General features: G+C 44.6%; 5 protein-coding genes and 1 non-coding gene across 18 annotated transcripts in view; 2 read left to right on the top strand and 4 right to left on the bottom strand.

Moving 5' to 3' along the window:
* Positions 1-30,268, bottom strand: part of LOC123726134 (keratin-associated protein 5-1-like) — a 49,515-nt gene extending 19,247 nt beyond the window's left edge. The window contains exons 1-4 of the mRNA XM_045692728.1: positions 30,200-30,268; positions 29,918-29,972; positions 29,522-29,675; positions 4,693-4,795 (exon numbers count right to left, since the gene is read on the bottom strand). Of these exons, the coding sequence (XP_045548684.1) occupies positions 4,693-4,795; positions 29,522-29,675; positions 29,918-29,972; positions 30,200-30,268 (381 nt within the window). The remainder of the gene's footprint in view (positions 1-4,692; positions 4,796-29,521; positions 29,676-29,917; positions 29,973-30,199) is intronic.
* A 19,682-nt stretch (positions 30,269-49,950) lies between these two features.
* Positions 49,951-66,399, bottom strand: LOC106566592 (YTH domain-containing family protein 1). Of its 5 annotated transcripts, none has more exons than XM_014134744.2 (6): positions 66,001-66,399; positions 65,299-65,323; positions 55,947-56,044; positions 53,305-54,946; positions 52,770-52,817; positions 49,951-52,628 (listed from the first exon to the last, which is right to left on the bottom strand). In XM_014134744.2, the coding sequence occupies exons 3-6, from the start codon at positions 56,036-56,038 to the stop codon at positions 52,599-52,601; spliced, it is 1,812 nt and encodes a 603-aa protein (XP_013990219.1). In that variant the 5' UTR covers positions 56,039-56,044; positions 65,299-65,323; positions 66,001-66,399; the 3' UTR covers positions 49,951-52,598. The 5 variants fall into 5 exon arrangements, with proteins under 5 accessions (XP_013990219.1, XP_013990220.1, XP_013990217.1 ...); XM_014134745.2 differs by having other exon boundaries at positions 55,965-56,044; XM_014134742.2 differs by having other exon boundaries at positions 53,314-54,951; positions 66,001-66,398.
* Positions 66,400-68,444: 2,045 nt separating this feature from the next.
* Positions 68,445-75,675, top strand: LOC106566594 (baculoviral IAP repeat-containing protein 7). Of its 4 annotated transcripts, none has more exons than XM_014134751.2 (8): positions 68,445-69,587; positions 71,038-71,137; positions 71,256-71,334; positions 71,511-71,556; positions 72,709-72,918; positions 74,960-75,025; positions 75,107-75,321; positions 75,428-75,675. In XM_014134751.2, exons 1-7 carry the CDS (start codon positions 68,933-68,935, stop codon positions 75,304-75,306), a joined length of 1,356 nt encoding a protein of 451 aa, XP_013990226.1. In that variant the 5' UTR covers positions 68,445-68,932; the 3' UTR covers positions 75,307-75,321; positions 75,428-75,675. The 4 variants fall into 4 exon arrangements, with proteins under 4 accessions (XP_013990226.1, XP_013990225.1, XP_013990221.1 ...); XM_014134750.2 differs by having other exon boundaries at positions 75,104-75,321; XM_014134746.2 differs by having other exon boundaries at positions 68,446-69,587; positions 72,709-72,924; positions 75,104-75,321.
* Positions 75,676-80,316: 4,641 nt separating this feature from the next.
* On the bottom strand, positions 80,317-218,643 carry nkain4 (sodium/potassium transporting ATPase interacting 4). Of its 5 annotated transcripts, XM_014134736.2 has the most exons (7): positions 218,206-218,642; positions 167,319-167,456; positions 158,998-159,078; positions 151,728-151,925; positions 99,135-99,195; positions 82,320-82,404; positions 80,334-80,551 (listed from the first exon to the last, which is right to left on the bottom strand). In XM_014134736.2, the coding sequence occupies exons 1-7, from the start codon at positions 218,257-218,259 to the stop codon at positions 80,542-80,544; spliced, it is 627 nt and encodes a 208-aa protein (XP_013990211.1). In that variant the 5' UTR covers positions 218,260-218,642; the 3' UTR covers positions 80,334-80,541. The 5 variants fall into 5 exon arrangements, with proteins under 5 accessions (XP_013990214.1, XP_013990211.1, XP_013990213.1 ...); XM_014134739.2 differs by lacking the exon at positions 82,320-82,404 and having other exon boundaries at positions 80,317-80,551; positions 218,206-218,640; XM_014134740.2 differs by lacking the exon at positions 99,135-99,195 and having other exon boundaries at positions 80,366-80,551.
* trnaa-ugc (transfer RNA alanine (anticodon UGC)) lies at positions 213,256-213,330 on the bottom strand. Its single transcript has one exon. It is a non-coding gene; the product is annotated as a tRNA-Ala (tRNA).
* Positions 218,644-227,934: 9,291 nt separating the features above from the next.
* The window catches only part of LOC106566589 (uncharacterized), a 96,236-nt gene continuing 44,170 nt past the window's right edge, over positions 227,935-280,000 (top strand). For both annotated transcript variants that reach the window (XM_045693025.1, XM_014134730.2), the window contains exon 1: positions 227,935-228,296. The gene's annotated coding sequence lies outside the window, so the exon portion shown is untranslated. The remainder of the gene's footprint in view (positions 228,297-280,000) is intronic.

Here is a 280,000-nt window from a genome sequence, read left to right as displayed (position 1 = left end):
CAAGGTCTTGGAGCTAGAACAAGACAGGAGTGATGGCAGCCACCCAGACAGGAAATCGAAGAGGAGCACACAGGGAGGGAAGAAGAGTGCAATTTCAACATCCAAATTACCTCTGGATGGAAGAGGGAAAATAGAACACCAATAACAGCACCACGGTCTTGGGACGGAGGAGGGGGGGTAAGGGGGGGATGGAGGAGGAGGGGAAGGAGGAGGAGGGGGGAGGAGGGGGGTAAGGGGGGGATGGAGGAGGAGGGGAAGGAGGAGGAGGGGGGAGGAGGAGGGATGAGGAGGGGGGGAAAGGAGGAGGAGGGGGGAGGAGGAGGGATGAGGAGGGGGGAGGAGGAGGAGGGGGGAGGAGGAGGGATGAGGAGGGGGGGAGGAGGGAAAGGAGGAGGAGGGGGGAGGAGGAGGGGGGGAGGAGGGATGAGGAGGAGGGGGGAGGAGGAGGGGGTGGGAGGAGGGATCAGGAGGAGGGGGGCGGAGGAGGGAAAGGAGGAGAAGGAGGAGGAGGGGAAGGAGGAGGAGGGGGGAGGAGGAGGGGGGGGGAGGAGGGATGAGGAGGAGAAGGAGGAGGAGGGGAAACACCCCTCAAACAACAATCACAAAAAATATGAGATTTTTTGTTTTTAATTGCAAAGAAGATACGAATGGATTATTGAAAACAGAATGTCTTCTGTAATGAAACTATGAGGAGTAAATAATAATCAATAATATGTTTTTCAAAGCTATTCATCACATAAAGAATCTCAAAGCGCTTTATTAAAGCAACCCCCCAAAAATACACTACTACCAAAATGGATCATCCACTTGGATGATGCTACAGCAGTTATGAGGTGCCAGAAATCACACCACATTTCTCTCTACGATCCTCATCGCTGCACAGCTCTGCCGTCTTGCTTTCAGGCTTCTCTCCATCTTCAACCTCTGGACACTGGCTGAGTAGTCAAAATGGTGGCTGTGTAAGGACCTACCTGCACAGTGCACACACACAGTGCACAAACACAAATGCACATGAATAGGCATCACCGATTCCGCAGTATAGATTGCATACAAACCTATTCTATGGTGTCTTCACAGAAACTGAGTGCTGATTTAGTGTAGAAGTGGTTTTCCTTTTCACTTAACAAAACGCTTCTTAGTTCTATAACAAGAGTGATGCTCGCTCTCACCACAAAATATTGATTTGATGTTGAAACACATTCTGGAACAGAACTGGAACTGGCTCTTTCTCTCTGTTCTCCCCCTCTTTCTTTCTCCTCTCAGAAAAGAAATGCCATGAAACTGGTTTAGTTTATTTTCTCTCTAAACATACAGTTGAAGTCAGAAGTTTACATACTCCTTAGCTAAATACATTTAAACTCAGTTTTTCACAATTCCTGACATTTAATCCTAGTAAAAATTCCCTGTCTTAGGTCAGTTAGGATCACCACTTTATTTTAAGAATGTAAAATGTCCGAAGAATAGTAGAGAAAATTATTTATTTCAGATTCTATTACTTTCATCACATTCCCAGTGGGTCAGAAGTTTACATACACTCAATTAGTATTTGGTAGCAATGCCTTTAAATTGTTTAACTTGGGTCAAACGTTTCAGGTAGCCTTCCACAAGCTTCCCACAATAAGTTGGTTGATTTTGTCCCATTCCTCCTTACAGAGCTGGTGTAACTGAGTCAGGTTTGTAGGCCTCCTTGCTCGCACACGCTTTTTCAGTTCTGCCCACAAATGTTCTTTGAGATTGAGGTCAGGGCTTTGTGATGGCCACTCCAATACCTTGACTTTGTTGTCCTTAAGCCATCTTGCCACAACTTTGGAAGTATGCTTGGGGTCATTGTCCATTTGGAAGACCCATTTGCGACCAAGCTTTAACTTCCTGACTGATGTCTTGATATGTTGCTTCAATATATCTACATAATGTTCCTTCCTCATGATGCCATTTTGTGAAGTGCACCAGTCCCTCCTGTAGCAAGCACCCCCACAACATGATGCTGCCACCCCCGTGCTTCACGGTTGGGATGGTGTTCTTTGGCTTGCAAGCCTCCCCATTTTTCCTCCAAACATATTGATGGTCATTATGGCCAAACAGTTCTATTTCTGTTTCATCAGACCATTTCTCCAAAATGTATGATTTTTGTCCCCATGTGCAGTTGCAAACGATAGTCTGGCTTTTTTATGGCGGTTTTGGAGCAGTGGCTTTTTCCTTGCTGAGCGGCCTTTCAGGTTGTGTTGATATAGGACTCCTTTTACTGTGGATATAGATACTTTTGTACCTGTTTCCTCCAGTATCTTCACAACGTCCTTTGCTGTTGTTCTGGGATTAATTTGCCATGGCATCGTTTTCTGGAATTTTCCAAGCTGTTTAAAGGCACAGTCAACTTAGTGTATGTAAACTTCCAACCCACTGGAATTAAGATACAGTGAATTATAAGTGAAATAATCTGTCTATAAACAATTGTTGGCTCTGTTGCGGAAAGTCTGATACATGTTTGATAGTGTATTGCTGCTGTATTGTTTGTCCTTCATGTTCTAATACTTTAATGTTATCCCTTCCTTGTGTTTTTTTGCAATAAATAATAAAAAATGAAAAATATTTAATAAAAAAGAATTGTTGGAAAAAGTACTTGTGTCATGCACAAAGTAGATGTCCTAACTGACTTGCCAAAACTATAGTTTGTTAACAAGAAATTTGTGGAGTGGTTAAAAAACTAGTTTTAATGACTCCAAGCTAAGTGTATGTAAACTTCCGACTTCAACTGTATATCAAATAGTATTTTCTCTATTTATTTGGTGTGAAAGTGTCCTCGTTCTATATAATAGTATTATTTCCCAGTGTGATTTGTGTGCGGTAGGTTCCAGGCCCTGCACTAGCACTGCAGTTTGTGACAGATGGTGTGTAAGTCCTCTACAGTGTCTGGCACAGACAGAAGCCTGCTCTCTCTCTCTATCCTACAGCATGCCAACCACTACTACTACTGCATTAGAGCCTGCTAACTCTCCCTCCCTCCCTCCCTCCCTCTCTCTCTCTCTCTCTCTCCCTCCCTCCCTCTCTCTGGAGTGTGGAGTGGTTGAAAAACAAGTTTTAATGACTCCAACCTAAGTGTATGTAAACTTCCAACTTCAACTGTATATGTGGATATGTTGAGAAATTTGAACAAACACAATTTTAGAAAATTCCTCAAATGTACTCAATTTCAAGAACACATGAACTCAACATCTCAGCTTCTGAGGAACAAAATATTCCCTGAGTTCCAGTGAAAATAGTTCTCGCCACCGCTCTCTCTACCCTCTTTCCCAGGACTCCCTCTCTGTTCACCCTCCCCTTCTCTCTCGCTCTGATAATGTCGATCAGTGGTTCCCCAACTGTCGGGTGATAGGGGTCAGCAATTCTATACATTTTGCCATGTCTGTGTATTCAATTGACATTTGCCTGACTTAAACATTACAATCACAAAAAACCTAGCTTAAAAACACGCACCCCCCCATAAATAAAAAATATAACTATAATAATAATAATAGAATAATAGAAGAATGCACAAGGTGAAATTTCTAAATAGGGTAGTGCATCACCAGTTCCCCTTGTCATGCCAGTCATTACGTTCTGTACATTAGATAGATATTTACAACAGAAATGTCCAGATCAACTAGCCCATGTCAGCTAACATTTTTCAGCTAGGTTTTTTTAGCCCATAGATTTTATTGTAATGTTTAAGTCACTCAAATATTACTTGAATATACAGACATGGCAAAATGTATAGAATTGCAGGAAATAAGTTTCAAATCTGCAAAAGGTTCTCTCGGCCAAGAAGGGAGTGAATAGTTTTTGTCATGAACAATGCTTGTGCCCATAGAAAAAGACTTGGCACGCGTGCACGCAGGGGAGGTGCAGGATGTTCCCCATCGCTGGAAGCGGGGCCTGAGTGAAAAAGTTTGGGAGCCCCCTGATGCAGATGACAGTGAGAGTGGTTCATTAGCAGGCCTGGTGTTGCTGTGTTGAATCATTAAGTCCATAAAGCCACTGAGCTGATTGCCTCATCGCACACTAAATAGACTTCCAATCAATTAACACAGCAATTAAAACCTCCAATCTGCTGATACAGGAGAATTCACACACAACTAGACATGTGAATGTATGTCCACACACGCGCACACACCAACAAACAAACACCTGAACAGACAATATTTACGAATGTCTCTCTCAAACAAAATGTATGACAGTGTGATGGGGGAGGACAGGAGGGAGAAGGGCTGATAATGATGTGGAAAGAACCCAGTTTCCTGTGGGAGGAAGGCACGAATGGCATTGTATTGTTGTTCCTATAAACAAGGGAATCACCGCTCTATCATAATCACCCGTTCCCTCATCCCACAGATAAAATAGAGGACGAGAGCACTTGCCACATTTAAACAGTTCTGTTTCACAAAGGCAAACACAAGACTGTACAGAAGAGAACATGGGGTTGAGCTAGGAGGACACATGATGTAGTGTCCGGGCATATCTGTATGGTTAACACACACACATTTCTACAACAAATAAATAAATCTCCTGGGATAAGGGAACAAAGCATACTGAATCTGTGTGTTACACTATACGCTGTGCATGATGAGATGTGTGAGCTGCAGGGTATTACATGTTAAAAGTGTTTTCAAACATGAGTCCCATTTCATAAGGTGTGTCGAACTAAACTCCCACTTCTACACACACACACACACACACACACACACACACACACACACACACACACACACACACACACACACACACACACACACACACATACACACACACACATACACAAACATCATCCACCCAAAAAACACACACCATTTCCTCTTGTTTCCATGGCAACTGGCCTGAGTGTGGTGGGCACGCGAAGCGGTGGCCGGTATCGACTGAGAGGAGGAGCGGTCTGTCACCTTCCTCTGAAAGTGAGAGAGAGAGAGATAGTGAGAGAGGGAGAGAGAAAGAGAGAGAGAGAGATAGACAGGAGGTACAGCGCTATTCTGCACACACACACACACACACTCACACTCACAAACACGCTCACGCACACACACACAAACACACACACATGCACACACTTCCCCCTCACACGTGTCCTCTTTATCCTTTTACAAGAAAGGGTTGAACTGTGGTAAACAAGGATGGACGGGTGAAGGTAATAGAATAGCAACCTGAGGTGAAAGCATATCTGATCATCAGCCCATCAGCATGGAAGACAGTATACACTCAGACCAGACTACACAAGCCCTTTACATCCTCTGTCCCATCTCCTGTCTCAATTTCTTCACACTTCATATATTCCTCTGGCTGTCTTGGTCCTGGGTCAATCCCTGGGAGGCCAACCTGTCCTTGGATGCAGGGCAAGGATAACAGCAGAACACCTTATGACCTTAATTTCACCTGCCTGTTCCTCTCAGCCAGGCAGTATGTGTGTGTCACTGTGTGTATGTGTTTGTCAGTATGTGTTTGTGTATGTGTTTGTGTATGTGTGTGTGTGTGTGTGTGTGTGTGTCTGTGTTTGTCAGTATGTGTGTGTGTGTGTGTGTTTGTCAGTGTGTGTGTGTGTGTTTGTCAGTATGTGTGTGTGTGTGTGTGTTTGTCAGTATGTGTGTGTGTGTGTGTGTGTGTGTGTGTGTGTGTGTGTGTGTGTGTGTGTGTGTGTGTGTGTGTGTGTGTGTGTGTGTGTGTGTGTGTGTGTTAAAGGGGGGGGGAATCAGCAGCTGCTGCTTGGCACGCGCCACACACTCAGACAACCCTGTTCACCCCCAAATCCCCCAGTCTCCCAGACTGGGTTTAGAAGGAGGGGGTAGGGAGAAGAGGGAGGGGTTATGAGAGAGGGATGAAGGGATAAACAGAGGGAGGGGGAGGGAGGGCAGGTGTGGGGAAAACAACCGTCTTTTCCTCATCATTAGATATTACTATGAGTAGGACCAGACAGCACAGCCAGCCCCCTGCAGTGGGGGAAGTTTTCTTATGGAGATGACATGTATTAGTGAGTCAGTTTAAACATGAGCTATCCATCCTAAGATGTCAGTCTGCACCAGCCGGATAGGGGGTTGGGTGTGTGTGTGTGCGTGTGTGTGTATGAGACTATGACGTAGCAGACAGACGTGGCAGACACACCACCTTGCCTTATAAGACACCCGCTGTTGTTGGTGACCCCTGACCTTAACCAACCTTGACCCCAACAGAAGGCAGCTGATTATTCAACAAAGACTGACAACACAGCATGACAGATCCTAACCCCAATCCCTAACCCTAACCCCACTATTTACACCCCCACCCAAGAAACCCCCAAACACAGGCTGCAATATGAACAAACACATTGACACATGAAACGCTACAGTAATCAATCAAAAACAGAAACCCAGCACCATAAAATAATGGATATGCAAACAGAACACCAAAGATTATGTAAATGTCTTTTTTTTAGTTCAGTAATTTTAGAAAAATCATCGCTAGATGTTTGTTCTAGAAATGAATGGGAGATTTTAATATGAGCTCCAGGTATGCTGTGGACTTTAGAGCATATTCCTTCAAATGTCAGTCTCAGAGATTAGAAGCAGAAGAAATGTTCATCTTTCTCAAAACGTAGAATTTCATCCATTTATTCCCCGCTATAGCTTTCTCAATGCATTAGGTACAAATGTGTATTTCTGATTCTGCATTTGTTGTGCAGTGACTGGAAGGATCTCTGTTCAGAGAAGGCTGTTCTCTTTCTCTCCTCAGGTATACAATAATACAAAAAATGCCTTTTATTCTGTTTTACTGAGGCATTTTCAATAGAAAATTCTTGACATGTTCAAATGTTGAATTATCTTTTTATTGTTGTGCTTGTTTTTTTGACAATCTGCTTTGTGACATTTTCCAACTGATATCAAGCATCCAAACATCAATGGTCATTTTTTTCAAATGAGAACTGTTCAGATTGCAGCAAGTTCTCCAGGATTTCCTTCATGTAAATGTTCACATCCTTTTATTATTGCTTTACATTCATATATATATACATTTGAAGTCGGAAGTTTACATACACCTTAGCGTCAGTTAGGATCACCACTTTATGTTAAGAATGTGAAATGTCAGAATAATAGTAGAGAGAATGATTTATTTCAGCTTTTATTTCTTTCATCACATTCCGAGTGGGTCAGAAGTTTACATACAATCAATTAGTATTTGGTAGCATTGCCTTTCAATTGTTTAACTTGAGTCAAATGTTTCGGGTCGCCTTCCACAAGCTTCCCACAATAAGTTGGGTGAATTTTAGCCCATTCCTCCTGCAGAGCTGGTGTAACTGAGTCATGTTTGTAGGCCTCCATGCTCGCACCCGCTTTTTCAGTTCTGCCCACAAATGATCGATAGGATTGAGGTCAGGGCTTTGTGATGGCCACTCCAATACCTTGACTTTTGTTGTCCTTAAGCCATTTTGCCACAACTTTGGAAGTATGCTTGGTGTCATTGTCCATTTGGAAGACCCATTTGCGACCAAGCTTTAACTTCCTGACTGATGTCTTGAGATGTTGCCTCAATATATCCACATAATTTTCCCTCTTCATGATGCCATCTATTTTGTGAGGTGCACCAGTCCCTCCTGCAGCAAAGCACCAGCACAACATGATGCTGCCACCCCGTGCCTCACGGTTGGGATGGTGTTCTTCGGTTTGTAAGCCTAATAACGATGGTCATTATGGCCAAACAGTTCTATTTCTGTTTCATCAGACCAGAGGGCATTTCTCCAAAAAGTACAATCTGTGTCCCCATGTGCAGTTGCAAACCGTAGTCTGGCTTTTTTTATGGTTATTTTGGAGCAGTGGCTTATTCCTTGCTGAGCGGCCTTTCAGGTTATGTCGATATTGGACTCGTTTTACTGTGGATATAGATACTTTTGTACCTGTTTCCTCCAGCATCTTCACAAGGTTCTTTGCTGTTGTTCTGGGATTGATTTGCACTTTTCGCACCAAAGTACATTCATCTCTACGAGACAGAACGCGTCTCCTTCCTGAGCAGTATGACGGCTGCGTGGTCCCATGGTGTTTATACTTGCGTACTATTGTTTGTACAGATGAACGTGGTACCTTCAGGCGTTTGGAAATTGCACCCAAGAATGAACCAGACTCATGGAGGTCCAATTTTTTTCTGAGGTCTTGGCTGATTTCTTTTGATTTTTCCATGATGTCAAGCAAAGAGGCACTGAGTTTGAAGGTAGACCTTGAAATACATCCACAGGTACACCTCCAATTGACTCAAACGATGTCAATTAGCCTATCAGAAGCTTCTAAAGCCATGACATCATTTTCTGGAATTTTCCAAGCTGTTTAAAGGCACAGTCAACTTAGTGTATGTAAACTTCTGAGCCACTGGAATTGTGATAAAGGGAAGTATAAGTGAAATAATCTGTCTGTAAACAATTGTTGGAAAAAGTACTTGTGTCATGCACAAAGTAGATGTCCTAACTGACTTGCCAAAACTATAGTTTGTTAACAAGAAATTTGTGGAGTGGTTGAAAAAACTAGTTTTAATGACTCCAAGCTAAGTGTATGTAAACTTCCGACTTCAACTGTATATCAAATAGTATTTTCTCTATTTATTTGGTGTGAAAGTGTCCTCGTTCTATATAATAGTATTATTTCCCAGTGTGATTTGTGTGCGGTAGGTTCCAGGCCCTGCACTAGCACTGCAGTTTGTGACAGATGGTGTGTAAGTCCTCTACAGTGTCTGGCACAGACAGAAGCCTGCTCTCTCTCTATCCTACAGCATGCCAACCACTACTACTACTGCATTAGAGCCTGCTAACCCTCCCTCCCTCCCTCCCTCCCTCCCTCCCTCTCTCTCCTCTCTCTCCCTCTCTCTGTCCCTCTCTCCCTCCCTCCCTCCCTCCATCTCTCTCTCTCTTCCTCTCTCTCTCTCTCTCCCCCTCTCTCTCTCTCTCTCTCTTTCTCTCTCTCTCCCTCTACCTCTCTCTCCCTCTCTCTCTCCCTCTCTCTTGCTCTCTCTCCCTCTCTCCCCCCTGTCTCCCTCTCTCCCTCTCTCTCTCCCTTTCTCTCTCTCTCTCTCGCTTACTCTCTCTCCCTCTCTCTCAGTCTCCCTCTCCCTCTCTCCCTCTCTCTGTCATTCTGTCCTAGCTCAGAGGGAGAGGGAGAGGGAGAGAGAGAGGGAGAGAGTTAGATAGAGAGAGACAGAGGGACAGAAAGTCAGAGAGAGAGAGAGAGAGAGAGAGAGAGAGAGAGAGAGAGAGAGAGAGAGAGAGAGAGAGAGCGAGAGAGAGAGAGGGTTCTCTGGAGTACATTCCTTCTCTCTGTTCTCTGTTAATCTTACACACATTGGGCTTCAAAGTCATTCTGTAAACTTTCGTATTTCATTGAACATGTGATGGAAATGATAAAAAGGAGGAGAGAGGGAGAAAGAGGGTGCACGAGAGGGTGCACGAGAGAGATGGAGAGAGAGAGATGGGGACAGAGAGAGAGGCGCTTTCACGCTTCTTAAAAACAGTCAGAATATTTCAAATTCATGAAAGTTTTCTTGGAAGAGAAGAAAAACTGATATTTTTCCATTTGATAAAAGCAGAAAATGCAATACCCAGCTGAGAGGCGCAGTACTAGTGAATTCTCTTTGGCAATGCTTTAGTAGCATAAACAGACAACTTCAAAAAGACATGGCAAAACTGATTTGAGTGACACATACCATGGGTGTTTTGTAAATACGTTGGACATTATCCTCTCTTGACATTGACTAGATGGCTCTGTGTGTGTGTGTGTGTGTGTGTGTGTGTGTGTGTGTGCGTGTGTGTGTGTGCATGCCTATATGCATTTTGTCTAACCATATCCTAATATCTACCCATTTAAATATATATATATATACAGTACCAGTCAAAAGTTTGGAAACACCTACTCATTCAAGTGTTTGGAGAAAGACTAAGAAATAACACATATGGAATCATGTAGTAACCAAATAAGTGTTAAACAAATCAAAATATATTTCATATTTGAGATTCTTCAAAGTAGCCACCTTGATGACAGCTTTGCACACTCTTGGCCTTCTCTCAACCAGCTTCATGAAGTAGTCACCTGGAATACATTTCAATTAACAGGTGTGCCTTGTTAAAAATTAATTTGTGGAATTTCTTTCCTTCTTGATGTCTTTGAGCCAATCAGTTGTGTTGTGACAAGGTAGGGGTGGTATACAGAAGATAGCCCTATTTGGTAAAATACTAAGTCCATATTATGGCAAGAACAGCTCAAATAAGCAAAGACAAACAACAGTCCAGCATTACTTTTTGACATGAATGTCAGTCAATGCAGAACATTTCAAGAACTTTGAATGTTTCTTCAAGTGCAGTCGCAAAAATCATCAAACGCTATGATGAAACTGTCTCTCACGAGGACATTAGCAATGGACTTTAGACCGGCGGAAATCTGTCCTTTGGTCTGGTCTAATAAGTCCAAATTTGAGATTTTTGGTTCCATCCGCCGTGTCTTTGTGAGATGCAGAGTAGGTGAACGGATGATCTCTGTATGTGTGGTTCCCACCGTGAAGCATGGAGGAGGTGTGATGATGTGGGGGTGCTTTGCTGGTGACACTGTCTTTGATTTATTTAGAGTTCAAGGCACATTTAAACAGCATGGCTTCCTCAGCATTCTGCAGCAATTTGCCATCCCATATGGTTTGTGCTTAGTGGGACTATAATTTGATTTTCTACAGGACAATGACCCAACACACCTCCAGGCTGTGTAAGGGCTATTTGACCAAGAAGAAGAGTGATGGAGTGTTGCATCAGATGACCTGGCCTCCACAATCACCCCACCTCAACCTAATTGAGATGGTTTGGGATGAGTTGAACCACAGAGTGAAGGAAAAGCAGTACTCAGCATATGTGGGAACTCCTTCAAGACTGTTGGAAAAGCATTCCAGGGGACGCTGGTTGAGAGAATAGCAAGAGTGTGCAAAGATGTCATTTAAAAAAAAGGTTTTACCTTTTTTACCTTTATCTATCTAGGCAAGTCAGTTAAGAACAACTTTTTGTTTACAATGACGGCCTACCCCGGACGACACTGGGCCAATTGTGCGCCGCCCTATGGGACTCCCAATCACGGCTGGATGTGATACAGCCTGAATAATCTAAAATCTAAAATCTATTTTGATTTGTTTAACACTTTTTTGGTTACTACATGACTCCATATGTGTTATTTCATAGTTTTGGTCTCTTCACTAATATTCTACAATGTAAGATAATAGTAAAAATAAAGAAAAACCCTTGAATGAGTAGCTGTGTCCAAACTTTTGACTGGTACTCTATATACTTTTATTTCTACATGGTGGGCCACCATTGAGACCAGGGTCCCATTTTCAAGGGAGCCCTGTGAACATGAACACACTATACATAATATCTATACAATATATACAACAAGATGAATCAAAACATTTCTCTGTGTAACTAGGTGCTACATAAATCCAACGAGACAGACTTTGTTTTAGTCAATCCTCTTACACAGGCTGTTCCTAAAGATAATTAACCCTAGCAGAGAATTTAAAGTGAAAATAAATGACAGCCCACTGGGTTTGGATGGAGGGATGGATGGATGGAGAGAGGGAGGGACAGAGGGAGGGACGGATGGAGGGACGGATGGATGGACGGATGGATGGAGGGAGGGAGGGAGGGAGGGAGGGAGGGAGGGAGGGAGGGAGGGAGGGAGGGAGGGAGGGAGGGAGGGAGGGAGGGAGGGAGGGAGGGAGGGAGGGAGGGAGGGAGGGAGGGAGGGAGGGATGGAGGAATGGATGGATGGATGGATGGATGGATGGATGGATGGAGGAATGGAGGGAGGGAGGGAGACAAAGCCACAGGGTCCCGGCATCGACTCCTTATAACCACATTACAGTGGAAAGAACAAGCAGCAATGAGCAGAACTGTCATTAACCTCTGTAGCTGTAATAAATCAATGCCTGTAGACAGTGCACACTTTGTACATGCAAATTACCACAATTCAGCCCAATCTCCATCTAAAGGCCTTCGCCCGGTCGTCACGATGATAAATCACACCAGGGGGTGGTAGTTGCTGTGAGCGAGGAAGGGGGTAGTTGCTTTGAGACAGACACGCCAACCACAAACTCTTCTAATGCTGGTGGACAGTAGTACATTGTCTCAGCTAAAGGAATGTGGCTGGTGGACAGTAGTACATTGTCTCAGCTAAAGGAATGTGGCTGGAGGACAGTAGTACATTGTCTCAGCTAAAGGAATATGGCTGGTGGACAGTAGCACATTGTCTCAGCTAAAGGAATGTGGCTGGAGGACAGTAGCACATTGTCTCAGCTAAAGCAATATGATTGGTGGACAGTAGCACATTGTCTCAGCTAAAGGAATGTGGCTGGAGGACAGTAGTACATTGTCTCAGCTAAAGCAATGTGATTGGTGGACAGTAGTACATTGTCTCAGCTAAAGGAATGTGGCTGGTGGACAGTAGCACATTGTCTCAGCTAAAGGAATGTGGCTGGAGGACAGTAGTACATTGTCTCAGCTAAAGCAATGTGATTGGTGGACAGTAGTACATTGTCTCAGCTAAAGGAATGTGGCTGGTGGACAGTAGCACATTGTCTCAGCTAAAGGAATGTGGCTGGAGGACAGTAGCACATTGTCTCAGCTAAAGGAATGTGGCTGGAGGACAGTAGTACATTGTCTCAGCTAAAGGAATATGGCTGGTGTACAGTAGCACATTGTCTCAGCTAAAGGAATATGGCTGGTGTACAGTAGCTGGTTAGGTATCACCACATAGTTCATATATTTACATAACATCTAACATCTTATCCACGCTTGATCACTGTCTCAAGGAGCATCACATTCAGAGAAAAAATTTGCTTCTGATAAAGGTTTTTTTTGTTTTATTTTCGGATTCACTAAGCGTACATTTCACTCAGCATGAGGAAGAGAGGATGAATCCAGAGTGAGGATGGTACAGGTTATGCAATGCCAGATCGTTATTCTGCATGGAACGGTTTGGTTGCTTTTTCTATGTAGATGATCAGCTATTTAAAGTAGAAGCAATATGGTTACCAGGCTAAAGCTGTTGAAACTTTAGGCCTATTTCATGTTGTTTTTAGCAGGTGCACCAGGACTCTATCGTCACCATTTTAAAATGTGTGTGTACATGCGTGGGTGTGTGTTCCGCTCTTCCACTTCAACCCAGTCTGTGAGGGATGGACAGATGCTGTGTCCCCGCGGTCAGTCGTAGAAGAGAGGACATATTGTACATCACACAGAAAGGTAACAGATTTAACAGGCCAGCTAGGCCATCTGTTACTCTAGCTCTGCACTGCGTATTCAGACAATAGGGGGGTCAGGACGGCTAGGCCTCCACCAGTCCAGACCCAGGCCTGCTATTGTCCTCCTGGCCTCTGGGTAAACACTGACCCTTATCACCACCACCACCACACAACCGATTGCCTGCCGCTAGCATAATGCCTGGCCAAGCAGAGGATAGTTTAAAACCACAGAACACATGGTTCCTGCTGCAACTAGCTGCAACTAACGTAACATGTCAAAGTTGTTGCAAACGTCAAATTTCAAAGTGTTTAAGGATAAGTTTAGGCATTAACTCTTCATTTTCAGGGTTAGGATTAAGAAACTCCCAAATCTTAAGGTTAGGCATTAACTCTGAATGGTTGAGGGTTAAGGTTTGGGATAGGCTTAAAATAAATATCTCAAAAACAACTTTCTATCGCTGGATTCAAACTTGCAACTTTTGGAATCAGAGGCAGATGTGAAACGTACTTGAAGGTGACAGCGCTCACTGTTGCCCTAGTGGCCTGTTTCCACGGCATCTCCCGACGTCCTCAGACATGGATGGACGTTGAACACTGACTTGTATCCCGGGTGACCTGGCTGTCCTGGTCACGCATGGAAATGGTAAAAATATATCCCAAAAGGGAAAATATTTTCCTCTCCTTTCTTTTGCCAGCTTTAAGTGTTGTTTTCTTTCATAGACTCCTTCCAACACACACTTTGTAGACACACACACACGCATCGATAAGCTCCATCAGAGCTTAGGGAGAGGGTTGATGCCAATCAAAGCAGTAGTTAAGGACCTCTCAATGCTTAGTCAGGACCTATGTCTTCATCCTCTACCCCCTCCCCATCCCCAAGTAATCATCCTCCCAAACATCTCCACAAAAACACCACCCCCTCCAGTCCTTCCATCTCTTCCCACACCTCTTCTTCAGAGGAGAGATAGAGAGAAAAAGCAGGAGGATATAGAGGGATAGAGGAAAGGATTTTGCAATATGTGTGGTATGTTTATCCTTCAATGATCAAGTATTGTATCAGTGTCTGCATTTATATTGCATACAGTCGTGGCCAATAGTTTTGAGAATGACACAAATATTAATTTCCACAAAGTTTGCTGCTTCATTGTCTTTAGATATTTTTGTCAGGTGTTACTATGGAATACTGAAGTATAAATACAAGCATTTCATAAGTGTCAAAGGCTTTTATTGACAATTACATGAAGTTGATGCAAAGAGTCAATATTTGCAGTGTTGACCCTTCTTTTTCAAGACCTCTGCAATCCTCCCTGGCATGCTCTCAATTAACTTCTGGGTCACATCCTGACTGATGGCAGCCCATTCCTGCATAATCAATGCTTGGAGTTTGTCAGAATTTGTGGGTTTTTGTTTGTCCACCCACCTCTTGAGGATTGACCACAAGTTCTCAATGGGATTAAGCTCTGGGAAGTTTCCTGGCCATGGACCCAAAATATCAATGTTTTGTTCCCTGAGACACTTAGTTATCACTTTTGCCTTATGGCAAGGTGCTCCATCATGCTGGAAAATGCATTGTTCGTCACCAAACTGTTCCTGGATGGTTGGGAGAAGTTGCTCTCGGAGGATGTGTTGGTACCATTCTTTATTCATGACTGTGTTCTTAGGCAAAATTGTGAGTGAGCCCTCTCCCTTGGCTGAGAAGCAACCACACATATGAATGGTCTCAGGATGCTTTACTGTTGGTATGACACAGGACTGATGGTAGCACTCACCTTGTCTTCTCCGGACAAGCTTTTTTCCGGATGCCCCAAACAATCGGAAAGGGGATTCATCAGAGAAAATTACTTTACCCCAGTCCTCAGCAGTCCAATCACTGTACCTTTTGCAGAATATCAGTCTGCCCCTGATGTTTTTCCTAGAGAGAAGTGGCTTCTTTGCTGCCCTTCTTGACACCAGGCCATCCTCCAAAAGTCTTCGCCTCACCTGCCTACTGCCATTCCTGAGCAAGCTCTGTACTGGTGGTGCCCCGATCCCGCAGCTGAATCAACTTTAGGAGACGGTCCTGGCGCTTGCTGGACTTTCTTGGGCGCCCTGAAACCTTCTTCACAACAATTGAACCGCTCTCCTTGAAGTTCTTGATGATCCGATAAATGGTTGATTTAGGTGCAATCTTACTGGCAGCAATATCCTTGCCTGTGAAGCCCTTTTTGTGCAAAACAATGATGACGTCACGTGTTTCCTTGCAGTTAACCATGATTGACAGAGGAAGAACAATGATTCCAAGCACCACCCTCCTTTTGAAGCTTCCAGTCTGTTATTCAAACTCAATCAGCATGACAGAGTGATCTCCAGCCTTGTCGTCGTCAACACTCACACCTGTGTTACCGAGAGAATCACTGACATGATGTCAGCTGGTCCTTTTGTGGCAGGGCTGAAATGCAGTGGAAATGTTTTGGGGGGATTCAGTTCATTTGCATGGCAAAGAGGGACTTTGCAATCAATTTCAATTCATCTGATCACTCTTCATAACATTCTGGAGTATATGCAAATTGCCATCAAACAAACTGAGGCAGCAGACTTTGTGAAAATTAATATTTGTGTCATTCTCAAAACTTCTGGCCATGACTGTACATGTTCACTGTTATCATGTGTTTTCATTTCTGGCTGTGTGTTTGTGTGATGTAGTGGGTATATATATGAATATTATAAGTGTGTGCAGTCATTCACATTTAAGCAAACGTTTTTACCAGAGCAGCTTACAGGAGCAATTAGTGTTAAGTGCCTTGCGCAAGGGAACATCGGCAGATTTTTCGCCTAGTCGGCTCAGGGATTTGAACTAGCGACCTTTCAGTTACTGGCCCAACGCTCTTAACCACTAGGCTACCTGCCACCCTTCTTATATATGTATGCGTGTGTATGTGTGTATGCATGCCTGCAATGTGTATGTATGTGAATCAGTACGTGCGGATGTGTGTTTCTTTCTGTAAATCTGCATGCTCTGACCCCTCTAAACCTCTTTATTGGACAGTAGCACGGACCAATCAGAGTTTGTGTGTCAGATTACCACTGTTAATCTGTGTGTAATCCCTGAGCTGCCCCACTGTGGTTAGATACAAGCGTTTGGAAGACACACACACACACTCCGTTGTTAGTGTGTTTGTAATCCCTGAGCAAGTCCACTGTGGCTAGATATCACAGATTGGGAGGCCTTGTCTACATTAACCTCAAATCCAAATCCAAAGACATCCAGGGGATAATAGTGAAGGAGATAACCTCATTCAATTGCCTACTGTCCCTGGGTGCAGATGGAGAAGGCCCCCAAGCCTCTGTGACCTCTTAAAGGTTTAGCTAGTAGGACAGATGGGAAAGGCCCCCAAGCCTCTGTGACCTCTTAAAGGTTTAGCTAGTAGCACACATGGGGAAGGTCTCCAAGCCTCTGTGGTCTCTCAAAGGGCTCGTAGTTAGTAGGACAGATGGAGAAGGTCCCCAAGCCTCTGTGGCCTCTTAAAGGTTTAGCTAGCAGGACAGATGACGAAGGTCTCCAAGCTTCTGTGGCCTCTTAAAGGGCTATTAGTTAGTAGGATAGATGAGGAAGGTCCCCAAGCCTCTGTGGCCTCTCAAATGGCTATTAGCTAGTAGGACAGATGAGGAAGGTCCCCAAGCTTCTGTGGCCTCTCAAATGGCTATTAGTTAGTAGGACAGATGAGGAAGGTCCCCAAGCCTCTGTGGCCTCTCAAATGGCTATTCGCTAGTAGGATACATGAGGAAGGTCCCCAAGCCTCTGTGACCTCTTAAAGGTTTAGCTAGTAGGACAGATTGGGAAGGTCTCCAAGCCTCTGTGGCCTCTCAAGGGGCTATTAGCTAGTAGGACAGATGCCCTGCTTATGAAACTGAAATAAATACTGACTGGTAAATGTTCATTGTTTTCACTTAACATATACTGTATATTTTTTATTAACTTTTCTTTAATCAGTTGAGTCCAGGGTCTCATTTTCAATGGTGCCCTGAGACCATAAAGTCAAAGATTACATTAGAACGTCACTAACATGACAGCCATTATAAACATGTTATTAAATCAACCAGTCAAAACAATTGCACACCTCTGGGTTTTAAAATGCCTTACTGACCAAAAAAACGAAATAACATGTTTATAATAGATTCTATGATAAAGGCGTATTATTTTCTCTTGAAGAAAAAAGTGTCTCGCTGATAAAGGCATAACACAGAGCCTCCTCCAGGTGTGGCAGATGCCCAGCTGTAGGGGTGGGATTGTGGTGTTTGGGGGACAGGGGTTGAGATGCATGGGGAGGTGACAATGAAATGGACAGTGAGGCATTGGAGGTCAGGGGTTAACACCTAGCTCGATCTCTTCCACACTGACAGGGACCATAGGGGGTCCTTCAATTCAGAACTGGGGGTTTCCAATCAGAAAGATTGGTGTAAGGGCCCACCAACACCGTGCTGGCTCCTGGTGGGCCGACTGGGAGCCTTTAAGAAAACAGACTTAAATAACCCTAAGAGCCTCGATTCCCTCCCTCCCTCCCGCCCTCCCTCTCTATCTCTCTCCATTGTCCACTTCTCTCCCTCTCTTTCCACCTCTCCTTATTCTTTAATGGACTATGCATGTACCTACTCCCACAAATTACTTCATGGCGTGGTCCTTTCATTTTATAGGTGTCATACCTTACTCTGTGTGTGTGTGCTGAGTAAATGTGCTGATGAAAAATGCTGCTTCCCTCAACACATCTCCTTGACTCCATGTCTCTGTTGTTTTGGGCATGTCAACATATTCTAATCTAGAACACTCAGAATCAACACATTCTGGAACACACAGCGAAGTAACATTGCAGATCTTTATTTTCAATTTTTAACAAGAGCTCTTTTAACCTATATAAAAATGCATGAAGTTTAAATAAAGAGAAGACAAAAGGTCATTCCTGCTCTCTCTGCAGAGGTTTGGCTTATATAACAAGTCCCTGGATACAGAGACTGGAAAGGGAGGAGGAAAAAACAAAAATATACTGCAGCTGACAACCCTGAGAGCAGACACATCAGAAGAGAAGAAAAGATAGAGAGGAGAGAGAGAGAAAGAGGAGAGAGAGAGAGAGAGAGAGAGAGAGAGACAGAGAGAGAGAGAGAGAGAGAGAGAGAGAGAAGGAGATAGGGGAGAGAGAGAGAGAGAGAGAGAGAGAGAGAGAGAGAGAGAGAGAGAGAGAGAGAGAGAGAGAGGGAGAGAGAGAGAGAGAGATAGGGAGAGAGAGAGAAAGAGAGAAAGAGAGAGAGAGAGAGAGAGAGAGAGAGAGAGAGAGAGGGAGATAGGGAGAGAGAGAGAGAGAGAGAGAGAGAGAAGGAGATAGAGAGAGAGAGAGAAAGAGAGAGAGAGGGAGATAGGGGGAGAGAGAGAGAGAGAGAGAGAGAGAGAGAGAGAGAGAGAGAGGGAGATAGGGGGAGAGAGAGAAAGAGAGAGGGAGATAGGGGGAGAGAGAGAGAGAGAGAGAGAAGGAGATAGGGGGAGAGAGAGAGAGAGAGAGAGAGAGAGAGAGAGAGAGAGAGAGAGAGAGAGGGAGATAGGGGAGAGAGCGAAGAGAGAGAGAGAGAGAGAGAGAGGGAGATAGGGGGAGAGAGGGGGAGAGAGAGAGAGAGAGAGAGAGAGAGAGAGAGAGAGAGAGAGAGAGAGAGAGAGAGAGGGAGATAGAGAGAGAGAAAGAGAGAGAGGGAGTGAGGGAGCGAGGGAGAGAGGGAGATAGGGGGAGAGAGAGAGGGAGAGGGAGAGAGGGAGATACTGAAGGAGAGACAGTTGAGCTGCAAAGAGACTCCTCATCACCTATTAAATCCTATTACTGGAGGTCAGGGGAGATTTGCTGCTGCTCTCCCCAGGTAAAGAGCTCATCTGAGCTGGATGAGCTGCTAGGATTACCCCTGGACGCTGGAGCAGGCCCAGGCCTACTCTCCCCTTTCAGCACTGCAGCCTAGGGTTGCAAAATTCCAGGTTGGATCTATTTATTGAAAGTTCCTTACATTTTGCAAACCTACTCCTAACACACTCACTGAAAACCCTACTCCTAACACACTCACTGACAACCCTACTCCTAACACACTCAATGAAAACCCTACTCCTAACACACTCACTGACAACCCTAGGCCCAACACACTCACTGAAAACCCTACTCCTAACACACTCACTGACAACCCTACTCCTAACACACTCAATGAAAACCCTACTCCTAACACACTCACTGACAACCCTACTCCTAACACACTCACTGACAACCCTACTCCCAAAACACTCACTGACAACCCTACTCCTAACACACTCACTGACAACCCTACTCCCAAAACACTCACTGACAACCCTACTCCTAACACACTCACTGAAAACCCTACTCCTAACACACTCACTGACAACCCTACTCCTAACAAACTCACTGACAACCCTACTCCCAAAACACTCACTGACAACCCTACTCCTAAAACACTCACTGACAACCCTACTCCTAACACACTCACTGACAACCCTACTCCCAAAACACTCACTAACAACCCTACTCCTAACACACTCACTAACAACCCTACTCCTAACACACTCACTAACAACCCTACTCCTAACACACTCACTAACAACCCTACTCCTAACATACTCACTAACAACCCTACTCCTAACACACTCACTGACAACCCTACTCCTAACACACTCACTAACAACCCTACTCCCAAAACACTCACTAACAACCCTACTCCTAACACACTCACTGAAAACCCTACTCCTAACACACTCACTGACAACCCTACTCCTAACACACTCACTGAAAACCCTACTCCTAACACACTCACTGACAACCCTACTCCCAACACACTCACTAACAACCCTACTCCCAACACACTCACTGACAACCCTACTCCTAACACACTCACTGACAACCCTACTCCTAACACACTCACTGACAACCCTACTCCTAACACACTCACTAACAACCCTACTCCTAACACACTCACTGACAACCCTACTCCTAACACACTCACTGACAACCCTACTCCTAACACACTCACTAACAACCCTACTCCTAACACACTCACTGACAACCCTACTCCTAACACACTCACTGACAACCCTACTCCCTAAACAGCCGCTAACAACCCTACTCCCAAAGCACTCACTAACAACCCTACTCCCAAAACACTCACTAACAACCCTACTCCCAAAGCACTCACTAACAACCCTACTCCCAAAACACTCACTAACAACCCTACTCCCAAAACACTCACTAACAACCCTACTCCTAACACACTCACTGACAACCCTACTCATAACACACTCACTGACAACCCTACTCCCAACACACTCACTAACAACCCTACTCCCAACACACTCACTGACAACCCTACTCCTAACACACTCACTGACAACCCTACTCCTAACACACTCACTGAAAACCCTACTCCTAACACACTCACTGACAACCCTACTCCTAACACACTCACTGACAACCCTACTCCTAACACACTCACTGACAACCCTACTCATAACACACTCACTAACGACCCTACTCCTAACACACTCACTAACAACCCTACTCCCAACACACTCACTGACAACCCTACTCCTAACACACTCACTAACAACCCTACTCCTAACACACTCACTGACAACCCTACTCATAACACACTCACTAACGACCCTACTCCTAACACTCTCACTAACAACCCTACTCCCAACACACTCACTGACAACCCTACTCCTAACACACTCACTAACAACCCGACTCCCATCACACTCACTAACAACCCTACTCCTAACACACTCACTAACAACCTTACTCCCAACACACTCACTGACAACCCTACTCCCAACACACTCACTAACAACCCTACTCCTAACACACTTACTGACAACCCTACTCCCTAAACAGCCGCTAACAACCCTACTCCCAAAACACTCACTAACAACCTTACTCCCAAAACACTCACTAACAACCCTACTCCCAAAACACTCACTGACAACCCTACTCCTAACACACTCACTAACAACCCTACTCCCAACACACTCACTAACAACCCTACTCCCAAAACACTCACTAACAACCCTACTCCCAACACACTCACTAACAACCCTACTCCTAACACACTCACTGACAACCCTACTCCTAACATACTCACTGACAACCCTACTCATAACACACTTACTGACAACCCTACTCCAAAAGCACTCACTAACAACCCTACTCCCAAAACACTCACTAACAACCCTACTCCTATAACACATTCACTGACAACCCTACTCCCAACACACTCACTGACAACCCTACTCCTAACACACTCACTAACAACCCTACTCCTATAACACATTCACTGACAACCCTACTCCCAACACACTCACTGACAACCCTACTCCTAACACACTCACTGACAACCCTACTCCTAACACACTCACTGACAACCCTACTCATAACACACTTACTGACAACCCTACTCCCAAAGCACTCACTAACAACCCTACTCCCAAAACACTCACTAACAACCCTACTCCTATAACACATTCACTGACAACCCTACTCCCAACACACTCACTGACAACCCTACTCCTAACACACTCACTAACAACCCTACTCCTATAACACATTCACTGACAACCCTACTCCCAACACACTCACTGACAACCCTACTCCTAACACACTCACTGACAACCCTACTCCTAACACACTCACTGACAACCCTACTCCTAACACACTCACTGACAACCCTACTCCTAACACACTCACTGACAACCCTACTCATAACACACTTACTGACAACCCTACTCCCTAAACAGTCGCTAACAACCCTACTCCCAAAGCACTCACTAACAACCCTACTCCCAAAACACTCACTAACAACCCTACTCCTATAACACATTCACTGACAACCCTACTCCTAACACACTCACTGACATTACAAATACAGCTCTGGACCACCCTCCTTTCCCCCCACTCCTCCTCCCTCTCTCTCTCTCTCTCTCACTCTGACTCCTTTTCCCTTTCCCTCTCAAACTCCTCTCCCTCTCAAACTTACCCGTCTTTACTCTCAGCTCTAAAGTGGCAAACCTGTTGTAGTCTGAGTTATGACTGCTCCAATATAATTAATGAATAAACATGAGCTCTTAAGTCATTCACAATGCACACACGAGTGCACACAGACACACACACTTCTGAATGAAGGATCCCTTTAAAACTCTGTGTTTGTTGTCTATCCTCTCTTTAACAAGGAAGGACAGATTAGTTTACTTCTATTGTCTTTGCCTCAGTCTGGACCTAGGCTGGAAAGAGGTCTCCCAAAGGTTTCAGCATGCTTCGGTTCGACAGTTTTCTGTTTTCTCAATGACATTCAATTCAGTATTGAAAAAAGGCACAAGTTTACATTTTTTCCATCTGAGTGAGTCTGACCACAGGTCAGAGATCACTATGATGACACACCAGATTAGTTTGATGGATCCTTTTTATCTTCTTCTAATGCCTCTTAAGGGGAAAGTAATCCAAAAGAAACTGAAAGCCATCTGATTACGCTACTGAGTTCGGGCAATCCAAAAGTTACATTACTGATTAGAATTTTAAACAGGTAAGTAGTAACTGTAACGGATTACATTTAGAAAGTGTGTGTGTGTCCAGTGAGTCTTTGATTAGTATTCTGTGGCCATGAAGCTGTACTGACAGATGGGGCCTCAGAGAGCAGCAAAGACATGAATACTTTAGTATAAGGCAGCATGTAGCTACTCACCAGTCTGACTAGACATGACAGAACAAACCCAGCACTGGACAGGAAAGAGAGAGAGGGTGAGAGGGAGAGAAAGAGAGGATTATAGATAGATTGATAAATAGAGAGAGAGAGAGAGAGAGGGAGAGAGAGAGGGAGAGAGAATGAAAGAGCGAGAGAGAAAGAGAGAGATAATTAAAATAACACAAACATACACGTACAGTTCCTTCAGAAAGTATTCATGCCCCTTGACTTATTCCACATTTTGTTGTGTCACAGCCTGAATTGAAATGGATTAAATTGATTTTTTTCTCACCCATCTACACACAATACCCTATAATAACAAAGTGGAAATATGTTTTTGGAAATGTTAGCAAATTTAGAGAAATATCTTATTTATATATGTATTCACACCACTAAGTCAATACTTTGTAGAAGCACCTTTAGCAGCGATTACAGCTGTGAGTCTCTAAGACCTTTCCACACATGAATTGTGCAACATTTGCCCATCATTATTTTCAAAATTGTTGGTCATTTCTAGAAAACCATTTTCAAGTCTTGCCATAGATTTTCAAGTAGATTTAAGTCAAAACTGAAACTTGGCCACTCAGGAACATTCACTGTCTTCTTGGTAAGAAACTCCAGTGTAGATTTGTCCTTGTATTTTAGGTTATTGTCCTGCTGAAAGGTGAATTCATCTCCCAGTGTCTGGTGGAAAGCAGACTGAACCAGGTTTTCCTCTAGGATTTTGCCTGTGCTTAGCTCCATTCCATAAAATGTTTTATCATGAAAAACCCCCCAGTTCTTAATGATTACAAGCATACTGATAACATGATGCAGCCACCACTATGCTTGAAAATATGGAGAGTGGTACTCAGAAATGTGTTGTATTGGATTTGCCCCAAACATAACACTTTGTATTCAGGACAAACAGTTAATTGCTTTGCCACATTTTTTTGCAGTATTGCTTTAGTGCCTTGTTGCAAACAGAATTCATGTTTTGAAAAATCTTTTCACTCTGTCAATTAGATTAGTACTGTGGAGTAACTACAATGTTGTTGATCCATCCTCAGTGTTCTCCTATCACAGCCATTAAACTCTGGAACTGTTTTAAAGTCACTGTTGGCCTCTTGGTGAAAATCCCTGAGCGGGTTCCTTCCTCTCTGACAACTGAATAGGAAGGACACCTGTATCTTTGTATTGACTGGCTGTATTGATACACCATCCAAAGTGTAATTAATAACATCACCATGCTCAAAGGGATATTCAATGTCTGCTTTTTGTATTTTTACCCATCTACCAATAGGTGCTCTTCATTGTGAAGCATTGAAGAACACCCTCATGTTAAACACTCACTATTATTGCACACAGAGTGAGTCCATGCAACTTATTATTGTCACGTCCTGACCAGTATAAGGGTTTATTTGTTATTGTAGTTTGGTCAGGACGTGGCAGGGGGTATTTGTTTAGAGTGTTTTGGGGTTTGTTGCGCTGTGTGTTTATGTAGAGGGGTGTTTGTTTAGAGTGTTCCGGGGTTTTTGGTTATTGTTCTGGTTTTGTATTTCTATGATTTTCTAGGTTGTGTATTTCTTTGTTGGCCTGGTATGGCTCTCAATCAGGAACAGCTGTACATCGTTGTTGCTGATTGGGAGTCATACTTAGGTAGCCCTTTTTTCACCTGTGGTTTGTGGGAAGTTGTTTTTGCATAGCTGTGTGTAGCCTGCATTACCGTTAGTTCGTTTTCTTGTTTTGTTTTTTCAGTGTTCTAATAAACGTTAAAATGAGCACTCAACCCGCTGCGCCTTGGTCCATTACATACGACGACCGTTACAATTATGTGACTTGTTAAGCACATTTTTACTCCTGAACTTATTTGGGCTTGGCATAACAAAGGGGTTGAACACTTATTGACTCAAAAGAAAGCTTTTAATTTTAAATGAATTTGTAAAACTTTTGAAAATCATAATTTCACTTTGATATTATGGGGTATTGTGTGTATGCCAGTGACAAAACATCTCAATTTAGTCCATTTTAAAATCAGGCTGTAACACAACACATGTGGAAAAATGACTTAAATGTAAATGTAAATGAAAAAGTGAATACTTTCAGAAGGCACTGTACATCCTTTGAAATGCATTGCAAAATCTGTCATATTGTGTCCAGCATTTTAGGGCTGGGGTCAATTTAATATTAACCCAGTTAATTCAAAAGATTTTATTTTATAGTAATTGTTTTAAATAATATATGTATTATTATTATTATTTATTTAATTTGATTCTAATTGAAAAGAAAAACAATTTTCTATGACAATTTTTCAATTTGTGAATTGGAATTCATCTTACATTTTTAGGTTATTGATTCCATTCTCAAGCTATGGCTTCATGCTTTCGTCCTGCAACTATACTATCAATTGAATGTGAAATGATACAAAAATCTAGCCTGTGCAACCTCTATCATACCATCAGCTGTATGTCTCTGAGTCTGCGTTATCGCTCTGTAGCCCAATCCAGTAGTGATGCGTGAGTGACTGCATTCATATGGCTGCAAAATAAATGTCATCACACCTCTCATATATTTGGTTTTCTGAGGAGACTGGAAACAGGCTTAGCTGTCAACTGGACATGGCCACACAGCAGAAAAGCACAGAGGGAGAATACAGTATATATCAGAGAATTTCATTTTAAAGTGAGGAAAATAACCCTGAAAAATGATTTTCTACTTTTAGCGAAAGATGGACTGTCACATCCGAGAGAAAGTATCTGTGTCATTACACATACATACATACGCATGCACGCAAGCAAGCACACACACACACACACACACACACACACACACACACACAGTCTTCTACAATTAACCTTGTGGGGACACACAATTCAGTACCATTGAAAATCTGATTTTCCCTAACCCCTAACCCTAACCCTAACCCTAACCTTAACCTTAATCCTAACCCTAACCCAAAAACCTAACCTTAACCCTAACCCTAAACCTAACTCTAGCTCCTAACCCTAACATTAAAACTAACCCTAGCTCCTAACCCTAACCCTAAAGCTAATTCTAACCATAACACTAATTCTAACCTTAACCCTAAACCCCCTAGAAATAGCATTTGACCTTGAAGGGACCAACAAAATGTCCCCAGTTGGTCCAAATTTTGTTTGTTTACTATTCTTGTGGGGACTGATGGTACCCACAAGTATAGTTAAACACGTCCACACACACACAAACACACAAACAAATCTAAGGGAATGTTCAATTCTGTCTCTCTCTGCCTGTGGAGAGCATTGGCCAGGACTCAGGGAGAAGATAGGGGTTGCTAGGCAATGGGTTGTGGTTGCCATGGTGAATTTAAGTGGAACAGCTGGTCCAATCAGCATAAAGTGCGGGTAGGCGGGGGCTGAGCCAGCCAGGCTCATGCCAACACACACAGAAAGGAGAGAGACTCTGCTAACTGAGACTTGCAGGATGGGGGGATGACAGAAAGGAGAGTAGAGGAGAGGAGAGGAGAGGAGAGGAGAGGAGAGGAGAGGAGAGGAGAGGAGAGGAGAGGAGAGGAGAGGAGAGGAGGAGAGGAGAGGAGAGGAGGAGAGGAGAGGAGAGGAGAGGAGAGGAGAGGAGAGGAGAGGAGAGGAGAGGAGAGGAGAGGAGAGGAGAGGAGAGGAGAGAGTTAATGACAAGAGAGAACATATTACTAAAAAGAAGCCAGGCTATGTAGGAAACAAGATCTGAGGCATGGTGAGGGGAGGACAAAATAATATATATATGAGAGAAAGCTTGAGAGAGACAGAGACAGAGAAGGATAAGATAGGACATGATAGGAAAGGTCAGTGGAATAGAGGAGGGTAGAGGAAAATAGAAAAGGAGGGAGTGGATGAAAACAGGAAAAAGCGCATGCATATGGGTCTTTCTGTCCATCAGTCTACTGTTACACCCTTTAGATCCTGGGTTTTCTCGAATAATCAAGAGCACCACACCTGAGGAGAAACAGATTAATAAATACATTCATTAATTCCATGTTAAGCAACATGAACATTATTTTATTTCATCTTCATACATAGAATGGATGTTCTGATGTGACTAGTGGGTTTGCAGACTGCAGAGACAGAATCTACAGTACATTGTTCCCATTTTCTATATTGAGTGGGGGAGATAGGAGATGGGTGAGGAGTGCATGGAGGGATGGAGGAGGAAGGGGCGAGGGCCAATGGGTGCATGCATAGGGGCAGGGAAGAGAGAGGACGACAGGGTAATGTTTTGGCAGATTTGGCTAGCTGAGCCTGAGGGGTTGGTTCATTTAATCGGACAGGCCCTGCACACACAGGCACTTTCCTGTACTCCCTTCCATGTGTTGGCTGCAAGCAGGACCATAGAAATGAAATATATTCAGTATTATTCAGAATATGATGTTCTATTCAACTGTTTCACAACACATTTCCCTCCACACTTGTACATTGTACTTCAAGTAGGGGTGAAAGAACATCACTAAGATAGTTGAATCACTAGTCTATGATGTGATCTACATTCAACTAGTTCAAGGCCCCATGTTATTTCTCTCTCTTTGAGGAAATTGGTTCAAGGCCCTGTTAATTACCCAAATGAATCCGCTCTCATCAGATCAAACTCATCACACACACATACACACCTCATAGTATACACACACACACTTTAATTTCTTATTTCTGTTACTTTAAATCTCAAAGAAAAGCTTGAGCATTTGTAGTTATGTCCAGAAAAGAACATGTCCAGATGTCTGATATATGTCTGATATATGTCTGATATATGTCTGCTATATGTCTGATATATGTCTGATATATGTCTGATATATGTTTGATAAGTGTCTGATATATGTCTGATATGTGTCTGATATGTGTCTGCTATATGTCTGATATATGTCTGATATATGTCTGATATATGTCTGCTATATGTCTGCTATATGTCTGATATATGTCTGATATATGTCGGATATATGTCGGATATTTGTCTGATATATGTCTGATATATGTCTGATATATGTCTGCTATATGTCTGATATATGTCTGCTATATGTCTGATATATGTCTGCTATATATCTGCTATATGTCTGATATATGTCTGATATGTGTCTGATATATGTCTGATATATGTCTGCTATATGTCTGATATATGTCTGATATGTGTCTGATATATGTCTGCTATATGTCTGCTATAGCTGGTATTAGATTCACTGTTTTCATCACGGCTGACAATCTCTCGCTGATAGATTGTGTTTGGCCAACATGTGGGTCAGGACACACACACACACGGAAACAAAAACATGAGGTGACCCCCAAGGGCGATCTTCTGGAGCGAGGCGAATGTGTGTCCGCCCTTCACTCAACATTCAGGATGACACACAGAGACAGAGACATACACAGACGTAGACAGACACACAAGTACACACAGTCAAAACACAACACACACTTTCAGGACATGCACACAAGCTCTTCAAAGACGACACACACACACTCACTCTGCGCGCACTGCTTCAGCAAGCACAGAGGGGAGTAAGATGAACAGAGGTCTCAGTTGTTGAGCAGCAACCTGAGCAGTACTCCATGGCCAGAACATACACTGTAGCCTCCATTTTCTTACCAAGGGAATTGGAACTGAAATCACTGAATAATGCCGAAGAATATTATATTTTTCCGCCAATTCTTCCTGTTATAATAAATAATACTGTATATATATGTATAAGTCAGGATGGACAGATTACAATACACTTCTTTGACCAATGCAATGGCCTATCTTATATTTGGATATATTGTGCTGAGAAAAGTATGCTGCACCAACATAAAGCTAACATTTAATCTAATCTAGTTCATATCATCAACACGTATGGGGGGAGCCCAAATTAGTTACGGGAGTCAGTGCCTTGTCATTTTTACCCTGGTCCATTCCCTGTCATTCCCCTCTGACTCCCATGCTCATAACCAGGCACATGGTTTACAGCGGTGGCTGACACACATTCCTGTCACTAACACAAAGGTTTCCAGGGTGACCGGGAGAACCTTTCCTTGACGACAGATCAGAATGTGCCATTAGCCTGCATCTCAGGCAAGCAATATCCCCACAGTACCCACAGCTCATCATGGAGATCAGACAGAAGTCAACAGTAACCTCAGAGGAAGAAAAACATCCTGCTAAATAGTCTCCCACCCACATAGAACAGTTGTTCAAATTCCATCACAAGTGTATTCATTAATGGTATTACTCAATAACTATAGTGCAAGAAAAGCCTTGACCATGATACAGTACAACTATGCCCCAGGTCAAAGCATGTGTTGCAGCCACAGGCTAAATTGATCTCAGAGACATCCATGGACATCGTGAGAAGGCAGTTCCTGTTTGAAACCTTGTTTTAAAAGACTGCTGGTTAGAGAGCTCAAAGAGCTCTGACTATCTGAGCTGTGAGAGACACTCCATTTGTCCAGAGTTTAGTAGAGTGTCTACAGAGAAGAGCCTGTGGCTATAGCTGATGTAACAGCCAATACATGAAAAAGCCCTACAGCTTCACACACCACACACTCATACACACACACACACACACACACACACACACACACACACACACACACACACACACACACACACACACACACACACACACACACACACACACACACACACACACTTATACCAATCAGGACCGAGGGAGAACAATAGAGAAAGACAGATAAGAAAGATAGAGAGAGCTGGAGAACGAGACAGAAAACAGAGAGCGAGAACAAGAAATAGTCAGAGATCGAGAGCGTACATCATTTAGTGGGGTTAGCAAGCTGTAAGCTGTGTTTCACTCTCGGCCAAGTCTTTAACAAGCCTATAATGGCCCCTCTTAAACGGAGGACTAGGATCTCCTCCAAAACTAACTGATTTGCAGTGGCCTGGGCTGGGCCCCCATTGGCAGTGGCCAAGTCCCCCTCCGTCCCTCACTTACTGATCCACAGCCAGCCCTGGTGGCTGGCCTTACTCACACCTATTGTGTTTGTCCACTGAACCACAAGCAATAGCAGTTTATATCACAATAAAACACCACAAGCAGGCATTAATTGGATATAATAGCGAGGAATAATTTAGATAATTTCACACCTTCTTGTAAAAAGAGAGAATAGAAAGGAGGAGAAAAGACAAAGACTGAGGGAGAAAGAAAGAAATAGGATATCTTTGTACACGTGGCTTTGTAAAAGCATCACCTCCTTAAACTCAAGTGTTTACAAACCAACTCCTCCACATCCAGATACATCCCAGACACACAGACACATACAACCTCCTTCACATCCAGATACATCCCAGACACACAGACACATACAACCTCCTTCACATCCAGATACATCCCAGACACACAGACACATACAACCTCCTTCACATCCAGATACATCCCAGACACACAGACACATACAACCTCCTTCACATCCAGATACATCACAGACACACAGACACATACAACCTCCTTCACATCCAGATACATCACAGACACACAGACACATACAACCTCCTTCACATCCAGATACATCACAGACACACAGACACATACAACCTCCTTCACATCCAGATACATCACAGACACATACATCCTCCTTCACATCCAGATACATCCCAGACACACAGACACATACAACCTCCTTCACATCCAGATACATCACAGACACATACAACCTCCTTCACATCCAGATACATCACAGACACATACAACCTCCTTCACATCCAGATACATCACAGACACATACAACCTCCTTCACATCCAGATACATCACAGACACATACAACCTCCTTCACATCCAGATACATCACAGACACACACAACCTCCTTCACATCCAGATACATCACAGACACACACAACCTCCTTCACATCCAGATACATCACAGACACATACAACCTCCTTCACATCCAGATACATCCCAGACACATACAACCTCCTTCACATCCAGATACATCACAGACACATACAACCTCCTTCACATCCAGATACATCACAGACACATACAACCTCCTTCACATCCAGATACATCACAGACACATACAACCTCCTTCACATCCAGATACATCCCAGACACACAGACACATACAACCTCCTTCACATCCAGATACATCCCAGACACACAGACACATACAACCTCCTTCACATCCAGATACATCACAGACACATACAACCTCCTTCACATCCAGATACATCCCAGACACATACAACCTCCTTCACATCCAGATACATCACAGACACATACAACCTCCTTCACATCCAGATACATCCCAGACACACAGACACATACAACCTCCTTCACATCCAGATACATCACAGACACATACAACCTCCTTCACATCCAGATACATCACAGACACATACAACCTCCTTCACATCCAGATACATCACAAGCATACACACACATACAACATCCTTCACATCCAGATACATCACAGACACACAGACACATACAACCTCCTTCACATCCAGATACATCACAGACACACAGACACATACAACCTCCTTCACATCCAGATACATCACAGACACACAAACACACATCACTTCCTTCACATCCAGATACATCACAGACACATACAACCTCCTTCACATCCAGATACATCACAGACACACAGACACATACAACCTCCTTCACATCCAGATACATCACAGACACATACAACCTCCTTCACATCCAGATACATCACAGACACACAGACACATACAACCTCCTTCACATCCAGATACATCACAGACACATACAACCTCCTTCACATCCAGATACATCACAGACAGACAGACACATACAACCTCCTTCACATCCAGATACATCACAGACACACAGACACATACAACCTCCTTCACATCCAGATACATCACAGACACATACATCCTCCTTCACATCCAGATACATCACAGACACACAGACACATACAACCTCCTTCACATCCAGATACATCACAGACACATACAACCTCCTTCACATCCAGATACATCACAGACACACAGACACATACAACCTCCTTCACATCCAGATACATCCCAGACACATACAACCCCATTCACATCCAGATACATCACAGACACACAGACACATACAACCTCCTTCACATCCAGATACATCCCAGACACACAGACACATACAACCTCCTTCACATCCAGATACATCACAGACACATACAACCCCCTTCACATCCAGATACATCACAGACACACAGACACATACAACCTCCTTCACATCCAGATACATCCCAGACACACAGACACATACAACCTCCTTCACATCCAGATACATCACAGACACACAGACACATACAACCTCCTTCACATCCAGATACATCACAGACACATACAACCTCCTTCACATCCAGATACATCACAGACACATACAACCTCCTTCACATCCAGATACATCCCAGACACACAGACACATACAACCTCCTTCACATCCAGATACATCACAGACACACACAATCTTCACAATCATAGACACACAGACACGCAGACACACACCACCAACAACCACTACAACTAAAACGATAACGTGCCTCTATGACTGGCATTGATAGTAGATAATAGTAGATGATATGAAGATGCGTAAATATAAACCCTTTGTCAGGAAGCCATGTTTTGTCGACAAGCTTTATTGACAATGATAATAACAGTCTCCAGATTATTCCAACAAATGACCCCTTCCAACCCTGCGACCATAGAACTCATCATCATTTACCCTATCTTCCTCCCAGCCCGCTCTCTTTCCCTCCTCCCTTCTAACCTCTTTTTCTCTCTTCTCTGGTGAAGGGTTGAAAGAGACCAGGCCTGGCCTGTATAATAATTGCCACTTTATTGTCATATCACATTCATATCTGCAGTATATGCCTGGCAGGCAGGACCAATGGCAGAACAGACAATAGACGGCTAAATGTAGCCCTGAGAGCAGGACTGATAACCACTGCACAGCACAGCTCAGCCAATACAACCAATCATCCACTCTAATCTCCTTCTGCAAGGTTTAAACACTTCCCCCAGACACTCCACTTTATCTACTGCCGTTTTAGGACATCAAGTTAGATTCTTTTTTTTATAGAATCACTTTATCTACTGCCGTTTTAGGACATCAAGTTAGATTCTATTTTTATAGAATCACTTTATCTACTGCCGTTTTAGGACATCAAGTTAGATTCTATTTTTATAGAATCACTTTATCTACTGCCGTTTTAGGACATCAAGTTAGATTCTATTTTTTATAGAATCACTTTATCTACTGCCGTTTTAGGACATCAAGTTTTATAGAATCACTTTATATTCTGAAATATCTATGATTAAACACAACACACATAAATCAAATAAAGGATTTTGTAAAATGGCTGCTATGTCACAATACAGTATTTACACCCACTCAAGTTAAGTCCAACAAGCTACAGTACATACTGTGCATATTTAGCTATTTAATCAAGCCTTTATACATGTATCATTACCAGCTGGTGCGTTGCTGTAAAAACAAATCATTAGAACTATAGCCAAGCATAACTCATGGTTAAAGTCATTTATCTCACACTGTACATCAGTTAATATTCAATCAATTACAATGACAAATTTGACTCGGTACCGGTACCCCATGTATATAGCCCCGTTATTGCTTTTTTCATTTTACTTTAGTTTATTTTGTAAAAAACTGCATCGTTGGTTATGGGCTTGTAAATAAACATTTCCCAGTAAGGTCTATTCGGCGCATGTGACAAATAAAATGTGATTTGATTTGATTTGATTAGTGCAACCTAATTTTGTTATTTACATGAATTATATGATTTTCATTGCACTGACTTGTATTGTGACCTCATGTGCCCGTAACTCCTCAGAGTTTTGCCTGTTTCTTTATGGAGGTCCTCGTATTCCCTGGAGACAGTCTGCAGTAGCACAAGTGTTACAGTGTGAGGAGAGGACATGGAGATGACACTGCAGAAAGACATCCATCTCCCTGTTTCTCCTGTTTCTCTTGCTCTGCAGCAGGTCCAACTAAAGATTCTGTAGGAAATAGAGGAAAACAATCACATATTATTATCACATATGATGACTAAAAGGGTTTGTGGACAGGAAAGCAAATATAAGGTTTATTTTAAAATCATTGCTATATATGAGACGTGATGGTAACTGAATTGTGGTGTAATAACTAAAAATACATATAAATAAATGTACGAAAGATCATTAATAAAACATGTCATTTCAATGTACTGTAACATGTGCACATACACACGCGTAAACACTTGTCAACAGACCCACACGCACACTTTCTGCCTTTATCTCTGTCTGTCTGTCACTCCCTGCTCTCTCTCTCTCATGGGAGGAGCTTCTCCCAAATGTGACCACAGCTGTATGCAAAACCTCTCAGCTCCGACCTCTCAACTGGAGCCCTACCCAATCAGCAGAGGGGGGTGGGGGATGGTGGAGGTCACAGGGGTTATATTATAGCTGCGTGTGTGTGTGTGTGTGTGTGTGTGTGTGTGTGTGTGTGTGTGTGTGTGTGTGTGTGTGTGTGTGTGTGTGTGTGTGTGTGTGTGTGTGTGTGTGTGTGTGTGTGTGTGTGTGTGTGTGTGTGTGTGTGTGTGTGTGTGTGTGTGTGTGTGTGTGTGTGTGTGTGTGTCATCTGTCTATACACACTTCTTACTCAAAGGCTGAATGTTGATATTTTGGACATAATGGGCACACACACACACACGACTGTATGCACACACATACATACACAGCAAAAGAAAGAGAGAGAGAGAGAGAGAGAGGAGAGAGAGAGAGAGAGAGGAGAGAGAGAGAAGAGAGAGAGAGAGAGCGAGAGACAGAGGAGAGAGAGAGAGAGAGAGAGAGAGAGAGAGAGAGAGAGAGAGAGAGAGAGAAGAGAGAGAGAGAGAGCGAGAGACAGAGGAGAGAGAGAGAGAGAGAGAGAGAGAGAGAGAGAGAGAGAGAGAGAGAGAGAGAGAGAGAGAGAGAGAGAGAGAGAGAGAGAGAGAGAGAGAGAGAGAGAGGAGAGAGAGCGAGAGAGAGAAGGATTGGGCTGACAATGAAATATGGAGAAAATGCAAGACATCAACAAACATTTCAATGTTAGCATTCCTTTTCTATTTATCCATGGTCTGATGCATTGTGCTTTGAAATGCACATAACCCCATGAATGGCATCCACTTGTAAGGTAAAATAACAGTGTGTGTGTGTGTGTGTGTGTGTGTGTGTGTGTGTGTGTGTGTGTGTGTGTGTGTGTGTGTGTGTGTGTGTGTGTGTGTTTCTCTGAATGGCTGACTCGCAGAGTTTGTATGCAAACTCACCTTAGCACTGGAGTCGTGTTAACTCCCTGCCTCTGTACCAACCCTGTCATTGTATTCCCACAGACGTTCTGAACTCATTCTGATTCGACTTGTTTTACAACTGGCAGCAATCAATATCAATGAGGCCCTTTACTGTACCCAATTATTCACTGTGCACTGGACTGCTGTCGCTTCCTGTTCAACCACTGCAGAGGTATAGCGTAGCATAAATATCCAGTCAAATGGTATCAGAACAGACTCTAATCTCAAACTCCATTCTATAATTCATTGTGAGAGGTACCATTGGTTTACAGTGGGAGAGTCCAGCTTCTGCATTGGCTCAGCACACACATACACAAACACACACACAAAGCAGAATATTTCCAATAGCACCCCAGCTACAGTATTCAGCTGATCAATGGAAACAGCTCATGACATTTATTAGACAGGACCCCAACATTAATATTGATGCTCACACATGTTGGTGAACTGGTTTAAATGGAGCGCTAGCAATATACACACAACAAACAACCACTGCAGTACAGAAATCCATGACCCAGTCAAAATGAAGCCGAGCTACACGAATGCAAATGGCTTGCAGTGTTTTGATTTGAAATTAGAAATGCACCTCGTGATTTTATAGCTCTGCAGGATGATTCACTAGTGTGTGTGTGTGTGTGTGTGTGTGTGTGTGTGTGTGTGTGTGTGTGTGCGTGCGTGCGTGCGTGCGTGCGTGTGTGCGTGCGTGTGTGTGTGTGCATGTGTGTCAGTATGTATGTGTAATGAGACAGATAATTTCTCTCGGATGTGACAGTCCATATTTCGCTAAAAGTAGAAAATCATTTTTCAGGGTTATTTTTCTCACTTTAAAATGAAATTCTCTGACATATACTGTATTCTCCCTCTGTGCTTTTCTGCTGTGTGGCCATGTCCAGTTGACAGCTAAGCCTGTTTCCAGTCTCCTCAGAAAACCAAATATATGAGAGGTGTGATGACATTTATTTTGCAGCCATATGAATGCAGTCACTCACGCATCACTACTGGATTGGGCTACAGAGCGATAACGCAGACTCAGAGACATACAGCTGATGGTATGATAGAGGTTGCACAGGCTAGATTTTTGTATCATTTCACATTCAATTGATAGTATAGTTGCAGGACGAAAGCATGAAGCCATAGCTTGAGAATGGAATCAATAACCTAAAAACATAAGATGAAATTCCAATTCAGGAATTAAAAAAATTGTTGTATTTATTTTTTATTCTTGAATTAGAATCAAATGAAATCTCTTGAACTGACTGGGTTGAAATTAAATTCAACCCAGCCCTAAAACACTGGACACAAAATGATGGATTTTGTAATGCATTTCAAAGGATGAAATGCATTGCTATTCAGTGACATTATTTCTGGATTAAAGTAACTACAGGACTACCACAGAGCAGAAATATGGTAGCCTACACTACTAAACTTAAGCATGCTAAACGTAGGTATGTATCCATTCGATGTTGGGCTACCTTGAAAGTATAGATATTTATGAATAATTTATTTGAAGAAAAATATTGCAAAACTACGCACCATTGTTGTTGTTTTTGTTAGTTGATCGATTAGCAGGTCTACTAGTCGTGCTCTTTTCCTCATCATTAGTAGCCAAATATAAAAAGGTTTGATATTTTTCTCCTTATTGGCACCGTTTTAATGTAATATGAAGTGAATCACTTATTTGAAGCATGACTGGTGTAGTACTTTGATTGTGTATTCCATTTGCATGTATTTAGTGTTTTTATTTAGGATCTAAGTTACAATTACAGTTGCATTTTTTAAATTTGTACACGCCGATTCCATTTCAACCATTTCTCATTGGACATGAATCACTATTTCCCCGTGCAATGTGCTTACCTGTGGCCACGTGGACAAAGAGCGCGGTCAGAGTTTGGTTGTAAATAACATAACTTGATCCACATTCCACATTGAAGGCCGTGTGTGTGTGTGTGTGTGTGTGTGTGTGTGTGTGTGTGTGTGTGTGTGTGTGTGTGTGTGTGTGTGTGTGCGCGCGCGCGAGATGGTGCGTGCGTGTGTGATGGGGCCACGGGATGGGGTTCCACTGGTGTGCACGGTTTGACCAAGTGTTTGTTACATCGCCGATTCCATTTCAACCATTTCTCATTGGCGGGGAGAGAGAGTGAGTGAGTGAGGCCGGGCCCCTTTTGCATTGAAATCACAGGCCGCCTACGTGATCGTGGAGGACAGCTTACAAGGCCCCTTGGATTGTTCACTGCGAACAATGGATTCTTTTGTGAAGGTGTTTCTCTTTCGATTCCCGGACAATACTTAAGGGCCATTCTGGCCCTTACACTTATGAAATTTTCGCAAAATAATACCTATCCTTAAATATATATACCTCTCCAAACAAGTAGGCTACAGAGAAGTGTATAGGTTACGAAAAAAAGGTTTCTATAAAAACGTGTGTTCATTTTGTAACGCTATTTTGGTGGAATAAGCACGACGTAATAAACCTCCGTCACTAAAACATGTTTGTTGTCTTACATTCCTTTATATTTTTTTAATGATTTGACAGGAAGAAAATATAACATGACTGATTGTATTTTTCGATTACATTTACATTAACTCAGCACAAGCCATCCCATTGTTTAAGCACTGAAATATACATCTGAATGACGTGTCCTATGATTACACATACAGAAAGACTGTAACTCAACACACAGAAATAATCAACATGTATAAAGTATTTCGGATTGTCAGATGAATGATTATGATGTTAGACCTGGGCATGCTCTCTCTGTATAGGTCTATAGCCTAGATCAGCGGTAGGCAACTAGATTCAGCTGCGGGACGATTTTTGTCGGAGTGGATGTTTAGGTGGCCTGAACATAATTATAATAATTTGTACACTGCAAATTGATCCCAATTTAGCCTTGAAAATAACAACATATTTCCTAAACGAAACACATTTTTTGCCAAATTCTTGGTGATTTTAGAGTCTTTTTTTTACCAAAAATTGAAGAAAAAAAATAGTAGTTTATTTTACTCAAAACGTTTGTGGGGACAAAAAAATCCCTCGCGAGACAGTTTTGGCACGGGGGCCGCCTGCTGCCTACCAATGGCCTATAGGTTGACTATGAGGGACTATAGACATGCATAAAGAGCTTTCAGCGGTGTCCTGCCCACTAGGCCATAACGGTGACCTCTCCCTCCCCTGGTTGAATAGGTCCATAAGCAGGGACCCAGCTGTGCCTATCCGGGACCTTCAACAGAATTTCGGAAATCGGTATGATTTCCCTGGGAAAGTAACCTCCTAGAGAACTTCAACATGGCGTCCACATTTAGTTGATGGTTTTCTTTGAAATATTAAGTAGGCCTATAGAGCTAAATGTCACTGAACATGTCGTCTATCTATAGGCCTATAATAAATAGGCCTAAAACAAAATTGATAGGCTATTACAATTATTTGTAATAAGTAGGCATGTGTAAAGTATTATTATTATTATTATTAGACTATTTTTGTCGTTAACATAATTTATATTTTACCAACATGTATTTTCAAAGATTTGTTTATCGTGTGATAGGCCTATGGCCATACCCTACTGTTAAAAGAGCAGTGTGGACGCGCATATTATAGAAACATACGCCTAAGTGTAAGCCTTTTATATATTTTCAATGTTATAAAATCGACCCTCAAAGATCCGTTTTTGTGTAGAAACTATTTGGTGTTCACGTGTGAGACGCAGCAGCAGGTGCGTATAGCTGTGCGTTGTGCGCAGAGAAACCAAGACGTGCGAATGGTATTATCTTACATGATTTGCCCTACTCTATCCTGAGAGAAGCATGGAAAAGAAATGGCGACCATGCGTTTGGACCAGTGAATTCTCACATTGTCCACGAGGCTCTAAACAAGGAGAAATACACTTCTAAACATTTAGGCCTACTACATTTTGATGTTGGCCCAGGCATATTATTCCTGTTGGATAACTTTAAGTGCTATTTTATGAACGGTTAGACCATAGCATTTTACATTTTACATTTATTTAAACATGCATCTCAGTTTAAAGAATCCATATTGGATTTCACTGTAACGCTAAATCCAAGTTGTTCCATCTGTCTATTGAACTGATGAAACCGTGTGTCGTGTTTGTAACCTCAAACACAACGAAACAATAAAGACTCGCTGTCAGAGCAGTTGGCTAGACATTACACCTTGGATACCAACAAACAGCTCAACCACAAAGCGAGCATCGCCTAGACTGCCACTCACTATGCGAAGCGGTAACATACTCTGCGTATTTACCTATACTGCCTACCAAAAAACCAACGTCAGAAAGAGAGTGTGTGTGTGGGGGGGGGGGTATACAAACGGATGTTCAATATTCAACCCATTTTCCATCTGAATATTACCCAAATTAGGCCTACTTCAACACACGCGCGTCCTATATTTCAAACCCAGGATAGCACTTTCCCAGCGTACCCCCAAAGTTCTGGGGCCGCAGCGCGCACAACTGGAGCCGACTCCCCTCTCTCTTTTGTAGGGGCTATTGTGGGGGCTGCGTGTTGGGATTGGGGGTGTAATGAGGGGGCTGCGACCCCCCGATGGGGTGCATTTGCTATCCAAAGACCGTTAGACAGAGGCTGAATGAATGAGGACTGAAAGTCATTGTAATGCATCGGGACAACTCCCCTTCATTCAGCTTGAGATGTGGAAGCCGCTCAGCCAAGCAGCGAGGGAGAGAAGAGGAGAAAGAAAACTTACCCGGCCACATTTATTTGCCGCTGTCCCTCTCTTTTCCCGACAGACAACAAGTGCTTTTTCAGACCGTCAAAAACAGTGAGCTGTTTTTCTTTCTAGAGAGGCTATATGGCGATAGATCGCCTCTGAATGCAAAGAAGACCGCCAAAGGAGCCGTGAAGGATTGTTGGAGGGGCCATTATGTGTAAGAAAAGGAGAAGTCTGTGCCGACCTTGATTGAAGCCGTCTTGTTTTTAAGGACATAATTGTTTTTCCCTATAGGCCTAGCCAATAGGCTAATGATTTGCATTGTTATTATTCTCGATACCGTCTTTTCCCAAGCATTGGTAGAAATGTAGCTTTTGAATAAGATGAAACAGGAGAGGAAATTCAGGCACAAAACTACAACAGAACAGGAATTGCATTAGTGGACTTAAAATTTCGTTTATATAGCCTATGTCGATTCCGATGGGGCTCATGGCTGAATCAGTATAGGCTTAAATAGATAATTAACAACATTCATTTGAAAAGACTGCATTTGCGAATCTATCGATAATTGAGGGTAAAGCGCCGCGGTTTTTATAATAACCATCTCTGACGTTTCCACCTCTCCATCTCTTTGTTCAGTCGACAGTGGGTGGTATGTGAGAGAGAGCCCGAGAGATAGAGGGGGGGGGTCATTTGAATACACCGTGTGACATTTTCTTCAGGAATAGCAATCAATATAGTCCAGGGGAATTTAATTCAGTGCAGTATAAATTTAAATCTAAACGTAATCGGCTTTGTTAAAACGAAATAACATTCGAATAGTTAACACCAAATTGTGTTGTTATGCAATAGCATGAGGCTATAGCCTACACTCAGACGCTAGTCTATAGTATTTCGAATAATTGCATTACTTTTTATCAGATATTATCATAAGAGGTAACGTGGAGGTGGGGAAACATGCATTCAGACAGTGGTTTTCAAATTGGGCCCAAATGTTTATATCGTTGGCCTATATGTTTAGATGGGCCTATTACTCTGCTAATATCTAGGCCCATACAAACATGACGCTTAAATTGCTGTGTGTGTGTGTGTGTGTGTGTGTGTGTGTGTGTGTGTGTGTGTGTGTGTGTGTGTGTGTTACTACTGTATAATCAAAACAAACAACACACAGCCTTATATCAAGGGCAGTAAAATTCGTAACTACATTCGTAAATTCGAAGCCCTAAAGAAGCCTTTATATTCATACACTGTTTTAACTCCAATATAGTTTTACTCCAAACGACATAAACAACAGGTGTAATATTCAGTCACGTTATTTTTCCTCGTTAAATATCATGTTAATAGACTAGCATACACCTGTTGTCATACATGACATGCCACTCGACTAATAATTATTAAGAAAGGGGTCTACATTAAGTATAGACAGACCAATGTTAACCCCAGTCTTGTGGTAACATAAGAATTAAATAAGAGCTAACACGTAAATTCACTTCAGTATACATTTTAATCCAACCCAAGAATAAATGTATGTCAAAAGTTAGTATGTGGATATCGGGCTATTGTGCAAAATAAATCGAAGGTGCGTGGCTCCTTTGGTGCCATATGAGTGTACAAGAAAAAACACCAAGAGTAGCCTTTATACCCTTGCTGACCATAGATTTTTTTCTTTCACAAATACATGTGTGATGTTGTCAACCTGTCAGGTTTAGGTAGATGAATACAAAGAAACAGAGACTGGATTGCCAATATCTTATTGAACCTAAAACACAAATCCATACATTAAGGCTATACAATATGGAATAGCCCTGCACTTACTGTAGCAGTTCCTTATTCACGCCCCTCATATAACTTCAGGCATATTCCCTGTTTAATCTACAAAGGAGCAATTCAATTTTACGTTAAGGGCCACAGAGATATGTGTAACATAGACTCTACGTGTTTAAATACAATGATCATGGTATATGTCTCAAATCGAAAACTTGCATGAGTGTTGATAGGACAACGTTGTGAGTGTTTCCTAATGCAGTAGACATACATAGGCATAGATGGGAAAGCAACCTAGGCCTATGCGTCGGGGACGCAATCACTGTGTATTATGTAGGCAGGCTATGTGCTAACGCATGACGCCGTGCAGAATGTCAGCCGCGCGGTTTCAAGGACATTCTCGTTGATGAGGATTTGTTTAATGGGGGGAGAAAATTTGGGCCCGGGCCATGACGTCATTGTGTGCGGATGTAATCCTCTTGCGCTGAGCCCAATCAGCAGAGGCTCGCGATTGTCTGGGATGGGAAAGGAGAGGCGCGCTCTAATCCGCGAGAGTGGTGGATCAGAGAGCCCGCGAGAGAGACAGACGCTTGCATCCAGTGTTTCCGTGCAGTGCCGAGGAACCGCCAGATGAAAAGGGAACAGACAGAGAGAGAACGGGTTCCAGTCCTTTACAGACACCGACGGAGTGCGCGATTTACCGGGGAGAGAAGACACCGATGGCGCGCATGGGGTTCCATTGTATTTTTTTTTTTTAATGAAGAAGAAAATAAATCTAGGAATTTTTCAGAGACGTGAAGAAAATAGCTTTCTTGTTATCCAAGCTTGTCAAATAGAGGACAGCGATTTTACGCATGCGGCCAAAATGCTTTAAGAGACATATGTAATCATACAGGCCTGATATAACCTGTCAACAGAATGCGAGGGAAAAGCCATCCAACGTTTCAGCGGAGGGCGTTTGTAACGGACAAGTGGAGGAACTGCATCTCAGCTATGCTCCGGAGCGCATTCCTATTTCCTACTCAGCACAATGGGATGTATATCATTTGAACCAAATAGCTACTCTGTGACACACCATCCGATTGTGTTTCTCAATGAGGACAAGCCATGGGCTGCTTTGAGAACATGCGTTTTGTTTGTTTTTTGATAGACAAAGAAATGTTGTTTTGAACATGGACACCCTTCGACGTATGCGTATAGGCGCACAGCTGCATAGAAAACTAGAGCATAGGCTAAAATGTCATTGAGCTATTACGTTTCATGACAGACGAATAGCAGTATCCAGTCTGCAGTAGTGTAAAGAGTCGGTGTTTCGCTTTTGACTTTGTTAGTGTGTGCATATACATGCTATAGTGCTATGTGATGATGGTGCGTTTAAACGCAGAATATGATAGCACTGATGATTGCGTAAGATTTCAATCACATAGCGTGTGTATTTAGTGTGGTCAGAAACATGCATCATTTTTACAGTGGTCGGTGTGTGTGTGTGTGCGTGCGTACATATCCGAGTGTTTGGCGCGCTATGATCTCAGTCCAAGTTTTGCATGTCCTCTTTGAGAGCTCGTGTCTTGGGTTGCTCCTTTGGGTGCGCGCGGAGTTGGGTGTCAAATAGGGTTAGGGATTCGACATTGCAGTGCTCGCATCCATGGGGGTGACCAGTGCTTGTATCCGTGCTGGGGCGCGCGTCATCAGGAAGGGTTATCACTCTGCGTGTTCACAGCGGACCTTGATTTAATGTCCATACAATTAAGGCACGCGGTGAATGCCAAGAGAGGAATCTACACAGCATCGTGTTCACTGATATAGGCATTCAATCTACCCCCATTACGCGCTGAAGACAGAAACGAAACCTTTTCACATTCATACTAACCATTAACATGATATTTGCGTTGAGATGACAAGGTGTGTTTTAGATGACACTGTGTGTGTGTGTGTGTGTGTGTGTGTGTGTGTGTGTGTGTGTGTGTGTGTGTGTGTGTGTGTGTGTGTGTGTGTGTGTGTGTGCGTGCGTGTTCACTCTTCTGAGTGCATGCGCAATGCGTAAAGTAGCGGGTGGTTTTGGTGGCTTCTGGCTCTTAGAAAATTCATAGATTTTATATCTACATCCAAACCAGATCTGCGTATAGTTTATTACTAGACTGAATTAGAAACCAGACCTATTACATCTGACCTCCAGTTAAATAATAACTTGGTACATTTCAATGAACGTAACAGGTCTTGGCTAAGCAAGGCCCTGTGGTCATGAAGCATCGATGTAACCTCAACCCTTTCTATGCGTACACTTCAACACACACCTGTCATGTGAATGTCGGAGATCAATGAAAAACTAGTAGGATAAATATGAGGGCAATATCCAAAATTGCAAGTACACCCGAGAAAATGTCACTTATTTTGGATACATTCAGGCTACTAGAACCACCTTCATAAATATATGATCAAATATCCCACCGGGCACAGACGTCCTTTCTACGTCGAGTTGTCAACTAACATGAATTCAACGTGAAATCAACAAAAAATGTCACCTTGTCATTGAATAGGTGAAAAGTTAGAAAAAATATGAAATTCCCTTAAGTTGATGACGTTTTTTGTTGTTGTTGAAATGACGTGGAAACAACGTTTATTCAACCAGTTTTTGCACAGTGGAATAGGTCTAATTGAGTCTAGGTGATTTAATGGTTTTGGACTGAATTATAAATTCGATCAATTAAATGAGAGAAATGTAATTACAATATCAAGGCTATATAAGCTGCATCTCGCTTCCATGGCAGCACTAAAAGAGGCCTATTGCTCAGTACACCAGCTAGGCCTACATTCAAACGAGATAACTCATGGTATAATTGAAATAGACCGATTTTTCCAACTGAAACAAGTAGCCTCTAGGCTAATCGAAACGCTATGTGGCAAAGGCGCCATCCTGCCATGTCCAGCAGTCTGCGTCACAAACCGGAGACATGAATTATAATAACAAAACTGTTCCCTCTAAAGATGTTTCCAACTATACCCTGCATATAAATATTCCCCATTTAAATAGGTAGCCTGCAAAGTTAGCATGTGTGTGGATCTAGAGCTATAAATAGCATTTTATCAAAGATATTTTAAGTTTCGTCTGGTAAAAAGGCCCACAAATGAGCTGTCAAAGACAGGTAACAGTGACCATAACTGTACTATTTCTGAGTCTCTTAGAATGTTGCCTTGCATTTCACGTAGCCTATAACTATCCATAGGCTAAGCCTTCATGTCATGGCATATTGCTATTCGTTTAGGCAACTTTTTGTTTAGAAATTCTTGTCAAAGTCCCCAAATATTACACATTGCAACAGCTTCCAAATACATTAAATACATATTTAAGTAGCCCAACTGACAACACATGAATGAAGTGAATTAAAATGACATATTGTTCTAGACTTCCCGAGGCCTGTATGGTCAGGTCACCGTCATTACGCCTTGTCATGAGCTAAAGAGTCAATGCCACCGGTAGGAACCATATTAACAATGCCTCGCTGGCTTGGTTGTACAAATGCTAGTAGCCTAGTCCATTCAAATGCAGCCTATATAAAAAAGGTTTTGCTGTAAAACAATAGCCTACAAAACAACATCAAATATATCATTTATTATAAATCTGCAGTAGGCCTCCATTCATACCCTACAATACTCATCTCATATGTGTATACTGTACTCTATACCATCTACTACGCCGTTTGGACATCACTCATTTATATATTTTTATGTACATATTCGTATTCATTCCTTTACACTTGTGTGTACAAGGTAGTTGTTGTGGAATTGGTAGATTACTTGTTAGATATTACTGCATGGTCGGAACTAGAAGCACAAGCATTTCGCTACACTTGCATTAACACCTGCTAGCCATGTGTATGTGACAAATAAATGTGATTTGATTTGACTTTTGATTCACAAAAAAGTACATTTTTAGACTGAATACCATATATAGCCTAATCATGTTTGATGGAGCCGATAAATCAGAGGATACATATAATTTGAAGGTTTCTGAATTATTGAAAGAGTATTGTCGAGATCTCTCAGGTAAGTGGTTGTTAAGGAAATCAATTCTGATAAAAATGTCAGAAAATGTTTAACAGTGTCACGTTTTTGAAACTATTTTCAATGCTTGGCCTGGGTAGCATACACGTGGAATGTTGTGTAAAACATAACCAATAAATAAATGCTGAGGGTGCATGTATTATTTCATTGTCGGTGATTTTGGGAAAGGGGAAAGGTTTCAGAGAAATGTTTATGTGAAATAGGCCTACCGGTATAAAGCAACCTGTAGATAGATACCGTAGTAGGAATGCCTGTAACAAATGGAGATGGACTCTGCCTGTTAGTTCCTCAGTAGTGTAGCCTATTCAGGACCAAGGAGAGCTCCCGCCAGGTTGCATGGATGAATTAAGAACTATAACGTTGACAATAGACCTAACCTACCTTTAGGCCTAACATCCACAAAGGGCTTATAAAAATGTATTACATTTTGGTAGTTCAGTTCGGCCTATATATTATACCTTATGACGGCTAGGAGACGTACTTAGACCGACTTGGTCCCTGCGCTGCCCAGGCATCATAGGCCATCGACGACTCCTCTCCATTGACTCTGTTCTGGGCTGAATCTCGTTCCATCCCATGCCTGTGTTCCTGTTCTAGAAAGCAGGAGAAGCCTTGTTTTAAATTCATTCACGTACGCATGTAGGCCAGTCTATTAGAAACCAAATAAACGTATATACATTTAAATTTCACAGTTGAGGATACTTTTAACTTTCAATATATTTGACATTTTTATTTTACTTATCTTGTGGGTCTACTGATATATTCAAAATAGAGAATTCGTCATCTGTGGAAATGTAGGCCGATTAGCCTATAGTCTAATAATAGCTACTGTCCCGGACAAGGAATTACCATCACATGCTCTGCACCTTTTCTCACTCTAGTCTAGTCAAATTGTCTTCATATGCTTCTATATCGGCATGTTATAACGTAGACATAGACCTAGACTATGGCATAGTTGTCCAAGACATTATAATCGCCAGACAAAATCATCACCCAGCTGATTTCAATTCAAACTTCCAAAATAAAGGAAACACCAACATAAACAGTCTTAATAGGGCGTTGGGCCACCACGAGCCAGAACAGCTTCAATGCACCTTGGCATAGATTCTACAAATGTCTGTAACTCTATTGGAGGGATGCGACATCATTCTACAAAGAGAAATTCCATAATTTGGTGTTCTGTTGATGGTGGTGGGAAACACTGTCTTAGGCTTGGCTCCAGAATCTCCCATGGGCCTAAGTGTTAAATTGGGCGGAGATCTGGTGACTGAGACGGCCATGGCATATGGTTTACATCATTTTCATGCTCATCAAACCATAGCTATGGTAGCCAAAATAATGGCCCGCAGACCATTTTTTTTACATAACCCAAACCATGATGGAATGTTAATTGCTTAATTAACTCAGGAACCACAGCGGTGTGGAAGAACCTGCTTTCAATATACTTTGTATCCCTCATTTACTCTAGTGTTTCCATTATTTTGGCAGTTACATGTATGTGTGTGGGTCAGGTTTCAAAAGGGGGGGATCAGAATGAGACGGATTCTATAATCCTCTCTTTTTCTATCGGGATTATATCAATCTGTCCGTTTTTGAGCTGTTTTTTCCAGAAAATAATAGGATCATTCTGATCCAGCTACCACAATATCACAGAATCCAGATTTTCAGTGCTTTGAACAGGACTCCACCTTACCATCTATTGGACAGGTTGTGGTACTACTTCTACACTGTCATAGGGAAACAGAAAGGAGTAAACTACACTGAACAAAAATATAAACACAACATGTAAAGTGTTTCATGAGCTGAAACAAAAAATCCCAGAAATGTTCCATATGCACAAAAAGCTTATTTCTCTCACATTTTGTGCACACATTTGTTTACATCCCTGTTAGTGAGCATTTCTACTTTGCCAAGATAATCCATCCACCTGACAGGTGTGGCATATCAAGAAGATGATTAAACATCATGATCATTAGACAGGTGCACCTTGTGCTGGGGACAATAAAAGGACACTATAAAATGTGTAGTTTTGTCACACAACACAATGCCACAGATGTCTCAAGTTTTGAGGGAGCATTCAATTGGCATGCTGATTGCAATAATGTCCACCAGAGCTGTTGCCAGATAATGTAATGTTAATTTCTCTACCATAAGCCGCCTCCAATGTTGTTTTAGAGAATTTGACAGAACGTCCAACTGGCCTCACAACCGCAGACCACGAGCCCAGGACCTCCACATGCGGCTTCTTCACCTGCAGAATGGTCTGAGGGTGGGTGGGAGACTGAGGAGTATTTATGTCTGTAATAAATCGCATTTGTGGGGAAAAACTCATGCTGATTGGCTGGGCCTGGCTGCCAAGTGGGTGTGCCTATGCACTCCAAGGCCCACCCATGGCTGCACCCATGCCCAGTCATGTGAGATCTATAGATTAGGGCCGAATGAATTTATTTAAATTGACTGATTTCCTTATATGAACTGTAACTCAGTCAAATCTTCAAATTTTTTGCATGTTGCATTTATACAGTATTTTTGTTCAGTACACATGAATAAAGGTACCTTGATTAAACATAAGAGCCTGCATGTCACTTATAATTAGATACATTTATTTGACACTTGTCAATATAACAATTTACCACATACCTGTACTGTAGTCAATTTAACATAATGAACCTTTGGTTTTCAGATGTAAGAACATTTTTTAAACCTCCTCCACATTTCTTGGTTGTAGCGCCTTTCACCTTTCTAAATCCAACCTTCTAGTGAGATCAAGATAATCCAGATTTTTGGGATGAAAACTATCCTAATCACTACCTTCGAGTTTTAAAAAATGCAAAATGACCTACATTCCCCGATTAAAGGTCAGATTGGATTACCACATCCTTATCCCTATCCGGCGGATCAGAACCCCATTTTTAAGTTTTGAAAAAGTAAATTCTAACATTTAATCCTATCCGATAGGGGTAATCAGATAACTTTTGAAAAAGTAAATTCTAACATTTAATCCTATCCGATAGGGGTAATCAGATAACTTTTGAAAAAGTAAATTCTAACATTTAATCCTATCCGATAGGGGTAATCAGATAACTTTTGAAAAAGTAAATTCTAACATTTAATCCTATCCGATAGGGGTAATCAGATAACTTTTGAAAAAGTAAATTCTAACATTTAATCCTATCCGATAGGGGTAATCAGATAACTTTTGAAAAAGTAAATTCTAACATTTAATCCTATCCGATAGGGGTAATCAGATAACTTTTGAAAAAGTAAATTCTAACATTTAATCCTATCCGATAGGGGTAATCAGATAACTTTTGAAAAAGTAAATTCTAACATTTAATCCTATCCGATAGGGGTAATCAGATAACTTTTGAAAAAGTAAATTCTAACATTTAATCCTATCCGATAGGGGTAATCAGATAACTTTTGAAAAAGTAAATTCTAACATTTAATCCTATCCGATAGGGGTAATCAGATAACTTTTGAAAAAGTAAATTCTAACATTTAATCCTATCCGATAGGGGTAATCAGATAACTTTTGAAAAAGTAAATTCTAACATTTAATCCTATCCGATAGGGGTAATCAGATAACTTTTGAAAAAGTAAATTCTAACATTTAATCCTATCCGATAGGGGTAATCAGATAACTTTTGAAAAAGTAAATTCTAACATTTAATCCTATCCGATAGGGGTAATCAGATAACTTTTGAAAAAGTAAATTCTAACATTTAATCCTATCCGATAGGGGTAATCAGATAACTTTTGAAAAAGTAAATTCTAACATTTAATCCTATCCGATAGGGGTAATCAGATAACTTTTGAAAAAGTAAATTCTAACATTTAATCCTATCCGATAGGGGTAATCAGATAACTTTTGAAAAAGTAAATTCTAACATTTAATCCTATCCGATAGGGGTAATCAGATAACTTTTGAAAAAGTAAATTCTAACATTTAATCCTATCCGATAGGGGTAATCAGATAACTTTTGAAAAAGTAAATTCTAACATTTAATCCTATCCGATAGGGGTAATCAGATAACTTTTGAAAAAGCGTCCCCTGAAGACCTTTCTCGAACATGGAAGGAAAAAACAAAACAGAATCACTGTCAAGTTAACAAAAGTAGTCTTTTCAGAATGATCAACAGTAATGATGAGATTAAGACAAAGTGATTGTTGCTAAATATACAGTTTATTAAGGCTTGATTCTTTCTAAAGGAAAAAAAAAATTATAAACCAAGATAGAGCTTTCAAAACCTTACAGGTTGATCCCACTGATATAGCTAAAGTGGTTTACTTGCAAGTCTATACAATAATTCATTGTATTAATATTTTGTTATTTCATGTCATTATTCCTTTAGTGTAGTAGACATATCCTTTATTTTAGAACCATACACATGGCCCCCCTTGCAGCAAACAACTCGACACGTGCATGTAAGTCCTGAACTATAGGCATCACATCCATCTCATGCTTCTTGACCGAAAGAAAGACAACAGCAATGTCTATAATCTAAAATGGCTTCCTCCACTTGTCTCCTTTCCTTCATCTATACTGGTGTGAAAGACAACTTGTGGAAGAAAACACCATAGAAATCATCCACCCCATATGGCTTTAACCCCGTTTTCACATTACTGCAGATGGAGGAAAGGAAGCCACTTTAGACTATTGAGATGCACCCGGACGTCCCCTGTAAGAAGTCAAAGGTCATGTCTCCAGACATACAGGGGCTACACTACACCAGCCAGGGAAAAGAGCAGCTACGCAACAGACTACAGATAAAACCAACATGAGACTGGGCTGTGCTGATACAAACATCCAGCAAGTCTGGAACTGATCCACACACATGGCAAGTAACGACACTGTTACAACTTTATGAACACAAGAGCTGCGGTTCACACTCATGTACAGCAGTGGAGGCTGGTGGAAGGAGCTATAGGAGGACGGGCTCATTGTAGTGGCTGGAATGGAATCAATTGAACGATATCGAACATATTGAAACCACGTTTGACTCCGTTCCAGGTATTTGATTCCAGCCATTACAATGAGCCCGTCGTCCTATAGCTCCTCCACTGATGTGCAGTAACAGTGAGGGACAGCATTCACATCCATGTCTCTCTCTTGCTCACACACACACACTGTGATGTCACAGAATTCCAGGTTTAATGCTCAAGTCAGAATAAACCTACAACACAAGCGAGTGGACTGAATGGCACTCAGAACAGTTTCTACCCCGTCTCTCTGTGCAGAATGGGAATCCAGCATGTCTGAGATCAGTAAGAGAACAAAGGAAATACTGCTGTACTGTCAGTAAAGGAACTGTACTAGAAAGAAATCGTTGTGCCAACCATTACTCAAAAGGGTTGTATAGTGTTTAACCACAATGTAATCAAGGTTACCAGACTGATTGCAGCCTGCATGATTGCACATTGTGGGCTATTAATTAGAGGGATAATTGTTTATCATTCGATGTTCAACCACCAATCAATCTTGATGGATAGATACTTCCTGATACCACTGACTTATTTTCAATGACTTTGAGCAACAAAAAAAACACAGAAACCATATTTAGTTCTTATTTGTTTTCTTACTCTTGAGAGTAAATCAGTTATTCATTTCAGGTCATCTCCATGACTACAGGCTCCTAAGTTAAATCTTAGCATTACCAAGGACATGATTTACAGCAAAACCACATTTTGAGAAGAAAGTCAAACAAAACAACAGATTAAGACAGAATTATGATGAACGGATAATTAACCCAAGTGATTTTTCCAAATAGAGAAACAATTCATTCATATGTAGCAGTTACAGCATATCATTCTAGCTATAAAATAATTCATTTAAAATGGTGAATGCTACATTTCTCTCAGACTGGCTTGAGTACATGAACATAAGCTCCTGATAATGACAACTTCTTCAAGACAAATGTCATTTATCAAAACAAAGTGGAGGGGTGTTAGGGATGTAAAATTGTATAATTTTCAATTCAGATGGTGAGAGCTCCGTCGTCGTGGAGGACACCCATCAGTTACTTCCTTCCCAGAGGCCTTTGCACACTTCCACCTTTGAAATGTCCCGAGTCTGACTTCAGACTATCCCTGATTTCTCCAGCACTGTCAGTTAAAGATTCTTTTGACAAGTCATCAATAACTAGAAAACTAAATATTAAGGCTCCAGAAAAATCATCTTTCTGAACTGAAAATTGTCAGTAGTAAGCCATAAAATATAGACTTTGTTGATTTTGAATGAAAAATAGATAAACCGCTGAAGTCTCATTATCACACACAGTTCTAAGTCTGAAAATGTTTTGCCTTTGGGATCCTCCAACCCTGTTGGCACAGTTAAACCTCTGAAGGATGGCAACACCGCCCCCCAATGGACAAACAGGGGCAGGATACGGCAGTTCCTGATTGTACAGAAATATAAAGTGGCAGATATTCTCTCTTCTCCTTGGTGCTGTCAAACCCTGATTCAATTCGAGGAAGAGTAAGAAGGGAGGGGCCAGGAGAGGTCAAAAACAAATCCAGTCTGACGAGAAAGAGTACATGGAGAGAACGTAAAAAAACGAAGTCAATCAGAACTAAAACAATGTGATGGTGGTGGCTAGGTAATACATGAACTCAGCTTGTTATCCCTGCACAAAAGGTGATGGGTGGTACCTGGGGGCGGAAAGCGCAAGTCTCCACGGTGGTGGCAGAAATTCACCAGGATTAAATAGGAGAAAAAAAAGAATACTTTTTTTTAAATATAATTTCTGAATTCTTCTGTCTCTTAAATCGAATGTCCTAGTGTAACTGTTGATCAAGCCAAGGATAAATGTCTTCTACTGCTGTTTACTCCTGTTTTGGCGCTCCTGCGGGGAGACAAGAGAAGGACATGAATAACATTGAAAAACACAATCGAAACATCAGTGACCAAAATGTTCCTTCCACACCTCGTCATCATAACAGTAATGTCAGATTCCAGGTGAGAGACAGAGAAACTGGACATGTACCTGTTCCAGCCGAGACCGGTTCTGGATGGGTGCAGGCGGCTCAAAGGTCTGACAGCAGGAGTAGAGGGAGTGAAGAGAAGTCATTTAAGCACACACACAAAGACATTCAGCCCTAGAGAGAGCAAACTCTTATGAACATCTATTGAAGAGGGCTATGAAATGGTAGGCTCTATATCAGGGCTCTCCAAACCTGTTGCTAGAGAGCTACCGTCCTGTTTTCCCTCCGACCCTAATCTACAGCACCTGATGCTAACAATTAGTTGGTTGATAACCTTAAAATCAGGTTAGTTACAACTGGGTTAGGAGTGAAAAGCTACAGGACGGTAGTGCTCCAGGAACAGGGTTGAGATCCCTGTTCTATGTACTGATGAAATTCCATCTTCACCAAGATGATAGCTAATGTCAATCAAATGTTTACCAACAACAAAGAATTGTATTTGAAACAACAAACACTTCTTGGAGGCAGGTTCTTTAGCATCCATAAAGACTAGGAGTGGATGGACTGGATTTAACAAGACCAGTGTATCTAACACACCTTGCGTACCTCCTCCTCTTCCTCCTGCCTCTTCTCATAGTGGGAGAAGTCGTCAAAGATGGAGGTGGTGTGCTTGAAGCCCACGATGATCTTCATCACCTGCTTGGCCTTCTCCAGAGGGACCTCCTGAGTGTCTCGGGAGTTGGTCACCGGCTTGTTGTCGTTGTTCTCCAAGCGGATGTGGCGCAGCTGGCTGTTGGGCACGTCCTTAACAAACAGCCAGTCCACGTCAAACTTGCCCTTCCACTTGTCCTGCGCCCACACGCCGGCACTGGTGCCGTAGTCCACGGACGAGCGCATCTCGGCCACGCCACAGAAGTGGCCGCTGCCGTTGACGCTGAACAGCAGGTAAACGGGTCCTTTGCCGTTGAGGCTGCGGAAGGCCCCGTCCAGGCGCTTGTTGCCGTGCTCGGTGCTGCACCAGATGGAGTACTTGATGGAGCGGTGGATGTCGTCCTCAGAGTAGCTCTTGATGATGAACACACGACCGTTCTTCAGGTTCCACTCAAACACCCTGGGGTTGTAGCTGTGGGCGGCACGCAGCTTCTCCAACACCGGGTGGTTCTCCACTCCACCAGGGACCATACCGACAGAACCAGCGGGACCGCCATTACCCCCACTGACTATGCCAATCATACTGCTACCGTCCATGCCGGCCCCTCCTTGCCCGTATCCAAGGTTACGGTTGCGCGGTGCGACCCAGCGGGTCTGGGGAGGTGGGGGTTGGGTCTGGTGTTGGTAGGGTTGAGGAGGGGGCTGGTGGTGCTGGTGGTGTAAGGCCATGGGCTGCATTTGCTGCTGCTGCAGCAGGGACTGGGGAGGGGGCTGCATGGGGTTCTGCTGCATGGGGTTCTGGGGCTGCATGGGGTGGCCATGGGGCATGCTCATAGCCTGCTGCTGCTGCATGGGGGCTTGGGCCACTTTATTCACAGGCCCTTTGTTGTCCCAAGTGCCAATGTCCATGTTGTGTTTGATGGGCGGAGGGGGCAGGGTTCCCCCAGGGCTGGGCATGCCTGGTTTCACCTTGGTCTTCAGCTGCTGGGGTTTGGCCGGCTTACTAGCGATGGCCGCCCAGGAGGCGGGCTTGGGTGGGGGCATACCGATGGACGTACCCCCGTTCCCCTGTGCCACTACCGGCGGTCCGCCAATCACAGAGCCCACAGCCTTGACCCCTGACCCCTGGCCTGTGAGGTCACCACCAATCTTCAGGCCCACCATGCCCTGCTCCAGGCTGTTCATGCCAGGGGCCTTATTGAGGGTGTCACTGTGGAAGCCTGTCTGGCCGTCAGGCACCAGTGTGCCACCCAGGGAGCTGGGAGGGTAGCTATAGCTGCCACCGTAGGCTGAGCTCTGAGTCTGCTGGCCCTGGGAGCCACTGGTGCCCCAGGCGGAGAAGGCCGGGTTCTCAGGGAAAAAGTTAAAGCGGTGGGGGTAGATGCTGCTGCCAAGCCCTCCAGGCTGGCCAAACACGGTATCGGGCATGAAGTGGTGGTCTCCATTGCTCAAGGGTCCGTAGGGGGTGAGGTAAGGGATTGGGGGGTCTCCACCGGTGGACCAGGGGGCCTCACTGAGGGGGTAGGGGAAGCCGATGGAGGGGGCGTAGTAGCTGGACAGGTAGGGGTCGGTCATGGACTGGTAGCTGCTGTTCTGTGGAGGTAGAACAATTACAATAATCTATATCCGGTATGTAAAAAGTTGTTTCATTAGTATTTTGGTGTTTGCTTCACATTATGCAGCACTAATAAACAGTTAATCACAAAACACTCAACTAGTAAATGGAAAGAATATGGACCCACAAGGACAAAACTGTGGGGTTAAAAGAATGGCAATGAGAAAGTAATACCAAAAATGTAATTTTGCAAAGGCAGATTTGTTCTGTGAGAGGAGCAAAATGAGGCCCTCACTGGAAACAATCAATCGCTCTTCAAAAGACAAGGTCATGAGACCTTTCTGGCATCCATTTTAAATGACAAACTAATAGAGAATAGAGGGTACAAGGGTCAGAAGGCCACATTTAGAAACTAAAAATAAAAAAGTCAAACGCTATCATCTCCTGCACATCAACTGTTTTGCCCTCTAAGTGAAAAGCTAGGTGACAATTACATTCCTTATGGATTCATGTGAGGAAATAATGTGTCATTTGTCTTTCTAAGGCATTCAAGACACTTGAATCTTAATATGCAATACCTGACTCTGAGCTTTCTTCTACTGGAAACATCCACCTAGAATTTTGCTCCACTGAAAACCAAGTGTAAAATGTAGACCTAGCCCAGGCATATTCACATCTTACCCTACTACTGAGTACAGCTGCTTTTCTGTTCTACCTGATAATAATTGCACCCACCTGGTGTCCCAGGTCTGAATCAGTCCCTGATTAGAGGGAAGAACAGGAAAAAAAGCAGTGGAACTGGCTTTGAGTCCCAGATCTGAATTTGAGGGACCTAGTCTACATTGGGGAAATCTGAAACCTTGATATAAAGAGCTTTAATAACCCATCACTTAAAATCAGTTTGATACAAATGGAGACTAACTTCCAACTGCAGCTTCAACACAAAAACTGCCACCCCCTGTCATGGAAATTCAGAATTGAATAACAAGAAAATGTCAACATTATCCCATGAAAGACTGGTCAGCATTATCACCTGCGGCCAGTCACGCACCTGGGTTGATTGGCCAGTGAGGTACGGCTCAAAGTCAGTGTCGTGGACAGTCTCCTTCTGATGCAACGAACCATTTTGCACTGAAACAACAACACAGGAGTTAGGACTTTTGGCAAAAAGCAATCAGCAATCATTTCTCTCAACAATAACAGGTGAGTGGCAATGCACTGTTCAGTTCAGTTCAGTTCAGTGAAGGGCATTTGGAAGTGTGCTTAGTAGGCAAGGCAGCCTTAACACTGACACCCAGCATGCGCATGTGGTGTCATCCTCCACAAATAACCTGCGCGCATCATCGTGATATGACTGACAGCCACCTGGCACTTGCTAGGAGACCAGTCGTATCCTGGAAGTGAATCAGGCAGTGACCTACACCCCTCCAGCAGTGTCAGTATGAGGCCTGTGCTGTGTGTCACTGCCTGCCTGCCTCAATGTCTAACACACAATTAAAGGCTAGTCACAACACCAATCAACGTCACAGCCTACCAGCAGTGAATAATCAGCGAGTCACTAAAGTGTGCGTGTAGAGAATTTGAGGCTGGTTTGTATAAATATATTCTGAATAATATCTGGTGTGCAGTATAAGTTTGTATGTCAAAGTCAACTCATCCAGAATGTATGGCAAAATGTTAGCTAATAAATCAACTGGAATTTTGCACAACAACTTCCACCATTAATCTATGGCAAACAAATGTAGAATAGGCTGTTGACTATTGTTTGTTTAGCTAACTGACATGCAAAAGGTACCAGGCTAGATACTCTCTTCAGCTAGGCCTACACGATCTAGATCAGATAGGTGTTCCGTGAGGTGAAGCTGTAACCGTGTGCAGCGGACTAGAGACCACCAGCGTAGATCAAAAATGTACCCCAAGTAGCTAGCTACTCTAAGAAAAACTAAAAGTTCCAAAAAGGTTCTTGGGCTGTCCTTGTGGGTTATCCTACGAAGCAAGCTAGATCTACTCAGGGTTTTCTAAAGCTAACCAGCTTCAGTTAGCTTCACATTCCAGCTCAGGCTTTTCACCCGTACTATGAGAGTGGATGCTGCTCGTCCGCCTGCTGCTAACTCTAGCAGGCCTGTAACTGCGCGTGCACGTCACACATACCTAGTTGAACACCAAACTCTTCATTGAGACAATGCTGAAACATCAAATCAGGCTTTTATATTTTATAACATATCGTTAATGCTGACTTTAGTATGCTTATCAATGCACAACCACATGCACCTATTTCCCCCACTCGTAGCGATTAAATCATTGTTTTAAGTCATACAAAAGTGTTATTGTGCATGAAGTCACAAATGCATTATGTCATTACTAAATGTGTAATGTGATAATGTTAAAATACCAACAATTTTTTTTATTATTAAAATATTTTAAATCAGTTGTCCTTTGCAAGATTGAGAGAATCTGATTTTATTGGTCCTCAACTCGTGGCCATGTCATTTAATTCGGGCTATGTGGAGACAGCCGTGAGTTAGCCTGCCCCGGAGCAAGTTAGAGCTGAAGGACTCGTTGCCATAGAAATGTGCCTGGGTAAAAGGTGAGAGGCTTTTGCTAAGAGCCACGCATTGCTTGTGGTCCGGTTTTGGAAACATAAGGAACACATCTTTCATCAGCGAGAAATTCAAAAAAAAGGAATGGTAAATTACTACACACATTTATAGGGTTAGGGTTCCCACACGGCCATATCTCCATGTTACACTGCTTGTTTACAGAAAAACAGATGGAAGACAGTCGACTACCTGTTCTAATTAGCTAGTACAGGTGTTCCTCTCCGAACACCTGTACATAAACAGAAGACGGATGCCACAAACGTGTTGTCACTGAAAAACAGTGCTGAGGGATTAAAACAAAATGGTGGTTATTTTGAGTTTTTTTTAAACAACTCATTTACCAATGTAGGTTCAATTATTTACATTCCATTTCATTCAGGTTTTTTCTGTGAGCTCAATGCAGTTTCTCTAGAGATAAATTGGATCAAGCCCATTGTGCGATGTAATATAGAGTTATAGTTTCCAACAGGCCAATATTCAACAGTTTAGCGCAGAAAACATGGTAATTAGGTACAATCACCATAATCCATTGTGTGCCTACTTATCCGGTCTGTGTGGGGCTGAAGAAGAGGAGGCAGAAGATGCGCAATCGAGAGGGTCTCTACCTGATAATACATTATCTAAGTGATTTATAGTTGCTCGTCAGGAGTCATAAGTATGCCTTATTTACTTTGAACTACTACAATTGTTATTGTCAGACAGCAGCTCTGAGATTAATTGGCATGAAAGTCATCAAATAAAACAAATGCAATATACACAACTGAAATATTTTAAAGTGAATAAATGGTTAAGTAAAGGGATAAACACGGACGTTCTGTACATTACCTTGGAAATAATGGACGACGCAGCGGGACGAGGCGGAGCGGAGTCCCTTTGTAGAGTTCACTTTCCCAAGGTAATGTACAGAACAGAACCGTTTATCCCACTTATACCACAGTTGCCAAAGAAAACAATATGAATGCACACAAACTAGAGGTCAGCCGATTAATCGGAATGGCCGATTAATTAGGGCCGATTTCAAGTTCATAACAATTGGTAATCGGCATTTTTGGACGCCGATTATATTGCAATCCACGAGGAGACTGCGTGGCAGGCTGACCACCTGTTACGCGATTGCAGGCAGCCATGGTAAGTTGCTAGTGAGCATTAAACTTATCTTATAAAAAAAACAATCTTAACATAAATCACTAGTTAACTACACATGGTTGATGATATTACTAGTTTAACTAGCTTGTTGCATATAATCAATGCGGTGCCCGAAATTGTCACTTCTCTTGCGTTCAGTGTAAGGAGAGTCAGGGTATATGCAGCAGTTTGGGCCGCCTGGCTCGTTGCGAACTGCGTGAAGACCATTTCTTCCTAACAAAGACCATAATTAATTTGCCAGAATTGTACATAATATTCAAGGTTGTGCAATGTAACAGCAATATTTAGTCTTAGGGATGCCACCCGTTTGATAAAAATACGGAACGTTCCATATTTCACATACGGAATAAACATTTTGTTTTCGAAATGATAGTTTCTGGATTTGACCATATTAATGACCAAAGGCTCGTATTTCTGTGTGTTTATTATAATTAAGTCTATGATTTGATATTTGATAGAGCAGTCTGACTGAGCGGTGGTAGGCAGCAGCAGGCTCGTAAGCATTCATTCAAAACAGCACTTTCCTGCATTTGCCGCAGCTCTTCGCAATGCTTGAAGCACACCGCTGTTTATGACTTCAAGCATATCAACTCCCGAGATTAGGCTGGCAATACTAAAGTGCCTATAAGAACATCCAAAAGTCAAAGGTCAATGAAATACACTGCTCAAAAAAATAAAGGGAACACTTAAACAACACAATGCAACTCCAAGTCAATCACACTTCTGTGAAATCAAACTGTCCACTTAGGAAGCAAAACTGATTGACAATAAATTTCACATGCTGTTGTGCAAATGGAATAGACAACAGGTGGAAATTAGAGGCAATAAGCAAGACACCCCCAATAAAGAAGTGGTTCTGCAGGTGGACCACAGACCACTTCTCAGTTCCTATGCTTCCTGGCTGATGTTTTGGTCACTTTTGAATGCTGGCGGTGCTTTCACTCTAGTGGTAGCATGAGACGGAGTCTACAACCTACACAAGTGGCTCAGGTAGTGCAGCTCATCCAGGATGGCACATCAATGCGAGCTGTGGCAAGAAGGTTTGCTGTGTCTGTCAGTGTAGTGTCCAGAGCATGGAGGCGCTACCAGGAGACAGGCCAGTACATCAGGAGACGTGGAGGAGGCCATAGGAGGGCAACAACCCAGCAGCAGGACCGCTACCTCCGCCTTTGTGCAAGGAGGAGCAGGAGGAGCACTGCCAGAGCCCTGCAAAATGACCTCCAGCAGGCCACAAATGTGCATGTGTCTGCTCAAACGGTCAGAAACAGACTCCATGAGGGTGGTATGAGGGCCGACGTCCACAGGTGAGGGTTGTGCTTACAGCCCAACACCGTGCAGAACGTTTGGCATTTGCCAGAGAACACCAAGATTGGCAAATTCGCCACTGGCGCCCTGTGCTCTTCACAGATGAAAGCAGGTTCATACTGAGCACGTGACAGATGTGACAGAGTCTGGAGACGCCGTGGAGAACGTTCTGCTGCCTGCAACATCCTCCAGCATGACTGGTTTGGCGGTGGGTCAGTCATGGTGTGGGGTGGCATTTCCTTGGGGGGCCGCACAGCCCTCCATGTGCTCGCCAGAGGTAGCCTGACTGCCATTAGGTACCGAGATGAGATCCTCAGACCCCTTGTGAGACCATATGCTGGTGCGGTTGGCCCTGGGTTCCTCCTAATGCAAGACAATGCTAGACCTCATGTGGCTGGAGTGTGTCAGCAGTTCCTGCAAGAGGAAGGCATTGATGCTATGGACTGGCCCGCCCGTTCCCCAGAAGTGAATCCAATTGAGCACATCTGGGACCTCATGTCTCGCTCCATCCACCAACGCTACGTTGCACCACAGACTGTCCAGGAGTTGGCGGATGCTTTAGTCCAGGTCTGGGAGGAGATCCCTCAGGAGACCATCCGCCACCTCATCAGGAGCATGCCCAGGCATTGTAGGGAGGTCATACAGGCACGTGGAGGCCACACACACTACTGAGCCTCATTTTGACTTGTTTTAAGGACATTACATCAAAGTTAGATCAGCCTGTAGTGTGGTTTTCCACTTTAATTTTGAGTGTGACTCCAAATCCAGACCTCCATGGGTTGATAAATTGGATTTCCATTGATTATTTTTGTGTGATTTTGTTGTCAGCACATTCAACTATGTAAAGAAAAAAGTATTTAATAAGATTATTTCTTTCATCCAGATCTAGGATGTGTTGTTTAAGTGTTCCCTTTATTTTTTTGAGCAGTGTATATATAAAAATATAAAAATCGTCATCGTCTTTTTTTGGTCCTCCAATAAATCGGTATCGGCGTTGAAAAATCATAAAAATCAGTCGACCTCTAACACAAACGGTAGAAAACATTCGTACTCATCTTTTGGTTGCTAGAGACGTGACCCGTGGTCACATACACATATTTAGCAGATGTTATTGGTCACATACACATATTTAGCAGATGTTATTGGTCACATACACATATTTAGCAGATGTTATTGGTCACATACACATATTTAGCAGATGTTATTGGTCACATACACATATTTAGCAGATGTTATTGGTCACATACACATATTTAGCAGATGTTATTGGTCACATACACATATTTAGCAGATGTTATTGGTCACATACACATATTTAGCAGATGTTATTGAGGCTGTAGCGAAATGCTTGTGTTCCTAGTTCAACAGTGCAGTAATATCTAACAATACACACAAATCTAAAAATAAAAGAATGGAATTAAGAAATATTAGGACGAGCAACGTCGACTCCGGAGTGTGTGCGTGAGATATATAAAGAACACACATTAAAATAACATCAAATTGATCAGAAATACAGTGTAGACATTGTCAACTGGCAGATTCATTAAATAGTACCCGCAAAACACCAGTCTCAACGTCAACAGTGAAGAGGCGACTCCGGGATGCTGGCCTTCTTGGCAGAGTTGCAAAGAAAAAGCCATATCTCAGACTGGCCAATACAAAGAAAAGATTAAGATGGCAAAAGAACACAGACACTGGACAGAGGAACTCTGCCTAGAAGGCCAGCATCCCGGAGTCGCCTCTTCACTGTTGACGTTGAGACTGGTGTTCTGCGGGTACTATTTAGTGAAGCTGCCAGTTGAGGACTTGTGAGGCATCCGTTTCTCAAACTAGACACTAATCTACTTGTCCTCTTGCTCTGTTGCGCACCGGGGCCTCCCACTCTTTCTATTATGGTTAGAGCCAGTTTGTGCTGTTCTGTGAAGGGAGTAGTACACAGCGTTGTACGAGATCTTCAGTTTCTTGGCAATTTCTCGCATGGAATAGCCTTCATTTCTCAGAAAAAGAATAGACTGACGAGTTTCAGAAGAAAGTTCTTTGTTTCTGGCCATTTTGAGCCTGTAATAAAACCCACAAATGCTGACGCTCCAGACACTCAACTAGTCTAAAGGACCGTTTTATTGCATCTTTAAATCAGAAAAACAGTTTTCAGCTGTGCTAACATAATGGCAAAAGGGTTTTCTAATGATAAATTAGCCTTTTAAAATGATAAACTTGGACTAGCTAACACAACGTGCCATTGGAACACAGGAGTGGTGGTTGCTGATAATGGGTCTCTGTACGCCTACGTAGATATTCCATAAAAAAATCCACCGTTTCCAGCTACAATAGTCATTTACAATTTGATGTTATTTTAAATGTTTTTGTCCATGTGCTTTTCTTTCGAAAACAAGGACATTTCTAAGTGACCCCAAACTTTTGAACGGTGGTAGTGTGTGTGTGATATATCTATGATGGGATGTATAGACATTATGTGGATAGAATGTGTAGTATATCTGAAGAATACTTAAGATATACAATTCTATGTACAGCAATAGTTGAATAGGATAGCCTTGACTAGAATACAGTATATTCATATGAAGTGGGTAAAACAGTACATAAACATTATTAAAGTGACCAGTGTTCCATGTCCATGTACATAGCAGCCTCTAGGGTGCAGGTTTGAGTAACTGGATGGTAGCCGACCAGTGACATTGACTAAGTTCAGGGCAGGGTACTGGGTAGAGACCAGCTAGTGATGGCTTGGCTAGTCTCGTAGTTCCAGCGTTGATGTACCTGTACTGACCTCGCCTTCTGGATGATAGTGACTGCTGCAGCCAGAATAACAGCAAAGTTGATTCTGTTGCGTTTGTTTAAGCTATTTATCCCATTTATACCACAGTTTCCAAAGAAAACAATACTAAGCACACATTTACCAGTAGAAAGAAAAACATTTTGTTGATGTTTTCATTTATATAAGCAAATTCATCCTCTCATATTTTGGTTGCTAGAGACGCGACCCAGTCGTACGTTTGATATTTATGGAGGCGACCCAGTCGTTCGTTTGATATTTATGGAGACGACCCAGTAGTTCGTTTGATATTTATGGAGACGACCCAGTAGTTCGTTTGATATTTATGGAGACGACCCAGTAGTTCGTTTGATATTTATGGAGACGACCCAGTAGTTCGTTTGATATTTATGAAGACGACCCAGTAGTTCGTTTGATATTTATGGACGCGACGTTGTTATCCCTGGCTTGCTAGACAGCTAGCTATGGCTAACACAGTCACGACCTCTGCATACAGAATAACGGCAAAGGAGCCGTTTTCTATTGATATTCAGTAGGATAAATCCATAACAGTGAGATGATAATGCCCAATGTTGCCTGTCATAGCAAGACAAGTTTGACTTCTCATCAGGACACTTGAAACTGTTCATTAAGAGGAGATCGCATTGCATATCAAATACTGGGCTAGAAGCTAGCTAAATAGTTTGTTGCTAGCAAACCTGCCAACATGACAACAGTATAAAAAATGTTGCTGAAAACAGCTGGTCAAACTAGAAACGTGAGAGGATTTGACATCATAGCGCCACGTGTGTCATGACAGCAACAGTAGGCACCAGAGAAGTTCATGTTCATCACTCACCGTGCTAGGTCATCAGATGCTCCAAAAAATATGTCTCTGCACAAACAAATCAATGCTAGCTAGCTACGTTTTCCTTGTTGGACCTGTGTTTACAATGTATCCAATTTCAGTTGTGTAGTTGTTGGTTTAGCCTTCTGTAACTTTGCAGCAAGTAAGGTCTGCATGTTTTTATTGAACCTTTATTTAACTAGGCAAGCCAGTTAAGAACAAATTCTTATTTTACAATGACAGCCTACCCAGTCCAAACCCTCTCCTAACCCGGACGGCGCTGGGCCTATTGTTCACCGCCCTATGGGACTCCCGATCACAGCCAGTTGTGGTACAGCCTGGGAACGAAGCAGGGTCTGTAGTAACACCTCTAGCACTGAAATGCAGTGCATGTTGTTTCATGATTGCAAGGTACCCCAATATCTTTTCCAACTGTCCCATTATCTGGTTTTAATGTCCATTCTAGAATGCCCTTCTAGCCAATTAGAAACAAGTATCCAGCGGGCATGGTATATGGTCAATATACCACGGCTAAGGGCTGTTCTTATTCACAATACAATGTGGAGTGCCTGGACACAGCCCTTAGTTGTGGTATATTGGCCATATATCACAAACCCAGAGGTGCCTTATTGCTATTATCAACTACTTGCTAACGTAATTAGAGAAGTAAAAATGTTGTCATACCTGTGGTATATGGTCTGATATACCACGACTGTCAGCCAATCAGCATTCAGGGCTCAAACCCCCCCAGTTTGTAATAAGTAATAAGCAGTAACGGGAAGTCACTACCATATCTTTTCCAACTGTCCCAAAATATTTTCCAACTGTCTCCATTATCTAGTTTTAATGTCCATTCTAGAATGCCCTTCTAGCAAATCAGAAACGAGTCTTCAACAATGCTGTGGTATAAGAACTATTATAAACTGGGTGGTTCGAGCTCTGAATGCTGATTGGCTGACAGCCGTGGTATATCAGATCGTATACCACGGGTATGACAAAACATTTATTTTTACTGCTCTAATTACTTTGGTAACCAGCCAATATACCACGCTGCGTCATGCCTAAGAACAGCCCTTAGCCGTGGTATAGTCGCCATATACCACACCTCCTCGGGCCTTATTGCTTAAATAAGCAGTAAAGGGAAGTCACTACCATCAACGGTCCTTTATTAATTGTTCTGCATTACGTGTTATAGCATTCAACCCACTTAATGCATTGTGCATTTATTGTTTACAGAAATAATTAAAACCGAAATCTGTGATTATTTTTTAATAATCGAAACTCGCCCGAACTCACAAAGCACTAATTGCTCAGCACTACAAATACTGTGGGCTGCAACTGTTAAAACAGCATAGGCCTACAGTAAGTATATATTTTGCATTTGTGAATTTATTTTGATGTAATATGAAAGTAGAGGGCTTGATGTTTCTAGAACCATACAGCAATTGAGAATCGATTCACAATTAGAATTTTGCTGTCAGAACCAATTCACTTTTCCTAACATAACATGTAAGGTCCCTTAACTATAAGGATAACGTTAGGCTCTTATAGTTCATTATTGGGCTAACCCAAAGTGATTCTACAAAAAGTTATCCCACTGGGACAGCCAGATTTTCTCTAAAACTGCAGCTAAATATATGGCTGTTTTTCTTTTGGTTATAGATAGGCCTATTTGATAGATACATGTGTTAGCTATATCAAATGCTATGATTCTTACCTTTAGATGCTTGTCCCTTTGATCTCTGCATCCCCATTGGATCATGCCGGGAATAAAAGAAAACATGCATGTTAGCCAAAGGGAGCTTCACCAAACATTACTTACCTAGCTAACTGGGCCTAGCTGACAAGTGTCTAACCATGATCAGACTAACATTAGCTAGCTAGCTAAAAGTTCTGTCTAGCTAGCTACGTAACACCATGGGAAAATCCCATCAGTGAGTTGGTCAGCTAGCTTTTTGGCTAAACGCATAGCCTAAATATGACTAACAAGATCATCAAGCAACGATGTAACGTTGCAAGATAGCTAGTTAACTTACTAACTAGCTACGCCTATTTAGCTAACTAACTAGCTAACGTTAACCAATGACCGATATAAATATTAGCTTATCAGGTTAGTTAACCCCTGGTTTCTAAACAAGAGTTGGCTAGCTAGCAGGTTAGCAAGATGTTAGCTACCTAGCGAACATTACTCGCAACGTTAGCTACTTGTTTGCCCTCAAACATCGTACAGTAAAACTATGCAAATATGTGGTTGCAAAACGTCCTTCGTTTGAACAAACCGGTTAGTTAGCCTGCCAACAACCGCCTGGCACAATTAAATTAGTTTGAAACGTAGCTAACGTTACCTGGCTAAGTAAGGTTAATTAGCTAGTTAACATATTTGCTGCCCGGCGTGATGCATCGTCCTGCCTAACGTTACCTGAGGGTCAATGCTTGTGGCAGACATAATTCATTAAGCAAGTCCCTGGATTCGCACGGAGCCTAGCAGGTCAGTGTATCTGATGCTCCGGGTTTCGATGGTTCCTAGCTCAGTTAGCTGGCTAGGCTAGCTAAAGTGTTTTTCCACTGCTTGTATCCCCAGATCAACTCCCACAGTGCAAGTATCTTATCCGGTCCGCTCGGATTCAATGTCCAAGCTTAAATAAGTCCGGATAATAGTTCTAGATCTCCACAGAATATTGTTTTTGGATCCGGTACAATCTCTGTCCACAGTTGAATCTTTTACGTCTTTTTTTTTCACTCCAGAGATCCCTCCACAGTTAGTGTGCAGCACTTCCCCCAATGGCTGTTCTATCCCATTGGTTCCATCCGGGTTCTAGACTGAGCTTTACGTCAGCGACACTGGGTTTCTTGAAAGGTGGGTGGCCCTGCATGGTGGACCAGTGTTGGCAGGTTAGAATGATTCTAGTGACCGTTTATGGGAAGTTTATGCAAAACAGGTACGATGCATGGTACAATGAGGGGCAGTAATTTCAATAAATAGTAAAATGTTGCTATTGTTGTGAGAGACACCAGACAATGTCCCATTCAGACACAGGGATTTAGGCCTATACTATAGGCTACAAAGAAAATATTTTTCCTAGGCCTAAATCATGCAGAAATAAATATTAGGCTATCCAGATAAAACCCCTTGCCTAACAGATCTACATTGGATGTGTAAGACATGTAGGCAAGGCCAGGGAAGATGTTTATAATTCAAATCAAATCAAATGTTATTTGTCTAAATACAACAGGTGTAGGTAGACCTTACAGTGAAATGCTTACTGAAATTCCATCATGAGCTATGCAAACTGTAGAAATAAAGATCATGAGCTTTAGGCCTAAGTCTCTAACAACAAAAATCTGGGGGATGGACCCTGGACCCCGGCTATAAATCCTGGATATATTTTCTATTAAAGTATAGGCCTAGGCCTAATACGCCTTAACCACCTCCTTGAAGAAGGCTCATTGGTCTTCTACTTATAGTCTCCCTTTCTCTCTTCTCCCCTCTGTAAGGCAGCGAACCCATTGACAATCAGTAGTCCATCTGCATTGGGCACAGATGGCTGAACGGCTCACTTTTGTGTGTGAGTTTGCCTGCAGGTATACTGATGATGAGGCACACAAAGGTATGTACAGTTGGTATTGGTTTGATACCTTAAAAAAGGTAGGGGTGTGGATCAGAAAACCAGTCAGTATCTGGTGGGACCGTAATTTGCGTCATGCAATGCTACACATCTCCTTCACATAGAGTAGATCAGGCTGTTGATTGTGGCCTGTGGAATGTTGTCCCACTCCTCTTCAATGGCTGTGTGAAGTTGCTGGATAATGGCGGGAACTGGAACACGCTGTCTTACATGTCGATCCAGAGGATCCCAAACATGCTCAATGGGTGACTTGTCTGGTGAGTATGCAGGCCATGAAAAAAACGGGGAAATGTTCAGCTTCCAGCTTTCAGCATGATGCACAGCCCCCTTGTGACGTGAGGCTGTGCATCATGCTGAAACATGAGGTGGATAAATGGCACGACAATGGACCTCGGGATCTCATCAAGGTATCTCTGTGGATTGAAATTGCCATGGGATAAAATGCAATTGTATTCATTGTCCGTAGCTTATGCCTGCCCATCCCATAACCCCACTGCCACCATGGGGCACTCTGTTCACAACGTTGACATCAGCAAACCACTCATCCACACAACGCCATACGTCTGCCATCTGCCCGGTACAGTGGAAACTGGGATTCATCTGTGAAGAGCACACTTCTCCAGCGTGCCAGTGGCCATCGAAGTTGAGCATTTGCCAACTGAAGTTGGTTACAATGCCAAACTGCAGTCAGGTAAAGACCCTGGTGAGGATGACGGGCACGCAGATGAGCTTCCCTAAGACTGATTCTGACAGTTTGTGCAGCAATTCTTTGGTTGTGCAAAACCACAGTTTCATCAGCTGTCTGGGTGGATGGTCTCAGTCAATCCCGCAGGTGAAGAAGACGGATGTGGAGGTCCTGGGCAGGCGTGGTTACAAGTGGTCTGCTGTTGTGAGGCTGGTTGGACCTACCGCCAAATTCTCTAAAATGACGTTGGAGGCCGCTTATGGTAGACAAATGAACAGCTCTGGTGGACAATTGCACGCTCCCTCAACTTGAGACATCTGTGGCCTTGTGTTGTGTGACAAACTGCACATTTTAGAGTGGCCTTTTATTGTCCCCTGCACAAGGTGCACCTGTGTAATGATCATGCTGTTTAATAAGCTTCTTGATATGCCACACCTGTCAGGTGGATTGTCTTGGCAAAGTATAAATGCTCACTAACAGGGACGTAAACAAATTTGTGCAAAACAATTTGTGCAGAAATATGCTTTTTGTGCATGTAGAACATTTCTGGGATCTTTTATTTCAGCTCATGAAACATTGGACTAACACTTTACATGTTGCATTTATATTTTTGTTCAGTGTACATTGTGAGACTGGTTACAGTCGCGATCATTGTGCAAAATCTGCAGCAATAAATATACATTATTTAATGTGTAGGTTTAGCAAATTTAACTTGGTGGATTCCTGGTTGGACACATCTCAGTAACGCACTCTTCTTCTCTTGGTGATAGGCTACCCCTGTCAAACAGTCTGGAAAAGAGAATGACCAAAAGGCCAATATAGCATGGGCAGCGCCATAGACGGCTTCCGAAATATTAAAGTGGTCAAACTAGTCAACTGGGTGGGGATTCCTATGGGTTGTAGCCTCAATGGCGCTACCTATGCTGTCACAGATACTATAATGGCACAGATATAAAGATGGTTCCTCTATCTATCTCTATGTTTTGACCGCATGGGACTGCCTTCTGGCATCTAGTGAGCGAGTTCTGGAACGCTGCCTGATGTGGGCTACTGCGCAAGCCGTGCTTACAGCTGCAGGGAATATATGTCCAGCACTGCGCGCTCTGCGCTCCCACCTGCACAGTCCACTATGGAACGGAAAAGGGATGACTGCCACAGGACCGAAGGAAAAAGAAGAGACCACAACCCCCATCATGATGGATGACAGGAGCGAGATGATGTATATTCTGGAGATGCCCCAGATGCGAGGCGAGGAGGAGAGGCTTCGAACTTTTGAAAACTGGCCGGGCGATGCACCGGTCACCGCGACCAACCTAGCCAGAGCGGGCTTCTTTTTTCTGGGGCCCGATGATAAGGTCAAGTGCTTCTGTTGTGGAGGGATCCTGAGGCATTGGGTCCATGGGGATAGTCCGATCGTCGAACACAATAGACACTTCCCCACTTGTAGTTTGGTAATGGGTAGAGCCGTTGGGAATATCCCACTGTATGTCGTTCCCGGGTCCCCTTCTGACTCCGTGGACGGTCAGCTGTTGAGCCAGCTGCAGAGGATGACTGTGGACAACCAGGGGGAGGCCGGGCAGGCTGTTTACCCCGAGATGGAGTCAGAGGAATCCCGTCTCACCACCTTCCACAACTGGCCCACCGGTGCAGCGGTCCAGCCCGATGTTCTGTCGAGGGCAGGATTCTTCTACACAGGTGCGCAATAGTATTTGTTGATGGTGAGAGAAATCCTATTGTGACATCAGTGTGTGTTGTGTATTTCCACTTTTCTAAATTCTGTTGGGAACATTTTATAACTTGCTTCTTTCTTTTAGTTCCCATGTTTAGTGAAGCTATTGGACAAAATTACTCACGCCTTGGCAATTAGAAATGGGCAATTGGATATTCAGAAATAGTAGGTTCCAGTCTTTGTGTGTGACTTCATGGGACAATAGCCACGCTGAGTCATGTGTTTGTAGACAGAAAAAGCTGGACAGGACTCGGACTGCGTAAAAGAAAACATCACTGTTATGGTTAGACTGTTGTGTTCATTAAATCTTGGAACATAAAACGACTATGAGAGCGAATGAGAAACAACTTTTCCTTTGTTTGAAATTCAGTTTTGGAAATGCCATAACACAATCCACATTCTCACAGCAGGAATGTTGGGGTGTCTGCCTGTGTGTATTAATGTGATCATTTGTGTCATTGTGTGTGCAGTGGCGTTCTAGCTCGTATGGCTCTCTTCAGCGCCCCCGCCAAAAAAAAGCACCATTCTGCACTAAGTGTAATTTTTATTCAGACATTTGGAACAATACAAATAAATAATCTTAACATTTTAAACTCTAAAAATATATACAAAAATAAGACTCATAAATATCAAAAAGAAATGACAAATAGAAACAAATTTGTGTTGATTTGGCACTGAGCAGCAATACACTACCCATCCCCCAACACTGCCAACCAAGAGTCAAGACTAAACCAATTCACCTTGGTGGTGTGCAGACTGGTTTTATATTATTCTTAACCATTTCACACAAACCAGAAAAAATACAACAATATGTCTGTGAAACTATATATTCACAGTATTATGAATGAATTGTGGTTTATTTTGTAGTGTGACTGATTTTACTAATTGTATTAGTAATATACAAAGTTAGAGGTGCGCTATTTGATAGATTCTCCCCATACCTCGGGCTTCCTGTGGGTGAGACCTGAGGTCAATCTTCCCCCGACCCCCTCCCCATCTCGTACTTCTGAGTGGGAGACCTTCCCAGGTAGTAGCTTTCCTAGCTCACAAACTAGAATCAAGGCCCCCCCTCCGACAAGGCTATTTGACCCACAGTCCCACACGGTGACATGATATCATTGACGTGACATGCAAATGAGCGATAGAAAACCGATCGTGCAAATGTCACCATTCCAATTTTTTTGGTGCGGGCGCCCCGTGCTGTCCCCAGCAAGATGCCGCCCTGGGCGGCTGCCATTGTCGCCTATACCTAAATCCGCCTGTGTGTGTGTGTGTGTGTACACGGACAGCAAACACACGCTGCTTGCTGTCTGTGTGTACTGTATGCATGTGTGTGTTTTTTAGTGTGTCTAATCTCCATGTAAAGTCTTTGTTAGAAGTGCTATGATAGACAAAATATTATGTCCCTCCTCCTAGGACACGGTGACAACGTGAAATGTTTCTACTGTGATGGAGGGCTGAGGAACTGGGAACCTGGAGATGACCCCTGGCAGGAGCATGCCAAGTGGTTCCCACGGTAACACACAACAGCACCAACACACACAAACTGTCAAAATGCAATCTGTAATGCCTTTGACCCTGTGTCCACGGTTCTGCTGTGTCAATATGTTACAACTTTCTCTTTCATTCCTCAGATGTGACTTCCTGATCCAGACGAGAGGGCGGGCCTACGTCAGCAACATACAGGATACTCACTTCCACATAGAGACTGTGGTAAGTACCTTAATCCCTAACATTCATCCCTCACTGTTGTGCTTCACTGTCCTCCACGGTCATACCAAAAGCCAGGATCATTTGTATATTAGTAATGTGCCAACATAACTGTTGTGGTCACTACAGTGTGTTCGAGAACTCACAGAATAGATCCCCAGTGTTGATTTGTTTTCCAGGGTGTATCACAGACTCCGGTGTCCAGAGAAATCAACTCAGAAAATGGTGAGTCCCAGGGTACAAATGAAAACATTGAAAGTTATATTACATCCACTTCATTCTCTTGACCCCCGCCTCCCTAAATGACATCACTGGGTGATCCGCCCCATGTGTTAACCTGTGCTGAACAAACACAATAAATATGGATTTCCTTGGAAACCAATATGCTGCTTTCCCCTGGATACAGACTAAGAGGATGTATTTCATAAGTGGGCACTTAAACGTGTGTATGTGTGTAGCGAGAGAATTACAAATACTGTACGTTTCAGCTGTTTTAGAGGACAGTCAGAGAAACAGATGTATCCCTCAGTGGTGCTTTTCTCTGTATCTATCAGAACTCCATTTGTTTCTGTGGTTGAATATGTGTCAGAGAGGTGATGCGGGGCTCTTGGTTGCCTACTCTCTCCACTCCCACACCCTGGGGTACTGCTCTCTCCACTCCCACACCCTGGGATACTGCTCGCTCCACTCCCACACCCTGGGATACTGCTCTCTCCACTCCCACACCCTGGGGTACTGCTCTCTCCACTCCCACACCCTGGGATATTGCTCGCTCCACTCCCACACCCTGGGATACTGCTCTCTCCACTCCCACACCCTGGGGTACTGCTCTCTCCACTCCCACACCCTGGGGTACTGCTCTCTCCACTCCCACACCCTGGGGTACTGCTCACCCTGGGGTTCTGCTCTCTCCACTCCCACACCCTGGGGTACTGCTCTCTCCACTCCCACACCCTGGGGTACTGCTCTCTCCACTCCCACACCCTGGGGTACTGCTCTCTCCACTCCCACACCCTGGGGTACTGCTCTCTCCACTCCCACACCCTGGGATACTGCTCTCTCCACTCCCACACCCTGGGGTACTGCTCTCTCTACTGTGCCGTTTAATACATGATCGAATGCTAGCACAATAGCATCACATACTGTTGCTGAATCTGCTATTCATATTTTTTTAGTTGTACTGAATACAGGAGAGGAAAAAAAGTAATTGGTTTTGCATATCTCGAGAGACACATCGTCTTGGTAACGCTGAATAAAAAATGCAGTGCTGTTGGTTTTCAGTGAAACTCTATATAACTGTCTCTTTCCCAACTTCCCACCTAATACCTGTTTTGTTTTTTCTCTCTCCCCGTCCCTCCCTGTCCTCCCATCTGTCAGATGTGGTGGGTGGTCTGGGCGTGCCCTCGGCCATGTTGTCTCCTGTGGTCCAGACCGTGCTCCAGATGGGGTTTGAGGCTGGCCTGGTGGAGAGTCTGGTCCAGACCAAGTACCTGCTGAACGGCCAGCACTACACCTCCGTGTCTGGCCTGGTCACTGACATACTGGCAGCTGAGGAGGAGGACCGGACCAGGAGGCCGCAGAGCAGAGGTCAGGGTAAGGATGGTGATTATATTAATGATAATGGCTTGGATTTACATAGAGCTTTTGTGATGTTCAAAGCACTTAACACTGCAAGGGGAGGGGATTCACTTCATCCACTACCAGGGTGATAGTACAGTAGCAGCACGTGCCTGGGTACAGCTCACGGGTCAATCCCTAAACATTTGCCTTGTCTGAAAGAACCCACTGCCTCTACCCATAGATACTTGTTTGGAGGTAGGGACCAGCGGATTGTTATGGGCTGGGTAAAGGCTAAGGGCTCACAGAGAGGAGGTACATGCCTTAACTTGAACTTACAACCTACAGGGCTCTAATTACACTTTGACCCCTGGGGGAGTCCTAAAAATATCCTGCTGGACCAACGCTGGTATCTTTAACTCTGATGTTGACCACGTTCATATTTTAACACAACCCTTTGATATTCTTGTTCATGTGAAATGACTGGATTGACACTGAGAAACAACAAATGGAGACTCTTGTTAAAGATGTAAATAAACTCAGCAAAAAAAGAAGTGTCCTCTCACTGTCAACTGCGTTTACTTATGTGTAAATATTTGTTTGAACATAACAACAATCAACAACTGAGACATAAACTGAACAAGTTCCACAGACATGTGACTAACAGAAATGGAATAATGTGTCCCTGAACAGCAGAGGGACGGGGGTCAAAAATCAAAAGTAACAGTCAGTATCAGGTGTGGCCACCAGCTGCATTAAGTACTGCAGTGCATCTCCTCCTCATGGACTGCACCAGATTTGCCAGTTCTTGCTGTGAGATGTTACCCCACTCTTCCACCAAGGCACCTGCAAGTTCCCGGACATTTCTGGGGGGAATGGCCCTAGCCCTCACCCTCCGATCCAACAGGTCCCAGACATGCTCAATGGGATTGAGATCCGGGCTCTTCGCTGGCCATAGCAGAACACTGACATTCCCGCACAGAACGAGCAGTATGGCTGGTGTCATTGTCATGCTGGAGGGTCATGTCATGATGAGCCTGCAGGAAGGGTACCACATGAGGGAGGAGGATGTCTTCCCTGTGACGCACAGCATTGAGATTGCCTGCAATGATAACAAGTTCAGTCCGATGATGCTGTGACACACCGCCCCAGACCATGACGGACCATCCACCTCCAAATCGATCCCGCTCCAGAGTACAGGCCTCGGTGTAACGCTCATTCCTTCAACGATAAACGCGAATCCGACCATCCCCCCTGGTGAGACAAAATCGCGACTCGTCAGTGAAGAGCACTTTTTGCCAGTCCTGTCTGGTCCAGCGACGGTGGGTTTGTGCCCATAGGCGACATTGTTGCCGGTGATGTCTGGTGAGGACCTGCCTTACGACAGGCCTACAAGCCCTCAGTCCAGCCTCTCTCAGCCTATTGCGCACAGTCTGAGCACTGATGGAGGGATTGTGCATTCCTGGTGTAACTCGGGCAGTTGTTGTTGCCATCCTGTACCTGTCCCACAGGTGTGATGTTCGGATGTACCGATCCTGTGCAGGTGTTGTTACACGTGGTCTGCCGCTGCGAGGACGATCAGCTGTCCGTCCTGTCTCCCTGTAGCGCTGTCTTAGGCATCTCACAGTATGGACATTGCAATTTATTGCCCTGGCCACATTTGCAGTCCTCATGCCTCCTTGCAGCATGCCTAAGGCACGTTCACGCAGATAAGCAGGGACCCTGGGCATCTTTCTTTTGGTGTTTTTCAGAGTCAGTAGAAAGGCCTCTTTAGTGTCCTAAGTTTTCATAACAGTGACCTTAATTGCCTTCCGTCTGTAAGCTGTTAGTGTCTTAACGACCGTTCCACAGGTGCATGTTCATTAATTGTTTATGGTTCATTGAACAAGCATGGGAAACAGTGTTTAAACCCTTTACAATGAAGATCTGTGAAGTTATTTGAATTTTTATGAATTATCTTTGAAAACAGGGTCCTGAAAAAGGGACGTTTATTTTTTTGCTGAGTTTAGATGATGTTACCGTGAGTAACCATGTCTCACCCTTTACTGTTGGTGTTTTCTGTCCCTATCAGGGCTGGTGGAGAGGCAGGGGCTCAGTGCAGGAGGGATCAGGACACAGACACCCATCAGAGAAAAAGGTCAGAGGTCATGTGTATTTCTCACACACACACACACACACACACACACAAACGCCAACACTCCTGTGTGTATTTCAGCAGAGGGCAACCCCGCCCCTGATGAGCTCCTGCGTCAGCTGCAGGAGGAGCGGACATGTAAGGTGTGTATGGACAAGCGGGTTTCCATTGTCTTCATCCCCTGTGGTCACCTGGTGGTGTGTAGCGACTGTGCTGCCAGCCTCCGTCACTGCCCCATCTGCAGAGCCACCATCAGAGGCAGTGTCCGAGCATTCATGTCCTGAAAGCCACACACTCAAGTACGAGACCCCTGTGAATATGTGTGTATATATGTATGACACAATTATCCTATAGTATCCCTAATACACTGAGAAACAATACACAATTTCCTTGTTTCCCTTTTAGGCTTTTGTTTACCTTGGACAAATGAAGAAAGATTCTAGAACCCCTCGGAGCAGCCCACATTATTCTATAGGTGCTGTGAGAACGTTCTGAAAATGTTCCCTGGATGTTGGATGCCAGATCTGACCCACGTTAAAACCGCTCTGCTGTTGATTTGCCCTGCTCAAAATACCCTCAAATTAAAATGGCCTCGTTTTGGCTGTAATAGAAGTTGCATTTATATATAACAATAAACAGATATGCAATATCCAGTGTTTTGTCAGTATTGATGTTTACAGTGATCAATTGGAAGAGCAAGTTAAATCAGTCCAACTGCACATCAGATTACAGAGAATATTTGCACAAAATATGAATAATCCCTAAAACAAATAAATCACAATCAGATGATTAAAAGTACACATTGTTTTATTAACAAACTTCTATTTACACTTTTAGACAAATAGGATAACATAATTGAGTCACATGTGATGGGGACTACAGAGGACACAAAATGAAGAGAAATACAAAAAGCTTTTTCCCCACTTTCCTATACAAAGACACAGAATTATCTACAAAGAGGTGGACTCTTTTTCAGTGGTATCCATTACGCCACCACATTAGGCCCTAACCAACTCTAATGCCAGGTATGCCTCTTCCGTTCCCTGTTGGAGAGGCTGTATTGCATTAAAAGGAAGAACTGTTCCCATAAATCAGATTACTTTAGTTGTCTTTAAGCTATTCATTTTTTATCAAGAGATGAGGTGCAGTGTGTGTTCATTTATGATAATGATCCTGGATACAGTTATTCAATTGTAGCTGATCCTACAGTATGTTCATAACTACTGACAGACAAGCCTGGCTTGGTATTGATAAACTTGTGGTTTACTCACTGGAGTGCAACATACAATATTACAGATAGAAATGTAATGTATAGAGCTGGCAATATCTATGACAGAATGGCTATTCTGCACAACACATCTCTATATGAATGTTCTTTAACACCTCTCCTGAAATAATGATATCCTATTACCTATATAGTGCACTACTTTAGGATATCATTTGAGACAGTCCATGGTTTACTATCATTATTGTTGCACCACCGTTCTGCAATAGAATTCCTATCAAACCCATTTCAGTTGAGAGAAAGAGCTGTGATTTCAATATCATCAAATGAGCAGCCTGTCTTCCAAACCCACAATACTATACGGGATAAGAGCATGTTGATCAGATGCTGCTGGAAACAAGAGATCGAACCAATTCAAATCTTCCTATGTTCTGTGTTCAGGGCTCTTTTCTAGGTAATGAAAACAAGCTTTGATTAAAAAAAAGAATGTTTAATCATTGCATTCATGTCACAGCAGATAAGACAAATTATACAAAAAATAAAAACAATTGAGCTTCGAGGCTACAGAAATAAAGGAATACATTAGTTCTTCTGAACGATGTTAAGTATAAGACAAGTCATATACACGTACATACATGCAGGGCAGTAACCTGGACCTTTCTATGGGGTCCAGTGTCCAGTAGGCCAATGGACAATATCCTTAACTGTTTTTTTTGTAACTTATCAATAAACAATATGCCATGAAAGCCTAAATGACAAAGCTGAGGGGTTTGTTCACGTGAAGAACACAAACATATTCAGCAGTATTTTTTGTGTACATGACCACATTCAGCAGCAGGGGGCAGTAGTGGTACATAGTAATAAAACAGAAGGGGACGGGCCAGGTAGAAGGTGCTCTTACACACAGATCTAGGATCAGTTGCCCCTTCTCAAAACTTAAGAGATGAAACACAAAACTGAGCTTAGATAAGTGTCTACGGGCAACTCCATCATACTCCTAAAGGGACACAGCCAAAGACCCAGGCAGTTACACAATCTGCAACAGAAAGTCCAAATCATAGAGATCCTATTAAATTACTAGAGGGGTTAGAGATCCTATTAAATTACTAGAGGGGTTAGAGATCTTATTAAATTACTAGAGGGGTTAGAGATCCTATTAAATTACTAGAGGGGTTAGAGATCCTATTAAATTACTAGAGGGGTTAGAGATCCTATTAAATTACTAGAGGGGTTAGAGATCCTATTAAATTACTAGAGGGGTTAGAGATCCTATTAAATTACTAGAGGGGTTAGAGATCCTATTAAATTACTAGAGGGGTTAGAGATCCTATTAGATTACTAGAGGGGTTAGAGATCCTATTAAATTACTAGAGGGGTTAGAGATCCTATTAGATTACTAGAGGGGTTAGAGATCCTATTAAATTACTAGAGGGCCTATGTCATAAAACTTTGAAGTTACAGAATGGGGTGAAAATGGTAGCCATTATTGGTCAGGGAGAAATAAATACAGTTTATACGGGTTTAAAACCAATTTTTTGAATACATAGCCTCTAAAATATGTAAACAGACCATAAATGTCTAATTTTTGGTTTTCTTGTAAAGCTGAGAGTGCTATTATGTAATACAATATCAGTACTTGTTGCATTTACAACTTGTCTAAGTTCTATCATCAACTGATTTCAGAAAGTGTATGGCTGTGGATTGACTGCATTGTTTGAACGGAATGTTGGGATATTGGCAGTTAATTTGAAAAAGATTATGGAATCATTCCTCTAAAATTCTTCATATTCATTATTTTACACAATATCGTATCACAGCACTGGCAAACCATGGTTGACCAACTCCCTGACTAACATGGCTGACCTTTATCCCATCATAAGAAGGTTCATGTCCATTCCAATATTCTGAATTCTAATTCTGTGCTCCAAATACTCAAGAACTAGCCCCCATCTTAAAGTTTGGGCACAAAAGTGTATGTCTTTTGGGATTGTGGGATAAATGTTCCCCAATCCAACATAGACCCAAACATACACTAGGTTATTACTGTATAATACAGAATATCCATGGTTATCATACAAAACCCCTACAAACATGCTATGAAACAAACCATTACAATTGATCACAGTCATAGCTATATATATATATATATATATACACTGCTCAAAAAAATAAAGGGAACACTTAAACAACACAATGTAACTCCAAGTCAATCACACTTCTGTGAAATCAAACTGTCCACTTAGGAAGCAGCACTGATTGACAATACATTTCACATGCTGTTGTGCAAATGGAATAGACAACAGGTGGAAATTATAGGCAATTAGCAAGACACCCCCAATAAAGGAGTGGTTCTGCAGGTGGGGACCACAGACCACTTCTCAGTTCCTATGCTTCCTGGCTGATGTTTTGGTCACTTTTGAATGCTGGCGGTGCTTTCACTCTAGTGGTAGCATGAGACGGAGTCTACAATCCACACAAGTGGCTCAGGTAGTGCAGCTCATCCAGGATGGCACATCAATGCAAGCTGTGGCAAGAAGGTTTGCTGTGTCTGTCAGCGTAGTGTCCAGAGCATGGAGGCGCTACCAGGAGACAGGCCAGTACATCAGGAGACGTGGAGGAGGCCATAGGAGGGCAACAACCCAGCAGCAGGACCGCTACCTCTGCCTTTGTGCAAGGAGGAGCAGGAGAAGCACTGCCAGAGCCCTGCAAAAGTACCTCCAGCAGGCCACAAATGTGCATGTGTCTGCTCAAACGGTCAGAAACAGACTCCATGAGGGTGGAATGAGGGCCCGACGTCCACAGGTGGGGGTTGTGCTTACAGCCCAACACCGTGCAGGACATTTGGCATTTGCCAGAGAACATCAAGATTGGCAAATTCGCCACTGGCGCCCTGTGCTCTTCACAGATGAAAGCAGGTTCACACTGAGCACGTGACAGACGTGACAGAGTCTGGAGACGCCGTGGAGAACGTTCTGCTGCCTGCAACATCCTCCAGCATGACCGGTTTGGCGTTGGGTCAGTCATGGTGTGGGGTGGCATTTCTTTGGGGGGCCGCACAGCCCTCCATGTGCTCGCCAGAGGTAGCCTGACTGCCATTAGGTACCGAGATGAGATCCTCAGACCCCTTGTGAGACCATATGCTGGTGCGGTTGGCCCTGGGTTCCTCCTAATGCAAGACAATGCTAGACCTCATGTGGCTGGAGTGTGTCAGCAGTTCCTGCAAGAGGAAGGCATTGATGCTATGGACTGGCCCGCCCGTTCCCCAGACCTGAATCCAATTGAGCACATCTGGGACATCATGTCTCGCTCCATCCACCAACGCCACGTTGCACCACAGACTGTCCAGGAGTTGGCGGATGCTTTAGTCCAGGTCTGGGAGGAGATCCCTCAGGAGACCATCCGCCACCTCATCAGGAGCATGCCCAGGCGTTGTAGGGAGGTCATACAGGCACGTGGAGGCCACACACACTACTGAGCCTCATTTTGACTTGTTTTAAGGACATTACATCAAAGTTGGATCAGCCTGTAGTGTGGTTTTCCACTTTAATTTTGAGTGTGACTCCAAATCCAGACCTCTATGGGTTGATACATTGGATTTCCATTGATTATTTTTGTGTAATTTTGTTGTCAGCACTTTCAACTATGTAAAGAAAAAAGTATTTAGTATTATTACTTCTTTCATTCAGATCTAGGATGTGTTGTTTAAGTGTTCCCTTTATTTTTTTGAGCAGTATATATATATATATATATATATATATATATATATATATATATATATATATATAGCTATGATCTAGACACACTGTAGATCCCTAGTTCTGAACGATGGACAGAAATACAGCCATTAACAGCAGGTACTGTAAGTCTCGGTTGTTGAATGCCGTTTATAGTTCTAGATAAATAATTGATGTTTGAGTACACAAAAAGAGTTCAGGCCCATGTTACACAGTAATTACCCCGCCCCACCTTCCCTCCCTCCCTCCCTCCCTCCCTCCCTCCCTCCCTCCCTCCCTCCCTCCCTCCCTCCCTCCCTCCCTCCCTCCCTCCCATCCCCCAACCCTAATCCTATCCCCACCATCCCCCCCACTAACAACAGAACAGAACTGGGAAGTACAATCATTACTAAGCAGAACACCAGTAATTTACATGTTTGAAGTACTGAAGAGATTAAATAAAGAAGTAGAGAATCAGAGGAATGTCTGGCCTGCCGCAGTGCATTCTGGGACTGTTGTTGTGTCAGTCAGAGCAGCCATTTTGTTTCCATGGGAAATCACGGCGTCAGCTGCCGCCCTATTTACGTAGACCTGGAGAAGATAGAACACAGGAGACAGTGAGTGGATGGCCAGTGAAAAACACACACACACCTGGTACATTTATTTAGATCGAGGCTCTATACCCCTAGTGGTGGAGGAGGGTAAAGGTTAGTGTAATTCCTGTCATCTCATTTGCAATAGAGCTGATGAAGCTGTCAGGAGAGGTGTCCTGCAGGCTAATAATATATTCACTTTTTTCAAATCTAATTTTATTGGTGACATACACATGGTTAGCAGATGCTAATGCGAGTGTAGCGAAATTATTATTATAATTATGTGGGTGCTTATATTAGTCCTGTTTCACATGTTTAAATTAGATTTTTGTTGTTGTTGCATATCCCACTCCCTTTGAGGGTGAGGTCATGACCAGGGATCAGCCATGGAACAATTAGGGTTAAATGCCTTGCTCAAGGCCACAGACAGATTTTTCACCTGGTCTGCTCAGGGATTCAAACCAGCGACCTTTCAGTTACCGGCCCACTGCTCGTAACCGTTAGGCTAGCTGCCACCACTGCACATATTGTTATGATGTTTCCTGCATAATTTAATATATCATTCAAATGAAAGTTGGGATGGTGGTTAAAAGGCAGAGAGCTTCTAATCTGTGGTAATTCTATGTGCATAAATGCACACACACATGCAACCATACGCGTGTGCGCGCACACACACACACACACACACACAGGACCAACCTACATATTCCCCTAAACCCTCAGACAGGATAGAGCAGGTTTAATAGTGTTGTTTACTCCAATCAGACTTATTCATTCTCCTTAGCAGAGTTAGCAGAACCACAAAGAAAGTTTATACGAGTCACAGAAGAATGTCCTGCCATGACACAGTTCTTATGTTCTTAATCCCAATAACATAAACCTGTACAATGCAAAGCTTTATTCATTTGATATGGGCTAATCTTCAATGAAAACACCATGAGCTGGTGTGTTCAGGTCTTTGAGTGTATGGTTAACTGAATCAGACAGGAAACCCAAACTCTAGACTTCCACACACCAGCCTACTTCTCAAATTTCCCACCCCCTAGAAAGGGAGCCTAACGTGGGCATACAGTAGCAGGAGATGGCTGCTCTTTTTGTGAGTGAGGGATAGAGGACAGGAGAATAAAGGTGTTGGCAAGGAAAAAGTACTAACACTTACCAATATGTCCCAAATGACACCCTATTCCCCATAAATCTGGGCTCCCGAGTGGTGCAGCGGTCTAAGGCACTACATCTCAGTGCTAGAGGCATCACTACAGACCCTGGTTTGATTCCAGTCTGTATCACAACCAGCTGCGATTGGGAGTCCCATAGAGCGGCACACAATTGCCCCAGCGCTGTCTGGGTTAGGGTTTGGCCAGGGTAGGCCGTCATTGTAAATAAGAATTTGTTCTTAACTGACTTGCCTAGTTAAATAAATTGCACAACTTTTTGCAAGAGTCATATATCTTTATCACTGTCCAAAAGTAGTGTACTATATTTTAGGGAACAGGGTTCCATTTGATACATAGTCCATAGTTCTGTCCTCTTTTCTCTGGGTCCATATAAAATGCCCTTGAACCCTATGACATCACACCATGGCGCCATCTATCTGCTGTCATTTTTAATGACTTGCTCATTAGGCAAAAGCTGAAACGCTTATTAAAGTGGAGTAATTAAAGCCTTATTCCAATTAACACTGTGTTAACGAAGAGAAGTTTCATCTTAATTATTATCAAAGACTAGCCGCAGAAAAACACACAGGCCAAACACACACACATACTTACAGATACATGGGCTTTAAGAGGAGATGGGATGGTTTCTCATTGACATGGTAGAGAGGGAAGGGGTCAAATCCACCAACAAAATCAACTGAAAACAGAAGGATCAAATGCAAAAAATGACAAATGAAATCAGAACATGACATACAGAAAGTGATGGGCAGAAAGAAATATAAATGAAATGATATCAAATGACAAATATGGATTCACAAAATAAATGAATTGAAGAAAACAAATGAAAGTGAAGAGAATACAAAACAGATAGGTACACCTACAGTATGAGGGGGTCAAAGGTTAGAATGTGTTGGCATGCCAAAAACAGATGGAGATGTGGCATTTCAGCTAGCTCTGATGTTCCGTACACAAAAAGATGCTAAATATTTGTATAATACTCAAACTTTCCATATTTGTATTGACTAGTGGTGCTATCGGAGACAGTGTGCATAGGGGACGAGGCAGTGGGCGTAGGGGACGAGGCAGTGGGCGTAGGGGACGAGGCAGTGGGCGTAGGGGACGAGGCAGTGGGCGTAGGGGACGAGGCAGTGGACGTAGGGGACGAGGCAGTGGGCGTCGGGGACGAGGCAGTGGGCGTAGGGGACGAGGCAGTGGCGAGGGGACGAGGCAGTGGGCGTAGGGTCGAGGCAGTGGGCGTCGGGGACGAGGCAGTGGGCGTCGGGGACGAGGCAGTGGGCGTCGGGGACGAGGCAGTTGACGTAGGGGACGAGGCAGTGGGCGTCGGGGACGAGGCAGTGGGCGTAGGGGACGAGGCAGTGGGCGTAGGGGACGAGGCAGTGGGCGTAGGGTCGAGGCAGTGGGCGTCGGGGACGAGGCAGTGGGCGTAGGGGACGAGGCAGTGGGCGTAGGGTCGAGGCAGTGGGCGTAGGGGACGAGGCAGTGGGCGTAGGGGTCGAGGCAGTGGGCGTAGGGGAGGAGGCAGTGAGCATAGGGGAGGAGGCAGTGAGCGTTGGGGACGAGGCAGTGAGCGTAGGGGAGGAGGCAGTGAGCGTAGGGGAGGAGGCAGTGAGCGTAGGCGACGAGGCAGTGAGGGTAGGGGACGAGGCAGTGAGCGTAGGGGACGAGGCAGTGAGCGTCGGGGACGAGGCAGTGAGCGTAGGGGACGAGGCAGTGAGCGTAGGGGACGAGGCAGTGAGCGTAGGGGACGAGGCAGTGAGCGTAGGGGACGAGGCAGTGAGCGTAGGGGACGAGGCAGTGAGCGTCGGGGAGGAGGCAGTGAGCGTAGGGGACGAGGCAGTGAGCGTAGGGGAGGAGGCAGTGAGCGTAGGCGACGAGGCAGTGAGGGTAGGGGACGAGGCAGTGAGGGAAGGGGAGGAGGCGAGAGTCAGGCAGCTATCAAAATAAGCTCTTTATCGCGGAAACACAGAGGGTGACCTTCACTAAGTGATCGACCAAGAGACCAACTCTCTGTATATTTACTCAGAAAAGAGAAGCACAGAGCGGAGCACACAGTCAGAGAGGGAGCGAGAGAGCGGGAGCGAGAGCGAGGGGAAAAACGAGTGGAAAGGACAGAGTGTGTTATGCTTGTCATTCTGACATTTTTCTTCTTTTTTTTCCACCTTTATCTAACGAGGTAGGGAAGTTGAGAACAAGTTCTCATTAACAATTGCGACCTGGCCAAGATAAAGCAAAGCAGTTCGACAACATACAACAACACAGAGTTACACATGGAGTAAAAACAAACCTACAGTCAATAATACAGTAGAAAAATACGTCTATATACAATGTGAGCAAATGAGGTGAGATAAGGGAGGTAAAGGCAAAAAAGGCCATGGTGGCAAAGTAAATACAATATAGCAAGTAAAACACTGGAATGGTAGATTTGTAGTAGAAGAAAGTGCAAAGTAGAAATAGAGATAATGGGGTGCAAAGGAGCTAAATAAATAAATAAATAAATACAGTAGGGGAGTTAGATGAGAGTTAGTTGTTTGGGCTAAATTACAGATGGGCTATGTACAGGTGCAGTAATCTGTGAGCTGCTCTGACAGCTGGTGCTTAAAGCTAGTGAGGGAGATAAGTGTTTCCAGTTTTAGAGATTTTTGTAGTTCGTTCCAGTCATTGGCAGCAGAGAACTGGAAGGAGAGGCGGCCGAAGGAGGAATTGGCTTTGGGGGTGACCAGAGAGATATACCTGCTGGAGCGCGTGCTACAGGTGGGTGCTGCTATGGTGACCAGTGAGCTGAGATAAGGGGGAACTTTACCTAGCAGGGTCTTGTAGATGACCTGGAGCCAGTGGGATTGGCGATGAGTATGAAGCGAGGGCCAGCCAACGAGAGTGTACAGGTCGCAGTGGTGGGTAGTATATGGGGCTTTGGTGACAAAACAGATGGCACTGTGATAGACTGCATCCAGTCTATTGAGTAGGGTATTGGAGGCTATTTTGTAAATGACATCGCTGAAGTCGAGGTTCGGTAGGATGGTCAGTTTTACGACTGACACAGGGCCATTGAGATTAGGTTAAAGGAGTGTGTGCAAAAACAGAACGCATTTAGTATCACAATGGATACAAGAGCCCAGTAAACAACAGGATGCAGTGAATCTGTCCCATCGTTAGAGCAGGATCGTAATGCTGGCGCATCGTTAGAGCAGGATCGTAATGCTGGCGCATCGTTAGAGCAGGATCGTAATGCTGGCGCATCGTTAGAGCAGGATCGTAATGCTGGCGCATCGTTAGAGCAGGATCGTAATGCTGGCGCATCGTTAGAGCAGGATCGTAATGCTGGCGCATCGTTAGAGCAGGATCGTAATGCTGGCGCATCGTTAGAGCAGGATTATAATGTTGTTTCATGAAGATAACTAATCCAGAAGTGTCTCCACTTTCTGGAACAGTGCTTTTATGAGAGATAGGAATAGGCAAATAGAATATTTGAAGTTCATTGCATTAACTAGAGTTCCTGAAAGGGCTAGTTATCGTCAGATTAATCAAAGCGAGGAGTGACAAGTTAACCTGCTCCTCTGTCTCCATTCCGGCTCCTTGGGATTCTCAGTTTGTGATATACAGAGCCCAAGCCCAGCCGCTGGAGTTGGTCCATCACACACAGGCTGAGTTATCAGGAAGTGGCCGCTCCAGTAAAGTGAGTAACACGAACAAAGGTTAAACACACACTAACATGCACACACACGGCAAGTGATTTTCTTATTACAAGCAGGCTGGGTTCCATGTCCTGCCATGATAAGCAGTGTGCTGAAGAATATGGTTAGGGGATGATGGGGTGGCAGGTAGGCTAGTGGTTAGAGTGTTGGGCCAATAGCCGAAAGGTTGCTGGATCGAATCCCTGAGCTGACAAGATAAAAATCTGTCGTTCTGCCCCTGAACAAGACAGTTAACCCACTGTTCTTTAGTAGGCTGTTATTGAAAATAAAAATGTGTTCTTAACTGACTTGCCTACTTAAATAAAGGCTACAATAATTATGATGTACTTTTCTCTCCCCCTGATCTCTTGCATAGCAGAATAGGAAGACACAGAGCGAGAGAGAAAACAGGGAGAGAGATAAAGAGAGTATGGGAGAGATAGAGCGAGATAGTGACTGTGAAAATCACACTGTGCCAGACCAGCCAGGTCACCCGCGAAACAAGTCAGTATTTGATGTTTATCCATGTCTGAGAATGTCAGGAGATGACATAGAAACCGGTATGCGCTGTTACCTTCAAGTAGGTTTTGGTTTTGCTAGGGCATTGTGGACAGGATGGCGGATGGGTGTAAGCATCTACCTCTGATTCCAAAGGTTGCAAATTCATATCCAGCGATAGAAAGTCGTTTTTGATATTTTCGTTTTAAGCCTATCCCAAACCTTAACCATCACCTTAACCATTCAGAGTTAATGCCTGAACGTAACCTTAAACACTGTGAATTTTGATGTTTGGAAAACCTTTGAAATTGGACATTTGAGAAACATGGACCAACGTCTAATTCTGACATGAGACTGTGAGAGCTGGTAGACATGGTTTGTGATGTAATTGTGATGTGTAAAAGAATTAGAACTGAACATGGTTCAAATACAGCTGTTTTCATGCTGTTCCAGTGATACATGTACTAACCTGTGTGGCAGTGTAGAGTAGCGACCAGGAAATAGGGTTTTTATTGTATGTGAGAGGTAATCTCTCCCAGTGCTGTATATCTTTAATCAACTGAAGATGTTCACCTACTGTAGATTTAGCGTGATGTGCAGAGCAGTCTTGAGAAATGAACTGATCCCAACGTTACACACTAAGTATTGAATCTGTGTCGTTCTCACTGCTCAGATGTTATTCCACTGAGCTAAAGCCAAGGCCAAGTCTTCAGGTCTCAAGCAAGGTAAGGCTACTTCATCATGCGAGCAGAGATGACCGTACCACCTCTACATGAGAGCATGCCACATATGACAGGTATGTGGCTCAGTGCGTTCATGTGGAGGAAATAAATAAGCAGTAATGTAAGGTGATTACTGTTTTTACTACGGAGAGGAAATGTTTAACGTCACAGGCGCTTGACTAACAGAGACATGGACCATCTATCTAACTGTCTACCTCTCACAATGCCTTTCTAAGAAAGAGAATTCAAGGGTTTCAAAGACCTCTCTGATGAGAATAGGCTACCTGTCCTGTTGGGGGAGGATGCAGAGAACTGTGGGTTGGCAGGGCACTACATTGCTGCCTGCCATAAGATGAGTGACAGTGTCTGACATGTCCTCTATGCCATTGTTATTGTTATTGTTGTTGTTCAATGTATAGTTATTTTGACCCTTGATTATTGTTGTTACTGTTGTCCCATTGACAGTATTGATTATTATTATTTTAGTTATGTTAATATTGTAAATGTATCACTTCATCTCCAGAGTACACTTTGGCAATAACACATTGTCATGCCAATACAACAAATTGAATTGAAAGAGAGAGGGACATGAGGGAGAGGAAAGAGAGAGAGAGAGAGAGGGAGATGAGAGAGAGAGACAGAGAGAGAAAGGTGGGGGGGTGAGAAAGAGAGAGAGAGGATGGGGTAGAGACAGGCTGAGATAAAGAACAGAGTGGAAAAAGAAAGAAAGAACAGGGCAGGAGAGAGATGGATGGGGAGAGTGTGAGAGGAAAAGAGGGAATAAAAAAAGAGACAAGGGAGAGAGAGGAGAGAACGACAGGGATGGACCACTGAGTCCGTCTGTAGATCTGGTCATGATAAGCTAAAAAACAGTCATGGCTGGAGCCCTGACACACACACGCTCAAACACACACACACGCTGCCTGACTGAGCACTTCTGAAGGGGTTCCCTGGCCCTGTATCAGAGGGAGTGAGTGAGTGAGTGAGTGAGTGAGTGAGTGAGTGAGTGAGTGTGTGTGTGTGTGTTGTTTTGTGTTTAAGTGTTTAACTTTGTCATCAGCACAAAGAGTGAAGGAGGGAATGAAGCTGCCCATCACATCACCGTGGTTATGAGTGATCAGCTTGCATTGGGGGTGACTGACAAAGAATCCCTATGGAAACAGGTCCTTGCCAATACAGTTAATATAAATGGAAACTGGCCTTGTGTCAAAGTTTATACAAATGGAAACAGGCCAGAGAAAACCGGACGTGTGCCAATAAACTAATGATGAAGGATCTGCTGCCACTGAGCTACTGCACTACAGACCATTGGCTTCAAAGAGAATTTATCATAAGGCTGTGTCCCAATTTATCCATCTCATTCACTATTTGCACACTCCCTCTATCGTCCGATGTCTCCCACTTTACCCTCACATTCTCTCTCTCTCTGGTTCTGTTACCCGTATCCATCCATCTCACTCTTACTTAATTTCATCCCCTCCCCTCGCTCCCCTTTCCTCTTTCTTTACATCTCTCTCCCACCCTTTCTCCCTCCCTCCTTCCCACCCTCCCTCTCTCCCAACCTCTTTCCTCCCTCCCACTCTCCCACCCACCCACCCTCCCTCCCTTTTATCTCACTCTATCGCACCCCAGGTTCATTCCCCCATCATTCTTCTCTTTACTTATCTCCCTTTCTCTTCCTCCCTTCTTCTTCCTCCCTTCTTTTTTCTCATTTGACTCCAGAGGATTTACTGAGACAGTGAGTCAGCACAGAGGTGCGCGCCACAGTTAGCCGTCAAACTAGGCTAATGCTAAGCTAACGCTAGGATAAAGCTTATGCTACGCGGGTAACTCTCTGACCTACTTTCCAAAGAGGCTTTTCCCCTCCACTCGCTCCGCCTGGGTGTCTGCTCTATACTGATAACTGGACACGCAAACACATGCACACACTCAGCACTCCAGCTCATACTAATAGGAACATACACTAAGGCCTGAGAGAACTAAAGCTGATCCTTCAGCTGAGTGTGATGCTCATTGTTCTGTCCTTTCCGGTTCTCCTTTGCCGGAGAGTGTGTGTGTGTGTGTATGTGGACGTGTTTAACTATTCTTGTGGGGACCAGAATTACCCACAAAAATAGTAAACGAACAAACATTTTACCAACTGGGAACATTTTGTTGGTCCCCACAAGGTCAAATGTTATTTCTAGGGGGTTTAGGGTGAAGGTTAGGTTTTTGGGTTACGGGTTAAGGTTAGGGTAAGAGTATAGGTTAGGGAAAATATGATTTTGAATGGGACTGAATTGTGTGTCCCCACAAGGTTAGCTGTACAAGACTGTGTGTCTGTGTGAGTGTTTTTACCTCCCCCTCTAACTTATCTCCTCAGAGTATCTGAATATTTCTGTTCTCTCTCCTGTCCTCCTCGTTTCTCCATTCATCTTCCCCTCCCCCTCTACTGTATGGGTGAGGTATTCCACCTCTCCTTTGTGGGTGAGGTATGCAGAGCCGGAATATTTATCAACCAGAGTGGCTTAATGAGGCAGCTAGGAATAACCAGAGACCTCAAAGTTATTCACCTTGCCTTCAATAACTACAGACTGAGAGGGAGACAAATAGAGAGAGAGAGATAAAGAGGGAGAAAAAGAGAGGGAGAAAAAGAGGGCGAGAGCCAGAGAAACATCCCTTTACATTTTCAGATCTAAAATGGATCCTGACATATAATCATTCATGCACCTGCATAGAGAATGAAAGGGAGGAAAGATGCAAGAGAGAAGAACCGAGGAGGAAAATAAAGAGAGAGGGGAGGAGTAGAAGAGGAGAAAAAGAAGAGATCAAGTGAGGAGAAGGATGGAGAGAAATGTGAGGATAAACTTTAAGCGGGCAAAACGATGCTGATGAAGTCTGGGGAGCTCAGTGAAGGAACATAGTCTGGGGAGCTCAGTGAAGGAACATAGTCTGGGGAGCTCAGTGAAGGAACATAGTCTGGGGAGCTCAGTGAAGGAACATAGTCTGGGGAGCTCAGTGAAGGAACATGGTCTGGGGAGCTCAGTGAAGGAACATAGTCTGGGGAGCTCAGTGAAGGAACATAGTCTGGGGAGCTCAGTGAAGGAACATGGTCTGGGGAGCTCAGTGAAGGTACATAGTCTGGGGAGCTCAGTGAAGGAACATAGTCTGGGGAGCTCAGTGAAGGAACATTGTCTGGGGAGCTCAGTGAAGGAACATAGTCTGGGGAGCTCAGTGAAGGAACATAGTCTGGGGAGCTCAGTGAAGGAACATAGTCTGGGGAGCTCAGTGAAGGAACATAGTCTGGGGAGCTCAGTGAAGGAACATGGTCTGGGGAGCTCAGTGAAGGAACATGGTCTGGGGGAGCTCAGTGAAGGAACATGGTCTGGGGAGCTCAGTGAAGGAACATGGTCTGGGGAGCTCAGTGAAGGAACATAGTCTGGGGAGCTCAGTGAAGGAACATGGTCTGGGGAGCTCAGTGAAGGAACATAGTCTGGGGAGCTCAGTGAAGGAACATGGTCTGGGGAGCTCAGTGAAGGAACATGGTCTGGGGAGCTCAGTGAAGGAACATGGTCTGGGGAGCTCAGTGAAGGAACATAGTCTGGGGAGCTCAGTGAAGGAACATAGTCTGGGGAGCTCAGTGAAGGAACATGGTCTGGGGAGCTCAGTGAAGGAACATAGTCTGGGGAGCTCAGTGAAGGAACATAGTCTGGGGAGCTCAGTGAAGGAACATGGTCTGGGGAGCTCAGTGAAGGAACATAGTCTGGGGAGCTCAGTGAAGGATCATGGTCTGGGGAGCTCAGTGAAGGAACATAGTCTGGGGAGCTCAGTGAAGGAACAAAGTCTAATCTGACTCTTCAAATGAGTGTGGAAATGAAGCGGGCATAGCACGTTGGTGTGTGTGTGAGTGTGTGCGTGCATAGCATTGAAAAGAATGAAGACACGTACACATGCATGGAGCTGATTACAATATCAAAGAGGAAGGGCTTGGAGGCTGTGTAGCTCTGTTTCAAAGCAGCTTTCAATTTCCAAAACCAGCCAGCCAGGATTAGACCAGAACTACTGAATAATTAAAACTAGGAAAGAATACAGAATCATCCACTTCTCTTTCATACTTTTCTTTCCCGTATTTTTATTCAGTGTGTTGTTGTTGTGCTTATCAATTTATTTGTACAAAGACACACACACACACACACACACTTTCTCTGTCTGTCATTGTGTGCGTTTCAAAGTGAACGTCTGTCCCCTCCGCCCTTACACAAACAGTATCTGTGCCAACTGTCCACACAAAGGATGGATGGGCCGTGAGGTCACAAAAAACAAAGCCAAAAGGGAAACCACTGTGAGGGAAATGTCAATTACTTATTTTGAAGTTGACTCCCCCCACCAGAATGGCATTTCCCTCTGGGGATTACTTAGGAGTGATTGATTATGAGATAGTACCGCCCAGAGCCGGGCGAGGTAGGCGCGACACTAAACATTCACAGCCACTGAATCTCTGGTGTGTGACCTCCACCAAAGAAGAGGTGATTGTACTTCCACACCAACCGCCCCAAACACACACAGTCTTTCTTTCAAAATGTCCTTTCACTCACTAAACCTGTGTGTACAACCGTTGGAAATGTGCATTCTATTAACCACTGTCACCACACTTAAATGTTTTCTGCCACCTGATTGGTTAACCCTCAATGTGACCTCTGACCTCGAGGCTATGAGGTCACTGCAACCATGAGCTGTTCTTCAGATGTGTGCCTCTCTATCTCTACCTCTTCTCCCTCCCTCTCTCAACCTCTTCTCCCTCCCTCAACATCTTTTCCCTCCCTCTCTTTCTACCTCTTCTCACTCCCTCTCTCTCTCTACCTCTTTCTCTCTACCTCTTCTCCCTCCCTCCCTCTCTCTCTCAACCGCTTCTCCCTCCCTCTTCTCCCTCCCTCTCTCTCTACCTTTTCTCCCTCCCTCTACCTCTTCTCTCTCCCTCTCTTTCTACCTCTTCTCACTCACTCCCTCTCTCTCTCTCTACCTCTTTCTCTCTACCTCTCTCTCTACCTCTTCTCCCTCCCTCTCTCTACCTCCCTCTCTCTACCTCCCTCCCTCCCTCCCTACATTTACATTTACGTCATTTAGCAGACGCTCTTATCCCTAAATCTACCTCTTCTCCCTCCCTCTCTCTACCTCCCTCCCTCCCTCCCTCCCTCCCTCCCTCCCTCCCTCCACCTCTTCTCCCTCCCTACCTCTTCTCCCTCCCTACCCCTACCTCTTCTCCCTCCCTACCCCTTCTCCCTCCCTACACCTACCTCTTCTCCCTCCCCACGCCTACCTCTTCTCCCTCCCCACCTCTTCTCCCTTCCTACCTCTTCTCCCTCCCTACCTCTTCTCCCTCCCTACCTCTACCTCTTCTCCCTCCCTACCTCTACCTCTTCTCCCTCCCTACCTCTTCTCACTCCCTACCTCTTCTCACTCCCTCTCTCTATACCTCTTCTCACTCCCTCTCTCTATACCTCTTCTCCCTCCCTACCTCTACCTCTTCTCCCTCCCTACCTCTACCTCTTCTCCCTCCCTACCTCTTCTCCCTCCCTACCTCTACCTCTTCTCACTCCCTACCTCTCTCCCTCTTCTCACTCCCTCTCTCCCTACCTCTTCTCACTCCCTCTCTCCCTACCTCTTCTCACTCCCTCTACCTCTTCTCACTCTCTCTCCCTCTTCTCACTCCCTCTCTCTAATCTACTCTTTCATCTTTCCCTTTTTCTCCACACCCTTCACCATTTTCCTGTTTCTAAATGTCTCCCTTCAACCCCCCCTGTATGAGCCAACTATACTAAACAAAAATATAAAACGTAACATGCTTCATGAGCTGAACCCAGACATTTTCCATATGCACAAAAAGCATATTTCTCTCAAATGTTGTGCACACATTTGTTTACATCCCTGTCAGTAAGCATTTATCCTTTGCCAAGATAATCCATCCACCTGAAAGGTGTGGCATATCAAGCTGATTAAACAGCATGATCATTACGCAGGTGCACATTGTGCTGTGGACAATAAAAGGCCATTCTAAAATGTGCAGTTTTGTTACACAACACAATGTCACAGAGTTGAGGGAGCGTGCAATTGGCATGCTGACTGCAGGAATTTCCAACAGAGCTGTTGCCTGACAATTGAATGTTAATGTCTCTACCATAAGCCTACCAATGTTGTTTTAGATCATTTGTCCGCACATCCAACCGGCCTCACAACCGCAGAACATGTGTAACCATGCCAGCCCAGAACCTCCACATCAGTCTTCTTCACCTGCGGGATCATCTGACGAGCGGGAGGGTTCTGCTGAGGAGTATTTCTGTCTGTAATAAAGCCCTTTTGTGGGAAGAAAAACTAATTCTGATTGGCTGGGCCTGTGTCCAGTCGAGCCACCCATGGCTGCACCTGTGTCCAGTCATGTGATATCCATTGATTAGGGCCTAAAAATGTTATTTCAATTGACTGATTTCCATCTATGAACTGTAACTCAGCAAAATCTTTGAAAATGTTGCATGTTGTGTTTATATTTTTGCTTAGTATATATATATATATATATATATATATATATATATATATATAGTGTTTATGTTTTTGTTCAGTATATACAGTTGAAGTTGGAAGTTTACATACACTTAGGTTGGAGTCATTAAAACTCCTTTTTCAACCACTCCACACATTTCTTGTTAACAAACTATAGTTTTGGCAAGACGGTTAGGACATCTACTTTGTGCATGACACAAGTAATTTTTCCAATAATTGTTTACAGACAGATTATTTCACTTATAATTCACTGTATCACAATTCCAATGGGTCAGAAGTTTACATACACTAAGTTGACTGTGCCTTTAAACAGCTTAGAAAATTCCAGAAAATGATATCATGGCTTTAGAAGCTTCTGATAGGCTAATTGACAAAATTTGAGTCAATTGGAGGTGTACCTGTGGATGTATTTCAAGACCTACCTTCAAACTCAGTGACATCATGGGAAAATCAAAAGAAGTCAGCCAAGACCTCAGAAAACAAATTGTAGACTTCCACAAGTCTGGTTCATCCTTGGGAGCAATTTCATAATGCCCGAAGGTACCACATTCTTCTGTACAAACAACAGTACGCAAGTATAAACACCATGGGACCACGCAGCCATCATACCGCTCAGGAAGGAGACACGTTCTGTCTCCTAGAGATGAACGCACTTTGGTGCGAAAAGTGCAAATCAATCCCAGAACAACAGCAAAGGACCTTGTGAAGATGCTGGAGGAAACAGGTACAAAAGCATCTATATCCACAGTAAACCGAGTCCTATATCGACATAACCTGAAAGGCCGCTCAGCAAGGAAGAAGCCACAGCTCCAAACTGCCATAAAAAAGCCAGACTACGGTTTGCAACTGCACATGAGGACAAAGATCATACTTTTTGGAGAAATGTCCTCTGGTCTGATGAAACAAAAATATAACTATTTGGCCATAATGACCATCGTTATGTTTGGAGGAAAAAGCGGTACGCTTGCAAGCCGAAGAACACCATCCAAACGTGAAGCGCGGGGGTGGCAGAATCATGCTGTGGGGGTGCTTGCTGCAGGAGGAACTGGCGCACTTCACAAAATAGATGGCATCATGAGGAATTGAAAATTATGTGGATATATTGAAGCAACATCTCAAGACATCAGTCAGGAAGTTAAAGCTTGGTCGCAAATGGGTCTTCCAAATGGACAATGACACCAAGCATACTTCCAAAGTTGTGGCAAAATGGCTTAACCTGTTGGGGCTAGGGGGCAGTATTTGCACGGCCGGATAAAAATGTATGTACCCGATTTAAACTGGTTACTACTCTTGCCCAGAAATGAGAATATGCATATAATTAGTAGATTTGGATAGAAAACACTCTAAAGTTTCTAAAACTGTTTGAATGGTGTCTGTGAGTATAACAGAACTCATATGGCAGGCCAAAACCTGAGAAGATTCCATACAGGAAGTGCCCTGTCTGACAATTTGTTGTCCTTCAGTTGCATCTCTATCAAAAATACAGCATCTCTGCTGTAACGTGACATTTTCTAAGGCTTCCATTGGCTCTCAGAAGGCGCCAGAATGTGTAATGGGGTGTCTGCTGTCTCTGGGCGAAGAACAACAGGAGAATTTGTGAGTGGTCAGCCTGGGAACAGTGACACTGGAGATGCGCGTTCATGAGAATTCTCCATTTTTTTCTTTCAGCCTTTGAATGAATACAACGTCACCCGGTTGGAATATTACGAGAAAAAGTAGCATATAAATTTATTTTAAACAGCGTTTGACATGCTTCGAAGTACGGTAATGAACAAAACAGAGGTATTTGGATATAACTATGGATTATTTGGAACCAAAACAGCATCTGTTGTTGAAGTAGAAGTCCTGGGAGTGCATTCTGACGAAGAACAGCAAAGGTAATCCAATTTTTCTAATAGTAATTCTGAGTTTGGTGAGGGCCAAACTTGGTGGGTGTCAAAATAGCTAGCCGTGATGGGCGGGCTATGTACTCAGAATATTGCAAAATGTGCTTTCGCCGAAAAGCTATTTTAAAATCTGACACCGCGATTGCATAAAGGAGTTCTGTATCTAGAATTCTTAAAATAATTGTTATGTATTTTGTGAATGTTAATCATGAGTAATTTAGTAAATTCACCGGAAGTTTGCGGTGAGTATGCTAGTTCTGAACATCACATGCTAATGTAAAAAGCTGGTTTTTGATATAAATATGAACTTAATTGAACAAAACATGCATGTATTGTATAACATAATGTCCTAGGAGTATCATCTGATGAAGATCATCAAAGGTTAGTGCTGCATTTAGCTGTGGTTTTGGTTTTTGTGACATATATGCTTGCTTTGAAAATGGCTGTGTGATTATTTTTGGCAGGGTACTCTCCTGACATAATCTAATGTTTTGCTTTCGCTGTAAAGCCTTTTTGAAATCGGACAATGTGGTTAGATTAACGAGAGTCTTGTCTTTAAAATGGTGTAAAATAGTCAGATGTTTGAGAAATTGAAGTTATAGCATTTTTGAGGTATTTGTATTTCGCGCCACGCAATTCCACTGGCTGTTGACTAGGGTGGGACGCTAGCCCAGGGAAGTTAAGGACAACAAAGTCAAGGTATTGGAGTGGCCATCACAAAGCCCTGACTTCAATCCCATAGACAAATTGTGGGCAGAACTGAAAAAGTGTGTGCGAGCAAGGAGGCCTACAAACCTGACTCAGTTACATCAGCTCTGTCAGGAGGAATGGAGGAAGGAATTCACCCAACTTATTGTGGGAAGCTTGTCGAAGTCTACCCGAAACGTTTGACCCAAGTTAAACAATTTAAAGGCAATGCTACCAAATACTAATTGAGTGTATGTAAACTTCTGACTCACTGGGAATGTGATGAAAGAAATAAAAGTTGAAACGAATCATTCTCTCTACTATTATTCTGACATTTCACATTCTTAAAATAAAGACGTGATCTCGAATGACCTAAGGGAGGGAATTTTTACTAGGATTAAATGTCAGGAATTGTGAAAAACTGAGTTTAAATGTATTTGGCTAAGGTGTATGTAAACTTCCGACTTCAACTGTATGTGTGTATATATATATATATATATAGTCTTTAGTTTTGTTCAGAAAATATATATATAATGTTTATATTTTTGTTCAGAAAATATATATATATATAAATATATATAGTGTTTATATTCTTGTTCAGTATATATATACATATATATATATATACACACATATATATACATATACATATATATATATATACACATATATATATACATATATACATATATATATATCTATATGTAGGCACTTCTAGAAAATATGGATACATTGCAGTGGTGGGTGGGAGCAGAACTGATCTGCAGATGACAAAAACACACTCTGTTTTTCACACTACCAACCCCAGACTACCACCATGAGAACTGACAGCTGGGGAGAATAGGTGATGAAAATGTGAGGACACTACAGGGAAAGAAAACTGGGTCAAGGGTGTGAGGGAGAGAATGAAATGGTTGGATGGGGAGACAGAGTGACGAGAACAGCTGGTAGGGGAGGATGGGAGGAGCAGACAAGGTGGAGGAGGGATTGAGGGATGTTTTAATTAGCTACAGCCCCCCCTCTCATCTCCTATTCCTCATCTCCACATCCAGCCGTGATTGGGAGTCCCATAGGGCGGCACACAATTGGCCCAGTGTCGTCCAGGTTTGGCTGGGGTAGGCCGTCATTGTAAATAAGAATTTGTTCTTAACTGACTTGCCTAGTTAAATAAAGGTTCAATAAAACATTACAAAAAATCTCCTGTCTTGCCATGTTGTTAGGTTGTGGTTCATTTAGGGTGTGTGTGTGTGTGTGTGTGTGTGTGTGTGTGTGTGTGTGTGTGTGTGTGTGTGTGTGAGAGAGAGAGAGAGTGAGAGAGTGTGTGTGTGTGAGTGCATCATCCTAAGCTCTGGCATCTTCATCCAATATTTGGAACCAATGACTGATCACCCCAATCCACAAAAGTGGAGACAAATTTGACCCCAATAACTACCGTGGGATATGCATCAACACAGCAACCTTGGGAAAATCCTCTGCATTATCATTAACAGCAGACTAGTTAACAATGTACTGAGCAAATGTCAAATTGTCTTTTTAACAAATTATTGTACGACAGACCACGTATTCACCCTGCACACCCTAATTGACAAACAAACAAACCAAACCAAAGGCAAAGTCTTCTCATGCTTTGTTTATTTCAAAAAAGCTTTTGACTCAATTTGGCATGAAGGTCTGCTATACAAATTGATGGAAAGTGGTGTTGGGGGAAAAACATACGACATTATAAAATCCATGTACACAAACAACAAGTGTGAAAACAACACACATTTCTTTCCACAGGGCCGTCGGGTGAGAGGGATGCAGCTTAAGCCCCACCTACTTCAACATACATATCAACGAATTGGTGAGAGCACTAGAACAGTCTGCAGCACCCGGACTCACCCTACTAGAATCTGAAGTCAAATGTCTACTGGTGCTTCTGTCACCAACCAAGGAGGGCCTACAGCAGCACAGATTCTGACAGACCTGAGCCCTAACAGTAAATCTCAGTAAGACCAAAAAATGGAGTTCCAAAAAAGGTTCAGTCACCAGGACCAGAAATACAAATTCCATCTAGACACCGTTGCCCTAGAGGAAACAAAAAATGATACACACCTCGGCCTAAACATCAGTGCCACAGGTAACTTCCACAAAACTGTGAACGGGCTGAGAGACAAGGCAAGAAGGGCCTTCTATGCCATCAAAAGGAACATAAAATTTGACATACCAATTAGGATCTGGCTAAAAATACTTGAATCAGTTATAGAATCCATTGCCCTTTATGGTTGTGAGGTCTGGGGTCAGCTCACCAACCAAGAATTCACAAAATGGGACAAACACCAAATTGAGAGACTGCTTGCAGAATTCTGCAAAAATATCCTCAGTGTACAACGTAAAACACCAAATAATGCATGCAGAGCAGAATTAGGCTGATACCTGCTAATTATCAAAATCCAGAAAAGAGACGTTAAATTCTACAACCACCTAAAAGGAAGCGATTCCCAAACCTTCCATAACAAAGCCATCACCTACAGAGAGATGAACCTGGAGAAAAGTCCCCTAAGCAAGCTGGTCCTGGGGCTCTGTTCACAAACACAAACAGACCCCACAGAGCCCCAGGACAGCTACACAATTAGACACAAACAAATCATGAGAAAACAAAAAGATAATTACTTGACACATTGGAAAGAATTAACAAAAATAAACAGAGCAAACTAGAATGCTATTTGGCCCTAAACAGAGAGTACACAGTGGCAGAATACCTGAACACTGTGACGACCCAAAATTAAGGAAAGCTTTGACTATGTACAGACTCAGTGAGCATAGCCTTGCTATTGAGAGAGGCTGCCGTAGGCAGACCTGGCTCTCAAGAGAAGACAGGCTATGTGCACACTGCCCAAATAATGAGGTTGACACTGAGCTGCAATTCCTAACCCCCTGCCAAATGTATGACCATATTAGAGACACATATTTCTCTCAGATTACACAGATCCACAAAGAATTTGAAAACAAACCCAATTGTGATAAACTCCCATATCTACTGGGTGAATTACAACAGTGTGCCATCACAGCAGCAAGATTTGTGACCTGTTGCCCACAAGAAAAGGGCAACCATTGAAGAACAAACACCATTGTAAATACAACCCATATTTATGTTTATTTATGTTCCCTTTTGTACTATAACCATTTGCACAACGTTACAACACTGTATATAGACATATGACATTTAAAATGTCTTTACTTTTCTGGGACTTCTGTGAGTGTAATGTTTACTGTTAATTTTTATTGTATATTTCACTTTTGTTAATTATCTACTTCACTTGCTTTGGCAATGTTAACATATGTTTCCCATGCCAATAAAGCCCTTCAATTGAAACTGAATTGAGAGAGAGAGAGTGTGTGGGTGTCAAGTTAAGTTGTATTACTCACAGCTGTCTTCCTCTTCAGTGATGGCGCTGAAGACGTAACAGGCGTACACGAAGCCCAGGAGCTGGGAACACACAAACACACACACACACACAGAGTTAGAACACACATATAGTTAGAATGCGCACAGAGAGTTAGAACACACACACACACACAGAGTTAGAACACACATATAGTTAGAATGCGCACAGAGAGTTAGAACACACACACAGAGTTTGAACACGCACACAGAGTTAGAACACGTACACAAAGTTAGAATGCGCACAGAGTTAGAACGCGCACAGAGTTAGAACGCGCACAGAGTTAGAACGCGCACAGAGTTAGAACGTGCACAGAGTTAAAACGCGCACAGAGTTAGAACGCGCACAGAGTTACAACGCGCACAGAGTTAGAACGCGCACAGAGTTAGAACGCGAACAGAGTTAGAACGCGCACAGAGTTAGAACGCGCACAGAGTTAGAACGCGCACAGAGTTAGAACGCACACACAGATTGAACGCACACAGAGTTAGAATGCACAGAGGGTCAGAACACACAGAGCGTTAGAAAGCACACAAAGTTAGAACACAAAGAGAGTTAGAACACAAAGAGAGTTAGAATAAACAGCGTCAGAACACACAGAATTAGAACACATCGTCAAAACGCACCCAGAGATTGAAAACACACAGAGATTGAACGCACACAAAGAATAAACGCACACAGAGTTAGAGCACACAGAGCGTTAGAACACACAGAGCGTTAGAACACACAGAGCATTAGAACACACAGAGCGATAAAACACACAGAGCAATAGAACACACAGAGAGTTAGAAAGCGCACAAAGTTAGAACGCGCACAGAGTAAGAACGCGCACAGAGTTAGAATGCGCACAGAGTTAGAACACACAGTTAGAATGCACACAGAGATTGAACGCACACAGAGATTGAACGCACACAGAGTTAGAACGCGCACAGAGGGCTAGAACGCACAGATGTTTAGAACGCACAGAGGATCAGAACGCACAGAGCGTTAGAACACACAGAGCGTTAGAACACAGAGAGAGTTAGAAAGCACACAAAGTTAGAATGCGCAGAGAGTTAGAACGCACAGAGTTAGAACGCACACAGAGTTAGAACGCACACAGAGCGTTAGAACGCACAGAGGGTTAGAACGCACAGAGGGTTAGAACACACAGTGTTAGAATGCACAGAGTTAGAACACACACAGTTAGAACACACAGTTAGAATGCACACAGAGATTGAACGCACACAGGGTTAGAACGCGCGCAGAGGGTTAGAACGCGCGCAGAGGGTTAGAACGCGCGCAGAGGGTTAGAACGCGCGCAGAGGGTTAGAACGTGCGCAGAGGGTTAGAACGTGTGCAGAGGGTCAGAACGCACAGAGAGTCAGAATGCACAGAGGGTCGGAATGCACAGAGGGTCAGAACACACAGAGGGTCAGAATGCACAGAGAGTCAGAACACACAGAGGGTCAGAACGCACAGAGAGTCAGAACACACAGAGGGTCAGAACGCACAGAGAGTCAGAACACACAGAGGGTCAGAACGCACAGAGGGTCAGAACGCACAGAGAGTCAGAATGCACAGAGGGTCGGAATGCACAGAGGGTCAGAACACACAGAGGATCAGAACACACAGAGGGTCAGAACGTGCACAGAGGGTTAGAATGCGCGCAGAGTTAGAACGCGCACAGAGGGTCAGAACACACAGAGGGTCAGAACGCACACAGAGTTAGAACGCACACAGAGTTAGAACGCACACAGAGTCAGAACACACAGAGTCAGAACACACACAGTGTTAGAACACACACAGATGTTTAGAACACACACAGAGGGTTAGAACACACACAGAGCGTTAGAACACACATAGAATCAGAACACACACAGAGTCAGAACACACAGAGAATTAGAACACACAGAGAATTAGAACACACAGAGTCAGAAACACACAGAGTCAGAACACACAGAGTTAGAACACACACAGAATCAGAACAGATAATTAGAACACACAGAGTCAAAACACATACAGAGTCAAAACACAGAGTCAGAACACACACAGAGTTAGAACAGATAATTAGAACACACACAGAGTCAGAACACACAGAGAGTTAGAACAGATAATTAGAACACACACAGAGTCAGAACACACACAAAGTCAGAACACACACAGAGTCAGAACACACACAGAATTCAGAACAGATAATTAGAACACACACAGAGTCAGAACACACACAGAGTCAGAACACACACAGAGTTAGAACAGATAATTAGAACACACACAGAGTCAGAACACACACAGAGTCAGAACACACACAGAGTCAGAACACATACAGAGTCAGAACACACACAGAGTCAGAACACACACAGAGTCAGAACACACACACACAGTTAGAACAGATAATTAGAACACACACAGAGTCAGAACACACACAGAGTCAGAACACACACAGAATCAGAACAGATAATTAGAACACACAGAGTCAAAACACATACAGAGTCAAAACACAGAGTCAGAACACACACAGAGTTAGAACAGATAATTAGAACACACACAGAGTCAGAACACACACAGAGTCAGAACACACACAGAGTCAAAACACACACAGAGTTAGAACAGATAATTAGAACACACACAGAGTCAGAACACACACAAAGTCAAAACACAAAGTTAGAACACACAGAGAATTAGAACACACACACAGAGTTAGAACACACAGAGGGTTAGAACACACAGAGGGCTAGAACAGAGAGTTAGAACACACAGAGGGTTAGAACACACAGAGAGTTAGAACCCATATAATTAGAACACCCACACAGAGAGTTAGAACACACACAGAGAGTTTGAACACACAGAGTTATATAACACATAGAGAGAGTTAGAACATTTAGAGAGAGTTAGAACACACAGAGTTATATAACACATAGAGAGAGTTAGAACATTTAGAGAGAGTTAGAACACACAGAGTTATATAACACATAGAGAGAGTTAGAACATTTAGAGAGAGTTAGAACACACAGAGAGTTAGAACCCAGACAGAGTTAGAACCCAGAGAGAGTTAACCCACTTAATCTAAAAATGTCTCTAAATTTCACCATCATTGTAAAGCCTTAGTTATTTGGTTTCTTTGACAAAGTAATTTTTTAAAGAATATTATTTAGTGATACATTTCCGTCTGTCTCTAATTTTAAGGTCAACCCTGTTATGTGAACTGAACTCTTGTTTTACAGTTTTTCCCAATTGTTTACTCACTAAAACTGGCCCATGAGGCACAATGACACAAACCTGTAACTCATTTAGCAGAACCATACACCCAATCAGACAAAACACAACACACAATTCTCTACCTTTGGCACAAACTTCACAACAAAAAATATATTGTGTGCAAATGAAAAGCAACACTGTTCAACAAGCTAAGCTCAATTACCAATTTATCACTTTCACATGTGCAAACACTAATTGTGTAAATGTTCACGTTGCAATCAGACCTTTGGTATGGATAAAAAGGCCACAGGTGAGTACTCCTGTGTTCGGAGAACAATGGAAGCAAACTTCGCAGAGAGAGGTAAAGGTAGAGGTAGAGGTGGAGGAAGACCAAGTCCTGAAATTCGGGTGACTATGGTGGACTATGTCGTCAACCATGTTTTGACCTTGAGAGTGGCAGAGAGTGCAGCCCAATCTGAGCTGCTTCACCGTAGCATCCATCATCCAAACGTTCCAAAATGAGAATAGATATGTACTGCTGACATTGGACTTACATTTGGAATGTGTTCACACCCTTTGACCTTTTCCATATTCACTTATTCTAAAATGGATTAAACACATGTTTTTCCTCATCAATCAATCACACTCATCAAACACAATACCCCATAATGATAAAGCGAAAACATGTTTTTATAAATTTTTGCACATTTATAAAAAATACAAAACAGAAATACCTTATTTACATAAGTATTCAGACGTTTTACTATGAGACTTGAAACTGAGCTCAGGTGCATCCTGTTTCCACTGATCATCCTTGAGATGTTTCTACAAATTGATTGGACTCCACTTGTGGTAAATTCAATTGATTGGACATGATTTGGAAAGGCACACACCTGTCTATATAAGGTCTCACAGTTGACAGTGTAAGTCAGAGCAAAAACCAAGCCATGAGGTCGAAGGAATTGTCCGTAGAGCTCCGTGACAGGATTGTGTCGAGGCACAGTTCTGGGGAAGGGTACCAAAACATTTCTGCAGCATTGAAGGTCCCCAAGAACACAGTGGCCTCCATCATTCATAAACAAAAGACGTTTGGAACCACCAAGACTCTTCCTAGAGCTGGACGCCTGGCCAAACTGAGCAATTGGTGGAGAAGGGCCTTGGTCAAGGAGGTGACCAAGAACCTGATGGTCACTCTGACAGAGCTCCAGATTTCCTCTGTGGAGATGGGAGAACCTTCCAGATGGACAATCATCTCTGCAGCACTCCACCAAATCAGGCCTTTATGGTAGAGTGGCCAGACGGAAGCCATTCCTCAGTAAAAGACACATGACAGCCCGCTTGGAGTTTGCCAAAAGGCACCCAAAGGACGCTCAGACCACGAGAAACAAGATTCTCAGGTCTGATGAAACCAATATTTAACTCTTAGGCCTGAATCCCAAGCATCACGTCTGGAGGAACCCTGGCACCATCCCTACCGTGAAGCATGGTGGTGGCAGCATCATGCTGTGGGGATGTTTTTCAGCGGCAGGGACTGGGATACTAGTCAGGATCGAGGGAAAGATGAACGGAGCAAAGTACAGAGAGATCCTTGATGAAAACCTGCTCCAGAACGCTCAGGACCTCAGACTGGGGCGAAGATTCACCTTTCAACAGCACAATGTAAGCACACAGCCAAGACAACACAGGAGTGGCTTCGGGACAAGTTTTTGAATGTCTTTGAGTGGGCCAGCCAGAGCCCGGACTTGAACACGATCAAACATCTCTGGAGAGACCTGAAAATAGCTGTGCAGCGACGCTCCCCATCCAATCTGCCAGAGCTTGAGAGGATCTGCAGAGAAGAATGGGAGAAAATCCCCAAATTCATGTGTGCCAAGCTTGTAGCGTCATACCCAAGAAGACTCGAGGCTGTAACCACTGCCGAAGGTGCTTCAACAAGGGTCTAAATACCTATGTAAATGTGCCATTTCAGTTTTAAATTTGTAATACATTTGCAAAAATGTTCTAAAAAAAAACATTTCTAAAAGCGTGTTTCCACTTTGTCATTATGGGGTATTGTGTGCAGATTGATGAGGGAAAAAAACAATTTAATCCATTTTAGAATAAGGCTGTAACATAACAAAAGTCAAGGGGTGTGAATACTTTCCGAATGCACTGTATTTACTACTTGACAGTAGTACAACATTAAGCTCAGTAAAGACTGTAGATTCCAATACATACCAACAGGGGAAACAAAGTAAATGTTTCATGTATTACTATATTTATGAAATTGGGAGCTACAGTATACCACGTTGTAATATGTTTGTCTTGTATACTGTATTACTGTAGTGTTTACTGTACTGTATGCTATTTTGAGTTTGTAGAACTGAAAGACGACCACCACATGGTGGTAGAACACATCTATGTACAGACAAACAGGAGTCTGCCATTGTGCAAATGGTAGTTTAAAATAATTCCATAAGACTGCAGGAAATCCAACAACAGATGATTGAAAACCTGCCATCTTCCATAAGATCAGAGTGAGTTTATTTTTTTACATTTTTTACATTTTAGTCATTTTAGCAGACGCTCTTATCCAAAGCGACTTACAGTAGTGAGTGCATACATTTCATACATTTAATTTAATTTCATGCATTTAAAAAAAAAAAAATTGTACTGGCCCCCCGTGGGAATCGAACCCACAACCCTGGCATTGCACACACCATGCTGGCATGGCAAACACCATGCTCAACCAATTGAGCCACAGGGAAGCTTTATCAACCATAGCCCGCATCTTTAAGAAACACCACCTCCGGATGAAGCAAATCTACATAGTCCCAATTGAAAGGGATTCCCAAAGAGTGAAGGATAAATGCTACAAATATGTGCAAGTAAGTAATGTTCTAGTACTACACTCTTGAAACATTAGAGACTAATTGATGTTGTCAGTGAAATTTACTATACAGAAATTATAGTATTTACTGTAATTTCAGAGAATCATGGAGTTGAACGCAAGTCCCATCCCCCAGGAACTCATATTCATAGATGAGGCTGGATTCAATTTAGCGAGGAGGAGAGGAAGGAACATCCTTGGTGAATGCGCCATCATTGAGGTACCTGGCCAGCGCGGGGGAAATGTCACCATATGCGCAGCTATGAGCCACAATGGGGTCCTCCACCACCATGCCCCCCTTGGACCATACTACACTGCCCATCTCCTTCATTTCCTGAACACCTTACATGACAATATTTTTCAGCCAGAGCAGAGAGGGCCAGGTGATCCTGAGCAGCAAATGTATGTTCTAATTTGGGACAACGTGAGTTTCCATCGGGCTGCTCAGGTCCGCAACTGGTTCCATGACCATCCCGGGTTTATAATTCTCTATCTCCAACCATATTCCCCATTTCTCAACCCCACTGCTTTTAGCATGGTGGTGGAAGGTGTATGATCACGAACCCCATGAACGTATGGTCCTTCTCCAGGCAATGGAGGAGGCCTGTGGTGACATTCCAACAGAGTCCTGTCAGGGGTGTGTGTGTGTGTGTGTGTGTGTGTGTGTGTCATTAGTAGGCAGAGTTTCATTTTACCTGTGGGGTTTGGGGAAATTGACTAACTGTTGTGTGTTTAGAGTTTTGAGTACCTGAGCTGTAGTTTCAGCAAACATGTGTTAACATTTGGGAAAAACGAATAAAACTATTCCTTTTTAAATAATGGTTTTCAAAAGAAACATTGAACATCTAACAGTGTAAAAGCAGGTAAGATGGTTCTACTCTTTTGGGCCGTTTGCTGGTGTTTTGTGGTGGAAAACTGAGTGGGTCGAACATAACTCTTCAACCCTGTTACCCACAGATAGACAGGCCAGAAATGTTTTAGCTTTCTTTTATGTGAAGCTTGGATTCAATTGCCACTCCCTGTTGCACACAACAAGCTTCAATTCCTTCTGTCGCAAGGGGATTCATGGCTGATCTAAGATTCCAGTCAACTTTGTTACTTTATTGGGACTTAACAGGCACTTACTACAGTATATGTTTTATTTAACCTCTTGAGATGGGAAAATGTGTTTTTCATGACAGAATGTTAAAATTAGTTGAAATCAAAAGGTTCAGTTTAAATGAACAATTACATACATTTCTATCATCAATTGCACACAAGGTCCAACCGAAACTTGACTTCGCCTTTTAACCCAACCCCTCTGAATCTAAGAGGTGCAGGGGGCTGCCACATTGGACACCCGGGGAGCTGAGTGTACGTGTGGGGGATGTGAGAGTATGTGTGGGTAGATGTGAGAGTACGTGTGGGTAGATGTGAGAGTATGTGTGGGTAGATGTGAGAGTATGTGTGGGGGACTGAGCGTACGTGTGGGGGACTGAGCGTATGTGTGGGGGACTGAGCGTATGTGTGGGGGACTGAGAGTATGTGTGGGGGACTGAGCGTATGTGTGGGGGACTGAGCGTATGTGTGGGGGACTGAGAGTACGTGTGGGGGACTGAGCGTATGTGTGGGGGACTGAGCGTATGTGTGGGGGACGTGAGCGTATGTGTGGGGGACTGAGCGTATGTGTGGGGGACTGAGCGTATGTGTGGGGGACTGAGCGTATGTGTGGGGGACTGAGTGTATGTGTGGGGGATGTGAGAGTACGTGTGGGGGATGTGAGTGTACGTGTGGGGGATGTGAGAGTACGTGTGGGGATGTGAGTGTACGTGTGGGGATGTGAGTGTACGTGTGGGGGACTGAGCGTATGTGTGGGGATGTGAGTGTACGTGTGGGGGATGTGAGTGTACGTGTGGGGATGTGAGAGTACGTGTGGGGGACGTGAGAGTACGTGTGGGGGACTGAGCGTACGTGTGAGGGACTGAGCGTACGTGTGAGGGACTGAGCGTACGTGTGAGGGACTGAGCGTACGTGTGGGGGACTGAGCGTACGTGTGGGGGACTGAGCGTACGTGTGAGGGACTGAGCGTACGTGTGAGGGACTGAGCGTACGTGTGAGGGACTGAGCGTACGTGTGGGGACTGAGCGTACGTGTCGGGGGACTGAGCGTACGTATGAGGGACTGAGCGTACGTGTGAGGGACTGAGCGTACGTGTGAGGGACTGAGCGTACGTGTGAGGGACTGAGCGTACGTGTGAGGGACTGAGCGTACGTGTGGGGGACTGAGCGTACGTGTGAGGGACTGAGCGTACGTGTGGGGGACTGAGCGTACGTGTGGGGGACTGAGCGTACGTGTGGGGGACTGAGTCTACATGTGGGGGATGTGAGTGTACGTGTGGGGGTTGTGAGGGTATGTGTGTGTGACTGAATGTACAGGGAGTAGCTGGTTGGAGGATGGTGCAACAGGGTGCAATCTAAATCACTGATCATCAATCAGCATGTGCAGTGTGTCTCTGATCTCATCTCTATTCCTCTACAGAATGTGTTGTTCTGTACACAAATTAACTTCATGTCCAGAGACATTTCCTCAGAAAACAAACACTTTTTTTATTTAACCTTTATTTAACTAGGCAAGTCAGTAAAGAACAAATTCTTATTTACGATGATGGCCTACCCTGGACAATGCTGGGCCAATTGTGGCCCGCCTTATGGGACTCCCAATCACGTCCGGATGTGATTCAGCCTGGATTCAAACCAGGGACTGTAGTGACGCCTCTAGCACTGAGATGGAGTGCCTTAGACCGCTGCACCACTAGGGAGCCCACTTCAAGACACCATGCACCTAAACAAGCTGGTAACTAGATAACCAAGCCAGTAAGACTATTTCTGGCCTCAGCAGTCTGTCAATATGATAATATACTGCATTGTTGGCAGATGGCTGTGATCTTTTCTGAGAAACACACACACTGGGACTCAGACAGACACTCTCTACCCCAATGGCTGGCACTCTGCCATGCCAATTAAACCAGCATCGGGCAAAATGCCCTCAAAACACACACTGGGCAACCGGGGACTGTGTGTGTGTGTGTGTGTGTGTGTGTGTGTGTCGGTGTGTCGGTGTGTGTGTGTGTGTGTGTCGGTGTGTGTGTGTGTGTCGGTGTGTGTGAGATGGGGCCACAGGATGGGCTTCACCACTGGTGTGCACTGTTTGCAGGCAGCGGTTTGACCAACTGTTTGTTATGTTGCCGATTTTATAAGGGTCATATGACTACTGAAACTAGTCCTACTGTAAACTCACACCTCAGACACCATTAGTACAAAACAACATGCTGTGAAAGGAGTTTTAAAAGAAAGTAGTGAGTCCCATCCTACCTTCTTTCTATGTCTGAAGTGGCTAACTACCTCTAACAGCAGCCTGGTCTCAGACTAGATGTAACATAGTAAATGTAAATCCGGGACACTCAAAAAAAATGTTGCAATTAATGGTTACATAAGAAAGATGGTTACTTAAGGTAAAAACAAATGTAGGGTGGTTGGTCGGGCGGGTAGGCGGACAACTTTACATAATTATCAAATTTTCAACTACTTACTACTTTTTAGCTGGGGGTGATACAGTCTCAGTGGGGGGATAGTGTAGGGGGTAGTGAAACAGTCTCAGTGGGGGGGATAGTGTAGGGGGTAGTGAAACAGTCTCAGTGGGGGGATAGTGTAGGGGGTAGTGAAACAGTCTCAGTGGGGGGGATAGTGTAGGGGGTAGTGAAACAGTCTCAGTGGGGGGATAGTGTAGGGGGGTGATACAGTCTCAGTGGGGGGACAGTGTAGGGGGGGTGATACAGTCTCAGTGGGGGGATAGTGTAGGGGGTGATACAGTCTCAGTGGGGGGATAGTGTAGGGGGTAGTGAAACAGTCTCAGTGGGGGGGATAGTGTAGGGGGTAGTGAAACAGTCTCAGTGGGGGGATAGTGTAGGGGGGGTGATACAGTCTCAGTGGGGGGATAGTGTAGGGGGTAGTGAAACAGTCTCAGTGGGGGGATAGTGTAGGGGGTAGTGAAACAGTCTCAGTGGGGGGATAGTGTAGGGAGTAGTGAATCAGTCTCAGTGGGGGGATAGTGTAGGGGGTAGTGAAACAGTCTCAGTGGGGGGATAGTATAGGGGGTAGTGAAACAGTCTCAGTGGGGGGGATAGTGTAGGGGGTAGTGAAACAGTCTCAGTGGGGGGATAGTGTAGGGGGGTGAAACAGTCTCAGTGGGGGGATAGTGTAGGGGGTAGTGAAACAGTCTCAGTGGGGGGATAGTGTAGGGGGGTGATGCAGTCTCAGTGGGGGGATAGTGTAGGGGGTAGTGAAACAGTCTCAGTGGGGGGATAGTGTAGGGGGTAGTGAAACAGTCTCAGTGGGGGGATAGTGTAGGGGGGTGATACAGTCTCAGTGGGGGGATAGTGTAGGGGGTAGTGAAACAGTCTCAGTGGGGGGGATAGTGTAGGGGGGTGATACAGTCTCATTGGGGGGGATAGTGTAGGGGAGTGAAACAGTCTCAGTGGGGGGATAGTGTAGGGGGTAGTGAAACAGTCTCAGTGGGGGGGATAGTGTAGGGGAGATGAAACAGTCTCAGTGGGGGGATAGTGTAGGGGGTAGTGAAACAGTCTCAGTGGGGGGATAGTGTAGGGGGTAGTGAAACAGTCTCAGTGGGGGGGATAGTGTAGGGGGTAGTGAAACAGTCTCAGTGGGGGGATAGTGTAGGGGAGGTGATACAGTCTCAGTGGGGGGATAGTGTAGGGGGGTGAAACAGTCTCAGTGGGGGGATAGTGTAGGGGGTAGTGAAACAGTCTCAGTGGGGGGGATAGTGTAGGGGAGGTGATACAGTCTCATTGGGGGGATAGTGTAGGGGGTAGTGAAACAGTCTCAGTGGGGGGATAGTGTAGGGGGTAGTGAAACAGTCTCAGTGGGGGGATAGTGTAGGGGGTAGTGAAACAGTCTCAGTGGGGGGATAGTGTAGGGGTAGTGAAACAGTCTCAGTGGGGGGATAGTGTAGGGGGTAGTGATACAGTCTCAGTGGGGGGATAGTGTAGGGGGTAGTGAAACAGTCTCAGTGGGGGGGATAGTGTAGGGGGTAGTGAAACAGTCTCAGTGGGGGGATAGTGTAGGGGGTAGTGATACAGTCTCAGTGGGGGGATAGTGTAGGGGGTAGTGAAACAGTCTCAGTGGGGGGATAGTGTAGGGGGTAGTGAAACAGTCTCAGTGGGGGGATAGTGTAGGGGGTAGTGAAACAGTCTCAGTGGGGGGATAGTGTAGGGGGTAGTGAAACAGTCTCAGTGGGGGGATAGTGTAGGGGGTAGTGAAACAGTCTCAGTGGGGGGATAGTGTAGGGGGTAGTGAAACAGTCTCAGTGGGGGGATAGTGTAGGGGGGAGTGAAACAGTCTCAGTGGGGGGGATAGTGTAGGGGGTAGTGAAACAGTCTCAGTGGGGGGGGATAGTGTAGGGGGTAGTGAAACAGTCTCAGTGGGGGGATAGTGTAGGGGGTAGTGAAACAGTCTCAGTGGGGGGATAGTGTAGGGGGTAGTGAAACAGTCTCAGTGGGGGGATAGTGTAGGGGGGTGAAACAGTCTCAGTGGGGGGATAGTGTAGGGGGTAGTGAAACAGTCTCAGTGGGGGGATAGTGTAGGGGGTAGTGAAACAGTCTCAGTGGGGGGATAGTGTAGGGGGTAGTGAAACAGTCTCAGTGGGGGGGATAGTGTAGGGGGGTGATACAGTCTCAGTGGGGGGATAGTGTAGGGGGTAGTGAAACAGTCTCAGTGGGGGGATAGTGTAGGGGGTAGTGAAACAGTCTCAGTGGGGGGATAGTGTAGGGGGGTGAAACAGTCTCAGTGGGGGGATAGTGTAGGGGGTAGTGAAACAGTCTCAGTGGGGGGATAGTGTAGGGGGGGTGATACAGTCTCAGTGGGGGGATAGTGTAGGGGGTAGTGAAACAGTCTCATTGGGGGGGATAGTGTAGGGGGTAGTGAAACAGTCTCAGTGGGGGGATAGTGTAGGGGGTAGTGAAACAGTCTCAGTGGGGGGATAGTGTAGGGGGTAGTGAAACAGTCTCAGTGGGGGGATAGTGTAGGGGAGGTGATACAGTCTCATTGGGGGGATAGTGTAGGGGTAGTGAAACAGTCTCAGTGGGGGGATAGTGTAGGGGGTAGTGAAACAGTCTCATTGGGGGGGATAGTGTAGGGGGTAGTGAAACAGTCTCAGTGGGGGGATAGTGTAGGGGGTAGTGAAACAGTCTCAGTGGGGGGGATAGTGTAGGGGGTAGTGAAACAGTCTCAGTGGGGGGGATAGTATAGGGGGTAGTGAAACAGTCTCAGTGGGGGGGATAGTGTAGGGAGTAGTGATACAGTCTCAGTGGGGGGATAGTGTAGGGGGTAGTGAAACAGTCTCAGTGTGGGGATAGTGTAGGGGGTAGTGAAACAGTCTCAGTGGGGGGATAGTATAGGGGGTAGTGAAACAGTCTCAGTGGGGGGATAGTGTAGGGGTAGTGAAACAGACTCAGTGGGGGGATAGTGTAGGGGTAGTGAAACAGTCTCAGTGGGGGGATAGTGTAGGGGGTAGTGAAACAGTCTCAGTGGGGGGATAGTGTAGGGGGGTAGTGAAACAGTCTCAGTGGGGGGATAGTATAGGGGTAGTGAAACAGTCTCAGTGGGGGGGATAGTGTAGGGGGGTGAAACAGTCTCAGTGGGGGGATAGTGTAGGGGAGGTGATACAGTCTCATTGGGGGGATAGTGTAGGGGGTAGTGAAACAGTCTCAGTGGGGGGATAGTGTAGGGGGTAGTGAAACAGTCTCAGTGGGGGGATAGTGTAGGGGGGGTGATACAGTCTCAGTGGGGGGATAGTGTAGGGGGTAGTGAAACAGTCTCAGTGGGGGGACAGTGTAGGGGTAGTGAAACAGTCTCAGTGGGGGGATAGTGTAGGGGGGGGTGATACAGTCTCAGTGGGGGGATAGTGTAGGGGGTAGTGAAACAGTCTCAGTGGGGGGACAGTGTAGGGGGTAGTGAAACAGTCTCAGTGGGGGGATAGTGTAGGGGGTAGTGAAACAGTCTCAGTGGGGGGGATAGTGTAGGGGGTAGTGAAACAGTCTCAGTGGGGGGATAGTGTAGGGGGTAGTGAAACAGTCTCAGTGGGGGGATAGTGTAGGGGGTAGTGAAACAGTCTCAGTGGGGGGGATAGTGTAGGGGGGGTGAAACAGTCTCAGTGGGGGGATAGTGTAGGGGGTAGTGAAACAGTCTCAGTGGGGGGATAGTGTAGGGGGGTAGTGAAACAGTCTCAGTGGGGGGGATAGTATAGGGGGTAGTGAAACAGTCTCAGTGGGGGGGATAGTGTAGGGGGTAGTGAAACAGTCTCAGTGGGGGGATAGTGTAGGGGGTAGTGAAACAGTCTCAGTGGGGGGATAGTGTAGGGGGTAGTGAAACAGTCTCAGTGGGGGGATAGTGTAGGGGGTAGTGAAACAGTCTCAGTGGGGGGATAGTGTAGGGGGTAGTGAAACAGTCTCAGTGGGGGGATAGTGTAGGGGGGTGATACAGTCTCAGTGGGGGGGATAGTGTAGGGGGTAGTGAAACAGTCTCAGTGGGGGGATAGTGTAGGGGGTAGTGATACAGTCTCAGTGGGGGGATAGTGTAGGGGGTAGTGAAACAGTCTCAGTGGGGGGATAGTGTAGGGGGAGTGAAACAGTCTCAGTGGGGGGATAGTGTAGGGGTAGTGAAACAGTCTCAGTGGGGGGGATAGTGTAGGGGGGTAGTGAAACAGTCTCAGTGGGGGGATAGTGTAGGGGGGTGATACAGTCTCAGTGGGGGGGATAGTGTAGGGGGTAGTGAAACAGTCTCAGTGGGGGGATAGTGTAGGGGGAGTGAAACAGTCTCAGTGGGGGGGATAGTGTAGGGGGTAGTGAAACAGTCTCAGTGGGGGGATAGTGTAGGGGGTAGTGGAAACAGTCTCAGTGGGGGGATAGTGTAGGGGAGGTGATACAGTCTCATTGGGGGGATAGTGTAGGGGGTAGTGAAACAGTCTCAGTGGGGGGATAGTGTAGGGGGTAGTGAAACAGTCTCAGTGGGGGGATAGTGTAGGGGGTAGTGAAACAGTCTCAGTGGGGGGATAGTGTAGGGGGTAGTGAAACAGTCTCAGTGGGGGGATAGTGTAGGGGGGTGAAACAGTCTCAGTGGGGGGATAGTGTAGGGGGTAGTGAAACAGTCTCAGTGGGGGGATAGTGTAGGGGTAGTGAAACAGTCTCAGTGGGGGGATAGTGTAGGGGGTAGTGAAACAGTCTCAGTGGGGGGGATAGTGTAGGGGTAGTGAAACAGTCTCAGTGGGGGGATAGTGTAGGGGGTAGTGAAACAGTCTCAGTGGGGGGATAGTGTAGGGGGTGTGAAACAGTCTCAGTGGGGGGATAGTGTAGGGGGAGTGAAACAGTCTCAGTGGGGGGATAGTGTAGGGGGTAGTGAAACAGTCTCAGTGGGGGGATAGTGTAGGGGGTAGTGAAACAGTCTCAGTGGGGGGATAGTGTAGGGGGTAGTGAAACAGTCTCAGTGGGGGGATAGTGTAGGGGGAGTGAAACAGTCTCATTGGGGGATAGTGTAGGGGGTAGTGAAACAGTCTCAGTGGGGGGATAGTGTAGGGGTAGTGAAACAGTCTCAGTGGGGGGATAGTGTAGGGGGGTGATACAGTCTCAGTGGGGGGATAGTGTAGGGGGTAGTGAAACAGTCTCAGTGGGGGGACAGTGTAGGGGGTAGTGAAACAGTCTCAGTGGGGGGATAGTGTAGGGGGTAGTGAAACAGTCTCAGTGGGGGGATAGTGTAGGGGGTAGTGAAACAGTCTCAGTGGGGGGATAGTGTAGGGGTGGTGATACAGTCTCAGTGGGGGGATAGTGTAGGGGGTAGTGAAACAGTCTCAGTGGGGGGATAGTGTAGGGGGTAGTGAAACAGTCTCAGTGGGGGATAGTGTAGGGGGTAGTGAAACAGTCTCAGTGGGGGGATAGTGTAGGGGGTAGTGAAACAGTCTCAGTGGGGGGGATAGTGTGGGGGGTAGTGAAACAGTCTCAGTGGGGGGGATAGTGTAGGGGGTAGTGAAACAGTCTCAGTGGGGGGATAGTGTAGGGGGGTGAAACAGTCTCAGTGGGGGGGATAGTGTAGGGGGTAGTGAAACAGTCTCAGTGGGGGGACAGTGTAGGGGGTAGTGAAACAGTCTCAGTGGGGGGATAGTGTAGGGGGGTGAAACAGTCTCAGTGGGGGGGATAGTGTAGGGGGTAGTGAAACAGTCTCAGTGGGGGGGATAGTGTAGGGGGTAGTGAAACAGTCTCAGTGGGGGGATAGTGTAGGGGGTAGTGAAACAGTCTCAGTGGGGGGATAGTGTAGGGGGGTGAAACAGTCTAAGTGGGGGGATAGTGTAGGGGGGTAGTGAAACAGTCTCAGTGGGGGGACAGTGTAGGGGTAGTGAAACAGTCTCAGTGGGGGGATAGTGTAGGGGGGTGAAACAGTCTCAGTGGGGGGATAGTGTAGGGGGTAGTGAAACAGTCTCAGTGGGGGGATAGTGTAGGGGGTAGTGAAACAGTCTCAGTGGGGGGATAGTGTAGGGGGTAGTGAAACAGTCTCAGTGGGGGGATAGTGTAGGGGAGGTGATACAGTCTCAGTGGGGGGATAGTGTAGGGGGTAGTGAAACAGTCTCAGTGGGGGGATAGTGTAGGGGGTAGTGAAACAGTCTCAGTGGGGGGATAGTGTAGGGGGTAGTGAAACAGTCTCAGTGGGGGGGATAGTGTAGGGGGTAGTGATACAGTCTCAGTGGGGGGATAGTGTAGGGGGTAGTGAAACAGTCTCAGTGGGGGGATAGTGTAGGGGGTAGTGATACAGTCTCAGTGGGGGGATAGTGTAGGGGGTAGTGAAACAGTCTCAGTGGGGGGATAGTGTAGGGGGTAGTGAAACAGTCTCAGTGGGGGGGATAGTGTAGGGGGTAGTGATACAGTCTCAGTGGGGGGGACAGTGTAGGGGGTAGTGAAACAGTCTCAGTGGGGGATAGTGTAGGGGTAGTGAAACAGTCTCAGTGGGGGGATAGTGAAGGGGGGTGATACAGTCTCAGTGGGGGGATAGTGTAGGGGGTAGTGAAACAGTCTCAGTGGGGGGGATAGTGTAGGGGGGTGATACAGTCTCAGTGGGGGGATAGTGTAGGGGGTAGTGAAACAGTCTCAGTGGGGGGGATAGTGTAGGGGGTAGTGAAACAGTCTCAGTGGGGGGATAGTGTAGGGGTAGTGAAACAGTCTCAGTGGGGGGATAGTGTAGGGGGTAGTGATACAGTCTCAGTGGGGGGATAGTGTAGGGGGTAGTGAAACAGTCTCAGTGGGGGGGATAGTGTAGGGGGTAGTGAAACAGTCTCAGTGGGGGGATAGTGTAGGGGGAGTGAAACAGTCTCAGTGGGGGGATAGTGTAGGGGGTAGTGAAACAGTCTCAGTGGGGGGATAGTGTAGGGGGTAGTGAAACAGTCTCAGTGGGGGGGATAGTGTAGGGGTGGTGAAACAGTCTCAGTGGGGGGATAGTGTAGGGGGGTGAAACAGTCTCAGTGGGGGGATAGTGTAGGGGTAGTGAAACAGTCTCAGTGGGGGGATAGTGTAGGGGGTAGTGAAACAGTCTCAGTGGGGGGATAGTGTAGGGGGTAGTGAAACAGTCTCAGTGGGGGGGATAGTGTAGGGGGGTGAAACAGTCTCAGTGGGGGGATAGTGTAGGGGGTAGTGAAACAGTCTCAGTGGGGGGGATAGTGTAGGGGAGGTGATACAGTCTCAGTGGGGGGATAGTGTAGGGGTGTGATACAGTCTCAGTGGGGTGATAGTGTAGGGGGTAGTGAAACAGTCTCAGTGGGGGGGAAAGTGTAGGGGGTGAAACAGTCTCAGTGGGGGGATAGTGTAGGGGGGTGATACAGTCTCAGTGGGGGGATAGTGTAGGGGGTAGTGAAACAGTCTCAGTGGGGGGATAGTGTAGGGGGGTGATACAGTCTCAGTGGGGGGGATAGTGTAGGGGGGTGATACAGTCTCAGTGGGGGGATAGTGTAGGGGGTAGTGAAACAGTCTCAGTGGGGGGATAGTGTAGGGGAGTGATACAGTCTCAGTGGGGGGATAGTGTAGGGGGTAGTGAAACAGTCTCAGTGGGGGGGATAGTGTAGGGGGGTGATACAGTCTCAGTGGGGGGATAGTGTAGGGGGTAGTGAAACAGTCTCAGTGTGGGGATAGTGTGGGGGTAGTGAAACAGTCTCAGTGGGGGGATAGTGTAGGGGTGTAGTGAAACAGTCTCAGTGGGGGGATAGTGTAGGGGGTAGTGAAACAGTCTCAGTGGGGGGGATAGTGTAGGGGGTGAAACAGTCTCAGTGGGGGGATAGTGTAGGGGGTAGTGAAACAGTCTCAGTGGGGGGATAGTGTAGGGGGGTGATACAGTCACAGTGGGGGGATAGTGTAGGGGTAGTGAAACAGTCTCAGTGGGGGGATAGTGTAGGGGGTAGTGAAACAGTCTCAGTGGGGGGATAGTGTAGGGGGGTGATACAGTCTAAGTGGGGGGATAGTGTAGGGGGTAGTGAAACAGTCTCAGTGGGGGGGACAGTGTAGTGGGTAGTGAAACAGTCTCAGTGGGGGGATAGTGTAGGGGGGTGAAACAGTCTCAGTGGGGGGATAGTGTAGGGGGTAGTGAAACAGTCTCAGTGGGGGGATAGTGTAGGGGGGTGAAACAGTCTCAGTGGGGGGGATAGTGTAGGGGGTAGTGAAACAGTCTCAGTGGGGGGGATAGTGTAGGGGAGGTGATACAGTCTCAGTGGGGGGATAGTGTAGGGGGTAGTGAAACAGTCTCAGTGGGGGGGATAGTGTAGGGGGTAGTGAAACAGTCTCAGTGGGGGGACAGTGTAGGGGGTAGTGAAACAGTCTCAGTGGGGGGATAGTGTAGGGGGTAGTGATACAGTCTCAGTGGGGGGACAGTGTAGGGGTAGTGAAACAGTCTCAGTGGGGGGGATAGTGTAGGGGGTAGTGATACAGTCTCAGTGGGGGGATAGTGTAGGGGTAGTGAAACAGTCTCAGTGGGGGGATAGTGTAGGGGGTAGTGAAACAGTCTCAGTGGGGGGATAGTGTAGGGGGTAGTGATACAGTCTCAGTGGGGGGACAGTGTAGGGGGTAGTGAAACAGTCTCAGTGGGGGGAAAGTGTAGGGGGTAGTGAAACAGTCTCAGTGGGGGGATAGTGTAGGGGGGTGATACAGTCTCAGTGGGGGGATAGTGTAGGGGGTAGTGAAACAGTCTCAGTGGGGGGATAGTGTAGGGGTGGTGATACAGTCTCAGTGGGGGGATAGTATAGGGGGTAGTGAAACAGTCTCAGTGGGGGGATAGTGTAGGGGTAGTGAAACAGTCTCAGTGGGGGGATAGTGTAGGGGGTAGTGAAACAGTCTCAGTGGGGGGATAGTGTAGGGGGTAGTGATACAGTCTCAGTGGGGGGATAGTGTAGGGGGTAGTGAAACAGTCTCAGTGGGGGGATAGTGTAGGGGGTAGTGAAACAGTCTCAGTGGGGGGATAGTGTAGGGGGAGTGAAACAGTCTCAGTGGGGGGATAGTGTAGGGGGTAGTGAAACAGTCTCAGTGGGGGGATAGTGTAGGGGTAGTGAAACAGTCTCAGTGGGGGGATAGTGTAGGGGTGGTGATACAGTCTCAGTGGGGGGATAGTGTAGGGGGGTGAAACAGTCTCAGTGGGGGGATAGTGTAGGGGGTAGTGAAACAGTCTCAGTGGGGGGATAGTGTAGGGGGTAGTGAAACAGTCTCAGTGGGGGGATAGTGTAGGGGGTAGTGAAACAGTCTCAGTGGGGGGATAGTGTAGGGGAGGTGATACAGTCTCAGTGGGGGGATAGTGTAGGGGGTGATACAGTCTCAGTGGGGTGATAGTGTAGGGGGTAGTGAAACAGTCTCAGTGGGGGGATAGTGTAGGGGGTGATACAGTCTCAGTGGGGGGATAGTGTAGGGGGTGATACAGTCTCAGTGGGGGGATAGTGTAGGGGTAGTGAAACAGTCTCAGTGGGGGGATAGTGTAGGGGGTGATACAGTCTCAGTGGGGGGATAGTGTAGGGGGGTGATACAGTCTCAGTGGGGGGATAGTGTAGGGGGTAGTGAAACAGTCTCAGTGGGGGATAGTGTAGGGGTAGTGATACAGTCTCAGTGGGGGGATAGTGTAGGGGGTAGTGAAACAGTCTCAGTGGGGGGATAGTGTAGGGGTGTGATACAGTCTCAGTGGGGGGATAGTGTAGGGGGTAGTGAAACAGTCTCAGTGTGGGGGATAGTGTAGGGGGTAGTGAAACAGTCTCAGTGGGGGGATAGTGTAGGGGTAGTGAAACAGTCTCAGTGGGGGGATAGTGTAGGGGGTAGTGAAACAGTCTCAGTGGGGGGGATAGTGTAGGGGTAGTGAAACAGTCTCAGTGGGGGGATAGTGTAGGGGGTAGTGAAACAGTCTCAGTGGGGGGATAGTGTAGGGGTGTGAAACAGTCTCAGTGGGGGGATAGTGTAGGGGGTAGTGAAACAGTCTCAGTGGGGGGATAGTGTAGGGGGGGTGATACAGTCTCAGTGGGGGGATAGTGTAGGGGTGGTGATGCAGTCACAGTGGGGGGATAGTGTAGGGGGTAGTGAAACAGTCTCAGTGGGGGGATAGTGTAGGGGGGTGATACAGTCTCAGTGGGGGGATAGTGTAGGGTGTGATACAGTCTCAGTGGGGGGATAGTGTAGGGGTAGTGAAACAGTCTCAGTGGGGGATAGTGTAGGGGGTGAAACAGTCTCAGTGGGGGGATAGTGTAGGGGAGTGAAACAGTCTCAGTGGGGGGATAGTGTAGGGGGTAGTGAAACAGTCTCAGTGGGGGATAGTGTAGGGGGTGATACAGTCTCAGTGGGGGGATAGTGTAGGGGGTAGTGAAACAGTCTCAGTGGGGGGATAGTGTAGGGGGGTGATACAGTCTCAGTGGGGGGATAGTGTAGGGGTAGTGAAACAGTCTCAGTGTGGGGATAGTGTAGGGGTAGTGAAACAGTCTCAGTGGGGGGGATAGTGTAGGGGTAGTGAAACAGTCTCAGTGGGGGGATAGTGTAGGGGGTAGTGAAACAGTCTCAGTGGGGGGATAGTGTAGGGGGGTGAAACAGTCTCAGTGGGGGGATAGTGTAGGGGGTAGTGAAACAGTCTCAGTGGGGGGATAGTGTAGGGGGTGATGAAACAGTCTCAGTGGGGGGATAGTGTAGGTGTAGTGAAACAGTCTCAGTGGGGGGATAGTGTAGGGGGTAGTGAAACAGTCTCAGTGGGGGGATAGTGTAGGGGGTAGTGAAACAGTCTCAGTGGGGGGATAGTGTAGGGGGTAGTGAAACAGTCTCAGTGGGGGGATAGTGTAGGGGGTAGTGAAACAGTCTCAGTGGGGGGATAGTGTAGGGGGTAGTGAAACAGTCTCAGTGGGGGGATAGTGTAGGGGGGTGAAACAGTCTCAGTGGGGGGATAGTGTAGGGGGAGTGAAACAGTCTCAGTGGGGGGATAGTGTAGGGGGGGTGATACAGTCTCAGTGGGGGGATAGTGTAGGGGGTAGTGAAACAGTCTCAGTGGGGGGATAGTGTAGGGGGTAGTGAAACAGTCTCAGTGGGGGGACAGTGTAGGGGGTAGTGAAACAGTCTCAGTGGGGGGATAGTGTAGGGGGTAGTGAAACAGTCTCAGTGGGGGGATAGTGTAGGGGGTAGTGAAACAGTCTCAGTGGGGGGGATAGTGTAGGGGGTAGTGATACAGTCTCAGTGGGGGGATAGTGTAGGGGTAGTGAAACAGTCTCAGTGGGGGGGATAGTGTAGGGGTAGTGAAACAGTCTCAGTGGGGGGATAGTGTAGGGGTAGTGATACAGTCTCAGTGGGGGGACAGTGTAGGGGGTAGTGAAACAGTCTCAGTGGGGGGGAAAGTGTAGGGGGTAGTGAAACAGTCTCAGTGGGGGGATAGTGAAGGGGGTGATACAGTCTCAGTGGGGGGATAGTGTAGGGGTAGTGAAACAGTCTCAGTGGGGGGATAGTGTAGGGGGGTGATACAGTCTCAGTGGGGGGATAGTGTAGGGGTAGTGAAACAGTCTCAGTGGGGGGATAGTGTAGGGGGAGTGAAACAGTCTCAGTGGGGGGATAGTGTAGGGGGTAGTGATACAGTCTCAGTGGGGGGATAGTGTAGGGGTAGTGAAACAGTCTCAGTGGGGGGATAGTGTAGGGGGTAGTGAAACAGTCTCAGTGGGGGGATAGTGTAGGGGGTAGTGAAACAGTCTCAGTGGGGGGGATAGTGTAGGGGGTAGTGAAACAGTCTCAGTGGGGGGATAGTGTAGGGGTAGTGAAACAGTCTCAGTGGGGGGATAGTGTAGGGGGTAGTGAAACAGTCTCAGTGGGGGGGATAGTGTAGGGGTGGTGAAACAGTCTCAGTGGGGGGATAGTGTAGGGGTAGTGAAACAGTCTCAGTGGGGGGATAGTGTAGGGGGTAGTGAAACAGTCTCAGTGGGGGGGATAGTGTAGGGGTAGTGAAACAGTCTCAGTGGGGGGATAGTGTAGGGGGTAGTGAAACAGTCTCAGTGGGGGGATAGTGTAGGGGGGTGAAACAGTCTCAGTGGGGGGATAGTGTAGGGGGTAGTGAAACAGTCTCAGTGGGGGGATAGTGTAGGGGTAGTGATACAGTCTCAGTGGGGGGGATAGTGTAGGGGGGTGATACAGTCACAGTGGGGGGATAGTGTAGGGGGTAGTGAAACAGTCTCAGTGGGGGGAAAGTGTAGGGGGGTGATACAGTCTCAGTGGGGGGATAGTGTAGGGGGGTGATACAGTCTCAGTGGGGGGATAGTGTAGGGGTAGTGAAACAGTCTCAGTGGGGGGATAGTGTAGGGGGGTGATACAGTCTCAGTGGGGGGATAGTGTAGGGGGTGTGATACAGTCTCAGTGGGGGGGATAGTGTAGGGGTAGTGAAACAGTCTCAGTGGGGGGATAGTGTAGGGGGTGATACAGTCTCAGTGGGGGGATAGTGTAGGGGGTAGTGAAACAGTCTCAGTGGGGGGGATAGTGTAGGGGGGTGATACAGTCTCAGTGGGGGGGATAGTGTAGGGGGTAGTGAAACAGTCTCAGTGTGGGGGATAGTGTGGGGGTAGTGAAACAGTCTCAGTGGGGGGATAGTGTAGGGGGGTGATACAGTCTCAGTGGGGGGATAGTGTAGGGGGTAGTGAAACAGTCTCAGTGGGGGGATAGTGTAGGGGGTAGTGAAACAGTCTCAGTGGGGGGATAGTGTAGGGGGTAGTGAAACAGTCTCAGTGGGGGGATAGTGTAGGGGTAGTGAAACAGTCTCAGTGGGGGGATAGTGTAGGGGGTAGTGAAACAGTCTCAGTGGGGGGATAGTGTAGGGGGTGTGAAACAGTCTCAGTGGGGGGATAGTGTAGGGGTAGTGAAACAGTCTCAGTGGGGGGATAGTGTAGGGGGTGATACAGTCTCAGTGGGGGGATAGTGTAGGGGGTAGTGAAACAGTCTCAGTGGGGGGATAGTGTAGGGGGTAGTGAAACAGCCTCAGTGGGGGGATAGTGTAGGGGGGTGATACAGTCTCAGTGGGGGGATAGTGTAGGGGGGTGATACAGTCTCAGTGGGGGGATAGTGTAGGGGGTAGTGAAACAGTCTCAGTGGGGGGATAGTGTAGGGGGTGATACAGTCTCAGTGGGGGGATAGTGTAGGGGGTAGTGAAACAGTCTCAGTGGGGGGATAGTGTAGGGGGTGTGATACAGTCTCAGTGGGGGGGATAGTGTAGGGGGTAGTGAAACAGTCTCAGTGGGGGGATAGTGTAGGGGGTAGTGAAACAGTCTCAGTGGGGGGATAGTGTAGGGGGTAGTGAAACATTCTCAGTGGGGGGATAGTGTAGGGGGTAGTGAAACAGTCTCAGTGGGGGGATAGTGTAGGGGGTAGTGAAACAGTCTCAGTGGGGGGATAGTGTAGGGGGTAGTGAAACAGTCTCAGTGGGGGGGATAGTGTAGGGGTAGTGAAACAGTCTCAGTGGGGGGATAGTGTAGGGGTAGTGAAACAGTCTCAGTGGGGGGATAGTGTAGGGGGTGTGAAACAGTCTCAGTGGGGGGATAGTGTAGGGGTAGTGAAACAGTCTCAGTGGGGGGGATAGTGTAGGGGGTAGTGAAACAGTCTCAGTGGGGGGATAGTGTAGGGGTAGTGAAACAGTCTCAGTGGGGGGATAGTGTAGGGGGTAGTGAAACAGTCTCAGTGGGGGGATAGTGTAGGGGGTAGTGAAACAGTCTCAGTGGGGGGGATAGTGTAGGGGGTAGTGAAACAGTCTCAGTGGGGGGGATAGTGTAGGGGGTAGTGAAACAGTCTCAGTGGGGGGATAGTGTAGGGGGTGAAACAGTCTCAGTGGGGGATAGTGTAGGGGGTAGTGAAACAGTCTCAGTGGGGGGATAGTGTAGGGGGAGGTGATACAGTCTCAGTGGGGGGATAGTGTAGGGGGGTGATACAGTCACAGTGGGGTGATAGTGTAGGGGTAGTGAAACAGTCTCAGTGGGGGGAAAGTGTAGGGGGTGATACAGTCTCAGTGGGGGGATAGTGTAGGGGTAGTGATACAGTCTCAGTGGGGGGATAGTGTAGGGGGTAGTGAAACAGTCTCAGTGGGGGGATAGTGTAGGGGGTAGTGATACAGTCTCAGTGGGGGGATAGTGTAGGGGTGGTGAAACAGTCTCAGTGGGGGGATAGTGTAGGGGGTAGTGAAACAGTCTCAGTGGGGGGATAGTGAAGGGGTGTGATACAGTCTCAGTGGGGGGGATAGTGTAGGGGTAGTGAAACAGTCTCAGTGGGGGGATAGTGTAGGGGGGTGATACAGTCTCAGTGGGGGGATAGTGTAGGGGGTAGTGAAACAGTCTCAGTGTGGGGATAGTGTGGGGGTAGTGAAACAGTCTCAGTGGGGGGATAGTGTAGGGGGTAGTGAAACAGTCTCAGTGGGGGGATAGTGTAGGGGGTAGTGAAACAGTCTCAGTGGGGGGATAGTGTAGGGGGTGAAACAGTCTCAGTGGGGGGGATAGTGTAGGGGTAGTGAAACAGTCTCAGTGGGGGGATAGTGTAGGGGGGTGATGCAGTCTCAGTGGGGGGATAGTGTAGGGGTAGTGAAACAGTCTCAGTGGGGGGATAGTGTAGGGGGTAGTGAAACAGCCTCAGTGGGGGGATAGTGTAGGGGGTGAAACAGTCTCAGTGGGGGGGATAGTGTAGGGGGGTGATACAGTCTCAGTGGGGGGATAGTGTAGGGGGTAGTGAAACAGTCTCAGTGGGGGGATAGTGAAGGGGGGTGATACAGTCTCAGTGGGGGGATAGTGTAGGGGGTAGTGAAACAGTCTCAGTGGGGGGGATAGTGTAGGGGGGTGATACAGTCTCAGTGGGGGGATAGTGTAGGGGTAGTGAAACAGTCTCAGTGGGGGGATAGTGTAGGGGGTAGTGGAATAGTCTCAGTGGGGGGATAGTGTAGGGGAGGTGATACAGTCTCATTGGGGGGATAGTGTAGGGGGTAGTGAAACAGTCTCAGTGGGGGGATAGTGTAGGGGTAGTGAAACAGTCTCAGTGGGGGGATAGTGTAGGGGGTAGTGAAACAGTCTCAGTGGGGGGACAGTGTAGGGGGTAGTGAAACAGTCTCAGTGGGGGGGATAGTATAGGGGGTAGTGAAACAGTCTCAGTGGGGGGATAGTGTAGGGAGTAGTTATACAGTCTCAGTGGGGGGATAGTGTAGGGGGTAGTGAAACAGTCTCAGTGTGGGGATAGTGTAGGGGTAGTGAAACAGTCTCAGTGGGGGGATAGTATAGGGGGTAGTGAAACAGTCTCAGTGGGGGGATAGTGTAGGGGGTAGTGAAACAGTCTCAGTGGGGGGATAGTGTAGGGGGTAGTGAAACAGTCTCAGTGGGGGGATAGTGTAGGGGTAGTGAAACAGTCTCAGTGGGGGGATAGTGTAGGGGGTAGTGAAACAGTCTCAGTGGGGGGATAGTGTAGGGGTAGTGAAACAGTCTCAGTGGGGGGATAGTATAGGGGGTAGTGAAACAGTCTCAGTGGGGGAATAGTGTAGGGGGGTGAAACAGTCTCAGTGGGGGGATAGTGTAGGGGAGGTGATACAGTCTCATTGGGGGGGATAGTGTAGGGGGTAGTGAAACAGTCTCAGTGGGGGGATAGTGTAGGGGGTAGTGAAACAGTCTCAGTGGGGGGGATAGTGTAGGGGGGGTGATACAGTCTCAGTGGGGGGATAGTGTAGGGGGTAGTGAAACAGTCTCAGTGGGGGGACAGTGTAGGGGGTAGTGAAACAGTCTCAGTGGGGGGATAGTGTAGGGGGGTGAAACAGTCTCAGTGGGGGGATAGTGTAGGGGGTAGTGAAACAGTCTCAGTGGGGGGATAGTGTAGGGGAGGTGATACAGTCTCATTGGGGGGATAGTGTAGGGGGTAGTGAAACAGTCTCAGTGGGGGGATAGTGTAGGGGTAGTGAAACAGTCTCAGTGGGGGGATAGTGTAGGGGGTAGTGAAACAGTCTCAGTGGGGGGGATAGTGTAGGGGGTAGTGAAACAGTCTCAGTGGGGGGATAGTGTAGGGGGTAGTGAAACAGTCTCAGTGGGGGGACAGTGTAGGGGGTAGTGAAACAGTCTCAGTGGGGGGATAGTGTAGGGGGTAGTGAAACAGTCTCAGTGGGGGGATAGTGTAGGGGGTAGTGAAACAGTCTCAGTGGGGGGATAGTGTAGGGGGTAGTGAAACAGTCTCAGTGGGGGGATAGTGTAGGGGGTAGTGAAACAGTCTCAGTGGGGGGATAGTGTAGGGGGTAGTGAAACAGTCTCAGTGGGGGGATAGTGTAGGGGGTAGTGAAACAGTCTCAGTGGGGGGATAGTGTAGGGGGTAGTGAAACAGTCTCAGTGGGGGGATAGTGTAGGGGGTAGTGAAACAGTCTCAGTGGGGGGATAGTGTAGGGGGTAGTGAAACAGTCTCAGTGGGGGGATAGTTTGGGGTGTAGTGAAACAGTCTCAGTGGGGGGATAGTGTAGGGGGTAGTGAAACAGTCTCAGTGGGGGGATAGTGTAGGGGTAGTGAAACAGTCTCAGTGGGGGGATAGTGTAGGGGGGGTGATACAGTCTCAGTGGGGGGATAGTGTAGGGGGTAGTGAAACAGTCTCAGTGGGGGGACAGTGTAGGGGGTAGTGAAACAGTCTCAGTGGGGGGATAGTGTAGGGGGGGGTGAAACAGTCTCAGTGGGGGGATAGTGTAGGGGGTAGTGAAACAGTCTCAGTGGGGGGATAGTGTAGGGGGGTGAAACAGTCTCAGTGGGGGGATAGTGTAGGGGGTAGTGAAACAGTCTCAGTGGGGGGATAGTGTAGGGGAGGTGATACAGTCTCAGTGGGGGGATAGTGTAGGGGGTAGTGAAACAGTCTCAGTGGGGGGACAGTGTAGGGGGTAGTGAAACAGTCTCAGTGGGGGGATAGTGTAGGGGGTAGTGAAACAGTCTCAGTGGGGGGGATAGTGTAGGGGGTAGTGAAACAGTCTCAGTGGGGGGATAGTGTAGGGGGTAGTGAAACAGTCTCAGTGGGGGGATAGTGTAGGGGGTAGTGAAACAGTCTCAGTGGGGGGATAGTTTGGGGTGTAGTGAAACAGTCTCAGTGGGGGGGATAGTGTAGGGGTAGTGAAACAGTCTCAGTGGGGGGATAGTGTAGGGGGGGTGATACAGTCTCAGTGGGGGGATAGTGTAGGGGGTAGTGAAACAGTCTCAGTGGGGGGATAGTGTAGGGGGTAGTGAAACAGTCTCAGTGGGGGGATAGTGTAGGGGGTAGTGAAACAGTCTCAGTGGGGGGGATAGTTTGGGGTGTAGTGAAACAGTCTCAGTGGGGGGATAGTGTAGGGGGTAGTGAAACAGTCTCAGTGGGGGGATAGTGTAGGGGGTGATACAGTCTCAGTGGGGGGGATAGTGTAGGGGGTAGTGAAACAGTCTCAGTGGGGGGGATAGTGTAGGGGGTAGTGAAACAGTCTCAGTGGGGGGATAGTGTAGGGGGTAGTGAAACAGTCTCAGTGGGGGGATAGTGTAGGGGGTAGTGAAACAGTCTCAGTGGGGGGATAGTGTAGGGGGTAGTGAAACAGTCTCAGTGGGGGGATAGTGTGGGGTGTAGTGAAACAGTCTCAGTGGGGGGATAGTGTAGGGGGTAGTGAAACAGTCTCAGTGGGGGGATAGTGTAGGGGGTAGTGAAACAGTCTCAGTGGGGGGGATAGTGTAGGGGGGGTGATACAGTCTCAGTGGGGGGGATAGTGTAGGGGGTAGTGAAACAGTCTCAGTGGGGGGACAGTGTAGGGGGTAGTGAAACAGTCTCAGTGGGGGGATAGTGTAGGGGGCAGTGATACAGTCTCAGTGGGGGGATAGTGTAGGGAGTAGTGAAACAGTCTCAGTGGGGGGATAGTGTAGGGGGTAGTGAAACAGTCTCAGTGGGGGGGATAGTGTAGGGGGTAGTGAAACAGTCTCAGTGGGGGGATAGTTTGGGGTGTAGTGAAACAGTCTCAGTGGGGGGATAGTGTAGGGGGTAGTGAAACAGTCTGAGTGGGGGGGATAGTGTAGGGGTAGTGAAACAGTCTCAGTGGGGGGATAGTGTAGGGGGTAGTGAAACAGTCTCAGTGGGGGGATAGTGTAGGGGGTAGTGAAACAGTCTCAGTGGGGGGATAGTGTAGGGGGGTGAAACAGTCTCAGTGGGGGGATAGTGTAGGGGGTAGTGAAACAGTCTCAGTGGGGGGGATAGTGTAGGGGGGTGAAACAGTCTCAGTGGGGGGATAGTGTAGGGGGTAGTGAAACAGTCTCAGTGGGGGGGATAGTGTAGGGGAAGTGAAACAGTCTCAGTGGGGGGATAGTGTAGGGGTAGTGAAACAGTCTCAGTGGGGGGATAGTGTAGGGGGTAGTGAAACAGTCTCAGTGGGGGGACAGTGTAGGGGGTAGTGAAACAGTCTCAGTGGGGGGGATAGTGTAGGGGGTAGTGAAACAGTCTCAGTGGGGGGATAGTGTAGGGGGTAGTGAAACAGTCTCAGTGGGGGGATAGTTTGGGGTGTAGTGAAACAGTCTCAGTGGGGGGATAGTGTAGGGGGTAGTGAAACAGTCTCAGTGGGGGGGATAGTGTAGGGGGGTGATACAGTCTCAGTGGGGGGATAGTGTAGGGGGTAGTGAAACAGTCTCAGTGGGGGGATAGTGTAGGGGGTAGTGAAACAGTCTCAGTGGGGGGATAGTGTAGGGGGTAGTGAAACAGTCTCAGTGGGGGGATAGTGTAGGGGGTAGTGAAACAGTCTCATTGGGGGGGATAGTGTAGGGGGTAGTGAAACAGTCTCAGTGGGGGGGATAGTGTAGGGGGTAGTGAAACAGTCTCAGTGGGGGGGATAGTGTAGGGGGTAGTGAAACAGTCTCAGTGGGGGGGATAGTGTAGGGGTAGTGAAACAGTCTCAGTGGGGGTGATAGTGTAGGGTGTAGTGAAACAGTCTCAGTGGGGGGATAGTGTAGGGGGTAGTGAAACAGTCTCAGTGGGGGGATAGTGTAGGGGGGTGATACAGTCTCAGTGGGGGGATAGTGTAGGGGGGTAGTGAAACAGTCTCAGTGGGGGGATAGTGTAGGGGGTGATACAGTCTCAGTGGGGGGATAGTGTAGGGGGTAGTGAAACAGTCTCAGTGGGGGGATAGTGTAGGGGGTAGTGAAACAGTCTCAGTGGGGGGATAGTGTAGGGGGTAGTGAAACAGTCTCAGTGGGGGGATAGTGTAGGGGGTAGTGAAACAGTCTCAGTGGGGGGATAGTGTAGGGGGTAGTGAAACAGTCTCAGTGGGGGGATAGTGTAGGGGGTAGTGAAACAGTCTCATTGGGGGGATAGTGTAGGGGGTAGTGAAACAGTCTCAGTGGGGGGATAGTGTAGGGGGTAGTGAAACAGTCTCAGTGGGGGGATAGTGTAGGGGGTAGTGAAACAGTCTCAGTGGGGGGATAGTATAGGGGGTAGTGAAACAGTCTCAGTGGGGGTGATAGTGTAGGGGGTAGTGAAACAGTCTCAGTGGGGGGATAGTGTAGGGGTAGTGAAACAGTCTCAGTGGGGGGATAGTATAGGGGGTAGTGAAACAGTCTCAGTGGGGGGATAGTGTAGGGGGTAGTGAAACAGTCTCAGTGGGGGGGATAGTATAGGGGGTAGTGAAACAGTATCAGTGGGGGGATAGTGTAGGGGGTAGTGAAACAGTCTCAGTGGGGGGATAGTGTAGGGGGTAGTGAAACAGTCTCAGTGGGGGGATAGTGTAGGGGGTAGTGAAACAGTCTCAGTGGGGGGGATAGTGTAGGGGTAGTGAAACAGTCTCAGTGGGGGGGATAGTGTAGGGGGTAGTGAAACAGTCTCAGTGGGGGGGATAGTGTAGGGGAGATGAAACAGTCTCAGTGGGGGGATAGTGTAGGGGGGTGATACAGTCTCATTGGGGGATAGTGATGCAGTCTCAGTGGATCACCCCCTTCTCTCTCTCGCTCTCTCTCTCTCTCCCAGTCCCCTATACAGCTTCCTCTCCCAGTCCCCTATACAGCTTCCTCTCCCAGTCCCCAATACAGCTTCCTCTCCCAGTCCCCTATACAGCTTCCTCTCCCAGTCCCCTATACAGCTTCCTCTCCCAGTCCCCTATACAGCTTCCTCTCCCAGTCCCCTATACAGTTTCCTCTCCCAGTCCCCTATACAGCTTCCTCTCCCAGTTTCCTATACAGCTTCCTCTCCCAGTCCCCTATACAGTTTCCTCTCCCAGTTTCCTATACAGCTTCCTCTCCCAGTCCCCTATACAGTTTCCTCTCCCAGTCCCCTATACAGCTTCCTCTCCCAGTTTCCTATACAGCTTCCTCTCCCAGTCCCCTATACAGCTTCCTCTCCCAGTCCCCTATACAGCTTCCTCTCCCAGTCCCGTATACAGCTTCCTCTCCCAGTCCCCTATACAGCTTCCTCTCCCAGTCCCTGTACAGCTTCCTCTCCCAGTCCCCTATACAGCTTCCTCTCCCAGTCCCCTATACAGCTTCCTCTCCCAGTCCCCCATACACCTTCCTCTCCCAGTCCCCCATACAGCTCTGGAATTCACAAAGATCATTCTGGAAAATCTATGTAATATTAATTAAAGTCATAAGTCAAGTCTGAGTGGGCTGGTCCTGACCTCCTGGACTCTAAATGTCTCTGGATCCAAGGGCGGGAATTGCATCGCTATATCAATCTATCGTTAATCAGTGGTCAGTCCTTCTCTCTCTCGCTCTCTCTCTCTGCATGTTTCTCTCCCTCTCACTCTCTGCCCCTCACCCCGTATCTCCTTACTTCTCTCTTCATCGTCCCCTTCCCTCTCTCTCACTCCCTTGCTCTCCCTCTCTGCTGTCTGTGGCGGTCTCTGTTCTATTAGCATTCTAATGGAAAGTGACTCTGACAGTTCCCCTCGGCTCTGTCTAAAGTGGTATGTGTGTGTGTTACGTGTATGTCTGTGACCCCATCTAAAGCGGTGCTGTCAGGGGCGGACAGGGGTCTTGACCGAGGAAAACGTACGGCGGAGAATGGAAAACAGCAGAGAGGAATGGAAAACTGGAGCAGAGAGGAGAAGAGTTCAGTGTGGAGTTCAAAGCAAGGATTTGTTCCATTTGCTGTTCATCTATAATAGCTTATCAGAGGAAACAGGTTTCGGGAGATCACATGATATTTCACATTTATCCTTTCAGGATAACATCAGCCCACACACACACAAACACATTCACAGTGATACATGTGCATGTACTCACACAGACACACACGACAGTGGAGGCTGCTGAGGGGAGGACAGCTCATAATAATGGTTGGAATGGAAACCAAGTGTTTGATACCATTCTATTGAATCCATTCCAGCCATTATTATGAGCCGTCCTCCCCTCAGCAGCCTCCACTGACACGCATGCACAAACACACACACACACACACACACACACACACACACACACACACACACACACACACACACACACACACACACACACACACACACACACACACACACACGCACACACACACATCACTCACTACTGCCATTGACCAGCGGCTGAGATATGAAGGACACACACACAATTGAGTGAATGAGAGTGAGACCAGCTGCTCAGCTGGGGGAAACAGACATTTGCATACGTTAATGAAGGGCAATCTCTCAGCAAATATTAGCCCAGGTAGAGAGAGACAAAATTAGATTCCACACTCAGCAAAAGGCATATCTAACAGTTTTGGTCGTCAATAGTTACCACAGCCACAAAGTAACAAATCCAGGCTATTTCTCCAATTTATCTTCTTGTGATTTTAAACCTAACCCTAACCTTAGCCATACTGATAGCCGTATGCCTAACCCTAACCTTAAATACATACTTTGTTTCATGAATTTTTACAATAAAGCCAATTTTGACTTTGTGACTGTACTATCTAGTGGAAACCCTTTTAGGCATTGCCTGGCAACGCAAAATCCTTGCTCCGGCCAACCTCTACGCCACGCCCATAGACGTTAGTTTCTTCTCCGCAATAAGTCTGGATCTGAGTACCTCCACAACGATTTCTAGAACGTAAACACACTCTAACTGTTCTGATTGGTCTCAGAAACCAAAGGTTTGGGCCAGAGTCATAACAAATTTGTCACACGCGCCGAATACAACAGGTGTAGACCTTACAGTGAAATGCTTACTTACAAGCCCTTAACCAACAATGCAGTTTTAAGAAGAAGAAAAAAGAGAAATATAACAAATAATTAAGGAGCAACGATAAAATAACAGTAGTGAGGCTGTATACAATGAGTTCCGGTACAGAGTCAATGTGGAGGCTATATACAGTGAGTTCCGGTACAGAGTAAATGTGCGGGTGCACCGGTTAGTCGAGGTAATTGAGGTAATATGTACATGTCGGTAGAGGTAAAGTGACTATGCATGGATAATAAACAGAGAGTAGCAGCAGCGTAAAAATGCGGCGTGGGGACAATACAAGTAGTCCGGGTAGACATTTTATTAACTGTTCTAGAGTCTTATGGCTTGGGGGTAGAAGCTGTTAAGAAGCCTTTTTGACCTAGACTTGGCGCTCCGGTACCGCCTGCCGTATGATAGCAGAGAAAACAATCTATGACTAGGGTGACTGGAGTCCTTGGCAATCTGACACCGCCTGGCATAGAGGTCCTGGATGGCAGGAAGCATGGCTCTGGTGATGTACTCGGCTGTACGCATTACCCTCTATAGTGCCTTGTGGTCGGAGGCCAAGCAGTTGCCAAACCAGGCGATGATGCAACCAGTCAGGATGCTCTCGATGGTGCAGCTGTATAACCTTTTGAGGATCTGAGGACCCATGCCAAATCTTTTCATTCTCCTGAGGGGGAATAGGCGTTGTCGTGCCCTCTTCACAAATGTCTTGGTGTGTTTGGACCATGATAGTTTGTTGATGATGTGGACACCAAGGAACTAGAAGCTCTCAACCTGCTCCACTATCCCAGGGTCTTTAGCTTAGTGATGAGCTTTGAGGGCAGTATGGTGTTGAACGCTGAGCTGTAGTCAGTGAATAGCATTCTCACATAGGTGTTCCTTTTGTCCAGGTGGGAAAGGGCAGTGTGGGGTGCAATAGAGTGTCATGACGTTGGCCTGTGGGTGAGGTTTATGACTCCCCCCATAAATACCTTTCTCCCTTTCCTCTCTCTTGACTCTACAGAAGGACTCTTGAAAAGCCTTTGTTAAACATAGAGAGTTTGGGAACATCAAAAGGTGGGGGGAAAGGAACCATATTTCGGTAATCCAACCAGCTGAAAATATGCGTTGGTACTAAATGAATATGATGCCAGATCAGTTGGCGTCTGAGACATTATTACTGATGATAGGACGACATAAACTGTATCTTGGAAAGTCTACACATTATAGTTATCAGATTCACATGGAATTGTTGTGTAATTTAAATGTTTAAATATGAAACTATTTGTGAAAAGATGAGATGTAATTTAGCTTCTTAATGAGAGAACGGTTTGTCATAGAGTAAACTATGCTCAACTCAGTGGCCCTGCCCATGTGAACAGACATTGGTTATAAACTATGAAACACGCCCTTCTCTCCCCTCCTATATAAAGCCCTTTACGAAAATATAACTTCTGTTCCGAGGACGTTAGGGCGACAGTCCTACGTTAAAAGCAAGAATCTAACGAAATTAGCATCGAATTTCAATGTGAAGGTGACGACCTACACTCCAGAAGGATGAATTTCGACTATATCAGCCAGAATATAGCATGAGCTTAAAGTATGGCAACTTGGTATGAACTTTGAACTCTTATTCACTAAAGAAGTGATACCTCCTAGCCGTTGCGTTAGCAACCGCAGCTGTAAACGTGGGCTAGGAGAGGACGGACAGAGTATCCATTCTACCACGCTTCCAGTTCACCACGAGACATTCTTCAGAGGACCAGAGATCCATAAAGGACAAACCGGCCTTTCATCGACGACCAATCTACCGAAGCGCAGCTCAGAGTAAATATTTATTGCATTCTCCTTTTTCAAATGGCCGGTAATTTAGAATGCATAAGATACTGTATTTACGATAGGATAGCTTCTCCCTTTGTTACTCAGTCTTCCCGCTCTTTCACTCAAACCCAACCCCCTTTCCTTTGTGTAACCAGCCGTCATGTCTGCTCCGTCCACCAGGGATGTTTTCTTTATGACATCATTTGTAATCAATGTATGATACATTCTGTGTATATGTAATTCTGTGGGATTAGTTAGGTATTTAGTAAATAAATAATTAAACCAAATTTTGTATTGCTGATTCAACTTGTTAGCCAGGGTTCGTGAAGATAACCAAGAATTTATGTCACGAATCCCACCGAAGGTGGCTCCCCTGCCTGCTCGGGCGGCGCTCGGCGGTCGTCGTCGCCGGCCTACTAGCCGCCGCTGATCCCTTTTTCCTTTTCTGTTGGTATGTCTTATTGTTTGCACCTGTTCCTTATTTGTGTGTCTTGATTTGTGGTTATTTAAGCCTGTTTAGCCCGCCCAGGTTTGTGCGGGATTATTTTACGTCAGTGTGCTTTTTGGATGTGCTGGCGATCTGCCTGGATTATTTTCTTTCCGGACTTTGTGCCCGTTGTGTATGGGTTGGTCATTTAGTTCACACGCCTGTTGTGTTGGCGTCGACCGTGTCGTACCAGAGAAAATAAATCTCATTTTTTCTTACCTCTGCTCTCTGCGCCTGACTCCTACCACCACTCCTAGCATTCGTGACAATTTACAACTTTCAGATGAGACTAAACAAGGTGACGATTAAATATTGCCTGCTATTGATGTAAAAGATTACCAGGTCTATAAGAGTTTATTCGGAAGATAACAACTCTATAAACATTATTTTGTGGTGCCCCGACTTTCTAGTTAATTATCTACCTGATTAGCTTAATCAGGTAATATTAATTAATCCGGCATAGCCAAAGACACAACAAGAGATTGCATCATATGTGGATGTGATGGGGCAGTCTATGGTTTCTGGGATTATGGTGTTGATATGAACCATGACAAGCCTTTCAAAGAACTTCATGGCTACAGACGTGAGTGCTACGGGTCGGTAGTCATTTAGGCAGGTTACCTTGGTGTTCTTCGGCCCTGGGACTATGGTGGTCTGCTTGAAACATGTTGGTAATACAGACTTGGTCAGGGACAGGTTGAAAATGTCAGTGAAGACACTTGCCAGTTGGTCAGCGCATGCTCGGAGTACACGTCCTGGTAATCCATCTGGCCCTGCGGCCTTGCAAATGTTGACCTGTTTCAAGGTCTTACTCACATTGGCTACGGAGAGCGTGATCACACAGTCATCCGGAACAGCTGATGCTCTCATGCATGCTTCAGTGTTGCTTGCCTGAATCGAGCATAGAAGTTATTTAGCTCGTCTGGTAGGCTCGTGTCACTGGGCAGCTCGCAGCTGTGCTTCCCTTTTTAGTCCGTAATAGTTTGCAAGCCCTGCCAGTGACCCTGGTACTTCCTGCTTTAGTTTTCGCTTGTAAGCAGATATCAGGAGGATAGAGTTATGGTCAGATTTGTCAAATGGAGGGTGAGGGAGAGCTTGTACGCGTATCTGTGTGTGGAGTAAAGGTGGTCTAGAGTTTTTTTTCCTCTGGTTGCATATTTAACATACTGGTAGAAATTAGGTAAAACGGATTTAAGTTTCCCTGCATTAAAGTTCCCGGTCACTAGGAGCGCCACCTCTCTATTTTATTTTATTTAACCCTTATTTTACCAGGTAAGTAGACTGAGAACAGATTCTCATTTACAGCAACAACCTGGGGAATAGTTACAGGGGAGAGTACTGAGCATATTGTAAACTGGGGATGATTAGGTGACTGTGATGGTATGAGGGCCAGATTGGGAATTTAGCCAGGACACTGGGGTTAACACTCCTACTCTTATGATAAGTGACATGGGATCTTTAGTGACCACAGAGAGTCAGGACACCCGTTTAACGTCCCATCCGAAAGACGGCAGCCTACACAGGGCAATGTCCCCAATCACTGCCCTGGGGCATTGGGATATTTTTTGGGACTGACCAGGACCAACCCTGCTTAGCTTCAGATGCAAGCCAGCAGTGGGATGCAGGGTGGTATAATGCTGTTTGCTTATGGCCCTATACAGCTCGTTAAGTGCCGTATTAGTGCCAGCATCGGTTTGTGGTGGTAAATAGATGGCTACGAAAAATATAGATGAAAACTCTCTTGGTAAATAGTGTGGTCTACAGCTTATCATGAGATACTCTACCTCAGGCGAACAAAACCTTGGGACTTCCTTAATATTAGATTTAGTGCACAAGCTGTTATTTACAAATAGACACAGACCACCACCCCTTGTTTTACTGGAAGCAGCTGTTCTATCTTGCCGATGGACAGAAAACCCCACCAGCTGTATGTTATCCATGTAGCTCAGCTACGACTCAGTGAAACATAAGATATTACAGTTTTAATGTCCCGTTGGTAGGATATCCTTGATCGGAGCTCATCCATTTTGTTATACAATGATTGCATGTTGGCAAATAGGACTGATGGTTAACTAATTTGCTTACTAATTCTTAGAAGGCAGCCCGACCTCCACATCCTTTTCCCCATCTTTTCTTCATGCAAATGATGGGGATTTGGGCCCGTTCCTGAGAAAGCAGTCAGACTCGTTAAAGAAAAAATCTTCATCCAGTTTGAGGTGAGTAATCGCTGTTCTGATGTCCAGAAGTTATTTTCGGTCATAAGTGATGGTAGCAGCAACATTATGTACAAAATAAGTAAAAACATAAGTTACAAACAAAACGAGAAAAAAAACCGAACAAAATAGCACAGTTGGTTAGGAGCACGTAAAACGGCAGCCATCCCCTCCGGCGCCATTCTTCCTCGTGGGTAAAGCGGCGTTTTGAAAATTCGTCATTGGCTTTGATACTCTGATTGGTTAGAGATGATACATTTGCTGATGACTTTGTTTTGTACCATACCCTTCCTTTTGGCAGTCTCAGGGTGTTTTCAAACTTGTCCCCTTTCTGCCAGTTTTTATGAACTCAGTGTGTTTTGCTTAATTTTTTGTGCAATGTGAACACTCCAAAGAAACTCAGACCCCTCAAAAGAGCCCCTTAAGAGAGCTGAACTGAGACCATCTGAAGAAGTGGTCTGAGTTCGGTTCGGTTAAACTTCGAGGTCTGGTTCCCTTTTATAGGACAATGTGAACACAAAGCTCCCAGGTTAGCTTGTCATTATTCCTGCACCACACACTAGACTACTGCAACACGTTTCCCTGCCATGACCCGTCACATTGGTGCCTGACACAAAAGAGCTAAGATGATGACGATGTGCAGGCTCAAGGAGGTTTTAGTTCAGATTATTTGTTTGCAATATGTGACCTATAGGCTAAGAGAGCTTCATAAGCTGTTTATTGATTGTGGGGTTTGAATAGTGTGAGAAGACAACATATTTGGTGAGAATCACACCATAGGGTATAAAATCTATTCTAGCTCTTAAAGGGGCAGTAGACTACATTGGGTGTGTAAAATGATCAATTACAGCATTATTTAATCTGAAGTTCTTCTTCTATTATTTTTTATGTTACCAATTATATTTATATATAATCTTAATATTATCTTCTAATTACAATTATTATGGCTCTTCTTATAACTAAATGCAATCTATTAGCTTCCAAAATGTAACTAGGTATATCTAGCTGTCCGATAACACGTTCTGATGGAATGGCTTGTCCTGCACTTTGTTAAAACCCAGAGTGCATTGAGTGAATGTTGAAAAAAGATCTTGGTTCCTTTCTAAACATAGCAATGTGAATGCAAAGAGGACTCAGTCCACAAAATAGTTGAAGTGAACTGGCAAAAGAGTTGAGTCCTCCTTCAAAGGCAAGGGCAGTGTGAATACAAAGAGAACTGAGCTATTTGCATTTTTTTTTAACCACAGAGTTAACTTTAAAGAGGACTGAGATTGGTTATTTTAAAGAGGACTATATGTGAAAACACCCTCAGACTGAAGTATGTAGCGAACATTGAGTAGCGGAAGATCTCAGTTTCAATCATCAAAGAGCTCAGTCCAGTAACACCAATTGTCTTTCTTTCAATTACTTTACTTTGGCAACTATTCTGTTCCAGTCAGTCCTTCATGTGTGTGTGTGAGTCTGTGTAACTGAGTGTGCGACTGTGTGTGTGTGTGTGAGTGTGTGTAACTGTGTGTGTGTGTGTGTGTGTGTGTGTGTGTGTGTGTGTGTGTGTGTGTGTGTGTGTGTGTGTGTGTGTGTGTGTGTGTGTGTGTGTGTGTGTGACTGTGTGTGTGTGTGTGTGTGAGATAGAAGGGGAATTTACATTGATCGGCTTGCTAATTAACACACTATTGATCTGGCTCACTGTCCTAGGAGAAAAGCCCTTAAGTATTCTTTAGTAAAGGGAATTCATGTAGATCTATCTATCACAATGAGTGAGTGAGTGAATGAGTGAGTGAGTGAGTGAGTGAGTGAGTGAGTGAGTGAGTGAGTAAGAAAAAGAAAGAAAGAAAGAAAGAAAGAAAGAAAGAAAGAAAGAAAGAAAGAAAGAAAGAAAGAAAGAAAGAAAGAAAGAAAGAAAGAAAGAAGAGAATTGAACTAGAGAGACCAATTTGCAACCAAAAAGAGGAGTACTTCTGGTCAGGGGAGGAACATTGGATTCAGACCTGATGAGTAATGCTCACAGTAGTAGCTAAACAAAGGAAACAATCAGAATATATTGTAAATACACAGTTAAGGCTTTACAGGTTTTCAGCCCTATGGTTATACACTGGCAGAAATGGACTGGACATTTTTTGTGTGAGCCTTTTTCCAAGACCGGATACAATTGGAATAGAATTAAGCTAGCAACACTTGCACTTGTAATGGTAGATGACAGCAAGATAGAAACAATTCCAGGGAGAGAAAGAGAGATAGAGAGACAGAGAGAGAGAGAGAAAGGGAGGGAGGGGGTTTTCTTCTGTGGCAGGTTAATTACCTGGCACTGTCTGTCTGACGATGAGGCAACAGCCTCCCCATAGAGTCCCGAAATGAGATCACCTCTGTGACTGTGAGTGTGTGTGTGTGTGTGTGTGTGTGTGTGTGTGTGTGTGTGTGTGTGTGTGTGTGTGTGAGAGAGAGAGAGAGTGTATGTGTGTGTATGTGTGTGTGTGCGTGTGTATGGACTGGAAAAGAACAGGTGGATATGGTCCCTGCAGCCCCTATCTCATCATATTCTGCCTGTCATTAAACACACCAGCACGCACACACACACACGCAGGGGCAGAGGGGGCCGGCTAGAGGGGGCTGCATCCAAAGATAACACTAACACATTCAACACAAACTCACACACGCATGCACACACAGAGAGTTCTACCCACATTTTTCTTTTAATTTGAATTTTATTTTATTTCACCTTTATTTAACCAGGTAGGCCAGTTGAGAACAAGTTCTCATTTACAACTGCAACCTGGCCAAGATAAAGCAAAGCAGTGCGACAAAAACAACATAGCGTTACACATGGGATAAACAAACGTACAGTCTATAACACAATAGAAAAATCTGTATACAGAGTGTGCAAATGAAGTAAGGAGATAAGGCAATAAATAGGCCAATAGTGGTGAAGTAATTACAATTTAGCAATTTACACTGGAGTGATATATGTGCAGATGAGGATGTGCAGGTAGAAATACTGGGGTGCAAAGAGCATAAAAACAAAAACAAATATGGGGATGAGGTAGGTAGTCGGATGGGCTATTTACAGATCGATAAGCTGCTCTGACAGCTGACGCTTAAAGTTAGTGAGGGAGATATAATTCTCCAACTTATATTTTTGTATTTCGTTCCAGTCATTGGCAGCAGAGAACTGGAAGAAAAGGCGGCCAAAGGAAGTGTTGGCTTTGGGGATGACCAGTGAAATATACCTGCTGGAGCGCGTGCTATGGGTGGGTGTTGCTATGGTGACCAGTGAGCTGAGATAAGGCGTGGCTTTACCTAGTAAAGACGTATAGATGACCTGGAGCCAGTGTGTTTGGCAACGAATATTTTGCGAGGACCAGCCAAAATAGAGCACACAGGTCGCAGTGGCGGGTAGTATATGGGGCTTTGGTGACAAAACGGATGGCACTGTGATAGACTGCATCCAATTTGCTGAGTAGAGTGTTGGAGGCTATTTTGTAAATGACATCGCCGAAGTCAAGGATCGGTAGGATAGTCAGTTTTACGAGGGTATGTTTGGCAGCATGAGTGAAGGATGCTTTGTTGCGAAATAGGAAGCCTATTCTAGATTTAACTTTGGATTGGAGATGCTTAATGTGAGTCTGGAAGGAGAATTTACAGTCTAGCCAGACACTTAGGTATTTAATGTGATCCCTTTTACCCACACGGATATATATTTTCTCTCTCTCTCTCGCGCTCTCTCTCTCTGTCCTGTCCTGTCCAGTGGCTCTGTTTGTGAACAGAGGCCTAGGACCAACTTGCTTAGGGGACTTTTCTCCAGGTTCATCTCTCTGTAGGTGATGGCTTTGTTATGGAAGGTTTGAACTTCCTTTTATGTGGTTGTAGAATTTATCGTCTCTTTTCTGGATTTTGATCATTAGTGGGTATCGGCCTAACTCTGCTCTGCATGCATTATTTGGTGTTTTACGTTGTACATGTCACATTTTATGTTCCCTTTGATGGCATAGAAGGCCCTTCTTGCCATCTCACTCAGATCGTTCACAGCTTTTTGAAAGTTTCCTTTGGCGCTGATGTTTAGGCCGAGGTATGTGTCCTTTTTTTGTGCTTTAGGGCAACGGTGTCTAGATGGAATTTGTATTTGTGCTCTCGCTCTCTCTGTCATGGTTCTTCCTGGCACCAGAGGGCGGCAGAGATTGCACTAGAGACTTTTATTGGACCCTGGTATGTCTTATTTTTTCATGAATGTGTCCCTGCTAAAAGAGGTGTGTTTTCTGTGGTCTTTTGCAGAAGCTTGAATTGTTTACCGTGTTCTTTCGTTTCCTGAGTGAGTTTGAGGCTGATACCCTGACTACACCGCTCGCGTTGCAAAATAAATAAGGTGGAGAGATGACAAGAAACGATTCGGTTGACCGTTTTATGTGTGGATTAACCTGTTATGGCTAGGGGGCAGTATTTTCACGGCTGGATAAAAAACGTACCCGATTTAATCTGGTTACTACTCCTGCCCAGTAACTAGAATATGCATATAATTATTGGCTTTGGATAGAAAACACCCTAAAGTTTCTAAAACTGTTTGAATGGTGTCTGTGAGTATAACAGAACTCATATGGCAGGCAAAAACCTGAGAAGATTTCATGCAGGAAGTGGCCTGTCTGACAAGGTGTCGTTCTTCTTGTCTCTGTTTATTGAAGAGTGAGGATCTTAGCTGTCCCGTGACACTTCCTACGGCTGCCATAGGTTCTCAGAAGGCGGCAAAAAGCTGAATCGTGGCTTTGCAGGCTCTGGCTGAAACAAAGTAGCGCTTTGGGTAGTGGCTGGTTACAGTACTGTGAGACTCAGGCTCGTGCCCGCGTCGACCGAAAGCTTTGTTTTCTTTCCTCTGTTTAGCTAAATGGACATTCCCGGTCGGAATATTATCGCTTTTTTACGGAAAAAATGGCATAAAAATTGATTTTAAACAGCGGTTGACATGCTTCGGAAGTACGGTAATGGAATATTTAGATTTTTTTGTCACGAATTGCGCCATGTGCACGACCCTTCTTTACCATTCGGATAGTGTCTGGGACGCACGAACAAAACGCCGCTATTCGGATATAACGATGGATTATTTTGGACCAAACCAACATTTGTTATTGAAGTAGCAGTCCTGGGAGTGCATTCTGACGAAGACAACAAAAGGTAATCAAACTTTTATAATAGTAAATCTGATATTGGTGAGTGCTAAACTTGCCGGGTGTCTAAATAGCTAGCCCGTGATGCCTGGGCTATGTACTTAGAATATTGCAAAATGTGCTTTCACCAAAAAGCTATTTTAAAATCGGACATATCGAGTGCATAGAGGAGTTCTGTATCTATAATTCTTAAAATAATTGTTATGCTTTTTGTGAACGTTTATCGTGAGTAATTTAGTAAATTGTTAGCAAATTCCCCGGAAGTTTGCGGGGGGTATGCTAGTTCTGAACGTCACATGCTAATGTAAAAAGCTGTTTTTTGATATAAATATTAACTTGATTGAACAAAACATGCATGTATTGTATAACATAATGTCCTAGGTATGTCATATGATGAAGATCATCAAAGGTTAGTGCTGCATTTAGCTGTCTTCTGGGTTTTTGTGACATTATATGCTAGCTTGAAAAATGGGTGTCTGATTATTTCTGGCTTGGTACTCTGCTGACATAATCTAATGTTTTGCTTTCGCTGTAAAGCCTTTTTGAAATCGGACAGTGTGGTTAGATAAAGGAGAGTCTTGTCTTTAAAATGCTGTGAAAAATGGAAGTTTTTGTATTTTTGAGGAATTTGTAATTCGCGCCACGCCTATCATTGGATATTGGAGCAGGTGTTCCGCTAGCGGAACATCTAGATGTAAGAGGTTAACTGTCGGAGCAGAGGACCTTGTGCATTTCAGGTAAAATAACAAATCAGTGTTTATATCCCAGGACAAATTAGCTAGCAACAGCAAGCTAGCTAAATAGGACAAATTAGCCATAAATGTTTAATGCTTTTTGACCTGTCCCCAAATTAATGTAATTGATTCAGAGTTTGTTTTGATATTTTAACCTGCGTGTCGTGATCGCGTTTGGTGTGGGGGGAAAAAAATGGCACGATGGCGCACGCGCGCAGCCGGTTTGGGTTCCGTGTGAGTGTTTGTTGTTTTGTTTTTTCAAGTGTACTGTGATCCTGCGGCTACCGTTTATCAGTAAAGTCTTATGTTTATTCTTAACCACTGATTCCTCGTCTGGTCTCTTCTCTGCACCTAGGTCCAACCTTACCAAGTCAAAGCAAGCTTCTGACACAACATGGACACAGCAGAGATCACCCAGATCCGGAATGTGGTAGCCCACCAAGGAGCACTATTAGGACGGCAGCAAGAACAGCTCTCCCAAATCTCCGGGACCCTTTGGGCACTTGCCAAGTTCCTCCAACCATGGCACGACCCCAATCCAGGTGGAGCCAATGCCCAGGTCTCATCGCCCAGTGCTACAGATGTCGTTGTGGTTCCTCCAGGGAACCTGCACCGGGAACCCAAGATCCCAGCCCCTGAGCGGTATGACAGCCACCCAGGAGGATGCAAGGGGTTCCTCACGCAGTGTTCTCTGGTGTTTGAGCTACAGTCCTCCTCGTTCCACACCGATCGGGCCATGATCAACTACATCATCTCTCTACTCTCGGGCAAGGCCCTGGCGTGGGTAACGGCGGTGTGGGAACAACAGCCAACATCTTGCAGATTCACCCAGTATCCTTCACTACCGAGCTACGACAAGTCTTCGAGCACCCAATCAGCGGACGAGAAGCGGCCAGCCGACTGTTCAACCTCCGCCAAGGGGCCAGACCAATGGCTGACTTCGCCATTGAGTTCCGCACCCTCGCCGCCGAGAGTGGGTGGAATACGGAGGTACTGGTTACCACTTTCCACTAGGGCCTGTCTAACTCCATCAAAGATGAACTGGCCGCTCTGGAACTAGGAGAGGACCTCGAGTCCCTGATAATGCTGGCAATCAGGCTTGACAACCGCATCCAGTAACGGGTGAGACGGGGCCATTTTGACACCACTCCAGCATTCCAGTTTTCTGAGCACCCTGAGCCCAGCATGGAGAATCTCATGCAGCTGGGTCGCACATGTCTGAGCCCATAGGAGTGTTACAGGCGCAAAGGCTTCTGCCTCTACGGTGGAGGTCTTGGCCATCTCCGTGCTACCAGCTCAGAGCTGACGGGAAACACCAGGGCTCGCCAGGACAGGGGGAGACCCTGACATGCTGTGCAGTTACCTCCCGTCTACCCAGTCACCATCTGTTACTACCTGTAACCCTCTACTGGGACAACCGTCAGCACCAGATTGGCTCCTGTCAGGTGGAATATCAGATCAAGCCCATGCTACTGCAGGTTGGGGTGAACCACTCTGAGACTTTTCGTTTTCTGTTGATCACTGCTCACTGTACCCCTGGCTAGCGCTACATAACCCACTAGTTTCCTGGTCCACAGGACACCTACTAGACTGGGTAAGGACTGCCAGACTAAATGTCTAAGACCTCCACCAAGAGTCTCGCCGTGTCCTCCAGCATCCCTTGAAGACCAAGACTTTTCCGCTCTCCCTCCCGAATACTTCAACATCCGGGAGGACTTCAGTGAGAGACAGGCCTCCACCCTTCCCCCTCATCGTCCTTATGACTGTGCCATAGAACACCTACCCGGCACCACACCTTCCCGGGGTCGTCTGTACTCCCTCTCGACCCCTGAAGCAACAGTCATGGACAATTACATCCGGGAGTCGCTGGAGGCAGGTTGCATTCGCCCCTCTACATCCCCTGCTGGTGCAGGTTTCTTATTCGAGGTCAAGAAGGATGGAGGCCTGCGTCCCTGCATCGACTACAGAGGGCTGAACCAGATTACGATCAAGAAACGTTAACCCCTACCCCTGATGTACTCCATATTGGAGTTGGTCCAAGGGGCCCAATTCTTCACCAAACTGGACCTCCGCAACGCTTACAATCTGGTGAGAATCAGGGAGGGAGATGAGTGGAAGACTGCCTTTAACACCCCTAGCGGCCACTATGAGTATTTAGTCATGCCTTTCGGATTATCGAACTCACCTGCAGTCTTTCATGCATTGGCCAATGACACCCTGTTGAATCAGTTCATCTTTGTTTACCTTTCGATGACACCCTGATCTTCTCCAAGACCCTTACGGAACACATACTGCACGTCCACCTTGTCCTGAGAACACTCCTGCAGAGTCTACTATATGTCAAGATAGAGAAGTGTGAGTTACACGTATCCCAGGTTTCCTTCCTGGGTCGCATTATCTCTACCGCAGGCATCCAAATGGACCCTGTAAAGATTGAGGAGGTTGCTGACTGGTTCTGTCTCACCTCACTCAAGCAGGTCCAGCGGTTCCTCGGGTTTGCCAATTTTTACAGGCGTTTTATACGCAACTTTGGTGCAGTGGCAGCACCTCTCACCATCCTATCCCACAAGTCCCAGACCCGTTTTTGCTGGACCCCCGAAGCTGACAGGGCATTCATGGAGCTCAAGGGACTTTTCACCTCTGGACCCATCCTCGTTCATCCTGATCCAACTCGTCCCTTTGTGGTGGAGGTGGACAATGGAGCAGGGGCGGTCCTTTCACAGCGGAACGAGGAGGACAAGAAACTGCACCCATGTGCCTTTTTCGCCAAGCAGTTAACCTGTTGGGGCTAGGGGGCAGTATTGAGAATTTTGAAAAAAATATGTGCCCATTTTTAACTGCCTCCTACACCAACTCAGAAGCTACAATATGCATATTATTGTTCAGGTTTGGATAGAAAACACTCTGAATTTTCTAAAACTGTTTGAATGGTGTCTGTGAGTATAACAGAACTCATATGGCAGGCAAAACCCTGAGACAATTTCTGACAGGAAGTGGATACCTGATGTGTTGAATTACCTTTAAACCTATGCCATTGAAACACACAGGGGCTTATTAATCTTTGAGCACTTCCTATGGCTTCCACTAGATGTCACCAGTCTTTACAAAGTGTTTTGAGTCTTATACTGTGAGATCTGACCGAACAAGAGCCTTGGAACGGTGGTGGCCGATTAGACATCTGGCGCACGAGTTCATGTTGGGTACTCTCGTTCCAATACGTTTTAAAAGAGAATGCAATCGTCCACCTTGAATATTATTCATGTTCTGGTTAAAAAAGGCACTAATGATTTATGCTATACAACGTTTGACATGTTTGAACGAACGTAAATATTTTTTTCCCCTCGTTTATGAAGACAAGTCCGGCGGGCATAGATCATGTGCTAACAAGACGGAGATTTTTGGACATAAATGATGAGCTTTTTTCGAAACAAAAATACATTTGTTATGGACCTGGGATTCCTGGAAGTGACATCTGATGAAGAGAATCAAAGGTAATGGATTATTTACATAGTATTTTCGATTTTAGATCTCTCCAACATGACGGCTAGTCTGTATCGCAAAGCGTATTTTTCTGGGCGCAGTGCTCAGATTATTGCAAAGTGTGATTTCCCAGTAAGGTTATTTTTAAATCTGGCAATTCGGTTGCGATCAAGAGATGTAAATCTATAATTCTTTGAATGACAATATAATATTTTACCAATGTTTTCTAATAGTAATTATTTAATTTGTGGTGCTGGCTTGACTGCCGGTTATTGGAGGGAAACGATTTCCTCAACATCAATGCCATAGTAAAACGCTGTTTTTGGATATAAATATGAACTTGATAGAACAAAAAATGCATGTATTGTCTAACATAATGTCCTAGGAGTGTCATCTGATGGAGATTGTAAAAGGTTAGTGCATAATTTGCTGGTTTTATGGGTGACCTGTCTTTGAATTGACAAAACATTACACACAGCTATTGTAAATGTACTCTCCTAACATACTCTAAATTTATGCTTTCGCCGTAAAGCCTTTTTGAAATCGTAAAACGTGGTTAGATTAATTTTATCTTTGGGTGTAAAATGATTTTGACATTTATTTGGATAATAGAGGTTAAGGAGATGTTTATCTTTCAAAGGGTGTAGGATAGTTGTATGTTTGAGAAATTTGAATTATGACATTTAATTGTTTTCAAATTTGGCGCTCTTGATATTTCATCTGTTGTTGATAGGGTGTACCAGGGGTGGGACGCTGCGTCCCACATAGCCCATAGAGGTTAACACCAGCGGAACACAAGTACGATGTAGGCAACTGGGAGCTCTTGTCAGTTAAGTGGGCTCTTGAGGGGTGGAGACACTGGTTGGAGGGAGCAGCTCATCCTTTCGTGATCTGGACGGACCATAAAAATGTGGTTTCCATTCAAGAATGGAGAACACGGTCCGACAAGCCCAGACCCGATAACCTGACCCCGGCGGGGGACCCACTAACAGACTTTACATTCTGCGATCAGCCCATGTCCCGAGTACTGCAATGGGAACACTTGTCTAAATTAACTGGGCATCCAGGAGTTAATCGGACACTGGCATTCCTGAGGCGGCAATTCTGGTGTCCCAACATGATGGAGGATGTGAGATCCTTGTTGCGGCCTGTTCCATCTGTCCCTAAAGCAAGACTTCATGTCAGCAACCGGCTGGGTTGCTCCAACCTCTGCCCATCCCCAGGAGGAACTGATCTCACCTGTCTGTAGACTTTACCTCCATCTCAAGGACTTACCACTATCCTGGTGGTCGTCGATTGGTTCTCGAAGGCAGCCCATTTCATCGTCTTACACAAGTTGCCTTCAGCGAAGGAGACTGAGCTCATGATTATCCATGTCTTTTGACTACACAGACTTCCCCAGGACATTGTCTTAGATCGTGGAACCCAGTTCGTCGCACAGTATTCTGTTCCCTGCTGAGGGCATCGGTGAGTGTCATTCCAACCAGTAATGGGAAAACTGGGCGGGACGGAGACCTTTTCCTCATCTGGGCAGAGTATGCTCATAACACACTGCCAAACTCGTCCACTGGACTGTCGCCATTTGAGTGTCAGTTCGGGTTGCTCCCCATTTTCTAAACAAGAGGCCGAAGCAGGGGTGCCATCAGCCAAGGCGTTCATTCGACGATGTCGCCGCACCTAGATCCTCCTTGCTCCTCTCCTCTGCCAGACACCAACATCAGGCAAACCGGCACCGAAGACCTTTTCGGCTCTTCCGACCGGGTCAACGGGTGTGGCTGTCCACCTGTGATCTTCCCTTAAAGGTGGTCTCGCGGAAGCTCGCTCCATAGGACCATTCAAGATTCGGAGTCGCATCAACCCAGTCACCTATCGTCTCCAGCTTCCCAGGTTCATGAGGGTCTTTTATTGGACTCAGGTGTGTCTTATTATTTCATGATTGTGTGTCTGTTAAAAGAGGTGTGTTTTCTGTTGTCCTTTGCAGAAGTTTGAATTGTTTACCATGTGCATTTGTTTCCTGAGTGAGCTTGAGCCTTTCCAGTGTACTGTGATCCTGCGGCTACTGTTTCTCAGTAAAGTATTATGTTTATCCTTAACCACTGATTCGTCATCTGGTCTCTTATCTGCACCTGGGTCCAAACTTACCACATCTCTCTCTCTATACCCTTCCGTCCGTCCCTCCCTCCCCACCACCCACGGCCTCTCTGATGTTTAACTGATCCTTTTTTGGGCGGAAAATCCTGTTCCCCTAAAAATAGATGAACAAGTAAAGCTCTCTGTTGAGACTATTTGGGGTTTAATATGAGGCAGCCGTGTTTTTATTATGCTATCTGAATAGCGTGTCACTGACTCTCCAAAGCCCAGCTACAGACAAAATGATCTATCCTCCTTCCCCCTCTTTCCCTCCAATCTTTCCCTCTCTTCTCTCTCTCCTCCTTCCCCCTATTTCCCTTCATCCCTCTTTCTATTCCTCTCTCGCTTTAGCCAGCTAGACTAAACAGATGTATACACGTTTTAATACTGATTTATACTGAGCTTTAATGCAGCATGTGTTATCAACAGTGTATTACTGCTTCAAAGTGGTGGAACAAGCTTCACAAGCTACACTCCTGCTGAACAGTAGCTAACATTTCACATAACATTTAATTAGTGGCTGAAAGCTTCTTTAGTTTATGGTCTCTCCTACAAAAAAGGGACACACACCTAACCCCAGTAGCATAACACACACAACAGCAGAGTGTCTCAGTACAGGATGCAAACACAGGCCTCCAGATACAGCTGTCACACAGACAGACTCCCAACAGCTTGTCTCACTATATCACTCCTTCATACAGCTGGCTGTTTACTGTAGACATCCGAGTTAAGAGCCTCTCTCTCACACGCACACACACACACACACACACACACACACACACACACACACACACACACACACACACACACACACACACACACACACACACACACACACACACACACACACACACACCTGGATGCCCGTGCACGCAGCCTAGAGCAGTAATCATAGGGGTCACTCCATCGCGGGCCTCATGTGTGGACCCCTCAATCATCCAGTGACAACCATTCATCAATCAGTCACACATGGATAGAGAAGGAAAAAAGGGGGTAGGTTTCCATCACTTGAAACATCAACCTACCAGTGTTAAGGTGGGAACACCACACACACACACAGCTCAGCAGGGCCTAAGGGTAGCAGACTACACTTATATTAGGATCATAATACTTGTGTGTGTGTGTGTGTGTGTGTGTGTGTGTGTGTGTGTGTGTGTGTGTGTGTGTGTGTGTGTGTGTGTGTGTGTGTGTGTGTTTGTGTGTTTGTGCATAAATCGTGAGAGGGAGGGAGTGTGTGACAACTCTCTGGTGTATACTGGTCACAGTCTTATATCAATACATTTGTATTAGCTTTATAAAAATGACACGTACACACACAAAATCCTACCCTATTCTACATGTTCCCTCAGAGAGCCAGAAAAAAATGGTCTCCCTTTTTTTCTCTCTCTCTCCTTCAATTTCTCTCCCTCCTTCCCTCACTCTCTCTCCTAACTACCCTGACCTTTTCTCTCCCATCTCTGGAGGAAAGTTATCTTCTCATATACATTGTTTATGTAACAGATGATGTATGGAGACAGGGGGAGGACAACAGGAGGAGAGAAAAACAGAAGGAGAGAAAGAGAGCGATGCTCTGGGGTAGAGGAGAGGGGGAGCCTGTGGTGATGAACAAAAATGTTATGCTGACTGGCAATGACAATAAAATCTGTTGATATTGGAAGTATTGATCATCTATAGGAACCCCAGAGAGAGAGAGAGAGAGAAAGAGAGAGATGATGATGATGAAAGACATATCTCTTCCTCTCTTTCTGTACAGTATCCTCCCCTCTTCACCTCCTCCAGTCACATCAAAAACATGAAGAATGTAACTGGTAGGACAACAGCACTAACTGCCTCCAGTATTGGTCAGTAGTCAAATTATTCATCATAATGAACCATTCTCCTCCCAGGCTATATATTTAATGGGCTTTCCAGGGTGACCTTGTACAGTCCACACAAAGACAAAGGGAAACACCCCTCCCTCTCCTCTCCCTCACTTCTCTCCTCTTTAACAATCAAGGAAAGAGAGGAAAACCAAAACAACTCAGTGAGATTTTATAGACTCAATCTCCCTCTCCCAGAGAGAGCTGTTCCCACGGTGACAGGATGGAATGCCTGGAGGACAATACCATTTTAGTACATAGCGCGGGTGGGGGGATTCGGGTGGTGAATGGTAGAACCAAAGCCTGAGGTCCAGCATGAGATAAAGAAGGATTAGACAGAGTTTCTGTCATTAAAGAAAGGAAGCTGTGGGCTGCTGTTGGAGTCAACCATTTCAAACGTTTCTTTGAAAGTTGTTCTATTTGGCTCCCAGAGCAAATATAGCCTTATGACATCATTGTCTAATCCTTCTTCATCTGTTATAGCCTGAGGTAAGGAGTAGTACATCATTTCAGAACACAGCCACAGGACTCTACACTGATGTATATTCCCAAGGAGCTTTAGTGGGGTGGAGGATTAAGTAGAAGTTACCCCTAAACACCCATACAGGGTCACCGCCCTAATGGTTAAGATTTGGATTGGGGGAGTGAGGGTAATCTGATCCTAGACCTGTGTTGGAGGGCAAATTCTACCTTGATTGTCGATGGGATAGTGTGAATGGGATAGTGCCTGGGGTGAGAACCATGAGCACCTCTACCTATTTATGTAATCATGACCAATCTCCCCTCTTGAGGGCCTGTAAAAACATGACCGTGCACATGTGCGTGCGCGTGTGTGTGAGTGAGTGATTGGGAGTGTCCTAAACCCCTCTACGCTACATTCCCACACACAGAGTAGTGGAAGAATGAGAGAATGAGATACTCACGTTTTATGAATTGTTTGGATGGCTGACCCTCTGTGAGCTATAACAGAGGTCAAATACACCTTATCTATGGCTTTCTCCAGGGTGGGACCTTCTCATAGACACCGTTGGAGGCATGAAGACAGATGAAAACGTGAAATCGACTAAATTAATGTTACTGTGTGAATTAAATTGTCATGTTTGGATTGTTTCAAGAGTTCATAAAGAGATGCACATTTTAATATGTTTTATTTGGTTCGTCTAAGAGCAGCATTGACACTGGGGTGCGCTCCTACCATTTGAATTCAGTTGATTAGATTAGAACCTGGCTGTGTTTTCCTGTCTTTTGTTTTTACTAGCAAAGTGCAAAGAAATGTTTGTGCAGGTTTTGGGTGAGTTTCTGCTTGAATTTGTTTAAAAGGACAATGAATTTGTTCATACCTTGAGAACTTGTTACCAAGCTATCGTGTGTATCAGACACATAGTTTTTTCTCTTAGAGATGATTCTGAACTGAAGACGTGTATCCACGTTAAGTATTAACCTATTGGTGATAGTCGTTTACTCTGAGCAGTCTGTAATGTATCATGTAGTTCGTTAAGTCTTAACCTATTGGTGATAGTCATTTACTCTGAGCAGTCTGTAATGTATCATGTAGTTCGTGAGTGTTTGAGTGTTAATTCTTTCATGACTAATTATATTAGTTGAACTGAGCAAATACATTCCTCGTTTTACAGAGTAGTTCTTTGATTGACTATACATTCCTCATTTAGCAGGTCTATTGGTAGACGTCATATACACTACATGTGCTTGGGTACCACCTTGACATCTCTGATCTGCTGGCCTCAATAAATGAATGCTAGAACATTGGTTGCCAGGATTAGCTATTTGTATCTCCTAATAATTGCATAAGATGCAAGTTAGACACATGTTCATTATAGCCATACTAAGTGGTGATGAGAGGCTAACTACCTTGACTAGATCCTCTAGAGACATGGCCTGTTGCATTTATTCAATTATTCACATAATATTGGAGTCAGATTGATAAATGTAGTTTATAGATATAAAATAGTGACCCGTCCTCAGACGATGGGGATTTCTACACCCCTACACAGCAGTCCCCCTAAGCAGCATGATTCATTAGGCAGGGTAGGGCCCATCGTTCGAGGGTCACTGTCATTCATAGAAAGGTCAGAGTTACTAAATCATCTACTGGATGGGCTGTAAGTTGCACAGCAGATTGTATTATAGTAGAATACATTAACTTACAAGTGTCCCTGCTATTGGACAGTTTAAGGATATCTGTATCTCTGCCCTGTCTTGCTATAGCAAGGCTTCACAGTCACCTAAAACAGAACCATGCCTCTCTATCTCAGAGATGATGTCCTAGTTGATGGAGGTATCAGCCCAGGACATGAATCACTGCTCTGCCACTGGGTTATAATCATTCAGGGAGCTACAAATCTCCATCCGTGTGTGTGTTGTGTGTGTGCTTGTGTCTGTGTGCGTGTTGTGTGTTCAACAGGGTGGTTGATGATATTGCTTTATGATTACAGTGTTTCAACAAGCTCACAAAGCATGGCTCGCCCAGCCAAAACAACACAGATACATATTTAATTCAGCCAGATAAAGAGAGGGAGGGAGAAAGATAAAGCACAACACAGGCAGAGGGAAAGAGAGAGGAGAGAGAGCACGACAGGGGCCGAGGGAGGGAGAGAGAGAGAGCACGACAGGGGCCGAGGGAGGGAGAGAGAGAGCGAGGCCGAGAGAGGGAGAGAGAGAGAGAGCACGACAGGGGCCGAGGGAGGGAGAGAGCACGAGAGGCCGAGAGAGGGAGAGAGTGAGAGCACGACAGGGGGCCGAAGGAGGGAGAGAGAGAGAGCATGACAGGGGCGAGGGAGGGAGAGAGAGACAAACTAATAACAACGGGGTCAGTAGACAACAGATCTCTGTCTCCTGATCCACTCTCCAATATCTCTACCCCAATAACCCAAACACAGGGGCCACTACAATCACAGTGACTAGACTTCCACCGTGAGAGACACGACCGGTGATGTTGTCTGTGTGTGTGTATAAAGGTATAACACCAATACTCACAGCGATGAGGATCTGTGTTCCACTGTGTAGGACCTCTATGTACTGGTACTCCATGAGACAGCCCATGACAGAGATGTAGGACTGGCTGTCCACGGTGCCCACCCCTGGCTGGGTCATCTCTCTCCTCACACACCCTGGACCGTGTTCACTCCACCACGAGTGGTGAGCCGAGATGTTAAACGTCAGCAGGTCACTGTCCTGTAACAAGAGGTTGAATACACACATTCAACACATGTTGAATACACACATTAACACGTAACAAAATATGCACAGACAAACACGCACACATTTGTAAATAGACAAACACACACATGGACCTACACAAACACACACACAAACGTCAATCAATACCCCAATACAGCAGTCTAACCCCACAGCTGCCCCGCAGTCAGAAGGTCTAACTGAGAAGCTCCCTTTCAACACTGTTATTGTTATTCACTCACAGACCCTAAGGCCCGAATCAACCCTCCACATGACTCGATCCAAGGTTAATTCACAGGGAGGGATCACTGTTGGGGTGTGTGTGTGTGTGTGTATATATGTACTATCGTTACAGGGTTTGAATGAGTCAGGAGGTGTGTGTGTACGTAGGTGCATAGCGGATTTGGTTGGGGCCAGAATAAGATTCAGTGTGTGTGTGTGTGTGTGTGTGTGTGTGTGTGTGTGTGTGTGTGTGTGTGTCGTCCATTAGCTGTCTACCCTCCTGGCCAATATATTCAGTGTTGGGAGGGCAGGCTGGCTCCATCTGTTGTGTTGCAGCCCAGCCCCAGCCCCCAGCAGCTGGTCTCTACATGCCTCATTATACGAGCCGAGAACAGGCTGAGCTGGGGCCCACCACACACTCACACCCACCTCTGTCCCCAAACAACCACAGATCCAACTATTTTGGCCATGAATATTCATTTTCACAGATCAATGTAGATCCCCATCACTGAGTGAGTCCATCTGGGTGTGACGAAGAGACAGAGAGCTGATCAACAGAGGACAGGGAGGCAATGGACAAAGGAGAGGAGTGGAGGAGGAGGGGTCAGGCCAGGGTGCGACAGGAAAGAAGGAAGAGAGAAAAGGAGGGAGGGGATAGAATAGGAAGAGCGTGGAGGAGGACAAATGTAGGCTGAATGAGACAAGGACAAAGAGAATAGATGGAGAGAGGAAAATAGAAGTAGACAGAGGGGAGAAAAGAGAAGAGGAGTTTGGAGGGGGAAGAGTAAAGGATGGATTAAGTGATGGATGTGGAGGTGACAGCACACACATACTGTACCTTTCTTTGTCCAGATGAACAACTCATCTGCTAAAAGAACCCCTGGGAGAGCAGTGGAGATATGGAGAAACCCCACTGGATGGTGCAAAGTGCAGTCATAGTGTGTGTGTGTGTGTGTGTGTGTGTGTGTGTGTGTGTGTGTGTGTGTGTGTGTGTGTGTGTGTGTGTGTGTGTGTGTGTGTGTGTGTGTGTGTGTGTGTGTGTGTGCGTGTGTGTGTGTGTGTGTGTGTGTGCGTGTGTGTGTGTGTGTGTGTGTGTGTGCGTGTGTGTGCTTAGAAGGGAGGGGTGATGGGTTTCAGTGGGTGAAACAGACAGCTTGATCCTTGGAGAGAGATGGGTCAGTATAGTGTGTGTGAGATCTCTATATAGTGAAGATGACTGAAGTATACAAAGGAAAATCGAACCACTCTTTCACATCTTCTGGCATGTTTTATTACAACGTCGTTACCTCTCAGCAGTGTGAGCTTTGGCACAATAAAATCTAAGACACTAACTGGCTAAATATTTGGGTATACCAGACAAAGACACACTCATGCACACACACAGACTGTCCATAGGCCATAAGATTGGGAGTAGGCATATTAGAATGTGGCAGAGTGTTTTCGTTGTTAGCCCTCTTATTGGATGAGGAGCTGATTTAACCCCTCATAGCCTGACTGTTACTCCACATGAGACAGATAGGACACCCGAGGTTAACCCTGGACATGGCTGGGACAGTGTCATGAGAACTAGAGCAAATATAGCGGACTAGTATCAGCAGCATGAAAACAGAATGAGTTTATCTCTCTCTCTCTCTCTCTCTCTCTCTCTCTACAGATATGATCAACCAGTCTCAGCACTCAGATCACACTTTCAAACTGGGAGTAGAAAGGGAAATTACCATAATCCCAAACGGAACACTCTGTCGGCACGGAAACAGAGACTCAGGAGACCTGTCAGGGTATGTGTGTGTGTGTGTGGTAGCGGGGCATCTTCCTGAGGCTGAGCCCTCTACTCTCTGAACCCTGACACTGAGAATCTTGGAATATGTTTTCCACCACCTGGCTCCCACCTCCCTAGGATGACCACATGTTTTATTCAATGTCACATAAATATATAGACATACCGTATCTCAAAATGGTGGAAGATACACACAAGTCATGGGAGCTCCAAGATGGAGGTAGTTGCCTTGTAGTTGCCCTGTAGTGTAGTTGACCTGTAGTGTAGTTGACCAGTAGTGTAGTTGACCTGTAGTGTAGTTGACCTGCAGTATAGTTGACATGTAGTGTAGTTGACCTGTAGTGTAGTTGACCTGTAGTATAGTTGACATGTAGTGTAGTTGACCTGCAGTATAGTTGACCTGTAGTGTAGTTGACCTGTAGTGTAGTTGACATGTAGTGTAGTTGACCTGCGGTATAGTTGACCTGTAGTGTAGTTGCCCTGTAGTGTAGTTGACCTGCAGTATAGTTGACCTGTAGTGTAGTTGACCTGCAGTATAGTTGACCTGTAGTGTAGTTGACCTGCAGTATAGTTGACCTGTAGTGTAGTTGCCCTGTAGTGTAGTTGACCTGTAGTGTAGTTGACCTGTAGTGTAGTTGACCTGCAGTATAGTTGACCTGTAGTGTAGTTGACCTGTAGTATAGTTGACCTGTAGTATAGTTGACCTGCAGTGTAGTTGACCTGTAGTGGAGTTGACCTGTAGTATAGTTGACCTGCAGTATAGTTGACCTGTAGTATAGTTGACCTGTAGTATAGTTGACCTGCAGTATAGTTGACCTGTAGTGTAGTTGACCTGTAGTGTAGTTGACCTGCAGTGTAGTTGACCTGTAGTGTAGTTGACCTGTATTGTAGTTGACCTGTATTGTAGTTGACCTGCAGTATAGTTGACCTGTAGTGTAGTTGACCTGTATTGTAGTTGACCTGTAGTATAGTTGACCTGTAGTGTAGTTGACCTGTAGTGTGGTTGACCAGTAGTATATTTGACCAGTAGTTGACCTGTAGTGTAATTGACATGTAGTGTAGTTGACCTGTAGTGTAGTTGACCAGTGGCGTAGTTGACCTGTAATGTAATTGACCTGTAGTGTAGTTGACATGTAGTGTAGTTGACATGTATTGTAGTTGACCTGTAGTGTAGTTGACCTGTATTGTAGTTGACCTGTAGTATAGTTGACCTGTAGTGTAGTTGACCTGTAGAGTAGTTGACCTGTAGTGTAGTTGACCTGTAGTATAGTTGACCTGTAGTGTAGTTGACCTGTAGTATATTTGACCAGTAGTTGACCTGTAGTGTAATTGACATGTAGTGTAGTTGACATGTAGTGTAGTTGACCTGTAGTGTAGTTGACCTGTAGCGTAGTTGACCTGTAGCGTAGTTGACCTGTGGTGTAGTTGACCTGCAGTATATTTGACCAGTAGTTGACCTGTAGTGTAATTGACATGTAGTGTAGTTGACATGTAGTGTAGTTGACCAGTGGCGTAGTTGACCTGTAGTGTAATTGACCTGTAGTGTAGTTGACATGTAGTGTAGTTGACATGTAGTGTAGTTGACCAGTGGTGTAGTTGACCAGTACTGTAGTTGACCTATAGTGTAGTTGACATGTAGTGTAGTTGACCAGTAGTTGACCTGTAGTGTAATTGACATGTAGTGTAGTTGACATGTAGTGTAGTTGACCTGTAGTGTAGTTGACCTGTAGCGTAGTTGACCTGTAGCGTAGTTGACCTGTGGTGTAGTTGACCTGTGGTGTAGTTGACATGTAGTGTAGTTGACCTGTAGTGTAGTTGACCTGTAGCGTAGTTGACCTGTGGTGTAGTTGACCTGTAGTATATTTGACCAGTAGTTGACCTGTAGTGTAATTGACATGTAGTGTAGTTGACATGTAGTGTAGTTGACATGTAGTGTAGTTGACCAGTGGCGTAGTTGACCTGTAGTGTAATTGACCTGTAGTGTAGTTGACATGTAGTGTAGTTGACATGTAGTGTAGTTGACCAGTGGTGTAGTTGACCAGTACTGTAGATGACCTGTAGTGTAGTTGACCTGTAGTGTAGTTGACCGGTACTGTAGTTGACCTGTAGTGTAGTTGACCTGTAGTATAGTTGACCTGTAGTGTAATTGACCTGTAGTGTAGTTGACCTGTAGTATATTTGACCAGTAGTTGACCTATAGTGTAATTGACATGTAGTGTAGTTGACATGTAGTGTAGTTGACCTGTAGTGTAGTTGACCTGTAGTTGACCTGTAGTGTAATTGACATGTAGTGTAGTTGACATGTAGTGTAGTTGACCAGTGGCGTAGTTGACCTGTAGTGTAATTGACCTGTAGTGTAGTTGACCTGTAGTGTAGTTGACATGTAGTGTAGTTGACCAGTGGTGTAGTTGACCAGTACTGTAGTTGACCTATAGTGTAGTTGACCTATAGTGTAGTTGACCAGTAGTGTAGTTGACCAGTACTGTAGTTGACCTGTAGTGTAGTTGACATGTAGTGTAGTTGACCAGTAGTTGACCTGTAGTGTAATTGACATGTAGTGTAGTTGACATGTAGTGTAGTTGACCTGTAGTGTAGTTGACCTGTAGCGTAGTTGACCTGTGGTGTAGTTGACCTGTAGTGTAGTTGACCTGTAGCGTAGTTGACCTGTAGCGTAGTTGACCTGTGGTGTAGTTGACCTGTAGTATATTTGACCAGTAGTTGACCTGTAGTGTAATTGACATGTAGTGTAGTTGACATGTTGATGTAGTGTAGTTGACCTGTAGTGTAGTTGACCAGATAGTTGACCTGTAGTGTAGTTGACCTGTAGTGTAGTTGACATGTAGTGTAGTTGACCTGTAGTGTAGTTGACCTGTAGCGTAGTTGACCTGTAGCGTAGTTGACCTGTGGTGTAGTTGACCTGCAGTATATTTGACCAGTAGTTGACCTGTAGTGTAATTGACATGTAGTGTAGTTGACATGTAGTGTAGTTGACCAGTGGCGTAGTTGACCTGTAGTGTAATTGACCTGTAGTGTAGTTGACATGTAGTGTAGTTGACATGTAGTGTAGTTGACCAGTGGTGTAGTTGACCAGTACTGTAGTTGACCTATAGTGTAGTTGACATGTAGTGTAGTTGACCAGTAGTTGACCTGTAGTGTAATTGACATGTAGTGTAGTTGACATGTAGTGTAGTTGACCTGTAGTGTAGTTGACCTGTAGCGTAGTTGACCTGTGGTGTAGTTGACCTGTGGTGTAGTTGACATGTAGTGTAGTTGACCTGTAGTGTAGTTGACCTGTAGCGTAGTTGACCTGTGGTGTAGTTGACCTGTAGTATATTTGACCAGTAGTTGACCTGTAGTGTAATTGACATGTAGTGTAGTTGACATGTAGTGTAGTTGACATGTAGTGTAGTTGACCAGTGGCGTAGTTGACCTGTAGTGTAATTGACCTGTAGTGTAGTTGACATGTAGTGTAGTTGACATGTAGTGTAGTTGACCAGTGGTGTAGTTGACCAGTACTGTAGATGACCTGTAGTGTAGTTGACCTGTAGTGTAGTTGACCGGTACTGTAGTTGACCTGTAGTGTAGTTGACCTGTAGTATAGTTGACCTGTAGTGTAATTGACCTGTAGTGTAGTTGACCTGTAGTATATTTGACCAGTAGTTGACCTATAGTGTAATTGACATGTAGTGTAGTTGACATGTAGTGTAGTTGACCTGTAGTGTAGTTGACCTGTAGTTGACCTGTAGTGTAATTGACATGTAGTGTAGTTGACATGTAGTGTAGTTGACCAGTGGCGTAGTTGACCTGTAGTGTAATTGACCTGTAGTGTAGTTGACATGTAGTGTAGTTGACATGTAGTGTAGTTGACCAGTGGTGTAGTTGACCAGTACTGTAGTTGACCTATAGTGTAGTTGACCTATAGTGTAGTTGACCAGTAGTGTAGTTGACCAGTACTGTAGTTGACCTGTAGTGTAGTTGACATGTAGTGTAGTTGACCAGTAGTTGACCTGTAGTGTAATTGACATGTAGTGTAGTTGACATGTAGTGTAGTTGACCTGTAGTGTAGTTGACCTGTAGCGTAGTTGACCTGTGGTGTAGTTGACCTGTAGTGTAGTTGACCTGTAGCGTAGTTGACCTGTAGCGTAGTTGACCTGTGGTGTAGTTGACCTGTAGTATATTTGACCAGTAGTTGACCTGTAGTGTAATTGACATGTAGTGTAGTTGACATGTAGTGTAGTTGACATGTAGTGTAGTTGACCAGTGGCGTAGTTGACCTGTAGTGTAATTGACCTGTAGTGTAGTTGACATGTAGTGTAGTTGACATGTAGTGTAGTTGACCAGTGGTGTAGTTGACCAGTACTGTAGTTGACCTGTAGTGTAGTTGACCTGTAGTGTAGTTGACCGGTACTGTAGTTGACCTGTAGTGTAGTTGACATGTAGTGTAGTTGACCTGTAGTTGACCTGTAGTGTAGTTGACCTGTAGTGTAGTTGACCAGTACTGTAGTTGACCTGTAGTGTAGATGACCTGTAGTGTAGTTGACCAGTAGTGTAGTTGACATGTAGTGTAGTTGACCTGTAGTGTAGTTGACCTGTAGCGTAGTTGACCTGTGGTGTAGTTGACCTGTAGTATATTTGACCAGTAGTTGACCTGTAGTGTAATTGACATGTAGTGTAGTTGACATGTAGTGTAGTTGACATGTAGTGTAGTTGACCAGTGGCGTAGTTGACCTGTAGTGTAATTGACCTGTAGTGTAGTTGACATGTAGTGTAATTGACATGTAGTGTAGTTGACCAGTGGGGTAGTTGACCAGTACTGTAGTTGACCTGTAGTGTAGTTGACCAGTACTGTAGTTGACCTGTAGTGTAGTTGACATGTAGTGTAGTTGACCTGTAGTGTAGTTGACCTGTAGTGTAGTTGACCAGTACTGTATTTGACCTGTAGTGTAGTTGACCTGTAGTGTAGTTGACCAGTAGTGTAGTTGACCTGTAGTGTAGTTGACCTGTAGTGTAGTTGACCTGTAGTGTAGTTGACATGTAATTGACCTGTGAGTCAGAGAGAATAGGGCCTACCTTGGTTAAGTCTCCCACATCCAGGTAGTAACAAATGATGAAGACATTCCAGGCCACCCAGAGAGCCATCCACACTGTGTACTGTATAGGACACAAACACAACACCGGTTAACCACATATTAACTACATGCATGGTGGAATATATACACACTTACAGACACATGGGTTGATAAAACATCAGAACACATCATACATTGAAATAAGTCAGAACAGAAATGAAAGATCCCTGTGTGAATGGTGTTATGGAACACACTCTACACTGCACTTCACCGTTCATTGATTCATGTGTAATACCCCCTCTGGCCTTCATGCTAAAGCTGCTGTAAGTCCATTAAGACTTGAAAGAGTTGGGTTTTAAACCAGCTGAGGGTTTAATGGAGGGGCATAAACAGGGCGAAGATATCATTCAATTAAAAGTGTTTACAAAGGGTCTATGTTACAAACAACAAACTAAAGAAAGTCGCACACTCCATATATAAACTCCCAGTAATATATTGGGTATTTACCAACGTTTTGGCATCACTGTGCCTTCTTCAGGGTGATGTCATGAATACTTGAACCAGGTTATGTAGACAAACAGTGCAATTAGTGCAACCAATGACAATAGTGAGGGGTGTGTCATAATGATTAAGTTAATTAGAATGAATTTGTGAAACTTAAAAAAAAATACTGTTTATGGCATATTAAATATATTAGGCTATTGTTATCATATATAAACATAATTGAATATTGTATATACTATTAGCATCAACATACATTATTGTATCATTGTTTGGTATTTCATTTCATATTTGTTCCATGTAATCTTTTGGTTCAACCTTAATGTATAATGAGCATCATCAACAGGGGGACATATTAGGTGTACGCTAATAAACTGTAGAAAGAATATATCCATTTAAAAGAGAGAATTGTTCATAAGAAGGGCTTGAAATCAAAGTCAATATTCAGACCACTAGGGGTCAATGTTTTTAGACAGGATATCCAGTAAGCCTCCCTTCGTAGCAGTAGGATCTCCATGTTACCTCCTCTCCTTGGTAGAGCAACATGCTCAATGCCTGTGTATTTGAGGGAGGAGATTGGATGGTCAGCTTCAACAAAGTGAGCTGCTACTGGATAGTCAATGTTCTAACACCTGATTGAGCTGCGGTGTTCAGCTATGCGTTGTTTTAATTGTCTTTTCGTTTGTCCTACGTAGGCTTTTCCACATGAACAGGTGATGAGATAGATTACTCCCTTGGTCTTGCATGAGATGATCCCCCTAACAAGGATTGTTCGACCTGTATGAGGGTGTCTGAAGAAGGATGTTTTTATTGTGCTGTTGCACATGAGCCACATTTGTAGTTCCCATTTAGGATAGGTGTCAAGAGTGTCTGAGTGGGCTCAGGGGATATGTCAGATCTCACCAAACTATCTCCAGGATTGCGACCACCCTTATAGACCACCAGTGGTGGCTCCTTGAAGAGTTGTGAGATTTTTTTGTCTGATTGCAGAATATGCCAACGCTTTTTCAGGATTGCTTTCATTTTCTCCAAATCCTTGGTGTACTTAGTGCAAAAGACGGTTGCGTTGTTTTTCTTCTTTGGTTGAGTTTTTAGTAATTCCTCTCTTGGTTTTTGAGATTTTCATCATTGCAGCATCAAGAGTTTTGTTCTTGTAGCCTCTCATTTTGAATTTATCTGTCATTCTTTTAGCATTGCTGTCAAAATCTGTCTGGTTGTCACAGATTAGTTGAACCCTGCATAACTGGCTATATAACTGACCATTATTGTGGGGAAGGGGATGCATACTATCCACACATAGCAGGGTATTGCGGTCTGTGGGCTTTGTGTATAAGTCTGTGTGTAATGCATCATTCTCTTTGATAATCCATAAGTCCAGGTAGTTTATTTTTCTCTCATCAGTCTGCATGGTGAATTTGAGTTATTCAGACCTCTCATTTAGTAGAGTTTGGAATTTGGAGTTCCTGCTCACTTCCTTCCCAGAGCACAAAGACATCCTCTTGCGAAAGTATTCACCCCCCTTGGCATTTTTCCTATTTTGTTGCCTTACAACCTGGAATTAAAATATATTTTTTGGGGGTTTGTATCATTTGATTTACACAACATGCCTACCACTTTGAAGATGCAAAATATTTTTTATTGTGAAACAAACAAGAAATAAGACAAAAAACTGAAAATAACATAACTATTCACCCCCCTAAGTCAATAGTTTGTAGAGCCACCTTTTGCAGCAATTACAGCTACAAGTCTCTTGGGGTATGCCTCTATAAACTTGGCACATCTAGCCACTGGGATTTTTGCCCATTCTTCAAGGCAAAACTGCTCCAACTCCTTCAAGTTGGATGGGTTCAATCAATCTTTAAGTCATACCACAGATTCTCAGTTGGATTGAGGTCTGGGCTTTGACTAGGCCATTCCAAGACATTTAAATGTTTCCCCTTAAACCACTCGAGTGTTGCTTTAGCAGTATGCTTAGGGTCATTGTCCTGCTGGAAAGTGAACCTCCGCCCCAGTCTCAAATCTCTGGAAGACTGAAACAGGTTTCCCTCAAGAATTTCCATGTATTTAGCGCCATCCATCATTCCTTCAATTCTGACCAGTTTGCCAGTCCCTGCCGATGAAAAACATCCCCATAGCATGATGCTGCCACCACCATGCTTCACGGTGGGGATGGTGTTCTCGGGGTGAAGGGAGGTATTGGGTTTGTGCCGGACATAGTATTTTCCTTGATGGCCAAAAAGCTCAATTTTAGTCTCATCTGACCAGAGTACCTTCTTCCATATGTTTGGGGAGTCTCCCACATGCTATTTGGTGAACACCAAACATGTTTGCTTATTTGTTTCTTTAAGCAATGGCTTTTTTTCTGGCCACTCTTCCGTAAAGCTCAGCTCTGTGGAGTGTACGGCTTAAAGTGGTCCTATGGATAGATACTCCAATCTCCGCTTTGCAGCTCCTTCAGGGTTATTTTTGGTCTCCTTGTTGCCTCTCTGATTAATGCCCTCCTTGCCTGGTCCGTGAGTTTTGGTGGGCGGCCCTCTCTCTTGACAGATTTGTTGTGGTGCCATATTCTTTACATTTTTTAATAATGGATTTAAATGGTGCTCTGTGGGATGTTCAACATTTCTGATATGTTTTTATAACCCAACCCTGATCTGTACTTCTCCACAACTTTGTCCCTGACCTGTTTAGAGAGCTCCTTGATCTTCATGGTGCCGCTTGCTTGGTGGTGCCCCTTGTTAGTGGTGTTGCAGACTCTGGAGCCTTTCAGAACAGGTGTATATATACTGAGATCATGTGACAGATCATGTGACACTTAGATTGCACACAGATGGACTTTATTTAACTAATTATGTGACTTCTGAAGGTAATTGGTTGCACCAGATCTTATTAAGGGGCTTCATAGAAAAGGGGGTATGCACATATGCATGCACCACTTTTCCGATTGATAGTTTTTAGAACTTTTTGAAACAAGTAATTTTTTTCATTTCACTTCACCAATTTGGACGATTTTGTGTATGTCCATTACATGAAATACAAATACAAATCCATTTAAATTACAGGTTGTAATGCAACAAAATTTAAAAAATGCCAAGGGGGATGAATACTTTTGCAAGGCACTGTATCTCTTCCATAGGAGTATTTTAGAAAGTAAGGGGTGTGTCTCTGTTTTATAAAGATGTGCTTCCTCAAATTGTCCCACATACAGGTTTGCATAGTTGGGGGAAAAGGGGGAGCCCATGGCTACACTCAAAGTCTGACTCAAAGACAAAGTAGTTATTGGATAGTACCAGTTCCGTAAGTTGTAAGATGCAATCTTTGGATGGAGCACGGGTAGAGTCTGAAGGAAGTGTTGCAGCACCTGCAAGCCTCCAGTGTGTGGGATGTTAGTGTACAAGCTCTCCACATCAAAAGTGGCCATCAGGGTGCCCTCTGCTATCCTTCCTAAGCTCGCTATCAATGAGACCACGTGACTAGTGTCTTTGACATAAAATGGGAGATTCTCATCCATCGGTTTGATGGGGTAATCCAGAAATGTTTAAATGTTGGATGTCACAGAGGCGATTGCTGCTACAATGGGTCTATCTGGAGGAGACACTTGTTTGTGTAATTTAGTGACTGTATAGAAAGTTGACGGTAATTTCTGGACTCTGTACCCACCTGCCTGACCATTCTGCCTGCCTTGACCACGAGCCTGTCTGCCACTCTGTACCCACCTGCCTGACCATTCTCCCTGCCTTGACCACGAGCCTGTCTGCCACTCTGTACCCACCTGCCTGACCATTCTGCCTGCCTTGACCACGAGCCTGTCTGCCACTCTGTACCCACCTGCCTGACCATTCTCCCTGCCTTGACCACGAGCCTGTCTGCCACTCTGTACCCACCTGCCTGACCATTCTCCCTGCCTTGACCACGAGCCTGTTTGCCACTGTACCCACCTGCCTGACCATTCTGCCTGCCTTGACCACGAGCATGTCTGCCACTCTGTACCCACCTGCCTGACCATTCTGCCTGCCTTGACCACGAGCCTGTCTGCCACTCTGTACCCACCTGCCTGACCATTCTGCCTGCCTTGACCACGAGAGAACTTACCCTCCCTACTCATCCTAACATAAAGGCAGTAGAGAACTTACCCTCCCTACTCATCCTAACATAAAGACAGTAGAGAACTTACCCTCCCTACTCATCCTAACATAAAGACAGTAGAGAACTTACCCTCCCTACTCATCCTAACATAAAGACAGAGAGAACTTACCCTCCCTACTCATCCTAACATAAAGACAGTAGAGAACTTACCCTCCCTACTCATCCTAACATAAAGACAGAGAACTTACCCTCCCTACTCATCCTAACATAAAGACAGTAGAGAACTTACCCTCCCTACTCATCCTAACATAAAGACAGAGAACTTACCCTCCCTACTCATCCTAACATAAAGACAGTAGAGAACTTACCCTCCCTACTCATCCTAACATAAAGACAGAGAACTTACCCTCCCTACTCATCCTAACATAAAGACAGTAGAGAACTTACCCTCCCTACTCATCCTAACATAAAGACAGAGAACTTACCCTCCCTACTCATCCTAACATAAAGACAGTAGAGAACGTACCCTCCCTACTCATCCTAACATAAAGACAGAGAACTTACCCTCCCTACTCATCCTAACATAAAGACAGAGAACTTACCCTCCCTACTCATCCTAACATAAAGACAGTAGAGAACTTACCCTCCCTACTCATCCTAACATAAAGACAGAGAACTTACCCTCCCTACTCATCCTAACATAAAGACAGTAGAGAACGTACCCTCCCTACTCATCCTAACATAAAGACAGTAGAGAACTTACCCTCCCTACTCATCCTAACATAAAGACAGTAGAGAACTTACCCTCCCTACTCATCCTAACATAAAGACAGTAGAGAACGTACCCTCCCTACTCATCCTAACATAAAGACAGTAGAGAACGTACCCTCCCTACTCATCCTAACATAAAAACAGTAGAGAACTTACCCTCCCTACTCATCCTAACATAAAGACAGTAGAGAACGTACCCTCCCTACTCATCCTAACATAAAGACAGTAGAGAACTTACCCTCCCTACTCATCCTAACATAAAGACAGTAGAGAACATACCCTCCCTACTCATCCTAACATAAAGACAGAGAACTTACCCTCCCTACTCATCCTAACATAAAGACAGTAGAGAACTTACCCTCCCTACTCATCCTAACATAAAGACAGAGAACTTACCCTCCCTACTCATCCTAACATAAAGACAGTAGAGAACTTACCCTCCCTACTCATCCTAACATAAAGACAGAGCACTTACCCTCCCTACTCATCCTAACATAAAGACAGTAGAGAACGTACCCTCCCTACTCATCCTAACATAAAGACAGTAGAGAACGTACCCTCCCTACAGACATGTAAGATGTTGAGTCACCAAATCCCTTCCCTTCTTTTTTCAAGAACGCTGACACACAAGTATTCTTCCCTCTATCTGCTCTCCCTTCTCTTTTCATCCTCCCTCCTTTTTCCTAAGAAAGCTGACATTATTATTTCCTTCTCATCCCTGTATCCTCTCTTGCATTTGGTTATTCTCCTCCCTCTGACCTCTCACACATTCCTTCCAATCTGTCTTTTCTCTCTCCCTTGCCCTTTGACTTCCTTTCCACATTAAAAACCCAAATTGAGCTTTGCTAAAATATTTTTTATGTCTTTGTGAATCTTTTATAGTTTCTTAACTTTAACCATCCGATTTTAAGGAGTATTTATGTCTGTAATAAACCCTTTTGTGGGGGAAACTCATTCTGATTGACTGGGCCTGGCTCCCCAGTGGGTGGGCCTTTGCCCTCCTAGGCCCACCCATGGCTGCACCCTTCTCCACTCTTGAAATCCATAGATTAGGGCCTAATACATTTATTTCAATTGACTGATTTCCTTATATGAACTGTTACTCAGTAAAATATTTTAAATTGTTGCATTTAGATTTTTGTTCAGTATAGAACATTAGTGATCTTCAATCTAGAACCTTCTAGGACATTCCATTGTATTTTTCAAACCTGGTCCTGCAGTGCTACAAGACGGCCAGGCTTTTGTTCTTGGCTAGTACTAACACACTTCATTCAACTAATCAAGAGGTGTTGTAACCCCCCCCCCCCCACCCATAACACCTCAGATTTAACCAAATCCTCAATCCAGCTGGATTTTTGTTGAGGTTGGCTTTAGGGTGCACTCTGAGTGTGAAATGAATGGAAGTTGACTAATTAATTAACCTGTTAGGGCTAGGGGGCAGTATTGACACAGCCGGATAAAAAACGTACCCGATTTAATCTGGTTACTACTCCTGCCCAGTAACTAGAATATGCATATAAGTATTGGCTTTGGATAGAAAACACCCTAAAGTTTCTAAAACTGTTTGAATGGTGTCTGTGAGTATAACAGAACTCAAATGGCAGGCCAAAACCTGAGAAGATTCCATGCAGGAAGTGGCCTGTCTGACAAGTAGTGTTTCATCTGGGCTCTTTTTATTGAAGACTGAGGATCTTTGCAATAACGTGACACTTTCTACGGCTCCCATAGGCTCTCAGAGCCCGGGAAAAAGCTGAATGATATCGAGGCAGGCTCTGGCTGAAACACTTTATCGCTTTTGGCAAGTGGCCACTCAGAGTACTATGGGCTTAGGCGCGTGCCCGCGTCGACCGAATGCTTTCTTTTCTTTTGTCTGTTTACCTAAACGCAGATTCCCGGTCTGAATATTATCGCTTTTTTATGAGAAAAATGGCATAAAAATTGATTTTAAACAGCGGTTGACATGCTTCGAAGTACAATAATGGAATATTTAAAAAAAAATTGTCACGAATTGCGCCATGCTCGTCACCCTTATTTACCCTTTCGGATAGTGTCTTGAACGCACGAACAAAACGCCGCTGTTTGGATATAACAATGGATTATTTTGAACCAAACCAACATTTGTTATTGAAGTAGAAGTCCTGGGAGTGCATTCTGACGAAGACAGCAAAGGTAATAACATTTTTCTTATAGTAAATCTGACTTTGATGAGTGCTAAACTTGCTGGGTGTCTAAATAGCTAGCCCTGTGATGCCGGGCTATCTACTGAGAATATTGCAAAATGTGCTTTCACCGAAAAGCTATTTTAAAATCGGACATATCGAGTGCATAGAGGAGTTCTGTATCTATTATTCTTAAAATAATTGTTCTGCTTTTTGTGAACGTTTATTGTGAGTAATTTAGTAAATTCACAGGCAGTGTTCGGTGGGAATGCTAGTCACATGCTAGTCACATGCTAATGTAAAAAGCTGGTTTTTGATATAAATATGAACTTGATTGAACAAAACATGCATGTATTGTATAACATAATGTCCTAGGGTTGTCATCTGATGAAGATCATCAAAGGTTAGTGCTACATTTAGCTGTGGTTTGGGTTTATGTGACATTATATGCTAGCTTGAAAAATGGGTGTCTGATTATTTCTGGCTGGGTACTCTGCTGACATAATCTAATGTTTTTGCTTTCGATGTAAAGCCTTTTTGAAATCGGACAGTGTGGTTAGATTAACGAGAGTCTTATCTTTAAAATGGTGTAAAATAGTCATATGTTTGAAAAATTGAAGCGTCCCACCTAGCCCATAGAGGTTAAATGTACTTACTGATAGATTAATAGATTAAGACGACAAACAATGTGTTCAGGGAGAGGGCTCTTGGAAGTTTGAATAAACAGATAAATGGTTCAATACAATTTGGGCTGACACGTGTTTGTGTGTACATATATGTGTGTGTGTATGTGCGTGTTTGTACTCACCACTACAATGTAGCGTGGTCGGTATTGTATGGTGCCGAAGAGGCCGAGGATGACAATGATGATGTGGAAGAAGTTGGCCAGGATGGGCGCCCACTGGTACCCCAGGAAGTCAAACACCTGTCTCTCCAATGCCACCAACTGCAGAGAGAGAGGGGAAAAGGGAGAGAGGGGAAAAGGGAGTGGGGGAAGGGAGAGAGGAGGGAAGAGAGAGAGAGGGAGGAAGAGAGAGGGGAAGGGAGAGAAGGGAAGAGAGGGTTAGAAAGACTGAACTTGGGGGATGAAGGTACATTACATCCAAATTAGCAAGGAATCTCCAAAGTACAATATAGGCAAGGTCCATTACCCAACCAACCACAATGTACAACAGTATCCTAAAATCCAACGTGACACATCCATCCACATCAAAATGAAAGAATGCATCAGTGTAGTCATCCATTCAGCATTTAATCAGTCTTATTTCCACCCAGCCCTGAATCACTGAATGTCACTGTGAGATGTGGCCTCAGAACACAGTACTCCTCCAGCTGAGACTCTTAATTGTCCAGAGGGACACAGATCTACACAAATACAGCTTTCATCCAGCTAACACAAACCCTTAGGGCCAACTCCCTGCACACACATACACTACATGACCAACAGTATGTGGACGCCTGTTCGTCGAACATTTCATTCCAAAATCATGGGCATTAACCTGTTAGGGCTAGGGGGGCAGTATTGACACGGCTGGATAAAAAACATACCCGATTTAATCTGGTTACCACTCCTACCCAGTAACTAGAATATGCATATACTTATTACATATGGATAGAAAACACCCTAAATTTTCTAAAACTGTTTGAATGGTGTCTGTGAGTATAACAGAACTCAAATGGCAGGTCAAAACCTGAGAGATTTCTTGAACTTCTTTTCCATATCTATCATTTACTAAGGATCTCTGCTCTAACGTGACACTTCCCACGTCGTCCATAGGCGCTCAGAGCCCGGGAAAAAACAGAATGTCGTCATTCCAGCCCCAGGCTGAAACACATTATCGCCTTTCTCAAGTGGCCGATCAAGGGACACTGGGCTTATGCGCGTGACCCCGACCGCCCCCGCCTTTGGGATTTTTTCCTCTGTTTGCCGAAAAGGAGATTCCCTGTCGGAATATTATCGGTTTTCTACGAGAAAAATGTCGTAAAAATTGATTTTAAACAGCGGTTGACATGCTTCGAAGTACGGTAATGGAATATTTAGAATTTTATTGTCACGAATTGCGCCATGCGCGCGACACTTCTTTACTATTTCGGATAGTGTCTGGAACGCACGAACAAAACGCCGCTATTCGGATATAACGATGGATTATTTTGGACCAAACCAACATTTGTTATTGAAGTAGCAGTCCTGGGTGTGCATTCTGACGAAGACAACAAAAGGTAATCAAACTTTTATAATAGTAAATATGATTATGGTGAGTGCTAAACTTGCCGGGTGTCTAAATAGCGAGCCCGTGATGCCTGGGCTATGTACTTAGAATATTGCAAAATGTGCTTTCACCAAAAAGCTATTTTAAAATCAGACATATCGAGTGCATAGAGGAGGTCTGTATCTATAATTCTTAAAATAATTGTTATGCTTTTTGTGAACGTTTATCGTGAGTAATTTAGTAAAATGTTAGCGAATTCCCGGAAGTTTGCGGGGGTATGCTAGTTCTGAACGTCACATGCTAATGTAAAAAGCTGGTTTTTGATATAAATATGAACTTGATTGAACAAAACATGCATGTATTGTATAACATAATGTCCTAGGGTTGTCATCTGATGAAGATCATCAAAGGTGAGTGCTGCATTTAGCTGTCTTCTGGGTTTTGGTGACATTATATGCTGGCTTGAAAAATGGGTGTCTGATTATTTCTGGCTTGGTACTCTGCTGACATAATCTAATGTTTTGCTTTCGTTGTAAAGCCTTTTTGAAATCGGACAGTGTGGTTAGATTAACGAGAGTCTTGTCTTTAAATGGCTGTAAAATAGTCATATGTTTGAGAAATTGAAGTAATAGGATTTTTAAGGTTTTGAAAATCGCGCCAAGCTTCCCACCTAGCCCATAGAGGTTAATGCTATGACAGCCGCCACTCTTCTGGGAAGGCTTTCCACTAGATGTTGGAACTTTGCTGCGGGGACCAGCTTCCATTCAACCACAAGAGCATAAGTGAGGTCGGGCACTGATGTTGGGCGATTAGACCTGGCTCGCCATCTGCGTTCCAATTCATCCCAAAGGTGTTCAATGGGTTGAGGTCAGGGCTCTGAGCAGGCCAGTCATGTTCTTCCACACCGATCTCAACAAAACATTTCTGTGTGGACCTCGCTTTGTGCACGGAGCATTGCCATGCTGAAACAGGAAAGGGTCTTCTCAATCAATCAATCAATCAATCAAAAAAAATTGAAGCCATTTTTACATTAGCCGATGTCACAAAGTGCTATACAGAAACCCAGCCTAAAACCCCAAACAGAAAGCAATGCAGATGTAGAAGGGTACTAAAAAATGTCTGCAGAATAGAAAGTACCCAAGAACACATTGCCCTCCCATCATTCCTAAATGGAAGAAGTTTGGAACCACCAAGACTCTTAGAGCTGGCCGCCCGGCCAAACTGAGCAATTGGGGGAGAAGAGCCTTGGTCAGGGAGGTGAACAAAGCACCCGATTTTCACTCTGACAGAGCTCCAGAGTTCCTCTGTGGAGATGGGAGAACCTTCCAGAAGGACAACCATCTCTGCAGCACTGCACCAATCAGGCCTTTATGGTAGAGTGGCCAGACAGAAGCCATTCCTCAGTAAAAGCCTAATGACAGCCGGCTTGGAGTTTTCCAAAAGGCACCTAAAGACTCTCAGACCATGAGAAACAAGTCTGGTCTTATGAAACCAAGATTTAACTCTTTGGCCTGAATCCAAAGCATCATATCTGGAGGGAACCTGGCACCATCCCTACGGTGAAGCATGGTGGTGGCAGTATCATGTTGTGGGGATGTTTTTCAGCGGCAGGGACTGGGAGACTAGTCAGAATCGAGGGAAAGGTGAATGGAGCAAAGTACAGAGAGATCCTTGATGAAAAACTGCTCCAGAGCCCTCTCCAAACTATTGCCACAAGGTTGGAAGCACAGAATCATCTAGAATGTAATTAATTGTATGCTGTAGCGTTAAGATTTTTCCCTTCACTGGGACCAAAGGGCCTAACCTGAACCATGTCCAGAGTCCAATGGCGGCGAGCTTTACACCACTCCAGCCGAGGCTTGGCATTGCGCATGATGATCTTAGGCTTGAGTGCGGCTGCTCGGCCATGGAAACCCATTTCATGAAGCTCCCGGTGAACAGTTATTGTGCTGACGTTGTTTCCAGAGGCAGTTTGGAACTCGGTGGTGAGTGTTGCAACCAAGAACAGACGATTTTTACACGCTACACGTTTCAGCACTCAGCGGTCCCGTTCTGTGAGCTTGTGTGGCCTACCACTTCGCGGCTACCACGTTGAAAGTCACTGAGCTCTTCAGTAAGGCCATTTTACTGCCAATGTTTGTCTATGGAGATTGTATGGCTGTGTGCTTGATTTTATACACCTTTCAGCCGAATCCACATACTTTTGTATATATAGTGTAGCTGCACCAACACACAGTCTCAGCTCTAACACTTATAGCCAGAGTGCTTGGAGTCGGTGTAAGTTATGAGAGAAAAGGCATTTAGTGAAATAAACAATGACAGATTCAAAGGAAAGAACAAGGTTTTCCAAACTTCCTGCCAGGAGCCTCCAGGTCAGTAATGGGAGTGTTATGGGAGAACAGGGCCTTTTGTAATAACACCTCACCACTGATCCAGGGCAATTATTATTAAACAACAAATTCAAAAATGCTCAACACACACACACACACACACACACACACACACACACACACACACACACACACACACACACACAAATGACTATAAGCCCCCCACAATAAAAGGAGAAAAACACATTCTGCCTCCCCTCCAGACTGCCAGTGCTTTGCCAATAAAAAAACAAGTAAGTTTCACCTTTTAGACGGCGAGTCCCTATATGCATCAACTCCATAGTGTTCTGGGGGAACCACAGGAGGAATGGAGTATGGCACAGGTGTTTCATTATAATTCTGTCACTAGGGAGCAGTGTGTGTGTGTGTGTGCCTGTGGCGACAGTGTGTTTGCGGCGTGTGTCGACATGCCAGCGCCAGCCAACCACGCCATGATGGATGAGGGTGAGAGGAATCCTGTCGCCGTGACGATGACAGACACACACACATTCACAGACAATATCGCTGTTGTTAATGACATGGAAATGTTAACATGGGCCTTGTGAAGCAGGTTCGGGTGTGACAGGAGGAGAAAGACGGAGAGAATGAGATGGTGCAAGGCAATCAAATGCTCCTTGAAAATTACAAATAAAATCTTCATACAAAACTTGGATGGGCCATGTGTGGTGGATATGGTTTCTTCCCTGGGCTATGTGTGGTGGATGTGGTTTCTTCCCTGGGCTATGTGTGGTGGATTTGGTTTCTTCCCCGGACCATGTGTGGTGGATGTGGTTTCTTCCCCGAACCATGTGTGGTGGATGGGGTTTCTTCCCCGGACCATGTGTGGTGGATGTGGTTTCTTCCCCGGACCATGTGTGGTGGATGTGGTTTCTTCCCCGGACCATGTGTGGTGGATGTGGTTTCTTCCCCGGACCATGTGTGGTGGATGTGGTTTCTTCCCCGGACCATGTGTGGTGGATGTGGTTTCTTCCCCGGACCATGTGTGGTGGATATGGTTTCTTCCCCGAACCATGTGTGGTGGATGTGGTTTCTTCCCCGGACCATGTGTGGTGGATGTGGTTTCTTCCCCGGACCATGTGTGGTGGATGTGATTTCTTCCCTGGGCTATGTGTGGTGGATGTAGTTTCTTCCCCGGACCATGTGTGGTGGATGTGATTTCTTCCCTGGGCTATGTGTGGTGGATGTAGTTTCTTCCCTGGGCTATGTGTGGTGGATGTGGTTTCTTCCCCGGACCATGTGTGGTGGATGTGGTTTCTTCCCCGGACCATGTGTGGTGGATGTGGTTTCTTCCCCGGACCATGTGTGGTGGATGTGGTTTCTTCCCCGGACCATGTGTGGTGGATGTGATTTCTTCCCTGGGCTATGTGTGGTGGATGTAGTTTCTTCACCGGACCATGTGTGGTGGATGTGATTTCTTCCCTGGGCTATGTGTGGTGGATGTAGTTTCTTCCCTGGGCTATGTGTGGTGGATGTGGTTTCTTCCCCGGACCATGTGTGGTGGATGTGGTTTCTTCCCCGGACCATGTGTGGTGGATGGGGTTTCTTCCCCGGACCATGTGTGGTGGATGGGGTTTCTTCCCTGGGCTATGTGTGGTGGATGTAGTTTCTTCCCTGGGCTATGTGTGGTGGATGTGATTTCTTCCCCGGACCATGTGTGGTGGATGTGATTTCTTCCCTGGGCTATGTGTGGTGGATGTAGTTTCTTCCCTGGGCTATGTGTGGTGGATGTGGTTTCTTCCCCGGACCATGTGTGGTGGATGGGGTTTCTTCCCCGGACCATGTGTGGTGGATGGGGTTTCTTCCCCGGACCATGTGTGGTGGATGGGGTTTCTTCCCTGGGCTATGTGTGGTGGATGTAGTTTCTTCCCTGGGCTATGTGTGGTGGATGTAGTTTCTTCCCTGGGCTATGTGTGGTGGATGTGGTTTCTTCCTGGGCCGTGTGTGGTGGATTGTGTTTTTGATTCTGCGGCTGAATCACTTGCGTGTGTGAATATGTGTGTCTCGATAACAATCTTTCTCAGAAAGCAGAAACAGCTTTAACAATGGAAAACAAATTGTAACAGACATCCTGTATGAATCACATCTCACCTTTCCTCTTTAAAAACACCCCTCTGTTTTCCGGGTGAGTCAAAGCTCCTGGCATAGTGTGTGTGTGTGTGTGTGTGTGTGTGTGTGTGTGTGTGTGTGTGTGTGTGTGTGTGTGTGTGTGTGTGTGTGTGTGTGTGTGTGTGTGTGTGTGTGTGTTGCTGTGTGAATCAAATAAATTATTCTACCCTGACAAACACGTGATTTATACGAACCTGGACGGTCCCCATGACCTGGACGGTCCCCCCAGCAGAGTGTATGTGTGTGTCGGGGGTGACCTTTTTATCTCACAGAAGTTTTATTGAGGTCATTGTTTGTAGAAAAGGTCACGTCACCTGGTGTTGCAGCTAAAGTATAAATCCCATTCTACTATCAACAGACACACAGGGGAGAGAGAGGAGATCTTTTCAGGGGTTTGGTTCAGTTGCTATTAGAAAAAGTGCTAGGCCTAGGCTATATCAAAGAAAGTTGATCTGCTTCTCTCTGCTTCTTCCCTGTATCAGTAATACCCCTATCTATGTCACAGCTTCCTGTTCTTAACACATCTCAGTGTGTGTTGATGGGTTGTTATCTCCAACACTCATACCCTAATGACTTAGTTATCAGACCAGGAAGAGATCAAACGTCTTTCCTCTTACACACGTGATCTTCTCATCACGGTCTTATCCGTGTCCCATTCTCTCTCCTCCTTGACTGTGATGTTTAGGAGGCAAGGGCTTTGGGATGATTGAAATGGTTTTAGTCTTTGATGTGCTCCAAACGTCTTGTGACAATGACGGGAAAGATCAAACTCCGTTACAAAGCTGTGTGTGTATATAGAGAGAAAGGAGAGGAGGGAGATGGATAGATAGAGAGAGAGAGCGAGAGCGAGAGTAGAGAAAGATTGTGATTTATGATATCTGTTTATGATGAGGTATCGTGTAGCAGTACAGGTGATTAATTGAAGTTTAGCTGTCAGGGATTGTTTTATGGAAGAGAAGAGAGAGCGAGAGAGAGAGAGAGAGAGAGAGAGAGAGAGAGAGAGAGAGAAAAAAAGCGAGCTAGAAGGAGAGACCAGAGAAAGAGAGCGAAAGAATTTCCAAAAAACAGATTAAACTAGAATGCTATTTGGCCCTAAACACAGAGTACACAGTGGCAGAATACCTGAACACTGTGACTGACCCAAAATTAAGGAAATCTTTGAATTTGTACAAACTCAGTGAGCATAGACATTGTCAGCGAATGCTAGGAGTGGTGGTAGGAGTCAGGCGCAGAGAGCAGAGGTAAGGAAAAAATGTATTTATTCCTTAAATACAAAAAACGGTCGACGCCAACACAACCGGCGTGAAATGCGAAGTGCCCAATTACAACGGGTCCACAGTACGCATATAAAATAACACAAGTAGATCGCCAGCACATCCAACAACCAAAACACTCTGATGAAAATAATCCCGCACAAACCTGGGCGGGCTAAACAGGCTTAAATAACCATAAATCAAGAGACACAAATAAGGAACAGGTGCAAACAATAAGACATACCTAACGAAAAGGAAAAAAGGATCAGCGGCGGCTAGTAGGCCGGCGACAACGACCGCCGAGCGCCGCCCGAGCAGGCAGGGGAGCCACCTTCGGAGGGATTCGTGACAGCCATGCTATTGAGAAAGGCCACCGTAGGCAGACCTGGCTCTCAAGAGAAGACAGGCTATGTGCACACTGCCCACAAAATGAGGTGGAAACCGGGCTGCACTTCCTAACCTCCTGCCAAATGTATGACCATATTAGAGACACATATTTCCCTCAGATTACACAGACCCACAAAGAATTTGAAAAAACAAATCCAATCCATCTACTGGGTGAAATACCACAGTGTGACATCACAGCAGAAAGATTTGTGACCTGTTGCCACAAGAACAGAGCAACCAGTGAAGAACAAACACAATTGTAAAAACAAAACATATTTATGTTTTTATTTATATATTTATTTATTTATATATTAAACACATATTTATTATCCCTTTTGTACTTTAACTATTTGCACATCATTACAACACTGTAAATAGACATAATATGACATTTGGAAAATCTTTATTCTTTTGGAACTTTTGTAAGTGTAATGTTTACTGTTCATTTTGTATTGTTTATTATCTATTTCACGTGCTTTGGCAATTTAAACATATGTTTCCCATGTCAATAAAGCCCCTTAACCTGTTGGGGGTAGGAGGCAGTATTGACACGGCCGGATAAAAAACGTACCCGATTTAATCTGGTTACTACTCTTGCCCAGTAACTAGAATATGCATATAATTATTGGCTTTGGATAGAAAACACCCTAAAGTTTCTAAAACTGTTTGAATGGTGTCTGTGAGTATAACAGAACTCATATGGCAGGCAAAAACCTGAGAAGATTCCTTACAGGAAGTGCCCTCTCTGACAAGATCTTGTTCTTCTTGTCTCTGTTTATTGAAGACTGAGGATCTTTGCTGTAACGTGACACTTCCTGCGGCTCCCATAGGCTCTCAGAGCCCGGGAAAAAGCTGAATGATATCGAGGCAGCCCCAGGCTGAAACACATTTGCGCGTTTGGCAAGTGGCCGATCAGAGGACAATGGGCTTAGGCGCGTGCACGAGTCGACCCCTGTGCTTCATTTTCTTTCGTCTTTTTACCTAAACGCAGATTCCCGGTCGGAATATTATCGCTTTTTTACGAGAAAAATGGCATAAAAATTGATTTTAAACAGCAGTTGACATGCTTCGAAGTACGGTAATGGAATATTTAGACATTTTTTGTCACGAAATGCGCCGTGCTCGTCACCCTTATTTACCATTCGGATAGTGTCTTGAACGCACGAACAAAACGCCGCTATTTGGATATAACAATGGATTATTTGGGACCAAACCAACATTTGTTATTGAAGTAGAAGTCCTGGGAGTGCATTCTGACGAAGAACACCAAAGGTAATAACATTTTTCTTATAGTAAATCTGACTTTGGTGAGTGCTAAACTTGCTGGGTGTCTAAATAGCTAGCCCTGTGATGCCGGGCTATCTACTGAGAATATTGCAAAATGTGCTTTCACCGAAAAGCTATTTTAAAATCGGACATATCGAGTGCATAGAGGAGTTCTGTATCTATAATTCTTAAAATAATTGTTATGCTTTTTGTGAACGTTTATCGTGAGTAATTTAGTAAATTTTTAGTAAATTCACCGGAAGTTTGCGGGGGGTATGCTAGTTCTGAATGTCACATGCTAATGTAAAAAGCTGGTTTTTGATATAAATATGAACTTGATTGAACAAAACAGGCATGTATTGTATAACATAATGTCCTAGGTGTGTCATCTGATGAAGATCATCAAAGGTTAGTGCTGCATTTAGCTGTCTTCTGGGTTTTTGTGACATTATATGCTAGCTTGAAAAATGGGTGTCTGATTATTTCTGGCTGGGTACTCTGCTGACATAATCTAATGTTTTGCTTTCGTTGTAAAGTCTTTTTGAAATCGGACAACCCCTTGGGTTGTGCAGTGGCGGAGATCTTTGTGGGCTATATGTCTCAGTATGGTAAGTTGGTGGTTGAAGATATCCCTCTAGTGGTGTGGGGGCTGTGCTTTGGCAAAGTGGGTGGGGTTATATCCTGCCTGTTTGGCCCTGTCCGGGGGGTATCGTCGGACGGGGCCACAGTGTCTCCCGACCCCTCCTGTCTCAGCCTCCAGTATTTATGCTGCAGTAGTTTATGTGTCGGGGGGCTAGAGTCAGTCTATTATATCTGGAGTATTTCTCCTGTCTTATCCAGTGTCCTGTGTGAATTTAAGTATGCTCTCTCTAATTCTCTCTCTCTTTCTTTCTTTCTTTCTCTCTTTCTCTCTCTCTCTCTCTCTCTCTCTCTCTCTCTCGGAGGACGTGAGCCCTAGGACCATGCCTCAGGACTACCTGGCCTGATGACTCCATGTTTCCCCAGTCTACCTGGCTGTGCTGCTGCTCCAGTTTCAACTGTTCTGCCTGCGGCTATGGAACCCTGACCTGTTCACTGGACATGCTACCTGTCCCAGACCTGCTGTTTTCAACTCTCTAGAGACAGCAGAAGCAGTAGAGATACTCTGAATGATCGGCTATGAAAAGCCAACTGACATTTACTCCTGAGGTGCTGACCTGTTGCACCCTCGACAACCACTGTGATTATTATTATTTGACCCTGCTGGTCATCTATGAACATTTGAACATCTTGGCCATATTCTGTTATAATCTCTACCCGGCACAGCCAGAAGAGGACTGGCCACCCCTCATAGCCTGGTTCCTCTCTAGGTTTCTTCCTAGGTTCTGGCCTTTCTAGGGAGTTTTTCCTAGCCACTGTGCTTCTACACCTGCATTGCTTGCTGTTTGGGGTTTTAGGCTGGGTTTCTGTACAGCACTTTGTGACATCAGCTGATGTAAGAAGGGCTTTATAAATACATTTGACTGATTGATTGATTAATAAGATGACTGTTTATCGATGAAATAGGTAAAGACCTTAAAGAGTTTAATTTGGGAGATGGTAACTCTAAACAACTTATTCCGTGGTGCCCCAAATCCTGAGTTAATTGTTACATGATTAATTTAAATTGAGTAATAATTAAACATAGTTAGTGAATTCAATAAATAACATACATCAGATTAATGAAAGTAAAGTCACAACACCAGAGAGCGAGAGACCAGAAAAAGAGACCAGAGAAAAAGAGACCAAAGAGAGGGAGAGACGAGAGAAAGAGAGACCAGAGAGAGAAAGAGATCAGAGAGAGAGAGCGAGATCAGAGAGAGAAAGAGAGATCAGAGAGAGAAAGAGATCAGAGAGAGAGAGCGAGATCAGAGAGAGAGAGAGACCAGAGAGAGAGAGACAGACCAGAGAGAGAGAGAGAGACCAGAGAGAGAGAGACAGACCAGAGAGAGAGAGACAGACCAGAGAGAGAGAGAGACCAGAGAGAGAGACAGACCAGAGAGAGAGAGACCAGAGAGAGAGAGAGAGACCAGAGAGAGAGAGAGACCAGAGAGAGAGAGAGACCAGAGAGAGAGACCAGAGAGAGAGAGAGAGAGAGACCAGAGAGAGAGAGAGAGAGACCAGAGAGAGAGAGAGAGAGACCAGAGAGAGAGAGACCAGAGAGAGAGAGACAGCCCAGAGAGAGAGAGAGACCAGAGAGAGAGACAGAGACAGACCAGAGAGAGAGAGAGACCGAGAGAGAGAGAGAGAGAGAGAGACCAGAGAGAGAGACCAGAGAGAGAGAGAGAGACCAGAGAGAGAGAGACCAGAGAGAGAGAGACCAGAGAGAGAGAGAGCGAGCGAAAGAACAGAGCACTGCTGAGGTGTGCGAGGATTATTGCATCCTGCCATACTCACCCTCTAATTGCATACCATTTATGGTGGGAGAATAGGTGTGGTAGGGGGAACACACACACACAGACATACACACACACACCACAGGGACTCATGTACACAGCAGGGTGGCGGAATGCTTTTAGGAGCTGCTGTAGTGGGTTCTCAGTTCCTGGAAGAGTATTGGTATCCATTTGATCAAATTCCACTCCACTTCCAAATAACCCATTTCCCATGGATTAGCTTAGAGCAACAGCGCCCACACACCACCCTGATGTGTGTGTGTGTGTGAGAGAGAGAGAATTTGAGAGCCCTCTCAGATTGATTGCTGTCATCAGTGTTGTGTTATTGAGTTAGCGGAGTTAGCGATAAGTCCGCTACGGCAGCTCATCTTTCCTGCCCGTAGATTACACCACAGAGGGAGAGCTGCACTCACAAAACATTTGTGTATGTAGAACACACACACACACACACACACACACACACACACACACACACACACACACACACACACACACACACACACACACACACACACACACACACACACACACACACATCTATGTATAACAGCAGTAATGACCCCTGATAACCTGGAAAGGGCTGTCGGGCAAAAATAACTTGTTAAAGTAAAGTGTGTGTGGTTGAGTTAGAGACAGACGGACATGGAGACAGAGACAGGGAGACAGACATGGAGACAGAGACAGGGAGACAGACATGGAGACAGAGACTGGCAGACAGACATGGAGACAGAGACAGGGAGACATGGCGACAAAGACAGGGAGACAGACATGGAGACAGAGACAGGGAGACATGGAGACAAAGACAGGGAGACATGGAGACAAAGACAGGGAGAAAGACAGGGAGACAGAGACTGGCAGACAGACATGGAGACAGGGACAGGGAGACATGGAGACAAAGACAGGGAGAAAGACATGGAGACAGAGACAGGGAGACATGGAGACAAAGACAGGGAGACATGGAGACAAAGACAGGGAGAAAGACATGGAGACAGAGACTGGCAGACAGACATGGAGACAGGGACAGGGAGACATGGAGACAAAGACAGGGAGAAAGACATGGAGACAGAGACTGGCAGACAGACATGGAGACAGAGACAGGGAGACATGGAGACAAAGACAGAGAGACAGACATGGAGACAGAGACTGGCAGACAGACATGGAGACAGAGACAGGGAGACATGGAGACAAAGACAGGGAGAAAGACATGGAGACAGAGACTGGCAGACAGACATGGAGACAGGGAGACATGGAGACAAAGACAGGGAGAAAGACATGGAGACAGAGACTGGCAGACAGACATGGAGACAGAGACAGGGAGACATGGAGACAAAGACAGGGAGACAGACATGGAGACAGAGACAGGGAGACATGGAGACAAAGACAGGGAGAAAGACATGGAGACAGACACAGTGAGACAAAGACAGGGAGACAGACATGGAGACAGAGACTGGCAGACAGACATGGAGACAGAGACTGGCAGACAGGGAGACAGCAAGAGAGAGAGGTGTGTACACTGTGAAAGCTTGCCAATCTCTTCTAATTGGTCCATTATCATGTTGTACCAATGTGTTCACCTGGTGTTTTAATCTGGTGAAAGCTGCAGCCTCAAGGCCATTTCAACACTAAGTACCCTAGGCCTACCTCTATGTTTCTGTAGCAAACAGATCCTCACACCAAGGCTCTTAGAGCGTACAGCGCCAGCCTGTTCACAGCCAGCAATGCCAGAGAAGCACACATTCACACATACTTAAAAACCCACCATTTTCTTGTAGTTGTAGTTTTATAAATGGAACATGTAGACCTATCAATAAGGCATACTCTCTCAAAGAATAGGGGTGCTTGGAAGTTCACCACCAAATGGTTGGAAAGTAAAAATGTTTTGTAGAGAAACATTAACACCCTAAGCCACATTTACTGCCTGTAGGATTAATGGCAGCCGTTTGGTAATAAACATGTTCTGTGGTTCTGGAATGGTATTCATCCATTCTCTCTGAGTTAATGATCTCAGCTAGCACTGCTAATTCCACATAGGCCTAGTCCTACAGGGAACACCATTAGAGGTGCTAGAGAGATGGAATGAAGCTTCACGCACACACTTCACGCATTTACACATACATTAATAGGCTTATAGTTTTAATGCTGAAATGGCTCGTTAGGGAATCTCTTAACATTCAAACAGCTGATTTAGTTCTGGATGCTGAGATGACTTGTTATATGACTGTATACATTACACTTAGGGCTGTTTCTCACTCCTCCCTCTCATTTATGTATCCTTCTCCTCTGTTTCTCCTCTCATCTTCCTCACTGTCTGAAATCTAATACATTACACGTACACTCTTTGAAAAAAGGGTTCTTCGGCCATCCCAATAGGAGAATGTGGTTTGAGGAATAACTATTTTTGTTTCCAAGAAGAATCCTTTTGGGTTCCATTTAGAATCCTCTGTGGAAATGGTCCTACATTTCTCTCTCCTCGCTCTCCTTTATGTACCATTCTCCTCTCATCTTCCTCACTGCCTCCCCCATCCTCCTTCCTCTCCTCCACCACTCTCTCAGTAACCAGTCCATGACTCCCGGGGTTTCTCATTACTTTCAACTGATAAGGCAGGGAGATGGCTTTTTACACAGGTCTCTCTCCTTTCTCTCATTAACCCCCGGTTTGTCCCTTTCCCTCCCCTCCATAGCTGTCTCTGCCTCCATCCCCCCAGTAGGCCCAGTGACCTAGCCATGAGTAGATTTTTCCAGTGATAGGAGCTGACTGACTGTACCTGCCATCCCATCCCATGGCAGATTGGCTGGTGCCCAGACAGTAACCCCATTACATACACAGCCTACACTGTAACAGAAAACTGTCATGTATAGCGTAATTTTAGGTATTATCAACAGTAAAAAAAAATCTGAAATGTTTTACTGCAGCATAATGTAAATGATTGGGTGCATGGTATTGTTGTTTTGAGGCATGCCTTGTAAGAGGCTATATTTATTGCACCCGAGAGTGAGAATGCTGTACCAATTTAATTCCTATGTGGTTACAGTGCCTCATGTATAGGTTGGATTGGAGTGGCAGCAAGTCTTAAACCTTAAATGGTTGAGCATTTTTCTATGTCCTTTTGGTCTGTTTTGCCCTGTAGTCTCTGCCAGTTTGGAAGCCTTTGTTAAGGCCTCTAGAAGTGCAAGTGATACAAAACACCAAATGTTTATTAATATGCTGTAATGTGTAAATATCCATTAATTCCGATTATAGTAGCGTTGACTTTCTTTTTTTACAGTATAATAGAGTACATTTTACGTCATTACACAGTACTTGCTTTGATACCATATTTATATTACTGTAGGTGTACTGTAATATGAAATACAGAATTTTACTCACCACCGAGCTGTCTGTAAGATGCGTCCTAATTCATGGCAACCCCTTTACAGTGTAGCCTACAGTACATCAGAACATTACACACAGAGAACCCCAGCAACATCACACAGATACAGCCTAACATCACAGGCCAACATGAAGGCCGAAGATAACCTGCATAGACAGAGACAAGCAACTCCTTTCCTCTGACTTCCCATTCTGGACTTTCATATCTTTCTCTTGTCTCTTCCTCTCGCTCTTTTCCCTCGCATTTTCCCATCAGAATTTCCTGGATCATCAGAGACAGCTATGATTGTCTTATTAGAGACCGTTTCAGATTTTTCCACCTCCACCTGGCTGGGAAGTTGGGGAGTGTCTTGGGTTTTCAAAGAGATTTCAAGGCTAACAAGAGCAGAGCATTTGGTTTTATCTTCTCTGGCACTTGTAGGCCTCTTGCCCTGCTTCTGCAGGAATGATACAGAGTTTAATCAGCGTCTCTGACATGGGGATGATACAATGCACTGCAACACACACACACACACACACACACACACACACACACACACACACACACACACACACACACACACACACACACACACACACACACACACACAGTTCACTTTGATTCCTCAGAGAATCTGACAGTACAAAACCAGGACAGGGAGAACGAATGAACGAGACAGAGGGGGGGAGAGCGAGAGCAGAAGAAAGAGAGAGAGGGGGGAGAGCAGAAGAAGGAGAGAGGGTGGGAGCGAGAGCAGAAGAAAGGGAGAGGGGGGGAGCGAGAGCAGAAGGAGAGAGGGGGGAGAGCGAGAGCAGAAGAAAGGGAGAGAGGGGGGGAGCGAGAGCAGAAGAAGGAGAGAATATGAAAAAGAATGACGGAAGGATTATAGGCAAAGTGACAAAACAAGAGCAGCTTAAATCAACCCTTCCTTTCCTCCCCTTCCTCTACCTCGTTCTCCCCCATCCTGTCCTAGATTTAAACACAAACCGTTTGGGTTTCGCCCTAATTAGCAAGACGGTAATTTATCGACTTCACAGGGATTCAGAAGACGTAAGCAGGAAGGAGCTGTCAGCAGTTTTCTATACCCCCATTCTCTTCCCCACAATTGACTAGGTACTCAGTAACAGCTCTTTTCATCACCTTTCTATTATTATCCATTGTATATCAGACATGGGATGTTACCACTGGTGTTGTTGTCATCCATCCGTTTGATGAGGTTTGATTAGAACAACATCATAAAACTCATCAACCACTTGTAAAACAAGGAGACGGAAAACAAAGATGGATCCTTGTTTCATGCTTATTGCTCCGCACAATGCAGCTGAGCTTGATGAGGGAGTGTAGCACTCCCAAATCAATTTATTGGAAATGATAACAAGTGATAGCAATGAACCCATTGAAATGGGAACGGAGATTAAGAGATATCTCCACACACATACAAAGACACAGTAAAATGGTCAATATAACCATTTTAATGGTTAAAACGGCCTCCAGGGAGCAGGAGCTCAACAGACAATCTCTCTCTGTCTTTCTCTGCATCTCCCTATGAAGAGCATAACAGTGCCATTTCAAAACATAGTAGAACCTAAACCTTCACCAATGACAACTGGAGTGTGGACTGCAGGTTCACTGTTGTCATGACGTTGCCCTCTGGGTTTTCTATGCACCATCCCCCGACCTCTATACTTCTGACACAAGGCTGTGTGAAGGCGGTCGTAAAATTCCAAAGGAGAATGTCCTGCCTCATGGCCCCAGTATAAAGAGACAGAGTGTTTTCATGGAGAGAACAAAGGATTCTTCCACCTCACAGAATTGGAGAACCGAACGACATTTATGTTCTGGAGAAGGTATAAAAGATCGGTGAAGAATCCAACTACGAACTGGTCCGCTTGGTACAATTTTGTGAGGCTCATTAGAGACAATATGGCCATATTACCATACTAAGGTTTATATACTAGCCTCAGCGATGAGACTTACATCTAATGGTTGTATAAAATGATTTAATAAGATTAAAGCTATTTGGAATATGTTGAGATGCTATGTACTGATGTTAATGTGAGAGAATTGTATTTCTGTACAAAGCTTTACTCAGTCATCGGCACGCCCCCAGGGACACAGACAGGACAAGGCGTCATGTGACAGCTTTTCTATGTTCAGCATAAAACCCCCACTCAGAATTTCTTTCTTCAGACCAGCTTACCTCAGAAGAGAGAGCCAAGGTTTGACCATGAATTCCTCTACTGAACTATGACCATACCACGTGGTTACATTTTTAGACTATCGATACAGACAGAATAATAACAAGTCTTTGATATTAATTACGAGCCTGCAGCTAGAAATTCGGTGTCATTGAACGTGAAGACCGACGAAACATCCATTCTATAACGACATTAATGAATGTCGCTTTGAAAGATCCATTCTAACCGAGAGAGAGAGAGAGAGAGAGAGAGAGAGAGAGAGAGAGAGAGAGAGAGAGAGGAGGACGAAACTCTCCAACAAGGATCCCGACGACACACTGAGCGTAAATATATATAGATTGCAATTGTTCCCAAATGAGTGAGCGTTCATGTGCAAAGGATTAGCATATCAATTGTTAATATTTATCAACTCTGTTGTGCCTTCTCCACTGCCCCCAACCCCCTTGTTTGTTTAACAAGCCGCTATGCCGGTTTAGCCCACTAGGGCACATTACTCTACCATTTCTTTGTAACGATAACTACTGTTTGTATGCTTTCTGTTAATTACTTAGTTTAGTAAATAAATGATTTTAAGACAATTGATGTATGGATGACTTAGTGAAGACTGGGTTCGTGCAGATAACAACAATTTACGACATTTGGAATGAGACTGACGAGGTAAAGAATACACCATTTAAACCAGAAGATAATCGGTCAGATACTATAATATAATATAATATATAATGTTATAATATAGGAACGTTATATTAGGAAAATTATAACTTTGTAATCTGAATATTTTCCTTGGTGCCCCGATCTCCTAGTTAATTACAGTTAAACGATGAATCAGTTTAATCGCGTAATAATAATTACAGGGAGTTATTTGATAAACATGTCTTCAGTTTAATGGTGCCCCAAAGACACGACATTTTGGAGCCCCCGTGCGAGGAATCTAAGATAGAATTGGACTTTGCTGTTGAATTCTATATATCAATTGTGCAAACAGAATTGTACAAACAGGCTGCTATCTAAACAAAGTGATTGTGTGTATTTCCATTGGGAGAAGCTATTTAGAGTGGCTCCGGCGTATGTCGATAGCAGTGAGGGATACATTCCAGATTTAGTCCGTTAGGCCAAACGGTACTCTTTCTGTCGGTCAAGACTAACTTCTAGAGTAAGGTTAGAAATGATCAGATATCTGTTCGGTGACCGAGCCGAACTAGAATTATTAGTCTACCGAGACCGTATGCGTATCTGTATTTATGTACCATGTCGCTCCGGTCAACATAAACGCTAGCAAAGTATGCCGAATGGGGTTAATGTGAGACATCACTAGAAAACCCACCCTTTCCATTGTGAGAGGACCCTATTTTGGTGCTTGGAAGTGATACTCCTGAACAAAGTTAGGAAGAGCTTAGCATTACTGCAAGCTAACAGAGAGGGAACATTTTCCTCTCCCCGTGCCACGTTTAAAATTCCTCCACTAGCGCGACGGAAGTCACGACTTTTGTACTTCCGTTTAATTTCAGCATTCTGCACCCTGGTGGTGAAGAATTGCCAGTACATCTCTTTGGGTAAATCCAAACGTGGATCACGGTAAGATATCCAGCCAATCGCAATATCGACGTCCCATTCAATTTAACTAACAAGTGAAATTGCCAGATTTACCTTTTCAAGTGGATCTTTTAAATAATATCCAAATTGATTGGGCGTCTACAATGAGACATGATGAACTTTTTCCAAACTTAACTTAGATGAAGCAAAGCTCTCAGGTTAATTGAAAGTTAATTCCCAGATAGCATATACAGGTTTGATTTATCATAAATAGATTAATCAGTAAAATCTGCTTTAGCAAAGCACATTCAGTAAAACCCATTACTGACGGGAGTGAATCCCATGTGGCCTCGGCCTTAGGGGAAAGTATAGTGGTGAATGTACCCTAAACATTTAAACTACATTACTTTTATGATAACCCAGCAATCTCAATTGATTGGGTATCATTGTCTCATTCAATTTATTTATTTTAATTGTCGAAAATACCTTTCTAGGTTCTTCCAATTAAATGAGACAACTTAAACTTTGCATATTAACCTGGATGAAGAAACCTCTCAGGTAATTCAAGTTTAATACCCAGATAGCCTACCCAGGTAGGACTAATCACTGGCATTGATTAATTCCATTTGCTTTTGCAAATTCATTCACGTCCAACTTCCACAGTACTGTACAGTACTGATGGTTCATTAACGTCTATAAATAGATTAAAATCGTCTTTGCAGCTCCCAACATTCCAAAACCACATTTTGGAAAATTAGGAAAAACATTTTTCCTTTCAAATGTTCTAATAATGTGCAAGTTATCAGAGGGGGTGGTCCCCACTCGCCCGCTAATTAGTGAACCTCCACCCATAAAAGGATTGATCTCTGACCTCAGCAGCGATACCAACCCTAATTATGCCATTAGTGAAAAAGCAGACAACGCTTTCCAAAATCAACCATCGGGCGCAGGCCTCGTAAAGGTTCTCTCCAGTCTAGCCCTGATGTCTTGCCATCCGAGATTGGCATCTGTCCAATACCGCAGTGCACAGTTGAAGCACGAGCAGGTAACGGCAGACATAAAGGGACAGGTGGAGAGATCCGGGAAACCAATGACAAATGCAGAAAAGGGAAAAAATCTTCTAGCTATGGAGCTGCGTTTGAAAACTGAACAATTAAATGTAATTGCAAAAACGTATGACGATGAACAAGCACAAGCTCTTCAACAAAATCGTTTTCTACAGGAACAAAATCATATGCTACAGGAACAACTCAATTTAGCCAAAACTAAATACGATGATGTCCACGCCAAACTAGATAAATCTGAAGAGTTATCTACAAACAGGAGCGCTCAACTTGACAACATGCATGCTGTTTTGTTGAATGTTACTCAAAATAACACGGTTCTCCTCAAAGCGCTGCAGACCAAAGACGATCAGTTAATGAACACAATGACAAAGTTGGATGACAAATCAGCAGAACTTATTGAAGTCGCTGACCAAATGAATGATGAGAGAACTCAGGTGATGAGGATGGAAATATTGATTTCTCAGCAAGCAGAGGAAATCTCATCACTGAATCTCTCGCTCCGTACTCAAGACCTCTATCTGCAAACCATGACAGATAAGTTTGAGACCGAAAGGAGCAGGTGTGACACTCACGTGTCCACAATCGGTACTCTAAGTGCTCAAGTGGACTCTGCAATGCAGCAGAATACCACCCTTAGGTACCATCTGGAGGAAATCCAGAATGGTCACGCTCTACAGCGCAACTACCCATCCAAGCAACCGGAGCCCTGTACTCACAGGAGTGAAGACAACAGGTTTCAGACCTTGCCTCCCTCATGTGTCCCTCAGTCTTCTCCTCTTGACCCTTCGGCACTGAGTAATATGGCGCCTCTTGGCCAACAACAACAAGGCTTGGCTTCTCCTCTTGCCTTTCGGTCCCAATCTCTCCACAGGATGAAGTCAACCCTCTCCGCCCGCTTGGCGCGGAATACCTTGACAAACTCGTCAAGAATTTCCCCACCTTTGACCCCGTTCCAGGTCAGCCAAACGATACTAAGATGTTCCTAGCTGACATAGAGGACGCGTTGGATGGCTACCCGAACGCTACGGGTTCTGACAGGGTTTACCTGTTGAAGCGAACGTCGAATAGACACGTGACGAGGTTCATTCGTCTACAACAGCAACATGTGCTAAATGATTACGCTAAACTTGCCACAGCTTTGAAATTAGAATTCAGTGGTTCTGCGACTCGCAAACACGATAGCTCACTGGCTAACACCGTCAAACAAGCTCGGAACGAACACCCACAAGCTTACTATCATAGGCTTCGTTCTGCTTACTTTGGCCTACTCACTGAAACAGGAATGGAAGAGCTGTTACCATTCAAACAAATGTTTCTGTCGAACATGTATCCCACCTTCATTACCTACTTGGGCCCTGCCGCCCATGTTGGCTTGCCTATCTTACAACTCAGAGAGCTTGCAAGCACAGCTTTTGAGGCATCAAAAGTTCACAACGCTAAGAGCCCTGACCACTCGGTTTTGAAGTTTGACCAGGAGCACTCACTCCAGTTAGAGGGTGCATTATCAGGTATTGGAGCGTCGAGAGATGACGCACAACAACAGTTTCTACCACGAAACCATGATTCCAATAATCTCCGCGGTCGAAATAACTGTAAAGACTACCGCTACAATCGACCTGTTCGCTACGTTCCTGCACCCAACCCACAAAAAGTGTCAGAGCACAAGGGTAACGAAGGGTTGAAGGACGATCAAAACGTAGACCAATGTTCGCCAGAAGTCCCACTACGGGAAGAACTTAAGCGAGAACAATTTGAGAAAAGGGTAAAAGATAAGTCACAAGGACTAGACGGGGAATTACCGGACACCAGGTCCGCAGAAATTAACACCCCTAGCAAGGACGTTAACCTCTTACATCTAGACGTTCCGCTAGCGGAACACCTGCTCCAATATCCAATGATAGGCGTGGCGCGAATTACAAATTCCTCAAAAAAACTAAAACTTCAATTTTTCAAACATATGACTATTTCACAGCATTTTAAAGACAAGACTCTCCTTTATCTAACCACACTGTCCGATTTCAAAAAGGCTTTACAGCGAAAGCAAAACATTAGATTATGTCAGCAGAGTACCCAGCCAGAAATAATCAGACACCCATTTTTCAAGCTAGCATATAATGTCACAAAAACCCAGAAGACAGCTAAATGCAGCACTAACCTTTGATGATCTTGATCAGATGACACACCTAGGACATTATGTTATACAATACATGCATGTTTTGTTCAATCAAGTTCATATTTATATCAAAAAACAGCTTTTTACATTAGCATGTGACGTTCAGAACTAGCATACCCCCGCAAACTTCCGGGGAATTTACTAACAATTTACTAAATTACTCACGATAAACGTTCACAAAAAGCATAACAATTATTTTAAGAATTTTAGATACAGAACTCCTCTATGCACTCGATATGTCCGATTTTAAAATAGCTTTTTGGTGAAAGCACATTTTGCAATATTCTAAGTACATAGCCCAGCCATCACGGGCTAGCTATTTAGACACCCGGCAAGTTTAGCCTTCACCAAAATCAGATTTACTATTACAAAAGTTTGATTACCTTTTGTTGTCTTCGTCAGAATGCACTCCCAGGACTGCTACTTCAATAACAAATGTTGGTTTGGTCCAAAATAATCCATCGTTATATCCGAATAGTGGCGTTTTGTTCGTGCGTTCCAGAAACTATCCGAAATGGTAAATCAGGGTCGTGCGCATGGCGCAATTCGTGACAAAAAAATTCTAAATATTCCATTACCGTACTTCGAAGCATGTCAACCGCTGTTTAAAATCAATTTTTATGCAATTTATCTCGTAAAAAAGCGATAATATTCCGACCGGGAATCTCTTTTTCGGTAAACAGAAGAAAAAACACAAAGACGGGGGCGGCCAGTGCACGCGCCTAAGCCCACAGTCCCTTGATCGGCCACTTGAGAAAGGCGATAATGTGTTTCAGCCTGGGGCTGGAATGATGACATTCAGGTTTTTCCCGGGCTCTGAGAGCCTATTGGAGCCGTGGGAAGTGTCACGTTACCGCAGAGATCCTTTGTAATGGAATGAGATGTCAAAGAAAGACAATAAATGGTCAGACAGGCCACTTCCTGTAAAGGAATCTCTCAGGTTTTGACCTGCCATTTGAGTTCTGTTATTCTCACAGACACCATTCAAACAGTTTTAGAAACTTTGGAGTGTTTTCTATCCAAAGCTAATAATTATATGCATATTCTAGTTTCTGGGCAGGAGTAATAATCAGATTAAATCGGGTACGTTTTTTATCCAGCCGTGAAAATACTGCCCCCTAGCCATAACAGGTTAAAGTTAAAATTTCTCCCGCTCTCATTCAAGACCCTATCCAGGGCCCGCTTGATCAAGAAACAAGCCCCCGGGCTTTGTCTATAGACTCTGATACAAAGGTTGCGAAGAAAAAGGTCAAAAGCTTCGTTAAAGCCAAGCCCACTCAAAATTGGAAAAGTCAATCTGCTTCCACCTTGAACAGAAATGGCACATCACGTCGTTGCGAACGACCACTCCACTTTGTGGGGAATATGTCCACTAACCACGAATCTAAACGGCCATACCTGGAAACAGTCCTGGAGGACTGCTTAACTTCTTACATCTAGATGTTCCGCTAGCTGAACACCGCTCCAATATCCAATGATAGGGCGTGGCGCGAAATACAAACTCCTCGAAAATCCGAAAACTTCAATTTTTCAAACATATGACTATTTTACACCATTTTAAAGACAAGACTCTCCTTTATCTAACCACACTGTCCGATTTCAAAAAGGCTTTACAACGAAAGCAAAACATTAGATTATGTCAGGAGAGTACCCAGCCAGAAATAATCAGACACCCATTTTTCAAGCTAGCATATGTCACAAAAACCAAAACCACAGCTAAATGCAGCACTAACCTTTGATGATCTTCATCAGATGACACTCCTAGGACATTATGTTATACAATACATGCATGTTTTGTTCAATCAAGTTCATATTTATATCAAAGACCAGCTTTTTACATTAGCATGTGACGTTCAGAACTAGCATTCCCACCGAACACTTCCGGTGAATTTACTAAATTACTCACGATAAACGTTCACAAAAAACATAACAATTATTTTAAGAATTATAGATACAGAACTCCTTTATGCAATCGCGGTGTCCGATTTTAAAATAGCTTTTCGGTGAAAGCACATTTTGCAATATTCTGAGTAGATAGCCCGGCCATCACAGGCTAGCTATTTTGACACCCACCAAGTTTGGTACTCACCAAACTCAGATTTACTATAAGAAAAATTGGATTACCTTTGATGTTCTTCGTCAGAATGCACTCCCAGGACTTCTACTTCAACAACAAATGTTGGTTTGGTTCCAAATAATCCATAGTTATATCCAAATAGCGGCATTTTGTTCGTGCGTTCAAGACACTATCCGAAGGGTAACGAAGGGTGACGCGCCCGCGCATATCGTGACAAAAAATTTCAAAATATTCCATTACCATACTTCGAAGCATGTCAAACGCTGTTTAAAATCAATTTTTATGCGATTTTTCTCGTAAAATAGCGATAATATTCTGACCGGGAGTCGTTGTTTTCGTTCAAAGACTGAAAATGTAAAATGGACTCTTCACGTGCATGCGCACGCCCGTCTCATTGTTCTCAGATCGACCACTATCCAAATGTGCTACTGTTTTTCAGCCATGGAGAGAGAGAGAGAGAGAGAGAGAGAGAGAGAGAGAGAGAGAGAGAGAGAGAGAGGACAAAACTCTCCAACAAGGATCCCGACGACACACTGAGCGTGAATATATATATAGATTGCAATTGTTCCCAAATGAGTGAGCGTTCATGTGCAAAGGATTAGCATATCAATTGTTCATATTTATCAACTCTGTTGTGCCTTCTCCACTGCCCCCAACCCCCTTGTTTGTTTAACAAGCCGCTATGCCGGTCTAGCCCACTAGGGCACATTACTCTACCATTTCTTTGTAACGATAACTACTGTTTGTATGCTTTCTGTTAATTACTTAGTTTAGTAAATAAATGATTTTAAGACAATTGATGTATGGATGACTTAGTGAAGACTGGGTTCGTGCAGATAACAACAATTTACGACATTTGCAATGAGACTGACGAGGTAAAGAATACACCATTTAAACCAGAAGATAATCGGTCAGATACTATAATATAATATAATATATAATGTTATAATATAGGAGCGTTATATTAGGAAAATTATAACTTTGTAATCTGAATATTTTCCTTGGTGCCCCGATCTCCTAGTTAATTACAGTTAAACGATTAATCAGTTTAATCGCGTAATAATAATTACAGGGAGTTATTTGATAAACATGTCTTCAGTTTAATGGTGCCCCAAAGACACGACACTGTCCTCTGTCAGCGTGGACTCTGCGGGTTCACTGTCCTGTCAGCGTGGACTCTGCAGGTTCACTGTCCTCTAGCAGCGTGGACACTGCAACTTCATTAATGGCGCCGGAGGGGATGTCTTTTTTCTTTAATAAGTCCGACTCTAAGGATATACTGCTTCCTGGAGACCAGGCCCAAATCCTCGTCATTAGCGTGAAGAAAAGACGGAAATATAGGGGGCGGAGGTCTGGGTGCCTTGTGAGAATTTGTTGGCGAGTGAGTAAACCACCACTACCCTCGGTATTATTGGCCAACATGCAATCATTGGAAAACAAACTGGACAATCTACGATTAAAACTATCCTACCAACGGGACATTAAAAACAGTAATATATTATGTTTCACCTAGATTTGGCTGAATGACGGCACGGATAATATAGAGCTGGCTGGCTTCTCCGTGCATTGGCAGGACAGAGCATCTACGTCTGGTAAGACGAGGGGCAGGGGTGTGTGTCTATTTGTCAATAACTGCTGGTGCGCGGTGTCTAATATTAAAGAAGTCTCAAGGTATTGCTCATCTGAGGTAGAATACCTCATGATAAAAAGTAGACCTCACTATCTACCAAGAGAGTTCACATCTATATTATTCGTAGCAGTCTATTTACCACCACAAACCGATGCTGGCACTAAGACCGCACTCAACGAGCTGTATAAGGCCATAAGCAAACAAGAAAATACTCATCCAGAAGTGGCGCTCCTAGTGGCCAGGGACTTTAATGCAGACATCTGTTTTACCTAATTTCTACCCGCATGTCACATGTGCAACCAGAGGGAAAAAACTGTAGACCACCTTTACTCCACACACAGAGACGCATAAAAAGCTATCCCTCGTCCTCCATTTGGCAAATCTGACCACAATTCTATCCTCCCAATTCCTGCTTACAAGAAAAAACTAAAGCAGGAAGTACCAGTGACTCACTCAACACGGAAGTGGTCAGATAACGCGGACGCCACGCCACAGGACGTTTTTTTAATAGCACAGACTGAAATATATTCCGGGATTCATCCAATGGCATTGAGGAGTATACCACATCAGTCACCGTCTTCATCAATAAGTGCATCGACGACGTCGTCCCCACAGTGACCATACATACATTTCCCAACCAGAAGCCATAGATTACAGGCAACATCGGCACTGAGCTAAAGGCTAGAGTTGCCACTTTCAAGGAGCGGGACACTAATCCGGACACTTATAAGAAATCCCGCTATGACAAACAATCAAACAGACAAAGCGTCAATTCCGGACTAAGATTGAATCCTACTACACCGGCTCTGACACTCGTCGGCTGTGGCAGAGCTTGAAAACTATTACGGACTACAAAGGGGAACCCAGCCATGAGCTGCCCTGTGACGTGAGCCTACCGATGAGCTAAATGCCTTTTATGCTCGCTTTGAGACAAGCAACACTGAAGCATGATTGAGAGCACCAGCTGTTCCGAACGACTTTGTGATCATGCTCTCCGTAGCGGATGTGAGCAAAACCTTTAAACAGGTCAATATTCACAAAGAAGTGGGGCCAGACAGATTACCAGGACATGTACTCAAAGCATGCGCGAACCAACTGGCAAGTGTCTTCACTGACATTTCTAACCTCTCCCTGGCCGAGTCTGTCATACCAACATGTTTCAAACAGACCACGATAGCCCCTGTGCCAAAGAAAGCAAAGGTAACCTGCCAAAATGATTACCGCCCCGTAGCACTCACATTGGTAGCCATGAAGTGCTTTGAAAGGCTGGTCATGGCTCACATCAACACCATCATGCCAGAAACCCTAGACCCACCAATTCGCATACCGCCCCAACAGAACCACAGTTGACGCAATCTCAATCGCACTCCACACAGCCCTTTTCCACCTGGACAAAAGGAACACCTATGTGAGAATGCTGTTCATTGACTACAGCTCAACGTTCAACACTGTAGTGGCCACAAAGCTCATCACTAAGCTAAGGACCCTGGGACTAAACACCTCCCTATGCAACTGGATACTGGACTTCCTGACGGGCCGCCCCCAGGTGGTAAGGGTAGGTAACAACGCATCTGCCACGCTGATTCTCAACACTGGGGCCCCTCAGGGTGCGTGCTTAGTCCCCTACTGTACTCCCTGTTCACCCACGACTGCGTGGCCAAGCACAACTCAAACACCATCATTACGTTTGCTGACAACACAACAGTGGTAGGCCTGATCACCGACAACGATGATACAGCGTATAGGGAGGAGGCCAGAGACCTGGCAGTGTGGTGCCAGGACAACAACCTCTCAATGCGAGCAAGACAAAGGAGCTGATCATGGACGATAGGAAAAGGAGGGCCGAACAGGCCCCCATTAACATCGACAGGACTGAAGTGGAGCAGGTCGAGAGTTTCAAGTTCCTTGGTGTCCACATCGCCAACAAACGATCATGGTCCAAACACACCAAGACCGTTATGAAGAGGGTACGACAAAGTCTATTCCCCATCAGGAGACTGAAAAGATTTGTCATGGGTCCCCAGATCCTCAAAAAGTTCTACAGCTGCACCATTGAGAGCATCCTGACCAGATGCATCACCGCCTGGTAGGGCAACTGCTTGGCATCTGACAGTAAGGTGCTACAGAGGGCGGTGCGTACGGTCCAGTACATCACTGGGAACAATCTTCCTGACATCCAGGACCTATATACTAGGCATAGGAAGGCCCAAAAAATTGTCAAAAGACTCCAGTCACCCAAGTCATAGACTGTTCTCTCTGATACTGCATGGCAAGCGGTACAGTTGCGCCACTGTTTATTATCTATGCATAGTCACTTTACAAATTACTTAACCTGTACCCCCGCACATTGACTCGGTACCAGTACCCTCTGTATATAGCCTCGTTATTGTTATGTACATTTCTTGAGTAACTTTTTGATTGATTCGATTTTTTTAACATTTGTTTATTTAGGAAATATTTGATTAACTATTTCTTGAGTATATGGCTCTGTTAAACCAGAGATCTAACAGAGAAGAACATAAATAAGACTCGACTCCTCATAAAAAATTCAAGCACTGCTCTTCACCGCATGAATACACTGGAAGTATTTACTCATCAGGTGAGAGCTGATGACACACACCATTTGGTTCTGATATTAAAACATTAATTCTAGCCTGCTGTTGTGGGCTCTGTAGGTTTCTGAGTCATTATGGGTGGAAAGTCACCTTCCACCAGACCCCCTGGGGTTATCAACACACACTGATAGATGGTCCTCTCAGTCACATCCAGGGCCAGACAGAATCTCCCCCCAAAATCCTACAGCAGTGGGGAAGCTCTGTCTAACACACACTGGTAGTGAGTCACATACCAGACCACTTCGGAAGACAAACACATGTGCGTGTTTGTTGTACAGATACGGATCACTGCAAGGAGAGGGTTTGTGAAAGGTTAATACCAGAGAGAGATGAGAGATGGAACAAGAGAAAAAGTAAGATAAAGGGGGCTAGAAGTGAAGGTGTGTGTGTGCTAGAGGTGTGAACTTTTAAACATGAAAAAACTAATTGGGATCTCAGTAGGTTGGTGGTTGAAGATATCCCTCTAGTGGTGTGGGGGCTGTGCTTGGCAAAGTGGGTGGGGTTATATCCTGCCTGTTTGGCCCTGTCCAGGGATATAGTCGGACAGGGCCACAGTGTCTCCTGACGCCTCCTGTCTCAGACTCCAGTATTTATGCTGCAATAGTTTATGTGTCGAGGGGCTAGGGTCAGTCTGTTATATCTGGAGTTTTTCTCCTGTCTTATCCGGTGTCTCTCGACCTCGACCTGAACCCTAGGACCATGGCTCAGGGCTACCTGGCCTGATGACTCCTTGCTTTCCCTAGTCCACCTGGTCATGCTGCTGCTCCAGTTTCAAAGGTTCTGCCTGCGGCTATAGAACCCTGACCTGTTCACTGGACGTGCTACCTTGTCCCGGACCTGATGTTTTGGACACTCTCTCTACCGCACCTGCTGTCTCTTACTCAACTGGCAGATGTATTAAATAGTACCCACAAAACACCAGTCTCAACGTCAACAGTGAAGAGTCGACTCCGGGATGCTGGCCTTCTTGGCAGAGTTGCAAAGAAAAAGCCATATCTCAGACTGGCCAATGAAAATAAAAGATTAACCTGTTGGGGGTAGGGGGCAGTATTGACATGGCCGGATAAAAAACGTACCCGATTTAATCTGGTTACTACTCCTGCCCAGTAACTAGAATATGCATATAATTATTGGCTTTGTATAGAAAACACCCTAAAGTTTCTAAAACTGTTTGAATGGTGTCTGTGAGTATAACAGAACTCATATGGCAGGCAAAAACCTGAGAGGATTCTATATGGGAAGTGGCCTGTCTGACAAGTTGTTGTTCATCTTGGCTCTTTTTATTGAAGACTGAGGATCTTTGCTATAACGTGACACTTCCTACGGCTCCCATAGGCTCTCAGAGCCCGGGAAAAAGCTGAACGATATCGAGGCAGCCTCTGGCTGAAACACATTATCGCTTTTGGCAAGTGGCCGATCAGAGGACAATGGGCTTAGGCGCGTGCCCGAGTCGACCCCATGCTTTAATTTCTTTCGTCTGTTTACCTAAATGCAGATTCCCGGTCGGAATATTATCGCTTTTTTATGAGAAAAATGGCATAAAAATGGATTTTAAACAGCGGTTGACATGCTTCGAAGTACGGTAATGGAATATTTAGATTTTTTTTTCACGAAATGCGCCATGCTCGTCACCCTTCTTTACCCTTTCGGATAGTGTCTTGAACGCACGAACAAAACGCCGCTATTTGGATATAACGATGGATTATTTGGGACCAAACCAACATTTGTTATTGAAGTAGAAGTCCTGGGAGTGCATTCTGACGAAGAACACCAAAGGTAATAAAATGTTTCTTATAGTAAATCTGACTTTGGTGAGTGCTAAACTTGCTGGGTGTCTAAATAGCTAGCTCTGTGATGCCGGGCTATCTACTTAGAATATTGCAAAATGTGCTTTCACCGAAAAGCTATTTTAAAATCGGACATATCGAGTGCATAGAGGAGTTCTGTATCTATAATTCTTAAAATAATTGTTATGCTTTTTGTGAACGTTTATCGTGAGTAATTTAGTAAATTCACCGGAAGTTTGCGGGGGGTAAACCGATAGATAGGCCTAGTGCACGGTTCTGACTGGTGCCTGACCTCTCTCTCTCCGTCCCTCGCTAGCTCGCTGTGATAGATGCAAGTGTTTGTGTTCTCGGAAGTACAGCAACTAATCAGTCTCCTCTGTTCCAAAAATACTGAATCTTAGGAGTCGATGAGTCAATTCCTAGCAGAATCTAGAGTCGACGTGCAAGGACTCAAGGAATCAATTATTTTGGAGTCGACTCTCCACCACTACATCATCGTCGTTAAGAGTTGGAAAAATGGCAAAGAAATGCAAGAGACAGCAGCGAAGTTCTGTATGGCAATACTTTGAGGTGTTAAATGAAAAGTTGTTGAAAGGCAGACTTGCGAGGTGGAGTTGAGGTACAGTAATGGTAGAGCAGGTGCGATGCTGAACCATCTGAAAACAGATCTACCGTGAGACACAAACCGTTGGTGGCAGCAGCGCTGATGTATCGTAAATTTCACATTGACTTTTATAGGAAAACGGATAAAAGTTTAAACGTGAAGAAAAATATATATATTTGTCACATCCCTAGGTGTGTGTGTGTGTGTGTGTCTGAGGCTGTGTCACTGTGACCTGACTGCTCCCTCCACTCTCTCTCTTCCATCAACCTGGCAGTGCCAAGGAAACGCAGTTCATTATCATCTATCAAAAAGACCCACACGCACATACTTGTAGACTACACACACACACAATTTAAACCTCAAGGTACAACCACCCCCTGATTTCCCCAGCTGAAGATCCCAGTCTCCTGGGCAGGGCCGTAGATACATATGAGGACACCAAGGTTCGGACATCTGTCATATTTTATATAAATATATGCATCAGTGGAGGCTGCTGAGGGGAGGACGGCTCATAATAATGGCTGGAATGGAGTCAATAGAATGGTACCAAACACATCAAACATGTGGTTCTCATGTGGTTGATACAAGTCCATTGACTCCATTCCAGCCATTATAATGAGCCGTCCTCCCCTCAGCAGCCTCCACTGATACAGTATATTTTTAGGAACTCAAGTCGGTGTCTCAACTTACTGTTGAGATTTAGAATAGTAGAATACACAAGGTGACATTTCAAAACGTGGTTGTGTGTCAGCAGTTTTCATCACTCACTGACAGTCACTCATTTAGCCCATGTCAGTTAAACAGTTTAGATTGGTCAATAAGTCTAGTTAGTCAATAAGTCTAGTTGGTCAATAGGTCTAGTTGGTCAATAAGTCTAGTTGGTCAATAAGTCTAGTTGGTCAATAAGTCTAGTTAGTCAATAAGTCTAGTTAGTCAATAAGTCTAGTTAGTCAATAAGTCTAGTTGGTCAATAAGTCTAGTTGGTCAATAAGTCTAGTTGGTCAATAAGTCTAGTTAGTCAATAGGTCTAGTTGGTCAATAGGTCTAGTTGGTCAATAAGTCTAGTTGGTCAATAAGTCTAGTTGGTCAATAAGTCTAGTTAGTCAATAGGTCTAGTTGGTCAATAGGTCTAGTTGGTCAATAAGTCTAGTTGGTCAATAAGTCTAGTTGGTCAATAAGTCTAGTTGGTCAATAAGTCTAGTTAGTCAATAAGTCTAGTTGGTCAATAAGTCTAGTTGGTCAATAAGTCTAGTTGGTCAATAAGTCTAGTTGGTCAATAAGTCTAGTTGGTCAATATGTCTAGTTAGTCAATAAGTCTAGTTGGTCAATAAGTCTAGTTAGTCAATAAGTCTAGTTAGTCAATAAGTCTAGTTGGTCAATAAGTCTAGTTGGTCAATAGGTCTAGTTGGTCAATAAGTCTAGTTGGTCAATTAGTCTAGTTAGTCAATAAGTCTAGTTGGTCAATAAGTCTAGTTAGTCAATAAGTCTAGATGGTCAATAAGTCTAGTTAGTCAATAAGTCTAGTTGGTCAATAAGTCTAGTTAGTCAATAAGTCTAGTTGGTCAATAAGTCTAGTTAGTCAATAAGTCTAGATGGTCAATAGGTCTAGTTGGTCAATAAGTCTAGTTGGTCAATAAGTCTAGTTGGTCAATAAGTCTAGTTGGTCAATAGGTCTAGTTGGTCAATAAGTCTAGTTGGTCAATTAGTCTAGTTAGTCAATAAGTCTAGTTGGTCAATAAGTCTAGTTGGTCAATAAGTCTAGTTGGTCAATAAGTCTAGATGGTCAATAAGTCTAGTTGGTCAATAAGTCTAGTTGGTCAATAAGTCTAGATGGTCAATAAGTCTAGTTAGTCAATAAGTCTAGTTAGTCAATAAGTCTAGTTGGTCAATAAGTCTAGTTGGTCAATAAGTCTAGATGGTCAATAAGTCTAGTTGGTCAATAAGTCTAGATGGTCAATAAGTCTAGTTGGTCAATAAGTCTAGTTGGTCAATAAGTCTAGATGGTCAAGCCAGCTATCTAAAATTGTAGTAATCATTGCCGAATTACCAACTGGGCAAGCAGGTAAGGGTGCTCTCGATTGGCTAGATGTTCTTTACCATTCGGTCATGAGATTTGCCACCAATGCTCCTTATAGGACACAACACTGCACTCCTCTGTAAACTGGTCATCTCTGTATACCCGTCGCAAGACCAACTGGTTAACGCTTATTTATAAAACCCTCTTAGGCCTCACTCCCCCCTATCTGAGATATCTACTGCAACTCTCATCCTCCACATACAACACCCGTTCTGCCAGTCACATTCTGTTAAAGGTCCCCAAAGCACACACATCCCTGGGTGGCTTGTCTTTTCAGTTCGCTGCTGCTAGCAACTGGAACAAGCTGCAACAAACACTCAAACTGTGCAGTTTTATTTCAATCTCTTCATTCAAAGACTCAATCATGGACACTCTACTGACAGTTGTGGCTGCTTTGCGTGATGTATTGTTGTCTCCACCTTCTTGCCCTTTGTGCTGTTGTCTGTGCCCAATAATGTTGTACCATGTTTTGTGCTGCTACTATGTTGTGTTGCTACCATGTTGTTGTCATGTTGTGTTGCTACCATGCTGCTGCCATGTTGTGTTGCTACCATGTTGTTGTCATGTTGTGTTGCTACCATGCTGCTGCCATGTTGTGTTGCTACCATGTTGTTGTCATGTTGTGTTTTTACCATGCTGTGTTGTCATGTGTTGCTGCCTTGCTATGTTGTTGTCTTAGGTCTCTCTTTATGTAGTGTTGTCTCTCGTCGGGATGTGTGTTTTGTCCTAATTTTAAAAAATTGTCCTGGCAGGATGCCTTTTGGTAGGCCGTCATTGTAAATAAGAATTTGTTCTTAACTGACTTGCCTAGTTAAATAAAGGTTCAATAAAAAATGAAAATGTATTATGTTAGTCACGCTCACTCAGATATCATATTAACATGGCATAAGTCATGGCAAAATGTGTAGAATTAGAGGAAATTAGCTTTTAAAACAACAAAAATGTCTCCTCACCCCAGGGGAAAATGTGTAAATTGCAGGAAATTTGCTGTAAAACTATCACAAACAAATAATGTATGCAAAGCAAATGTATTTCTTTACCTTTGTTAACCGGTGGGCTCCCGAGTGGCGCAGTGGTCTAAGGTACTGCATCACAGTGCTAGAGGTGTCACTACAGACCCTGGTTTGATTCCAGGCTGTATCACAACTGGCCGTGATTGGGAGTCCCATAAGGCGGTGCACAATTAGCCAGGCGTCATTAGGGTTAAGCCGTTATTGTAAATAAGAATTTGTTCTTAACTGACTTGCCTAGTTAAATAAAGGTTACATTTAAAAAACGGTGCACTCTATTCACAAAAATGACCCACTAGTACACTGTTCCTGTTGCGCACAATCACAAAAACAATTCCTCGTACAATAACCTCATCAGCATGACTAACTGCGCTTCCAAAGAAGTCATCTAGGCAACTACAGCAACCAATGTGATAATGGCTGTGGTCATTTTAGCTTGTTTTTGCTGTTCTCCCAATAGCTTTTTAGAGATGAAACTGTATGTAAATTAGCTTAAACTTTGTCTCTGTTTTTTAAATCTGATTTTACTGCTATTAACCTAGACAAACACACACACACACACACACACACACACACACACACACACACACACACACACACACACACACACACACACACACAGAGGTCTGAAGGTAGGCTGTGTTTTATTACTGTCCCATTCGTTCCATCTGAAGATATTAAACCTAATGACAATTGTGATGCATTAATAATAAAGCCATGCCGAGGCACAGTGTGTATGTGTGGAGGTGTTTAGCTATTTGTATTTATCAAGGCAGCAGCTACTCTTCCTGGGGTCCGGCAAAATTAAGGCAGTTATACTATTTCAAAAACATTACAATACATTCATTACAGAATTCACAACACACTAAGTGTGTGCCCTCTGGCCCATACTCCACTACCACATATCTACAACGCAAAATCCATGTGTACGTGTGTATGTTATCATATGTAGTACTGTGCGCCTCCCATAGCCTGTTCTGTACTTGGGGACTGTGAAGAGACCTCTGGTGGCATGTCTTGTGGGGTATACATGGTTGTCTGTGCTGTGAGCTAAACAGAGAGCTTGTGCGTTCAACATGTCAATACCTCTCACAAATACAAGTAGTGATGATGTCAATCTCTCTTCTACTTTGAGCCAGGAGAGATTGACATGCATATTATTAATGTTTGCTCTCTGTGTACATCAAGGGCCAGCCGTGCTGCTCTGTTCTGAGCCAATTGCAAGTCCCTCTTTGTGGCACCTGACCACACGACTGAACAGTAGTCCAAAACTAGAGCCTGTAGGACCTGTCTTGTTGATATTGTTGTTAATAAAGTAGAGCAGTGCTTTATTATGGACAGACTTCTCCCCATCTTAGCTACTGTTGTATCAATATGTTTTGACCATGACAGTTTACAATCCAAGGTTACTCCAAGCAGTTTAGTCATCTCAATTTGCTCAATTTCTGTAATGAATACTCAGGGAGAAAAAGGTGTAGATTCACACGCAGAGCGCAGCAGATGTTTATTAAGCCTTGCAGAAGGCAGGAATCATGGACACAGGTAGTCAATGGTGAAACACAGGTAGGCAATGGTGAAACACAGGTAGGCAATGGTGAAACACAGGTAGGCAGTCAAAAACAAACAATACCTCACAACCATACAAACAGAAGGAACTGAACTAAATAGGGAGCTGATGAGACCAGGTGAGAAACAAACACAGGTGAAATCAATGAACAAAAATGAAAGACAGGGCTACGTTCCAGAACGCAAAGAAACAGGGCTACGTTCCAGAACGCAAAGAAACAGGGCTACGGTCAAGAACACAAAGAAACAGGGCTACGGTCCAGAACGCAAAGAAACAGGGCTACGTTCCAGAACGCAAAGAAACAGGGCTACGTTCAAGAACACAAAGAAACAGGGCTACGTTCAAGAACACAAAGAAACAGGGCTACGTTCAAGAACACAAAGAAACAGGGCTACGTTCCAGAACACAAAGAAACAGGGCTACGTTCAAGAACACAAAGAAACAGGGCTACGTTCAAGAACACAAAGAAACAGGGCTACGTTCAAGAACACAAAGAAACAGGGCTACGTTCAAGAACACAAAGAAACAGGGCTACGTTCAAGAACACAAAGAAACAGGGCTACGTTCAAGAACACAAAGAAACAGGGCTACGTTCCAGAACACAAAGAAACAGGGCTACGTTCAAGAACACAAAGAAACAGGGCTACGTTCAAGAACACAAAGAAACAGGGCTACGTTCAAGAACACAAAGAAAAAGAACACAAGGTTGACTAACAAAAGAAAAGCAGAACCTTACAATTTCCACATTATTTATTACAAGATTTAGTTGAGGTTTAGGGTTCAGTGAACGATTTGTCCCAAATACAATGCCTTTATTAGTTTTTGAAATATTTAGGACTAACTTATTCCTTGCCACCTATTCTGAAGCTAACTGCAGCCCTTTGTTAAATGTTGCAGTCATTTCAGTTGCTGTAATAGCTGATGTGTATAGTGTTGCCCTGGAGAATTCCTGATTCTACCTGGATTATGTTGGGGAAGCTTCCATTAAAGAAACCCTCTGTGTTCTGTTAGACAGGTAACTCTTTATCCACAATATAGCAGGGGGTGTAAAGCCATAACACATACGTTTTTCCAGCAGCAGACTATGATCGATAATGTTAAAAGCCGCACAAGTCTAACAAATTTCTCTCAGTCAATCATCAGTCATTTGTGTAAGTGCTGTGCTTGTTGAATGTCCTTCACTATAAGCGTGGTGAAAGTCGGTTGTCAATTTGTTTATTGTAAAATAGCATTGTATCTGGTCAAACACCATTTTTTAAATGGTAAAGTTTTGTACTAAGGGTTGGTAACAGGCTGATTGGTCGGCTATTTGAGCCAGTAATGGGGGCTTTACTATTCTTGGGTAGTGGAATGACTTTAGCTTCCCTCCAGGCCTGAGGGCACACGCTCTCTGGTAGGCTTAAATTGAAGATGTGGCAAATAGGAGTGGCAATACCATTCTCTATTATCCTCAGTAATTTTCCATCCAAGTTGTCAGACCCCACCCAGTAGCTTGTCATTGTTGATAAACCATTTCTTCACCTCTTCTACACTCACTTTACGGAATTCAAAATTACAATTATTGTCTTCAATAATTTGGTCAGATATACTTGGATGTGTAGTGTCAGCGTTTGTTGCTGGCATGTCATGCCTAAATTTGCTAATCTTGCCAATGAAAAATAATTAAAGTATTTAGCAATATCAGTGGATTTTGTGATGAATGAGCCATCTGATTCAATGAATGATGGCCCTGAGTTGCCTTTTTTCGTTGAAGGTGCTCCAAAGCTTTTTACTATCATTCTTTATGTCATTTATCTTTGCTTCATAGTGTAGTTTCTTCTTCTTTTTATTCAGTTTAGTCACATGATTTCTCAATTTGCAGTATGTTTGCCAATTGGTTGTGCAGCCAGACTTATTTGCCATTCCGTTTGCCTCATTCCTCTCAACCATACAATTTTTTAATTCCTCATCAATCCATGGGGATTTAACAGTGATTTTCTTAATGGGTGCATGCTTATTAGTAACTGGGATAACCAATTTCATAAATGTGTCAAGTGCAGTGTCTGGTTGCTCCTCATTACACACCACGGACCAACAAATATTCTTTACATCATCAACATAGAAATCACTACAAAACATATTGTATGACCTCTTATACACTATAATTAGGCCCAGCCATGGGAACTTTGGTTTTCCTAGATATGACTACTATATAGTGATCACTACATCCGATGGATCTGGATACTGCTTTCAAGCACATTTCTGCAGCATTAGTAAAGATGTGATCAATACACGTTGATGATTTCATTCCTGTGCTGTTTATAACTACCCTGCTAGGTTGACTGACAACCTGAACCAGGTTGCAGGCACTGGTTACAGTTTGAATCTTTTTGTTGAGGGGGCAGCTTGATGATAGCCAGTCAATATTTAAAATCACCAAGAAAATATAACTGTTGATATCAAGCATTTCTCACATGTTATCCAGATACTGACTGTTAGCACTTGGTGGTCTATAGCAGCTTCCCACAAGAATGGGCTTTAGGTGAGGCAGATGAACCTGTAGCCATATTACTTCAACAGTATTTAACATGAGATCCTCTCTAAGCTTTACAGGAATGTGGTTGTGAATATAAACAGCAACACCTCCACCACTGGCATTTCTGTATTTTCTGTAAATGTTATACAAAATCAGCAGAGGCATTCAGGGCAGTCAGAGCGAAATAAATTAGGTTACTTACATTCAACGGCCCTTGTATAATGTGAATTTGCTGAAGCATTATGATGACTCAGCGACACAATGGTAGGGATTAACTGAGCTGGGCTTGGGTCATTGGGTCATCTCAACGCAGAATTATAATGCTGTAAAAGGATCCAGGAATCCAAATGATTTGGGTGGATCCCATCCTCCTTATAAAACATATTTTGTTTCCAAAAGGTATTGAAATTGTCAACAAAAGTTACACCCATTGAATTGCAATAATCATGTTGCCAGTTGTGAAGAGAAAGAATCCTGCTAAAGCGTTCAATGCTACGATTCAGAGAGGGCACAGGGCCAGATATGATGGGTCTTTTGTTATTGTCTAGCAGAGAGTCAATCAGCTCTTTTAAATCCAGTTTCAACTGTTCAGAGCTGCCCTTCATGATGTCATTAAAACCCACATGGACGACAAGACAGAGATGCATCAAACATCTGCGAATGCCGTCCAGCCACCGGCGTAGTAAAGATCAACATTCCACTCTACGTTTTAGGTTAGGTTTAGGATTAGGGTCAGGGTTAGGTTTAAGGTAGGGAAAAATGGATTTTGAATGGGACTGAATTGTGTGTCCCCACAAGGTTAGTTATACAAGACTGTGTGGGTGTGTGTGCGTGCGTGTGTGTGTGTACGCGGGTGTGTACAAGTCTGTGTGTGCGGGTGTGTACAAGTCTGTGTGTACGTGTGTGTGTGTGAGTATGGGGGAGGGGTAGCCAGCAAATGGGGCAGACAACCAGCAACCCTCAGCTCATGAATATTCATTGTCAAATTTAAATGTTTAACGCTCGAACTGGCAAGGAACCCACAGTGTTACTAAAAACCAGCCTAAACCCTTTGCAATGTGTGGAAAATGATGTGATACACACCAAAGACGGAAGTTAGTGTTTTGAGGATAAAAGAAGCAAGTCTTTTGTCCCAATATACTAGAAACCACATAGCCTAGAATTAGGCTAAAACAGCTAACTTTTCTCAGTTACTGGAACCCTGTGATAAGGCCTACACATGAAAACAGAGGTAACACTCATCCTACATTGCCTAAACTATGCATTCATAGCACACAAGGTGCCGCTAACGTTACCTCAGGATTATTCAGAAAGACACAATTCAGACACAGCGGGTGGGTTAACCTTTCACAGAGGATGGGAATGAGATAAGCACAGAACCATGACTGCTCCTCCTCTCCTCCCTCCCCTCTCTCTTTTCTCGTTCATGATGATGCCAAACAGACACAGCCCCATTAGAATTGCAGATTGTCTCCACTGCCTGTATCAGGGCTCTCGCTCTGGCTGGCTACCCACCATAGCCAACTAGCCAGCGCCCCAACTAGCCAAGCACATCATTGTTGAGTAGGGTGTTGTGCTTGTGTTTCTCTTGTGTGTGTCAGTGCTGTAGTACAAATACTTGAAGGGTCATAGTTGAAGGGTAGGTGTTTTCCAGCTCTGCATTACTTCAGACTGGTGTGTGTTTGTGTCTGCCTAGGTGTGTGAGTCCAGTTCTCATGTTGATGTAGCCTCATATTTGACCGCTCAAGACTCACAAACAGGTCTTCTTGAGGACAACAGACACTCAAAAACAAAACCAGAATCAAATGTCGTAGATGGAAGACGTCCAGACCAGCCATTCTCTGAGCAACCCCAGCTGTCCTGAACCGTCATTCAGTGGAGAGGAACCACAATATTCCCCATCCATAGAAACTCATTATCTGCCTTCAGAGAGAGATCACCACCACTCGCTTCTCACTGTCCAACCACCATACAGCACACCACCATTTAATATAGGATGCCAATGATGCCATAGTGGTTTGATCAAATCCAGAAAGACATTACAAAGCACTCTCCACGCCTTGGTATCATCACACAGCCTGGGCCTGTCGAGGTGGGTTCAGCTGTCCTATTTTTAGCCCACAGCATCATTTATGGTGTCTTATTTATGGTGATGATCCAATTATATGCTGCAGGGTAATGTATATCTTAGACTAGGAAAACAACCGAAGTCAGTGAGAGGGCCTGTACGGTCAGTACCTGATCACATGACCTACCCTAAGCAGGAACAACACTGGGCCTTTGCAGAGTGAGCCCTAACAGCCTTGGTTTTAGTAGATCACGCTGAAACTAGCCTAACCCAACGGCTGGAGAGGCATTTTACATTTACATTTTAGTCCTTCAGCAGACACTCTTATCCAGAGCGACTTACGGTATTGAGCGCATACATTTTCGTACACACACCTGACAACCCCTGAGCTCTCCCTCTCCCTCCCTTTTCCACAGGTGGGGTCAAATTAATCAAAACGGAGCGAGGTGCGGCTGGCAATGACCCAACACAGGAAGGGGTCTGGGGCATCCAGAAATAGCGCTGAGGAGAAGAAAGCTGTTCCAGCAGTCTTCAGGGACCCCATAGGAAAGTTGTTGACAGCTTTATTTATACACATCTTAACAAATCCCCACCCCTTTTTCTCTAATGAGAAAAACATTTCAGAACAGAGGGGAGAAGGAAAAACAGGTGTGTCTCTCTGAGCAAGGACACAGGAGTGTGTGATTGTGCTGTGTGTGTGTGCATGTCTGTCTGTGTGCATAGCGAGAGGGAAGCATGTCTGTCTGTGTGCATAGGGAGAGGGAAGCATGTCTGTCTGTGTGCATAGCGAGAGGGAAGCATGTCTGTCTGTGTGCATAGCGAGAGGGAAGCATGTCTGTCTGTGTGCATAGGGAGAGGGAAGCATGTCTGTCTGTGTGCATAGGGAGAGGGAAGCATGTCTGTCTGTGTGCATAGGGACAGGGAAGCATGTCTGTCTGTGTGCATAGGGAGAGGGAAGCATGTCTGTCTGTGTGCATAGCGAGAGGGAAGCATGTCTGTCTGTGTACATAGCGAGAGGGAAGCATGTCTGTCTGTGTGCATAGGGAGAGGGAAGCATGTCTGTCTGTGTGCATAGGGAGAGGGAAGCATGTCTGTTTGTGTGCATAGGGACAGGGAAGCATGTCTGTCTGTGTGCATAGGGAGAGGGAAGCATGTCTGTCTGTGTGCATAGGGAGAGGGAAGCATGTCTGTCTGTGTGCATAGGGAGAGGGAAGCATGTCTGTCTGTGTGCATAGGGAGAGGGAAGCATGTCTGTCTGTGTGCATAGGGAGAGGGAAGCATGTCTGTCTGTGTGCATAGCGAGAGGGAAGCATGTCTGTCTGTGTGCATAGGGACAGGGAAGCATGTCTGTCTGTGTGCATAGGGAGAGGGAAGCATGTCTGTCTGTGTGCATAGGGACAGGGAAGCATGTCTGTCTGTGTGCATAGGGAGAGGGAAGCATGTCTGTCTGTGTGCATAGCGAGAGGGAAGCATGTCTGTCTGTGTGCATAGCGAGAGGGAAGCATGTCTGTCTGTGTGCATAGGGAGAGGGAAGCATGTCTGTCTGTGTGCATAGGGAGAGGGAAGCATGTCTGTCTGTGTGCATAGGGAGAGGGAAGCATGTCTGTCTGTGTGCATAGGGAGAGGGAAGCATGTCTGTCTGTGTGCATAGGGAGAGGGAAGCATGTCTGTCTGTGTGCATAGGGAGAGGGGAAGCATGTCTGTCTGTGTGCATAGGGAGAGGGAAGCATGTCTGTCTGTGTGCATAGGGACAGGGAAGCATGTCTGTCTGTGTGCATAGGGAGAGGGAAGCATGTCTGTCTGTGTGCATAGGGACAGGGAAGCATGTCTGTCTGTGTGCATAGGGACAGGGAAGCATGTCTGTCTGTGTGCATAGGGAGAGGGAAGCATGTCTGTCTGTGTGCATAGGGAGAGGGAAGCATGTCTGTCTGTGTGCGTAGGGAGAGGGAAGCATGTCTGTCTGTGTGCATAGGGAGAGGGAAGCATGTCTGTCTGTGTGCGTAGGGAGAGGGAAGCATGTCTGTCTGTGTGCATAGGGAGAGGGAAGCATGTCTGTCTGTGTGTCCCTCTCTCTCTCTCTCTCTCTCTCCTCCAACCCTCCCCTCTCTCTCTCTCTCCCCAGCCCTAACTCTCTCTCTCCACCAACCCTCTCTCTCTCTCCTCCAGCCCTCTCTCCCCCCAGCCCTAACTCTCTCTCTCCTCCAACCCTCCCTCTCTCTCTCCCCCAGCCCTCTCTCTCCCACCAGCCCTCTCTCTCCCCCCCTCTCTCTATCTCTCTCCTCCAACCCTCTCTCTCCCCCCAGCCTCCTCACTCTCTCCCTCTCCTCCAACGCCCCCTCTCTCTCCCCCAGTCCTCTCTCTCTCTCCTCCAACCCTCTCTCTCACCCCAGCCCTCTCTCTCTCTCTACCCCAGTCCTCTCTCTCTCTTGCAATCCTCTCTCTCTCTCTCTCCCTCTCTCTCTCTCTTCCAACCCTCTCTCTCTCCCCCAGCCAGACCTTTCTCTCTCTCTCCCCAGCCCCCTCTCTCTCTCTCCCCCAGCCCCCTCTCTCTCTCCCCATCTCCCCCAGCCCTCTCTCTCTCCATCTCCCCAGCCCTCCCTCTCTCCATCTCCCCCAGCCCCCCATCTCTCTCTATCCATCTCCACCAGCCCTCTCTCCTCCTCTTTCTCCCAGCCCTTCCTCTCTCCATAAGCCTTTCCTCCCTCCCTCTCTCCATCTCCCCCAGCCCTCCCTCCCTCTCTCTCCCTCTCCCACAGCCATCCCCCTCTCTCTCTCCATCTCCCCCAGCCCTCCCTCTATCTCTCTCCATCTCCTCCAGCCCTCCCTCCCTCTCTCTCCCTCTCTCTCCATCTCCCCAGCCCTCCCTCTCTCTCTCTCCATCTCCCCCAGCCCTCTCTCTCTCTCCCCCATCTCCCCAGCCCTCCCTCTCTCTCTCTCCATCTCCTCAGCCCTCCCTCTCTCACCATCTCCTCCAGCCCTCCCTCCCTCTCTCTCCATCTCCCCATCCCTCCCTCCCTTTCTCTAGCCCTCTCCATCTCCCACAGCCCTCCCTCTCTCTCTCCATCTCCCCCAGCCCTCCTCTCTCCCCCAGCCCTCTCTCCATCTCCCCCAGCCCTCCCTCTCTCCATCTCCCCCAGCCCTCCCTCTCTCTCCATCCCCCAGCCCTCTCTCTCTCTCCATCCCCCCAGCCCTCTCTCTCTCCATCCCCCAGCCCCCTCTCTCTCCATCCCCCAGCCCTCTCTCTCTTGCCATCCGCCCAGCCCTCTCTCTCTTGCCATCCCCCCCAGCCCTCTCTCTCTTGCCATCCCCCCAGCCCTCTCTCTCTTGCCATCCCCCCAGCCCTCTCTCTCTCTCTCTCTCTCTCCCCCCCCCATCTCCCCAGCCCTCTCTCAGTATTTTTATGTCACATTTTAGGTGTTATCAACACGACAGTGCTCCCAGGCCTCCAGAAGAGAAGGAAGGAGGGGGAGAGGAAGTAGGAAGGTCAAGGAGGAGGTAAAGAGAACAGGAGAGGTATCTAGCTGTGAATGGCCAAAGGTGTCTCCAGTGAAGTGTTAGCTTTCTAACAATGGTTTCAACGGGGTCAAGGAGGAGCAACAAACACTAGGGAAAGGATAAGCCTCAGAGGTCTTCAATATCGTACACAAACACACACACCACCCAGCCGAGCTCATATGAATAATGTATCTGCGACATGTAGACACTAGTGCGTCATTTATGAAGTAAACTAAAACAGGGAGCAGTTGTCTGGTGGAAAGGGCTCTAAAAAAAGGACAACATCCTGTTTGACCACCTGCCTGCCTGCCCATCTGTCTGTCTGCCCATCTGTCTGCCTGTCTGCCCGTCTGCCTGCCCGTCTGCCTGCCCGTCTGCCTGCCTGCCCATCTGTCTGCCTGTCTGCCCGTCTGCCTGCCCATCTGTCTGTCTGCCCATCTGTCTGCCTGTCTGCCCATCTGTCTGTCTGCCCATCTGTCTGTCTGCCCGCCTGTCTGCCTGCCCATCTGCCTGTCTGTCTACCCGTCTGCCTGCCTGCCTGCCCGTCTGCCTGCCTGCCTACCCATCTGTCTGTCTGCCCGTCTGTCTGCCTGCCTGCGTGTCTGCGTGTGTATGTGCATGTGTTTGTGTGTGCACATGCACAGTGCATTCAGAAAGTATTCAGACCCCATAATGATAAAGCGAAAACAGGTTTTTAGAGATTTTTGCAAATGTATTATCAATAACAACTGAAATACCTTAATTACGGTCTAAGGCACTGCAGCTCAGTGCTAGAGGCGTCACTACAGACCCTGGTTTGATTCCAGGCTGAATCACAACCGGCTGTGATTGGGAGTCTCATAGGGTGGCGCACAATTGACCCAGCGTCGTCCAGGTTTGGCCGGGGTAGGCCCTCATTATCAATAAGAATGTGTTCTTAACTGACTTGCCTTGTTAAATAAAGGTTCAATAAATCTAAAATAATAATACATTAGTATTCAGACCCTTTACTATGAGACTCGAAACTGAGCTCAGGTGAATCCTGTTTCCATTCATCATCCTTGATGTTTGTACAACCTGATTGGATTCTACCTGTGGTAAATTCAGTTGATTGGACATGATTTGGAAAGGCACACACCTGTCTATATAAGGTCCCACAGTTGACAGTGCATATCAGAGCAAAAACCAAGCCATGAGGTCGAAGGAATTGTCCGTAGAGCTCCGAGACAGGATTGTGTTGAGACACAGATCTGGGGAAGGGTACCAACAAATTTCTGCAAAACCTGGTTTTGCTTTGGCATTATGGGGTATTGTGTGTAGATTGATGTGGGATAAAAACGATTTAATCAACTGTAGAATAAGGCTGTAACGTAACAAAATGTGGAAAAAGTGAATACTTTCCAAATGCACTGAAGGTGTGTCACATTCCTGCCCTGGGGTGACAGTCGTCAACAGCCCTGGACCCCCCCCCCCTTCCCCCATTACGTTGGAAGCAAAGAGCATTCAGGGAGGAGATTGATCTCCAGGAATCTCACAGCCAGCCAGGCAGCTACCCCTGAGGCAGGGAGAGGAGGGAAGCACCCTGGTAGAGTGCAGAGAGTGCTGCTGAATGGGAGATGATGGCAGTGTTGATAGAAATACTATTACATTTCCACCACCATCATTCACACTATTTTTCATACAGTAATGGAGCTCTCTGGAACACTGCTGCACTCACCATTCTAGATAGTAGGCACTATATGAGAGAGCAAATGGAGCAGAATATTGTTATAAACAAGGACATGAGTATGAGTTACATTGTAACCCACTGTCCTGCAACAGGTACAGTACAGTACATGGATTGAGGTTGCGAATTGAAGGCTTTACATCACTTTGATTGAACCCTTTGTCATCTACATTCTCCACAACTGTCATAAATGCTAGCCACTCAAATCAAGTAGAAATAGTTGCTACAAAACCGTGTGTCAATTTGACATGCGCTTGGAATGGATGCAGCAATTGAACTACCTACCACTTAATGGGAATAGAGCTCAGCCCACGCATGGTTACTAGAGGTCGACCGATTCAGATTTTTCAACGCCGATACCGATGACGATTATTGGAGCCCAGAAAAAAGCTGGTGCCGATTAATTGGCCGATTAAAAAAAAAAAATGTTTTTGTAAAAATGACAATTACAACAGTACTGAATGAACACTTATTTTAACTTAATATAATACATCTAGAAAATCAATTTAGCCTCAAATAAATAATGAAACATGTTCAATTTGGTTTAAATAATGCAAAAACAAAGTGTTGGAGAAGACAGTAAAAGTGCATTATGTGCCCTGTAAGAAAGCTAACATTTAAGTTCCTTGCTCAGAACATGAGAACATATGAAAGCTGGTGGTTACTTTTAACATGAGTCTTCAATATTCCCAGGTAAGAAGTTTTAGGTTGGAGTTATTATAGGAATTATAGGACTATTTCTCTCTATACGATTTGTATTTCATATACCTTTGACTATTGGATGTTCTTAAGGGCACTTTAGTATTGCCAGTGTAACAGTATAGCTTCCGTCCCTCTCCTCGCTCCTACCTGGGCTCAAACCAGGAACACATCGACAACAGCCACGCTCGAAGCAGCGTTACCCATGTAGAGGAAGGGAAACAACTACTCCAAGTCTCAGAGCGAGTGACGTTTGAAACGCTATTAGCGCGCTCCCGCTAACTAGCTAGCCATTTCACATTGGTTACACCAGCCTCATCTTGGGAGTTGACAGGCTTGAAGTCATAAACAGCGCAATGCATTGCGAAGAGCTGCTGGCAAAATGCAGTAAAGTGCGGTTTTGAATGAATGCTTACGAGCATGCTGCTGCCTACCATCGCTCAGTCAGACTGCTCTATTACATTTTCTTCATTTAGCAGACGCTCTTATCCAGAGCGACTTACAGTAGTGAATGCATACATTTCAACTAATATATTTCCCCCCCGTACTGGCCCCCCGTGGGAATCGAACCCACAACCCTGGCGTTGCAAACACCATGCTCTACCAACTGAGCCACAGGGAGGCCTCTATCAAATCATAGACTTAATTATAACATAATAACACACAGAAACAGGAGCCTTAGGTCATTAATATGGTCGAATCCGGAAACGATCACGTTTATTCTTTCAGTGAAATACAGAACCGTTCCGTATTTTATCTAACGGGTGGCATCCATAAGTCTAAATATTCCTGTTACATTGCATAACCTTCAATGTTATGTCATAATTACGTAAAATTCTGGCAAATTAGTTCGCAACGAGCCAGGCGGCCCAAACTGTTGCATATACCCTGACTCTGCGTGCAATGAACGGAAGAGAAGTGACACAATTTCACCTGGTTAATATTGCCTGCTAACCTGGATTTCTTTTAGCTAAATATGCAGGTTTAAAAATATATACTTCTGTGTATTGATTTTAAGAAAGGCATTGATGTTTATGGTTAGGTACAGTCATGCAACGATTGTGCTTTTTTCGCAAATGCGCTTTTGTTAAATCATCCCCCGTTTGACGAAGTTGGCTGTCTTTGTTAGGAAGAAATAGTCTTCACAGTTCGCAATGAGCCAGGCGGCCCAAACTGCTGCATATACCCTGACTCGGTTGCAGAGGTGACACATTTTCCCAAGTTAAAAGAAATTCATGTTAGCAGGCAATATTAACTAAATATGCAGGTTTAAAAAGATATACTTGTGCATTGATTTTAAGAAAGACATTGATGTTTATGGTTAGGTACAAGTTGGAGCAACCTTTTTCGCGAATGCGCACCGCATCGATTATATGTAACGCAGTACAGGCTAGATAAACTAGTAATATCATCAACCATGTGTAGTTAACTAGTGATTATGATTGATTGATTGTTTTTTATAAGATAAGTTTAATGCTAGCTAGCAACTTACCTTGGCTTCTTACTGCATTCGTGTAACAGGCAGGCTCCTCGTGGAGTGCAATGTAAAGCAGGTGGTTAGAGTGTTGGACTAGTTAACCGTAAGGTTGCAAGATTGAATCCCCAAGCTGACAAGGTAAAAATCTGTCGTTCTGCCCCTGAACAAGGCAGTTAACCCACCGTTCCTAGGCCGTCATTGAAAATAAGAATGTGTTCTTAACTGACTTTCCTAGTTAAAAAATATTTATATAAAATATACTGCTCAAAAAAATAAAGGGAACACTTAAACAACACAATGTAACTCCAAGTCAATCACACTTCTGTGAAATCAAACTGTCCACTTAGGAAGCAACACTGAGTGACAATACATTTCACATGCTGTTGTGCAAATGGAATAGACAACAGGTGGAAATTATAGGCAATAAGCAAGACACCCCCAATAAAGGAGTGGTTCAGCAGGTGGTGACCATAGACCACTTCTCAGTTCCTATGCTTCCTGGCTGATGTTTTGGTTTTGGTCACTTTTGAATGCTGACGGTGCTTTCACTCTAGTGGTAGCATGAGACAGAGACTACAACCCACACAAGTGGCTCAGGTAGTGCAGCTCATCCAGTATGGCACATCAATGCGAGCTGTGGCAAGAAGGTTTGCTGTGTCTGTCAGCGTAGTGTCCAGAGCATGGAGGCGCTACCAGGAGACAGGCCAGTACATCAGGAGACGTGGAGGAGGCCGTAGGAGGGCAACAACCCAGCAGCAGGACCGCTACCTCCGCCTTTGTGCAAGGAGGAGCAGGAGGAGCACTGCCAGAGCCCTGCAAAATGACCTCCAGCAGACCACAAATGTGCATGTGTCTGCTCAAACGGTCAGAAACAGACTCCATGAGGGTTGTATGAGGGCCCGACGTCCACAGGTGGGGGTTGTGCTTACAGCCCAACACCGTGCAGGACGTTTGGCATTTGCCAGAGAACACCAAGATTGGCAAATTCGCCACTGGCGCCCTGTGCTCTTCACAGATGAAAGCAGGTTCACACTGAGCACGTGACAGACGTGACAGAGTCTGGAGACGCCGTGGAGAACGTTCTGCTGCCTGCAACATCCTCCAGCATGACCGGTTTGGTGGTGGGTCAGTCATGGTGTGGGGTGGCATTTCTTTGGGGGGCCGCACAGCCCTCCATGTGCTCGCCAGAGGTAGCCTGACTGCCATTAGGTGAGATCCTCAGACCCCTTGTGAGACCAAATGCTGGTGCGGTTGGCCCTGGGTTCCTCCTAATGCAAGACAATGCTAGACCTCATGTCGCTGGAGTGTGTCAGCAGTTCCTGTAAGAGGAAGGCATTGATGCTATGGACTGACCCGCCCGTTCCCCAGACCTGAATCCAATTGAGCACATCTGGGACATCATGTCTCGCTCCATCCACCAACGCCACGTTGCACCACAGACTGTCCAGGAGTTGGCGGATGCTTTAGTCCAGGTCTGGGAGGAGATCCCTCAGGAGACCATCCGCCACCTCATCAGGAGCATGCCCAGGCGTTGTAGGGAGGTCATACAGGCACGTGGAGGCCACACACACTACTGAGCCTCATTTTGACTTGTTTTAAGGACATTACATCAAAGTTGGATCAGCCTGTAGTGTGGTTTTCCACTTTAATTTTGAGTGTGACTCCAAATCCAGACCTCCATGGGTTGATAAATTGGATTTCCATTGATTATTTTTGTGTGATTTTGTTGTCAGCACATTCAACTATGTAAAGAAAAAAGTATTTAATAAGATTATTTCTTTCATTCAGATCTAGGATGTGTTGTTTAAGTGTTCCCTTTATTTTTTTGAGCAGTGTATATATATATAAAAAAAAAACGGCAAATCGGTGGCCAAAAATACAGATTACCGATTGTTATGAAAACTTGAAATCGGCCCTAATTAATTGGCCATTCCAATTAATCGGTCGACCTCTAATGGTTACATGCCATGCTGCTCTGACGCTTATAGGAGAACCAATCCATCTCTAGCGGGGGTTACTATGACCTGACAGGACCTGAATGACATCACCATGACCCCTTCGTGAACTCTGACCACTGCACACACACATTTTACTTTTGCTAGCTGTGAATGGCAAGAAGTGTCTTCTTGACTGAGAAAAAAACCCTCTTCTCCTCTCCAGTAAGGCATAACCTTTTCAATGATGGTTTCAACAGGGACATGAAGGAGCAAATCAAATCAAAATATAATTGTCACATGCGTGGAATACAACAGGTGTTGACCTTACTGTGAAATGCTAACTTGCAAGCCCTTAACCAACAATGCAGTTTTAAGAAAAATAAGAGTTAAGAAAATATTTACCAAAGTAAAAAAAAGTTACAATAGAATCACATTAAGGAGGCTATATACCGGGGGTACTGGTAACGAGTCAACGTGCCGGGATAGAGATTAGTCGAGGACAAATGCACTCTTAACAAAAAAAGTGATATCTAGAACATGCTGTCCCCATAGGAAAACCCTTTGAAGAACTATTTTTCGTTCCAGATAGAACCCTATCCACAGAGGGTTCTACCTGGAACCAAAAAGGGTTCTCCTATTGGGACAGCCAAATAACCCTTTCGGAACCTCTTTTCTAAGAATGTAGTACCCCTCCCACACCCCAAACAGGAAAACATTCCATTAACGTGTTCATGTTGGCGCTTTACTCTCTCTCTTCCTACTCCCTTCACTATGTCCTTAAACCTAATCCCTGGTGCATGGAAAGAATTACCAGAGCTATGGTTTTTTCAACAAATAAATGGTTGAGTAGAGATGGGGTTACTGGTATTTTAGCTGTTGACATGGTTGTATACTAGGGGCTTACCCAATCTCACTGTGTGAGAGAGCTCTTTTAATGCCATCATAAATAACATTCTCACACCCTGTCACCTCCACTTTCCTTCCCTCTGCAGGGTGGTGGAGAGGGGGGGGCTGAGCAAGGTTTAAAAATTCAGTGTTTAGTTAGAATGGGAAGGGGGCACTTACGGCAAGTTCACAGCCATTATGTGTAAAATGTCACGTCTCGCACTCCACTGATCACAACCGGGGAACAATCTCTCTCCGGCAGGTTGTAACTAGCTGAAGCCTCACTTTGTGGATCATAGACTCCCGTGGTGATTATGGGTCGGGTGGAAGCTCTCCTACAAAACGATCTATCCAAACTAAACTAATAGGATCGTACATCACAGTCAAAAGGGGATCAACTGTTTGAAAGCAGGCCATTTGTGAAATCAATGAAAGCCAGCACACACGTGTATTTGTTTTGACTGAGGTAGGATTACAAACGGACACAGTGACTCAACCGGTGACAAGTGGTTGAACAGTCTTTGTAAAGCTCCCTGGTGTGACTGATGTAGCGGTGCCTACTCTGACGTGCCGCTCACAGGAACTTTAGCTGAGAAGAAACTATGGTGCTGGTGATGCACAAAACACCAACACAATAGGCTACTGTGGCAATGGTCACGCACAAATCACAGTACACATTGGATAGCAGTACATGGATAAACTTGTAGGCTACAGTACAATGGACATGTTTGCACCAGTGTCATAGGGGCTATTTTGCATTTGTGGTGAGTTGATCTGGCCCAATAACTGCACATAACTATAGCTTGTGGATAAGGGAGTGCACACACACCACTCTTAAATCTTGCCATATGTTCCCTCACGACTCGCGAAGTAGCCTATCCTCGTGGAACGGACGAGGTGAAGGAAAGAAACAGACAGTGTGCTGCACGTGGATGTTTGGCCACATAATAGGCCTACTGTATGCCAATTGTATTTCACCGGCCATCAATCTGCCTTCATCAGCTATCACTAATTCAACACGAAAGCACAGGTAGCAAAACTGGCCAGTGTTCACAGTAAATTCACAATAACGTGGCATGATAAAATAAATATTTAAAAAATGTGTTTCACTCAAAACAAAATTCAATTTTCTAAACAAAAACAAGAAACTGAGCAAATTACACTTTTTGTATTAGGCTATAGAAATAACGGGCCACTCACCAGCTGGATCGTGCAAAGAAAGATGAGCGTGCATCGGCCGCTGCAGCACCCCATTGTGTCAAAACCCAAACAGCACTCGAGAAACGATGAAAACACACACAACGGTCTAGACTGGTTCACTATGGCGAGGACCTTTCAGTGCAACGAATGGCTTCAAGCTCCGTCAACGGTGAAAACTGTGTCTGTAAGCTCCAGGCACTGGCGTCCCATGCATTTTCTTTCCCCAAAATGATCGCTTTGTGTGTGAGAGGGGTGACTTGAGTTGATAGCCTACTACCGCTAGCACTCGAGTGTATGTGTGTGTGTGTGTGTGTGTGTGTGTATGTGTGTGTGTGTGTAGCGGGGCAAGAAGGGGGAGGTGGAGGGGATAGGCTAGAGGGCGTCAAAAACGGATCTTTGGATTTAACAGTGCCCTGTGACACTTGTCTGGTGTTCTCACCTGGTCCCTGTAATGTTTTTCCCCCAAGAGTTTAAACACAATTTTCATACGAACTCTTTTCATAACATGTTATATTGAGTAGGCTACACAATTGTGCAAAAGTGGTTGGATATTGTTTTAAATATCCTGTTACTCAGCATTTTAGGTGCGGAGATATTTTTGCTTCAATATTTTCACAATTTGTTTACAAAATTCATAATAAATGTTGGTAAAGGTGAAACCTAAAAGTAAAGTATTAGCGCAGTGTCAGCTACTGAATGGCATATTTCTCTCATTAGAGCCACTGAGGGGCGATGAGTCCTAAACCATGACGTAATTTAGGCGCCACCCGCTGTTCATTTGACGCTATTACATCACCACAAACAGCCGAGAACGCCTTCCATCCTTTTCATGGCCGTATTGCTTAAGGTGAACTCATATAAAATATTAGCCTTGTAAAAACGACTGGTCACTAAATCCGTAGAAATGGCGGACCATGTAAAAAACTGTTGATCACTGTGCATGCCGTCACCCTATACTTATGACTGATTGGTTTGGGTCTGCCCTCTATAGTGCTGTCCAGTGTTGGAACCTGATGTTGAGGCCCATCACTGTACTCTTGATAGTCACCACCAGTGGTGTAAAGTACTTAAGTAAAAATACTTTAAAGTACTACTTAACCCTTGTGTTGTCTTAAGGGTCAAAAATGACCCACCACTATGTTTAACAGCAGAGAAAACCCCCTAAATGATATTTTTTCAACTTGAAATTTGAGGACTTTTCCTAGAGTGACCCCAACATTAGAAAAAGTGAAATATCGCCTTTGTTCATATTTCCATGAAAGCTGTACACCACCAGGGTACGAAGATTGTCTTAGGGTCATTTTTGACCTGGCAGTTGTAAAATCATTTACGCACCACAAAAACCAGAAAGACACACAAACACACACACACACACACACACACACACACACACACAATGAGACATTGAGATTATGTTTGCTACTGATTGCACTCAGCCAGCAGCTCCTGAAGAGGAAGATCACCATGGTTGGCAGTTAGAAAGAACAAGCCTGAGCTCTGCACTTCTCACAACAAGGGGGAGAGAGACCTTCTCATCAAAGTTTGCCTTCACGCTCACCACCACTCTAGTTTCTTACCTCCCAAAGAGGAACAAGAATGTGGTCCTCCTGAGCACACTGCACAAAACGGCTGAGATCAGTGATCGTGAGGACAGGAAGCCAGCCATCATCCTGGACTACAACCAGAACAAATGACCGTGGACAACCTGGACAAGGTGATTGGAACTTACAGCTGCAGGAGGATGACTGCCCACTGGCCCCTGGTCATCTTCCATAACATCATTGATGTGTCCTCATGCAATGCCTTCGTGATATGGAACAAGATCAATCCTACCTGGATGCCTGATAAGTGGAACAAGAGGAGGGTGTTCCTGGAGCAGCTGGGAAAGGCACTTGTAACCCTACACATTCAAAGAAGGGAGCACCTCCCCTGCACAGCAGCCTCTGCAGAGCTTGTGTAATCTGTTCAGGGGGCTGAATCTTGTCCTGATCCACCTGAGGCTGCAGCTGGGGCAGGCAAGAGAAGGAGATGCCAATTCTGTCCCCCAAAGAAGAACTGTAAAACAAATACTATGTGCTGCACATGTGAGAAATACATCCATGCACACACACTTGCATACTGTCCTACATGTGCTAATTAGAGTTGATTGATTTATGTTCTTCACATTTTTGTTTTGTATCTATTATCTTATTTTATTCTGATTTATTGTTGTTGTTTATACACCTTGTGGGTGGGAGCAATGGTAAAAAAAAAAAAATGGGAGAAGACTAGTATTTTGTAGTTGAATTTCTCATTGTACAATATATAAGAACATATCACTATGTTGCCAAAAAAGTTCAAGACTTATTTTTTCCCTTCAATAAAATGCATTCAAAACTAATTTCTGCTACTTTCTTAGGCTATACAAGTACTATCTCTTGCAAAAAAAGTCATGTTTACACCTATGCAGTACCTTTAGCAATAATAATAATAAACCTCTACTTTAGTAAAGAAAACAATTATGACAGGTGTGTTGTAATAAAAACCAGTGGTGTCCGCTGATTAAATGCAGTCTTTGGCATTGTGAAGAGGGAATACCCTGATATTCACAAAGTTTGTGATGTACGACAGGTTGTTTCTTCATGCAAAATAGATTTGGGGTTTAAAATTAAATTAAGCTGCTATATTTTAAGGGTTTAGTGAAGGCGGGTCATTTTTTACCCTTAGGGCAAGGGGAGTATACTGTAACGGGTGTCGTATAGAGGAGACCAAGGCGCAGCGTGTTGAGTGCTCATCGTTATATTTTAATGAAAACGAACACTAGACAAAATGACAGCCAACAGTTCTGTCAGGTAAATACAACGAAACAGAAAACAACTACCCACGAAAACAAAGGGAAAAACAGGCTGCCTAAGTATGGCTTCCAATCAGAGACAATGATAGACAGCTGCCTCTGATTGGAAACCATACCCGGCCAAAACATAGAAAAACAAAACATAGAATGCCCACCCACCTATCACACCCTGACCTAACTAAACAGAGAAAACACAGCTCTCCTAGGTCAGAGCGTGACATATACAGAATGTTAAGACTACGCAAGGGTTAAGTCGTTTTTTAGGGTATCTGTACTTTACTTTATTATTTATATTTTTGAAAACTTTTACTTTTACTTCACTACATTCCTAAAGAAAATGATGTACCTTTTACTTGGTACTTTTTCCCTGACACCCAAAAGTACACCCAAAAGAAAACATCCCTGGTCGTCCCTACTGCTTCTGATCTGACTCACTAAACACAAAAGATTTGTTTTTAAATGATGTCTGAGTGTTTTTTACTCAAGTATGAGTTAAAAAAAGTAGTTTATGACCCTGTGTGAGAATCTGCCAGGCTGAGACCTTATTAGATCTGCACGGGTTCCACAGGGTCATCATTTACGCATGAGCAGAGCTGTCTGGGATGACTAGATCTAGAAGCTCGCCCATGGTAGCACAATAAAACGCCTTATTAAAGGCCACTATGGAAAACGCTGTGGTAGCGTGTGCATGCAAATTACTATGTTTATCAATACAACCATTTTTATTTAACCTTTATTTAACTAGGCAAGTCAGTTAAGAACAAATTCTTATTTACAATGATGGCCTGCCCCCCCGGCCAAACCCTCCTCTAACCCGGACAACGCTGGGCCAATTGTGCACCACCCTATGGGACTCCACTTCTGCAAAAGTACTTGTGAAACTAATGCAGTAATAACACTTATGGCAGTATGGAATAACACTGCAAATGATAAACAATACTCAAAGCAGCATTGGAATGGTCTAACCTTAAAGAATAGTAACAGCCATGCAGTAGAACTTATGGCTGAAACTTATCAAAGTAACAGTAAGTAATTAGTGGTAATTACCTATTATTACACAGCACACACTTACATTTCGATGCACGCACAACATTCAGACATTCGTCTTACTGTTGATATTAGCAAGTCCTCAGAAACTTGCGTCTTTTCCCTTCGGATGACGATAACACTCTGACCTGAGTGGGCGGGTGCAGTGTCCAGATGCACATTTCCAAGCACTCTGATTGGTTGGGAATGGCAGGGCTATGATGGTTGAGGGATAACTTAGGTAGGCTGAGCAGCCAAACTAATGGGACTTAAGGGAAACTGAAGAGGAAGTTAGGTAGAGAGGAGAAGAGCAGGATGGCCTTTTTTTACAAGCCTTTTGTGTCTTGTCTTATTTGTCCTATTCTGTATTTAAAAGACCCTGCTGATGTCACGTCCTGACCAGTAAAATGGGTTATTTGTTAGGGATCGCCTCCCATGGGAACAGGTGGAGGCAATCAGAAGAGCGGAGGCAGCAGGAAAAAATGACCAACGGCGAAGTTATGAGGGAACACGGCTGGCAAGGAAACCTGAGAGGCAGCCCCAAAACATTTTTTTGGGGGGGCACACGGGGAGTTGGGGTAAGTCAGGCAATAGACCTGAGCCAACTCCTCGTGCTTATTATGGGGAGCGTTTGGCGTGGAGAGCACGTGCTATGCGGAAGTGCGCATGGTCTCGCCCATCCGCACGCACAGTCCGGTGCGGTCGATACCAGCCCCCCGCAAGTGCCGTGCTAGAGTGGGCATCCATCCAGGAAGGAGTATGCCTGCTCAGCATATCTGGCCACCAGTGCGTCTCCTAGGCCCAGGCTTCCCTGCGCTTGCTCTACGCACGGCAGCCATCATTCCTCAGCACAGCCCAGTTCGCCCTGTGCCAGAACTCCGCCTGTGCAGGGCTACAGTGACAAGCCAGCCAGTACGGGGTTGTGCAGGCTGTGCGCTCCAGACCTCCAGTGCGTCTTCAAGACCCAGTGTATCCTGTTCCTGCTCCTCGCACTAGCCCTGTGGTGCGTGTTACTGTTCTGGCGCCTCCAAAGCCAGCCCCACGCATCAGGCCTCTAGTGCGCCTGCCCAGTCCAGTACGTCCTGTTCCTGCTCCTCGCGCTAGCCCTGAGGTGCGTGTCACTAGTCTGGCGCCCCCAAAGCCAGCCCCACGCATCAGGTCTCTAGTGCGCCTGCCCAGTCCAGTACGTCCTGCTCCTCGCACTAGCCCTGAGGTGCGTGTCAATAGTCTGGCACCACCAAAGCCAGCTCCACGCATCAGGCCTTCAGTGCGCAGTCCCAGTCCAGAGCTTCCGGCGACAGTTCCCCGTCCAGAGCTTCCGGTGACTGTTCCCCGTCCAGAGCTTCCGGTGACTGTTCCCCGTCCAGAGCTTCCGGTGACTGTTCCCCGTCCAGAGCTTCCGGCGACAGTTCCTCGTCCAGAGCTTCCGGTGACTGTTCCCCGTCCAGAGCTTCCGGTGACAGTTCCCCGTCCAGAGCTTCCGGTGACTGTTACCCGTCCAGAGCATCCGGTGACTGTTCCCCGTCCAGAGCTTCCGGTGACTGTTCCCCGTCCAGAGCTTCCGGTGACAGTTCCCCGTCCAGAGCTTCCGGCGATGTCCTACAGTCCGGAACCGACAGAGACGGCCTACAGTCCGGAACTGGCAGAGACGGCTCACAGTCCGGAGCCTGCAGGGATGGCCCACAGTCCGGAGCCTGCAGAGACGGCCCACAGTCCGGAGCCTGCAGAGACGGCCCACAGTCCGGAGCCTGCAGAGACGGCCCACAGTCCGGAGCCTGCAGAGACGCACCTCAGCCCGAGGTCTCCAGCGACGCACCTCAGCCCAGAGCCTTCAGCAGTGGTCTACAGCCCTGAGCCTTCAGCGGGGGTGGGCAGGTTAGAATGGGGACTAAGGCCAGAGCCAGAGCCACCTCCATAGTTGGAGGATTGGGGGGGGTGTAGCACGAGAGCCGTCGTTGACAGTGGCCACCCTCCCTTCCCTCCCTTTAAGTTTGAGGTTTATTTTTGTGGGGTTTTTGTTTTGAGGTGCATTCGGGGTCTGCACCTTTGGGGGGGGGGTACTGTCACCTCCTGACCAGTAAAAGGGGTTATTTGTTATTGTAGTTTGGTCAGGGCGTGGCAGGGGGTGTTTGTTTTGTGTGTTTCGGGGTTTTTGATTTATGTTCTATATTTTCTATTTCTATGTTTATTCTAGTTTTCTATTTCTATGTTGTGTTTTTCAATGACCTCCAATTAGAGGCAGCTGGTTGTCGTTGTCTCTAATTGGAGGCCATATTTAAGTGTGTTCGTTTTTCACTTGTGTTTGTGGGTGGTTGTTTCCAGTATAGTCTGTGCACCTCATTGGACTGTTTTCGCCGTTTGTTTTGTTTAAGTGTTTTTCCTTTAATAAATAAGAAGATGAACACTTTACCCGCTGCATTTTGGTCCACTCCTTACGACGGATTGTTACAGCTGACTATTTAACAAATGTGTGTAGGGTTAAATTAAGGTTGAACTCTGATTTGAAAGGGCATTTAAAAAGGTAAATCAGATGTATCATAAAATATACAGTTCTGAATGAAGGGAAATACTTCCGCTAGTAGAAGACTAGGTGGTAATAGACAGTATGAAGATACTGTTACTGTATCAAGAATGCATAGAGAGAGGGAGAAGAGAAGTGATAGAAAGAAACACCTCCTTCATAGATTTCAGTTTTGGGATATGAGTGTATATTTCTCAAATCTGTGTCCTTAGTGTTACTGATCATAAAAATAGACACTGTATAATTAGAGGGCTTTATTACTGAGTTCACAAGCCCAGTTTCTAGACCTTACGACCTTGTGAGGTAGGCTGTTGCGGTTGATGATGCAGTTAGGAGGTAGACAAGGAGAGCAGGGCCTGTGTTTCTGTGTGTGTGTCTAACCCTTTTCCTTCATTTTCCATCAATACATTTCACCATATTCTATTCTCTCCACCATCCCCCTCAGGGGGGGGGCAACTCCAGTCCTCGGGGGCCTGATTGGTGTCACAGTTTTGCCCCAGCCTCAGCTAACACACCTGACTTCAATAATCACCTAATCATGATCTTCAGTTTGAATGCAATTTGATTAATCAGCTGTGTTTGCTAGGGATGGAGAAAAAGTGTGCCACCATTCAAGCCCCTGAGGAGTTGCCCACCCCTGCTTACTCCTCCTCTCCTCCCTCCTCCTCTCTCTCTACTTCCCTTGCCTCTTTTGGTCCTGTGTATTTCAGTTAGTAGAGCATGGCGCTTGTAATACCAAGGTAGTGGGTTTGATTCCTGGGATCATCCATACGTAAAATGTTCACATGACGTTAAGGTGTTTTGGATAAAAGCTTCTAGATGGCGTATATTATATTATTATATCAATCAATCCTCTTTTCTCTCCTCTTCCACCCTCTCTCCAAGTTCTCCACCCTCTTCTTCTTTCTTCTCCTCCTCTTAGTCTTTCTCCTCCTCCACTTTAACTCTGACGCTTCATCCTTCATCCTTCCATTCTCCTCCTCCACCTTAACCCTGACCCTTCATCATTCCATTCTCCATCTATACCCATCTCTGGCTTCTCCTCCTCCTCCTCCTCCTTCTCCTTCTCCTCTGCTTCCTCTCTCCCTCCCCCTCCTCCTCTTCCTCCTACTCCTCCTCCTCTTCCCCCTCCTCCTCCTCCACCTTGGCCCTCTGTCCTGTTCTTTCTGATTGTGGTCTGGTCCATAATAGAAAAGCCTTTAAGAACAGTCTCTTTCAGATGCCTGGTTGGTTCTGGTTGCCATGGCAGGTTCCCATCTCGTCCCTGCACAAGCGTGATAAATCTTTAACATCACACACTCCTCCGCTCCACTCCTTAGAAGCACCCTCTCCTCTCCCTCTCTCTCTCCATCCCCATCGCCCCACATCGCTCGGCCCAGCCTAGGCCCAGTAGGCCACCTCGCTATACAACTAGAAATATATCTGATTGGTATTTTAGAGGTGGGTTTTACACTGTGGAGGATGTGTTTTCTATTACTAGAGGGATTTGAGTTGTGTAATGTGTTTTTGGAGCCCCGGACGGTAATCTGATATAAGTATAGTAAGAGTATAGTAAGAGACAACGTTCTAAGCTGTTACTATCCTCATCATCATTTGCTGTTTTGTCAGTGGGTTCAGAATACTGAACAATGCTAAAGATGGTCTATCTCTTAATCAATACAGTGAGTCAATACAATGAGTACAACCAGACATTACGAACCAGACAGCTTTTGTAGTATTGAATAATAACCCAATGCAAAGTCATGTGTTATTTAGAACACATGTTTCTTTAAAAGCAAGGCTGTGAGCTGTGTGTTTCTTTAAAAGCAAGGCTGCTGAGCTGTGTGTTTCTTTAAAAGCAAGGCTGTGAGCTGTGTGTTTCTTTAAAAGCAAGGCTGTGAACTGTATGTTTTTTTAAAAGCATGTCTGTGAACTGCGTGTTTCTTTAAATCTTGTGTTTCTTTAGAAATAGTGAAAAAGCAGGCCTGTTGTGTTAGTGTGGTGCAGGCAGCCCAGTCCAGCCCAGCAGGAATAAGGTCACTGGCTGAACTCTATTACGACAACTAATGGAGGTTTCCTTGTGTTCCCCTTTCACCGCCCTATCCTTTGACACCTCCTTATCGCCCCAGTGTGTGTGTGTGTGTGTGTGTGTGTGTGTGTGTGTGTGTGTGTGTGTGTGTGTGTGTGTGTGTGTGTGTGTGTGTGTGTGTGTGTGTGTGTGTGTGTGTGTGTGTGTGTGTGTGTGTGTGTGTGTGTGTGTGACTGGGCTGTTGTGTGTCCAGTCTGGCCCTATAGGCCGTGGGGGTCTGTTGTTCCCATCCCCATTCCCCACACAGACACTAACTAGAAGTGACAGGCCAGTCAGTGCCATGGTGCGCTGAGGAGAGCTGCATTGTAGCAGAGGCCCAAGAGTCTGGTGCATGGCCGGCAACAATACAAGGAGTTCTGACAAGCAGAAAGGGAGGAGGCTTTTCTTTCCTTGAGAGCATCTCTCCCCTTCTCTCTCTCTCACACACATACACTTACATGCATTCACCTAATCGCACACACACACTCAAACATGCATGCATGCATACATCACTGACAATGACAACCAATTCATCATGTGAGTGCAAGCCCATTCGAAGGTCAAGAGCAACATATACACCACCCATGTCTTAACAGTCTTGATCCATCAGAGTTTTTCCAACTGCCCCTATACATCACTGTTTTGCCAATCAGCAGTTATAGTATATTGTGTGTATATTTGTGTATGTTGACGCATGCTTGAATGATTTGTTTTCCATCTAGGACAGTCTGCAATACTCTCCCTACTCTGTTCTGTTAGATATCTGGTTTAACAGAGCTACTCTCTCTCTCTCTGTCTGTCTCTTCTTCCCCCTCTCTCTCTGTCCCCCCTCTCTCTTTTTCACTCACTCCTTCTCTCACACTGGACATTCCCCATAAAGGCCCAGTATAAATTGAAAAAAGGAAGCTACCAGAAACTTGCTGTGGGCTACATGCAATGTGAATGAATAGTTTCCTTATTTAGACCCAAGCTCATGCACTATGTATGTTTTATATAGCCCAGGCAGCAGTAGCCTCTATTATGTGGGCTATTACTCCAATGTTTTACAATGAGAATATTCTAGACTTGATGAGGAATAAATACAGAGGTTATTATTATGAATAATTTATATTTAGATCATTATCATCTCGCAAGAAATACTGTGTGTGTCCCCATATCCTCAATATTATTTATTTAGACCTCTTTTTATTATTTCTTAGGCTGTCCATTGGGGGGAGCTATGTGGAGGAGGTCGCGTCAGTGAATGGGTAGGGCGCCTGCCTCCTACCTCCTGCCTCCTACCTCCTGCCTCCATCACATGGTCCAGAGCAATCGCGAGCAGAGATGGACAGGAAAGGAAACCGAGAGATGAGCCCCTGGTAGCGCGAGAAGCATCTTCTAAAATAGAAACTGAAGCCGCTACTTCTGCCCCAGAAACGGAAAACTACAGTTTTGCACGGTGCTATGTTGATTTCGCGTTTTATATCGCAGAAAATTGAGGGATGGTTGTGAGTGAGGAGGGCGGATCTTTGCAGAGAATGCTTGCAAAAGCCGAGGCGTGCGCTGTCCCAAGAGAACTCATTTGAAGAGCTTGCAGAGAGAGAGAGAGAGAGAGCGAGAGAGAGAGAGAGAGAGAGACCGGAATGCCGGGCAACATCGCTCCTCCGGTTCACCTGCGAGGCTGAGTGAGTATAATTAGGAATAATATTTTACCGGTTGAAAACGGTTTATTTTGGGGCCTACACTTTCATCACTTTTTTGCGTTCTGTCAGTGATGTGACATACCACTTCGAGAGACGCCAGAGGGGCCGTATTTTCCACCTGTCTGATCAATAATTCATACTCAGTAAAGGACTGTAGCCAATGGGTCAGCGATGTGAGGAACTTGTTCATGTCCTTTGGGAATTGCGCTTTGAAGTTCTGAACATGTGTCGTAGGCTACTTAACAATTGGCAGATTATTTACGAATACATAGATAGATGCCCCGCTTAGTGGCGATCCTGTCCATCCTGAAGCACACCGATGGTGTGATGGACAGCAGCGGAGAGAGGTGCAGATCAGGATGTTATGATAAAAGTCATGACCTTATCATTCTGTCCGGGTTTGATTCAGCCCACCCCCATTTGATGCACATCTTGATCCTGAAGAGATGATGCTGTGTTTATTAGACAGGGTTGAAGAGGGTGTGGAGGGTGGACTGGGTCCCCCTTTTAGAACAGAGTGGACAAATTCTACATATTTATAGTCATCAACTGGAGGAGAGAATGGATTCCCAGCTATTCTCATTCATGCTGTCTCTGTATTTGTGTGTGTGTAGGTGTGTGTGTGTGTGTGTGTGTGTGTGTGTGTGTGTGTGTGTGTGTGTGTGTGTGTGTGTGTGTGTGTGTGTGTGTGTGTGCGTGCGTGCGTGCGTGCGTGTGTGTGTGTGTGAAGAACCTGCTTAGGTTGTGTTCATGTTCACTGTTAAAATGAAGTGTTTGTAACACAAACTAGTGGCAACTGCACTGACACCAACTTTAAAGAGAGGAAACCTGGAGTTTTGAAGCACATGTGTGTAAGGGGTTATGAGACAGGTTTAAGGTGCACTGAAACATTCAACCTAAGGAGTTCTGAGGCATGACATGGTGTATTGTAACACCACTTAATCAAGAGTTGTGTAACACCTTGCAAGAGGAAAAGGTTGAAAACACTATTATGGTGAGTACTGTTTTGTGCATAATTAGATACCTTCTCTTTTTGTGTTTTTTCGTCTCTCGCTAAAGCTCCTAAACATGACAGTCTAAGAATAAAGGTGCCATCTAGAACCCGATGAAGGAAAAAGGAAACCGCACACTGCTCTTGATAGTATCACTGATATTTAATAAGCTTTACGTATCGGCCTCGCGGCCTTCGTCAGAGCTTTTGTGAGTTTAAAAAAAATCTGGAACCTTCTAGAACCTAAAATGCTTATTCGGCTGTACCCATAAGAGAATGCATTGAAGAACCCTTTTTGGTTCCAGGAAGAACCCTTTCCACAAAGTGTTCTACATGGAACCCAAAGGGGTTCTACCTGAAACCAAAAAGGGTTCTCATATGGGGACAGCCCAAAGGACCCTTTTGAAACCCTTTTTTCTAAGTGTATGATGGTGTTTTGAATCCTGTGTAGTGCATAATTAGATCCCTTCTTCTGGAGTTTAAATACTGTATAGATCCCTACTTCTGGAGTTTAAATACTGTATAGATCCCTTCTTCTGGAGTTTAAATACTGTATAGATCCCTTCTTCTGGAGTTTAAATACTGTATAGATCCCTTCTTCTAGAGTTTAAATACTGTATAGATCCCTACTTCTGGAGTTTAAATACTGTATAGATCCCTTCTTCTGGAGTTTAAATACTGTATAGATCCCTTCTTCTGGAGTTTAAATACTGTATAGATCCCTACTTCTGGAGTTTAAATACTGTATAGATCCCTTCTTCTGGAGTTTAAATACTGTATAGATCCCTTCTTCTGGAGTTTAAATACTGTATAGATCCCTTCTTCTGGAGTTTAAATACTGTATAGATCCCTTCTTCTGGAGTTTAAATACTGTATAGATCCCTTCTTCTGGAGTTTAAATACTGTATAGATCCCTTCTTCTGGAGTTTAAATACTGTATAGATCCCTACTTCTGCAGTTTAAATACTGTATAGATCCCTTCTTCTGGAGTTTAAATACTGTATAGATCCCTTCTTCTGGAGTTTAAATACTGTATAGATCCCTTCTTCTGGAGTTTAAATACTGTATAGATCCCTTCTTCTAGAGTTTAAATACTGTATAGATCCCTTCTTCTAGAGTTTAAATACTTCTGGAGTTTAAATACTGTATAGATCCCTTCTTCTGGAGTTTAAATACTGTATAGATCCCTTCTTCTGGAGTTTAAATACTGTATAGATCCCTTCTTCTGGAGTTTAAATACTGTATAGATCGCTTCTTCTAGAGTTTAAATACTGTATAGATCCCTTCTTCTGGAGTTTAAATACTGTATAGATCCCTTCTTCTAGAGTTTAAATACTTCTGGAGTTTAAATACTGTATAGATCCCTTCTTCTGGAGTTTAAATATTGTATAGATCCCTACTTCTGGAGTTTAAATACTGTATAGATCCCTTCTTCTGGAGTTTAAATACTGTATAGATCCCTTCTTCTGGAGTTTAAATACTGTATAGATCCCTACTTCTGGAGTTTAAATACTGTATAGATCCCTTCTTCTGGAGTTTAAATACTGTATAGATCCCTTCTTCTGGAGTTTAAATACTGTATAGATCCCTACTTCTGGAGTTTAAATACTGTATAGATCCCTTCTTCTGGAGTTTAAATACTGTATAGATCCCTACTTCTGGAGTTTAAATACTGTATAGATCCCTTCTTCTAGAGTTTAAATACTTCTGGAGTTTAAATACTGTATAGATCCCTACTTCTGCAGTTTAAATACTGTATAGATCCCTTCTTCTGGAGTTTAAATACTGTATAGATCCCTACTTCTGGAGTTTAAATACTGTATAGATCCCTTCTTCTGCAGTTTAAATACTGTATAGATCCCTTCTTCTGGAGTTTAAATACTGTATAGATCCCTTCTTCTAGAGTTTAAATACTGTATAGATCCCTACTTCTGGAGTTTAAATACTGTATAGATCCCTTCTTCTGCAGTTTAAATACTGTATAGATCCCTTCTTCTGGAGTTTAAATACTGTATAGATCCCTTCTTCTGGAGTTTAAATACTGTATAGATCCCTTCTTCTGGAGTTTAAATACTGTATAGATCCCTTCTTCTGGAGTTTAAATACTGTATAGATCCCTTCTTCTGGAGTTTAAATACTGTATAGATCCCTTCTTCTGGAGTTTAAATACTGTATAGATCCCTTATTCTGCAGTTTAAATACTGTATAGATCCCTTCTTCTGGAGTTTAAATACTGTATAGATCCCTACTTCTGGAGTTTAAATACTGTATAGATCCCTTCTTCTGGAGTTTAAATACTGTATAGATCCCTTCTTCTGTAGTTTAAATACTGTATAGATCCCTTCTTCTGGAGTTTAAATACTGTATAGATCCCTACTTCTGGAGTTTAAATACTGTATAGATCCCTTCTTCTGCAGTTTAAATACTGTATAGATCCCTTCTTCTGGAGTTTAAATACTGTATAGATCCCTACTTCTGGAGTTTAAATACTGTATAGATCCCTACTTCTGGAGTTTAAATACTGTATAGATCCCTTCTTCTGGAGTTTAAATACTGTATAGATCCCTACTTCTGGAGTTTAAATACTGTATAGATCCTTTCTTCTGCAGTTTAAATACTGTATAGATCCCTTCTTCTGGAGTTTAAATACTGTATATATCCCTTCTTTTGGAGTTTAAATACTGTATAGATCCCTTCTTCTGGAGTTTAAATACTGTATAGATCCCTTCTTCTGTAGTTTAAATACTGTATAGATCCCTTCTTCTGCAGTTTAAATACTGTATAGATCCCTCTTTTTGTATATTCCCTGCTCCTATATGGTGTGCTGATAAACTCCTCATTGGTAACTTAAAATGGTCAAATGTACAGTATTATGCTATAACAAAGGATGTGAGAAAATAGTTATTAAAATTATTACAGTACAATAACTACAACATTTGTTTATCAAGACATGATTTTTAAGTTTCAAGGGCTTTCTCTTTTCTTTGCAAATGATCAAATGACAACAAAACATGAACAGGTCTTTCACATTTTATACTGATAAAGACACTTCAAAGATCTGTAAGGTGTTTATCATATTTAGGGTTGTGGCAGAAGACTGCTGATCTCCCGCTAATTGACGGTTATTTAATATAAACATGTTGAGCATCTCCAGGTCTCCACAGGTCTAAACTGCTGATGCTGATGTGTGTCTTTGGAACATCTACATTTAAAAAAGTATAATACATCTATTTAATATATACCATCAAAGTAAATCCATGATTTATTTTAGTCAGGTCTAAAGAAACATTATGATATGAAGAAAATGTATTTCAGAAGAACAGAATATGAGTTGGCCTACTGTATGTTAGTTATATGGCTATGCTCCATGTCATAGGCTGTAGGCTTGTTCATTTAGCTGGCAAGATATGCTTATAAGTCCTGTGCCATTATTTTATTTTATAGTAAGAAGAATATAATTTAACTTAGTTGAATCAAATATTGTATTTTTCCCATTACAGAGCGTGTGGCATATGAAGTGGCTATGTTGAGCGTAAAAGTTATTATTTTAAACAAGTACTATATGTTAGATTTAGTTATTTGTCAACCTTAGTTGTGAATGATACAAACCTTAGAATGTATTAGAAATCAGAACAGATATGGGCTGCATGAAGAGACTATAGGCTATTGATGATTTGAGAAAGTAGCAAAAAAAAAATGCTTGCTCTGTTTCTTGCCTCAGGCTGCACAGCTGTTCTCTCATCAAGTGATAATATTTTCACCCATCAGACTAATCTCAATTTAATATTGTCTTCAGTGTTTTTTTTTTAATAAAACAAAGGTGTGGTTGAATTTATTCTGCCACTGTGACTTCTTATTGTCTCGGCCTTTAGGCCTATATATCACCGTCGCAAACATATTAATTAACAGGTTATTGAGCAAACAACGCAACTATGACATCACATAGGTTGTAATATGGCTTTTTGGCTTCCCCGGTGATTTTACGCACGCACCGCTAATGCTTGTCTTTACTAATATGTACAATTTGTTTCGATTTAGAATGTCCCATTATTAAATGGACAGGGGACAAAATACATGTCATCTGTATGCACTCGATTAGTGAATGGAGGCCGCGTGCTTTCCCGCCAGTCAGTTTTATAGGCTACTTCGGTTTTATAGCGGAGCATGTGCTTAATATGAGCAGCTGAGAAATAAACATAAGAAGCCGTGTTTCACTCCACGCATCAACCACTGTTTGAGGAGCATGCTTTCGCTGCCCGACAGGGGATATTCCACCCAAACTATGTATGCCATGGGCTCTCCAACCTTGTTCCTGCAGATATTAAGTGCTTAATTTGGGAAACCAAGTGAAATCCGTTCGGGAACATCGATAGTAACATGTTTTCACAACTAAACAAATTTCACTAAACTGTTGACAGCCCGTCTGCGCTCTTGAGGAAGGAATACAGGAGAGAGGAGGTGGAAACGCATGGTGGTGAGATATGCTGTATAGCTAAAGGTAATGTTACTAGGCTATTCAAAATCAAATACAAATTCCCTAATTGTAGGCTAACTGTAAGCCGCCCTGCATAATCAATGAACCAGCAGCATCGCCTAGGACTATACTTTCTCTCCCAGACTCATGGATAGACATTTTGGAGTGTAAGGTAACCAGTCCATCCAGTATGCATAATAATACAGTCCACACTCAAAGGCTAGACCAATTATGTACCAAAGACATCTTAAATCAGTTTTGTTTTATGTTTTTATGCTATGCATAATATGTGGCAGGCTTCGTATTGTATAACGGCACAATCAACATTTTAATTAGTTTTTTTTTAGGGGTGTGGGGGGTGGGGGGGGGGGCTCATAAGCCGATGCATATGCATAAGCGCTAATATGCATATGGGGAAGTGAAATGAATCATCACCTTAGAAAGCACTGTCCATTTCGATGTATTAGGCTTTGAAACAACAAACATATTTTACACTGTTTCAACTCGCTGTTGAACTAATTTCTTCAAATTGATCATCACAGTGAGGTGAGTTTTAAAAGTATGATAGGCCTACTGTTTTGATGATAAGTACCAGGCCATTAGGACCTGATGGTAGTTAGCAAGTTGGGTACTACTAACACATGTCCAGAGAGCATACAATGAGATTTTTTGTTGTACTTTTTACCCCTTCTCTCGTCAATTTCTTGATATCCAATTGGTAGTTGTCATGCCCTGATCTGTTTCACCTGTCTTGGTGATTGTCTCCACCCACCTCCAGGTGTCTCCTGTTTTCCCCATTAGTCCCTGTGTATTTATCACTGTGTTTCGTGTCTCTCTGTGCCAGTTTGTCTTGTTTTGCCAAGTCAACCAGCGTTTCTCCGAGCTCCTATTTTTCCCAGTCCCTGTTTTTGCTAGCCCTCCTGGTTTTGACCCTTGCCTGTCCTGATGCCGAATCTGCCTGCCTGACCACTCTGCCTGTCCTGACCTTGAGCCTGCCTATCCCCTTGTACTGTTTGGACCTGTTCACTGAATCCCTGCCTGTCGTGACCTCGAGCCTGCCTATCCCCTGGTACTGTTTGGACTCGGACCTGTTCACTGAACCCCTGCTTGTCGTGACCTCTAGCCTATCTATCCCCTGGTACTGTTTGGACTCTGACCTGGTTTATGAACTCTCACCTGTCCCCAACCTGCCTTTTGCCTACCCCTTTTGGTGTAATAAATATCAGAGCTCAACCATCTGCCTCCTGTGTCTGCATTTGGGTCTGTACCTTGTGCCCTTATAGTTATAGTCTTGACACAGTGCATTCAGAAAGTATTCAGACCCCTTGACTTTTTCCACATTTTGTTACGTTACAGCCTTGGATTCACATTTTTTTCCCCTTATCAATCTACACACAATACCCCATAACGACAAAGCAAAAACTGTTTATTTTTTATTTTGGCAAATGTGTGTATATATATGTAATATTTCATTTTATATATATTTAAATAAGTATTCAGACCCTTTACTCAGTACTTTGTTGAAGAGCCTTTGGCAGCGATTAGAGTCTCGAATCTTCTTGGGTATGACGCTACAAGCTTGGCACACCTGTATTTGGGGAGTTTCTCCCATTCTTCTCAGCAGATCCTCTCAAGTTCTGTCAGGTTGGATGGGGAGCATCCCTGCACAGCTATTTTCAGGTCTATCCAGAGATGTTCGATCAGGTTCTAGTCCGGACTTGAGCTGGGCCACTCAAAGACATTCAGAGACTTGTCCTATAGCCACTCCTGCATTGTCTTGGCTGCGTGCTTAGGGTCATTGTACTGTTGGAAGGGGATCCTCGCCCCAGTCTGAGGTCCTGAGCTTTCTGTAGAAGGTTTTCATCAAGGATCTCCCTGTACTTTGCTCCGTTAATCTTTCGCGCGATCCTGACTAGTCTCCCAGTCCCCGCCGCTGCAAAAATCCCCACAGCATGATGCAACCCAATTGGGATGAGTTGGACCACCGAGTGAAGTAAAAGCAGCCAACAAGTGCTCAGCATATTTGGGAACTCCTTCAAGGCTGTTGGAAAAGCATTCCAGGTGAAGCTGGTTGAGAGTATGCCAAGAGTGTGTAATGCTGTCATCAAGGCAAAGAGTGGCTACTTTGAAGAATCTCAAATCTAAAATATATTTCGATTTGTTTAACACTTTTTTGTTTACTACATGATTCCATATGTGTTATTTCATAGTTTGATGTCTTCACTATTATTCTACAATGTAGAAAATAGTAAAAATAAAGAAAAACCCTTGAATGAGTAGGTTTGTCCAAACTTTTAACTGTGTATATTTCTTCTGCAGGGAGACAGAAATAGCAAATAATAGCAAGCCATAAAGATAATTACTGAATTATGCATTCATGTACTAACTGCCTTAATATTAATAAATTGCAATAGAAATATCCATTTTTTTAAACATATCAATAGCGATATGCATATACAGAGCTTTCAGAAAATGTTTTTTCTTTTTGCACATTTATTGAAAATGAAATACAGAAATATCAAATTTATATAAGTATTCACACCCCTGAGTCAATACTTTATAGAAGCACCTTTAGCGGCGATTACAGCTTTGAGTCGTCCTGGGGATGTCTGTATCAGCTTTGTGAATTTGGATTTGGGGATTTTCACCCAATCTTCCTTGCAGATTTCCTCAAGCTCAGTTAAGTTAGATGAGGAACAGCAGTCTTCAAGTCTTACCACAGATTTTCAATGGGATTCAAGTCTGAGCTTTGGCTGGGCCACTCAATGATTTTCATGTTCTTGTTCTGAAGCCATTCCAGTGTTGCTTTGGCTGTATGCTTGGGGTCATTGTCCCGTTGGTTTGTAAATCCTCACCTCCCCAGTCAAAGGTCGTTTGTACTTTGAAGCAGTTTCTCAAGAATTTGCCTGTATTTGGCTCCATTCATTCTTCCCTCTATGAGTCTCCCAATCTCTGCCACTAAAAAGCATCCCCATAGCATGATGGTCCCACCACCATGCTTCACGGTCGGGGTGGTGGTAGACGGCTGATGAGCTGCGCCTGGTTTTCTCCAGACATACTGCTTTGCATTCAGGCCAAATAGTAACATTTTTGACTCGTCAGACAACATGATCTTTTTGCCATTTTTGCAAATTCCAGGCGTATTTTTTCATATTTTTTCAATTTCCTAATGATGGAGACCACTGAGTTTTTGGAAACTTTCAACACTTTAGAAATTGTTTTATACCCTTCCCCAGATATATGCCTCATCACAATTCTATCTTGGAGATCTATGGACAGTTCCTTGGACTTCATGGTATAGTTTCTGCTCTGACATGCAGTCAACTGTGGGACCTTATATAGACAGGTGTATTTCTTCATAAATCATGTGCAAACAATTGAATTGGCTACATATGGACTCAAATCAAGTGGTAATGACGTCTCAAGGATGATCAAAGGAAACTGGATGCACCTGAGCTCCGTTTGGAGTGTCATAGCAAAGGGTCTGAATACTTATGTATTTCATTTTCAAAAAATGTGTACCAATTTCTAAAAACATGTTTTCACTTTGTCATTATGGGTTATTGTGTATAGATGGATGAGACTTATTTAATCAATTTTGAATTCAGGCTGTAACACAACAAAATGTGGAATAAGTCAAGGGGTATGAATAGTTGGATGCAATAACATGTGGCATGGTAAGCCAGAGCTAAAGCAGGCTAAATTAGCAGTGGCTATTTAGTGTAGCATATAGCATGTGGGGCGAGCATTGAACAATATATAAAGCTGTTAGGCAAATAAACCAGCAGTATTAACAAAAAAATAGGCCTTAATTTGCATAAAAGCAAAAAAAGACAGGCCTTAATTTGCATAAAAAACAAGTGTGTGAAAGGTGCCAACAAGGACATTGTGTCAATTAACAACTACATGTAGCATCGAGAAAACTGATCAATGCACCAAGCATTACCATACTGCGACCATTAGCAGCCGAAATGCTACGCAAAACAAATGTTCATGTTGAGTGAATTCCTTTTCTGTTTCCTTCTTCAATGTAATAACATTTCATAGTCAAATTGTCATTGATGCATACTTTCTTGGATTGATTTGGAGAGTTTCACCTGAGCGTTTGGTGTGTTCTCACCTGTCTCCTTCTTCTTCTTTGGTATTATGGCGGTCTGTAAACAAATGTTATAGGTGCATGCCGCCACCTGTATTGGCTGTGTATCAGCCTACTATTCTGTAGTATGAATTCATTACACTTTGTGAAGAAATTGCCCTAACCAAGTAACCCTGCACCCATTAAAACCTCACCACTATTCCACTACTCTGGCCCCATCTGATTCTACTCCAGGCCAGCAGCCTGGGAAGACGGGAGACTGTTCCCCTAATTAATCTGTTGCCTTATCCTCAATAATCTTCAGCCTGGCATTTCTGCTTTCCAAACTCTGAGTCGTGTTCATAACCTTTCCGATGAAAACTATGAAGTCAATTTTTTTTTTACTATTGCTGTCCTTTGACACGGCACATTTATGGGAGCAAGATTATTAAGCAGGCAGCGAAAGCATGTCAGGACTAGTAGAAACACCAGTTCTCACAGTAACTTACTATTGGAGCAGCCATAGTAGCTCTATCAGTCCACCTAGTAGTTCCACCAATCTGTCTTACAGCCTCTGCATATGAGACATCATGATTGACAGTATATCTCTAGCCTTTCTCTGCACCTGTCATCCAACAAATGCTGCACTGTGTTCCCCCCAACAATTCCAACACTTAGCCTTCGCATTGTCCCCACTGTCCCCGTATTCATGTTCCCCTCCACACTTGGCACATATTTTATTTTCTTTACACTGAGCAGCTACATGTCCCATTCTCTGTCATTTAAAATGGGAATGGGACACATTCTGGGACATTGAAACTAAGGAAATCTACTTTCCACTACAAATCATTCAGGAAATCTGTTCTTTTTCGGCAAAACCTCAAACCTCATTAACACTGATAAGCTTTCATTTCTTTGACCCTCTTTCCTGCTGATCAACCTTTTAGCCTCAATCACTCTGCCCCCCTTCACAATTTCTATAATATCATCTATGGACATAGCTATTGGGGCCCCAGAAATGTCTCCCCTCAACTTGGCGTAAGCTCCAGGGACATGGCTTTTGATATTCTTCTTCTTGAGTTTCTATGATCAGAATCTTCCCCTGCTGAGCATGGCTAGCACAGAATGTTAGCAGTTTAACATTTCCAATGAGCTGGGATAGTTTTACTTCACCTATTTACGTCATTGGTTAATCAGATAGGGTGTAAATGCGGCTTTCTGTTCACATCAAACACCATCACAACTTTCCACTCCGACACATCATTACTCTGCTTCGCTACCTTCACCCTCTAGAAGCACCACTGCTTTTAGTAACATGGTCTCTCTTTTTTACCTGTCGCTTTCCACTACAGATCATTCAGGTCCTTGACCCTCAGCCTCCTGACCCATAACATCAGAACTATCAACCAAATTGATCTCATTCCAACGCAGCTGTTGCATCTCCAACCTTCTCTCTGTCTCATCCTTAGTCCTGCAGACTGGCTGAGTGGACTAAGGAAGTGTTTTGATAAGCAGGAGACCTGGGTTCACATCCACCTTCTCACATGAAGATGCACTTTATACATGTTACCCCTGCTATATTTTAAATATCCCTAAACATTTAGATTGTAACATCATTTATAATCTCACAATGGGCCTGGCAACTGTAGCCAATAATTAGTGCCCTAGGAAATGTATTCATTTCAAGTCTTCTTTAAAATCTTAATTCAAATATTGTCTGAAAATCCTCATCAATCAATATTTACACTATAAATCATTGGCATTTCAAAACCATTTGATTATATGAGAGACACAGTCTGCCAACACATGCTTTTTGTGTTTTGATGCTGCCATTTACATGCACTGAAACACATTTTTACATTTACATTTTAGTCATTTAGCAGACGCTCTTATCCAGAGCGACTTACAGTAGTGAATGCATACATTTCATACATTTCATGCATTTTTTTATAATAATTATTTTATTTTTTGTACTGGCCCCCCGTGGGAATCGAACCCACAACCCTGGCGTTGCAAACACCATGCTCTACCAACTGCTCTACCAACTGCTCTACCAACTGAGCCACAGGGAAGGCCAATGGTTTTCACAAGACTCTTAAAAACACCAATATTTACATTGAAGAACCACTTTGGGTGTGTCAGATTACTTGCATTGTGTTTTGAAATCCGTTCAGTGTATCAGAACACTTCTATTGGGTTTAAATTCCAACGTCTTCCAAATACCAGAGCTCAGCTTAGGCCTGCTGCTTTTCATGGTTTCACTGCACAATGATGGTGTTTGGAGTCTTTCTATTTTAACATTGTAGATGCAGCCATCTATAGCGTTTTAATGAAGGCTTTGATATTGTGAATATTATCTACATCATCACATTATTACTTTGTTAGAGTTTATAATGCTCTATTCCAGCTCTGGCATTAGAACAAGGCAATAGAACACATAAAAGGGTGCTTCAAGTAAAGTGTTTTTCTGTACAGGCGGGACACAATTCAATTGCACTGTGAAGCAAACAGAGCTGTTGTCATCAACATTTGCAACCGAAACAAATGTAGTGTTCTTTCCAGACAGGGATGCACATTACACTCTAGTTTGTATGCGGGTATACAGATGCTATGAACTACCCCGATGTAAATCCTATGTGTCTTACATACAAATTCACAAGCAGCAGAGATGGGTCACCGAACGAGCAAACGTACAAAGTAGCGGATGTTGTTTGATACCTTAGTTACATCGGTGACCTGGATTACACTATTGATGTCTATCTGCTTGTCTGAGGCATGAGGACTCACAGAGACACCTAGACTTGTGTTCAAAGTTCTAATTTGGTCTTGATGTTGCAGACAACCCAGGTTCAATCCCCAGGGTGTTACCCCCACCCACATAATGATCCGCACCCATGCACCGGCACACACACACATATACACAATGTACATCTTACAATGTACTGATCTATACTTAGCACTTCTATGAACTGACTTAACTGTCTTGATTCCATAGCGTGTTTCTCCAGAGGCCATCTCCAGGCATGATGTTTCTCCTCCATATGTATTAAAGATAAAGCCTGTCTCTCTCCTGCAGGTGATGGCTGAACACTTCTAGGCAGAACAGGAGTCCCCTCTACGGGGTGACAGAACAGTCAGCCAGCCCTCACTGGGCCTGAGAACAATTCCTGTTTAACCCAGTGCCAGACCACTGTAGAACATCTCCCCTAGATTGAACTCTTTGGCCTGAATGCCAAGTGTCACGTCTGGAGGAAACCTGGCACCATCCCTACAGTAAAGCATGGTGGTGGCAGCATCATGCTGTGGGGATTTTTTGCAGCGGCGGGGACTGGGAGACTAGTCAGGATCGAGCGAAAGATTAACGGAGCAAAGTACAGGGAGATCCTTGATGAAAACCTTCTACAGAGGGCTCAGTCCCCGCTGTTACATAAGGTGTTTTTTTTAATCTGTTTTTTAAAATCAAATTTTACTGCTTGCGTCAGTTACTTGATGTGGAATAGAGTTCCATGTAGTCATGGCTCTATGTAGTACTTTGTGCCTCCCATAGTCTGTTCTGGACTTGGGGAAGGTGAAGAGACCTCTTGTGGCATGTCTTGTGGGGTATGCATGGGTGTTCGAGCTGTGTGCTAGTAGTTTAGAGAGACAGCTCGGTGCATTCAACATGTCAATACCAATAAGTCAATACTAATACGTCAATCTCTCCTCTACTTTGAGCCAGGAGAGATTGACATGCATATTATTCCTATTAGCTCTCTGTGTACATCCAAGGGCCAGCCGTGCTGCCCTGTTCTGAGCCAATTACAAAGTCCTTTTTCGTGGCACCTGACCACACGACTGAACAGTAGTCAAGGTGCAACAAAACTAGGGACTGTAGGACCTGCCTTGTTGATAGTGTTGTTAAGAAGGCAGAGCATCGCTTTATTAAAGACAGACTTCTCCCCATCTTAGCTACTACTGCATCAATATGATTTGACCATGACAGTTTACAATTATTACAAGATTTAGTTGAGGTTTAGGGTTTAGGGAGTGTTTTGTTCCAAGTACAATGCTTTTAGTTTTAGAAATATTTAGGACTAACTTATTCCTTGCCACACACTCTGAAACTTACTGCAGCTCTTTGTTGAGTGTTGCAGTCATTGCAGTCGCTGGAGTAACTGACGTGTAAAGTGTTGAGTCATCTGCATACGTAGAAACTCTGGCTTTGCTCAAAGTCAGTGACATGTCATTAGTAAAAATTTAAAAAAGCAAGGGGCCTAAACAGCTACCCTGGGTAATTCCTGATTCTAACTGGATTATATTTGATAGGCTTCCATTAAAGAACACCCTCTGTGTTCTGTTAGACAGGTAACTCTTTATCCACAATATAGCAGGGGGTGTAAAGCCATAACACATACGTTTTTCTAGCAGCAGACTATGATCAATAATGTCAAAAGCTGCACTGAAGTCTAACAAGACAGCCCCACAATCATTTTATCATCAATTTCTCTAAGCCAATTATCAGTCATTTGTGTAAGTGCTGTGCTTGTTGAGTGTCCTTTCCTATAAGCATGTTGAAATTCTGTTGTCAATTTTCTTTACTGTAAATAGCATTGTATCTGGTCAAACACAATTTTTTCCAGAAGTTTCCAGAAGTTTTTTCCAGGGTTGGTAACAGGCTGATTGGTCGGCTATTTGAGCCAGTAAAGGTGGCTTTACTATTCTTTGGTAGCTGAATAACTTTAGCTTCCCTCCAGGCCTGAGGGCACACGCTGTCTAGTAGGCTTAAATTGAAGATGTGGCAATATTGTTCGCTATTATCCTCAGTCATTTTCCATCTAGATTGTCAGCCCCCGGTGGCTTGTCATTGTTGATAGACAACAATATTTTTTTCACCTCTTCCACAATGACTTTACGGAATTCAAAAGTACAATTCTTGTCTTTCAAAATTTGGTTCGATATACTTGGATGTGTAGTGTCAGCGTTTGTTGCTGGCATGTCATCCCTAAGTTTGCTTATCTTGCCAATGAAAAAGTCATTAAAGTAGTTGGCAATATCAGTTGGCTTTGTGATGAATGAGCCATCTGATTCAATGAATGAAGGAGCTGAATTGGCTGTTTTCCCCAAAATGTCATTTAAGGTGCCCCAAAGCTTTTTACTATCATTCTTTATATCATTTATCTTTGATTCATTGTGTAGTTTCTTTTTCTTTAGTTTAGTCACATGATTTCTTAATTTGCAGTGCGTTTGCCAATCAGTTGGGCTGCCAGACTTAATTGCCATACCTTTTGCCTCATCCCTCTCAACCATACAATTATTTAATTTCTCATCAATTCAAGGGGATTTAACAGTTTTTACAGTCATTTTCTTATTGGGTGCGTGTTTATTAATAACTGGAATAAGTAGTTTCATAAATGCGTCAAGTGCAGCGTCTGGTTGCTCCTCATTACAAACCACAGACCAGCAAATATTCTTTACATCATCAACATATGAATCACTACAAAACTTCTTGTATGACCTCTTATACGCTATATTAGGCCCAGCCATGGGAACTTTGGTTTTCCTAGATATGGCTATTATTTTGTGATCACTACGTCCTATGGATTTGGATACTGCTTTAAAGCAAATATCTGCAGCATTAGTAAAGATGTGATCAATACATGTTGATTTCATTCCTGTGCTGTTTGTAACTACCCTGGTAGATTGACTGACAACCTGAACCAGGTTGCGGGCACTGGTTACAGTTTGAAGTTTTTTCCTGAGTGGGCAGCTTGATGATAGCCAGTCAATATTTAAATCACCCAGAAAATATACTTCTCTGTTAATATCACATACATTATCAAGCATTTCACACATATTATCCAGATACTGACTGTTAACACTTGGTGGTCTATAGCAGCTTCCCCCCAGAATGGGCTTTAGGTGAGGCAGATGAACCTGTAGCCATATTACTTCAACAGTATTTAACATTAGATCATCTCTAAGCTTTACAGGAATGTGGTTCTGTATATAGATCGCAACACCGCCTCCGTTGGCATTTCTGTCTTTTCAGTAGATGTTATAACCATGTATTGCTACCACAGTATCATCAAATGTATTATCTAAGTGAGTTTCAATGATTGTCAGAATATGAATTTCATCTGTTACAAGCAAGTTATTGACTTCATGGACCTTGTTTCTTAGGCTACATATGTTATATGCTTGATTGTTTTTAATGCTTTACTGGGAAGCTTATCAGGGGTAGACTTACTCATGTTATTTACTTTGGAGCTGATAGTGCAGGGTGAGCTGCATAAAGTGGTCTTCCTACTATTGCACACTGCCTCAGTGCTAACAGTGTAACTCTGGTTTATAGGCTCATGATTACTGCTTACAATAGCTGTAGGATAAACAGATGTGTTCTGTGCAGTTAGGGGTACATAAATTAAATTACTTACATTGTGTTTACCAATGCCCCTAAGATCATGTACGTTTGATGCAGCATTATGACGACTCCTTGTCACAATGGTAGGGATTAACTGAGCTGGTCTTGGGTCATTATTAAGTCATTGTTTCAGAGCAGCCTTGAAATGCGTGGACAGAGTCCAGGAGCCAAGATGATTTGGATGGACTCCGTCATTCCTGTAGAGTATCTTCTGTTTCCAGAAGGTGTCAAAGTTATCAATAAAAGTGACTCCAGCAGACAGTAGTCTTTTAGCCAGATGTGTAATGCCAGCAGTCTGCTGAATCTTTCACACCCGCGGCCCAACGATGGTACTGGACCTGAAATTATTGGCCGTTTTTTGGAGTCTTTTAATGCTAAAATCAGTTCTTTAAAATCCATTTTCATATGTTCCGATCTATCCCTCCTGATGTCGTTTGACCCCACATGGACTACGACAGTGTCAGCTCCCGGGATCTGTCATAGAACAGTAGGAAGTAACCTTGTGATGTCCTGTACTCGTGCTCCTGGGTAGCATAGGGTTTTTTCCTTGGGAACTGAGATGTTTCTCACCACAGAGCTGCCATTGATGACAGCTGGTGATGTTGAATGGGCCGGTCTCTCAGGCAGCCTCACGGTCTGATGAGGGTGGGAGCTCCGAGGATCTGAACCCGAGGTATCAGCCACCGGAGACGGAAACAGAGCCGAGGACAAAGACGCAGGTACCTCCGGATCCGATCTTGATTGGGAAGCCAACCCAGACGAAGGCGCCGGAACCTCTGGATCCAGGGCGGCAAAGCTGTTTCTGGTCTGTGTCAGTTCCGGGTTCAACATCTCCATGGAGACCCCCGTTGTCTTCCACGGCGAGTGACATACCTCCATGGCTGGTTGTTTGGGTCAAGATCAGCTCCGTTCTCCAGGGAAGGCAGAGACCCCTTCGGGGATGGAAACCTGCCTAGTATCAGCCAGTCGGCTGTGGAGAGCCAACACGGAGGCGAAACTTCCACCAGACCAGGGTGGCGTCCGGCTACTGGGGTGGAAGAAAAATAAAAAGTAGGTTGGCGTGGGTTCCTCAGTAGCTTATGCAGGTTTGCTACTTGCTTGCTAAGAGTAGCTACTTTGCTCCTGTAGTCCTCCGCAAGCAACATTGAAAGCCAACGCGGTCCACATAGTCCAGGAACAAAGCAAAGTAAATGCAGCTCCTGCAACGTTGGAAACATTCAATAGCGGCTCCATTTGAGACCGCCGAGCCAGCTAGGCTAGCTGGGCTTTCGTGTCTCTCCCACTATGCGTAATCTGGCAGGTTCCCGGGGAAGATAGCAGCGCTCACAGCAATTTAGCCCAACAGAACCGCAGGATCCAAAATAAAATAAATGTATATGAAAACACTGTCAGTTTTTAAACTGAGGTCTTTAGTTCAGGTTTCAGCGTTCAACATCAACAAACATACGTCACACTCTGATGACGTCAGTGTCTCATCTGTGATACAGCCTGGAATTGAACCAGGGTCTGTAGTGACACCTCTAGCACTGAGATGCAGTGCGTTAGACCCCTGCAACACTCATGCATGTGGGTCAGGGGGGAGTAGATTGTCCAGTTACCCAGACAGATCAGTCCTGGCCTGGGCAGAGAGAGCAGGACCTCATTGCAACACTGGCCCGTGCGTGCGCCATTGTGTGCATGATCTTTTAGTCTATCCTCACCATGCACGATCATGACACACAGGTTAAAATACCAAAATCCAAAAAATCGATTTCGGGGAATGTCAAAACACACATGAAACATTCATAGACATTACGCTAGCTAGCTGTTGCTATTTTTTCCTGAGAGATGAACATTGGCTTGTTATTTTACCTGACATGCATATGTCCTCTTTTTAGCTGGTTCTTTGTAGAATTTTCAGTGGGAGTCATACAAAATTGTGTTTCTCTACTCCACAGGTAATAAGGGAAACCCTGTTCATTTTTAGTTTGTTTTCTTTGATGAATCTCTCCTAGTTGGTCTTTCATCCACGTGGGTTTGTATCTTCCTGCTATCCAATAAGGAGGGGACCTGCAGCATGTTGAGCATCTCTAATAGAGACGTCTGCGCACGCAGGTGCTAAAATAGAACTTGGTTCTATTAGAGACGCTCGACACGCTGCAAGACCCCTCCTTATTGGATACATTTATTTTGCATCACTCGCTCACGCAACATGAATGGTGTAGTCAGAGTGTCAGCCTGCCCCCCTCCATTAGTACCACGGGTCCATGACTGGGCGGTTCAGGGCACCAAAACCCACTGACAGATAAATCACCTTGAATTATTCATTCTGTGCAATAGGGAATTACAGGCCAAGAGGAGGAGAGAGAGAGGAGGAGGAAGAGAGGAAAGAGGATGTATGAAGGCAGAAGAGATGAAGAGGGGAGATGATAGGATGAGAGGGGAGGGGAGGGGAGGAGAGGAGAAGAGGAGGTGAGATTACAATTTGACTTATCCCTTGGGGCTATATACCATAGCAAAAGTTAGATAAAGGGATTGAATAGAAACTTTTAACTCCTGAAACATCATTTGAAAATGTAACATCTCTCTTGTATCCTTATGTAACAGCACAGTAGGTGACAGAGTGAGATTCACAGTAGTTATCACCTAGCTAGGGGGTAGGCAACGATCACAGTTCACGCAGTCTATCTTTTCACAGTAGTTATCACCAAGCTAGGGGGTAGGTCACGTTCACAGTTCACGCAGTCTATCTTTTCACAGTAGTTATCACCAAGCTAGGGGGTAGGTCACGTTCACAGTTCACGCAGTCTATCTTTTCACAGTAGTTATCACCAAGCTAGGGGGTAGGTCACGTTCACAGTTCACACAGTCTATCTTTTCACAATAGTTATCACCAAGCTAGGGGGTAGGTCATGTTCCCTGTTCACACTGTCTTTTCATGCAATTATCACCAGCACCACATACTCTGGAGGAGATAAGGGGTTCCTCTCAAGTGTTCCTCTGATGATTAGTAGGGCTGGGAATTGCCAGGGACCTCACAATGCGATATTATCGCTATACTCAGGTGCCGAAACGATATGTATTGCAATTCTTACGATTCTATATGTATTGTGATTCGATGTTCCGAATGTACGTCTGCTGCAGAGGAACAAGAGAGATCATGAGAGGTACATGATCAGTCATGGAAGTAAATGCTGAAAACAGATTGTCTCCCTATTTAAAAAGAAGATGAAGGAAATAGTGGAGTTGTGGTGCTGGTCCAGCCGACTAGAGCGAACATAACAGTGTGATATTGTCAAAACCATACCATACATTTTATCATAACAAATCATTTTCCAATATGTAACTGTATCATTTATTCCCACATCACTACTGCTTATCATATGATAGTGTATACTGTGTATGCATTGGACTAGGAGAACTAGGAGAATTAATCCACAACTCTGTACTGATTAATGTCCAACGGGGAGACTCAGCTCCTGATACTGGCATGATAATGGCCTCATTATGATAATGTCATTGATTAAAATAGGAAAGGAACCCACAACTCGTTCACAACGTGTTTTTTTCATAAAAAATGTTTTATTGAAATGAGATGGTTGTCTATTCGACACGATAGACTTCCACGTTGTGTCCATTCTGTCATTACATTTCTGTGAACATTAGCGAAAAAGGAGAGACAGACTAGCATCCATGCTAGTGCATGTCGTGCCTCAATAAACATCATATTTTGTGACACCCGTGATCTGAATGGCATTAATGTTTTTAATCTGTTGAGATTGGATTAATCTGGCAATAGGTTCAGAGATCCAGCCAGATGTATGTACAGGTCTTGTGTCAGTCCCATGGTAGTTAGGATTAGAAAAGCTTTAATTATATGATTCAATGCTCTATGGAAACGTGTGTGAATGTGTGTCTATATTTTGTGTGTGTATGTTTGTAGGTGTTTTATATTGTATCATCATTTGTAAATACGAGGCCTTTCACAATCTCATAAACATCTCTCTCCTTGCTATCGGCAGAATCAGTGTGTGTGTGTGTGTGTGTGTGTGTGTGTGTGTGTGTGTGTGTGTGTGTGTGTGTGTGTGTGTGTATTCAGTGAGACATTATTTACTAATCTCCGCTTCTGATTATTGACCACCATGGCTGTCACGCAGGTGTTAGTAAGAATCTCTGTCACACACACAGTGAGAACACAGTGAGAACACAGTGAGCTATTCAGAGTGTGTGTGGACATTTATTTATTCATGAACATTTTATTGCACTCCCACAGAGGACGTTGTCTATTTGCTGGATCTCGTAAGGTTTGGGACAAAATAAACATTGAGTATTGAAAGACAGTATGGGACGTTATAGTGATGGGTATTTCCCTGTAGAATGGGAGATTACAAGACAGTGAAAATGTATTGCTGGCTGCATGTAATAACACTCATATTCCATACATGTTGGATTAACTTCCGTGGCATTTAAATGTAAGAGTCATCGTTTTATTAAAACATCTGGCATTTTGCACAGTGAAGAATCTGTTTGGCTGACTGAATATATCACCAGAGTAGTGAGAGAATGGAAACAGAGAGGGAATCAGCATGAATATAAGGACAAGAAGAGAGAGAATGAGACAGACAGACAGACAGACAGACAGACAGACAGACAGACAGACAGACAGACAGACAGACAGAGAAAGAGTGGTACTCTGAGGGAAAGAAATAAACAGACAGACAGGGAGGGAGAATGGTACTTTGAGTACTAGTGGGAGACAGGTGTTGTATTGATTGGTTGTATAAGTGAATTCTCAAGCCTTACATTTACATTTTAGTCATTTAGCAGACGCTCTTATCCAGAGCGACTTACAGTAGTGAGTGCATACATATCATACATTTCATTTCATGCATTTAAAAAATCTAAAAGTTGTACTGGCCCCCCGTGGGAATCAAACCCACAACCCTGGCATTGCACACACCATGTTGGCGTTGCAAACACCATGTTCTACCAACTGAGCCACAGGGAAGACCCTTAGTTGTTCTTCTTAATAAGGGATGTTTCACGAGAGGAGGATCACATCAGCTGGACTCTCCACTCTAGACACTGTTCTTCTTCACCAAGCTCACTATGTTTTCAGACCTCAAAAGTGGTCAGATGTTGAGATATGTTAATGTGCCATTGCCATCGTTTGTATAGATTCAGCTATATGTCTCAACACTACATTGGAGATAATAAGGCAAACTTTGAATGCATTCCATTTGATGCATTCCAGCGATGCGTGTTGTAGGACACTACAGCATCAGTAACCTTCAGTAACTGTTCATGAGATGGAAGTGCTGTGTTTCAACTGCTCATAGCAACTGTCACATGCAGCATCATCTGATCAAGAACAGAACTGCATGTTCTTTGCCTTTCCTATATTTATAGAGCTTCAGATCTCTTCCAGACAAACAAGAATTGTAACGTAGGTAATGTACTTTTCAAAAAAAGAGAGATATCACATTGTACTTACCGTCTCTTGGAACTAATTGACATTTGTATGGCTATCACATAAAGAGGCATCATCTAACTGTAAATCTGTGCTAGATGATAAATGATAACCTTTCAAGGTGTCTAACATTTAAAACTCTTTGCTCTCAAACTAACGCCTACACATTGTGGCGCTTGGAGATGTGGGAGAAGAGCTTGTTTATTTAGCCTCATATACTTCTCAATTTGCATTTCTCTTTATCTTTTTCTACTTGTGTGTGTGGTTGTGCGCATAGTTCAAGACTGTGTTTTTGTCAGTGACGTGTGTGCTTCTTGTAGCTAGTACCTACCTGTCTATCTTGGTCTTAATCATGTCAAGAGCAGCAACTCTGAGAAACACAGCTATTTCTGGAGCCAGGGTGTGGTATGCAGAGTGAAGGGGTCGCATAGTTGCGCACAGTTGTGATTTAGCAGGATGGAAACCGTACAGGAAGTCATAGTTTGAATCTTGTCGAGTTTACTCTCAGGAAATGTGCATCCAATGCAGACTAGTGTTATTAACAGCACTACAGTGCTTTAAGGTCTGTGTAGAGATACACCACCTGATTGTAGTCTGATTTACTGTCATTTCTGACTCTCATTATGAAAGTGAATCATTCATGCAGTGTGTTCCTGTATGGCTCAGCTGCTAGAGCATGGTGCTTGCACCGCCAGGGTTGTGGCTTTGATTCCCGGTGCCACCCATACGTAAAATGTATGCATGCATTATGGAATTTGCTTTGGATAAAAGCATATGATATATATTATTATAAACTGGGTGGTTCAAGCCCTGAATGCTGATTGGCTGAAAGCCGTGTTATATCAGATCGTAAACCATGGGTATGATAAAAACAGCACCTCAGGGGTTTGTGGTATATGGCCAATATACCACTGCTAAGGACTGTATCCAGGCACTCCACATTGTGTCGTGCGAACAGCCCTTAGCCGTGGTATATTGGCCATATACCACACCCCCTCAGGCCTTATTGCTTAATTATATATTGTTCCATAAGCACCAGCTGCCAGCCAAACAGCTGGGGTGCATCATATTTTTGGGGGCCATGCACCCCGCAGCCCTTAGCTGGATACTTTTTATATAACGATTGTCAGTAGCATACTGATCATGTGCACATTCTGTCTGTCGCTAGTGTCTCTGGCCACAAAAGAAGAAATTGGATCCATGAAGAAAATTGGATCCATGGAGTACAACTTTGACATTGAAAGATACAATTAACTGTTGTGTCTTCAACACATTTGTTGAAATTATTCTAATAAAGGGAGTTTTTCTATTATTTTCTCCCTGGTGTGGTGATGTTGTGTTAATACATGTTAGGTGTAGGGCTGTTGCGGCGACCGTATTACCGCCACGAGTCATGACGGCAGTCAAATTCCACATGACCGTTTAGTCACGGTAAATAGGCTTCTCCAGGCTCTGATTCTGCTGATGGTCATTAGTAGCCTACCAAACTTGCTAACTGCCTGGTACTCAGCACCCTATTGTCCCTCTAATCACTCTGACATCAATGCATAAGTAATCAAAAATCAAATCAAACACTTCCTGAGAGGCCATGACCTAATGTTGCACAACATTTCTATAGGCTATGCAATTGCATGAGAGGCCGACTACCGTAAATTCCAGTCTATAAGCCGCAACTTTTTTCCCACGCTTTGAACATCGCGGCTTAAACAATGACGCGGCTAATATATGGATTTTTCCCGCTTTCAATTTTTTTTTTCTTCCTAAAAACACATTCTGTGACGTGCTCAGTTTTTTGGCGGCATGAAGCTTTCATTAGACCAATGAAATTGCCAAACGGGTTAAGGTCAAATAACTTTTTTGTTTACTGTTTAGATTAAATCGAACGCTCTCAAACTTCCCATCATTCTGATTACGGTAGTCATTTTGTCACCCTCATCATGGCAAAGACACGGAGAAATGCATATGATGCAGCTTTCAAGTTGAAGGCGATTTGATCTGGCTGTTGGAAAAGGAAATAGAGCTGCTGCACGGAAGCTTGGTCTTAATGAGTCGATGATAAGACGTTGGAAACAGCAGCGTGAGGAATTGACTCAGTGCAAAAAGACAACTAAAGCTTACTGCTCATTTTTTTTTTGTTACAAGCCGTGTTTCGTTAAAGCCTATTTATTTTTGTTACAAGCCGTGTTTCGTTAAAGCCTGTGTAAAGTTCATTTGTTTCAATGTACCGGTAGGCACCTGCTGCTTATAGACATGTGCGGCTTATTTATGTTCAAAATAATATATTTTTTTAAATTCAGTGGGTGCGGCTTATATTCAGGTGCGCTTAATAGTCCGGAAATTACGGTATATTTATTACTCAACTTTCCTAATATTAAGCACATTGTTTATATTTACAGCAGGAGTGTAGTCTACCTGGCTGGCATGAAAATAATCCACGGGGAAAAGCGTCCTCCATTTGCTATTTAAGTGCATAGATGACATGTATTTTTTCCCAGTGCTCCTGTTTCGATAGAGGTGCATGATAATGGTCCATTCTAAATCAAAACAAATTTCACACATATATTATTTAGTATATGTAAAGACAATATTAAATCAAGAATAGTCTGATGGGTGACAATATTAACCTAACACTTGTGAATTAAATATTATCACTTGGTAATGATGCGCAGCATTTTTTGCGCCTTTTTCAAATCACAGTCGCACACCTCATGTAGCCTAGCCCATAGTCCTATATGTTTTAATAAGGTTCATATCACACCTCATGTAGCCTAGCCCATAGGCCAATATGTTTTAATAAGGTTTATATCACACCTCATGTAGCCTAGCCCATAGTCCTATATGTTTTAATAAGGTTTGTATCACACCTCATGTAGCCTAGCCCATAGTCCTATATGTTTTAATAAGGTTTGTATCACACCTCATGTAGCCTAGCCCATAGGCCAATATGTTTTAATAAGGTTTATATCACACCTCATGTAGCCTAGCCCATAGTCCTATATGTTTTAATAAGGTTTATATCACACCTCATGTAGCCTAGCCCATAGTCCTATATGTTTTAATAAGGTTTGTATCACACCTCATGTAGCCTAGCCCAAAGGCCAATATGTTTTAATAAGGTTTATATCACACCTCATGTAGCCTAGCCCATAGGCCTATATGTTTTAATAAGCTTTATATCACACCTCATGTAGCCTAGCCCATAGGCCTATATGTTTTAATAAGCTTTATATCACACCTCATGTAGCCTAGCCCATAGGCCTATATGTTTTAATAAGGTTTATATCACACCTCATGTAGCCTAGCCCATAGGCCAATATGTTTTAATAAGGTTCATATCACACCTCATGTAGCCAAGCCCATAGGCCTATATGTTTTAATAAGGTTCATATCACACCTCATGTAGCCTAGCCCATAGGCCTATATATTTAATAAGGTTTGTATCACACCTCATGTAGCCTAGCCCATAGGCCTATATGTTTTAATAAGGTTTGTATCACACCTCATGTAGCCCAGCCCATAGGCCTATATGTTTTAATAAGGTTTGTATCACACCTCATGTAGCCCAGCCCATAGGCCTATATGTTTAATAAGGTTTATATCACACCTCATGTAGCCTAGCCCATAGGCCTATATGTTTAATAAGGTTTATATCACACCTCATGTAGCCTAGCCCATAGGCCTATATGTTTTAATAAGGTTTGTATCACACCTCATGTAGCCCAGCCCATAGGCCTATATGTTTTAATAAGGTTTGTATCACACCTCATGTAGCCCAGCCCATAGGCCTATATGTTTTAATAAGGTTTATATCACACCTCATGTAGCCCAGCCCATAGGCCTATATATTTAATAAGGTTTGTATCACACCTCATGTAGCCTAGCCCATAGGCCTATATGTTTTAATAAGGTTTATATCACACCTCATGTAGCCCAGCCCATAGGCCTATATGTTTTAATAAGCTTTATATCACACCTCATGTAGCCTAGCCCATAGGCCTATATGTTTTAATAAGGTTTGTATCACACCTCATGTAGCCCAGCCCATAGGCCTATATGTTTAATAAGCTTTATATCACACCTCATGTAGCCTAGCCCATAGGTCTATATGTTTTAATAAGGTTTATATCACACCTCATGTAGCCTAGCCCATAGGCCTATATGTTTTAATAAGGTTCATATCACACCTCATGTAGCCCAGCCCATAGGCCTATATGTTTTAATAAGCTTTATATCACACCTCATGTAGCCTAGCCCATAGGTCTATATGTTTTAATAAGGTTTATATCACACCTCATGTAGCCTAGCCCATAGGCCTATATGTTTTAATAAGGTTTATATCACACCTCATGTAGCCTAGCCCATAGGCCTATATGTTTTAATAAGGTTTGTATCACACCTCATGTAGCCTAGCCCATAGGCCTATATGTTTTAATAAGCTTTATATCACACCTCATGTAGCCTAGCCCATAGGCCTATATGTTTTAATAAGGTTTATATCACACCTCATGTAGCCTAGCCCATAGGCCTATATGTTTTAATAAGCTTTATATCACACCTCATGTAGCCTAGCCCATAGGCCTATATGTTTTAATAAGGTTTGTATCACACCTCATGTAGCCTAGCCCATAGTCCTATATGTTTTAATAAGGTTTATATCACACCTCATGTAGCCTAGCCCATAGTCCTATATGTTTTAATAAGGTTTATATCACACCTCATGTAGCCTAGCCCATAGGCCTATATGTTTTAATAAGGTTTATATCACACCTCATGTAGCCTAGCCCATAGACCTATATGTTTTAATAAGCTTTATATCACACCTCATGTAGCCTAGCCCATAGGCCTATATGTTTTAATAAGCTTTATAGCACACCTCATGTAGCCCAGTCCATAGGCCTATATGTTTTAATAAGGTTTGTATCACAACTAAAGTGGCCAAATAACTTCTTAAAGTGTAGCACATTTATCCTCTTCACAAGGGGTGAACTGGCATATATAAGCAGTATGTGAGTTTCAAGTTTGGGGAAGATCATTTTCACCATAAAAATGGACCTTAATAATAAAAGCATTACATTCATAATTACATTTACAGTCACTTTTGATAATGGTGTTTTCTGCTAATGGAACATTCACGCTTATAGCCTACTGCCTTGAGCGCATTGTTACGCTTATAATGTGAAGAAATAGCCTAATAGTTTATCAACATTTTAAGCTAAACGTGTCACACCCTGATCTGTTTCACCTGTCCTTGTGCTTGTCTCCACCCCCCTCCAGGTGTCGCCCATCTCCCCATTATCCCCTGGGTACTTATACTGTGTTCTCTGTTTGTCTTGTTGGTCAATTCAACCAGCATTTTTGCCTCAGCTCCTGATTTTCCCCAGTCTCTCTTTTCTCGCCCTCCTGGTTTTGACCCTTGCCTGTCCTGTCTCTGAGCCCGCCTGCCTGACTATTCTGCCTGACCCTGACCCTGAACCTGCCTGCCGTCCTGTACCTTTGCCCCACTACTCTGGATTATCGACCCCTGCCTGCCTTGACCTGCCATTTGCCTGCCCCTGTTGCTGTAATAAACATTGTTACTTCAACACAGTCTGCATTTGGGTCATACCTTCAAACCTGATAAAACGTTCTGATCTGTTGTGTCAGACACATTGCATAAAAACGTTTTTTTGATGCTAGTGGTTGTATTAATTTGGGATCTATCGCATCCCACAACTGTCCCAGACTATGTTTGGAATATTTATTTCTAGAATACTTTTGTTCTATAGGGGATAGTAGATTGACACATGGTAGTGCTTTTGCTGTTTGTTAGGCCTACTCATCTTGTTGGCTGATGAAAAGTAAAAGTGGACAGTTCTTCCAATATCTTCAAAATGCACCTCTGAATTAGATAATGCCACGTGCAGTTGCGTCCCCAATGTGTCTGCCTTCACTTGTAGCCTGTGAGAAAGACCCAATCACGTGATGGAGCGCACAGCACTCAGAGAGAAGGGCACAACGGCCACTGGCCGCAAAAGGCATTGCTTTTTTTAGGGCACATTACAGCCACACAAAAGGGGATGCCGCCATGAAATTGTAGGCATTATCAAGTGCTTGTGAAATTGCGTACAGCCTGCACAAAAAACAAAGCAGAGCTCATGCCTTTTAAGTGACTTTTTTCAAATCATCATGCAGCCTTACAATGTATTAAAAATCCAAACATAGGCCTCCCAAGTGGCGCAGTGGTCTAAGGAACTGCATCACAGAGCTAGCTGTGCCACTAGAGATTCTGGGTTTGAGTCCAGGCTCTGTCGCTGCCGGCCGCAACAGGGAGACCCCTGGGGTGGCGTACAATTGGCTCAGCGTTGTCCGGGTTAGGGGAGGGTTTGACCCGGCAGGGACGTCCTTGTCCCATCGCGCACTAGTGACTCCTGTGGTGGGCTGGGCGCAGTGCATGCTCGCACGGTGTTTCCTCCGACACATTGGTGCGGCTGGCTTCCGGGTTAAGTGGGCATTGTGTCAAGAAGCAGTTCGGCTTGGTTGGGTTGTGTTTTGGAGGACGCATGGCTCTCGACCTTCGCCTCTCCCGAGTCCGTACGGGAGTTGCAGCGATGAGACAAGACTGTAACTACCAATTGGATACCATGAAATTGGGGAGAAAAAGGGGTAAAAAATGTATTAGAATATAAACATATAGGCCACCGTTTGTTGAACAACTAAAGTTACGTTGATAACTATAAACAAAGCATGTAGGAATACCTAGTTCTTTGTTAACCGCTCAACACAGAATAGCCACAGGTACGCACTCCCTCAAATCGTTTGGAGAAAATATCCTTTCTATTTTAATCAGCTTTGTTCAATTGTATTCTTCATACTATAAAATAATCCCATGGAATTCTAATCAAATCTTGTCTGCTAAATGAACCAGTGTAGCCCACAGCCATATGGCATAGCCAGATCAGGACCTAACATAAGGACAACTCAGAGTATGCTATTCTGTTCTTCTGAAATAGACTACATTTTCTTCATATCATGCTTCTTTAGGCCTGTCTAAAATATATCATGGATTTATTGTGAAGGTGTAGGCTATATTACATCGATTGTTTTAATACTTCAAAAAAAAATGTAGATGTTCCAAAGGTCTACATCAGTGTCTTGTGTGGAAGCCAGGAGGTGCTAAATGTGTTTATGTTAATTAACGGTCAATTAGACCGACAGTTATTTGATTGACAATCACCGGCTGACGAAATGTTGTGACCGCCACAGCCCTAGTCAGGTGTATAACAGTATTGTATCAGGAGCCTGGATGTAGTATTATGCTGGCACTATTTTGGGCTCTTTTGGAGGAATTAATGCAGTTTTCTATTGATGTATTCACCTCCACATGAAAGAGAAACTGGGTCCCAGGTGGTGTTCTCATAGCTAAGAGAGACAGAAAACACAAGCACTATCTCTCTCCCACCCTCTCCCTATTGCTCTAGTCTACTGTATCGCTCCCTCTCCCACTCTCTCCAGGGGGCTTGGCTGATGTGCTAGTTTCTGTGTAATCCGAGGCTGTATGTGTGTTTAATGAAAGCACCTGCTGTGTGCCCTCCATTAATCCGTCTGATCGATAAAGAGCCAGAGATGTAGGAAGCTACACTGTCACGAAATCTCTGTCTGATAGCTCAATTTTTATTGTACCTTTTATTTAACTAGGCAAGTCAGTTAAGAACAAATTCTTATTTACAATGACGGTCTAGGAACAGTGGGTAAACTGCCTGTTCAGGGGCAGAACAACAGATTTGTACCTTGTCAGCTCAGGGATTTGAACTTGCAACCTTACTAGTCCAACGCTCTAACCACTAGGCTACCCTGCCGCCCCATAATTAACACTGTCCAACACAATGCCAGGCCAATTAACACTGTCCAACACAATACCAGGCCAATTAACCCTATCCAGCACAATACCAGGCCAATTAACACTGTTCAACACAATACCAGGCCAATTAACACTGTCCAACACAATACCAGGCCAATTAACACTGTCCAACACAATACCAGGCCAATTAACACTGTCAAATAGTTTTGTTTGCCCTGACCATAGATATAGAACCCTGATATATTGGCCCTGAAATTCACCAGCCTAGAACAGGTAATTCGCATGCATTTGTGGTTTACATCTTGTATGTGATCTTAAGTAATTTGTTATCCTGATGGCATGATCTCATCAAGCTCCTCAATGTCAAGACCTTGACCAGACATAACAGCTTATTACCCTTGTCTAGGTGTGGAGGAGTAAAGCACGTTGCCTTGAGGGTGTGCATGTGTGTGTGTGTGTGTGTGTGTGTGTGTGTGTGTGTGTGTGTGTGTGTGTGTGTGTGTGTGTGTGTGTGTGTGTGTGTTTGTACATGTGTGCGCAATGACTCAATGACAGGAGTCAGTATATATACTCCTATGAGAAACACCCAGACTATTCATTCTCTACTGCTGTTTTTACTTAATGTGGAGGATGGACAGATGAGAGAGCGAGAGAGTATGGACAGATGAGAGTGAGAGAAAAAGAGAGAGAGAGGAGGAAACTCACCTAAGATTATGTTTTTCCATAAACTGTCATTTTAAGCTGACTTATAAGAGAGTGGAAGGAGCAGCTCTCTGTGTGCAGAATAGAAGGTTGGACGGTCATGATGTCTTCTCCTGAACGTTAGGACGGTTGATGGGTGGATCTAGCTGTGCCCTTCCTGCAACATGACAGGCTGTTTGCAGAGTGTGTGAGGTTAGGGTGTGTATTAACCTAACGTAGCAGGCGGAAAAGAAGTGCCTGAAACTAGATTCCCTACATCAGTGGTTAACCAACCTTTTCTGAGTTAAGATCACTTTCTGAGTCAAAATGCAAGCTGAGATCTACCGCTCAGATCAGAAGCCTATGCAACATCAAACAATTAAAAACAGTTTTCCAGCAATGAGGTTTGTGCAGTAGGCTATAGGCCCAATACAATATCACTGCATTTTGGCTATGGGACCCCTGTCGACCAAAAGGTTATATTTTTGACTCATCTATCCATAGAACATTCTTCCAAGAGTCTTGATGATCTTCCAGGTGCTTTTTGGCAAACTTGAGTCAACTTTTTGAACGAGATGGGTCCCATTATGTCTGGCCAAAACCAAACACTTAATTCCACACTATGAACCTCATAGCAATGGTCAAGCATAGTGGTGGTAGTGTGATGGTTTGGGCATGCTTTGCTGTTTCAGGACCTGACGACTTGCCTTAATAGAGGAAACCATGAATTCTGCTCTGTATCAGAGAATTCTACAGAAGACTGTCAGGCCATCCGTCTGTGAGCTGAAGCTGAAGCGCTGCTGGGTCATGCAGCAAGACAATGACCCAAAACACACTATCAAGTTTTCATGAAAATGGTTAAAAAGCAACACATTTGAAGTTTTGGTATGGACTAGTCAAATCCCAGACCTAATCCAAATTGAGATGTTGTGGCAGGACTTGAAACGAGCAGTTAGTTCATGCTTGAAAACCCCAAAATGTTGATGCGTTAGAGCAGTTCTGCACACAAGAGTGTGCCAAAATTCCTCCACAGTGATGTGAGAGACTGATCAACAACTGCAGGAAGCGTTTGGCTGCAGTCATTGCAGCTAAAGGTGGCACAATCAGTTATTGAGTGTAAGGGGGGATTACTTTTCACACAGGGGAATTGGGTGTTGCATAACTTTGTTAAATAAATAAATAAAACAAGTACCAATGTTTTTTGTTATTTGTAAACTCAGGTTCCCTTTATCTAATATCAGGTTTTGGTTGAAGATCTGATAACATTCAGTATCAAAACTATACGACAATAGAGAAAATCAGAAAGGGGACAAATACTTTTTCATGGCACTGTAAGTGAGCATAATCATTTCCCTTCTTTTTTTTACTGGACTGATGACCTGCATCTGATGGTCAGTCTGAGGGAGGGAGGAAACATAGGTGAGGCTGCCTCTCACCCGACTCACGTTCCCTCTGCCCTCCTTCCCTCCGCTGAGAAAAGAGGACAGGGTCTTCCAGCCGATGGCGAAACTCAAGTCGCACTGCATTACTTCTGCCTCATGCATCAATTCATGTTGTTACTGCTATGACCAGAGATAGTGAAATCTTCCTCAATATTAAAAAAGACACAAACGGCTAATAATAACAATGCTAACTTATCGGAACACTTTGCTAAACTCATTCATTGTAGCTGTAGTGCTGTTTGTAGTGTGTGGAAGTAGGGAGAACGCACATTTTATAGCTTATAAAGGTGTTTAACAAAGTGTTGACAAAGCAGAAAAATCTACTTAAACATGATCATACATATAAAAACAGCAGCTCTTTGCTATATTCGTTGAGTCTCTCTAGTCATGGTTTTAAAAGTTTAGAAATCCCACACTACCAACTTTGCTGTGTGTTCGAGGCTTCTTTTTCCAGTCTATGGCTCGAGGAAACTGTGCAGACACGGTGATCAGAGCTATCTGATTGGCCAGCGGTAGCCCTATAGGTGCACTTGATTTGCTGTCTGGGCCTGCCAGGTAGATGGAGTTCGACCTTCAGACACATGAAATGGTTCAAAATGGGAACACTTTGCCTTCCCGGCGCTAGGGCTGCTGAATCAAATGCACCTACAGCCAACAGCACTAGGGCTGCTGAATCAAATGCACCTACAGCCAACAGCACTAGGGCTGCTGAATCAAATGCACCTACAGCCAACAGCACTAGGGCTGCTGAATCAAATGCACCTACAGCCAACAGCACTAGGGCTGCTGAATCAAATGCACCTACAGCCAACAGCACTAGGGCTGCTGAATCAAATGCACCTACAGCCAACAGCACTAGGGCTGCTGAATCAAATGCACCTACAGCCATCAGTGCAAAAGGTTTTAATAAATAGGAACGCAAGGCTTTATCGTTGGGTTTTTTACAGAAATGTTTGGTGATTTGACCAGGAATTCCTTGGAGATCGACCAGTTGGTGACCAGCGCCCTACATACTGGTTCTCTTCTGCACTGTCCAACCAATCCAGTAAAAGTGGAGGAGGAGTTAGGATGGAGTGTCACCTTGTTAACGTCCACAAGTGGAAGTCGCGTCACGGGCTCTATTTCCATTTCTCCTGAAAACCAGAACATCTGGTTGCTGGGGACTCAGCAGAGGCTAGGGGTTGCTGGGGACTCAGCAGAGGCAAGGGGTTGCTGGGAACTCAGCAGAGGCAAGGGGTTGCTGGAGACTCGGCAGACGCTAGGGGTTGCTGGGGACTCAGCAGAGGCTAGGGGTTGCTGGGTCTCAGTAGAGGCTAGGGGTTGCTCGGGACTCAGTCGAGCCTAGGGGTTGCTGGGGCCTCAGCAGAGGCTAGGGGTTGCTCGGGGACTCAGCAGAGCCTAGGGGTTGCTGGAGCCTCAGCAGAGGCAAGGGGTTGCTGGGGTCTCAGCAGAGGCTAGGGGTTGCTGGGGAGTCAGCAGAGGCTAGGGGTTGCTGGAGGACTCGGCAGAGGCTAGGGGTTGCTGGGAGACTCGGCAGAGGCTAGGGGTTGCTGGGGACTCAGCAGAGGCTAGGGGTTGCTGGGTATCAGTAGAGGCTAGGGGTTGCTCGGGACTCAGTCGAGGCTAGGGGTTGCTGGGGCCTCAGCAGAGGCTAGGGGTTGCTGGGGTACTCGGCAGAGGCTAGGGGTTGCTGGGGACTCAGTCGAGCCAAGGGGTTGCTGGGGACTCAGCAGAGGCTAGGAGTGGCTGGGACTCAGCAGAGCCTAGGGGTTGCTGGGGTACTCGGCGGGGCCTAGGGGTTGCTGGGACTCAGTCGAGCCTAGGGGTTGCTGGAGCCTCAGCAGAGGCTAGGGGTTGCTGGAGGACTCAGCAGAGGCTAGGGGTTGCTGGGGACTCAGCAGAGGCTAGGAGTTGCTGGGAACTCAGCAGAGGCTAGGAGTTGCTGGCGATACAGCAGAGGCGAGGGGTTGCTGGGGGCTCGGCAGAGGCTAGGGGTGGCTGGAGGACTCGGCAGAGACTAGGGTTTGTTGGAGGACTCGGCAGTGGCTGGGGGTTGCTGGGGGACTCGGCAGAGGCTAGGGGTTGCTGGGGGCTCAGCAGAGGCTAGGGGTTGCTGGGTCTCAGTAGAGGCTAGTGGTTGCTCGGGACTCAGTCGAGGCTAGGGGTTGCTGGGGAATCAGCAGAGGCTAGGGGTTGCTGGGGTGCTCGGCAGAGGCTAGGGGTTGCTGGGAACTCAGTCGAGCATAGGGGTTGCTGGGTACTCAGCAGAGGCTAGGAGTTGCTGGGGGGTCAGCAGAGCCTAGGGGTTGCTGGAGCCTCAGAAGAGGCAAGGGGGTTGCTGGGGACTCAGCAGAGGCTAGGGGTTGCTGGGGAGTCAGCAGAGGCTAGGGGTTGCTGGAGGACTCGGCAGAGACTAGGGGTTGCTGGGAGACTCGGCGGGGCCTAGGGGTTGCTGGGGTCTCAGTCGAGCCTAGGGGTTGCTGGAGCCTCAGTCGAGGCTAGGGGTTGCTGGGGTCTCAGTCGAGGCTAGGGGTTGCTGGGGTCTCAGCAGAGGCTAGGGGTTGCTGGGGATCAGCAGATGCTAGGGGTTGCTGGGGGACTCGGCAGAGGCTAGGGGTTGCTGAGACTCAGCCGAGCCAAGGGGTTGCTGGGGACTCAGCAGAGGCTAGGAGTTGCTGGGGACTCAGCAGAGGCTAGGAGTTGCTGGGGACTCAGCAGAGGCTAGGGGTTGCTGGGGAGTCAGCAGAGGCTAGGGGTTGCTGGAGGACTCGGCAGAGGCTAGGGGTTGCTGGGGTACTCGGCAGAGGCTAGGGGTTGCTGGGTCCTCGGCAGAGGCTAGGGTGTGTATGTAGATTCTCACCCTGCTCTCTCTGATGTACGTGCAAGGCAGAGGCCTGAAACCACAGTTTGCTCTAGTTTGCTCCAGAGGCTCTCTCTCACACACACTGAGATGTTGGGGTGCTTATAAGGGCATCAGAGGTTGCCTGCACCCCTGCAGCTGCAAAGAGAGTGACTCAGCCAAACCACGGGGTGGAGTTCTGCTACAGAACTACTCCACTCACAACACACACAACCACTGGGAGGGAGCAGGCTCACATAAACACATACAAGAACATGAACACACACACTATAGTATGAACATAAACATCTTGAATTGATACTGTAAGTTGCCGATGTAAGATTGAGTAGCAGCCCAACCCACTCAAACAGGCTGCATCGCCGCCCTGCAGATTAAAATGGAAGCAAGTTTGTGTGATCTGTCAGTGCGAAATGACAGTGGGTTTGAGTGAGTGTGTGTCTGATCTGTCAAAGTGAAATGGCTGTAAATGTGTGTGAGTGAGTGAGTGATAGTATTACTATCCTCATGGGAACTGGAAATCTCCACAAGGAGAGTAAAACAAGGAAATATATTATGGGTTAGGGGTTATTACTGTTTGAATCTCCTACCATAGCAGGAGTTCTCCTTAGGAAAATATGGCCAGCGTTACAAGCCTGTCTCTGCTTGCTAGACGTGTGTGTGTGTTAATTCAATTTGTATGGCAGTGGATGTGTCAGGGGGGGATGGTGATTGATAGACTCTAGGGGGAAGCAGTCTTTAGCCGAGGACACATTGCTTCATCACACAGGAAGTCTCTCAGATGTGCAGTACAGTAGCCCTGTGGATGGCAGGACAGTGTGGCTCAAGGGGAGGGGGTAGGCAGGTCAACACTAGGTCAGGGCCAGGGCACTGGAGGAGGCCCACACCCAGACCAAAACAACAGTTATGGGGTATCAACACAACAACAAGGAGACCAAGACTACTTGTCTAGACTGAGCCCTTCTGGTTGGAGCTGAGGCCAGCCCTAAAGGCACAACGCAATGGCTGGCCCAACTTGTGTATGAGATATTAAAATACATCTAGCATTAAAGGATGGTCAGAACCAAAGTGGATCTTGTTCTGCTCCCAAAGACACCAAGGCGATAGACAAGATGGAGGAAGGTACATTTGTATCCTCACCTCTTCTTTCCTTTCCTTACCTGTCTTCCTTTGTGTAGTATCAGTGCCTTTCTCCTGTTCTCCTCCATGCCTCCACTCCTCCCATCCTTCCCTCCTCTCCTTCTCTCCTCCCCACGTATAGTCAGGTGCCAGTGGCTCTCTCCTGTTCTCAGAGGTCCTGTGAGTGCAGCAGCCAGAGGCATCCATTCTGAATAATTGAGTCATTTGGTTCTGAGCTGTAATAGACATCTCCCTGCATAAAGTGTGACAACATCACTCGCCACCCGAGACCTGGGATATAGCACTGCCATGTCTGTGTGCGTGTGCATGTTTGTGTGCGTGCACCACAATGACTGTGTTTGTCATTGTGTCCTATATCTTGTTGTAAAGTCCTATCAGAACACTTGACTCACTAGACTCAGGGGTCTTTTCACAGTCCCCAGGTCCATAACAAATTCAAGTAAACATACAGTATTGTACAGAGCCATGAGTGCATGGAACTTCCATCTTATATAGCGCAAGTAAACAGCAAAAAACAAATAAAGCAACACCTCACAGCACAACGCCTCTCCTCCATGTGACCTACTTGTTGTGTGTATGTACTGACTTATGTATAACTGATAGAGGCACACACACTACGTGTTAATGTTTTTAAATGTATGTAAATCATAAAGTATTTTGTCTGTAATGTATTTTAGGTTATATGTCAGACCCCAGTAAGACTAGCTGTCTCCATTGCTGTCGGCTAATGGGGATCCTAATACATCAAATCAGTACAATCTCCCATAGTGACAGCTGATAGGCAGGATCCATCACCCAGTTCTTATGAAGGACAACCACGCCACTGACTGCACACGAGAAAGCTGAATAAAAACAGAAATACACAACTAACCAGGTCAGCCCTGACAGCTGATTGCTTGGAGCAGCTTCACAGTTTGTTAGGAAATAATGGCTGTTTCTTTCACAACACACTCCTTCAGAGAACTTGGTCTACTTTTGACAGTGCAACTCTTTTTATTCATGTAATTCATTATTATCGTACAGTGTGTGTCATTCATTGGATTGTACAGTGTGTGTGATAGCGTCGTTATTAAATTGTACTTTGTGTGTGATTGGGATTAGGTCAGTGTTTGTACAATAGAGTACAGTACTCTGTGTGTGACTGGGTCTCTATTATAATGTACAGTAGAGTGCTGTGTATGTGATTGGCATTAGCTCATCCAGCTGCTGAATGAGTCTGGAGCAGGACAGACAAGGACAGAGCAGGACAGACTAGGAGAGGCCAGGACAGAGCAGGACAGACTAGGAGAGACCAGGAGAGAGCAGGTCAGACTAGGACAGACCAGGAGAGAGCAGGACAGACTAGGAGAGACCAGGAGAGAGCAGGTCAGACTAGGACAGACCAGGAGAGAGCAGGACAGACTAGGAGAGACCAGGAGAGAGCAGGACAGACTAGGAGAGACCAGGAGAGAGCAGGTCAGACTAGGACAGACCAGGAGAGAGCAGGACAGACTAGGAGAGACCAGGAGAGAGCAGGACAGACTAGGAGAGACCAGGAGAGAGCAGGACAGACTAGGAGAGACCAGGAGAGAACAGGACAGACTAGGAGAGACCAGGAGAGAGCAGGTCAGACTAGGATAGACCAGGAGAGAGCAGGTCAGAGTAGGACAGACCAGGAGAGAGCAGGACAGACTAGGAGAGACCAGGAGAGAGCAGGACAGACCAGGAGAGACCAGGAGAGAGCAGGTCAGACTAGGATAGACCAGGAGAGAGCAGGTCAGACTAGGACAGACCAGGAGAGAGCAGGTCAGACTAGGACAGACCAGGAGAGAGCAGGACAGACTAGGAGAGACCAGGAGAGAGCAGATCAGACTAGGACAGACTTGGAGAGAGCAGGTCAGACTAGGACAGACCAGGAGGGAGCAGGTCAGACTAGGAGAGAGCAGGTCAGACTAGGAGAGACCAGGAGGGAGCAGGTCAGACTAGGACAGACCAGGAGAGAGCAGGACAGACTAGGACAGACTTGGAGAGAGCAGAGCAGACTAGGACAGACCTGGAGAGAGCAGATCAGACTAGGACAGACCAGGAGAGAGCAGGTCAGACTAGGACAGACTAGGAGAGAGCAGGACAGACTAGGACAGACCAGGAGAGAGCAGGACAGACCAGGAGAGAGCAGGTAAGACTAGGACAGACTAGGAGAGAGCAGGAGAGAGCAGGTCAGACTAGGAGAGGCCAGGAGAGAGCAGGTCAGACTCGGACAGACCAGGAGAGAGCAGGTCAGACTAGGACAGACCATGAGAGAGCAGGTCAGACTAGGACAGACCAGGAGAGAGCAGGTCAGACTAGGACAGACTAGGAGAGACCAGGAGAGAGCAGGTCAGACTAGGACAGAACAGGAGAGAGCAAGTCAGACTAGGACAAAACCAGGATTGAGCAGGTCAGACTAGGAGAGAGCAGGACAGACAAGGACAGACCACGAGAGAGCTGGTAAGACTAGGACAGACTAGGAGAGAGCAGGAGAGAGCAGGTCAGACTAGGAGAGGCCAGGAGAGAGCAGGTCAGACTCGGACAGACCAGGAGAGAGCAGGTCAGACTAGGACAGACCATGAGAGAGCAGGTCAGACTAGGACAGACCAGGAGAGAGCAGGTCAGACTAGGACAGACTAGGAGAGACCAGGAGAGAGCAGGTCAGACTAGGACAGAACAGGAGAGAGCAAGTCAGACTAGGACAAAACCAGGATTGAGCAGGTCAGACTAGGAGAGAGCAGGACAGACAAGGACAGACCACGAGAGAGCTGGTCAGACTAGGACAGACCTGGAAAGAGCAGGTCAGACTAGGAGAGAGCAGGTCAGACTAGGAGAGACCAGGAGAGAGCAGGTCAGACTAGGACAGACTAGGAGAGAGCAGGTCAGACTAGGAGAGACCAGGAGAGAGCAGGTCATACTAGGACAGACCAGGAGAGAGCAGGTCAGACTAGGAGAGACCAGGAGAGAGCAGGTCATACTCGGACAGACCAGGAGAGAGCAGGTCAGACTAGGACAGACCATGAGAGAGCAGGTCAGACTAGGACAGACCAGGAGAGAGTAGGTCAGACTAGGACAGACTAGGAAGACCAGGAGAGAGCAGGTCAGACTAGGACAGACCAGGAGAGAGCAAGTCAGACTAGGACAAAACCAGGAGAGAGCAGGTCAGACTAGGAGAGAGCAGGACAGACAAGGACAGACCAGGAGAGAGCTGGTCAGACTAGGACAGACCAGGGGGGAGCAGGTCAGACTAGGAGAGAGCAGGTCAGACTAGGACAGACCAGGAGAGAGCAGGTCAGACTAGGAGAGAGCAGGACAGACTAAGAGAGACCAGGAGAGAGCAGGTCAGACCAGGAGAGAGCAGGTCAGACTAGGACAGACCAGGAGAGAGCAGGTCAGACTAGGACAGGCTGGGAGAGAGCAGGTCAGAAAAGAGGAGAGCATGACAGACTAGGACAGACTTAGTGGAAGCAGGACAGACTAGGACAGACTAGGACAGACTTAGTGGAAGCAGGACAGATTAGGACAAACTCGGTCAGACTAGGGAGAGCAGGACAGACTAGGACAGAACAGGTCAGACTAGGAGAGAGCAGGTCAGACTAGGACAGACTAGGAGAGAGCAGGTCAGACTAGGACAGGCCGGGAGAGAGCAGGTCAGACTAGGATAGGCCGGGAGAGAGCAGGTCCGAAAAGAGGAGAGCAGGACAGACTAGGACAGACTTAGTGGAAGCAGGACAGACTAGGAGAGACTAGGTCAAACTCGGTCAGACTAGGAAGAGCAGGACAGACTAGGACAGACTTAGTGGAAGCAGGACAGACTAGGACAGACTAGGAAGAGCAGGACAGACTAGGACAGACTTAGTGGAAGCAGGACAGACTAGGACAGACTAGGACTAACTCGGTCAGACTAGGGAGAGCAGGACAGACTAGGACAGACTTAGTGGAAGCAGGACAGACTAGGACAGACTAGGACTAACTCGGTCAGACTAGGGAGAGCAGGACAGACTAGGACAGAACAGGTCAGACTAGGAAAGGCTATGACAGAATATGACAGACTAGGCCAGAGGACTGAGCAGGACAGACTAGGACAGAACAGGACAGGACAGACTGTGACAGACTAGGACAGAATAAGCCAGGACAGACTGTGACAGACTAGGTCAGAATCGTCGACTAGGACAGAACAGGACAGACTAGGGTAGAACAAGGCAGACTAGGACAGGACAGACTAGGACGGGAAAGGAGAGACTATGACAGAACAGGACAGACTAGGGTAGAACAAGGCAGACTAGGACAGAACAGGACAAACTACGGTAGAACAAGGAAGACTAGGACAGGACAGACTAGGGAGGAAAAGGACAGACTATGACAAAACAGGACAGACTAGGGTAGAACAAGGCAGACTAGGACAGGACAGACTAGGGAGGAAAAGGACAGACTATGACAGAACAGGACAGACTAGGTGTGAACTGAGCAGACTAGGGGGGAAAAGGACAGACTAGGGTAGAACAGGACAGACATGACAGAACAGACTAGTGTGTGCGTGTGTGAATGAGAAGCTTTGAGTAAGAGGTTAAATATGGGTCACGTCAGGTTAAAAAAAGCATCAGGTTAAAGAGTGTGTAAGATTGGTAGATGGCATTGCAGTGTGTGTTTAGCTGTGTGTGAAAAACCGAGTTGAAGGTAGGTACATGTAGTTGGATGGTTGAAGTAGACTGAGACATGAGATGAGGCACTGTGACGTGTGATTCTATAACGTATAGGACAGAGGAAGCTCTGTGGTAGCAGCATCATACATTCTCCCTGACCCTCTCCTGGGTCATCTCCATGCGTCTCTGAGGGGTTAAGACTTTTTATTAGACACTAAGCAGTCATTAATCTGCTCACAGCCGACCCAACGTTAACTATCTGGGAATATCAGAACACGTGTGGAGAGGAGATAAATCTCCATAAATCTCTCTGAATCTCTCTGAAACTCCCTGAATCTCCCTGAATCTCTTTGAATCTCCCTGAATATCTCTGAATCTCTCTGAATCTCCCGGAATCTCTCTGAATCTCCCTGAATCTCCCAGAATCTCCCTGAATCTCCCTGAATCTCTTTGAATCTCCCTGAATCTCTCTGAATCTCCTGTAATCTCTCTGAATCTTCCTGAATCTCTCTGAATCTCTCTGAATCCCTCTGAATCTATCCAAATCTCTCTGAATTTCTCTGAATCTCCCTGAATCTCTCTGAATCTCCCTGAATCTCGCTGAATCTCCCTGAATCTCCCTGAATCTCTCTGAATCTCCCTTAATCTCTCTGAATCTCCCTGAATATCTCTGGATCTCTCTGAATCTCACAGAATCTGAATCTCTCTGAATCTCCCAGAATCTTTCGGGAATCTCTTGGAATCCCTCTGAATCTATCCGAATCTCTCCGAATCTCTCTGAATTTCCCTGAATCTCTCAGAATCTTTCTGAATCTCTCTGAATCCCTCTGAATCTATCCGAATCTCTTCCGAATCTCACTGAATCTCCCTGAATCTCACTGAATCTCTCTGCATCTCCCTGAATCTCTCTGAATATCTCTGAATCTCTCTGAAATCCTGTTTAGATGTTTCAGTACATTGCGGCAAGAGGATGGCAAATAGCTGAGCTGAGCCTCTCTCTGTCTCCCCAGTGCTGAGGGATTGGGAGGGCTCTCCAAATCTGCACTGGAATGAATTATGCATTTAAACCAAAGGCAGAAATAACGAGAGAGAGAGAGAGAGAGAGAGCGAGAGACAGAGAGAGATGGGGAGGAATATCTGTGTCTGTCAGGCTCTCTGAAAGGCAGGTGGGTGGCTGATACTTCAGACGAAAGAACAGAGAGATGTCTCCTGTTCAGCAGAGTAGCAGACTAGTGAGTTAGGAGGGTTTCTGAAGTCAGTCTCCTCAGCTTGGGATAAGGAGGTTTCAGAAGATCCAGCAGTTATACTGAGTGCTCTGAAAGAGATACACATGCATGTGCACATGTGCCACATACCCCTTTGAGTTGACCAGAAGTGTGGCACTTTATACTAAAATGAATGATTACTATTACTATGCTATTCATACTAAGCTGCGGTATGAAAAGGATAAACCTACTTCAAAGGTGGAAAACATTCTCTCACAGACAGTTTGTGAAGGGACCAATGATGTAACACAATGTGACTGACAGCTACACAAAAGGTTGAAAACTGTCGCAGAGGCTCTCTCCCCAACATGGGTTGGAAATGTACTGTTGCTGCTTGTTTTGATACCACATTTATATTAAAGCATTGGGATTTCTATCTAGTTTAATGAACCACTAGCTACACTTTTCTGTTTCTGGTTCAATTCCCAAACTGCTCTGTCTGTTGTTAAAAGTAAACTGCATGGGCGAGCAGAAAACTTCCTTTACCCGCAGATCATTAAAATAATGAGGAACTATCGGACTGAAATAAGCAGAGAGAGGGAGAGAAAGATGGAGAGAGAGAGAAAGAGATGGAGTGAGTGCGCATACGAGAGAAAAAGCACGCAAGAGAGAGAGAGATCCCCAATCCCATGAGGCTAGCTAAATCTAAAAATCCTTGTTTTCTCCTCTGACTCAGATTGGTTAATTAAGCTGAAGCTATAAGAAGGGGCTTGCCTTCCCTCGCCTTGCGTGAGTCTGTGGGATCTGCACAGTTAAGTATTTCAGCCTTACTCAGCCTCTCATTGGCATTGGACCATCCACACTACAGTGGAAAATTGAGATAAACTGTCCAGTGAATCAATCAACTGTCATATTGTGAAAGGCGATATCATGTTAGCAGTGGTATATTTGATTTAATCTTAAACCTCTTCTTTGTCTCAGCCTGGTCACAGATCAGCTTGGACTTTTAGCCAAATCTATTCCTTTCACTTCCATCGCCAATTGCGTAGGAGGTGGATAAAACACAAACAGATCTTCTACCAGGCTATGATTCAACAAAAAGGAAAAAAATAATGTCATTTAGCAGATGCTTTTATCCAAACTAGTAGTAGTTACTTATCTAAATATCCCCTGGTACTACATTACATTTACATAGTAGGTAACTAGGATAAACACATTCATTTGCAAGTTGAGTTTAAGCTACATACCTATGTTAAAGGTCCAATGTAACCGTTTTTATGTCAATATCAAATCATTTCTGGGTAACAACCCTACCCTATTTTTTATTTTATTAAAACCAAAAATAGTTTCTTTGAAAATAGCCATTTCTCAAGCAATAATTTTGCTAGGACTGTCTGGGTGTGGTCTTAGTGGGGAAGGGAAAATGGAAAACGAACTGTTATTGGCAGAGAGGTTTGTAACTCTCTTTGTTATTGGTCTATTACATAATTTACCGCCTGGTGATGTCACCATGCAGGCCAAAAATCCAGCCCACCAAAACAGGCTGAAATTTCAGGCTGACTTTTCAAACAGCTATTTCTCTAAAAGGGCATTATCATAATTTTCACAGTATTACAGTATTATTCCAAATTCATAGTGTGGAAATATATATACAGTGCATTCAGAAAGTATTCAGACTCCTTGAATCTTTTCACATTTTGTTACGTTATTGTATTTTTGTATTTTTTCCTCAGTCTACACACAATACCCCATAATGACAAAGCAAAAACAGGTTTTTAGAAAAAATAAAAAACCCGGAAATATCACAAATACGTAATTATTCAGATCCTTTACTCAGTACTTTGTTGAAGCACCTTTGGCAGCAATTACATCCTTGAGTCTTCTTGGGTATGATGCTGCAAGCTTGGCTAACCTGTATTTGAGGAGTTTCACCCATTCTTCTTTGCAGATCCTCTCAAGTTCTGTCACGTTGGATGGGGAGCATTGCTGCACAACTATTTTCAGGTCTCTCCTGAGATGTTCGATCGGGTTCAAGTCTGGGTTCTGGCTGCACCACTCAAGGAAATTCAGAGACTTGTCCTGAAGCCACTCCTGCATTGTCTTGGCTGTGTGCTTAGGGTCGTTGTCCTGTTGTAAAGCGAACCTTCGCCCCAGTCTGAGGTCACGAGTGCTCTGGAGCACCTTTTCATCAAGGATCTCTTTGTACTTTGCTCCGTTCATCTTTCCCTCGATCCTGACTAGTCTTCCAGTCAGTCCCTGCAGCTGAAAAACATCCCCACAGCATGATGCTGCCACCACCATGCTTCACCATATGGATAGTGCCAGGTTTCCTCCAAACGTGACACTTGGCATTAAGGCCAAAGAGTTCTATCTTGGTTTCACCAGACCAGAGAATCTTGTTTCTCATGGTCTGAGAGTCCTTAGGTGCCTTTTGGCAAACTACAAGCAGGCTGTCATGTGCCTTTTACTGAGGAATGGCTTCCGTCTGGCCACTCTACCATAAAGGCCTGATTGGTGGAGTGCTGCGGAGATGGTTGTCCTTTTGAAAGGTTCTCCCATCTCCACAGAGGAACTCTGGAGCTCTGTCAAAGTGACCATCGGGTTCTTGGTCACCTCCCTAATCAAGGCCCTTCTCTACTGATTGCTCAGTTTGGCTGGGCAGCCAGCTCTAGGAAGTGTCTTGGTGGTTCCAAACTTCTTCCATTTATGAATGATGGAGGCCACTGTGTTCTTGGGGACCTTCAATGCTGCAGACATTAGAGGTTGACCGATTAATTGGAATGGCCGATTAATTAGGGCCGATTTCAAGGTTTCATAACAATCGTAATCGGCGTTTTTGAACACCGATTATGGCCGATAACATTGCACTCCACGAAGAAACTGCGTGGCAGGCTGACTACCTGTTATACGAGTGCAGCAAGGAGCCAAGGTAAGTTGCTAGCTAGCATTAAACGTATCTTATAATAAACAATCAATCAAGCCTATCAACTCCCGAGATTAGGCTGGCAATACTAAAGTACCTATTAGAACATCCAATAGTCAAAGGTATATGAAATACATATGGTATAGAGAGAAATAGTCCTATTATTCCTATAATAACTACAACCTAAAACTTCTTACCTGGGAATATTGAAGACTCATGTTAAAAGGAACCACCAGCTTTCATATGTTCTCATGTTCTGAGCAAGGAACTTAAACGTTAGCTTTTTTACATGGCAAATATTGCACTTTTACTTTCTTCTCCAACACTTCTCCAACACTGTTTTTGCATTATTTAAACCAAATTTAACGTGTTTCATTATTTATTTGAGACTAAATCGATTTTATTGATGTATTATATTAAGTTAAAATAAAAATGTTCATTCAGTATTGTTGTAATTGTCATTATTACAAATATATACTGCTCAAAAAAATAAAGGGAACACTAAAATAACACATCCTAGATCTGAATGAATGAAATAATCTTATTAAATACTTTTTTCTTTACATAGTTGAATGTGCTGACAACAAAATCACACAAAAATAATCAATGGAAATCCAATATATCAACCCATGGAGGTCTGGATTTGGAGTCACACTCAAAATTAAAGTGGAAAACCACACTACAGGCTGATCCAACTTTGATGTAATGTCCTTAAAACAAGTAAAAATGAGGCTCAGTAGTGTGTGTGGCCTCCACGTGCCTGTATGACCTCCCTACAACGCCTGGGCATGCTCCTGATGAGGTGGCGGATGGTCTCCTGAGGGATCTCCTCCCAGACCTGGACTAAAGCATCCGCCAACTCCTGGACAGTCTGTGGTGCAACGTGGCGTTGGTGGATGGAGCGAGACATGATGTCCCAGATGTGCTCAATTGGATTCAGGTCTGGGGAACGGGCGGGCCAGTCCATAGCATCAATGCCTTCCTCTTGCAGGAACTGCTAACACACTCCAGCCACATGAGGTCTAGCATTGTCTTGCATTAGGAGGAACCCAGGGCCAACTGCACCAACATATGGTCTCACAAGGGGTCTGAGGATCTCATCTCGGTACCTAATGGCAGTCAGGCTACCTCTGGCGAGCACATGGAGGGCTGTGCGGCCCCCCAAAGAAATGCCACCCCACACCATGACTGACCCACCGCCAAACCGGTCATGCTGGATGATGTTGCAGGCAGCAGAACGTTCTCCACGGCGTCTCCAGACTCTGTCACGTCTGTCACATGCTCAGTGTGAACCTGCTTTCATCTGTGAAGAGCACAGGGCGCCAGTGGCGAATTTGCCAATCTTGGTGTTCTCTAGCAAATGCCAAACGTCCTGCATGGTGTTGGGCTGTAAGCACAACCCCCACCTGTGGACGTCGGGCCCTCATTCCACCCTTATGGAGTCTGTTTCTGACCGTTTGAGCAGACACATGCACATTTGTGGCCTGCTGGAGGTCATTTTGCAGGGCTCTGGCGGTGCTCCTCCTTGCACAAAGACGGAGGTAGCGGTCCTGCTGCTGGGTTGTTGCCCTCCTACGGCCTCCTCCACGTCTCCTGATGTAATGGCCTGTCTCCTGGTAGCGCCTCCATGCTCTGGACACTACGCTGACATACACAGCAAACCTTCTTGCCACAGCTCGCATTGATGTGCCATCCTGGATGAGCTGCACTACCTGAGCCACTTGTGTGGGTTGTAGACTCCGTCTCATGCTACCACTAGAGTGAAAGCACCGCCAGCATTCAAAGTGACCAAAACATCAGCCAGGAAGCATAGGAACTGAGAAGTGGTCTGTGGTTACCACCTGCAGAACCACTCCTTTATTGGGGGTGTCTTGCTAATTGCCTATAATTTCCACCTGTTGTCTATTCCATTTGCACAACAGCATGTGAGATTTATTGTCAATCAGTGTTGCTTCCTAAGTGGACAGTTTGATTTCACAGAAGTGTGATTGACTTGGAGTTACATTGTGTTGTTTAAGTGTTCCCTTTATTTTTTTGAGCAGTATATATATAAAAATCGTCCGATTAAACGGCATCTGCTTATTTGGTCCTCCAATAATCGGTATCGGCGTTGAAAAATCATATTCGGTCGACCTCTAGCAGACATGTTTTGGTATCCTTCCCCAGATCTGTGCCTTGACACATTCCTGTCTCTGAGCTCTAGGGACAATTCCTTTGACCTCATGGCTCGTTTTTTTCTCTGACATGCACTGTCAACTGTTGGACCTTATATAGACAGGTGTGTTCCTTTCCAAATCATGTCCAATCAATTGAATTGACCAATGACAGGTACAACCACCACAGCAACTCTATCCACATCATACAAGTGCATTTATCGTCCCCTAAATCACCTGCTTAATGGTTGTAAATAATGAGTGAGACAGTGTCACATACTGTAGTGTAAACATGTACAGAATATTACAGTGTTATTAGATGGTATTAGGACGTGTGTGTGTGTGTGTGTGTGTGTGTGTGTGTGTGTGTGTGTGTGTGTGTGTGTGTGTGTGTGTGTGTGTGTGTGTGTGTGTGTGTGTGTGTGTGTGTTTATACTGTGGCTTAGAGATTGATGTGGCATCCGTCAGCTGAAATGTCACGGGTTAAGCCACCCACATATTCAGATATATGGTGGTGAGGTTTTAATGAAATGAGGATGAATCATTCAAGAAAGACCAAAAGTGTCTGTCTCTCTCTCTCTCTCTCTCTCTCTCTCTCTCTCACCGTCTCCCTATTGCTCTAGTCTACTGTATCCCTCCCTCCCTCCCTCTCTCCCTCTCTCTCTCTCCCTCTCTCTCTCTCTCTCTCTCTCTCTCTCTCTCTCTCTCTCTTTCTCTCTCTCTCTCACCGTCTCCCTATTGCTCTAGTCTACTGTATCGCTCCCCCTCCCTCCCTCTCTCTCTCTCTCTCTCTCTCTCTCTCTCTCTCTCTCTCTCTCTCTCTCTCTCTCACCGTCTCCCTTTTGCTCTAGTCTACTGTATCGCTCCCTCCCTCCCTCCCTCCCTCCCTCCCTCCCTCCCTCCCTCCCTCCCTCCCTCCCTCCCTCCCTCCCTCCCTCCCTCCCTCCCTCCCTCCCTCCCTCCCTCCCTCCCCTCTCTCTCTCTCTCTCTCTCTCTCTCTCTCTCTCTCTCTCTCTCTCACCGTCTCCCTATTGCTCTAGTCTACTGTATCGCTCCCCCTCCCTCCCTCCCTCTCTCTCTCTCTCTCACCCTCTCCCTATTGCTCTAGTCTACTGTATCGCTCCCCCTCCCTCTCTCTTTCTCTCTCTCCCACCCTCTCTCTCTCTCTCCCTCTATCTCTCTCCCTCTCTCTCTACCCCTCTCTCTCCCTCCCTTTCCTCTTCCTTGGTCTCTCTGTGTTTGATGTATGTTGGTGTCCCGCAGGGCCAGAGATTGCTGAGGACATAATGTGATTTCTCCTCTGCTGTAATTTGTAATGTGCTGCTGGGGGCCTCTGATGAACTCAGCTCACTGTGTTGTTATGTTTCCAGGCTTCTATATGTTCTCCCCTCCCCCTCCTCTTTCCCTCTCCTCTTTCCCTCTCCCTCTTTCTCTCCCCCCTCTCTCGTTCTCCCCCATCTCTCCCTCCCCTGTCTTCTGCTGATCTGTCATAGATTTTGTGCGAGTCACTGACCAATCTCCAAATACTGTGATGACAGATTGATTTAGAGGTCAGGCATTTAAGGATGAACCAGGGTGCAGTTCTCCTTTCACTCTGAGGGACTGAACACACACACACACGCATGCACGCACGCACGCACGCACGCAGGCAGACAGACAGACAGACAGACAGACAGACAGACAGACAGACAGACAGACAGACAGACAGACAGACAGACAGACAGACAGACAGACAGACAGACAGACAGACAGACAGACAGACAGACAGACAGACAGACAGACAGACAGACAGACAGACACTGATGTTCTGCTACAATAATCACTTAGTGTGATGTGTGTTGATGTGATGACAGAGTGAGAGAGGACAAGGTAGCCTATACATCTCCAATTAGGGAAATTGTGTTGGAGGGCGTTTGGCCCCTTAATCCCAAAGGGAGAGGAGAGGGAAAAGAGGCTTTGGGGAGTTTGCAGAAAACATTAAAGGATAACAACAGGCGGTAGCACCAGGGGCAGCGCAGTGGCACAGGGAAAGTGGCTGCTTCAGAGGCTGTGTGGCTGGGCTGTGGGAGACAGCAGGGTGGGGTGGTGGAGATGGGCCTGAATCACAGAGCCTAACAGAAACATTGATAATCCTGCTCTATAAAAGAACAAGAATGCTGACCCCAAATCCGTAAACACGGATAGATATCATCCTAACCAATTTGCCCTCCAAATACACCTCTGCTGTCTTCAACCAAGATCTCAGCGATCACAGCCTCATTGCCTGCATCCGTAATGGGTCTGTGGTAAAACGACCACCCCTCATCACTGTCAAACGCTCCCATAAACACCTTTCTAATAGAAGGATATTGACCTCATCCCGTCAGTAGAGGATGCCTGGTTGTTCTTTAAAAGTGCTTTCCTCACAATCTTAAATAAGCATGCCCCTTTCAAAACATTTTGAACCAGGAACAGATATAGCCCTTGGTTCACTCCAGACCTGACTGCTCTTGACCAGCACAAAAGCATCGAATAGCCCCCATGATATGCAACTTTTCAGGGATGTTAGGAACCAATATACACAGGCAGTTAGGAAAGCTAAGGCTAGCTTTTTCAAACAGAAATGTGCATCCTGTAGCACACACTCCCAAAAACTTCTGGGACACTGTAAAGTCCATGGAGAATAAGAGCACCTCCTCCCAGCTGCCCACTGAACTAAGGCTAGGAAACACTGTCACCACCGATAAATCCACTATAATTGAGAATTTCAATAAGCATTTTTCTACTGCTGGCCATGCTTTCCAACTGGCTACCCCTACCCCAGTCAACAGCCCTGCAACCCCCACATCAACTCGCCCAAGCCTCCCCCATTTCTCCTTCACACAAATCCAGATAGCTGATGTTCTAAAAGAGCTGCAAAATCTGGACCCCTACAAATCAGCCGGGCTAGACAATCTGGACCCTCTTTCTAAAGTTATCTACCAAAATTGTTGCAACCCCTATTACCAGCCTGTTCAACCTCTCTTTCGTATCGTCTGAGATTCCCAAAGATTGTAAAGCTGCCGCGGTCATCCCCCTCTTCAAAGGGGGTGACACTCTAGACCCAAACTGCTACAGACCTATATCTATCCTACCCTACCTTTCTAAGGTCTTCGAAAGCCAAGTTAACAAACAGATCACCGACCATTTCGAATCCCACCGTACCTTCTCCGCTATGCAATCTGGTTTCAGAGCTGGTCATGGGTGCACCTCAGCCACGCTCAAGGTCCTAAACGGCATCGTAACCGCCATCGATAAGAGACAATACTGTGCAGCCGTATTCATCGACCTGGCCAAGGCTTTCAACTCTGTCAATCACCACATTCTTATCGGCAGACTCAACAGCCTAGGTTTCTCAAATGACTGCCTCGCCTGGTTCACCAACTACTTCTCTGATAGAGTTCAGTGTGTCAAATCGGAGGGCCTGTTGTCCGGACCTCTGGCAGTCTCTATGGGGCTGCCACAGGGTTCAATTCTCGGGCCGACTCTCTTCTCTGTATACATTAATGATGTCGCTCTTGCTGCTGGTACTCTGGACGGTTCTGACTTAGAATATGTGGACAACTACAAATACCTAGGTGTCTGGTTAGACTGTAAACTCTCCTTCCAGACTCACTTTAAGCATCTCCAATCCAAAATTAAATCTAGAATCGGCTTCCTATTTCGCAACAAAGCATCCTTCACTCATGCTGCCAAACATACCCTCATAAAACTGACCATCCCACCGATCCTCGACTTCGGCAGTGTCATTTATAAAATAGCCTCCAACACTCTACTCAACAAATTGGATGCAGTCTATCACAGTGCCATCCGTTTTGTCACCAAAGCCCCATATACTACCCACCACTGCGACCTATATGCTCTCGTTGGCTGGCCCTCGCTTCATACTCGTCGCCAAACCCACTGGCTCCAGGTCATTTATGTCTTTGCTCGGTAAAGCCCCACCTTATCTCAGCTCACTGGTCACCATAGCAACATCCACCCATAGCACGCGCTCCAGCAGGTATATTTCACTGGTCATCCCCAAAGCCAACACTTCCTTTGGCCGCCTTCCATCCAGTTCTCTGCTGCCAATGATTGGAACGAACTGCAAAAATCACTGAAGCTGGAGACTCATATCTCCCTCACTAGCTTTAAGCACCAGCTGTCAGAGCAGCTCACAGATCACTGCACCTGTACATAGCCCATCTGTAAATAGCCCATCCAACTACCTCATCCCCATATTGTATATATATTTTTTACTTGCTCCTTTGCACCCCAGTATCTCTACTTGCACATTCATCTTCTGCACATCTATCACTCCAGTGTTTAATTGCTATATTGTAATTACTTCGCCACCATGGCCTATTTGTTGTCTTACCTCCCTTATCTTACCTCATTTGCACACAATGCATATAGACTTTTTTCTACTGTATTATTGACTGTATGTTTGTTTATTCCATGTGTAACTCTGTGTTGTTGGATGTGTCGAACTGCTTTGCTTTATCTTGGCCAGGTCGCAGTTGTAAATGAGAACTTGTTCTCAACTGGCCTACCGGGTTAAATAAAGGTGAAATAAAAAATAAAATAAAAAACTAGAATGCTGATGATGTTAAAGGGTTTTCCAGTTACTCACAGGGATCACAAGTTAACATTCAGATCTTTATGTCTCACAGTTAATTCCCATTGACCTAAACTAATACAGCTTCACTTTCAAGGTCCGGGCAAAAGTGACTGACAGAATTGTTTTGAATGGAGAAGATTGTCAGTGAAGTGAATACTACACCGCTGGAATTTACACCTGTCACTCCTTGTCAACTCTCCCCTGCCTCCTGCTGTTTCATAGTGGTCATTGACAGGCAACACCACAGGTACATTTTAGATCATCACAGAATAACACCTGCAAATATGAAGCCATTTTCTGATCAACACTGATGTAGGAAACTCATCAGTCCCTGTTCTTTCCTACATGAACTATATAGGGAGCTATAAGAACGTTCAACAGGGTTCATAGGAAATGCATCATGCATCATCTGGCCTCCTCAGCAGCGTAGCGGTCTAAGGCACTGCATCTCAGTGCAAGAGATGTCACTACAGTCCCTGGTTTGAATCCAGACTGTATCATAACTGGCTGTGATTGGGAGTCCCAAAGGGTGGTGTACAATTGGCTCAGCGTCGTCTGGGTTTGGCCGGGGTAGGCCCTCATTGTAAATAAGAATTTGTTCTTAACTGACTTGCCTTGTTAAATAAAGGTTTAAAAGAATCATAAGCTCTTCATGTCATCCTGAGTTGTGTTGTGTTCTAGCTCTGATCTTGTTTGTCAGAGGAAGCTCGTAGAGGAAGCTCGTAGAGGAAGCCCTGACTTGTAGCTGTGGTTGTTCTGTTACACTGCTGCTGAATGCAGCTCTCTCAC

This window comes from Salmo salar, chromosome ssa13, assembly GCF_905237065.1.
Source record: "Salmo salar chromosome ssa13, Ssal_v3.1, whole genome shotgun sequence".
In the NCBI taxonomy this organism is placed as follows: Eukaryota; Metazoa; Chordata; class Actinopteri; order Salmoniformes; family Salmonidae; genus Salmo; species Salmo salar.
This window is presented reverse-complemented; position numbering and strand designations above follow the sequence as displayed.

Coding starts and splice junctions, on each gene's coding strand:
- LOC106566592 (XM_014134741.2), bottom strand. CDS start 66,027: ATGTCTGCCACAAGCATTGACCCTCAG. Junction 65,324..66,000: donor CCACAAGCATTGACCCTCAG/GTAACGTTAGGC, acceptor ATGGGGATGCAG/AGATCAAAGGGACAAGCATC. Junction 52,629..52,769: donor ACCGGTCTCGGCTGGAACAG/GTACATGTCCAG, acceptor GTCTCCCCGCAG/GAGCGCCAAAACAGGAGTAA.
- LOC106566594 (XM_014134746.2), top strand. CDS start 68,933: ATGTGGGCTACTGCGCAAGCCGTGCTTACAGCTGCAGGGAATATATGT. Junction 71,335..71,510: donor ACTTCCACATAGAGACTGTG/GTAAGTACCTTA, acceptor TTTGTTTTCCAG/GGTGTATCACAGACTCCGGT. Junction 71,557..72,708: donor AGAAATCAACTCAGAAAATG/GTGAGTCCCAGG, acceptor CCCATCTGTCAG/ATGTGGTGGGTGGTCTGGGC.
- nkain4 (XM_014134736.2), bottom strand. CDS start 218,259: ATGGGGTGCTGCAGCGGCCGATGCACGCTCATCTTTCTTTGCACGATC. Junction 99,196..151,727: donor GAACACAGATCCTCATCGCT/GTGAGTATTGGT, acceptor GTGTGTTCCCAG/CTCCTGGGCTTCGTGTACGC. Junction 82,405..99,134: donor CACTGAAGAGGAAGACAGCT/GTGAGTAATACA, acceptor TTCTGTTTTCAG/TTGATTTTGTTGGTGGATTT.